The sequence below is a fragment of the Python bivittatus genome, unplaced genomic scaffold (genome assembly GCF_059951505.1).
Source record: "Python bivittatus isolate LINGU-HERP-01145 unplaced genomic scaffold, Pbiv_v1 ctg000050_np1212, whole genome shotgun sequence".
NCBI lineage: Eukaryota > Metazoa > Chordata > Lepidosauria > Squamata > Pythonidae > Python > Python bivittatus.
The window spans coordinates 11,608,051-11,895,359 of record NW_028277033.1 but is presented as its reverse complement, the minus strand read 5'-3'; the positions used below and the strand labels follow the sequence as shown (position 1 = coordinate 11,895,359).

General features: G+C 47.7%; 3 protein-coding genes and 1 long non-coding RNA gene across 17 annotated transcripts; 2 read left to right on the top strand and 2 right to left on the bottom strand.

Annotated features, from left to right (window-relative positions):
- Positions 1 to 56,006: 56,006 nt before the first annotated feature.
- ZNF365 (zinc finger protein 365) lies at positions 56,007 to 66,872 on the bottom strand. 9 transcript variants are annotated; one of them, XR_015793781.1, is made up of 8 exons: positions 66,514 to 66,869; positions 65,923 to 66,051; positions 63,665 to 64,387; positions 61,072 to 61,393; positions 59,534 to 59,571; positions 59,134 to 59,403; positions 57,569 to 57,689; positions 56,007 to 57,077 (listed from the first exon to the last, which is right to left on the bottom strand). XR_015793781.1 is itself a non-coding variant. In XM_088130056.1 (7 exons), exons 3-6 carry the CDS (start codon positions 64,372 to 64,374, stop codon positions 59,154 to 59,156), a joined length of 1,320 nt encoding a protein of 439 aa, XP_087986182.1. In that variant the 5' UTR covers positions 64,375 to 64,387; positions 65,923 to 66,051; positions 66,514 to 66,870; the 3' UTR covers positions 56,007 to 57,077; positions 59,134 to 59,153. The 9 variants fall into 9 exon arrangements, 7 of the variants coding, with proteins under 7 accessions (XP_087986182.1, XP_087986177.1, XP_087986187.1 ...); XR_015793763.1 differs by having other exon boundaries at positions 57,569 to 59,403; XM_088130056.1 differs by lacking the exon at positions 57,569 to 57,689 and having other exon boundaries at positions 66,514 to 66,870.
- On the top strand, positions 66,442 to 72,155 carry LOC148216927 (uncharacterized). The gene is made up of 3 exons (XR_015793798.1): positions 66,442 to 66,578; positions 66,890 to 68,917; positions 69,893 to 72,155. It is a non-coding gene; the product is annotated as an uncharacterized LOC148216927 (long non-coding RNA).
- A 1,636-nt stretch (positions 72,156 to 73,791) lies between these two features.
- On the top strand, positions 73,792 to 99,655 carry RTKN2 (rhotekin 2). Of its 2 annotated transcripts, none has more exons than XM_088130040.1 (11): positions 73,792 to 74,063; positions 77,235 to 77,293; positions 79,290 to 79,343; positions 80,021 to 80,138; positions 80,641 to 80,844; positions 83,556 to 83,650; positions 85,947 to 86,053; positions 87,966 to 88,094; positions 90,469 to 90,634; positions 91,308 to 91,415; positions 93,709 to 99,655. In XM_088130040.1, the coding sequence occupies exons 1-11, from the start codon at positions 73,852 to 73,854 to the stop codon at positions 93,909 to 93,911; spliced, it is 1,455 nt and encodes a 484-aa protein (XP_087986166.1). In that variant the 5' UTR covers positions 73,792 to 73,851; the 3' UTR covers positions 93,912 to 99,655. The 2 variants fall into 2 exon arrangements, with proteins under 2 accessions (XP_087986166.1, XP_087986162.1); XM_088130036.1 differs by having other exon boundaries at positions 73,802 to 74,063; positions 87,963 to 88,094; positions 93,709 to 99,654.
- A 9,462-nt stretch (positions 99,656 to 109,117) lies between these two features.
- ARID5B (AT-rich interaction domain 5B) lies at positions 109,118 to 273,895 on the bottom strand. 5 transcript variants are annotated; one of them, XM_088130006.1, is made up of 10 exons: positions 273,367 to 273,895; positions 272,728 to 272,982; positions 245,021 to 245,246; positions 194,983 to 195,213; positions 154,543 to 154,658; positions 145,786 to 145,990; positions 141,527 to 141,579; positions 131,552 to 131,649; positions 115,302 to 115,497; positions 109,118 to 112,967 (listed from the first exon to the last, which is right to left on the bottom strand). In XM_088130006.1, exons 1-10 carry the CDS (start codon positions 273,385 to 273,387, stop codon positions 110,874 to 110,876), a joined length of 3,495 nt encoding a protein of 1,164 aa, XP_087986132.1. In that variant the 5' UTR covers positions 273,388 to 273,895; the 3' UTR covers positions 109,118 to 110,873. The 5 variants fall into 5 exon arrangements, with proteins under 5 accessions (XP_087986132.1, XP_087986152.1, XP_087986144.1 ...); XM_088130026.1 differs by lacking the exons at positions 272,728 to 272,982; positions 273,367 to 273,895 and adding an exon at positions 272,399 to 272,415; XM_088130018.1 differs by lacking the exons at positions 272,728 to 272,982; positions 273,367 to 273,895 and adding an exon at positions 272,088 to 272,324.
- Between the last annotated feature and the right edge of the window lie 13,414 nt (positions 273,896 to 287,309).

Below are 287,309 nucleotides of genomic sequence, written 5' to 3'. Positions count from 1 at the left end.
CTTCTCCCTGCTGTGTCTGTTGCTCCAGGTTTGCTTCAGATCCTCTGCTCGGGACGCCTGGGCTGGCCCCGTGTGGAGTAACCGGTGGAGGGGGGTCACTTCCAGCTCACACCTCAGTTGCAGTCTGGTCCAACCTCAGAGGAGGAACTGCATTCAGATGGCAACGGCAAGACTGGCAATCCACCCGGATCTCATTTGGACAGAGGCAAAACAAGTGCATCTTCCCCAGCTGAAGCAGAGTACCAAACCTCTTGTCTGCAGTCCAGCAGATTGTCGATAGAAACATATGCACTCCTAACCATGTGCTCTAATCGGGGGACTGAAAGCAAATCCTCTAGATCATTTAGAGGGTGGATAGCCTACAGCAGTCTGCCCCAAACTGGCGCCCCTGAGAATTCTGGGAGGGGTGGTTGCAACCCATCAGACCATCCGCTGGGGGTCCTGCTGGCCTAATGCTAGAATCCACATACCTTTTCCCCATGTTCCTTGCATTGCCTTTTAAGAAAACGTTTCTACCTTTCCAGACTGCCCCCCTCCCCTGCAGTTCACCTTCCCTACGTTTGCCAAATAGAGATTACCAAGGGGACGCGGGGGGCGGGGGCGGGGGGACCAGGTTGCCCTAATGGCTGCTCTGGAGGAAGACCCACTTTGCTCCTTGCCCTCAACATCTCCGGTGTCTGTCCAAGCAATCGCTTTTAGGCAGCTAGGTGTCTGGAGGGTGCTGGCTGCTCAGACGTGTTTTTAAACAGGCCATAATAGTTTCTACAGCTGTTAACAGTTCCTAGAAGAATGATAGCATTATTTTTTTGCATTTAAAATGTGCATGACTTACATTGCACAGAAGTCAGAGCGGGAGAATGTCAGAACATTTTCTTTGTTTCTGAAACATGGCCAGGAAAGTCTTCAGTAACTAGATAAATTCTTTGCAGTCCACGTGCTCCGCATTGTGCTGTTCTAATTGCTGAGAGTCACTATGAAAGTTGCCTTTGTATGTGTGAATGTACAATCTGTACTGTTTTGCTTATTTATTTATTCTGCATTCTTTATTGTAATGTGTATTCTTTTTCCCCATTCTAGACCAGAAATTGTTATTGAGCTCCTCACAAAGCTGAAATAATGCTGTGTGTTTAAAAAAATGTGAACAATTTGAAAAAGTTATGAAAATTTATAAGTTGGCTGTAGACTGAGGAAATTTCTGCATATTTTAATATAAATGGTAATGCAAATATTTGTTCTTTCCATTCAGAGGTACTTTGTTCTCCAAAAGTACAGAGATTTAATTATGCTTGTGCTAAAGCAAGAATAACTTCTTTCTTTTCTGCTTAAGGCACCGAAGTGACTACCCTTCAAAAAGGCATCGTTCTGAGATGGCTGTACGAAGAGGAACCGTGCCGTGCCGGCTGAGGGCAGTTCCCCAAGGAGCGTTAAGGTCACCGGGCACAGTCACCTTGGGGAAGCATTGCAAGGACCACTCCTGCTCCCTGGCCTGACAGGCCTGGCCTCGTCACAGGGAGGCCCCCTATACCCTGGAGGCAAGGGGGCCCCGCGCTGGGGGTGCCCACAAGGTGCCCCACCTGGCCCCTGCCTCCCCCGGAGCAAACCGTGGCGCCCTTCACTCCTCTCTGGCACAGGCAGGAGGAGTGACCGCACGGAAGGCACGGGGGGTGGGGGGCGGCAGAAACCCGAGGGGCAGAGCTCCGAGGCCCAAGAGAGTTCCCTTCCGACCCAAAGTCATCGGGACAGAGGCCGAGGCCGAAGCCCCTGGCGAAAAGCCAGAGAAGGGGAAGGAGCGAGGGGGACTCCACATCGCCATTTCAGCATCTTAACCCTTGAGCTGACGGAAGGCCAGGAAAGAGGAAGGTCCCATCCCCGCTTTTTATGGGAAAAGGTTTCCTCTGCATGGAACACCCGGGACGAAGAGAATTATTTTATTTTATTTTATTATTTTATTTATACAACGCTTCCTGTTGAAGAACTCTCAAGGCAGCTTACAGTAGGTTGATGACCGCTGCTTTTTGCTCCTCCCTTTCTCTTTTGGGGGCAGTATTGTTGCAGAACTACCCTCCTTTCGCCATGAATTGTGGCCGCGTAATTATTGTCCCAGCCGAAGGGCAGATCTGTGGGCATTTGCCTCACCCAGATGAAGGAATTCATCGTCTCTCCCTGCTCGGTCAATGATCTGGTGAATTGGAACTGGGGTGTTTTTTACGTGTGCAAACTTTAACGTGTTTGTAGCTTTGTTTCTCTAGGTGTCAGGTTCAGCCCAAAGAACTCCACGAGACAGTGCAAATACAGTTCTCTGCATTTATTAGCTTCCACCTCAAGACAGAAATCTCAGCAGACTGAACCCAAGTTCCCAAGCCAGCCAGCCACAACACCGTGAATTCCTCAGGGAGGTGCCAGCCTCATCTTCTTGAACTTCCCACGCTCCTGCTGGGGCCTAAGGACACGCTTCTCTCCCTGGGCATGGCCTTCATAAGCCCATTCCATCACAGTAGGAGATGCCTCCCGTCACAGAATGCAACACCAGCGGATGTGCTTTGTTGCATTCTAATCTAATAAAATGGGGGGGAGGGAGGGGGGAGTTCCTGTTTCCCTGCATGTGGTGGGAGAATCCAGGACCCTGGATCAGGACCCAGGTCTGCAGAGAGGAGAGGCCTCTTTGGTTCCGGGAAGGCAACAGAGAGAATTGGGGAATCTTTGCTCCAGCTGCAAGAAATGCAGATGATCTACCAGCACTTGCCAACCTCTGCGCATGGAGCGAGACCATCGCGCATGAAGAGCATCATCACGAAGGGTACGTGGTAATACTGTGGTGGCTCATCTTCCTCTCTGGCTAGCCAACCTGGGTGGTTCTCCAAAGGATAACCAGGGAGATGCCTGGTTACTAGTTGACTGGGAGATCCCCAGGGAATCGTAGGCTGGATGGGGAGTTAAAAAAAATCACCCCGAAGGCCACAAAGGCAAACCATTTCCACACCAGGAGGTGAGCCTGATGCCAAGGAGACAATGTACTTATTTACTTTACTACATGCTGTTTTGTATATAAAGGCAAAATTAAATACAGTGGTACCTCGGGTCACGAACGCTTTTGTTCACAACCAATTCGGGTCACGAACAGCTCCGTTCACAAAATTTTGCTTCCGTTCGCAAACGCCGGATCCGCGGCCATTTTCCCTCCCGTGACACGTGGTCATGGCTTCCTGTAGGGAGGGGGACTCTCCCTCCAAGCAATAACCGCCTCCCCACCTGCCTTCCTGTCCTCCACGCCAGAAGTCGCATCAAGCAAGGTTAGCGTTCTCTCTCTTTGTACTGTACTTTGTGTCATATTTTTGTGGTTTTAAAAAAAAATACATATGGTTCAGAACAGATTAACCATAATTACATTGAACCTTATGGGGAAATTTGATTCGGGACGCGACCAATTTGGGTCACGACCAGAGTTGCGGAACGAATTAAGTTCGTGAACCGAGGTACCACTGTATATAATAAATAAACTCTGAAAACAGTAAAACATAAAACCTATATCAAAGCAATCTTTAGTAAATTAAATAGTAAAAAAAATAAAATAAAGGAACAGTGACATTTGCTAATAAAGTTTAGTGCAAAACAGATGATGATGATGATGATGATGATGGTATCCCATTTGTGTGCCCAAAGCCCAGCCTGCTTTTCTGCTTTCTTCTCTGCAATCCAGCTGCCACATGCAAAGGTTGGCCTGATTCCTTTCACCCCCTGCTGTTAAAAGTGCTTCCATCTGAACTGGACCTTCCAACCTTAAAGGTATCTTTAAAACTTAATTAAAATGGTTTTAAGGTGAGTTGGAATACCGTTCCTAACTTGGAGTAACCAGGAAAATTCCCTTTCTTGTGTGCCAGACAATCAGATTTCTGCGAGGAAAGGCACTGGACGATTTGGGTTCGGCGCTGAGCTGACTTAATGGGGAATGTTTAAAACACTCGTGGTGGAAAATTCAGGGCAACTGAATGTGGCAATGAGTTGGTACATGAATGTGGAACTATCAGTGGTTGCAGCCTGAAGAGAGAAGGCGAGAAATGGCTATCGCAGATGGCGCTTTGGAGATGGTTCGTCTCTCCTGCCACCGTCTCTCCCCTTCTCCACCCCCCTCAAAGCACGCAGCAGCTTTGCAAGTTCAAATGAGGGTCCTTGTGTGTTGAGTAACAAGAGAGACGCATCCATCTGCAGAGCTGGTGTGTGTCAGCAAAGCACATCAAATGCCTTTTTTCAACGTTTTTTAGCAAAGCAGTTGACAACAAGTTGATTCAGAAAGTATAAAAACAGACTGCCATTATTCAAAACAAATTTCAGTTACTCAAGAAAGGTGTAATGGAATGAGGAAGAGAAGTTGGCAGCCAAAACGTGAAAAGGCTGAGCCAGTGTTTCTCAAAAACTAGTATTGGCTCACTTTTGTGAGAATTTTCAGACTCTGCCCAAAGGGTGGGAGACTTTCCACCTCTACTTGGAAAGTAATCAACAAAACAGCAACCCCTTCCCCCAATGGTTAGAAATATTGGATTTCAAAAATCAGAGAATTTCACCATCCCCTTTTTTGCGCATCCATGTACTAATACTGGCTATCTGGCACAGCACTCTTGGGAAGTCTAAAAATGCTGTGCAACCAAGATTTCCCCATGTCAGGTTCTGCACACCGAATAGAAAACTTGGTGCCAAGGTGTACAGCATTCACATGGCTCCCGCCACCTCACACACATTCTGCAGGGGACCACCAGCTCTGGAAGTCTGGCTGACGACTGAGCCTTTGAAAAAATAGTAGTAAATTTACTTCTGTTCACTTTCAGCCTCTGAATCATAGCTTCAAACACTTGAAGCTCATAAATGCAATGTGGCCACCTTTCCAAAAACATGTTACAATGCAGGAAATAAATGTAGCCTACATATCTAGAAAAAGGCATGGAGCAAAATCACAGGACTTTCTGCTTTTGAGAGAGAAGAAATCTTTAGAAGCAGTTTTGGTATCACATCGAGGGTTAGGAATCAATATTTATCTAAGTTTAGCATTTCACTTTCCAGGGAGGGAAGATGACTGCTTCTTCCACATAATACTACCCGTAATTTGTGAGACTGGAGATACCGCTTTGCCTTCTCCCCACCCCCAGAGGGGCTGATGGCCACAGCCTAACTGTGAGAGAAGCAAGATTGCTCCTGGTTTGTTGTGTGTTATGTTTCATTCATATATATATGAATGACCGTCTCACCCCCATTATATCAACCCGTCCGACCCGGTCAAGCAGAGAGGGTATGCTGCGGACCCTGTCAATGAAAGAAGGTCAACTAGTGGGGCCCAGAAGGAGAGCCTTCTCTGCCGTGGCCCCCGCCCTATGGAATACCCTCCCCCCAGAGGTGGGGCTGGCCCCACCTCCCTTGTCCTTCCGGAAAGCAGTCAAGACCTGGCTCTGCCAAATGGCATGGGGCAAGGAAAGGGGCAACCAACCCTGGTGGTGGCTGGCACCTTGAAGATGCTCCCGTATGTTAATACCTTTTCAATCACCAGCACCTTGGAAGATATTATTATTTATGTATATGTTTGGTTTTATTGTATTTTTATACTATGTTTATTGTATTTTAACTAATATTTATTTGTTGTTTTTATTGTAAACCACCCAGAGTCACTTCCTTGTGAGATGGGCGGTGTCTACATTTGAAATATAAATAAATACATAAATAAATATGTAAAATCCCCTCTCACCCCTCTGAGTGGTCTGTGTCTTCCTCGATCTCAGGTCCTCCACCAGAGGCCTGGGAGTGAGGGTTCTGCGCAGGATCTGAGCTGTTCCTAGCCCTGCGCTCTTCTGGACAGAGAGCTCTGAGGTTGCGCCTGGGATCTGTTGGAGCCCCTCTCCCAGCTTGGGAGTCATGGCCCCGCGTGCTCCTACCGCCATGGGGGCCACTTTGGCCTTGACTTTCCACGTCCTCCCTAGTACCTCCTTCAGGCCCTGGTACTTCTCCAGCTCCTCCTCCTCCTCCTTCCTGATGTCACTGGAAGAACAAATTAAATTTAAATTCTTTTTGAAAATTGTAAGTTTTAAAAAGAAGATTAAAAACTAACAAAAACTAATATAAAGTAAAGAAAGGGAAGAAAGGAAAAGGGAAAGTATATATATATAAATAAAAATGTGTGTTATGTTTCCAACCAACGAGCCCCAAAGCAACAAGTCCCCGTTCTGCGCCCCCAGGTTTTGAGTCCTGCAGGATAATTGGTCCTGCCCTGGGTAGGAGGGCGGGCACTGACTGCATGGCAGCAAGACCCAGGCCCTAGGCAGAGCCAGCGCAGCGTGAGAGACCATTGGGACTCCCAGGGCGCAGAGCCCTAAATTGCTCCAGCGCAGCCTTTGGGCTTACTGTGTCTGCAGAACAGGGACTCCGATGCGTACCTCCCACCCCCCACTTCGGGATCGGCACAGGCTGGTTCGGCCTCTCGCAAGGGCAGAAGGGCATCTGAGCCGCGATGCGCAGGGATGCAGGAGTCTTCTGCCCTTCGCGGCTGGGCTACCCCCTTTCAGCCTCCCGCCTCGGCTCTTTTTCTGACTCTTATTAGCCGTCGGCGGGGCGCCGGTTTCTGTCTCATGGATGGAGAAATCCAGAGCCCCCTGAAATGGAAAGGGAGCAGCTCTGCATTTAGTAACCACCAAAAGGGGAACTTAGCAGCAGGAAGTGATTACTGAACTCCGGCTAAATGTATTTTGGACCGCTGAGTGAGAGTTCTTCGAAAACCACCCCGTTCCCCCCCTCGCCCCCAGCTGGGCTGGGCTGGGCAAGCTTGCCTTCCTCTCGGGCTCCCGGGCCAGCTGTGAGTCTGGGGCGGGGCGAGGAGAAGCCGCTGAAGAGGAAGCAGGTCGCGCCATCAAGCCACCTAAAAGCAGCCCTTGGCTTGACTAAGTGCTGCAGAAACCAGACCGTGATTTTGGTGGCTGCGGGAGGTGGGCTGAAAGTAAGAAAAGGTCTGGCCTCCTGAAGGTTGACGTTACCAAATGTTAAAAAAACAGCCAAATTTCATCCAATCCTTGTCTAACGGGTTGCTAACACACTCTAAAGCAGCCTAACTCTCAGCATTAGAACTGATCACCAGGTGAGCCACCAGAGTTTGAGCTGGCTACGAATATTCAAAATAATATCATCATCATCATCATCATCATCATCATCTTCATCACTGAAGCTAGTACACCACGAAGGCTTACTGAATACCAAAGAGACCAGACTGGCCTATAAGAAAGACCAAATGAAGAATAAAAAGCGACATGGCAAGGCAAAGTATTACATGGCCAGTACACAAAAGAACTAGCAGGCAAAGCAGATAACAAGAAGACCTGGCAATGGCCAAGAGCAGGAAAGTTGAAGAAAGAGACAGAGGGGCTAATTCTGGCTGCACAAGACCCAGCCTTAAGAAGAAATGCACATAAAGCCAGAACTGAGGAGACAGCAAATGCCGCCTCTGCAAAGAAGCCGAAGAAACAGTGGACCCCCTAGTCAGCTGCTGCAAGAAGATCGCACAGACTGACTACAAACAATGGCATGTCAAAGTAGCAACAAAGGTGCATTGGATTATCTGCAAGAAATACCACTTGCCTGCAAGCAAGAACTGGTGGGACCACAAAACTGGTGGAAGGTGGGGAAGCCAAAGTGCTCTGGGACTCTGCAATTCACACAGACAAGCGCCTGCCACACAACAACCCAGACTTAACAAGTGTTGATAAAAAAGACAAAAAAGTCGGGATAGTGGACACTGCAATACTTGGAGACAGCAGAACAGAAGAGAAAGAACCAGAGAAAATCACAAAATACAAAGACCTGCAAATAGAAATAGAGCAACTGTGGCAAAAGAAAGCAAAGATAGTCCCAATAGTAATAGGCGCCTTGGGTGCAATCCCAAAACATCTGGAGGACCCCTTGAAGGCCATTGGCATTGACAAAATCACCATCAGCCCATTGCAAAAGGCAGCTTTACTCGGATCAGCTTATATCTTGTGACGACGCCTTTAACACCATCCAACAAGAACATCTGCCTATCCCAGGTCCTTGGGAAGGACTCTATGGGTAGATAAAAATGCCAGATCCAGTCTAATCATCTGGCTGACTGCGCGAGCAACCATAATAATAATAATAATAGTTTAATTCCAGATATAAAATTAGCGCAGCCTTAAGGTACACACCTAGACCTATCTGAAGCACCCTGTGTGCTAATTTGACATTTAAAATTAAACCAACATTTTTATCTTCATGATGGGATGTTGGCAGCTACTTGCAACTCCTCATTCCCGAGGTGCCGTATGTTCGTCCTAGTTAAGCGTTGCTCTGCTCTGCAACAGTACATTTTGGCATGGGACTGAAAATTGGCTGCATTGCACAAGATTTCTGTGACCTTTCATATGTGTTAAAGGATATATTAAGAAACTCCAGCCACAGTTCATACCTCATTTCCGCTGTGGAACTAGCACGGCTGCTTCAGTCAGAAGCAATACAAAAAGTGTCCTCGCTCGGCAGAAGCTGCCGAGAAGTGGGCGGTGGAAAGTACCTGCATAGTAATGAGTGGTTTTTCTCTCAGTTTGGGCTCAGGAGGGGGTGTCCCCTCGGTCAGATCTAGTGGGGGCTCTGGTTGGGTAGTCCTCCATGATCAGTGGAGGAAGTCAAGGGGCCTGTTTATTCTCCATCATGGGTCTTCTAGACGAGCTGCCAGGTTGGAAATTCCACTTCTTCGGAAGGCAGTAAGTTGGGGTCAGGCAGGGTTGGACAAGGAGACAACCCTCCTCCTCCCGCTCGGCCGGGTCTTTGTGAAGAGAGACCTTCTGCCCAGCAAGAAAGATCCCATTTCTTCAGCAGACCTCTGCTTTCTTATCCAAGGGCTGCCTGGTTGCACAGTATTTTAAAATTAACTTGAGGAAGTATCCATTTTATAACCTTAAAATACTATAACTTACTTTTTTTTTTTTTAGTTGTTTAGCTTTATTTATCTTTATGTATCTCCTACCTCAGCAGGGAATTTTCTGGGAGCCTCCAAGCCAATATGTGAATACTGAAATTTAAGAAAATTTACAATAGTCCAAAAAACCAAGCACACCACTCATTTGTAAATTAATCATCACTTACACCTGAAAAATGAAAAACAACATTAGCTAGTATTTGCCAGTGTGACCCCAGTAAAAATAAGAGTCACTTGATCTTTCAAACACAATACACAATTAGTTAAGTGTAGGTTCTCTCAGAGTGGGAATATAATCCCAGTTTGTAAATTGCATATACGGGTAGTCCTCATTTAGCAACTGCCTCATTTAGTGACTGTTTGCAGTTACCAAGGTGATGAAAAAGTAACTTTATGACCAATCCTCACACTGACAACCTTCACAGGTCTGTAAAGCAAAGGAAAGCTGAAGTAAGATCGTAAGCACAGTCAAAGCTCTGCTTAGTGACTACTCCACTTAAAGACCAAGTGGCCGGTCCCAATTGTGGTTGCTAAACAAGAACTACTTGCACATGAAAAAATAACTGCAAATAGGCATATATTATAAACTTTTTTTTTGAGGGGGGTGCCTTCAAGTCAGTGTTGACTCCTGGCGACTGCCTGGACAAGTGCCTGAAGGTTTCTTGGCAGCATTTTCGGAAGGGGTTTGCCCCGGCCTTCTTCTTCTTCTTCTTAGGGCTGAGAGAGCGCAACCGGCCCAAAGTCACCCAGCTGGCTTCGTGCACAAGGCAGGACTAGAACTCACCATCTCCTGGTTTTTAGCCTGGTGGCTTAACCACCACACCAAACTGGTTCTCGTTATAAACTTTACTGAAATTAATTTCTGTTAGATAAAATTCGAGACAACCAAGGTGCAATTAAAAATGTGTTTTTCTCATCACCATATCTTCAGCAATGCCATTGCCTCATTTCCTTGTAACTCTTCTGCTACTGTGTTTGCCTTTCGTACCTTGCTGACTTCCTGAAGGGGTTCCCATAGAGGGCCCCCCTCCCATGAGGCCATCCTCTGGGGTCCTCCAAAGCAAGTCTCAGGCTGTGATGCTCCCGGAGTCCTTGAGATTGGCATGTTTTCCCTTGTATGGTGTGCATGGCAATCCATGCCCTGGTTCACAGCGCCGAGTGAACGTGCCCTGAGCTGCTACCTCTCCAGAGAAGTAGGATTGCACAGGGCCTTTCCTGAGCTGGAGGCTGTGGTGTCGTCTCCAATGAGAGGACGGCAGTAGTAACTCGGTGGGAGCAGGCAGCTGATCAGGCCAGATGCTGGTCTGCTGGCCTTGGTTGCAACTCTCCCCTTATCCTTGAATCGCCCCGGGTCAGGAGATTCCAGAAGCGTGGGTAGAGAATGGGACACGCGGGGCTTCCTCGTCGTCCCAGCTCTTCTCTCCTGCCTGGAGCAAATTGCTACCGCTGGTTCCACCAAAATGCCTGGAAGTTCCCCACGCCATACTAGTTTTTATCGCTGGCCGGCCAGGCCTCCGTTCACGAAGGGAGACTGACACGTCCCTCCTCCTCGTCGGGCCAGGAATGCCCCCAGGAAGAGCCATCAGCATGAAGGGATTGGGGCACTTTGGGAGCCACCGCAAAATAGAGTGTCGCGAGCCCGGTCGCCCTGGGAGCCACCAGAAACACCGTGTTGCACTTTGTGAATAGTTGTAATATACTTTCCCAGGAAAATGGAGGAAGCTCTTGCACAGGTGATCTTGATTATTTTCGCACCCCAGAATACTCTCTAGTGTGTTTTTGGATGAGAGTGGCTGCACTCACAGGCAGCACCTCATGGGCTGCCTTCATGCCGTCGTCTTTCGTGACGATCGGCAGAGCACCAAAGGCACCCTCCTGGCCCCTGGAGTGGATGGTTCTCGAGAGGGGCTGCAGGACTGACCGACTGGTGGGCGTCAGCTTGGGGAAGACTGCATTGCTCAGAGACTCAACTGTGTCTCTGAATCACCTGTGTTCAGTCTTGGGGGTAATTAGATCTTCTGGTGTGTCTTATTGTAAACTGCCCAGAGAGCTTCTGCTATTGGGGAGTTCAATTTTTTTAAAAAATGTTAATCAGTAATAAATAAATAGCAAAGGGATCTCCATCCTCCATGGCGGCTGATCTCTGCCCATCCCCCTCCTAGCTTCCAATCCCATCCAACCCAAGTAACCATTTATTTATTTGTTTGTTTGTTTCTTGGATTTCTATAGGTCATGCAAGTCATCCCACACGAGCAACTCTGGGTGGCTTACAAGGGTTAGAAACGCAGAAATCCACAAGACGTCCCCCCGGCGCCCAAGGACAGGCGGCCGCCATGCCGGCAGAAAAAGGCGCCTCGGCCACAGCACCCTCGAGCGGCAGGCAGGGCTGGGCCGCCCAAACCTCTCGCGACCCCCGGCTCTTGCCCGCAGAACGGCGCTGGCCGCCCCGAAGGAGCGGCTTCAGCAGTCCTGGAGCAGCTCCGGTCTGCGGACGTGACCGAGGCCGTCAGGAACGCCGCTCCCGAAGCCACGTCGCCAGGAGTGAGGAGACTCCCCGAGCCCAGTGTGTGGCCTGTTGAGAGGGGATGGGCGCGAGAGGAGATGGCGCGCCTGGAGGGGAGGCTACCTGCCTGCCCCCTTCCTACTTCCCACACGGGTGTGCGCATCTCTGGGCAGATGCACACAGAAAGCTACGAAGTAATTTTTTAAAATGTGGTTTCTTAACAAGCCACAGCCGCTCGTTTTACACATCAGACTAAGCCCACAACAAACTACTTTGTGCTATTTGTGAACAAGCCATGTTGTGGTGAGAACCCGAGTATCACTCTGGCACAGCAGAGACCGTCCCAGGGGTGAGGGCAGGGGCACATTCCACGTGGTTCTCCTCAGCTGCTTGTTAAAACCCAGGTGGACTGAGTAAGATCTAGGCTGGAGCTGTTTGGGGAGGGGGCTACTGCCTGGGCAGCCTTCCTTTGCCGGAGGCCCAGGGTCTGGGGAGTTTCACAGGTGAACGTGAGGCTCGCCAATGCCTAGCACTGGAAATGCAGGAGGAGGAGGTTAAAAAGACAGATAGCCTACTGTGCGGCAAAAGCTGTGCTATTTTGCCCATCCGTTTTAAGATCTACATAGAAACAAAGTTTTAAAATCAAAAGCAGATTACATGCCCAGGTGTATTTATTCCCCCATATCTGAAACAGCTTTATGAAAACCCTAACTTCCCACCTGACGGTCCCCTCTGGACTTCCTAAGACGACTCTGAGCGTCCGCTTCCTCTAACTCTTAGCTTGTCCCACCAGCACTGGTGTGAGGGAAACCTCTGAAGTCCTTTCCCCGGGGAAAAGTGTCCTTTCTCTGCACGTCCAGAGCCGGTGCCTCCGGTGGGTCCCTTCTTCCTCCTCCTCTCCCTTTTCTCCCTCTAAGTAGCACCTCCCTTTACTAGAGGGCCCCAAGAGCGGCCCTGGGCCGAACTTGGAGGAACCCTTGGGACAGGTGAGAAGAGCAGCTGGGAAAGATCTCCGGATCAGGAGCAGAGATAGCAGCGGCAGATGGGGGAAGGAATTAAGGGATTGATCCCTTTTGCGAAGGGATCAAGACTTGCCGCTCACTTCTACTTTGTGGTCAAGACCATTGCTTCTGGTGGGTGAGGGCCAGGCGCAGAAACCAGCATGGTTCCTCTTTGGACTAGGAGAATAACCGCACCAAAGGCAGCCCCTAATGTTACAGCAGCCTTTTCTGAATCACCCTGGCTAAGTGGGAGTGGGCTAAGATTCACCACAGCAGGAGGGGACATTTAAATCAGCGGTTTGGCTGCTTAACCAAACGAATTTCAAAATACAAGCCAGAGTGGCAGACTTTGCTTGGAGCTCCTGACGCTGCAGAGATATTTGGAAATAAGCCTTGCTCTTGCTCTGCTTGACAAGACCGGGTTGCAAGGCGTACATTGCTGCTTTTGACCAGGCTAGCTGAGAATTATGGGATTGGAACCCAATACCTCTGCCCACTGAGCTCTTTTAAGGACTGTCCAAGTAAAACGTGGATGTCTCCTTCTCCTCTGAAGGGCCCAAGATATTCTGAAATCTATCATCATCGTCGTCGTCGTCATCATCTATGCTGGATAGGCCCAGGCTGGCTTCGGTCAAGCATTATGCTAGCTGACTCTGCTTGATACTTTTACAAAAACTGGGACTTTAAAAATGGGTGGAATTGCTTTTTTGCTTACCTTCCAGAGAAGTAATAGATCACTGATCTTTATTTTTTCAGCCAACCCTGCTTCTGGACCTTGTTCAAAGAACCCTGACCCTATTTCTTCCTGAACTGGATGTAACCCGCTTGTTTGTTAGTGCCAGTGACCCTCTGAGCTTGACCCTGGCAGCAGCCGCAGAGCTTTGCTAGAGCCGTCCTCGGCCGTCCAGCTGCCACCCGCAGCCTCTGCGAGTCTCACCGCCTGCCCGTTCTGTTGGAAACGCTGCTTACGAGGAGCAGCGAGCGACGAGCGGCAGTGGTGGTGGGTGGCTTTGGAAACTGCCAAATGCCACAATTGAAGTGCCCTTTCGGCTGCTTGCTCAAAGCGTTAACCCATCAACCTCCAGTTTCCTGATTAGCCCACCTCTTCGTAAAAACAAAAGAAGGAAATTTCTTGGTATGGAAATTGAAGTGGGAGGAAGGACAAAACTATAAACTTGGATCTTTTCACGGTTAAGTCCGTGCCACGTTAAAGTTCTGGTTTTACCCTTTCAGGCCCATCGCTGGATTAGTGTGCAGACTCTCGGCAGCTGCCTGAAACTGAACGTTTTTCTTTTCCAAGCCTGATTTGCACTCAGTCCGTTTAGGAAGACTTCCTGAGAGGAGAGGGAGGAACCTACAAGAACTCCAGCAACTAAACTGTTTACCATCTAAAATCAGCGTATCTCCAAAGTACCTTCGTGTGAAACAGTGAAGTGGCGGATCTTTTTACCGACAACAAAGGAACGTGCAGGGGGCTGTTTGCACAGCTCTCTCCTGAATCTTTCCCAGCCTGGGAATAAGCCATCACAACATTGCTCCTCTCATCTCATCTCAGCCTCCCTCCAGACTGAGAGCCAGACCTGATTTTGAAGGGACCCCTGGGGGCCACAATCAAAAAGTAACGGGGGTTTAACCAGGCAAAAAATGACGTCCTTCAATTGGCCTACGTTTGCATGTAATTCCATTTAAAAATAGTTGATTTGAGTCAAGTATTTAAACATCCCTCCTTTTTGTCATGTGAGAAACTACATTTGGTCACCAACCTGGGGGGTCCCCAGGGGTTTTGGGGGCCGCGTGTGGCTTCAAAGTCTCGGGTTCTGCCTCTTTGGCCTCAGTCCTGCTTCAGGTGGAGGGCAGAGCAAGGAGAGGCTTTCTCAGGTGGAGATACGCCAGGTCCCAGGAAAATACAATGTCTGAGCCCAGGGTTGAGAAATGTTGGGAAAATTCTCTCAATTATGAATGGGAAAAGGTTATTTTTCTTCCACTGTCATTGTTTTATGGAAGGCTAAGAGTTATTTTTGTTCATTTTGATGTGTTTTTTAGTTTTCTGATGTTGGCATTTTCTGACAACATTTCAGTGCAAGGGTTAGGTTACTGAATATATACTTATGCCCCTAAAGTAAATCAGTGAATAAATAAAAATGGATTTTACACTTCGTTCAGTTAATCCACTAACACTTTATGTTGATTAAACCTAAACCTGTTAATCAGCCAAACTAGAGAATGTTTTTTTTTTTTTTAATTATGGGACAGTCCTGTCACAATCCTGATCAGAGAAACCTTTTCCCTTTGTTACTATTGTGCCAAATTTGTTTTTAAAATATTGCTACATTCTGGCCTGTCTCCAAAGATCCAAGTGGCTTAAACTAAGCTTTTTAACACTTAAGAGAAGCTATATCCTTTGCAAGGCTAAAACTGCGCCTTTCATGAAGTTTCAAATTTATGTAAAAGCTATCCTATTAATTAATGAAAAGCTAGAGTTAGCGCATAGGTACACTGTGCATAATGCTGTTACGAACATGAAGAAATAAAATCAGTTCCGAGTGGCTTGTTTATTACCACGCGTAGGGCCCGGCCTGGCCCGGCCCAGGCTCACAGGGACCGGCTAGTGGAGTCAACAGCCCTTCCTCGGCCCAGAGGGAATGGCAAGCTAAAATGGCGCTCCTGTTAAAGGGCCACCCTCCGCCGGCCCCAAGGCGCAGGGGGAGGCAACAGGATGGGCAGTCCTGGAAGCGGGGGCAGGAGGACGCGCGACGCCACGCCTCGGCTCAGGAGCACCGCCTATCTCCTGGTTTTAAATCCCGCAGGGGTGGAAGGCAGGACCGGCTGCAGGGCGGGCAGAGAAGCCCCAGAGGAGGCTGAGGCTGCCCCTGATCAAGCCGCCCTCTGCCCGGGGAGGGATGGCACAGATGGGCACCATGGGCAAGAGGGGGAGAACTGAGGGGCGGGAGAAGCATCGCTGCCGGCTGCAGCATTTCGCGGCCGCCTGGTCTGCAGTGTCCTGGGTATGTTCATGTTTGTCCTTTCCGTACCGAGGGCAAGAGCCGCCAACGGTGAGAGCGCGCAAATAAAATATAAAAGCCAATATCCACGGCTCACCAAACCATGAGTGAACACGGCAGTCAATAAAAGTAGAAGCAATGCCAGGGAAGCCTAACCCACATCACTGCTACTTTATGCCATATTTATAGTTTTAATCTTTTCCATTGTAAGTAGGAATGTAAGCCACTTACAGTTGATATCAAGTAGTCCACTACTTTGCGGTAGTCCAGACAGGAAACCAAAACCATGAGTACTAACACTCCCTTTATTGTAAGGTGGCGGCGACCGAATCCTGCAGGTCTGAAAGCGCTTCTCCCCGCCTTTCCTTTTACTCGCCAGAGAACGAGGGAGGGTCCTTTCTGAAGTGCTTCCCAGGCCCTCCCTCCCTCCCTCCCTCCCTCTGTGGGCTGAGGTCCCTTTTGCGCGGCGGCTGCCTCGGCTGTGGCTCTCCCTCCTGTCTCCCGAGGTCGTTCCCACAGACCGTTACATCAGGTCCCCAAGAGTGGTCTTCCCCAGCCCAGGATGACTCTGGCTCCCAGAACCGCTGGCCAGCCTGGACCTAGCAAGCCAGCGAGGAAGCCCGGGATAGTCCAAAATATCTGCAGGATGCCACACTGGTTTGAAAGCAGGAACGTGGCTCTCTAGATCTTGCTGGGTGGGTCTCGGGAAATCCAGGGAGTGTAACCTTCACTGACTGATGTTGAGAGCTGTAGCTCAGTTATATCGGGGGACAGTTGTCTAGGCTGCGGCTCTCCCTCCTATCTCCCGAGGTTATTCCCAAAGACCATTACAGTTGGTTTGTAGTAGCCTATAATCCTGAGTAGAATAAAACAACAACAACAACAACAACAATAATATAATTATTGACAAAATCACCATCAGTCCATTGCAAAAGGCAGCTTTACTTGGAACAGCTTATATCCTGCAACGACACTTTTAACACCATCAAACAGCAACATCTGCCTATCCCAGGTCCTTAGGAAGGACTCGATAAGCTGATAAAAATGCCAAATCCAGTCTAAACATCTGGCTGTGTGACCAACCATCACCATCACCACCACCATCATCATCATAGCAGAAAAGCCAATCCCTTTAACTAAGCGGAATCAAAAGGGTTTCCCTAGCTTGGGGGGGGGGTGTCAAAGGAGCAGGTGCAGCCACAAAGGAGCTCCTGGGGGATAGGAGTTCACATGAACCCCCCCAAGATACTGGTGGGACATAAAGAAGAGCCTTCACTGAAAGCTCTGAGGAGAAGTGGTTCTTGGGGCCTCCTGCCTTTCCCACCAACACTTCCAATGACGCCCAGGACTGAACTAGCCCCAGGGGGTCTCAGTGGTACTGAGCCGACTTACTTTCCCGGCGGCCACAAACTCGCATTCAGGGTTGCAGCCTTGCAGTTTGCTCCGCGGGCAGGGCAGCACCTAACTGGGCCCAAGCTTTCTTCATGTTTTGAGCTCAGCCAAGGTTGATTTGATAAGAGCGCTTGCGTAAGAAGCTCACTCTAACATTTCTATATATTTGGGTGTCTATGTCTACAAATATTCTTAATGTGAAATGTATGAATGTGAGAAAAGAAACATATGACATGTTTGTTGATTTGGAGAAAGCATGTGGTAAAATGAATAGGCTTGGCTTAAGGACTCCTTTGCATGAATATGGAGTTAAAAGTTGGTTGCTCAGTGCAACAGAGGAACACATCATAGAAGTAAAGGACAAAAAGCTTAGCAAATAGTTCTACTTTGAGGAGCATAGGAAGGAATAAGATATCCCTGGGTTGCTTATTATACATTTTTCTTGTTTTGAACCTTCTTGGCGACTGCCTGGACAAGTCCCTGCAGTTTTCTTGGCAAGATTTGGGAGGGGTTTGCCCTGACCTCCTCCTTCCTAGGTCTGAGGGAGAGGCCCAGGGTCACCCAGCTGGCTTCATCCCTAAGGCAGGACTGGAACTCCCGGTCTCTAGCCTGATGCCTTAACCACTACACCAGACTGGCTCTCTACCATACACAGAGAAAATCTAAAATAAATCCTTGTGGTGATGTTTTGAGGGGTGTTGGTCGGGGATGTGGATGTATGTTTAGTTTTTATGCAAACGATGCCCTGTGATTTGCAATGAGCATTAGATTTTTATTTGTTTGTTTGTTTATTTATTTATGTATATTTCAAATTTGGACACCGCCCATCTCACAAGGAAGTGATTATATAATGCAACAAGGAGTATGGATATGAAAATCAACGTATCAGAGTCCAAAGTAGCCATGTCTAATGGAAAATGGAACAAATGCTTTCAGTTGGTATAATCAGCTGGTGAAAAATTACAGCAAGTAAATGACTTCACCTACCTCGGTAGAATGTTTACTAAAGATGGGGAAAAGGATGGACATACAGTACGTAAGATGTACAAATGCAGGGGGAAAGATAGTGGGAAATATGCGGTCTATCACAAGGAATAAATATTTGTAGAAAGAACTAAAATGTCCCCATTCAACTGACTGGCACCATATAAACATTTTGTGATTAAGTAAGATAAGCAGAGTGTGTTTCTGCCAATGCTGTTCTATGGAAGTGAGAGGTGGGTATGGCAGGAGAAACAGCAACGGAATTTGGGGCCGTGGGAATGGGAGGAAGAGGCGTGCAAGAGTGTTGAGGATGAACTGGTGCCCAAGGAAAGTGGACGGAGCAGAGAAGCGAGTGACGGTTCAAAAGAAGCCCGGGGCTGTGGTCAGCCGAATGAGCGCAAGCGAACAGGGAAGGCAGAGCAGGGAGGGGAGGCAGCAGGAGGTGTGCGGGGAGGGAGCTGAAGGGGGGAAATTTAAGGGCAAGGGAACCCAGGCCGCCCATGGGAGTGGGGCGTCAAAAAGGTCAAGGAGGCAGCTATGACTGTGCAGTGGAAGCCTCCCCTTTAACGCACGCCTGACACACAAAGAAAAGGGGTGACTTCTTTGACCCCCGTGGGCCCCTCTGATTTAAGGCCATGTGTGAACTAGCGCATGGACTAGTGGAAGCAAGGAGAGCTGGCCAGGATCAAAAGGTATGGAGGGGTCCGGTGAGTGGGGTTGGTGGCGCCCAGAGGTGGCGGTTCGCTGATCCCCTGCCTTTAATTCCTTTTGCTTGGGCTCACCCCCGCTGCCTCTCTTGCAATGCTTCCCCCCCCCATGCTGTTCCCAAGCATCCCCTTACCACACACACCAGTGCTCTGCTGCAAGTGTGCGTTGGATGGACATCGGTGGTTCCCTGGCTGAAATTTGAAATCATGGGAGATGCTGGCCCCAGTCACTGTACAAAATGTGCCCTGGGCCTACCATGGTGCCATTTCTCCCCTACGGTGTTTTTTCCTTCCCGAAGGACTCTTGGCCCATCAACCGGCCAACCACGAGATGGCAGCCAAACGTCTGTGTCCCTCGATGGCCTTTGCAACCAAGCGGCTGCCCCGATTTGCACTGTCCAGATGTAACCACTGCTTTAAGCATCATTGGGTTTCGGTGTGTGGGAAATGCATTAGGCCGGGCGGTGCTTTTGGATAAAACCACCCAAGTTTCCAAAATAATTATCACTGCTTGAGCGGTTCCGCCACTGGGTGGCAGCAAAGAGTTCAGGTGTCGGCATTCCTTGCCTGCCATCTAGTGGCCACGCAGCCTGGGCAGCTGGGACCAGGCCCCCAACAAGGATTGCTAAGTAAGGATTGTTGGAAGAAGGGGGGTCACTGGGCCTGGGAAGGGGGGCTGATCAACCTAGCCTTCCAAATACAGTGAAGTGGCCATCAAAGCCTCTGGTGTCCCCCCTCCCCTGAGAGAGCCCTGGTAAATGTGGCAAAAGGCCCTCAGCCCCACTCCACCCCAGCATGTGCTGAATGCCCCCCGATCACTCACCCCACAGCCCAGTACAAGTCTAATTGGTATTCAAGAACACATCCCCTCCAGCAGCCAACACCCAGGCAAGCAGGGATTAACGTCAGACAAACCAAGTAGAAAACAATGCCCTAATCAAGGAACTACCAAGGAGAAAACCACGCGCCCACCAACGCTGGCAGGGCAAGCTGCTGCGTATAAATGGGGAGCAAACCCCACACTCACAAGGACTGATGATGTTCCCTAGTCGGGTAATGAAAAGTCTGCAAGCGAACAGCCAGCTCAGAGAGCACCAAGGACGCCACGTGGTACTCGGGAGCGGAAGCGGAGCCTGTCGGGCGCTCTGGGCTGCTCGGCCTCTCGGCGGTGGCAACAACCGGCCCACCTTCCTTCCCCTAAGAAAAACACCCACAGCCCCAGAGAACACTGCCACAAAATCTGGGCTCCGGCCTCCCTCGGCGTGGGGGAGAGCCCGGCGACCGGGAGGGAGGGAGGGAGGGAGGGAGCGGGATCAGTCGGGGGGAGCCCCTCCAGCCACCCCCTCCATGTCTGGACGGAGGGGCTTGCGCTTGGCAGGAGGGAAAGCCCCCTTCCGCTTGGAAGGCACGAAGCAGCCGCTGACGATGCGGCCGTGGGGACGTGTCCTCGGCCCCTTTGGCAGGGAGGCCTGCGCGTTGGCCACGCGGGCACAGCCAGGCGGTGCTTGGGCTCCTGACAGTGGCTGAGGGCCGCTCGCCGGCCCGTGTACGGCACCCATTCCGCCCTCCGCTCTTGCGGAAGACCCTCTCCCCACCAACCCCGGCGGGCATTTTGTTGGCCGGACATTTTCTTTCCCAGCAGCTTCTGTCATTCCCTGGGCCAGGCCTATTGGAGCGCCAAAGGACTCTGGGAATGAGAAGGCTTAAGTGCCACAATCACGCCGTGACTTTGAACTGACCCTTTGAGCTTTTTTGCTGTTGGCTGTTCAGAAGTGATTCCCTGCCATTTTTCCTGGGCAGGGCACTTAATTTTGAGTATTAGGCCAAGATCAATAGTCATAGTTTGAAACTGACATCTTTGAAGGAAAAATAGGTTGTGTGGCAGTAACACAGACGTGATACTGCTTGAGTTAAGAAATGGTGTGCTCTTTCATGATTGTTTTTCAATGACAGTATCCAGAGTGTTATTTCATCCCCTGAGTGAGAGTCTGACAGTCTCTCGCAACATCTTATCTATCAGAGTATTTTCATTCCTATTCTTTCATGCTTGGTCTCTCGACTGGAACTTTATTTACAAGGCCCGTGGAATTAGAACGGATGGCCGAAGCCGTCAGCCTTGGTCACTAAGAAAGAAGAGCCATCGCTTCAGGAGCTCCACTCTGCTTCTCCCCCTCCCCAAGTTGGAGCCTTCAGGGCTCCGTGGCCGGTTGGCGAAGGCAGAGGGGAGGCGATGCCACCCGCCGCCCGCCCTGCCCCTTGGGGGCCTTGGCCTGGCCTCTCTTCCTCAGAGCCACCCCGCCCGGAGGGTGGGGGTCCTGCTTGGCTGCCGTGGCTCACGCCTGTGGCAGGCTTCTCGTCCCTTGATCTTCTGCATAGCTGGCTACTCATTTGAACTGCCATTATGTACGGTGAAGATTTACATTTTCTAGGGGCTTTAAAATGCCCGTGTACATCCATGTGCAAACACAGATCACGGCTCTTACAGTTCAGCCAGCACTGTGTGAAGGGAGGAAGACTGAGGGGTCTTTTCCTCCCAAGGAGAAAAGGCAGCGTCAGTTCAGAATCAGTCTCCCGTCTGACCGTGCCACGCCGGCTGGGGAGCTGAAGAGTTGTGTTATCTCGCTCCGGCAGAATTGGTGCCCGTCTTCCCATTGGTGGGAGCTCCCATTGCCACGCTCAGCAGCCTTTTCCTGGGGCCTTCCCAGAAGTACTTTGAAAGGGCAAAAAATCCCCCTTTCCTCTAAGCCACCCACTATAACTAATGCGCAGCCTGGAAAAAGGGTTCCTGGAAAAAGTGCCTGTTCGCAAAAGTGCTGGCCTGCTAGGTGAGGGCCGTGTACGATGAACAGACTAGCAGCTACGGAAATAATCAGCACATACAGAACAGGCGTGCGTTCCTGTCCCCTTCCTCATAACAGAGCGAGAGAGCAGGGTAAGAGTTTTGTTGCCATAAATGGCCTCCCTGGAAGGGGTCTGTTTGAAAGCCGGGTACTGACTTTTGAGTGTGTCGGTTGCCCCCAGGGGGGTGGGGGAGGCTCACTGGGTTTTAATTCTGTAAGCCGCCCGAGTCATCGTGCGTGAATTGGCGGCTATAGAAATCTGTTTAATACGTACATATGTACGTATCTGCCGGACTGCCTCTGCTGCAACTTTAATCTTGCTCTCCACAAATATTACTAATCAGCATCATTCCTTGGATGGACTGTTTCCAGTCCAGACTGGCCTATGTTTTTACTGCCGCAGCTGCTGGGGGCCATTTGAACATGGGAGAAACGAGGGTCTGCAGGCAGGAAGCCTCCCTCCATTTTGGTTTGCACTCAGATGAGCAAACGCAGCATGTCTCGAGGACGTGGAAGGGGTGCCGGCCGTTCGTTTTTCCCTTGGGAGTGGGGACGGTCAGGGAATGTGTGGCGTTCCAGAGCTGATGGTGGTTTGGGGAGAATGTGACCCAAGGCCAGCTGGAGGGAGGACTGACTGTCTGATCGTGGCCTCTGAGCGTCGGCTGTTTCCACCTGCTCTGAGGGTCGGGAAGCAGAAACGGTCAGGTGCCCCAAGTCTCATTCTTGTTTAATGAGACAGCCCCAAATTCTAACATAATGAGGAAGGCCATTTTCCCCAATCCTCTTTTTTCAATTTCATACACCTTTATCACACACACCCCCCGCGCCATTACAATGTATTTTTCTAAATCATAATTTTTTAAAACCCACAGTAGGTTTTGTAATGTATCTTATTAAGGAAGACACAATAAGCAAACTGCCTGGACAACCCTGGAGGTGTGGGACAAGGCTCTTATTTTAAAGTTGCATGACATCTAAGCATCACGGAACAAAATACTTACCTCTGCCATTCTCATCACTCATCTGGATCAAAATATTGACCAGCCCCCAAATATACTGTTTTCCAGACAAAGGATGAACCGCAGAAATGAATCCAGCCATTCCTCACCGGAAAGCAATACCGTAGCGCTAATGACACAGATTTCCAATAGCTGATTTATATTATCTGGAAGCAAATAAAAATGTGCGGGTTTGTCACGGCATCATTTAAAGGCCATGTGCTCTGAGCCACCAGGCCCCATCCAGACCACATCAAGCACGGTCAACTTCCTATTTCTTTTAACCTAGGAAAAGCAGGCCTTCCTTTCCATCTCCAGAGGTCCGTTGGGCCTGCACCAGCTGGCAAGAAAAGGAGAGCCGGGAGTGCCCACAGGGGTGTGCGTGTGTGCGTGTGCATGTGTGCGCGTGCGCTGCTCGGCCTGGACCGCCGGTGTCTTTCTCAAGCACAACGCTGCTTTTAGAGGCGAGAGTTTCATCTCTTCCTTAATTAAAAAGAAGCGGCAGTTAACTCTTAAAGGCAAACCGGGAAACCAAAGAGGAAACAAGGAAGATAAAGAGATAATTATCTTGGAAAAGATAACAACGTGCAGTTCCCCTTGATTTTCATGGGCTGTGAGCCCAGTCAGCTACACAGGGAGTGGTCCCATGTCTTCCATAATCAGAAATAGTAAATTAATGTTCATAGTACAGAACAGTGTGATGAGCTATTTGTTTCATTCTGGCTTACACGTAATGAAGCACACCAAAAAAAAATTCTTTCCCCCTACCTCCAGTGAAACATGAAATATTCAGGAATTTGGAGAAAATAGAGGCATTCACCCCCAAAATACTTTCCTTATTACACACAGGAAATCAACAGTGCCTTTTGGGTGTGTTGATCATGTTGTCTGGGAATGATGGGGGTTGGAGTCTCCCACTCCTAGCAGGAACCAGGCTGGAAAAAGTTCCCTTAAGCAGAGCAAAATGTAATTTGGGAGTGGATCAACCACACGCTTCCTGAAGTTTCTGGCCAACTGACAGAGCCATTGGCCAGACCCAGAGACAGCTCCCTGTCCATCTAGCAGTCTTGGGAGTTGGCTTTCACACTTGGCTAACGTGTCCCAAGTGTGTGACCTTGAGCACAAAACCTTCTGAGAAAGAAGAAGAGTCAGCAGATGGGATAATCTGCAGACATTGGGGAATGTTGGCACATTCTTTCAAAGCACAGCTGCTGCTGCTGCTGCTGCTGCTGCTGCTGCTGCTGCTGATTTGCTAAGTTTAGATCCTGCTTTTCTCCAGAAGCTGAAGACCACCTCCATGAGGGGCTCCCTCCATTTCACCCCAGAAAGACAACCCTGTGGAGTAAGTGGGCTGAAAGCGTGAGTAGCCCAAAGTCACCCAGGAGGCTTCCGTGGCTCTGAGAGGACCAGAACCTAACCATGACGCCCTGCTACTCCAACAACCTGGTCTTCAAGAACTCAGGAGAAAAATCCAGGATAATTTGGTCGCTCTTATGTCATATTCTTAAAATGCAGCTGCTATAAGGTTAGCAGGAAAATTACAGCATTGCAAGGAGCCCATAATTAGGGATTTATATAACTAATATAAAGGACTTTGATTTCCTAATGTCTACGTTTTGAAAAAGCAACTTGACCAAGTGCTGACTGTAATGACAACCAGCACGGCAAATTGCAGTTCTGGCACAGAAGACGGGAGTCGCCATCATAGTTGCCCTGCTGATGGGCTTTGCGTAAGTCAGTCACCACGGCAATGAAACGCAGGGGTAGGAGACTGCCCTTCCCAGCGGGCGCCCTCCAGATGTGTCAAGTCTCCATTTCAGGCTGGCTGGGGACTCTGAGAGTGGAAGGATGCTTTGAGAGGGTTGGGAATGTTCTTCTGCACCCCCATAACGCGACGGTTCAGTGCTAAATCAGAACACAAGCTGTTAATGCCTTGGGAGTGGGTGTCGGGAGGTGACAACGTCTGGAAATACGGGACATGCCACATCCTGCCCTGGGCACGGGTTGGACTAGAAGACCACCATGATCCCCCCCTCCGAGGTCCTGTGACTCTGACCACCGATCACCAACTCCAGCAGTGACCCCCTTTGCCCCCCCCCCCCGGGTACACATTCAGGAGGCAAGGGAGGCCCTGAGCCGGCAGCCTGGATGGGGGTCCGTGAACTGAGGACGAAGGGAAGGGCTCCAGTCTGCAGGAGAACCGATCTGAGCTCAGAGGCATGGGCTGTCGGGACGAGGCGGGTCCCCCTCTGAGAGGCGGCGGCTGCGCTTCCCCGTTCAGGTTCGCCTGCCTGTCAGGAAGGCCTTCTGGGAAGGGGAGGATTTAGAAGACCAGCCTTTAATTTCTAGGGAGGGGCTTTTCCTGCTGGGCCCCGCTGACCCCTAGGGCTCCTGGAGGACTCGAATGGTTCTGCGAGGGATGAAGGGAAGACAGCCCCAAATCCTTGAGCGTGTTCAGCCGTCTGCCCTGCCCCAGCACAGCTCTTCCCCCTCACCGGCTGCGCGTCGCCAGCGTTTGCAGGCGCTCTGGGTGGGGGGCGCACAAGTCCACTCCCTGCCTGGCCCACTAAACATTGCTAGCCCTGCCAGAGCAGCTGCGGTGACTCCCTTCCTCCCCGTTCCCGTTCCACGTCACAGACAGCGTTTGTGGGTACGCGGGTGCGGGTCCCCAAGAGACAGCCAAGGTGGCATCCTGCACGCCCTTGCTTAGGAGTAAGCCCCATTGAGATAGGTAGGACTGCGTGCTCGGTTGGAGCGCGTGCGAGTCACAGATCCTTTGCGGCGGGGATTTATTCCTCCCAAATAAGCGTTGGCAAAGGCAGGCGGGAGGCAGATGGTGCTTAAGCGGCTTCAGCTGAGCATTCACAAGCGAAAGCCCCCATGCCATCGTCACCCATCCGCTATCTGTGCCCCCCACGATATACGTAGTTTTATTTTGTTTTTCGTTAGGCCTAATCAATGTTTGTGTAATGTGAACATTTTTCCAGATACCGACCACTGGCTACGAGCTGGTACAAGTGCAGACAGTACAGGAAAAGATGAAAACAGGCAAGCGAAACAAATTCCAGTGTTGCGTGTATGGCACAAGTTTTGAGAAATTAACATTAAATAGTACGTTCACCTGAGGCAGGCGGTGTGTGAGTAACAGGTGCTTCGGGTCAGTATTGACCCCTGATGACTGCCTGAAGCAGTCCCTGCAGTCTTCTTGGCAAGATTTCGGAGGGGTCGCAATTGCCTGCCCCCCTCCCCTGCACTCGGCCCAAGGTCATCCAGCTGGCTTCGGGCCCGAGTCAGGGTCTCCCAGGCTCTAGCCTGGCGCCTGAACTACTACACCAAATATGACAAACAGCGTTACCTCATTTAGAAGGTATGAATCTCTGGACAGCGCTTTTAAAAGAACATTCTGAAATACCTTGTGCCGTTTGCAACAACGTATTTTTATGAGGGAAACTTTTTTTACAAGCAGCAACAGAAAACGAGCATAGAAATGGGCTGTTTACGAAGGACAATCTCCGCTTACAAATAGCATCAGTTGCTCCAAATATTGAACTTCTGTCCCAGGCTAGGAAGAGCACTGACACCTCTGAACTCCGGTGCTGGGGAGGCTCCTGAGAATGCCGTGGACAGCCGAGAAAACGAACAGATGGGTCGTCAGACACGCCGCCCGGCGCCCTCACCCGGGCTCAGGTTATTCAGGTACTTCAGGCCCCTCATGCCCTGCGGAGGAGGCTCCGACGGCGGGAAAGGTGGGGGGCCAGAGAGGAAGGGGGCGACCGGCAGCCGGGGGGCCGGACTCGGCTGCCGCCGTGGCGGGCGCGTCGTCGGAAGACCCGAAAGACCCGGCTGGGGACAGATCGTCACGGAGAAAACCTATCTGTGCGGCCGCCAAACACCGGCAATGAACTGATGGCGCCTAATCAGAAAGCCAGGGAAAAGCAAACACGTCCCCGTCGCTGGACAATGATTTATTTGGTTAAAACGTTAACCTCCCCAATAATTGGGAAATTCAAGTGCTTTTCTTCTTTGTACGTTGGAGATTTTAATCTTGCCTTTACGATAAAGACTACAGTATGCTGTTCTTTCTATTGCCCGTTTTCTACGGCCAGTCCTTTGGCTCTTGGTCTGGCATTCTGCGTATTTTTTTTTTTTACCAACTAGTTCTGCAGCCTGAAAAAGTCCGAATCTCCGTTCTAGGGAACAGTAGGTTGTCACTGTTTTTTTTACTTATCTTCAATATTAGTTAAGTTCCTCAGTATTTAGATAGGTTCTGGTTCTGATTTTGTTCCTATAAAATTCTATTTTAATTGTTTCACTTTTCCTTTTAAAATTATGGATACCACATTAGGTTTGGTTTGATTTTGATTTGTGTTTTTGCAGGGCAGGAAAAATGGACGTAAAATGTTAATAGGTAAATCAACTAAAATACCAACAGAGCAATCAGTACTTTGTGATCATCACCCTATACTCAAACCTAGGAATTTGCACTCTGCACACGGGTGATGTTTTTTGGTGCGACTTAGAATGGCTTCACATGGATCGCTCCTGTGTTCCCACTCAAGAGATGCGGCAGATGTGGTCCCAGGGTCTTTTCCTCTTCTGGGAAAGGAACCCCATTGGGAGCTGCTCGGAGGATGCAGAGGGCTGTAAGGGAGGGGGGGAAGAGGGCACCATGAAACTCCATGGACGAGGCAGGGAATAAGGCCCTCGGAATGGGTTGGATGCCTTTCTAATATTTTCCGATAGTAACAATGACTTCATTTTTAAAAGTGGTGTTGGGGTATTAAAATAAATAAAAAGAACAGAGCACCACAAACGTCATTTGGCTTGTAGGAACATGTTTCTCAGGCATCTAGCCACCAGCCATAGGCTGAAGGCCCACGGTGTGGCTGTGCTGCTGAAGCTAAGCTGGCGCGGCCAGTGTCTGGGCCTGCGGTGCTCCAGGAAGCTCGGGCCGAAAAAACTTAAGCAGAAGGAATCCCGTCTGGTCTTTCCTGGTTGTGCTTTTTACAGCTCCGTCAGAAGAAACCGCTTAGATCCAGCTCAGAGAAACACGCACCTGCACGTCCTTCTCAAGTTAAGAACAGCGAGAACCGTCACAATGCTGGACTTCAGTTCTTTGGAATAACAGTTCCCATCACCCCAGATCACGGCCCACAGTGGTGAGGACTTACAGAAGCTGCAGTCTAAAGCAGCTGGAGGGCTGCAAGCTGAATCCTAGACAGCGATGGACTGTCCTGACAATCGTGTCATGTCTATCCCTTAAACTGTGTTTTTCTGGTAAGGACAGAACCACAGAACCAGACTTCCTGGGGCCCCGTCTGCCAATCTCTCCAGCAACTTTGGTGGCACATCAGAGGTGATTGGCTAGCAAGTGACAGCCAATATGTTGGACCACCCAGAGGGCCATGCTGCGTGTGCTTGTGGCCCAGCCACTGGTGGCAACAACCCCCCCCCAAACGTAGCCAGACTGGGGAGACATGCGAACAATTGAGCCATCGCACTTACCAACCTGGCAAAGTCCTATTTAATTCTATGGGGATTGTTTCTAAATAGACCCCATAGTCAAGCATTTCTCCAATGCGCTCTTGGGGTGGGGGCACATGCGTTGCCCCAGCAGTGCAAATGACCCAATGACCACAGCAGGCCTGCAGCTCAAAAGCAGCTGCAGGAGGTCCTCTGGCTAGGTTAAAATTACAGCTTCCCAAATTCCTGGCACGGCCAACCCAGAGTCAGCGTGCACACTCACAATCCCTCAAATGCTGTGCTGAAAGCTTGCCCTCAGATGCGCTTTTGGATCGCCTCCCAAATCTGATGGGTCGTCAGTTCCTCTTCCCCGTCTTGACGCTTTTCCTTGAGCTCCTGTTCCGAAGGCATTCCTTGGGGCCGAGCTCAGGTTTGACTCTTGCTTTCTTTTTGTCAGCCTCTCCTCCTCCTGCTCCTGCTCCTTTCTCTTTGCCCCGCACGCTCAGAGGAGCTCTTTTTGGCATGCAGATTTGGCAGTGCCAAGGCATCGGGACTTGTCACTGCAGTGAAGGCACTTGGACCTGGCGGGTGGGGCAGAGAGTGGGAAGCAGCTCCTGGGGGGGCTTTCAAGCTTTGTAGAAAATAATGATGTATGAGACAGGGGCTCTTTGGGAACCTGAAGAGGACATGACAGATAGAATAATACGGGGCCCAAACGCTGCCTCTGCAATTGAGACAGATGGTCTAATCTCGCCTCGTGGTGATTGTGAGCGGCCCAGGCTGAGATGAGCTTTCTGAGGAAGGACGTCCCCGATGGCAGGCAAAATCTGCTGGGCACCCTCCCCCCGGCAGCTTCCCCTGCGAGCAGCAAGACAGACGGGCCCAGGCGGAGACAGAAAGCCCTTCTCTTGGGTCGCCTCTCTCCCTGAGGGGCGCAGGCGGGGGGGCGGGGGGGAGGCAGGGAAGCTTTAAGTCGTTAGCAGCTCTTCTGGGACTTGGTTTCGTTCACTTCCGCGCGCTCATTCTCTGATGGGAAAAAGGTGTTTGTTCTGTATGGCAAGAGTGAAAGCTGGTCCCAGAGACAAGTTTTGCAATGGCTTAATTTTGGTTGCTGGTGAAAGTAACAGGCATCTTTTTCTAGTAGCACTCTGGAAGGAAGAATAATGGTATCCACCAGAACGTGGAAGGCAGGATGAATCAAAGGACTGCCCCCCAGAAACCAAAACCCCCTCCCCCCATATGTATTTTTGAAGGAAAAGAGGATCCCAAGGATGGTCTGGAGCTGTGGCTCCCAAATCCCCCCGAGAGAGGACACACGGGCCTAGCAAATTTCGTCACTTAGCTCCGCCTTCGGTTGGGTTTTATTATTTCTTCTTTCCAAGTATAGGTAATACTGTTCTGTTTTTAAAAAAACCTTTATTCCAGTTCTGCCGCTAACAGTACAGGCACAGCCCCTGACCAGCTGAGTTGGGAGCCTGAAAAGAAAGCACTAGGCAAAGAAAGGGAAACAGCAACATGTCACTGGAATATAGTCGATGTGCAAATGAACTAAGAATAAGGAATATCTCAGAATATCCCAGAATAATTTCTCTTCGGTGTTGTGAGTGCGCCAGCTGGTAAGCGCCCTTTCAATCTCAGTCCCCTGGATCCTGGCCTCCCCTGCGCCCATTCCAAGGAGCAGATTCCTCCGGCACTGGAGATCGTTTCGGGAGCCTCTGCTCAATCCTTGGCTTTCTCGGGTTGCCCCCCCCAGGAGTCTTCGGTCTTCTGGCCCACAAAGGGTGTTATTTTAAAGGTAAATATGAGCCCCCTTTCTTGCCGTGTCTGCTTAACCCATAGCCAGCCCTTTCTTCGTCAGGCTTGGGGCACAGGTGGACGGTTGCGTAGGGAAGCGCTGCACAGACATTTCACGACTGCTGCCCCGGCACCAAGGGGGACTCTGTTTTTCTGTGTCCCAGCTACGGTTCAGCGATGTGTTTCAGACATTTTTGTAACTAGCTGCAGCCATACCCGGAGAACAGTTTATCAAAAGAATCAGCAAATCCAAAGGGGGAAAGGCTAAAAGTGGCAAGGTACGGAAGTGCGACGGCAGCACCGCCCTCATCCTGAACCGCCCGGTGGCTATAAAGAAGGGCTGAGTATTGAGGCCGAGGGCGAAGGCGATGGATGCTCCTTGCTCATTAGCCAGCTCTTAGAAGACGTGTGACGGCCACCTTCCACGGCTTCTGTCTCTGCTTCTCTTCCTCATTCGTAGTCAGAGGTCTGATCCAGTCACCCTCGCATGTGTGAACGGGTGACTGCAGGTGACAAACCACAGCAGGATCTGAGCGTTCTGAAGGACAGAAATGGCTCATCCAGTCCTCACGTCAGGGGGTCAACGATGCCCCGGCCAGCAAGGCGTGTGGCCGATGCAGTTTTTGCCTGGGTAGTGCTGGGTCCTTCCTCCTGTTAGGGTGCCCGGCTTCTGGAGGAAGAAGGGCTGTGGCACTGCCGGTCTGCTCTGGGACCACGGTGTTCAGGAGCTGGTCCTCAGCCAAAAGACGCCAGGTTTTGTCCTGATAATATAATTAGAAATGTTCAATACAGCAGCAACTGAAAATTCATTGAGGAAAAGAAGAACATCCCCCACCTAAATGACCAAGACAGAGAATGAAGTGGAAAGAGTGAGCTTACATTTTATCCTGGAGCCTTGGCCGCAGTCAGCCCTTCGAGGTAGTCCAGACAGGAAACCAAAACCCTGAGTATTAGCTCTATCTTGATTGTAAGGTGGCAGCGACCGAATCTTGCAGGTCTGAAAGCACTTCTCCCCTCCTTTCCTTTTACTCGCCAGAGAACGAGGGAGGGTCCTTTCTGAAGTGCTTCCCAGGCCCTCCCTCCCTCCCTCCCTCCCTCTGTGGGCTGAGGTCCCTTTTGCGCCGCGGCTGTCTTGGCTGCGGCTCTCCCTCCTTTCTCCCGAGGTCATTCCCCTAGTCCATTACACCTGGGCAGGAGACACCTGCCATTTCTCAGTTTTCCAAATTCTCCTGCTTGGAAGCATTCAGGGCTGCTCTGCGAGGGGACTGATCTTTCCAATGTAGAGGTTCTCGTGATGATCCAGATGTGAATGCCATCCTTTCAATATGATGCATGCTTGATTGTACGTACTCTTCCATATTTAGACCTAAGTTGTTTCCAGTAAATACTGCTTAGCATGCAATTTAAAGGCAAGGTAATTTTTTTTTAGAAGGCAAAAAGCTCTGCTTAAATGTCTGTACTGCTTGAGAAATTGAAATTGGTCTGTATGAAAAATTTTGATTAAAATTATCATATGTAGTGACATATCTTCAACGTTTTTCTTCAGTTTTGTTAACTGCAACTTTAAAACTGAGTGTAATTCAAAGGAAACAAAAACCATTAACCTTAGCTCTCTATCCACAAAAGAGAAATTATTTGTTTTCAGATTTGCTATTTTTCAACTTCAGACCAAACAAACTGTGAAAAAGATTTCAGATTCTAGATAGGAAACTAAGAACAATGCAGTCAGAACTTAAAGCACACTGTACATTATTTTGAAAAAAGAGAGCTAAATCTATTTCAAAACACGTGGCCATTGTTTAAGGAAAAGAGCCTTTCTTTTGCATCCTTGTTGAATCTGCCCCCCTTTTTCCTTCAGTGACTTGCCGGAAGGCAAAGTCGGACCATCTTTCAGGCCAAAAGACTTTCACCCAGAGAGGAGCCAGGCAAGAGACGTGGCTAGCAAGGGACACCCACCGCTGGCAATGCTGGGGAGACACGGCAGGCCTCTTCTCGGCTTGGGGGCACCTTGAAAGCACTGAGAAAAGGCTCATCACCAGAAGGCTTCTGGTGACCGAGAAGAGGCACGGTGGCGGAAGGTGAAAGAAGGCTGAATGTGACACTGACTCTTCTACTTCCTTGCAGAAATCTCTCCCCAGAGACTGATGGATGTTAAGATGTGCAGTCTTGTATGAAGCATGAGGGAACGGGAAGCTGGGCCGTGGGGAGAGCTGTTCCCCTGCAGAATGAAATGGTCTGTCTGATGGGGAGTTTCCACGCTAACCAGGGAGCCCTGGAGAAGAAAGCACCAATATTTTGCTTCACAACTCAGGCATTCTTTCAGGCCACAGAAGCAGCAGCGCCTTTTGTGCCAGCTGGGAAAAATCTAGAGAGCCAGCCCAGCGTCATGGTGAAGGCTCCAGGCAAGAAACCGGGAGACCCTGAGTCCTTCTGCCGCCTTGGGCACGAGGCCAGCCGGGGGACCGTGGGCCGGTCCCTCTCCCTCAGCCCTAGAAAGGAGGAGGCCAGGGCAAACCCCTTCCGAAATATGGCCGAGAAAACCGCAGGGAATGGCCCAGGCAGTCGCCAGGAGTCAACACTGACTCGAAGGCGCCAATAAACGAAACGAAACGAAAACTCTGGGGCAACCTCCAGCATCTGGCCAGACCGTTTCCCTTCCAGTGCGGTTGTTTGCCTTTTCCAAGGCGGCCTAAGCCAACCTGCGGACAAGCGAGGAAATGGGATCGCTCTGCCAGCCCGCCCATCGGCTTGCCCGCTGGAGCCGGACGCTTCTCCGCCTTTCGAGGGCCTTCAATTCGCCGAGTGAGGGAACAGCGCCCTCTCCTGGAAAGCGGAACGGACGACGCCCGGGGAGCCTCGGCTGGCCGCTGAGGAGGCTCTTCTCCCTGTTCCGTGCCCCGGGGGCGCGGAGGGGGCTTCTGGGCAACGGCCGCTGCCTCGATAGGGAACCAGGACTATGGGACAGCGTCAAGACAAAAGGGCTCCCCGATTTTCTGGGGGATTGGAAGGGGGAAGTTACGGAACCCCCTTTTTCTGTTTAATCCCCATCGCAAGATTCCCCCCACCCCCGCTTCCGCTCCTCAGTGAAAAGCTTCCCAGAATAGCTTGCACAAGACCCGTCAGACACACGACGCTTCCTGTCTGAGGGCTTCGGCTAAAACCCTGGCACCCAAGGAGGGAAGGCGAAAGGGCGCCTGCCTGCCTGCCTGCCTGCCAAAGCCCCGCTCGGGCACCCGGCGAAGCTCCCTCCCGCTCCTTCCTTGCCTCCGTGCGTCCGGGGGAAGGCCGGGGGGCAGCTCCTCTCACGCTCCTCGGGACCACCCTGTGGCTCTCAGAGGGGATCTGCTTCCTCTGATCCAGCAGTGCCCAGAGAGAGGGCGGAAAAATTCTCCCCACTCCGTTGACGGGACTCAGGTGCTCACAGCGGAAAGCGTGAGTTGTGGGCGTGGGATCCGGGATGGAGCAGGCCGGAAGGCCTCCTGGCCCGCGCTTGGCTCCCACGGGGCCAGCCGGGGCTCCTCGGAAACTCGCAGGCAAGGCGCGCCCGGCCCACCCGCTGGCCCGGAGAGCCAAAAGCCTCCGATGCCCGGGCAGAGTGCACCCCCGCTCTGGTTTCAGTGCTGCGCCCTAGTGGCCTGAGCGGGGCATTGTACAACGCTGCTCTCCAGCTGCAGCTCGACCCTGCTGTGTGATGCAGTTGTGGGCTTAGCTGGATGCACAACTGGATCTGCATCAGATGTCCTGGGAGCTTAAGGGGACAACTCCAGGTAAAACTCTTCTTTCGTGCACGAACCTCCCTTGCTGCGTGGGGGCAACTCTTCTGCCGTGGTGGGCACCGGCCTTCCTAATCCAGCACCCAGCGGGGGCTGATAAGCAAGCCAGACTCCCGCTACTCTGCCTGGAAAAGCAGGCCCGCCTCCTCCAGTCCTTCCACCTTCTGGCGCTGGCACTCCTCGACCCTCTTGGCCAGACGGTCAGGCCGGCACAGAGACGGATGGCGGGCCTGCCCTGCAGCTCCTGAAGGCCAGTTCTCTCCACTGAAGCAAAGGGAGAAAGAGGGAGATGCCCCCTCCTGGCATGTTAGGCAGGATGGGTGGAAAGCCTGCATCTGTTGGGGATCTGAGGGTAAATTGGGTTTATGCAAGATAATGAAGCAGAAAGCCATCGTTCTGATTACCAGTTTGTTTCGCCCTCTGTTAGATAAATTAGGGAGATGATGGTTCATAAATATTACTGAGATAATTATGAGTGAAAAATATGTATCCTTGTACTATGCTATTATCAAGGAGAAGAGATCCATTTGTTAAAAATGAAATTTGATTTTAAAAATGCATAATATGCAGTCCATGATCCCCTCCTGGAAACCAGCCTGCAAGCAGACATGGCAAGACCGATGCTAGCGGTGACGGTCCACTTCTAAGACCTCGGCGAGGGCAACCTGGCAACCGTGAACTCGCACTGCTCCAGGGTTTCGTTCGCGAGGGAATCGGTTAGGGCAAGTTCAGTCCGAAGGTCTCCTTACAGATAGCCCAGGAATGCAGACAAGACTCCCACTTTCTGGTGAAGAAGTGGTCATGAGGGCAAAGGGTGGAGTTTATGGACGTGCCTCTGGGTCTCGGGTTGAGCCGTTGCCCTGTCCCTACATCTGTCCCGCCCGCCCCTCAGAAGACACACTGGGACATTTAAAACCCTCAGAAGAAGCTGATATGAGGCCGAAAAACAAAAACCCAGAGCCAAATTCTGTAGCAGCGCTGGTCAGACAGAAATAAACCGTTCTTTGTTGCTCATCCCAAGAGGCAACCAGGGAGGCCTCCTGGAAAGATTCTGCGGTGCCACTTATCCTACAGATCTCTCTCTCTCTCTCTCTCTCTCTCTCTCTCTCACACACACACACACACACACACACACACACATATATATATATATATATATATATATATATATATATATTAAAGAAGAAGATTAAAAACTAGTACAAACTAATGTAAAGTAGGGAAGAGAAAGAAAAAGATAGAAATCAAAGAAAAAACAAAAGGTGCAAGGGAAAGGAAAGGAAAGGAAAGGAAAGGAAAGGAAAGGAAAGGAAAGGAAAGGAAAGGAAAGGAAAGGAAAGGAGTTGAAGAAAAATAGAAAAGAAATAAATAAAATAAAGAAGTGGCTTCCACTATTCCTCACAGCAGTTATGAATATGTTTTAACCTCTCTCTCTAAAGTTACATCGTATTACTCTTCTTTCTATAATCTATCCTATCTAATCATCAAAAGCATAGATTATACATTCATTTTTTTCATCTTTACACAAAGAGTCCAAAAGAGGTTTCCAGTCATCAATTTATCCTACAGATCACTTGTACCGGAACGACACACGGGCTCGTGCAAAACGGTTAATTAATCCACTAACGGCCAACTCTCCTTGCTTTCCTAAGGATGTGCCCAGGGGAGAGGTTTCTTTCCAGTCCTGAGAGGCAGATCTTTCTGGGTGTTTTCGCTTGTTGCTCTAACAGCTGGCTCAGTCACAGAACCCTTCAGGCCCCTGACAAAGCCTTTCCACCCCCTGTTTTTTTAATTCCACTTTTCCTCTCTACGTTTTTACAACTGGTTTGACTGCGGCTTCTGCATCTGCCCAGAGTCTCCGTGTTTCAAAGCTGCAGAACTCAAACTTTGCACTTAGGAGCAGTTCAGGGTCTGGCTGCACCGTGGGGTGGAAGGGTGTATACACCAAAATGCATTTTATTTATTTTTAAATCTCTTGACGTGGAGATAAATTAGAATGGATTCATGAAATAAGATATGTGAAACTGATCCCTACCCAAATTGGAAAAATCTGGCTGTTCTTTGAGATAATTCCAAGTGAGCTTCTTGGAAAAAAGGCAGGCTACCCATTTAATTAGGAAGACAACATTAATGATGTACGTGAGGTGTAAATGGGCATCTCTGCTCAGTGGCCCAATATCGACTGCCTCGTCATCCTCCGTCTGCTGCCTCTGCCTCCCTCCCTCCCTTAAGAGGGTTAAGTTCCTGCAAGGGCTGGGAACGGAGGCGGTTTAGTCTTCTGCTGGCCCAAGGAGGGCTGGAGAGAATGTCTGCTCGCAGGAGAGCTCCTTCTGGCTTCAGTGCCCCATCTGGCGCAGCTTCAGTACAGTAATACTCAAATGAGTACTTGTGGGGTGTGTCGGGACTCATTCTACGGACATCAGGATATTGTTACCTAACAACATCCGCCTTGCCATGCAACAGCCCTCCGTATGTCTCAAACTCACCCAGAAGCCCGCTCCCCCGCCTCAGCCCCACCTCTGCTGGATGTTTTCCCCCAGATTCTGCAGAGGTGGGGCTGGAGGGGGGGAGAGGAGCCCTCTGGTGATGGAAGAAGAGGCTTGAAAAGGCAGGGCAGGGCGATTAAGTCTTTAAGGCGAGAGGACGGTGAGTGGCGCCTTCCAGATTCTGAAGTTGGAGGCCTGTTTGAGTTGCCTGCCCAGATCAGAGTCTGGCACAGTTGAGGTTGAAGTGCTTGAGGATGGGGAAACAGAGTCATACAATGTGAGCCCTGAGGTTGCAGAAGTGGGGCTCTGAGGATGAGCAAAGAGCCTCTCAGGAGGAAACTTAAATCGGGGAAAGGAATCCAGCCTTTCCCAGCTGGGTAGGTGAGCCCCGACCCCGCAGCTTGCCAGCGCTGAATGTGAGAGACCAGCTGCAAACCGTTGCCCACGTGTGCCTGGCACCAGGAGGCCTGCAGGCAGCCACGGCCAGGTCAGCCCACACAGCAGGAAGCACACAGTCCCTCCCCTACTGATGACAAGCCCGTTTTGCCCAGAGCTTCACCTTGACAATCTCAGGATCCGTTGTTGTTTCCCACTTACAGAAGGGCGATGGCTGAGTTTAGAAGGAGCTCAGAGCAGGGCTGGGTTGGTTCTGAACGAGTACCACGCCATTCTGGGTCTTCTGCAACTCAGGGCAGTTTGCCCCAATGAAAATATACAAACCATGACGAAGGAACTCTAGTCAAAGGCAGCTCTTCGTTTCCTGAACGAGTAAAAGCTTGGCAGGAGAGAGACGTTTTTCCTCACCCGCCCCCAGGGGAGAGAAGGGGCATCTCCAGGAGTCCTGCTGCTGGAGGGGGCAACCAGGTAGTTCATTACGGGAGGGGCGGTCAGGGCCTCAGGCTGCCCAGAGCAACCCCAGCCCTTAAAGGCTGCCCCCGAGGCCCTTGGTGGCCGGGGCACAACCCGCAGTCCGGGCATCGGACAATCCCCCGACTCCCCAAGGCGCTTTCCCAGGGAAGCCCCATACACAGTGCCCTGCTTGGCCCTTGCAACAGCCAGAGCTATAAGAAGGGCAGTCAATGGAAAGTTAAGGGACAAATAACAGTGACATCACTACCAGTAATGAGGAATTCTTACCCTGTTCTGTTAAGCTGTCCCGGGCAAGATCCCCTGACCCAGACTTCTCGATGCCAGCGTTAGAAGAGGTAGAGCTTTGGATGGGAGGTCCAGGCCAGGGACCCTCGGGCGCCCCCTTGCTCCCTGCCTCTGAGGGCCAGCGGAGCCCAGGAGTTGCTCCGGCTCACTCCCCCCCCCCGAAGGAGTCCCGGCCGGGGGCAGAAGCCCTGTGCCTTGAGGGGAGGGGTCACTCGGCCCGGGGGAACCCCTGCCAACGTGGACTGGCGCTAGCCGAGCAGCGAGGCTGGGCCCCGTGCCGGGGGAGCATTGGTCTGGCAGGCACAGCCTGTCTGTCTCTGGGGAGTGTGGCTTTCAGTGCAAGGGAGGGACGCTCTGGGGAAGCAGCAGCGCAGCTGTCTGGCCCAGATTTGGTCTGCCAGAACATCCAAGGGAGGAGGCTGCTGAAAGTGATCCTCGTCTAGCCACCAAGGGGCTTTCCTGGTGCCCTGCCTGTTTTTCCACGGACCGACCGACCAACCGTGGGACGTTGCTCTGCCTTCAGGCTTCCTGGCGCGAGGCCTCCTTCTTCGAGGGGCAGCTGGGGGGGGACGCCAGAGGGCTGGGCTGGGGGCTGAAGTCCCACGGGGAGAGGAGGTCCAGGAGAAACCCCCACTGCCCGGCCCCAAGCACAGGGAAGCTTTCCTGCTGGAGGAGGGGGGCGGGGGGTCGTCCTGCAGGGCCCCCTGGCCAGAGGAACGGGAGTTGCAAACCACCCCATTTCAAGGCACTACAACAATTCCCGGTGTTTATTTAGTAGGTCCAGCCTTGCTCCTTCTCCAACAAGCCCACCATGGAGCACATCCCCCCCAACTCATGTGCTTCTTGTCGCAGCAAGGTGGTCAAGCTGAAAGATGAGAGCAGCCAGAAGAATTGGGACTAAGGAACCGAACCTGCAGGACTACACGTAGCTTAATTTTTTTCCCCTCTAAATAGTGGGACGTGCCTGAAATAAGTTAGCTAAAATGCACAACTGATACTGAGTCGAGTAACAGCAGCTGGGAAGTCCAGGGCGTGGAACATCAGACTAAAATTCAAGGGCCCAGACCTGCTTTCAGATTTCCTTGGGTCACTGTGAGGTTGGCTTGTTAAGGGAAGCCCATTTCTCTGGAAAGTGCCAAAGTTCTCCCAAGCTGGTTCCTGAGGAAAAGAAAACCGTGACATACAGAACCACAATTTGAAAGTAAAATCTAAACTAGAATTAAAAAAAGGGACGGAATAAAACTAAGCATGGCATGAGGACAACTATTGTGAAAAATGCTGAAACTTTCATTTAGACTGGGAGAGAAAATAAAAGGAGTTCACCTGAGAGTGCAAAGATTGGAGTTTGGGGGGGGGCAGGTGAGTCTTTTTAGAGCCAGCGCTCTGGGACTGGGGTGGGGCGGGCAGACAAGGCTCTTTTTCTAGGAATCCACCACGAAAGCCCACTTGGCAAAAGTAGCCAGTGGATCTGAGATGCCCCGCAGCTGCGTGGAGGAGGAAGTGATGGTTTACTCACCCAATCACCCGTCACCATTTGCAGATGGACTGGGTGGAGAGGGAGGAACTGATACGGATTTTGTATAAACATAGCAATGCCATATGCAAGTAAATAGATAGTACCTTTGGAGTTAGGCATAAAAAAAAGCATTCCAAAGGCATTTTAATTACTAAAGAGGTACTTGAGAAGTAGATTCACTGGGGCTTTTTCTGTATCTCTCTTTCTTTACCTGTTGACACATCTAATCAACAGAACACTGGCACATGTATCAGTCTGCATATCTCTGCCCCTGAGAGGACCAGATCGGGGCTGGAAACTCTGGATGACCACTAGAGGTAGTGGTAAGATACCACCCTCCCCTCCCCGTGCTACCCTCCAGTGGTTGTCCAGAGCTCTGCGGACTGGATCTACACCTCTCTGAGGAAGCGGGGATCTGAGCGGCCCTCCCCAAAGACACCACGGCGCCCCCAAGCGCGACGGGGTCGCCTACGATGTCAGCTTTGTTCACGGGCTCAGTGCAAGTGCAGCTGCGCTCATCTGTGATTGGCCAACCCACGGGGCTTTCTTTGCCCAGCCTAGCAGTGGGAACGCTGACCGGAAACGACTCTATGGCAGGCAGTCCAGATTAACTGTTCAATAAGAAGGACAAATTGCTTGAGAGAAACCCCGATAATGAAGTTAGCAGAGTAGAAGTTGGCTGAAACCAGGTTAATAAAATAAATGCAGACAAAACTGGAATAACAGCGGTTATTTTCCAAATCATGTGAACAAGGCCTAGAGAACAGAGAAACTGGTAGCTCCTGTCAGAAGCCTCACAATCAATTAACCATTTTGTAATTAGCTTGCTTCGTTTCTGCCATTATAAGAAATGGGGGGGGGAGCTAGAAGGATAACCGTTAAGCGCAGATGGACCGCTGTCCGTCTCTCGGGAATGCCCACAGCCGTACCACCGTGAGACCGGGGGGGGGGGGGACCCAGGGAAAGGCGCAAGAAGGACGGTGGGATGGAAGGGGGGTTGAAGGGGAAAGAGGTTAAGTAAAGATTGGCGCGCACAGGCTTTTTACTTTCAGCAGTACTTCGGAGACTGTACACTACTTCTCAGTAAATGAATCTTTCTTTGAACTTACCTGAGTTTCAGGAGGAGTCACATTTGTTGGGGGCTGAGCACTGCAGTTCATCACAGCTCCCATAATTAAGACTTGAGGCTTTCTGTTCAAAGGACTGACTTAAACTTATATCACAATAAATGGTAATTTGCCAAAACAAAAAGACAAAATCAGGATATAAGTAATAGCTGTTATGGGTAATTAGAACAGCAGTTTCTGGAAATAGGATCCTTAACCTATCAAAGGTATTTTAAATTCTAATGGATTTCAAGGCAACAAACTCTCAGAATCAGGAGCATTCAAGAATCATTTAAAAACATATATTTGCAAAGAGAGTTAAGCACATCCAGGAAAGGTAGGCCAGTAACATTAGCAATGAGAAACCAAAGAGAGCTCTCACAATTCAAAACTGAAAACATAAAAGTTGGGGGTGGGGGGAGTTGCTGTATTTTGCCTCCAAAGCTTCAGAAACCGACTCTTCTCCACCACTCCGAGCAGAGGAACCCAGTCCTGCCAGCAGCCAGGTAGCTGATGTCATCTTGGATGCTTAGAAAAATGCTGTGGGGAAACTGAGGATTTAAGACTGCACTACAATACACTTTTCTCTGAAACTCTGTCATTTGTGTGTGCATGTGTATACCCACACGCCCACACACTATACAGCATAGAATGTGTGCAGCAACATATTACTTTGGGCTGTAGTGGTACCTCTACTTACGAACTTAATCCATTCCGTGACTCTGATCGCAAGTCGAGTTGGTCGCAAGTCGAAGTAAATTTTCCCATAAGGTTCAATGTAATTACCGTTAATCTGTTTTGGCATCCGCAGACCACGCGTCAGGGGCGGAAAAAAGGCCGCTGACCACGCAGCAGGGCGGAAAAATGGCCACGGACCACGTGTCAGGGGCAGAAAAATGGCCGCGGACCACGTGGAAGCGGCGGAAAATGGCCGTGGACCACGTGGAAGAGGCGGAAAAACGGCCGCGGACCACGTGGAAGAGGCGGAAAATGGCCACGGACCACATGGCAGGGCGGAAAAACGGCCGCGGACCACGTGGCACGGGCAGAAAAACGGCCGCGGACCACGTGGCATGGGCGGAAAATGGCTGCGGACCACGTGGAACAGGCGGAAAGTGGCCGTGGATCCGGTTCATAAGTCGAGTGAGTTCGTAAGTAGAGGTAAATTTTTGGGGCCGGAGCTGGTCATATCTCGAAAAGTTCGTAAGTAGGGGCGTTCGTAAGTAGAGGTACCACTGTAAAGCCTACCCCACTAAACGTATTGCTCTATTTCATGAAGGGGTGAACAGGTGGGCCTCTTAGCCAGCTAGAACCGTGTGGCCTCCTTTCTCCGTCTAGAGCTGCATACAGACCACCTGACATCAAATGAATTCCTGGCTCAGTGCAGACCACAATTTGCTGATACATCAATCCAGATGTTTCATGGTTTGCCGTTTCCATCTAACCTTTTGCCAGCATGAATTGGTTATAAAAGGGATCTCTGCAGGGGAAAAATATCCAGAAATAATTTCTCCCACTTTGTCACTAGTGTCCAAACTTCCTGTTCAGTCCAGGGGAAAATCTTGTTTTCTTCATTAGCTTTCACGCTGGATGTTGGAGGGGGGCAAGTGGTGTGATGGCTGGAGGAGACCGCTGGGGAGATATGCAAAAGAGCTTCCACACCACGGTATCAGTTATCCAGTTGCACATGGATGTGTGAATCATTTCTGAGGCCTTCACCGAGCCCTGCACAAGCAACCTGTGCAAGACAGGGCCATCTCCGGTCTCCGAAATTGTGAAACAGTGCCTGTTGCACTTTCCATTTCAGTGGGCTTCAGGCTGGTTGCAAGTCTTCCTCTTAATAACGTGTGCCTGCGTGCATGCACACACACACCCACAGTCTCCCCTCGCTTTCCAAAAGGAACTCATTCCCATCAGCTCTGCACACACCCACTGACTTGTGCAATAACACTCAACTGTCTGATACCAAGAGAGCAACAAGCAGCTGCCTTGCCTGCTGAATTGGTCTCTTTCCCGGCAGGGCTGTTTTGGCTGTTCCTGCACCTTTATATAGAAAGAAACATGAGAAATCCCTACTTGCAGATATGCCACTAAAGATGCGCGGTCTGGTTTTGTTCATAGCTGTGCAACGCAGATAATACAGAACCCTAGCTAATTATACCTCTGCTGTTACATGAGTCCAGGTTTGCATTTCTTAGTGGTGTTTGGGTATTTATGAATTATATAGATATATAGATTCTCAACAAGCAGCGAAGCAGGGTTTGAAATTCACAGATCCTAGCAGACTTCCCATGCATGGAAATAGATCTTGTGGTGCTTCATGAAGCCTGTGTCTGGCTTGGCACAGGAGAGGGAGGGAGAGGCAGACACCAGATCAGGGGCACTGCCCCCGTGCAGAGGGCCAGGAGGACGGCAGTCCAAGATCCCCTCCTGGAAACCAGCCTGCAAGCAGACATGGCAAGACCGATGCTAGCGGTGACGGTCCACTTCTAAGACCTCGGCGAGGGCAACCTGGCAACCGTGAACTCGCACTGCTCCAGGGTTTCGTTCGCGAGGGAATCGGTTAGGGCAAGTTCAGTCCGAAGGTCTCCTTACAGATAGCCCAGGAATGCAGACAAGACTCCCACTTTCTGGTGAAGAAGTGGTCATGAGGACAAAGGGTGGAGTTTATGGACGTGCCTCTGGGTCTCGGGTTGAGCCGTTGCCCTGTCCCTACATCTGTCCCGCCCGCCCCTCAGAAGACACACTGGGACATTTAAAACCCTCAGAAGAAGCTGATATGAGGCCGAAAAACAAAAACCCAGAGCCAAATTCTGTAGCAGCGCTGGTCAGACAGAAATAAACCGTTCTTTGTTGCTCATCCCAAGAGGCAACCAGGGAGGCCTCCTGGAAAGATTCTGCGGTGCCACTTATCCTACAGATCTCTCTCTCTCTCTCTCTCTCTCTCTCTCTCTCTCTCTCTCTCTCTCTCTCTCTTATATATATATATATATATATTAAAGAAGAAGATTAAAAACTAGTACAAGCTAATGTAAAGTAGGGAAGAGAAAGAAAAAGATAGAAATCAAAGAAAAAACAAAAGGTGCAAGGGAAAGGAAAGGAAAGGAAAGGAAAGGAAAGGAAAGGAAAGGAAAGGAAAGGAAAGGAAAGGAAAGGAAAGGAAAGGAAAGGAAAGGAAAGGAAAGGAAAGGAAAGGAAAGGAGTTGAAGAAAAATAGAAAAGAAATAAATAAAATAAAGAAGTGGCTTCCACTATTCCTCACAGCAGTTATGAATATGTTTTAACCTCTCTCTCTAAAGTTACATCGTATTACTCTTCTTTCTATAATCTATCCTATCTAATCATCAAAAGCATAGATTATACATTCATTTTTTTCATCTTTACACAAAGAGTCCAAAAGAGGTTTCCAGTCATCAATTTATCCTACAGATCACTTGTACCGGAATGACACACGGGCTCGTGCAAAACGGTTAATTAATCCACTAACGGCCAACGCTCCTTGCTTTCCTAAGGATGTGCCCAGGGGAGAGGTTTCTTTCCAGTCCTGAGAGGCAGATCTTTCTGGGTGTTTTCGCTTGTCATGGGGTGGAAGGCCGTATACACCTTTGGGCCCCGAGGCCCCCACAAGGCCTGCCCGCTGCTCAGGACAGCCGGGGCACAGGCAAACTCCCCCAGGGCTCAGCCCGGCCCACCAGGGTCCTGGGCAGCCAGAGGAAGAAGCCGGCCAGGCTGACCCCTCCCGCCTCGTGGGGGCCACCGAGGGCCTGGCTTCTTTCCCCCGGCCCCCGCCCGGTTCTCTGACCCAAGCCCTTTCGTTCACTGACTTCTTACTTTGACTCCCGACTGAAAGGGGCCGTGCCCGTCTACATAGGACAGCGATGAAAAGAAAAAGACAAAGTAAGACCAGTTTTTGAACGACAGCCTATAAAACTTGCATTCTGCGTGGCATCGTGAATCACCCACTCTCCTCTCCAAGCAGCCATTATCTTTGGCATTTCATTAATTCCTTTCAACTGCTGTCACTGTGGTTCTTCGCTTCCCCATCTGCTCTGTCACACCCGTCTACCACCATGGCTGAGCCTCCCTAGTTTCATCGCGCGCACCAGCCACGCTCCAGTTATGATCACATAATTATAATATTTCTTTTATTCTTGTTTTATGCTTGTATTTAAATTACGTGTATCCCATCGATCCATCAAAGGGTTACCGAGATCACTAATCAGAAACAGAAACATAAAATCGTCCCACCCTTACCCCTACGAAGAGTGCTATTTAAGTCTGCACAAGCTTTGTGCCTGTGGCCATGCCGGGGCCGCCAAGCGGGGACTAAAATGTTGTCGAGTCGCACGAGCGTGAGCTGAGTCACATTCTCTGTGGGTGTCCTGGGCGAAGTTTAAGGTTCCCTTTTGGCATGTGTCTCCATGGGAAAGCTGAAGGTCGACTGGTGTGTTTTTCATCTGCCTTCCGCATCTGGACTCACAGGGCGCCCCCCCCCGATCAGACTGAGGAGGGCCAGATGCCCCCCTCCTCCCCCGCCCTCCAGCTCCTCTGCAACAAAGAGGCCGCCGTGACACGGGAGCAGGGTGGCCAGCCATGCCCAGTGCCCTCCTGGCCTTTCTGGGCCCCCTGCCTGGGGCAGCAGGGCAACTCCTGCTTGGCTGGCGGGCAGGCACCCCCAGCATTTGCTTCCTGATGCTCCCAGCCACGGCCAGGGTTTGCCTATCTTGGAGAGCTCCAGACAAGGCTGTGGGCAACCCAGCTGCCACGAATCCCATCGGGAAGGAAAACTGAGCCCAGGGAAATGCCTCTCCTCCGGGGGATTTGGGGACATGCTCACAAGGAGGAAGAGTGGATGTCTTTATCATTTGCACAGGGTCATCCCTCTGGAGACCATGAAGAAATCAGTAGGCAGGGGTGGAATAACAACAGCAACGTTGAGAAAAATAAACCCCACTTGAAATGTCTGAGGGTCTTCCTGCTCTCAGCAGCCCACTTGCTCAGAAGTCAGCCCTGGTTGATTCGAGGGTTCCTGAGCAAAGTAAGTGAGGAGAACCTGGGAGTCAGTGAGAAGGGACAAAAGGGACTAGTCCTCATGAATGGACCCAGTGAACGGTTCCTAACCACACAATAACGATCACGGTCTCCCAGAAGTGGCTCTGGGCAAATGTGAACCGGAAGATGCCAGCTTAAATTGCCCCAACCTCCTTTGCCCCGCTGAGCACCGTGGATAGCTCCCTCCTCCCTCAGAGCAGAGGTGGCCTCCCTCTTCCTCCGGCCTTCGGCTTGTGCGTCCGCAGTCCTCCTGGGGCACGACTGCCTCCCCTCCCCGGCCAGCTGCAAAGGCACAGCTGAGGGAGGACCTGCCCCTCGAGGCTGCTTCAGCCCTGCCCCTGCCTTCTCGACCTGTGGAAGGAGGGCGAGGCGCCCCTGCCCTTTGGCACCCAGAAGCCCCCTTCAGGCAAAGCACATGGCCGAAATGTCCCCTGCACTCTCTAAACACGCTAACTGGGATGATGAAGACTTTTGCAACCCCTTGGAGCCAGAAATACTCTGCCCTTTGTCCCTCCAGGGAACATCGATGCGCTCCAGGCAGCGATCGAGACCCTAACCCTCCGCACTGCTAATTGAGGTGTGGGAGAGAAGAGACCCGTTGGGTTTGTAAGAGCGTGCCCTGGGCGACGCCTTCTCAGCACCTGGCCTGGGAAGCAGCCATTCCTCGTGGGCGTCTGCAACAAGATGTCTTCCTGCATTTGGCTCTGGTGCTAATGGGAGGAACCGTCACCCACATAACTCTTAATAAATACTTGTAGCTCTTCATTACAGAGGATCTGATTAGACATTTGTTATTTATGCAATTTGCGTTAATGGTGCAGCAACAAGATTTATATCCCATGTTTTGATCTCAATTGATTGCTAACTTTTTCTTTAACAATCCATTGCATTTAGTTATCACACATTAACTATGTTATTAAAACCAAATTAAATGCTATTCTGCCTTTTAATTGAATTAAAATAAATGTTGGTGACATTTAATTAAATGCAAATAACACTTTCCATTATAACGTTGCTTCAGTGACTTCTGTTGTTGAGTGAGGGTCCTCTGGACCCTTTGTGGGCTGTGAAAGCTGGGAGAAATTGACTCTGGCCCCCATCATTGTCACACATTAGGAGTTGTTTTTAGGGTGTGTGGTACACACACTGTATGCCTTCGGCTAGCCTCTTCAACACCCAAGGGGTGAACGGAGGGGGCCCACAGCTTGCTCCCCGATCCCACTACTCCAGTGAGTTGCAAAGCTCTTCTCTCGTAAACTTTAGCGCATGGAGGTCAGTGGGTGAAGGGCTCTTTCAATCATTTCCATCGGACAGAGAGGTTGGTGCAGAGTGCAGGTCAGCTGCTCCTGCACCTGAGGAGGGCTGCCAGATAACAAATTGCAGCTTTAGAAGTAGTGCGTGGTTTATGGAATGAGCAGCTGTAGGTGTACATGAACTGGGCCAGTCTAGCACAGAGGCATCGCATGAACTAGCAGGCAGCCCATTACAGTTCTCACTTGCTGCTTTTCGGAAACCAACTATGGCATTTGTCCCTTGGCAGACCAGGGAGGGATCCCACAGAGCCTGTAGTGAAGGAAGCCGGCAGGCGCGCAGCGTGAGGAAGGTGAGCTGGCTTTCCACATGGCGGGTGGCTCCAAACCATACGGACATTTCCTCATTCAAGGGGAAGGAAACTAACTCTGCTTGGTTGGACATATCTGACATACCCATCCAGCTTCTTCACCATCACGTGAACCTCTGGTTGAGGGAGCACCAGAACTGGCCAAGACTCCCTGAAGAACTTCCCAGAGTTTGGGGGCTGTGCTTGACATCAGAAGAGGTCGCTATGCACAGCAAAGGTGAGGGGAAGCCCCCGGGGCTACAACTGGTGCCATCTCCAAATCTCATGAGAGCTCTATGGGGTTTGGAGCATTTTTATTTTTTTGAAAGTCTTATTTTTGAAATATACTTTCAGTCTCTGCGACATCATTCAGATTTGCACAGTGATGCCTCCCCTGAAAAAGACCCGAGGCCACAAGCCCTTTTTATTGTTGCTTTTATTTTAGGGTTGGGGTGTTATACCCCCATAACTGAATTCTTAGCTTAGGCCAGAGGTGGGAAGATGCTCTGCTTGCTGGCTGAAGGGAGACGCACAAGAATGCTTCTAATTGTGGCTTTACAGCAGTATTAAGCCATAAGAGTCACCCTCTGTGGGAGATTGGCAGCATATAAATGTAACAAATAAGTAAACAAACAAACAAACAAACAAATAAATAATCAGCCCCTTGTCTGAGAGGAGGTGCCTACATGTAAGAGAAGTCAGCAGCTTCTTTGCTTAGCGGGAAGCCTTTGTGACACGCACACTCTTGGATTTCAGGGCAGTCCCACACCCAGTGGACATGGCATGCTTCAGGCCTCGGCCCTGCAGAAGGTGGGAGACAATGAGAAAGAACCCTCAGAAATGTCAGGGATTCTGACATTCTCTACAAGAAAAATTCAAAGTTTCTTCCTGGAGATGATAGGAGTAGAGTTTTTGTTGAGCAGAGTACAGCAATGCTCCCAGAAAAACTTTGCCCAGGGAAAAATACACATCAGCATGAGAGGTTTGCAAACTGCAATGTCCATATCTTGTTCTCCAAAGAAACTCAGCCAGAAAATATATACTATCTGGTTGTTTATTGATAAAAATACAAAACTTCATAAAATACAAGTTGTATACAAAATATAGGAAAAAACACGTCTTCTCATAAATTCAGCATCCAAGACTTATCTACAAACATAAAGTCTCTAGCCAAAAACTCTCAGAGAAGAGGTACACTACTTGGTTATTAGTTACAACTACATAACCCATAAAACTACATAACTACATGGTGGCTAACGCTAAAACAACTGCGAGGCTGGGCATACAATGCTCCAGTTATATTGCCACTCCAAACCCCCCCACTGGGTAACTAGCATACACACGCCAATAGGTGGCAGTAAATAGCAGTAGACGTGCACAACACACAATCACAAGTTGTTTTTTTTCATGATCCATGTAGCCATAATATTGTTGTACAGATAACGGGATGAATTTCTTCCCATGAGAAACTCCTGACAGTTTTTTGTACTGAATGAAAATCTGGAGGATAAAGGCTGCTGGTTTTGAGACTGTAGATATAGCTCATTCTAGTTGTTGCTTTACAAATTCTCCTGTGGCTCTCTGAATTCTCAAAGGTTATAGATTTTTCTTTCTTTAGTTCTTTCTTAATCATCGTGCTCTTCTTTTTGCCTGAGGAGTTCCACTCTTTTTGAAGTCCTGTCAGATTGATTATACTATGTGACAAAGATGCAAACACTCAAGTTGAACGTTTAAGGGCTCAATTAAATTGGCACAAATTTTAACGCAGGGGCTGAAAAACAGGCGAGGCTTCTGTTGGTGTATCTCAGTTCCATCCTTCTGCAGTGAACTCTGTTGTGGCCCCAACAGCAGAAGCATTTCCAGCTTGAGACAGAGCAGGACAAGCTGCAGACAGGAACAAAGCAGGAAGGCCAGACGCTTGATAACCAGGGTCAATCATTGGCTTCCAGCCATTTAGTCTTAAATGGATTATCGCAGAGAGAGTGGTGGTAAATTACGGCAATTTAATCAAATGTCTTGAAAAGAGATCCAGCAATATGAGGCGAAAGTTTTGCAAAATACCCTACATGCCTTATCTTCTTGGATCATTTTACTGTTTCATCAGTAGATTTAGCTGGAAGCGAATGCTCCAGTCCGCTGGGAGAAACTCTGCTTTGGGGCCGCTCAATGAGTTTGTCACCTTGGAACTCCAAAGGCTTGATAGCTTGATCTCCTGTGTTTTATAAATGCTTTGGTGTCATTGTGTCATGTGTGAAACTGAACACGATTATGCCTAGATTTGCAATACTGATTGCATTGCTTTCTTTGGGCTTTTCGTTTTTCTGACTGAACTTAGATAATATCCTGTATTATCTCTTTTGATTTAGTTGTAGAAATGAGTGAAATAAATCATTTCTAGCAGCAATGCTTAATATGCCGTAGAGTGCTCTTTTTCCAAATTTACGACCAATGATGGATTAATGCTATTAGGTACCATTAACAGCAGCAGAAAAGCGACCCAGAGCCGTAGGAAAGGCTGCTGCATGGAGAGAATCGCCGATGGCAGAAGGGAAGGGCGGCCGCAGCAAAGGGGCCAAGAGAAGCTCCTTCGAGGCCACCAAAGTTCAGTCAGCAGGTTAACTGCAGTTGTGCTTGACCAGGCTAGAGATTTAATCCTAGCTCTTCCCCCCCCAGACAATCACTTGAACACTTGGCTTCCAGGTGTTCCTGTTTTTTTCCAAGCCATCTCTTTGTAAGTGGTTACTGGTTGGGTTTTCAAAGGTCCCACTATGTGGTCTGAGTCCTAGTTATATTTCTGCAGCAAATGGGGCAAAACCAGAACCTTTTGGGCCTACTGGGAAAGGGGGAAGTGCGTCCAGAAGCCCCTTCTGGATGGCCACCAGCTTCTCCCTCATCTGCCTTGGTACGGGGGCGGGGTGGGGGGACTCTCAGGAGGTGGGATGTGGCGGGAGGTCCTGCCAACAGGAGTGGAGCATGACAAGATCCCTGGTGCCCCCGCCCCAAATACGTTCTCCTAGTGGAGCCAGGCCAGGCTAGCTTTACAGCTTAACTAGCTTTTAGTGCTAGCTTTACAGCTTAGCATTACGTGTGAACTCAGCCACTGTGGCTTTTTTAGCACAACAGGAATAAAATTAATTGGGCAAGGGAGATGTTGTTAGATTAGAAAGGCAGGTGCAAGCCAGGTGTGTTTCAGAGAGCCACTGCTGTTTATCCATTGCTTTCAATGCAGGTTTCTTTCAGTGAGCACCCACACATCCATTTACCTTAGCAAAGTGTGTGTGTGTGGGGGGGGGGGGGACTGGGAGAATCAGTGCCATTTCTCCTGTCAGTCTTAGGCGCAGAATAAGCCCCACTGACCAAATGATTTGGGAGAAGGTGGTCAGTGGTCAGTCTCACAACAAGAGGTCTTTAAAGGAGAGAAGAGCAAAGTAAATCTACCCTATAAAAGCTACAGTTCTGCAGGAGGGAAGGAAAGAAGACGTTGACATTCAGATGAACTGTCTTTGGAGTGGTGGGGGTGCTTCTAGGTAGACATCCAGAAGGCTTTCAACATTGCGTTTTTACATTATTCTGGTAACCAAGAGCAAGTTACAGAACACATCGTGCCTTCTTCTATAGCCCGGATACGCTTGGCCAGAGGTTTCTAAGTATGTGATCTAACCCAGCTGGCATTTACAAGAGTCTCCTGATATGGCTATTTTAATCCCTGAATCTCAAGTGAACTATGTTGATGAGAGCTTTCTGGTGATGCGGATACACGGACCCGGCTGCTGTTGTCAAGGGGAGCAGAGCCTGAAGTAGCCACCTGAGAAACAATGAGTTGCCGTCCTTTGCTACTAAAGCTTCTCCAGCCAGACGAGAAGCGCTCTCCACTCGCTGCCAGATACTTGGGTCGCGGTCTCGTTGGGGCTGCAGTCTTGGATGCCAGTGTGGCGTGATTCTCTTCAATGGGCGGCTAAGACAAAGGAACCTGGGAAGGGCACTTGGGTGGCCTTTTAGTCACTGGAGGAAATAGGTGGTTGACTTTTCTTGTAATTCAGCGATTCAGAGGTATCTTTTCCCGTATCCAACTTGTTCTGCAGCAATTGATGTTTCCCTTGTAACTTAACCAAACTGACATGAGCTTGCTAAAAGGCTCATATAGGATGGATTTCGTAAGTCCTTTTCATTGGCCTGTTAGCCTCGCAGAGACTGTTAAGGAGTTCACTCAGAAGACGTGGCTGGAGATCAGCTATTTTTCCCGCACTCTGCAAGTTTTTCAGCAAGGTTTTGGACAAGGTTCAGGGCCCAAAGTCTTGGGGGGACTGGACAAAGGGTTGGGAGGACTTGCTGAAATGCATAACTAGCCTGCAGACAGGTGTATGTCAACCTCGCAAACTTTGATTGAATCCATACGTTTGCAACAGGATTGCTATTTATGCTCATTCACAATTAGGTTTGCTTTGAAGGCCCTTGTACCACTTAAAATCGAAGTAAACACACTAAACAGCCCAGTTATGACTTATCAGTGTTTCCAAGGAACTAACCCTGCATTTCAGAAATAAAATACATTTTGAAGAGTTATTCACCAGTCAACTGAAGGTTTGTGAAGTGGGCCATTTGCACAGTAGGAGGCAGTCTGCTTACATCTGGGGTTCTGGATAGTTGGGGTGTGCCTACTCAGGTCGTAACACAAGTCTTCTTGTGTAGCCAGAGGTTGTGAGAATAAATGCGGGGGAGGAGCTCCCATATGGACAGACATACAGACAGCAAGGAATCAATTTGTCCTAGGCAGAGTCAGGAGAGACCTGGATATGCCCACGGGCTTTCTACTTCCTGAGAGGGAAGACCTAGGTGGGGACTCCCATCTGCTGTAGGTGGAGGCTCCTCAGGGTGGTTGTAAGCAGCCTCCTTCAAGGCAGCTTGCCCTCCCTTTGAACAGCTGGCTTCTTCCTGAAGCCCAAATCCAGCCTCCAGACAGAGGCTTTCCTTCCATCTTAGGATGAAGCCCCCTTGCTCTGAGCAGTCAGGTGAAGGCAGGCAGGCCAATACACTGGCCATCCCACTGTCTGACAGAGCACTTGCAGAAGCAGTGCCAGGGACTCCAAGGAAAGTCAAAGTCTTGGAGGACTTTGAGGTTCATGCTAAGGCTTTCGTGGTTTTCACGCCTGTCCATTTCAGGACCTGTCCATGGGGAGAACTTGATTGGGTCATTATTCGAGAGAGCAGGAGCCCATCTCAGTTAAAGTATCTCTTTCCCATCAAAAAGGCCACTATTGGTGAGGCCTGGACAGCTGCAACATATTCCCCTTTGAGTTAGGAAAAGAGCCTTAGGTCTTAACCTTGACTGTGTCCACAAAGAACCATCCAAAGGACTCTTTTGGCCTGTTTTCCTTGGCTCCATCATGAATGACTTGGGTGGTTCTTGATGGACAACAGCACTTGGAAATACAGTTGGACTTAATGTTGCTTTGACCTAGGTGTCTAGTAACCTCGATCTGAATCCATTTATGAAACTAGCAAATTGAGAAAGTGGATAAGATGTTTACACCAAAACTATTTGGAAGTGTGGTGGATCCCTCACCCACTTGGCTTATAATTCTGCCTTCCAGTGATCTCTCAGATCATCATTATTTCATTTTGAAGGTCATCTTAAGGAGGCTCTTGCCTAGGAAACCATTTTTGAAGCTGGATGCTCTTAACAATTATTGGCCAGTGTCCAGTAATCCATATTTGGCCAAGATGGTTGAGAAGGCAGCAGTGCTCCAGTTCCAGGAGCTGCCAGAAGAAACAGATTACCCTGATCCTTTTCAGATGAGGTTCAGCCCTGGAGATACAAGTGATCAGCACAACCTAAACTTAGATACAATGCTTACAAGTATTTGAAAACATTCATACCTATACAAATTAGTGAAATCTTTACATCTTTCTCCTGCTGGAAAATTGCTGTAATTTCCAGCTGAGTTTATACCCAATCAATCCTGTATCCAGATCAGAGCAAGCACACACCCCACTAAGTTCAACTAGCAAAAAAATATAGCTTGATGTTTATTTATTTATTAAACATAAAAAAGGATTAGCTGATAAAACGAGGCAAAAAGCAGGCAAAAGCAAGGAGGGAAAGACATGAACTGGTAAGAGATAAAAGGGCAGAGGTCTGACCTGACCTGATTTTAAACATCTACACTATTTATCCATCTACAACAGAAGGCACAGAACTTTCCATAGCCACCGGAAACAATACTGTAGGTAATTAGCATGGGCTGCCCTAAAGGGAATGACTTTGATTATTTCAACTTTTGTGCACATAACAGCAACAGAATAGAGATGGAAAGTAGGACACCAGGTGGCCCATCTTCTATTCCGCACCATGAAAGAAACAGTTTGGAGGACAGGAAATCTGTTAGTTGGAAAAGGTGCTCCGGATACTTCTGAGTTTTGGTGGACAGGGTATCCACATCTCCCATCCTCTGAAAAATAAAACAATACCTGATTGGGAACAAACTGAATGAAGAGTTAAGTGGAAAGTTAGCTAGCGAAATGGAGCAAATTTCAACAAAATGCTTTTGAAGTTACCGGGAAAACTTCAGAACACGAAAGATAAACTCAAAACTGGAACCGTTCATTATGCTTCATCCTCCCCTAGTGGGCAAAAGAGAACCTTAAAGGAATCCTCTCCTGCCTCCAGTCTACCTTACAAGTCTCTGAATTTCCAGGAAAGTAACATTTAGAACCATTCATCAGTGCCCTGGATCTGCTGAGAGGTAGATCAGGAGGTGCGAGTGTTGTTCATAAAGTCTTGTGGGTGTCAGATCCTCTGGGTGCTGGTATGGCTTTTGCACCTGATTGTCGGCTGGTTTTCAGAAAAATGTACTTCCTATTCTGTAACAGCGATCTGGAATCAGAATCCACCTATTACCTAGGGTGTGTGTGTGTGTGTGTACGCATTTGCAGTATAATCCACCCTGCTCTACTAATACCTTTACACTGCTCTGGGCAGCTTAATTACAATTAAGTCACAATCTAATGTGACTATTCAGGAGTCGCCTCTAAATGTCTGATGATGCAGAAACAATTGAAGAAATGGGCACCCTCATAGCAAGATCCTTCCAGATTGTTTTCTACAGTTTTGTTAATGTTTCACTTGTTCTACTCTTCCCTTTCTCCTCTTTTGTACAGGCTGCCTTTCAAGATGCGTCTTAAGGCACCAGATATTTCATTGTTCAGAAGTTCATCTGGGGGACCTTGAGAAGGAAGCAGAATCTATAGTCCCTGTGGCTGATTTCCTTGCTGTGCACGGGCAGATGTGCTTGAGACACACTCTTAGTTCACACACAGGAACCCAGTAGTTGGAAGTCAGACTTTGCTTTCCTTGAGGTAGTGTCACTGGGCTGTAGAGGCTGCAGGAAGGTGGTCACGCTACAAAAGGGGCAGGGGGCACCTACAGGGAACAGCTGCCCTGGGTTTCCAGTTCAAGTTCTCACTGTTGGGTTCTGCTCAATGCTCCCTGTTCCTGGAGCCCATCAGGTATGTTGATGCTCTCCTGCCCAACCAGGACATCCCAGGGTGGGGGAAGCTGCAGAAACATTAGGTTACGTCAAGAACTCTTGTTCTAGAAAGGTGCCCCTCCTGATATTAAGTATCTGTACCAGGAATTACCAGCCTCACTGATGGAGCAGGGAGTGACCCTGCACACAGGTCTTTCTCTGAAATCCACTTCCTGGGAAAACTTCAAGGAACTCCCCAGAAGCGGCTGGACAAGAAGAGCATGCTGGTCTTTAGGCAGGAAGAGAATTACAGGATTTTGAGACAAACCAGCATCAGTGCCTCCTCTCTGTGTAGACAGCCCTAAAGCTTACTCCAAACTTGAGAGAGAGGTTCAGAAAGAATAGGCAAGGGGCAGAACAAGCAGCTTTCAGCCAGTGGTGATGCAAGATGATTTGGTGGAGTGATGGCTTTGGTGTGCCCACAGTTCCTCTGGAGCCCTTTCCCATGGCTACTCAACTGTCCGGACCCAGGTTCTGACATGTTGGGGGCCCAACTGGCAGTGGGAGAGATTCATTCCCCCTCCCCCTGCAGGTCAGCTGAGCAGCCCACCCACCCCAGATAATAGCAAAGGAAAGCTGTGCCTGACTGAGTCCTTGGGCAGTCAGGCCCGACATTTAATGAAGCAGGAGGCCTGCAAATGCCAGTGTGTCTGGCACAAAGGCCATCATGCATTGCCCTTGGAACAGGAGGGCTTCAAGGAGTGAAATCTCCATCAGACAGGACAGACTCAAGCGGACCGACTTTCTGGGGAGGGTCTCTGAGAAGCAGAGTTAGCACTGGGGCAGCACAGCTCCCTGAGGCTGCTACCCAAGGGGTCTAGCCAGATGCACCCCAGCCCTTCTGGGTCAGGAGTGGGGAACCATGTTCTTCAACCACAACTTGTAGCAGTGCCAGCCACCAGGGGCTTCTGCGATCCTGGAAGTTCAGTCCAAGGACCTCCCCACATATCCCACAGCCTCATTTGCTCGCATCAGGTCCAGATCAGCAAACACAGAATCCCCCACCCCAGCCCCGGCTGAATGCAGAGAGAGGCCTGACTGGGCAGAGGAAGGGCCAGCCGGGTCCTGTCCTCAGGCTGGGGCTCTACGGGGGGATCTGGAAGCAATAGAAGCCCAAGGTCTCTGCCCTCAGGGTTGGTGAAGACCGGGGAGGTCTTTCAGAACAAGGATGCAGTTTACCCACACAGCGACTGGGAAATATAATTTTCATTGGACCTTTTTCATAGCAGTCTCAAATGCATTTTTTCCTTTTCTGGCATTATAGTGCACTCCAACTGCTTTGGAACCCAGTGATTTGGCTTTTGAGGGTAGCAAGGAGAACGGCCTTTTCCACGAGAAACAGCAACTGAAAGTGAGGCGGGAATGAATCAGGGCCTTTTTCGGGACTCCTGTTGGCCCAGCTAGAACCCTTCGGGAAGAGGAAGCTACTCCAGCTTGGCTCAGGAAAGGACCGAGGAAAGAACGAGGTGTTACAAACACCCACCACTTGCTGCTAAAAAGGGTGCCCCTCCTCTTCACGAGCCCCATGGGAGCCAGTCCCTAACCAAACGCCCTGCAGCTGTGCTGGGGCTGCCATTCCCCACCCCCACCGGGATCCTGGAGGAAGGGTGCAGGGCTAGTCTGGCGGGACCCTCAGCTCCCTGACCCATTTCCTACCTCTGCCAGCTGCTGAGGTCACAGTACAGAAGGATGTGGGGACATCAGCACGTTGGACCCCAGACCACAGGTGGACACAGGGAGCATCATGCAGGACTGCTGTTTTTGCCACACGCTGGCATGGCAAGGAATCGCTCCGGATCTCTTCCTTAAACGTGGGGTGTAAATTCCCACAGGCTGGGGATAAAAGACAGGCAGAGAGGTTCCCCAGCCATCTTGCACTCAACACAGACGTCAGACGGGTGGCTTGGTATTGGGGCTACCAAATCTGGGGCTGCAACCTGCTGGCCAACCAGTGGATGAAGGCAACTGGATACAGAAACTCTAACCCGATATCCCCATCTAGTGGCTATCTAGATTTCTGCAGCCTGGAGGAGTGAACCAGGCTACTGTTGGGACAGTGGTCTATTTGAAACAGTCTTCAAAGCTAGAATATCAATTGACACAGCATCGTGGAAGTTGGACATATGCCAAAAAAGTTCCTTGACACTATAAAATGAAGCAACATTTTAACAGAATGATCAAGCACTACAATTACATATGCTCTTACTTGTTTTTCACCTCTGTTAAATATATTGCAAACCCTGTTTTTATTGCCACAATCATACTGTTTTTCCTAAATAAATTTAACTCTTGTAAGAAAAACAATCCACAAGGCTTAATATGCTTACCGTAAAACCACCTCACATAAAGACATTTTACATCTTTTATCAGAAGCATTTAAAAATGAATGGTAGGGATTCAGGGCTCTGCTACTTTTTTCGTACTCTGGAGAAAGTAAAGTATCTGTAAACTTTGCATGAAGACTAACGTTATTAAAGCACAGCCGCCAAGAGCAGTGGAGAAGGCGGGAAGGGACCTCAGTGGCTCAGCCTGTGAAATCCCAGCCGGGCTTTTCCCTTGTCTCTTCGGCAGAGCCAGAGGCTCTGGGAGACACAGAGGCAGCAGGAAGGGGGGGCCACGTCTGTCTCTTGGTCTCGTCTTCCCACCGAAAGGGGAGGTAACTCTTTTCTACTGGCTTTGTCGCTCTGGTGGCCAAAACGCTTTTCCAGGGACGGGCACCTGCCGGCCCAAAGCCTGCAGCCAACCTCCTGCTTCCGCCCCTGCCCTCAGCTCACCCCACTCTGGGCGAGCCAAGTCTGCGATGCATGAGTCGGCAGCCCCTCTCCCTCCGCCCCAGGGAAGAGGGCAGGGCAAGCTGCAAAGCCAGATGCTTCTGCCTCCCCATCGCATTTGCAGGAGGCCCTCCAAGCAAGGTATTAAAATAGCCCCCCCCCCAATAAACCAGCAATCACACGTTTTTAAACGGCTGAAGTCTTGCAAGAGTTTGGCAATCGTTCACGAGATCCTCCCCATGCAAGAACAGCCAGCTCTCTCGCGTGGGAAGCCTGAAACCCTATGAAACGACAGTAGGATCTTCCAAAACTTTGGTGGCCTGGTGCAATATTTCAGGGACTCTCCATACGTATGTGTACTTCCCTTGCCCATATCCTTGGTGCAGCAAGTCAAATGGTCCACAGTCCCAGGATCCACCCCTTGAGGAGGGAACAGCTGCAGAACTGCCAGCCTGCACAGGAAGCAGGGAAAGTGGGAAAGGGAACAAGGGATAACCGTCTTTGGCCAAGTTCTTTGGGGTGAGGATGTGACGGTCGGGAGCATCCCTCTCTCCCCCCCATCACTCTAGTAACAATTTCTGAATCTGTATTCAGGGGACACCTTTATTAGGGCCAACTTAAGATCCCCAAATAATATATAAGCATTCATGTTTCCCAAAACTTGCTATCAAGCATTATGGTGGGTAGGGTCAATAGTTCCAGTTGTTCAGTGATTAAAAATAAAATAAATAATAAGGATGACGAGGCTATTGGTGGATGCTGCGATCCCAAGTGCAGAAAAATGTCCTACATCTGCCTCTGACGGGAAGCATCTCAAGAACACGCAACACGCCAAGGTGTGAAGTCCTGGGTCTCACCCACCCTAATCATGGACAAGGAATCAGCTGTTTAGGCTGACGGACCCAGGTGCCCTCCCTCTTCCCAAGGACCACAGTAGGCGCACCATCCTGATGAAACTGGTCCAGCATGATGGTGGTCATGGGGCGAACCTCTTCAGATCTGGAAGTCTTCTCGTGGTCGCCTTGAAGTGACTGCAATGACGTTTATCTCTGTTCTCGAGCTTCCTTAAGGGAGTAAAACAGCTTACATGCAATGTCAGAGTTCAGACTGAACGTGTCACAGTGTGAACTCACATGGCTTCAAGTCACTCTCTTGGGCAATCTGGCAACGAAGGACTAAGACCCTAATAAAACGGTATACGTGGTACCATTAGTAAAGAGTGAGTTTTACACTAAGCTCAGATATGGATTTGGAGGGTCAGATCAGCGCGGCGAAGGGCCTAGAAGTGCAGATCGGAGCTACGTGAAGCTGTACAACTGGGAAATCTCATGAGTACAGAAATCCAGGAGGAGCGCTGCAGACGCCCGGTCCCCTGGAGCAGAGAGACACAGGTTTGCACCTGTCATTATCCGTCGTGCCCCCAGATGACTGCCTGCTCTTCTGAGAAGACCAGGGCTCCAAAGGAAAGAGGCCCCTCACAGCAGTGCCACCTGCATCCCATACTGCTGCCTCCAACGGCAGAGGCCGAGGGTCACCCAGCCTCCCTCCCTGCCTCAGCCGTTGCAGAAGGGCAGCCCCAAGAACCCCACAGCTTTCCTGGCAGGGATCTGTTAGCAGGGCCATCCTCCAACAGGGCCCAGGCACCGGGTCTGACTGAGGGGGCCACCAGTCAATGTAGCCGACCGAGGCCGGCAGGCAGATCCTCCCATCTCTTGCCCCATCTGGTAGGGAAAGGCAGAGCTGGGTAGGAGAAGGAGAGGGCCAGCTGGGGTTCCTCACTCAGCTACCTCCAAGCTGCTGCCCTGATGGGACCTGTGCAGTTGGGCTGAACCTGGCCTTTGGGACCAGCTGCCCCAACAAGGGAAGTAACAGAGCAGGGAAGGGCGGGGGGGGGCATTCTGGACCCCAAACAACAAGTTAATCTTCAGGGTGCCAGGTAGAATGGATTCCTCTACAGGAAAAGGATTTACGTCAAAGTTGCTTGCCAAATTATCTCTTTGTGTTATGCTGGTAACAACATGAACAGTTCAGTAATAAATTGAAATGCTGGCTTCGCTGAAATAAGCTGTTGAAAATAAACCAAACACCACCTCGCATTCAAAGCCACGTGGAAATGAGGCAGTTAAATTAGCCTTCTATATTTACACGTCATGTCTATTAAATTCAATTAATATATATCTTAAATATGTCAAGTCCTTGCCCAAATGAACAGGGAAATAGATAATCATTAAGTTTTGCTACGTGCAGCTTCTGGGAAGTCAGTCCCCTAAATTCAAGGAGATCTTCCCACCTAAACAGGTAGATGACTGTACCCTGGGATTCCCACGTCCCTCTCATGCCAAAAGTTCTCAGCCGAACTCAGGGGATCTCTGCTCAGCAAACCCCCAGAGAATCCTTCTGGGGGCTCCAGCCAAGAGCTTCTGATTTTGATCAAAAGCGAATTAAGTTTAGAATACAGATCTATTGATCTATCTAACCACACGCATCCACACACACGCGCACGCATACCACAGATATATATGGGTGTCTTAGTAGAGCGGTTTGCTCTTTTTGCCGATCTTTGATTTCACGTTAACCTTTCGGACAATGTTGTTGCCCGCGTCTGCTTTCTTCTGGGGTCTCCAAATGTCCCTGGAACCGTCCACAGGTTCATAAAACCATTTAACTGGGTGAGCACTGATTCTGTCCTCCTTGGCTTTCTTCAGGAACACCCGCCCTTTCTGAAGCGAATGCGGTTTGGGGTCAGGTGTGCTACAAAAACTGTGTTGGTATCCCCAGCTGTAAATGTGAAGGGAGAGGGGAGAATCAGTCAGATCTGGCAAAGGAAGCCTGGGAAACAGAAAACATGCAGTTTTAGCGGCACAACATCAGACACGTTCATAGTAAGGAGAGGGAATGTCATACATACAGGCATCTGGGTTTCTTAATGGATGACAGATCTGTAAACTAAAAAAGGAAGAAATTATTAAGACTGACCTGAACCAATACTAATCAATCATTGTTTACTGATTATTGTGATAGCGCTCTTTTACATATAGATGCAAATTCTGCTGAGATCAATGGGGTTTATTTCCAGAAGACAGAGCATAGTAAGAATTAACCAACTGCAGGCTAGTTTTTATTGAAATTTACCTAAATGGACAACCAGAGCAAACAAGGTTTCCCTAACTCTCTTCTGGAGGATTATCTGATCTGTCCGGGTTTCATGCTGATGAGCTTCAGGTGTTTTATGTCTCCTAAAGCTACTCTCGGTCCTTGGAGGACCCTGGGATTCAGGGGCCCTGGAAAACAGATACAGGCCTGCTCCTAACCTTATGGAGACTGAGCAAGTCAGGATAAGGTATTTTATTCTTCGACATTTGCCATTTTGCATTATTTATTATAGCAATACTATTTATGAGCAGCATCAAGAACTGAGGATCCCGAAGTCCGAAGCTGCTGACTGCTGGGAGCTACTTTTAGTCACTTTGAGGTTTTCTGAGATTTCAGTAAACTTTGCTTAAAAATTTTCAAACGTGTTTTCACAGGCAGAGGGACTAGAAACTTGATTTTGTTTCAAAGAAAGCTAAGATTTCCAAGGTCAGTTCTGCCTCCAAATAGACACACACAGAAATCCGAAAGCTTCAGTGATGCAACAGAACATATTCTTGACCAACAGAAAGTCACAGAGTGCTACAATCCACAGCCCGGTCCTTTGCCTGCCCTAGTCACCGATTCTATTTCCCTGGCAGGCAGCTCCAGGAAGATATTTCTGTCTTTATTTCAAATATCAGCTCTCGGGGCTTTTACCACCAACCCGCTTTTCATTTGTGATTTTTACATTGCCTGAACAAATTAGCCATGCCTGGTTCATTTATGGCAGCATCACTGCAGAAAGCAAACCACCATCCTGTTTGGTGTTTATGGTGGCTTAGTGCTGCGTTTGCTTTAAAAGGCTTCGGCTGCTTTGGAGGAGGTGCGAGTTGTTTTTTCCTAGAAACCTGAAGGAAACTACGATAAGGACAATCACGTTCTGCAGGTGCACACACTTGCTGCCTCCAACTCAGCAGACTGCCTGTATCTGAAGCATTTCCTCCCTCAGCGGAAAACCTTTTCCCCCAGAAATCCAGATGGGAATTTCCATTTTTTAAAAAACAGGCCAGGCCATATCATGCAGGCCAAACGTCCCTCTGATGACCAACTGTGATGGGTTCGATGCAGCAGCCAGAGGCCACCACTCACGCCGGGCCAAGAGATTCATAGAAAGTCCCAATATGGGGATCGCCTCCCTTCCTTCGTTTTAGGGAACGAAGCTGCCACACAAGTGATAAGGTCACAAAGGAATGCATCTCCAGGGCCAGTTCTGAGGGCCAACCTTTGGGACAGAGAGGCATCTCTCCTTCGTAGCAGAGACAGCCTTCCCCTTCAGAGCGTCCTTCCCCTGAACTGACCCTCCTGTCCACTCACCAGATGTTCGCTGATGTCCCCGGACCCCTGCTGATTCTGGTACTTTTCCAGCTGCTTCTCGGCCTGATCCACTCGCTGCAGCAGGTTCTCAATGAAGCGCTCCAGCCTGGCTTTCCCCCGAACCTCCTTCTCAGCCGCCTCCTCCAGGAAGTGATTAAACGTAACAACTTCTCTGCGAGGGCCACAAAACAGCTCCGTTGGGATTGTGGCTGCAAAGAGCAGCGGCAGAAGGAGCAGACGCCCAGTTTCCGTCCAGAGATCTGCCCTCTTGCGCTCCTGATGCACACAGAGCCAGCCCGATGCTGCGCTTTCCAGGACCAGACTGGGGAAGCAAAGACTTCTGGAAACAGACGTTCGGGGGACAAAACCTAAGGCCTGCTTCCCCCCCCATTCAGAGCCTTGCTCCCTGGAGAGAAAAAGCGGGCCACGAGCGGGAGAGGCGGCTCCTGGCACTTGAGGAGAGCACCCCTCACGCAGAGTCTGCACGCAACCCCTGGATTTCTCCCCTGGAAGGCTGCAGCACACCTTGGAGCGGAGCCTTGGACTGAGAGGCACTTCCAGACACCGCAGGGGTTCCTTGCCCACGGTCACGTGGCACTCTTACGCCAGAAGAGCAGAGGAGGCAACGCGGCAGTGGACCTAGTGCCACGCAGAAAGCCCCAGGGAGGCCTCCTTTGCCGGCACAGGCCCAAGGAGCTGCACTGCAGGCGTCCGCTCAAAGACCGAGGCCAGCTTGGGCTCCCAAGGAGCCCTGGGGAAAGGGTGGGCCGACAGTGCAGGGCACCTTTTGATTTCACGCAACGCCCTGGCAAATCCGGGCAGAGGCCTTGTGGGAAACTGAAAGGCTGGCTGGCTGGCTGGCTGGCTGGCAGAGGAAAAGCTCTGGGGCCAAGGGCCTCTCACACACTTTCCCTGTAATGGAGAGACCCCTTGGGCGAAGCATCTTCCAGGCTGACCTGGCCCCGAGAAAGATGTCTCCACCCTAGCTCCTTTCAGATATCTTTGGGCTCTGTGAGGAAAATATACCTTTGACTGAAAGAAGCAAGTTTTCAGAGGCCTCAGATGAACGGGATCGCCTTAATAACACTGAAGCATAAAGGAATGTGAAGCTGGTGCGAACTGGGCTGGTTGTAAACTCCTTATCATAAACATCCCCATAGCAACTTAGGCATCTGCCCTGAGTGAGGACGCCTTCTTCCTGGCATTTGGCACCTTGAACTAATTTGTTTCTTCTTCTCTGTGATACCATTGTTTTCCTTGTAGATAGCAGATAACAGAGGGGCAGAAAGCAACCTGAGAAGTATTCCTTATTTAGGTGGCATGCCTGCATCATCGTATGAATATGTGTGCGTGTGCGTTCTTCTTCCCTTCCCCTTCTTGGAGAACTGTATAAATATCAGAGCATCCATTTTGCCTACAGGGGAGTGCCTCCCACTAACCTTTGGTGGGGTCCCCCTCCAGTGCGCACTGCCTAATAAACACTGCAGTGAAGCCTTGGTTATTTTGCACTTGTGTCCTGCGTTTTGATTCCACAGCTCCAATGGGAATCCCGACCGCGTTTCAAGATCCACACTTCCAGGGGCTAGAAACAGAGGGACCACTCCCCCCACCCCAGAGGGAAGGAGGGAGGGCCTTAAAGAAGCGGACCTGCCTGAAGAAGTGCCCTTGGCAGGCTGTCCTAGAGGAGAGCGGGCGCTTGAAAGCATAGTCAAGATCTGTGCTCCGACCCGCCAGAGAGGATAGGAAAGGGAAGGGCAGAATGAGCCGCCTGGGCCCACCGTGGCCTTCCCATCTCCCCTTGGCGACAGGCCTGACTTGCAATTGCTCTGGGGCTCGGGGCTCTGCCTAGCCAGACACGGGTGATTCAGACACCCAGCACACCCGTCAGTTTAAGCCAGACTTTGCCCTTGTTTTCCCTCTCCTCCTTTCACTGGGGGGGCTCTGCCAACCATGCAGCGTGTTGGACTGACTGCAGACGCTTTGAGGCGATGGAGCCCATCCCCGCAAAGACCCACTCACACCAGGCGGGGGAGGAAGCGCCTCACACCAGCCCTCGCCCTCACCCTTATTGCTGCCACCAGGGAAAGTCCTTCACAAGCCCTACCTCCTCGCTTCCCTCCCACCCCCCAATTTCTCTCTTATGAGTTTTAAAACCAGACCAAACGTGGCTTCATCTCACTCAGGCACCTGCCTGCAAGGCATCCTAGTTGTACACAAGCTGCTATGAGAAAAGGGGAACCCCAAGGAATCTGTGGCAAGGGACAGGCCCAAGCCCCGGGGTGAGACTTGGCGCAAAGCAGGTAACTAAGCAGATGAAAACACCGATCCTGCGCAATGGCTTGCTTGAGAAAAGGCTGCCGTTTCTCCAGCCGTTGCCCAACGATTCCGAGAACGGCGACAGGTCTAACAGAGGGTGTGAGCTGCAGCCTTCCGCTGCCCTGAGCGGCCCCTTGGGTCAGGGGGAAGCTTCCACGCCGATGGCAAGGCTGGAGAAGCCTCCCCACACCCGCTCCCATCGCCCCGCCCCAGCAGGGCCACAGGCATGGCGGGGGGCACCGCCCTCTCGGACCTGGGTTCGCCGTGTTCGACTTACTCCTCCTTCCGATGCAGTTCCTCCTCCGACTCGGTGAGCCGCTGCTGGAGCACCGCGATCATCTCCACCGCCACGTCCACCTGGCGGTTCAGGGCCCTCTCGCGCCGCTGCACCTCCTGCTTCTTTTGGGAGAGCTGCGCGTAGGCCGCCCGGACCTCCAAGAGCTCAGCGGTCTTTTGGGACAGCTGGCGGGAAAGGGTCTCCATCCTCCGCTCGATGGTCTTGTCCACGGCTTCCACCATGCGGTTGAACTTTTCCCGCACGTGAGCCTCGAAGGAGGTGCCGGAGTCCATGGCCTTCCCAGCGGGGTCCCGGGCAGACTCGCCCGAGGCGTGGCTGGATCCGAGGTCGGCCGGCCATTCCGCCTCCCCCGCCAGGGGCCTCCTGGGCCGCGGATCTTCCGGCTCGCAGAAGTTCAGATAGGAGAGCCTCGGCTTCAGGATGCTGCCGCCATCCCCGAACGTCCCCTGGGGCTGGGGCTGGGGAGAGGAGCCCCGACCCACCTTGAGGGGAGAAAAGAGGCCGCCTGTGGACCGAAGGCTTCTGTCTTCGAAAGTGTGGCTGTACTCCAGGTGAGCCCTCAGGGAGGAGAGGCTCCTGAACCGGGCGTGGTCCCCACACCGGGGGCAGCGAAATGGCATGCGGGCACCGGCATTTTCCAGCGATTCCTGCCACGTGGATTTGCTTTCCTCAAAAGCGTTCTGTTGCATTACTTTCCAAATCCTAGGAGTCAGGAAGTAAGAACAGGGTTTAGGTTTGTTCTTCTTGGCCACCTCGAGAGGAAACTTTCTGAAAGAGTTGGACTACAGATCCCATCACTGGGTAGTGCACAGTTTTGCTGGCTGTGGACACTGGGCAAGATAGTCCAGCACTTCCGGAGAGCACCGGATTGGAGGCAGCTCCTCTTCCCACCAAAGACGTGTGAAGTTCGCCCAACTAGAAAACTCCGTCTGAGGCTAGTTCAAGTCACTGATGTGGATCAGGGCAAAGAGCTCGCAGTCCGGCCTCTCCGCCGGCGCGCTTGGGCCTGACAGGTCGGCTCTCCCGAGAACTGGACGCGCGGACTGAGGTGGGGGTGGGGCAGGGGGCGGGGCTCTCTGCCGTGGCGCAGATCGCTCAGGATTCAGCAGAGGCTGCTCCTGCGGGGCGGGCGGGGCGGGCGGGGCGGCGCATGTTTTAAAACGATGGTCTCAGCACCGGCGCCCCCGTGGGTTGGGGGTGATGGGTGGGGACAGGGGTTTGGGGCTTCTTCGGGAGGAAAAGGGGTTTCTAAAGCGTGCTCATCCTTTGCAGGGGCTCGCACAGCTCAGACGGCGATAAACCTTTTTGGAAACAGCCGAAGCCCGACGGGCAGGAATTGCTGAAACAAACAAACGCGCGTTGTCTGGAGGCAGCATCTCCCCCTTCGCTGGAAGCAGCAGCAGGAATCTCCTCCCGGGGCGCCCGAAGGTCCTGCTCGCTGTCTCAGGATCTTCCTGCGCACCGAAGCTTTTCGCAATCAGGAAGGCGTGGGTGGTTTTTAACAGAGGCTAAGGAATGCCCATTTTATTCTTGAGGCTAAGAAGCCTCTCAAGGCCTGAGTTTCCCGAAGAAACAGAGTATAAACGGGGGGAGGGGGAGAGGCGGGGGGCGGGGGCGAGATTGCTGGAAAAATCCGGCCCGGCCCGGCCTGGCTCGTGGCGGCCGGCCCCGCTGCCCTTGCTTCGCCGAGAGCGGCGCCGTCGGCCTCCGCCACAGAGCCCCACTGCCGAGAGGCTTGGCAGGTCCGGGGCAAGGCCCGCCTTTGGAGAGGGGCTGCCCGGAATCCACGGCCTTGGGAGACCGCCTGCCGCTTGCTTCCCGGGCAGGCATCAGGGGCCCCGAGAGCCCGCGAGTCAGAGGGCTCGAGGCGGCCCGGCAGGGCGGGGGCAGGGGGCGGGATTCCGCCCGCCCCACCGGACCGAAGCCGGATTTCAGGCAAGGATCCCGGGCGCTCGCCTTCCGCCAGGCCCCCGGATGACGTCAGGCTGGGACCGCCGCGAGCCAGCGGGGTATCGCCGTGGGAAGCGGCTCCTCCGCCCCGCCGACCCTCGGCCAGGCAGGCGCGAGAGCGGGCCGGGCGCTCCCCTTCCAGACCCGGCTCTCCGCGGGAAGGCGTGGGGGAGCTTGCCCGCTGCCTTCAGCGCCAGCGGCGCCTTCGCCTTCGCCTCCGCCAGGCCAGTCCCGGTCCCTCCGGCCGCCGGCGGGCGGGCAGGCAGGCCTGCTGTCCCCGCACTCACCTCTGGCGCGCTGGCGGCGGCTGCGGCGGCGGCGGTTGCTGCTGCAGTCCCGCCGCGGCTGTCCTCCTCCCTCCGAGCGCCAGCGCGCTCCTGCGCTCCAGCTGCGGCTGCTGCGCCGCTCATCCGAGGCTGCGGGGAGAACCGTTTTCAGCAGAGTCGTAAATCACGGCGGAGCGACGCGCTCCCCGTCCGCCGCCCGCGCCGCCCGCGGTGCTGCGGCGGCAGAGCGCGCGGCGCGGGGCTCGAGCGTTCCGAGGCGCCGGGGTGGGACTCCGTTTGCCCCCAGGGCCACCGGGCTGTGGAGGGGGCGCGCGCTGCTCTCCGCGCCCCGCGGGGCCCAGAGCAGGCTCGCGAGGCGCCCCGAGCAGCGCGCCGGAGAACAGCTTGCTGGAAGGAAGCCGAGGCTGGCGGAAGGCCCGCCAGGGTTCGGGGTGCCCCGCGGGCTGGCTTGCGACCTTGATCGCTTCCGGGGACGAGCCCCGGGGCACCTTTCCCTGGCCTCTCTGGCTCGGCCCCTCGCAGACCGTTGCGCGCTTAAAGGGGGATCCTGCGGTAGGCACGACGAGTGAGCGACTCCCGACTGGCCCTTACCGAGTGGCTCGGGCCCTTTGCTTCCGGCCTCGCACCGAGGCAGGCATGCGGGAACCGCGCGCCAGGTTGGCTGGGGACGGAGAGTCGGGCAGGGAGCTCGTAACAGTGAAGAGGGCAGAGCCGTCCCGCAGAGGCGCTTCCTAACTGGCAGCTGATTGGCTGCAGAGCATCCACGGGGATGGCTTCGGCTGTTGGCCCGGGCTGCCCGTTCTTCCGACGGGCCCGGGCTCAGTCCAGCGCGGGGAGGCTTTTGCGGTCGGGCCGGTCTGCGCACAGTTTCTGCGTCCCGTTGATGGCCGCAGTTAGTGTGTAGCCAAGCCCGTCTCTTGCACCTCCGGCAAAGAGCATTATTCTGAGCTTTCTCTGTCAATCTTAGGAAACACACTAAGAATCTGGATTATGTCTAATAAGCATGCAACGAAGTTGGGGAGATCCATTAAACAAGACAGAAAAATTTAAGAAATCTACACAAATTGAGGGCTTATGAGCACAACAACATGCAAAGAAAGCAAATATCTGAAGGTTTAAGGAAGAAGGCACAAAGGGCCAAGTGGACGATAACATAGGAACATTTGTCCGCTGACCAGGCATCCTGGAAAGTGCCTGGCCTTGGGCAGCCAAAAGAACCAGTCACTGGCGCCACCCGGGCAGTGCCAGGCGCAACCTGGCTTCGTGGAGAGGAGATCAGCCGGGTTCGACCGGGTGCTGCACTTGCTGCCAACCGCCAGAGGAAGCTGCCCGGGTAGCCTTGGTTCCCTTCTGAGCTGCCGGAGAGAGGACTCCCCAGACCTGGCAACCGCAGCAGCGGTGGTGTCTTTATGACAGGTCAGCGGCCAGGGCAACACAAAGGCACAATATAACGCACGCGACAGAAAGGCCCGGGATCGGCTGCGAAAAACCCAAAATTCTACAGGCTACAATTACAACTCAGCAACAGCAAAATTTATTTTGGATCTTTATCTGCCACAAGAAGCTGTACGCAGGTTCTTCAGCCCATCCAGGAAATGGGCTAAAAAGAGGTGTTAGTAGTCTCATGTGAACCTCTTGGTAGAAGTTACAATGAAGCAAAACACGGAGAGCCTGGGATCCAGGGTTCTTATCTCGCCAGACAAGCGTAGGGCATTTCCTGGAATTTACCCTCCAGCGCTGCTGACAGCAAGACGTGAATGGCAATAATGTGAGTCCTACAGAATTTATTGTTTGTAAGGTGGGCAAAATATAATGCTGGTTTAAAGTAAAATTTGCTACCTCCTGGTTGTGTAGGTTCTGCGTGAAAGTTGCGAGAGTTTACACTGGTGGGTCAGTTTGTGCTTCTGTATCAGGAATCCTTCCTCTGTCCCAGAGACATCAGCATCTCCACTGAAAATCCCAATTTTGTAACGTAACTTTGCTTCCAGGAAGAACAACATTTATCTGTCCAAACAAGCTGTGTGGGACCTTGAGGCTGAGAGTGGGCTTTTTGGTGTATTAGACACACATGCCTTGATTTCAGGAGTAGGAGCCCCAGGTCCTGACCTAGGGTAACTTGGAGAATCTTCCTTGGTTCTTAGCTGCCTTGGACCCTCCCTGGCTTATCGCAGCTGAAGCCGGGTTCATCTGGCCTCCACGAAGGAGCTTGGCCACCGTCTTGGCTCAAAAGCTCCCGTGCAGCCAGCGTGTGCTGGGACCTTAGGGAAGCAGGAAGGAGAACTGCTGCCGAGCACCCCGTGGAGCACCAAGCCCAGACAGGCAAAGCAGAGGTCTTGCTCTGTTTTATCTTCCCTGCAAAACGCCTGACCTTTTCTTTCTCACACTTGATCGGCCGTGAATGCTGCTTACCATAAGGGACAGGGCTACTGGGGTCTGTGATGATATAAAAGCTGCATCTGCATAAAACAGTATTGATCTAGGTCAACTTGGGGTGGAAGTCTTTCTTATGGCACTGAGGAAACATTAAACTGCAAAGGGGCAAAATACGTCCTTGTTTAACCCCCCTACCAGCTGGCTCTGCTTTTGAGAGCCCGGTTCCTTTAAGAAGGGAGGGAAGAAAGGCTGCTTGAAGTTACTTCTGTTGCCAAGGCAACCGGGAGGTGGCACACTGCTAACCCAGCCCAGCAGCAGAACGTCAGCCCAGGGGCGTCACGGCAGGCGCAGAACCCTCCCTCTGCTTCAGGAAGAACCGGCACCCCCCAAAAGGGTTTCTTGCTGGGCCTCGCCATACTTTGCCCAAAGCGTGATGCGCAGGAAAGAGCCACCCACAAAGCACTCTTGTGTCGTCCGGTGTCCACAAATTCTGCTCCCACCCGTGCACCACTGCAGTTTGGCAGAGGGAATGGAGAGGAATGGGTCTTCTCTTTGACTCGTGTTCCTCAGCACAGGAAACGTGGGCTGCAAAGCTCCAGAGGACCACTATGTGGCAGCAAAGGTGAGTCAGAAATACATCTGGAGTGGAGGAAGCAGATTTTAACGGAGGAGGAGGAGGCACATCTCAACAGTCCATCAGCCATTTTCCAGAGACGGGCAGAATCCCAAGCCCAGCTTTTGTTGCAGGTTCACACATTGCACTAAGCCAAGCTTTGCTTAAACCATGGTTTGTTCAGCAAGCTGTAGTGCCCAGTTCCAAGCCATGCTCCATGTTATGGTGAAGTGCAGTGTGTGACCCAGTCTCCCCTCAACTGCCACCGAGTTGTCTTTCTGATGGCGGAGGCACCGAGGGGTCTCCTCCAAGGACCTCCTGACTGTTGGGAGGCACCGCTGCCATTTCCCCGCAGAAGGTGCACCTGGCTGCCCTCCCGTGGCACCATAAGAAGCTGGCTTGCTTAGCCTTGGCGTGCTGCTGTGTGGCATCCCCCAGCCCCCTTGGGCTTATCCAGGGGGTCACGCCCGCGCAGATGCTGGAGCCCGCCGAGCCCTCTGGGCTTCCTGGCGCCTTTTCTTAGGACACCCAAAGAAGCTGAGCGTCTGAGACTTCTCTGGGAGTGCTAGAGGCTGGGGAGGAGCAAAGAACGTTATTCCCTGCTTGACGGCTGCAGGTGTAAAGAGAATTGCCTTCCCGGGCACCACATGTATGTAGAGTGGGAATTGGTTGCTTGCACACGGAGGCCACTGCTGCATTTGCAGCTCCCTGGTCATATGAAAAACTTGCTCAGCAGCAAAGAGAGGAGTTCCTGTGGGTGCTGCTGGCTCTGTTAAGTCATTCTGCAGTTCCAACAGGATGGCCGGCATGAGATTTGTAGTCCGTTTGGTGGGAAGAGCTATTCACAGATAAATAAATGCAGGATTGCCCCCTAATCACGCAATTCATCTTCGCTCAACAGCCAGCAGTGCTGAATTCACCCCCAAATCACTGAATATCAACTGAAACCTATATCAAAGGTTTTCTCTCTCCCCTTCCCACAAGGAAATCAGCCCTTCCTTTTTGTCTGGCATCCGCTTTGCTTCCCCTGGATCAGATTCGTATTTAGAGTTTCCTGTGAAATCCACCAACACAAGGAACAAATTCCTTTCCCGAAGCGGCTACAAGAGCTGGAGGTGCACAGCTGCTCGGAAAGACAGCAATGCCATGATACGTGATTAAAGACCTCGTGTATCTTTTATGCAAAACGTCAGGCCAAGAGACGTTTTCAGACACTGCGGGGTAAGCCGCATTTAGATAGCCCAGTAACTGGAGGGAAATATGGAAGGAAACTGGCGTCCCACTCCAGCGGCAATTATCTCCCCTCTGCCCGGGAGGAGAGCCCAAATGTTTCTGTGCACTGTCCAGTCCGCAGACAGCCAAATTCCTTTTCACAACATAGACCCGCTTTGGCACTTAGCTTTCTTCCTTGGGCAGCGGAACAGGAGGAAGAAATGCCAGTGCCCAAAAGGCAGGCAGTTAGCCGTAGCTGGCTTCTCATCAGACAGTTAAAAAGTTGGTGTGTCCCCCGTTTTGGCACCCTCAATTTCTCCTCTCATTTCTTCACAACAAGAAGTGGACTGCCTTTCATTTGGACATCCTTCAGAAGGAAGAAGGGGAAGAAAACTGTATCAAAATATGCTTTGCTTCTGGAGCCTCCTCCGTCACGAACGACTGCAGTGAGACTCACACACTTGGATTTAATCCCAAACCCATGGCTGGATTTAGTCCAAACGAAACACGAAGTTTTAGCTCAGTGTGTGAATCTAGCTCCGAAGGGCACCAGCAGGTCAGTATGAGCCTACGCGTGGATTCACACATTATTCTAAGCCCCAGTTTTAACCACGGTCGTTACCTAAGTCTTAAGGTCGCACATAATGCCCAGCTAGCGGTAGGCAACCTGTTGCCCTTCTGGAGCACGGAGGCTGGAGGCCCAGAGGATAAATCTTTGAAAGCCTAACGTTGTGACCGGTCGTACTTTGCACAACAGCCATTTTTTAATGGTGACACCCCCCCCCCATTACCCTCCTTGGTGAGCATGGCCACCCTCACCTCTGACCAAGGCAATTTATTTCCAAGGCGATATGACTTCCAGGGGGAGCAGAGCCTGGTTTCCTTCAGGACACTATTCCTATTCTCCTCTATTTGTGTGGAGCAAAGGCAGTGGGGGTGGGGGGACAGCACCGCTTTTCTCCCCACAACCCCATCCACGGCCCTCTGTTCGGTTCAGCCCCTGGCTTGGTCCTGCCTCTACGAGCCAAACCACGCTTTGCATATTTATTCCAAGCAAATCTGGGATGTGTGGGAGAGGGAACTTGATGGCCTCCCCTGAAGAAATGATTAGCTGGAAAGTTGATCCTAAGATTTGATAGACTCAGACACTCCAATTCAAGTTCAACAACTCAGAGGTCTTTGTCCCCACTGAGGCAGGGGGTGGAGGGTCATCAGGAACCTTACTGGCCTCAGCTGGCTTTAAGCGACTGGAAATTTGGGGAGAAAGGCACATGGAATTCCAGCCACTCTGAACACAGCCCTCTTAGGAGAATACCCCCGATGAAGATCTGCGTTGGGCTCAGACTAGAAGACTCAACGGTCTCCATTTTTCTAATCCAGGAGCCACTGCCCAGCTTAGACTGGCTCACCAGTTATGGCCCTTCCTGGACAGTGGTGTCTCCTGCCCTCCACACCTCCTGGGACATGCTCTACGTGGCTGGGGGTGGGGGGCTGCTTTGCAAACAACTTGGCACTGAATGCAGCAGGGAGGCTGCCCCACCTGTAGCCTAAGCCCTATTCTGGGGCTGCGCACTGCTTGCCCGCAGCTTTCAGAGCCTGCTCCAAGGGTGCCTGCCACAGGTTCCTGGAGGGACCTGCTCCTCCAAGTGGATTTTGGTGCGAGCAGCAAGGGAGGACATCCTTAGGCCCTCAGCCCCAGAAGGAAATGGGGGGACATGGAGTTGAAGGCAGACCTTCTCTCTGGTGGCCCCAGCCTCTCAGGCCATCTCCTCCCTGGAGATGGGCCAGGTCCTTCGCTACCGGCCTTCCACAAGGCAGTCAAAACCATCTCCTTTGGGTGGGTTTGAATTTTAACGTGCTGCTGGTTTTATCTGGGATTTTACCTTGTTGACCTGGGCCTGGCAGCAAGGGTACTTCTGTGTCCCAACTTGCATGGAGTTTTGTATTTTTTATTGCATTTTATGGTTGTGAGCCACCCAGAAGGGGGCTATATAAGGATGAATGTGCGAAATAAATAGTCCAAGATGTCTTCTAAAACCAACCTAGGATGTTCTTTTGTGGTTAATATTTGTGTTACAATCCAGAATCCTAACAGAAATGCCATTCTTGGCATTTGCCCCTGAAGTTGTTCCCCTGAAGAGGCACCAGGCCAGAATCCAGGTGCCTTCACTTCCCTTCACTTCCCTTCCCTTCCCTTCCCTTCCCTTCACTTCACTTCACGGTAGCCAGGAAAGGTACAGGCTTAGTGTTCTATTGCAGTGTGTTATGATTAATGTTAAGATTATTATCTGAGATGCCATGACACATATTTAAAATAAGAAAAAAATTGTAACTTATAAAATACACATTAACAATGGGATCAAAAAGGTATTGGAATTTATCTTCTTTTTGCTTTTGTAGCTGCAAAGGGTAATCAACTCCTTATCCAGAGACAGATGCTTTAATAATATTTCAGATTGCCTGTCTAAGACCTCAGTGAAGTTTATTTGTTTATAATAGTTCAACCTTGCACTTCGGGAGTCTACTGCAAACGAACTGTGAATAAGATTCCAGATGGGCATAAATATCAAAGCAGTTACTTTTATTAATTGGAAAACGACAGGTTGAGTAATTTCTAGAGGAATCGCCCTGCTGATTCGTTGGGGCATAAACAACCAAGAATCACATGCCACCCTAATGACTAACACATTTATTAGGGCATGAATTCTCCTGGCCTGGCACCCGCTGCATCAAATCTCTGAGATGTTACACTGTGTTATAAATTTATACTTAAGGGAGGGGAAACGCAGAAGATGCAGACAGCGATAAATCACCTCCACAAAACACCGCTGAATGACGGTAAGGTTCGTGAATGTCCCGAAAGGACCACCCGCCGAAGTTCTCCGTGGTCTTTGACGGGCACTGCGAATCTAATTCACGGACGCAGCAAAACTTTGGCTCAGGGTCTCGCACAAATTCACAGGGGGAGACCCCTTTGAGTTCAGTGGGGCAATTTGCGAAGAACCGGTGAGATTCCTGCTTGGCCGGCTGGGGGAACAGCCGGTCCTGCGTGTCCCCCGGGCACCTGTGCCGCCCCATCCCATCCCATCCCATCCCAGGGCCCCCCTCCCCTGGCAGCTCCCCGGCCAACGGATCCTGGGGAAGAGGGGACCCCCAGACTGCCGGAGGGGTCAAGAGCGAGCCCGGCGCCTCCGCCCCGCCCGGCCAGGGGTCCTCCGCGGCTCCCGGACTCGGCGGCGCGGACCGCGGGGCAGCGAGCGCGCCCCCGCCCGGCAGCCGCGGGTCGAGGCCACCCGGGCCGCAGTCGCTCCGCCTCGCAGGAGGGGGGCGGGTCCCAGCAGCCGCCCCCGCCCCCCGCCCAGCAGGGCCGGCTCTCGCGGCCGCCCGGCACGGAAAGCCCCGCCGCCCGGCCCCCGCGGGCCCGGGGGTCGGCTGTGGCTCGCGGCTGGCCCCCAGCGGCGGGAAGGAGCCGAGCTTGCGGTCAGCCCCCTCGCCCCTTCCCTCCGTCCGGGAACAGGAGCGGCCCCGCTCGGGAAGAAACGCGCGTCGTGCCCCGACGCCGCGGCGGTCCAGACGCGCGACGTGAGCCGGAGGGGGGCCCCAGGGCCGGAGGGGCGAGCGGGCCGGGAAGGGAGGCCACCGGGCGATCGCGGAGCCGGGGCGGAAGCTCCGCCCGCCGCCGGGGCAGGGGGCGGGGCGAGCGGGAAAGGCGGGAAAGGCGGGCGGCGGCCATGGCGGCGCGGCGGGCGCGGGAGCGGGTCGCGGCGGAGGCGCGGGTGCGGGAGGGGCTCCGCAGGCTGCTGGCCGCGAGCACCCGGAGGGACCAGGCCCTGCGCGCCGCCAAGGCGCTGGCCGCCTGCGACGCTCGCCTGCGGGCGCTCCGCGAGGACCTGCGGCGGCGGAGCGAGGAGGACGAGGAGGAGCCGGACGCGGCGGCGGGGCGGTGAGAGGCGCGCGCGGCCCGGCCCGTCGCCCGGCGGCCGCGGGAGGCGGGCGGGGGGCGCGCCTGGGCCGCCCGGAGCCCCGAATCGCGAGCGCGACCCTCCCCCCCGCCTCCCCCCCCGGTGGCTCCTAGAAACGAACGGGAGCCCGGCGAGGGAGGAGGGAGTGCCGGGCACGCTGCGCCCGGCCTGGCAGGGTCGGAAGGGGCCGAGCGGGGCGGCGGCTGAACGGCCCCCGGAAACGGTGGGCGGCGGCCGCGGTCAAGCGGGCGGGGCGGGGCGGGGCGGGGCGAATGCCGCAGGGTAAGGTGAAGGAGGCGAAGGGGTTCAAGGCGTGGGGGGACCTGAGGTGAAGCAGGACGCAGCAGGGCCACGGGACGGCGCGCGCCGGGCTGCCCGCACCGCCCTTGCGCCGCCTCCGTCGGGCGGCCGGGACCGCCGGCTCCGCAGCCGCGTCTGCGCCCGTGCCGCGAAGGAAGCGGGCCCCGGCCCGGGCCTGGGCCTCGCCGGGGGCCTTCTGCGCCCGGTGCTCCGCGTTCCCGCGGCCCTCGGAGGGGCCGCCCGTCTGTCTTGACGGCGTTCCGCGCTTGGCGCTGACGTCCAGGCCTCTCCGTTTAGGCGTCGCCTCGGCCTGGCGCCCGGCTAAAAGCAGTAGACGCGTCCACGGGGTGGCCGAAGTGTGCCCTTCGGCTCTCCGGGGCACCTTTTTGGCAGCCTGTCGGGTTCCGGGCGCAGAATCCTCTCCCAGGACCCACGGGCTTCGGTTGTTGCACGCGCGGGTGCCTGTCCGGCTCCGGTGGGTTCCGTTCCTCCCGGCCCCCCGAACAACCCCGACAGCGTGTTTGACTTGGTCCGGGGGGGGGCTTCGGCAGGCCCCGCGGCCCTGCCCGTGAGTTCGCGTGGGTGCCACGCTTGCCTTGCGGATGGGCGCCGAGCCGGGTGGGCGGCTGCAGCTGAGCGCCTCACGCCGCGCTTTGGAGCTGGCGACCAAATGGCTCGCCGGCAGGGGCCACGCCGGCGCTGCAGCCAGAAAGGGCCAGCGCGGTGGGGACCCTCCGCTCTGAACGGCTCCGGCGCGGTTTTGAATCGAAGCCGGCCAGCGCGGGAGCAGGGCCCTTGCGATGGGAAGTGGCCAGCGGCTGACACGCAGACCTGCTCTCCGCCTGAGGTGCTGGGCCGCGGTGGCAGGCTCAGGTTCCAGTGGGGAGCCCATGAACGGGGCAGCTCTCCGTTCTCGCCTCCTTCCTGTTCTTCGCTTTATCGGCCCTTTCCCTTTCCCTCTCCCCAAGGAGAAGGTGAGCCCCGGGCAGTTGGGCGAGGGGCACGTGCGAAGGCAGCTTTCTAGACTGCTGGAGAAACGTGGGCTCTGTTCGCCCAGAGCTGCCCGTTGAAGCGGGTCCCTCGTGGCCGGCTGGGAGAATGTGGTCTGAAAGAAGCACAGGGCTCTGCTGGCCACAAGGACTGGACTGTCCACCCTCAACTCCAAGGGATCTGGGGGATGAGCTTGGTATCACAGGGGTCTGGTGGCCAAGTTTACGTTTTTGCTAAGAGGTCACTTGGGCACTCAGTACTTAGAACCTGGCTTGTTCCCATTTTCCTATGTTTTATATGTGATTGGTTGGCGCCATCCCCTGGCCAATGTTGGTACTGTCACGGCCTGGAGAGCAGGAAACGGACCTTCTCGGGAGCGTCTGATAGCACTAAGCCTTCCTGATTTTCAGTGGCGATTCTGCAGTGTCACAGCTTCAGCAAACTGCAACGCAAAGAATGTGTTTCAGCTGTGACAGAGCTACAGTTAACTTTGTTTTAAATGCTTTGAAAGCCCTCTTTCAAAGTCATAACAGTTGTGAAAAGAAAAAGAAACCGTACATTGTTCTAAATGGGTTTCCCGAGGCAGGCGGATGCCCGTAACCGCTTGCATGGATTTGCTTGTGCGTTGGCCTCCCTGGTCTCCCTGCACAAGAGCTGAGCGCCAAGCCTTGAGGGTCCTCTCCCCCCAGCGGTGTGGAGTTCTGCAGCTGAAGCTGACGGGGAAGCGGAAGAGCGTGCAGGACTAAGGGGCAAATGCCGTCCAATACCTTCCCAGTTGGGGGTTGACATTTGTGGAGGAAGGAAAACGGGGATGAGTGCAGATGTTCTGGGTTTCTGGGGTATGGCGTGGAAGGGATGGGCGCTGTCTTTAAGAGAGCAGGATCCTCGGAGCATTTAGAGCGTCACTTAGAGTAACAAAGCGTGACTCTCATTTGGCAATATTCTGTTAGCATTAAGGATGCTAGGCAGCTCATAAAACTATGTAGTCAGGTTTTGGGGGTTTTTTGAGTTGTCCCTTAATTGTTGGAGATATTTACCTCTAGACATGTTCTCCTAATGCTGCAGAGTTGTGCCTTAAGCAGTTCAATGCATTTCTCATATGATCTGTGTGAAAATGTGACACAGAAAGGAAATAGATTCTTCCTGGTATCTTTTATCTTCTCCAGTGTGTTCCTTCTGCACACTTGGAGATGGTGAATGATGAAAGTTTCTCATCTGGAAATAAGATTCCCACGGTTCTCAATACGTTCTTTGGGCTGAGTGACAGCAGTACAGCTCTTCTTGCTGAGCAGAGTATAGCAATGTTTTTAGAAAAACTTTGTTTAGGGAAAAAAAATATATATTAGTATGAGAGGTTTGTAAATTGTAATGTTTATATTTTGTTTTTTAAAGAAACTCAGCCAAAAAAATGTTTGTAGGTTCCAATGGTACTGGTCTTTCTATTATCTGTTCTATTATCGGTGACCAAATTACTTCAATCACATAACTGTCAGAAATAAGAAAGATATATATACTTATTCACCTGAAGTATGATCTTTCAGCTGCAACTGGTGTTCAAAGGTCTTTGAGAAGGCAAATGACACGACCCACAATTTGCTTTTTCCTTAGCAAGACTTGTATAAAAGTTCCACATGCATTTCATGTTTGAGGATATATAGGTACCAATCTATTCTAATAAATGCAAAAATGTATGAGGCTTTAAATCCCTAAAAGGTTTCATTCTAAATTATTAGGCTTTTTTGTCCCTTGAGCATTTTAGTAGTACCGTTTATTTGACTTCAGACAAGCTTACCTTGGAAGAGAAGAGAAAAGAATTAAGTTTTTTTTCCTTTCTAATTAGAATTTTTGGTTTCTTTTGTTAGATGCTCAGATTTTGCAGCTAAAGATCGTGTAGCCTGTAGAGGGAAGGTTGGCATTTCAGGTATGTTTATTTTCTGCCGTCTACAAAGAAATTGTGCTGATCTGGCTCCTATCTTGCAGCGCAGCATCTTTCTGCTTAAATGCACACTCCATCTTTCTGTCCTTGGGTCTAACTAGGCTTCAGTAAGTTGGATCGCTTGGAGAGAAAATTCTTTCACCACCTTAATTTTAAAGGCTCTCTTGCAGTCCAAGGCAAAAGAGCCGTAGAGAGCAGAGACTAGTGACCAGGTGGGGAGGAGGCAGGCCTTCAGTGGACCTGTTGGGATAGATCCTGGCATCACCAGTGTTGTCATCAAAGTGCCGCAGATTTTATTTTATTTTATTTTATTTTATTTATATGCTGCCCATCTCCCCCAGAGCGTGACTCCAGGTGGCCCACAGTTAAAATCAAACCTCAGAAACAGTTAAAAATATAAATATTCACATTAATTTAGTTAAAAAATCAAACTATATTAAAAAAAAAAACTATATACATAAAAAGACTAAAACATTTAAGATGACGGGGGGGGCAGAATGAAATACCCCACGAGCCAATTCCAGTGATTATAGATTATCCATACCGTAACATTTGTGTTGGGAGAAGAGGGGACACACCAACAGTGGGACAGGAAATATTTTAGGCCATTTCTGCAGTAGCCCTTGGATGGGAGGGGGGTGACATCGTGTGGATGGTTACTCAGACATCTTTGCGCGCTGCTAAGGATGAGCCCAGAGTCTCAACATGTGCAGCTGCAGCTTCAGCTTCTCATTCCCTCCCCCCTCATTTTATCCTCTTTATTGTTCCTTTATTTCACCTGTAAGCTTTGGGGGCAGAAATCTCATGTGGCCCTCTCAGTGGGCTCAACTTTTAGTTCTGAGAGATTCCCAGATCATGCCTGTTTGGTTATAATTTTCCCTGAATCGTGCCTCCCGGCAGGCTTTTGTTACTTCATGTGACTTCAAGCAAGACGAGACCCGTTGTCCAACTAAACCCTAAAATGGTTCAGAGCTGAGGCTCCTGAGAGTAGATCGGCAGGGGGATTTGTTGCTGAAGGACACGGTTTTGCGAACGCACTCTGTCGAGTGAATTTGGCCAAGGCCTCGCCTCTTTTGCCTCCTGCTGCCGTTCCCGTTGCGCTGTAGCTACGGCCCCCTTGCTTGAGCCTCCTTCCAGAGCCAAGGACTTTGAGTTTTCAATGTCAATGAGCAAGTAGTTTTAGTAAGCATAATACTGAATGTAATGCCTCAGTGTGTATGCCAAGTTCTGGGTTGCATCTCTTCATCTGAAAGCCAAGTTTATCCTGGTTTTTCCCCCAGTGCACAACGGCCGCCCCGTAATAGCCACTTGCTGAGCCCTACAAGTTACTGTTGGTGGGGCCACAACAAATATTCTTCACAAAATGCAGTCATACAGAATTTTCGTGAGGTGCTGGAATAATCAAGGAACCATCACAATCAGTTTTGCCTGCCCTGTCTTTCTTCTTTCTTGCCAGGCCAGACGTGTGGCCCCAGGTGAACTGGCATGGGGGTTTGATATATCCTGGGCTAGATGGTGGGCCAAGCTGGCCCAAGAAGTCTGCTTCAGGTCTGGAAATATCTCGCATTTTCTAAGACCCTTGAACAGAGTCCAGGTGTGGGTGTAAATCAGCAGCTGCTGTTGAGCTGCGCTCCTTGGCCTGTAAGTTGTGAAGTCCCCGAGCCAAACAGAAAGATGGTCTGGACGGTCCAACAAGTTCAACATAGGCTGAACACGCTTCTCCTAGGATTCTGAAGAGACTTTCACTTCTCTTCAGAATTCAGACTTTCACTTCTGATTGTAAAACCCTTCACGGAAGATATCTTTCCATTTGACCTTGTAAAAGGCTACCAATAAAAACTCTGTAATTAACACTGAGTGTTGAGATACAGTGTGCCTGCCTTATTCTAGCAAAGGAAGAAAATAGAAACTTCTGAATTTTTGGATTGTGTTAGGCATACAGTGTGGTGTCCCCAAGCTTATTTTTCTCTCTTTGTTTTAGATTTACGAATTCCATTGATGTGGAAAAACTCTGATCATTTCAACAACAAAAACAGTACGTATTTAGTGGAAGCTCTTCATGGTGATGGTGATTCAGTCCAGAGCATTATCTAGAATGAATTCTCAAGGGGAATGTCTGTACGTGTCACGCTGCTGGGAGACATGCTGTTTTCGCTGCCTTCCCCTTCCCCAGACTGATTTCACTTTTAGTTTCTGTAAGTTTGGAGATGCTCAATACAGCAAAATATTCTAATCCCTCATTCCTCATTCATGATTTTGCAGAGGCTGTCGGTAGGGTTTCTCTCTCTCTCTCTCTTCTCTCTTCTCTCTTCTCTCTCTCTCTTTCTCTCAATGTAATCTTTTTGGGACAAAATTAATTTTAAGAGTTTTGAACTTCCAGACATGATGTATGCTCTGAATATAAACCCTGATGAATTTCTGAGCTATTGGGGGGATTTTTAAAGTTCATTTGTAAAATAAGAGATTTGCTAAGTTATTTGAACACGAAGGACATAAATCCGGTTACTTATTTCATTGTTTACTGTTTGTATTATATTAAGCTATATTTTATTACTGTGTTGCATTCGCTGTATGCGACACCGAGAGACCCTAAGGATTGAAGCAGTCAGTAAATCCTACAAACAAACAAACAAATAAATAAATGCCTGCTGAACTGTGTGTGATGCAACAAGTTATTTTGAAGTGTTCTGTTTTTTGTTTTCTGTTTTGCAGGAACCAAGCGTTACTCAGTTTTTTGCTTACTCAAAATAGGAGCCCAGGTGTATGATTCAGACTTGCTTATTGTGGATAATGCAGTAACAGACATATGCTTAGAAAATGCAACGATATTGTGAGTATTCCTGACCCAAATTGCACTGTTTTAAAATCTTAGAAAACGCAGCTTCATCTGGGGCAGTCTCCACCCGATGAATAACTCTGGAAGCAGCAGGTTCACAAAGGCTAAACTGTAAATGTTGCTGGGGAATACGGGAGACTGGCCCACTCCTGGTGGCTGAGGAATCCACGGGTGGGCGCCTGGCCAGGGTCAGATGCAGAGGTCGTGCTGCACCAGTGCGCGTGGCAAGGGCTTTGGGGGTAGAGCGGGCCTGTCAGTCACGGGCAGGCGCTCCGGCAAATGTAGGGGCTGTTGTGATGGCCTTGTTTGTGTCTGCTGATTTCTGTGTTCCTGCGCTGTTAGTATCTTACGTGTAGATTTTATTGTGTCACTTTTAAATTGTGCTGGAAGCATTCTGCTGAAGAGCAGCCAATGTATTAAACAAAAACCAGAAATATTAGCTTTATTTGATTTTTAAAATGATCAGTCCTTCTGAAACATGCCCCATACTTTCTAGTGAGGAAGCCGGGCCAGATTTCCAGCTGAAGGTGGAGGTCTACAGTTGTTCCTGTGAGGACGACGTCTTGACCCTCACAAACACCCCCAGGAAGCTGGTCAAGAAGTTGAAAACCTCAGTGGGAAAAAGCACTGGGAAAAAATTCAGTTCTGCCTTAGACAGAAGCAACCTCGAGACTCCCCTGCTCACAGAAACAGTCCTACCGTGAGTGAATTAGGATCTGGGGAGCTGTGTCAGATGGGGGGTTTCTCAGAGTGCTTTCCATGTCTGGACCAGTTAAGTTCTAGAAATCTACCTTCTTGCTCTCCTGAAAGTGGGCGAAGCGATTCGGATAACCTGGCGTTCTGCGCCCGCACGTGTCCCTGTGTGCGGGCTGCCCCCCAGGCAGACCAGTGGGGGAGTCACAGGGCTTGGAGTGTGTGTGCACGCGTGCATGTGCGGGGATCGGTTAGTGCAGTGGCTTTTCCCAGGAAAGCGTTTGTTTGTTTGCTTGTCCAATTTCTGTAGCCGGCCTTCTCATATACGTGACTCTGGCTGGCTCCCCAAATGCGCTGAGAGATGGCGGGGGCCAGTCTCCAGCTGTGGGAAGAGGCCGCAAAGTTGCTGCCTTCCCTGATGCGCCTGGTCTGTGCTCTCAGTGGGTGCTCACAGGCTCATGGGCTGGAAGGCCACGTTTTGGCACCGTGGAGGGGTTACGGTGGGTTCCCGCAGCTTGCTTGGAAGTTTTGTGATATCCCATTTAGCATTTGCCTTGCTGGCACATTGCCTCCTGTCCTCTGAAACGTGGGAAGGGTTATTTGCCTGGAGGAGGTGTGAGGCCTCGGAAGGGCCATCCTAAAGGCCCAAGGCCACCCTTTCGCTGGGACGGTCCCTGACGCCCAGCAGCCTGTGCCAGCCCCTCCAGGGAAAGCAGCTGGGCCAGGCCTTGGAGGTGGGAGGTCGGCCGGGCACCGCAGCAGGCAGGGTGCGTGTGGCAGGGGGCCTACGAGAGAAATTGGCCTGCCCTGCGGGTGGCAGAGCTTCCCCACAGGGTGTGCTGCAGCGGGGGGAAACGTGGAGAGGGGATCGAAGGAGTCAGCAGGTGGGTCTTCCAAGGGCAACCCCAAAGGGACGTATCGGCAGTCAGAGCCAGGAAGAGAATAAATCTTAATGCATTAATGAGGCAAAATATGCAGAAATTGCTGCGGCATGGAAGCGCCTCTTCCAGTTTCAACAGAATAAGGCTTTCCTGTTCGTCCAAAGATGCTTCCATTTAAGGCAGTAATCTAATTCAAACATATAGCAAAATGCTGCTAGCAGTGCTACTTAGCCTGTTAAATTTGAAAACTGATAAAGATTTGAAGTACTAAGAAATTGGCAGATGGGAACAGTTTTAGGAAACGATATATTGAAGTTAGCCAAAAAAGAGGGTTTTAGAAGGAAAATGTTACCGTGAAGCCTATTTCAATAATGAAGTAGTTTGTTTTCTTTGGCAACACTTGCACTATAAATAGTAAAGATCTCTAACTTCAACATTCAGCACAAAAAGACTTTCATCTTTTTATAAAAAGAAACGCTGCTATTTAAAAGGTAACAAAAAACTTCAGTTATAGATGGCTTGGATGTGTTTGTCTAGCAATTGAGAATCCGGGGCTGGAATCGCTTGAGAACCAACCCTGGTTCCAGTGATTTCCCTTCAAGAGGCTGATGGGAATCGTACCACAACGATCTTTATGCTGAAGAGCGAGGAAAACAAATTGTTGCCCTGCAGTCAGTTTGACAAGGGCAAGGGCTCAGGACAGAAGGTCCCCGAACTCTGTTCTCTTTGGTCTCAGGGTTTGGTGTGTGTGTGTAGATACATTGATATTGTGCTTCTAGGGCTGTACCGCGGCTGTGAGAAGCCACATGAAGAGCTGAGTAAAAGCAAATAAACCTTAATGTTAATTAGGCTCCCAAAGATAAATAACCACAGGACAAAGAAAGGAGTAAGGGCCATCGCTCTAAAAATAATGATGCTATGGAGACCCCAGCTGAAAGGGCGTCTGCCAGCTCCTTTTCCTCCGGCTGCTGCCACCTGGGCATTGGTGTTTTTTATAAAGAAAATGGCATTCAGGTTTTCTCAGGTGCTTACCGCTCCCAGATGCTAAAAGGAAACGTCCTTTGAAGTTAAATGTATTCAAGCAAGCAGCTTGTGTTGATCTGGGCTTATCGTGAACTCCAATAACTCTCCATGGTGACAAAAGTAAAAAATAGGTTGATGTAGGGCGCTTTGAATTTATGGACTGTAAAAGCCATTTTTCATGTTTATGTTACACGGTTCCAGGGCGTGTGGACAGAAGGCTCAGTTCCTGGTCACAGAAAAACAGAATAAAAAAAACCCCTCTGTGTTCTCGCAAGGGAAAGACAAAGGAGGCAGAACATGCCAGCCATAAATTGCTCGCTTCTCACCTTTGGAGCCATGCTCCTAAACTCATTAGATTGCCTTTGACGGCTAAGCCAACAGCACCCCTCCCTCCCCCTTACGCATATCCAGGCAACAGGAAGCCAGGAGGAGACCCTCGATAGAATCTCGGCTTGTACCGTGCCAATTCCCAATAAAAACTGCTCCCAGTGCAGGTGGAGATGGCTGTGCTTTCAGCGAGACCAAGTGCGCAGTGCCATCCTATCAGGGAGGAAGCCATTGGGGGGGACAGGTGGCAGAAGCCGACCCCCCCAGGACGGGGGTGCGCTTGCACAAGTCTTGGGCGCAGCTGATGTGCCCTCAAGCTCTGGACCCTCCAGGCGCAGCCTTCTGGCCATCCCCTCCCTCCCTCCCTCGCTTCCTTCTCCACCAAGTCTTCCACCACTTTTTGAGAGACCCAGATAGCAAAGAGCAGAAGCCGAGAGTATGCCATTGAGCCCACTCGAGGCCAACGTGTTTCCTCTCTCTTAACCAGTGGCGTGAAATGCAGCTTGCTGGCGTCCGTGTCCCTGCGCTTGGAGGATGCCAGGGATGGCTTCAGCGCCCACAGCCTTACCCTTGTGGGAAAGGGTAAGTTACGCTGCATACGCTTAATGATGAATGGGGGGAGTCATCTAAATTGGCTTAGGGAAGCTTTGCTTTTCGTGCTGCGTCTCCTGCCAACGCTTTCAGGTGCGATCGCGTTCCTGTCTGAGTTCAGGAGACTCTTCTCCCTGAAGCCCGAACGTCTTTTTGGAGGGAGAGAAGAAGCAGAAGGGTTCAGAAAACCCTTCTCTGAAGCCCTTGCCCTTTCTCGCTTTATTCTGTGTTTTCTTTAAGCATCAGTAGGAGGAAAATGTCTCCTCTCCGCTGGCGGGAGAGAAAGGTTGGCCCTGCTGAACTTCAGGCGGGGCAGAGCAGGGCTCTCCGGATGCCCTCCGTTCGGAGGCTGCGTGTAGTTCATGCTTCTTTTTATTTGCCTTGCTTTGGGGCGGAGATGTGGATGTGAGAGGCAGTAGTAAGTACATAATTTGGGTCTCTGTGTGAAAATACTTGTTTTGAGGAAGAAATTCTGAAGATGCCACAATAAATTTGGCTCAGGAGAGTTCACCTTCCAGAAGGCCTTGAAAAAATGGGCTTTTCCTGCAGGAATTGGGGCCGGAATGTTAGTTGAGCTTGGTAGGCATGTTTTGGGAGGTGTGGTGGGTTAGTTTTGCTTGGAGCCTTGATTGCGTTGTGTTGTGCTTTGTCCGGTTTAGTATACAGTAATACCTCGGTTCACGAACGCTTCGGTTCATGAACAATTCGGTTCACGAACAGCACCGTTCGCAAAATTTTGCTTCCGTTCACGAGCTCTGCATCTGGTGACGAACACGACCCGCGGCCATCTTCCCTGCCGTGACACGTGGTCGTGGCTTCCTGTAGGGAGGGGGACTCTCCCTCCAAGCAATAACCGCCTCCCCACCCGCCTTCCTGTCCTCCACGCCAGAAGTCGCCTCGAGCAAGGTTAGCGTTCTCTCTCTTCAGACTGTACTTTGTGTCATATTTTTGTGGTTTTTTAAAAAAATACATATGGTTCAGAACAGATTAACCTTATTTACATTGAACCTTATGGGAAAATTTGATTCGGTTCGCGACCAATTCGGTTCGCGACCAGAGTCGTGGAACGAATTAAGTTCGTGAACCGAGGTACCACTGTATTTTGCTCCAGTTTATATTTTTATGAACTTTTTTATGAACAGAGTTGAGACAGGCAGCCTTATAGATGCTTAAAATAATAAATAACTGCATGGTCCAAAGCCCACAGACCACTTGCTACAACCAAGGCTGGGGGCCACCTTTGGATCCTTCTCACCCCCCAAGAATAACACCGCTTTGCAGTGACAGCTGAGAAATAAGTCTACCCAAGGGCTGGAGCAGGATGCTGCTGGAAAGTGCCTGGACCCTGAAGTTCTCTTGCATCGCTTACTGTCCTCCCTGTCTGCCTTTTACCCTTTCCTGTTGCTTCTGATCCAGCCCCTCGTGGGGGTTCCCCAATCTTGCCTCCATCTTCTTCCCCCAGAACATGAGTTCAGACTATGAGATTTCCTTCAAGAAGAGAAGCTGCTAGTTCTCTGACAGAAAAAACATTGTTTGGAATGGCAGGGAAATCATCATATGATTCTGGACAAGCTCGTGTTTTCCTGGAGATGCCCTTTCACCCTCCCTCCCTCCCTCCCTCCTTTCCTCTTTGGGGCTGCCAAGAAGTCTCTGTGTCTGAATGTGGCTCTTGGCCAAAACAGATTGCTCACTGTGAGCTACGATAATGTCAAAATTGGAGAACTGGGGTTTCAAACAGAGGATGGACTAGATGTGCGTTGTGATGGCACTTGACCCAGGAAGGTTTGCAGGGATTAAGTGGAAAATGAACCATGCGGTCTGAAGCTTTTGGCACTCCCAGATACGTGTTTCTTGCATAAGGATGGCGGCCGACGCATCTGCTGTCCCTTAGTTCCCTGTGGTCAACCCATCCTTCGTGAAGTAGAGGCAGTTGACCGCTGCAAGATATTTGGGTGTGTGTTACCTGATATGAGAGCTTCTGCTTCCCAAGGCCAGGACTTGCCAGGAGCGTGAATGCGAGAGGGCCAGTGTACCCCGCTCTGGCCTGGGGGATCCCCCTGAATCTGATTAGCCAGTGAAGGAGCAGATTGTGGGACCCAGTCTCATTCTCTGTAGCCTTTTTCCAGGCTAAAAATTTTGCATTGGAATGAATTCATAAATCAGGACTTGACTGTTCGTGAGAACACCATCTTTTGCTCCATGCCTGGTAATAAATTATTGTTCAGCATGAATTTGGTCAAGGAGTATGTAATCTAACGGACTGGTTTGGGTTGGATTTTCTTTTTAGAGGAATCTCCTTTTTGGCTTCCGCTGTATGGCAGTGTGTGTTGCCGCTTAGTCGCTCAGCCGTACTGCATGACCCGGGATGCGATGGCCGGATTTCTTAACCAACAGGTAAAAACACTCAGTGAGTCTCCACCGGCACTATCTTTTGTTCGGGTGGCGTCTTTTTCAAGAATTGGGAAACCATTGCCGTCGCTGCCCTTATAAATCAGGCCTTTGGCAAAGGAGCAGGAGCAGTCGGGGGAGCTGAAGGAGGTTCTGCCTGTATCCCGCGTGACCCCCAACCTGGCTGGCCCGCTGAGGAGCACAAAAGAGGCAGGCGGGTTTCTCTCACGCCTCCCAAACCCATGGGAGTTCGGAACTCTTCCCCTTCCTGAGACCAGCATCAAGCCACGCTCCAGGCCTGGGGCCTGATGGGTTGCCGGTTGACGTCAGAGAGGAAAGCCATGTTTAGTCCGGGGGGGCGGCCCAAAATCAGGAGGAGCACCTTTTTCGACTACAAAGACTACTTGAGAGGCTCTCTTTGGCCAGATGTTGTGGCTGTGGGGGAAGCTGGTCCACCCCCGACCTCCACCCCCCAGGGCAGCCTGTGGGTCAGTGGGGAGATCACTGGGGGTTGAAAGAGGAAGCCAAGTCGTGGTTGGTAGAAATGCATTTGGAGCCTTCCTGTTTAAGGTGCCACTGAAACAACGCTGGAGATCTAGCGTGTCTCTTTTGGGAGGCCACATTCTAAGTAAAGAAAACTACCTGGCAAGAAAATAGGAAATTGGAGATTTTGGAATTTGGAAAGTTTTGAAATTAGAAATAGGAAAATGAGGGTTGTGATTAATGGTAAGATCACAGCAAATAAAACATCTTCAGCCCAGAAGTGTTTTAGTGCTATCAGGTATTTGAGGCTGAGTGTTTAAAAAACAAAGCATCTGGTCTCTTGCTAAATCTTTGCTATCCAAAGAATACTGGAATAAATGTATGGAATAAATGTTTATTACATCCAGGTAAATCCATATTAATTAATTGGGACCTACTCCGAAGTGCATCTTTAGAATAGCGCACTGTGGTATTAAGGGATGACAGAGTCATAGAAAACAGGGTCTCTTATTTTAGAAGAAAAATTATTCAAAGAGCTCTTAAACTGCAATTAGCTCTTAAATTTCAGCGATCAATTCTTAAATTGCTACCCCCAGCAGAAACTCAGGCAGCATAAATACCTTCTTAAACTTCATTGCCGTCTTCAGCTGAGCCTCAAGGCTTCCTGCAGAACAGCCCCTCTCCTCCCAGGGCGCCGATCACCCGGGCTATCCACGGACACCGCAGCCAGGGTGCTGTGACGGAGACGGAAAGGCAGCAGGCCTGGCCCCCTCACCAGGGAGGGAGGGTCCTCCTGCTCGACTCGCCAGGAGGGCCTGCTCTCGGCCTGAGCGTGGGAGGCGTCCCGGAGAGGCAGGCAAGGCCCACTGGGGGTCTTTAAAGGCCAGCTCCAGTTAGTAAGCCTTGTATGGGCCTCGTGGCTTCTCCTTGCCTCAAGGGGAGGATTTCCTTCTTTTCTGCTTCCTTTTGTAATGCCCGAACTTTACTGCTGCTGGTTTTGTCTTAAGGGGTCATTTCAGGAAATACGCTGCATGCCGTCACTATCATTTCGGGTTCTGTGGCTTTGCCACTGAGTCCTTTTAGTGAAAGGTTTTATCTCGATTATGGGGTCATCTGTGAATACGTGGGTGCTGGGGGTCCGGATGCCACGTGAATGTGGGCGAAGAGACTGGACGAACAGGGCCGGCCAAGTGAAGATGAGCCCCTCTCATCGGTAGCGAGACAGCATTTCTGCTGGGGCTTTGGGGGGATGCTCTAGGCCGCCACAGGTTGCCCCCTCTAATACTTGCTTTAGCCGTCAATGAAATATTGCCATCAGTGTCCTGAAGGCCATTGGACTGGCTGAGAATTTCTCTCTCCGGGAGGGGCTTCTTCTTTGCCTGAGAGTAAAATAATCTTTGGTGGCGATCTCTGACGGGGGCGTTTCTTACAGCAGTCAGCGGGGATCCCGGGGGCCTGGAGGCGGCGGTACTGCGTGCTGAGAGGTGCCAGACTGCTCTGCTATTCTGCCCCTGAAGAAAGGGAGGCCGATGCGGAGCCCGCTTTGTCCGTTTCCATCAACCGGGTAATATAAACATCGCTTAATCAGCTTAACATCAAGTTTTTGTGTTCTTGTTACAGTTCGTTCATCTTACCTTGACTAAATGTTTGTGTGTGTGAAGGGCGGCATTCCCTGTGTGGGAAATGTGGGCTTAAGAGCAGGGGGCGGCAAAAACAGCACCCCTTTTCGACCTGGACTGGAACTGAGTGGGATCTGCGCCCAGGGGGTTTTCCCTGATGGAGGCAGTCGGTTGAAACTTACTTTCCCAACTTGGGGAATTTAGTAGGACAGCGCCGTGTACCCACTGGGGACTAACCTCCTCTTTATTGCTTATTCAAGAGGTTGGAAGCAGAAAATGGCACCGCTGTGTCTGATGTTTTGCTGTCGAATTGGGGGAAATCCTGGGAGCGCAAAGAAAGTGGTAGGAAACCTCTCCCTGAAGTGTCGGAGCAGAATAAATGAGAGAAGACGGGAAGGGTTACTGCCAAGAAAGACGGCCATCAAGCCACAACTTAAATACACATATTCGAGACATGGCCAGTTATTTTGGGTTTGTTTGTTTTTTTAGCATGGCTCGATATGGCTTGGGGAGGCTATTGCGCCTTTCCTCCTCCTCTGCCACCCTAATCCTGGCTCCTCTGTGGCACGGTTTCTCGGTAAGCAGGACTCCAGTTTAGAGAAGCAGGAAATGGCGCCTCGGAGCCAGCCCGAATCAAAGGGCGAGGGCAGCTGAGAGGCCAGTTGGGAACCCCTCTTTGTCCCTGGTGCTGGGGGGGCCCTCTTCTTAGGTCCTGAGATCTAGAAGATTTCAGTGGCAAATCTCCTGATTCTGCCTTACCCAGAGCCAGTGGAAAGATGCTGTGAGACTCTTCCCCGCCGCCCTGCAATCAGCCGTTAGGTTCAGACGAGGAAAGCGCCACCCGGTCAGGGCTGTCGCGGAGGACGTTGCTGCCCTAGGCCGAAGGGGCTTCCGCGAGAAAGGACAGGCTGCGGCCGCTGCCCCTCCTGCGGCCTCCGTGGCGGAAATTGCAGCAGTCGGCTTCAGTTCCCCCGCAGCAGGCCCTTTGGGCAACTGGGCTCCCTGTTTCTGCTACCACTAACATCTTTTTGCGACAGCAGAGCAGGGTGGACCAGAGTGGGCATTGCCCCCCGTTCCCTCAGGTGAGAGCAGGGCCACGTGCCGGGTCCTGCTTCCTGCAGCAGGGAGAGCCCCTTTCCTGGTTCTGCCCTGTCTTGCTCTGCTTTACGAGCTCCATGACCAAGCGCCGTCCTCCCCTCCCCTCCCCTCCCCTCCCCCATCCATTTCAGTCCACCCTCCCCGTGTCTGGGGACTGACCGAATAGTGCCGGGGCTGCCCAGACCCGGGACAGGAAGCCCTGACCGTCAGAGCCGCTCTTGGGCTTCAGACTTGAGAGGCGTGTCCGGCCCCCTGCCCAACCCCTGTCCTGGCAGCAGAGGGACCGGCGGTGGGCCCCCTGCCCCCTCCCTGGGCCACAGAGAGGGGTTGCCTTCTCTCTTCTGGCAGAAGGTGGCAGCGAGGGGAGCCCCGTCCCACCAGCAGGAAGCGGCAGCCTCTGTCCCCCGCTCCCCCATGCTGGTTTTTGCAAAAGCCTTGGTTCGGTGGGAGAGCCGGCTCTGAAGCCCACCGGCCACGTGGGAGAGAGGCTTCCGCCAGGCGGCCGGACGGGCACACCTTCAGCTCCCTTAAATCTGTATTCTGCTGCCGAAGTATCTTTTAAGTAGGATACTTAATATGCAGTTCCTTGGATACTTTCCATCTGCTGCGTAATGTATTGCAGCTTCAGAAGGATTGGCCTATCACTGCTGAAGTTAGCATCTTCCGCCCCTTGAATAGTCAAATGAAGAATAAACTGGTTTTCATCAGAGAACAGCTTTTGTTTCATAAAAGCATTTGTGGCACGAGACATGTAGCAAATGCTAAATGAACTGTTGTCACTTGGAGTTCTAACCTGTTGAATATGAAACTCCTTGACTTAATTTTGTGCTAGTATCTATGGTTACCTGCATTAATAGGACACAGCATTTATGGATGCATTACTCAATCTTCTATTTTTAGAATGAAACGTTTAAATGAGCAAATTCATCAGATAAGCTACGAACAGCTGCCTGCCTTTCAAACAACTCTTCCAGTAAAGTCTCTTTCAAAATCTGCACTCTTAAGAATATTCTGCAGGTTTTGATAGACTGACAGTCCCTGGGGTATCTATTTTTCCCACCAGGACAATGTATGTAACAGTGAAGTTGCATGTTAATGAGCTGACAGGCAGGACGAGAGGGGGAAGCGCGGGCGTGTGTTTCGGCTGAAACCAGGTTGAGGGAGCCTGGAAATGTGCATGGCAACATGATGGTTTTGCTCTGTTTTTTATGCAACATTTAGGGAACCCGAATTCGTCCTGTGGATACAGAGGCTGGGAAAAAGACCAATAATTTCTCAGTCATCAACTCTGAGGCTGGCGAGGCCACGGCTCAGGTTTTTGCAGCGGAAAGCCGGGAAGACCTTTGCAGGTGGATGGAAGCTTTCTGGCAGCACTTTTTTGATTTTAGTAAGTGGATCGTCGTCTTTTTCCTGCGCTGCGAGGGCGAAGGAAAGCCCCAGCCCGGCAGGTGGCCTTGCGCAGTCTTTGCCCGAGGCCTCCTCCCGCTTCGGCGGTCAGAGCAGAATCTCTCGAAGCTGGCATAATCTGACCTTCCGTGGCTGTCCACGCCAGTCTCTTCGCAGCCTCAGAAAGTGGCTCTTGAAACCCATCCAAGCTGGCTTTTTCCTTTCTGTCAAAGTCTAGCAATAATCAATTGGTTGACTGACGTATGGAAAAATCTCAAAACCAGTCAAACTACTCATTCACAAGAAGTTGGTTGCAATAATAGTAATACAATAAATGACTACGTCAGACTGAAATAACTGAGTGTAAAGTTGTGAAGGCGTCAGATTGTAAAGATGGGGTTGGGACATGCACTACAATTACCCATATCCTGTTTTGGAAATAGGAGATACCGGTTAGCTTGGCTGTGGTCAATTCAGAGACGTTATGCTTACCCAAGAGATGATCACGGTACTGAGGTTGGGTTTACCTGTCAATCTGGAGCAATTATAAAAATAGCGATACCGGTTTTTATGGGGGAAAGTGCTATTTTTGAACCTGGTTGCGTTGGCCGCGTATAATTCTAATATTTAAAAGTGGAGAATATGAACTCTGCCTGCTTGCTGATTCCTTTCAGGTCAGTGGAAACACTGTTGTGAAGAATTCATGACGATGGAGATTAGGTCCCCGCGGAAACCCCCGTTGTTCTTGGCTGGAGAAGCCGCTTCAGTTTACCAAGAGCTGAGTAAGTGAGGGAGGGCGCAGGGCCCCGTCCCCCGAAGCCTCCCCGCCCAGCTAATCTCTGCGTTGCTGCAAGGCCAGCGGGCATTGGGGGGCACTGAACAGTTGGGCGTCCATTAGTTAGAGAGATCTTTGGGCTGAGCGATCCTCTGTTCTGGACAAGCCAGTTGCTTACGGTTTTTCTGGAGGTCTGGTTTTTCTCCGATTGTCGCCTGTGGCCAGGAGGCAATCCGGAGCTGACAGACCGTAATATGTCAGGGTTGGGCGGGGTTTGGGGAATATCTAGTCCAGCTCCATAGTGAATTATTTTCAGGAGAAACCAAGAACCAAAATGCCCATATTGTCAAATGCTTCTGTGAATGTCCCCCTTCAAACCAAGGTGGGCTAGAACTACATTTGCAGATATTTCTTTTGTACTAGTAGGAATTCAGATGACTTGCCCATCCCAGTTATGGCATAAGATCGTTGCCCAGCATCTTGGTTCAGACGTTATTTCCTCAGCAGCTTTTTACAGCCCCCCCATCTTCCCTCAGCAGGAAGGGCCACTGCCTCGCGGATGGGCCAGGGGCCAAGGGTGACCAGCCAGGGGCGCCCTGGGGGCAGCAGGGCGTAGGGAGCATGGGTGGCGGGAGAGCGGGAGGCGGCGAGGATGGTGGATGATGGTGAACCTGTTTACTGGGGCTGCCCAGGGCTTCAGATTTGAGGGCAAAAAGGGGCTTTGGGCATCAGCCGGCTGCGACACCCTGAGACCATGGGTCTTTTCCCAGGATTGCGCTGCAGCTGCTGAGGGAAGCCATGTGATCCTGGGAAGAGAGGCAGCTGCTTTCAGGGGCTGCAGACCCTGCAAGCCCCTTTTGGCACAGCCCCGGTCTTCAGCATCCGTGTGGATTGCCTGGAACTAGGATGGCAGGGAGACCGCGCTGCTGGGCTGAGACAGGGCCAAGGGATGTCCATGGGGGACAGGCGGGACAGGCACGTGCTGGAAGCCAGGAATCACCCTGGCAAACTCTCTGGCCACTTGGCAGGGCTTGGGCTGTGGGGGGACCCGTAGCCTGTCCAGGGGCACAGGAAGTACCTTTTAACCTCTTTATTTATTGCCACAGCTTCTATGCCCCAGAGACTCTCTCTGGCAGCTTAAGAAGGTTAAACACAAAAGTCAGTTCATACCCTCATCTTCCCTTGGCCCAGCGTGCCAGCATTGTGGGGTTACGTGATCTTACCCATCCCCCATGCTGCAGAGAGATTTTCTGTCCTCTTGGCTGCTTCCAGAGTAAGATTTATAGGCTGACTTGAAAGAAAGCCTCCTGGGCCCCGGGGACTTACTGCAATGCACAGGACTCCTGGGAAGGAAGGCCTGTTTTTTAAAATAAGCATTAAGTCCCCCATGGCAGTAAACTTTTTGTTCCTTTGTTTACCCACATGGGAAACTACTGGCTACCTCAAACCAGCTATAGGCAAGTCTAGATTGTCTCTTTGAAACAAGCCCAGATTGTACCAGCTATTCTGAGGTGCGCACCAACGAAGAGCTGAAATCCGAGGTCCCTGGTTAAAGAGCAGCCAAGGGTGGGACTGAGGTCTTATCAAGAAATACAACATGTCTGCCACTTGTATAATATATAACCTGCCCCTTCAGGGGAAGAAGGAACAATCTGGCCAGTCGTGGGCAGTGTTCTTGGGGACGGGATTTTCCAGCTGACTAGCAGGACGCAATTGTCGGCTCCAAAGTCCGGTCACGGTTTGTGGATGCCTGCCACTGAGTAGAAGGAGAGGGTCTCTCATTGCCAGTATTTTGCTGAATCAAGCAGACTAATATCTGAGCTGTATTGCGAGTAGGTCGACTGCTGAAGGCCTTGTTGTGGAGGGCCACGTGGTCTCCAGGGAGGGGGTTGGGGAAAAGAGGCAGCTGCCATAAGGGGCTGAGGAGAGGCACTTGGAGGCTGAGTGAAAGGAAAGGAAGTTCACGAGGGGCAACATCCTTTGTGTCCATTCCCTCTCCCCAGTGTAGCACTAAGAATCTGTTCCAAAATTGAGCATGAGCAGCCAGGCTTCAGCCGGCTGTGGATTGCACTGGATAAAGCTTTCCATTTTCTAAAAGTTGCCACTTGGCGGACAGTAAATTATCTGTATTCAAAATATTAGGAGGTGCCTTTTTCTTGCTCAAGTAAAGTCATTTCTGTGGCCCCTGGGCCATTCCTTGGTCGTTCCTGGGGGGTGAAGGTCTCACCCGTGGGGTCAGCGTTGCAGCTCAGCTCAGTCCAGGGTGGTGACACTTTTGTGTTGTCTTTAAAATGTGCCAGGCATCGATTCGCCAGTGAAGCCCGACTCCTTAGTTGCCAGAGCTCGGCGCCAAATGGAGGAAGGCCGGGGGGCCCGGCTGGCCGGCCCGGATGAAGTGGACGCCCTTGGCAGCTCTCCTCAGGGGCTGAACGGGAGCAGCCCCCAAGCAAGGCAGGACCCCGCGGGGACAAGCCAAGTAAGGGAGCCCCCTTCCAGGCCCTGATCCGCCTCTCTGCAGCGCTGCACCCCTGAGGAAAGCCTCTGACACCACTGCCTCTTGCATGCCGGAACGGCTCCTCGGGGCTCGCACACAACCTCCCGCCGTTCCCCGCTCGTGGAGACTCCCTTAGCTCCAAAGCCTTTTTGGTACCTGCGTGGAAAGGGTGGACCCCCACCCCCACTTGCAAGCCCAGGCGTATCCAGCCGATGTTCAGTATATTCTCAGAGAGACGGTGCTTTCTTTATCCCCTCAAACAGCCTGGCTCAGTAGGTTGAAGGAAGAGTCAGCCTCTCCACAACATTTGTGGTTTCTCACATTTTGTTTTTTTTAGCAAAAATGCAAGTCAGCGGCATCCTTTAGCACAGGAGACATTCGAAGGGCTCCAGGGCTCTCAGCTCCCAAACTTCAGTATAACCTTCTTCCACAAAGGCGTATTTAACACTTGCCTTTCTCCCAGCTGGCCCCTTGCCTTCAGCCTGTAAAAGTCTGCTGGGCCAGTCAACAGACAAGGGTGCTGAAAGGTTCTCGATTTCCTTTTTTTTTAAGCCTCCCTCTGCGTCACCTGGAAGAGGAGGTGGCTGTGCCTGGGGTCTGGTCAGCTGCCACTCTTCCCCGGCGCCAGAAGACGTGGAGGTGGGGCTCTGGGCCCCACCCGCTTGGAAGTGGGCGCTGCTTCCTTGGCCCTGACCCCCCTTTTGCCTGGGCAGCTGGGCACTGGAGGTCCTGGAAAGCCACTGACGCTTCTCCCCACCTCTCCCTTGCTGCCGCCGCCACCATTCCTGCCTGCTGTGGCAGGATGGGCCCCCTGGTGCGTCTTAGACCAGGCGGCTTGTGCGCAGGATGGTTCCTGATCCACCACCAGCTGGGGGGGGCAGGTAGCCCGTGAGAAGGAGGTGGTCCTGCCCTCCAAAAGTCTCCTGCAGATGTGGTCAGGAGCCCCAGATTTTGCAGTTGAGCTCACCTGGAAAATGGAACATCTGCACGGCTTCGTCTTCTGATCCGTTATCTAAAAAATCCTCTGGTTTATTGGGCAGCGTGAATCTCTGAGAGTCGCTATTTTGGAATCTCCTTAAATAGAATATATTTGTAGCTGTTTTGCTATGAATAGGATGGGATGGAAGAGCTGCTCAAAGCCATCTGAAAGGATCAGAAGCCCCCTCCCCGATTTTTAATGTTTTCCCCTGTATTCGTAAAAGCCACCATCTAAATTAAGTTCTTAAAAGCTAAAAGGTGTTGTATATTTATCTAAAATCCCAATGTTCTTCTGAATAATTTCCACAGCCAGTAGTAAAAAATTGGATGGGTTTATATTAGCAAGAAATAGATTCTGTCTTGCAAACAAAATAGAAACAGAATTTATGTTCAATTGACATCAGAACTTTATTTGGGTGACTGAAACTGGTACTACATCAAGGTACTTCTCTCAAATATCTCCTTTTTAAAATATCTATTTTCCACTAAGTGTTTGGCTTTAACAAAGAAATAGCTCTTGGTTGGTTGGTTGGAGACCGCAGATCTGTGGGATGATGGAAAACAAATACTTTAGGTGTTAGTACGATATTTGATGGCTTTTCATCAAGTAGTGTTTTCTGTATGTATTAATTTTTGTAGTGTATGTGATGCATTATATACTCTGGAGGTTCATGTTTACCTGTTTTTAAGTTGTGTTTTTTTGAAAAAGCAGAATAAAGGAAATGTAGCAAAGTAATAAAGGTAATGTGGTCTGAGATCAATGCTGTCTTGTTCCATAATGAGGATGGCAGAATCCTTTTTGCTGGCAGCGGGCAGTGCCAATTACGCAACCTTTTCCATTTTCAAGACTCCAGAATAGTAGGTAGGTCATAAGGATCCTGGCATGACTCCACCCCTCGAAAGACAGATTAGCCACCTGCCATTAGCCATTTCAGATTCCTCCACCTTTATTTGATTAGTAACTCAATAATCCAGGGCAGTCCAGGGACGGTGCCTGTAGAGGAAGCCCCCTTTCAGCCCAAATAGTTGCTAGCTTTTGCAACTGAGGTGGAATTTGCAGAGCAGCTCTCAGGTAAGGGATTGATCCTGCAAACCTAGTCTGACGAGCTCTTAACCCAATAAATGGGTTTAGTAGAAGCATTCTCTTCCTCCACCAAGTGGGCTTTTCCCATGGGATGGGAAAGGGAGAAATCTTTGTTGCTGCTATTTACGGAATATCAAAAGGCAGCTGAAATTGGGGGAGGGGGGATGCCCATTTAAAAAAAATGTTTAGTTTCCATGGATTACAAGAAAGATTTCTGCGATAATTTATCTTTCAGGTTCAGCCCAAAGAACTCCACGAGACAGTGCACATACAGTTCAGCTGCATTTATTAGCTTCAACCTCAAGACAGAAATCTCTCCAGACTGAACCTAAATGCCCAAGCCAGCCAGCCACAACACCGTGAATTCCTTAGGGTGGTGACAGTCTCATCTTAAACTTCCCACGCTCCTGTTGAGGGCTAAGGAAACGCTTATCTCCCTGAGCATGGCCTTCATAACACCATTCCATCACGTTATCTGCCCAATTAAACATCAATGTGGGTTAATTAGGGAAAAGAACAATTTGGCTTGGAACTGGCTTGCGGAAAGCCCCCAAACAAACCCCAGCTCTCTTCCATCTAGGATTAGAGATTTCACCCGCAGAAGCCCTGCATGGTTCTGGGTCCCAGGCACAACCCAACTCCGTGCACCCAAAACGGTTGAGGCTGTAAGACTCGGTTCCCAAGCAGCGCACAAGGACTTCTGATTTCTCAGAGGGTCCGCTCGGTCCTCTTCCCCTTCACGGGACTCCCAATAGTGAAGCTGGTGTAGTCGGTAGGAGGCTGGGGGAACAAACCTGGAATCCCGCTCGCCCTTCCCTTGAGGGAAATCTTTAAAGGAATGCAATTTATTTAGGTAGTTACTAAATCTGCATTTAAGAAATCTACGTTTATTTAGCAGTAGGTCTGCTGACACAGCGTTCAAGGGAGCTAAATGCTATCTGCGAGCTGCGCAGTCCAACCTAAAGTGGAGGGCCTGTTGGGGTAGAGGGCGAAGCGGAGGATGTGGGGCTCGGAAACGCCACCCCTGAGAAGGGCTGGGCGTGGAAACGGGCAGCCCGTTGACGTGAGCCGGCCTCTGCCTGGAGCGCGAGTTCTCGGCCTTCCTGTGCCAATGGCTGAGGATGATGGAACTGCAGTTCAGGGCATCTGCAGGGCAGCTGGCTGGGAAACACTGTACTTGAGGTACCTTTTCAACCTTACATGATGTGGCTGGAATTAGTAGTTGTGTGACAGTCTAAAGCTTCAGCCTGTTCACATAGATAAATCAATTTTATGGCTAAAACTTCGTTTGTAACTTTGTATCTGAAATGTTGATTAATAACACAGTATATGTTCACTTTGCTACTAAAATGTTTTCAGTATTGTTTGTCATTCTAAGATAAAGCAACCGGGGAAAAGGGATATTTATACTGTACGGTGCAACACAAATGTGGAATGTGAGAAGTTCTGGGATTAAATAGGAAGCATTTTTTGTTAGTTTATTAGGCTGCTTTGGTTTTCACAAAAGAGGCGAACAAGAGATCAGAAATAAAGCTGTCAGTTTCTCTTTGCTTTAGGGCAGAGTCTTTCCAGACAACATGGAGAATATGGTTTAGGCGTTCTTACGCTTTTTTAAAGGTATAGTTTTAGCATTCCCAGTTAGGCTTCCTTGACACCGATGAAATAAAAGAAACTACGTTTGTCTTAGTTAATTTCTTGAACGGTACGATCTGTTGAATAGATTCCCTGGGCTAAAAGTGAAGAACCAGTGGTCACCTTCCTCTGAGAACAAGGCAGAAAATTAAAATAAAGCTAACTACTGGTGATTGTTGATCACAGCCCCAACAGACTGATTATAGCCATTATCATGCTAAAAAAGGAAATATTCAGAAAAATGATAAGAGGTATTACACCATCGGACATTCATTTCCCTTTAGCGTACTTCAGTGAGTGCAATAATCTCTAGTTGCTTTGTTGTTTCTAAAGTACTAATAGAAGAGCTACTGTAGATAAACAGGGTGCAGACCCCACACTCACAAGGACTGATGAGGGTACCTAGTCAGGTAATGAAATGTCTGCACGCAAACAACCAGCTCAGAGAGTGCCAAGGATGCCACAGTATGTGAAGAGCGCAGAACAAATTACATAAACATTTCATATAAATAATGTGGTTAAAAAAAAAAAAGTATCTGCTTCCTCTGGGAGCTTCGGGAGGCGAGCTGCACGTGTCTGTGTCCACGTGGTGGAAGTGAAGGGTGATGATGGTGCCTGCCCTGAAAAAGATGGAATATTCCTAAGGGGGGCTACTGAACGTTCTGAGGGTGGGTGAGTGGGTGGGTGGGCAGGTAGGCCCACCCTCCGAATGACGCCCTGCTGAGTCCTGGTGCACGTGATCTGCGGCAACCCAAGCACAGGGGGGTCAATGTGCCATAAAGACCGAGACTGAGCAGGATGGAAATGCGCATTAAAAGAGCAGAGGTAACATTTCACCACTGACTAACTCAGATGTTCTGTTGTTGTCTAACGACCATCAACAAACTGCTCTAAGAAGGAGATACTTCAGTCTTGGGGAAACTTGAGTGGTTTAGGAGTTTATGAAGAATGCTGCAGTCTGGTGGATTTTTTGAAAAAAGCAGTAAAGATGAATGGTTTAATGAAAATCACTTCCCAACAAAGTAGTAGCTGTTTGCTGCAGGGGATTCTGAAGCAAGATAGGATATTACCTTACCTTAATATAGCTACGACCAAGTGATTATATTGACATCTGCCATATGTACAGTATAAATGCACATAAAAATCTTTCCACAAAACATCTAAAATGCATTGGTCTTACTCCATGAAAAGTTATCTTTAAGCAGTTTTGTTTCCCAAGGCAGCTATCCTCATGCTTTCCTTCTCAGAAGAACGGCTTGCTGATCGCACCGTGTCAGCTTTTGGAGGCTGATCTTTCGCTTTGACCTGCTATCTCAAATTTAGAGTGCCTCGATTTCCGTGCCCCTCTTGGCCGTCTTACCTTCTTGGCACAGAAAGGGTTGTGAAAAAGAGTAGTCTTTTAGCTTTAGCTTTTTTATTTTTTAATGCTTGGTTTTTATAACTTTTAATTGTATTTATGTTTTTAGTGTGTTGTAAGCCGCCCAGAGTCCCCCATTGTGGGGAGATGGGCGGGGACAAGTTAAATAAATAAATAAATAAATAAATAAAAAATAAAGTCTGCTCGCCTGCAGCCGGAGCAGCCACGGGGCTTCAGGGCCACAGAGCTGCTGCTGCTGTATCTTTCTCTTGGGCGAAGAAGGACCTCGGGGGCCCGTGCCTATCAGGGCTCCCCATAGAAGTGGGGCTGTGGCTAACCGTCTCTCAAGGGTCTGCCCAACATCCTCGCCTGCTGGCGTTAAGCACCCCACGAGCCACCATCTGGGCTTGAGGGGGGCGCACTAGGCCATGCTGTCAACTGCTCTGCCCGGGGGTTTCTGAGCAGGCTCCCCTGCGCAGAAGGGAGCAGCGGGATGGTGCTGGCCCAGTCGCAGGCGGGCTGGGTGGCTGCTTTGGCAGGTGGCATTTTCTGCCTTCCTGCCTCTGTTAGAATCGGCCAAGCGTTTCTGGTCCCCCGGATCCAAATATTTGAACTGCGGTTTTAGATTTAGATTTAGATTTTTGTTCGTTTGTTTGTCAAATTTATGTAGCTGCCCATCTCACAGACAGTGAGATGAGAATAAATAAATGCATTTTAATCTCAGTGAATTCCAACAGCTGAAGCTCATGCAAGAAGCCCGGTGCTGAAGCTGAATTCCGTGTCATGAAAACGGCAGCGCCCGGTAACTCAGCAGAGAGTTGGAAGTCCGCATGCCCGCCCACCTGCCCCACCATCTCCCTGCGCCAGCGGTCTTTTCGCCGGTGCAAGGAGGAGGGCGCCAGGCCCGATGCGTCAGAGCTGCAGCATCTCAGTCGGTGGCGCGGGCTGGCCTGTTGTCCTGCATGCAGATGGAACAAGCCCCGCTCCAGACTCTAGAAAAGCGAGGAGGCCGGTGTCGTGCTCTTCGAGCCTTGGGTGCCATGAAATCAACATCACACGAAATCCTGGCTCTCTTCGCAGAAATGTAAGGTGAATTTTCCCACATAGGTAATTGGGACACAAAGGTTAAGGGTGAAGGCAGGAACCCAAATCTGCTGGATAAAAATGAGGTGCCAACTATACCATTTGAAATAAAATAAAAGATAAGGCAGGCAGTTAATCTGTTCTAGGTCTGGACCAGCTGCTACACTGTGTAAAGGACAACTTAGTGTATGACTGTTTGAGTCTGTCACTATGTTTATGTGCCCCAAAGGATTAGCTTTTCTGCTTTTCCTTGATGGGAATAACAGCTGAGTTGGGGGGGGGCACCCGCATTTAATTATAATGAAACAGTTGTTGATTATAGATCCAGAATTGGTCTTAAAGTTACTCTAGGAGAGTGGGTGTATTTGTTAATAGCTCATGTTTTGTGCTACATAATCATTTCAAACAAATACGGTCAGGTTTCTACCTCATAAGCTACTGGTTATGTTAAAAACAAACAAACATTAACTATGACCAAGTTTAAGTTCAGTGATTTCTGCATGCAAATCCTACACAAACAAACATGGTTTAGACATCCAACTTCTCTGAGAGCTGGTTTGACTGCTCTTTGATTTAGTCTGGGAAGTATTTCACCCATTAAACTGGCATCATCTTCTAAACTTTTAGGGTTGAGTGGCTAACTATCTCCAAATGTTTCAAATCCTCTTTTTGCCACAATCCTTCCAAATCACCCCCCCACACACACACACACACACGAGTTTCCCCAAGTTCACCCCACAGCCAGCGTTGGCATCAGGAACCCTTGGTTCCCACCTTCCCCAACCTGCTGCCCTCCACAAGGTTTGGGCCTGCAGTTCCAGAATTCGCACCCAATGGGTTCAATCCCACCTTGATGAGCTTTTGGAGAACCCTGGACGGGCACAGGAAGGTTGCACACTTTCTTCCAGCTTTCTGAAGCTTTCCTTTTACTGGGTCATCTTACCTGACTAAGGATGCGTGGTGGAGCCTGCCAGCCCCCCCCCCCGTCCCATGACACCTCCTGGCCATGCCAGTGCATCACACCAAAAAAGAGCCCCAGAAGAAGGCTCTGTTCCTAATGGGGGGGGGGGGCTGTCAGGAATAGACCCCGTCAGTTTGACGTTGGGTTGTGTCAGGCCCGGCCCAAGAACGACGACGAAACAGTTCAGTTCCTTCACCTGCTTACACCGTACAGACAGCATCTTGCCAGACTAAGTCTGTACTACAACAAGTGGATCTACCCTGGGAGATCTAGGGGGTGGCTCTCCTGAACCCCCTCCTCTTCTCACGCCCCCCCCTGCAGACTGTGTTGCCTCTTGCCTCCTCCCCCCTCCTGGACTGCGCCCCCTCCTTCCCAATGGCCTTGGTCCCCCACAGGCCGTGACAGGAAACTTCCCTTGGGGCCTGGATGGGGCTGCCCCAGACGGTCAGCCCTGCTTCTGGAGGGACAGTTCGCTTCCAGCCTGGGCGCAGGCCGTGCTGGGCAATGGAGGGGGGATTTGGAGGAAGCAGGGCTGGGGGTGGGGTGGGGACTATGACTTACGGAAACCCTGGGCAGCTGGACTGCTGCAAAGTGACAATCACCCCGGCAGACTTTGTAGCTCCTTTTGTGTTTTGGAGAAGCCTCTTCTGCACTGGAAGGGTCCTGTTGCCCGAGAGTCAGAGGCCAGTTAGCATGTAAATGTTTTCGCTGCGCTCATGACTCTGCTCCCACTAGTAACGTCGTCTCTGTATTTGTTTGCAGGAAGCGGGGCAACCCAAAGCCATGTCTTGCTGCATTTTAACCTGCCAGAAACCCACCCTTGGGCAGCTTGTCTGAGTGGGAAGAGTGAACTGCCCTGGCCGAGTGCAACCCCGAGGGTGCCTGGGGTCCTCGCTCTACACCTTCACCAGCACACCCTGCCTTCACCCACTCAAATATTTTTTATACATGTCACCCACCCTTCCTTTGTCAACGTAACTTGGCAGATGTGGTGCTGTCTTTCCTGCAGAGACTTAAGGTGGTGAACTTGGAGATCTCCCCTCCTCTGAGACTTGTAACAACTCTGCCAGGGGGCTGAGTGACTGTCCCTAAGCCCCCCCCTCCGGGAGTCTGTACAGCTGAGGCCTTTCCCATCCTGGTCCAGCACCTTAACCAGTGTGCATTTTTCCCTGTTCCCACAAAATCCTCAAGCTTCCGCAGTTGTGACTTTAAATAGCATCTTCTTATCCAAAGGTATTTGAAAAGTAAAATAAAGCAAGTGGGAAACCATGTTCCTCTTTCACGGACAAATAAAATGGGTCTCCGTCTCAAGCTGTTTTTGTAATGATTCTTCCACTGAGAATCAGAGGAGCTTCCTTCATTCTTTCAATGAGGGGCTGGGAAATGTGCTCCCAATCTGTGCATGGATCGGTCGTGCCAGATTCAGTTCTCTGAGGCGTTAAAGGGTTTGAGAAGAGCTGCAGGCTTCACCAAGGAAGAAATGCTTCATTTTTCAAAGATAGCTTGATCTGTGTGGGTTTTTTTGTTTTTGTTTTTGTTTTATTTTGTTGCTCAAGGTAAAAAATGCACACAATGCCATCTTGTGGTAGCCGAATGCTTGCACCTTTATTTTAGAAAGAAGAAAACACACCAGAAGCATTCTGTACAACCAACGTCTTCAGAAAAGCCAGGATCCTGCACAGAGTGCAGGGCAGAGAAACCCACTGATTTTAATGCCCATCAGAGTTTAGGCTGCAAATCTCTGCAGGGTCACTAATCAGATGGCCACAAAAAATTACTTGCTGCCTTCTGGGCTGGGCTGGACGTCCATGCCGTTTATCCTCTTGTAAACCAACAGTGTCGTCGCTCGGTCCGCTTTCAGCCCTGGACTGTGTTAGTGCTCAGGACATTGGTCCAGAACCTCGGACAAGCCGGGCCTCGCTGACGCATTTCTTTTGCCTGGGCCAAGCAACCCGAAGGCGGCCCAGGCGCGCTCTGGGCCGGCCATGGAATTTTCTTTCAGGGTGGTCAGGAGCGGGTGGGTTGCTCCTGCGGAGGCAGGTAGGTTTCTGGGCCCAGGGCAGAAAGACCCGGCCCTGCCCCACACCAGGGGGAGAAGAAGGAGGCAGCTCAGCTTCCGGAGATGGTCGCCTCCCTTGGCGTGATTTTAGGACGACCCAGTTGCTCGCTCTCCCCGGGCCCTCGTGGGCCACTTGTGCCCAGCAGCTGCTCAGAGGAACAGGAGCTACTTGCAAGGAGGGCTGTAAAGTCTGACCTTCATGCACCTCCTCAGACCAGTCAGATGTCGTGTTGAGTGGCAGCCTCTGTGCAAGACACGCTCGTGAGAGACAAGGGCACTGGCAGATTGACTGCTTTTTACCATAAAACTTGACTGGTCTTGATTCTATTATATTTAAAAGTGGGTGCTTTTGCGAGAGCATGTTTTGACAGCATGAGCTGCTGCAGGAGGGATGGGCTACCTGCAAGTAAACGGAAACCTATGAAGACTCAAAGTGCTCAAAGTAATGGAGAAATCCTTTGTATGGCCCTTGATGGACTATTACTGATGCTCTGATGGAACCATTTATTTTCTTACATTTCAATCCTGCTGTTTCTCCAGGAACTCAAGGCAGCATCCCCTCTAATTTCCCCCAACTGCCACCCTGGTGTGGGGGTGAGTGGCCAGCCCGAAGTCACCCAGGAAGCTCCTGTGGCTGAGGGGGAACTTGCACCTGGGTCTCCCAGGTGCCTGACCAACACCTTAACCTGCCATGTGTCTCCCACAGGAAGGATTCAGGCAACAGGAAGTTGGCTTGCAAGGCAGTCCCTTGATTAGAGATCCTGGTTGGCACAGACCAGCATGATCCTGGTTCAGTTAAAACTGGGTTTTGGTTGTCCTCCTCACCTATGGCCAAAATGTGTCCAGTTGACCAATATTATCCCTCTTGTTAGCATGCAAAGTTGCCCCTGGTATGGAATGACATAGGCTGATGATCTCGTCTATGAGGGACAGCAGAGAACAATATCTCACCCCCCCCACCCATCATGGTGTTGGCCAACCTCACCTTTCATGTAATACTTCGTATGATAGAAAAGATGGAGCTGGGTGGTCAGCCTTAGTTGTACCTGTGCATCAGAAGATGATGATGATGATGATGACAGCGACGATGCAGCAATTTTTCCTCCATTTTTGCCACCACCACAATCCTGCATGGCAGGTGAGGCTAAGAGACAGTGAGTGGCCCAAAGTCACCCAGTGAGTGGGGATTAGAAGTTGCCTCTCCCCAGTCCTAGTCCGGCCCTTCACTACATCACAGTGGCCTTTCTGGTTCCATCTGGGCTTGCAACTGCTTCCTTTTCTTGAAAACTGCAGTGAAGACAGTGACTTTCTTTTATCAGCTGGGGGTGCACTAATCATAATTTCTGCTTCGGCAGCTTTATGTGACGGTCACGTGAGGTCCTTCTCTTGTTTATGAAAGTCTTCCCAGTTACTGTGGAATCTGCTTTGTCCAGTTTTCCATTTCACTGCCATGATGCAATGTTGTGTTACTTCAGAGCCCGCTCAGGGCTCCAGAAGGCCACAAAGTTCTGCTGCAGATCCAGAGCGTTGCTGGCCTCACAGAAGCCCCCCAGTGCCGTTGACGTGGCGCTCTTTCTAAATCAACTTATGAGGCTCCTTCGTTCTTCAGCTGCCATCGAAAGATACCACGAATGGTATGTAACTTCTCCACATCTCTTTCACAGACTCGTTCTGCAAACTGCAGGGAGATGATCCTCCTGTGTGCGGAAACCCAAGCGCCATGTCCCTCCACCTCCCAGCCACTGGCTGTCTACTCCATTCCTGGCCTCTGCCTTCGACACCGAGCTAGGAATTCTCCACTGTTTACTGGAGCTGCTGAACAATATTTTCGGGGCTTATGCGGGCAAACGTTCAGTAGCCATGCTAACCAGACCAAGATGATTTGTGAAAAATAGTAAACATGTATAATTGTGCAAAATATTCCATAAGTTTACCTAATTTATTTAATTACAAAATTCCTTTTTTCTGGTCTCAGCAGACTCCTACTATCTAAGCCAAACTAATCTCAATCCACTTCCATTCTTCAGTCTGCAAAGACGTAACTCCCTATTTGGAGATGTTTTTGGTGCCTGAATGGCACTTAGATTATTTTCATTTGTTACCAATTGTGCAAGTGTCTGTGGTTGTGCATGCTCACACCTGTGGATGTATGTGGGTATGGTGCTTCCAGATAAACTGCCTTTAAGATATTAATGAAAGGATTGTTGAAGCCGCCTGTAATTCTCCCTGAAAGAACTAAAGAAATAAAATTGTTTATACATATATTAAACACAAAAGAGACAGATAGTAACATTTTTTATTAAATATTACAGTGGATCAAAAAGTACAAAATATCTTCTGCTCGCTAGGTGATTGGGAAACTATTGGCACATAATACAGTATCAAAAGCATTAATACATACAATTTGGAAAACATACAAAAATTGAGTGTTTATACTTGGCTCAGCTTTTATTTCTTTCTGGTAGTGTTAAATTTATTTAATGTGAAAGGTTACTCAGTAACCCTTTTATTTTTTTAAAAATGTGGAACTCTGTGATGCTATTGGGCTATTTTTTTCTATATACAAATAATCACCTTACAGGGTGTATAGCCTACAGTAACATGAATGACAAGAATGTATACACTATGTACAAACAAAAGAGTGCTTGAAACAAGGTATAAACAGCTAGTAGATTATGCTGCCTTTGTTGGGTCATATTTATAACATTGGGGAGGAGGAGATACACATGAAATATCAAGCACGTTTACAGCAAACATCAGTTAAGTGCTCAGGATGCGGACCTCAGACTGGAGGTGTATTTTCCCATTACAAGGGATACAAATCATGAAATGGGACAGATTTATCACCCTCATTGCAATGTACTCTGACCAGATTTACTAAAGATGGATTGTGTGTGCTCTTAAAATTATTTGGGACAGATGTCTCAGAGCACGTAGGTGCAGAGTTTGCATTAAAGATGCAGCTGCTTCAATGGGTTGACATCCAGAAGCAGCCATATTTTTCAAGCTCATGTGGAAACTTGAGAAAAAAGCCACTCTCTTGAAAAGGCGCTGTGCTCCTGCATGTCCTGAAGCAGCCCTTTCTTCCAACTCTTTTGGGAGCTGAGCATCCCCACACACCCCTTTCAAGGCAAACCTCTTCCAGCCTTCCATCGACTGGACAGCCCTCGAGCTGGGGAGCCAAGGGGACGTCCCTAGATGCTGTAATTGCTCTCTCCCCTGTGGAGGAGCAAGCGCGGATGGGCCACGGGATAACCTCGTAACCGCCCCCAGCCAAGGAAGGGATTGTGACCCGCATGGCCAGATCCTCCTCTGAGGGGCCGGGGATACTGCTACCCCACTGAGGGGCTTCCATAGGATGTCAGAATGGAACCCAGAAGCGCGCGAGCTGCTCTGGGATCCCGTGGCCCACCTGGAGGCAAACCTTGCTCCGGAGCGGAAGGGGAGTAACCCCGGAGGCAGGAGCAACCGTGTTACTCTCCCAAGCGGCGCCCAATGTCTTCAGTCTGTGCGACAGTTCAGGAAGCCAGGAAACGGGCTGGTCTTATTTTGGGCTTTATTAAAATGGCAAACCGCTCTCTCTTCTAATTACTACAATAAGAATCCAAGTGCAAAAGGCCTCACCCGGTATAGCGTTGCTAGTTTTTAACAGGATGTTATATGAGAAGCATTTTTCTTTGTCTTTGATCTTAGCAGCTTTCAGAATCTTTATTAAATCCTGAGCAGAGTGCACTGGAACTGCAACACACCTCGCGTGCAGCTCCCAGCAAAGAGGTTTCTTCCTTACCGTCACCAATTATATTTTGCTCGTTCCTTTACTAGTCTAGCAATAACAATGGCTTGATTGCACAAAGAAAAACTTGTGCAATTTTATTCAGCAATAAGGCCTCTTGAACTCAAACAAAGCCCCATCTAAGACCCTAAAAGTGGTTCTCTGCCAGTGGAAAATGTAATACTTAAGAGAAATCGGGGATTAAAACAAAGAAGAGCATTTAGAGAGGGAAGGCATGCTTTCTGCTCTCCAGAAGGAGCCCATCATGCTAACACTACTTTCCATTTGCCCTCAAAATGGCTAACATATCATGAGCTTTCCAAAAATAAGTTTATATTTCTTTTGGACCCAAGAAGGTGGAAATAACTCTTCACCAGGATGTTTTAAAATAGTCTGAATCATTTCCAAAATGATACAGGGAAACAGGGGTTGTGATGTGCAAAGCCAGCCCATTCACCGTATGGTTACCCAGTCCAACTTTTAGAAAGGAGCCCCCACCCTTAGCGTGGGGTCAGGAGCACCGCGGCAGGCAAGCCCCTTTGCCAGCAGACGCCCCCCTCCCCCCCCGTCAGTCGTGGGGAAGAGCAGCTGCCCCACCCCGCCCCGCCCCGAAGGACGGTGCAGGCAAGGGGAAACGGCTGGGAGCGGTGTCCCACCACGAGCAAAACACCGCCGCCTTCACGGGCAGCAGGCCCTTCAAAAAGCCAAAGGAGCTCCCTTCCAAAACAAGGGGCCGTCCTTGTGTGCCAGGAATGCTCCTTCGGGCAGGAGCTCTCCGCCATCTTCTCTGCAAATTATCCTGATTCAGGAACGGGCCGCAGCAAATCTGGTTCTAGCCCTCTTCCCCAGCCTGGCCAGCTCCTGCCTCCCCTCCTTCAGGACCATTCCTAAGGTCAGTGCAGCTTCAGCAACCCTGCCCTCCACGGCATCAGCTCGACGGGGACGGTCTTCTCTTTCGCTTTGGAGCCAGCAGGAAAACCAACCCCCTTCCCCGCCCCGGGCCCAGTTACGGGCTATGTTCTACAAGCCTGTTTATGTGTCGTCTGTTAATATAATTTTACCCCAAGAACATAAAAGCATTTAATTGAAGATAACAGTAGCTATCTATTACTGTGTTTCCTCCCACCAATATATATTAAATAGCTTACATTATGTATCGCGACAGGCTTCGTATCACAGTAAATTTTAATATAGGATGTCGGGCATGCAGGCAAGTTGCATTTTAAGTAGCTTCCACTAGGTTCCAGTAGTCTGGATGATTTACTGCATTTGAACCAGGGTAGATTCAGATCTTCACCAATTTCCTTCAACTGCAGCCTTTCTGCACAGATGTCCATCCTTCGAGGCCCAGAGCAAAGGCAAAGCCACAGCTTTATGGGCTGGTGATGCTCCCGCCAGGAGAAAAGTGCTCAGCAGCCCCTTTGACGGACCGAGCTTGCCCTCTCCCGCCCAGAGGCTCAGACGGACCGCTGTGTAACTCGGCTCTGGGGGTCCCGTGCCAGCTGCTTGGGTGCTGCCGTGGCCAACGGAACCGCCCGTCTCCAGAAGACGCGACCCTGACCTGGAACGCCTGCTCCGGCTTGAGGTGCACGAGACTCGAATCGCTTCCCGCCACACTGCAGTTCCAGAGCGGGCAAGCTGGGAACGTCCCTTTGGCCTGGCCGCAGCTGGTTCCCACGTCTCAGCGGGAAACCTCCCTTGCGCTTGCCCCGGCCAGCTAAGGGCCCAGAACGGCTGGAGCGGAGGCTGGACACGGTTCCGGGAAGGACGGTCTGCTGCCGCCAGAGCGCTCGCCCCGGTTGGCCCCGGTCGTTCCTGCGCGCACGAGGACTGGCGCAAAACCCAACCGGTCTGCAAAGGCCTCTTTGATCCCGACCTGAACCCCCACGGAGAGCTCCAGAGGCTTCAGGAAACCTCGGCGATGGTGGCTCTCGCTCCTTCAGCGAAAGAGGAAGAATCGGTTCATTGCAAATTTCAGTACGAACCTGGATCTCCTGGGCTAGGAGTGGATCAGAATGCAGCTATTTTTTGGTTTTCACACTTTGCTAGTTTTTTTTTTTAATGCAGTTCATGACTCAAAAATCATGTTCTTTTAAGATAAAATTCATGAAGATTTATGTATTTTGAGAGAAAGTATGTTAGAAATGCATTTTTCTGAGAAAATATATTGGAAAATAGATGTTTAAATACATTTTTGTGTGGGTGCAGTTTATTCCTTTTATTTTATCACAGCTGAATGCTGAAATATGATGGAAGAGACTCATGAACAACACATAGGAAACTGAGACACGCTGGATGCAGATTGAGCCATTCATGCTTCGCTCCCCCCCACACACACATTTAACAAGATGGGCCACCTGACATCGCTCTCTCTCTCTGCCCTTCAAGGGTTCACAGGCAAGCTGAGAGCTCCACAGGAGGAGGATGTGCACTCTTGCGGTACAGACAGGATAAAGAGGGCGTGCGTGTGCCAACGTGCCCAGGGCGAAGCACAGGTGGGTAATAAAACGAGGGGCTCTGCCAAAGCCTCACACAGTTGGGCAGAGTCTGGAAACCATCAAGGTCATCAAGGAGAGGACCCCTGGCCTCAGCCCGGCTCAGACTGAGATGCTCTCTGGGCCTGGAAATTTTGCTCTGTGGAACAAGGGCCCGAAGTCAGGCATTCTGCTTCAGAGTTTTGTGAATTAAGCTGCCTTTATCACTGCTAGAAGGCGAAGGTTTAAAGTACTTTGGGGAGTTGGGCCCTTTTGCAGGAATCAACCAATCAAGAACTCAAGCACTTAGCGGCCAGACTGACACAGATCCTGAGTCCCTGGCGGCTGCGCTCTGAAGAAGCCCAGAGCCAGCCAGCCTCTCTTTCAAGGACATCAATGCTCACCGATCCCCTTGGGAGCAAGGATCCAGACCATCGTTACCTAAAACATTCTATGGCAGAGATTCTTGAGAGAGTCTCACAACCCACATCAAAAGTCATCTATACGCCAATGTTACCGAGTAACTTGTTGACGGTGCAGTCCTACGCAGGCTTCCTTTGGAAACGCAGGACCCTTTCACAGCCTAGACAGGAAGATTAAGCGCAATCCTCAGTAAGCACCCAGGCCTTGCGACGGGAGAGCCACAGCTCAGCTGCAAGGCAGGAGTTGTGCAAAGGCCAGGCGAGGGGCCAAGGCGGGACCCAGCGACCTCTGGCAGAGGGGAATCTGAACCTTGGCCATTGCCCGATCTCAGTCTGCTTCTGTCCGAAGAAAGTGGGTGTCCTGTAAACAGGGACCTTGCCCCCTCACCTGAAAGCTGCTTTCAGAATGTAAGCAGAGGAGGAAAGACAGAGAGACAAATGCAAAGTTTAAAAAGCCCTTCATATCCAGAGCCAGAGCCTCCTTTCTTTTACTAAGAAAAGAAAAGGAAAAGAAAAAAAATGTGGCAAATAAAAAGGAGCTGTTTAATTTTTTTCTTTAAAAAAACAGCACATGATACGTGGAAAATAAGAACTTACATAAATTATACATATGAACTCGACACGGGTCATTTTTGTTTCTGAAGCAGATATGTACAGTCTATTTTGTGTTTACTTTTTCTGTTCTGATAGTGTTAAGATGAAAGTTGACACAGTTTTTCTATACATTGCATTGATTTGAACTCTGAAATGGTACCCAAAGAAGCAACATCCACAGACGAGCTGCATTTCCTACCTTCTTGTTTTATCTGAAACACTTCAAGGCCGCCGCACTGGGGGGGGGGGAACAGAGGGGGCTTCTCCTCCGAGGCGGGGTCAAAGCCCACCTGGACTTTGGCTGCCAGGAAACCCCCAACCCTCCGCAGCCCTCTGCGCAGGCAGCAGGAGCACTGGCGAGTTGGCTTGGAGGAAGCCAAGGGTCCGACCTCAGGCCCGGCTAAGCCGGAGTCGCATCTCAGTCAGACCCGAAGTGCTTGGCAAGGAGAAACGAAACGGCGTATTGGCTATCACAAATATTGATATACTTGTTTCGCAAGACATGATCGCGGGCTACAGGAATGTCGTTTGCGGGATGCTGTTTTCTAGGAGCATTTACAATTTTGTGCTCGGGTGTACAGAAGAGAGCTGGGAGGGTGGGAAAGCGGGCTGTGGGTTGAGAGCCGCCAAAGGATAAACGTTGTTGTGCAAAAGGTCTCCGTAAGAGTTCCCGACAGGGGCGGCTGCCGCCAGGTGCCGGTACAGCTGCTGAGAGCTCCCGGGGGAGGTGAGGAACTGTCTGTGCACCATGAACGAGTGGAGTGCGAAGGGCTGCACCAAGGGTGAGAGGGCGGACTGGTTTTTCAAGTACTGCAGCGGGTGGGAGTACCCGGCTGTGGGCATGCGGCTGCCACCCAGGCCGCCGCACAGGGTCCCTGGGTACAAGCCTGTGAAGATGGGGCCTGAGAGGGGGAACTTGTGGCCCTCCAGTGCCCCGCCTGGGGGTGGGCCATGCGCTGGCTTGCTGCCCTCCGCCTCCTGCTCTTTCGGAGGAGCTTCCTTTGGTGAGCACAAGGGCGAGACCGCTCGGATCTTCTTCTCCGAAATAACTTTGTCCAGATCCTCCAGGCCACGCTTCAGAGGGCGAGCTGCCCCGAGGCCCGAAGCCACGGATTTGTGACTTGGGACCGGGTGTACCATCCCGTCTACCTTCCTCGGGGTTGGTGGCTTGCCGGCCCTCAGGAGGGACTCACCCTGTTTCTTTGGGACAGAGACCGCCATTGGGGAGACACGACAAGCCTTAGGATTGCAATCGACGCTCAGAGTCTGGCCGGCCAAGGGGTGGAAGCGGGAAGTGCTTTTGGTCTCCTCCTGCCCCCCGGATGAGCTGCGCAAGAGGGCAGATCCCAGGACTTTTGCTGTCTGTTTGTGGACACCTTTCGGAAGACTCAGATCTGTGGGCTGATCATCTGAGGAGGCTTCCCGGGGGCCCTTGTTCTCCGGCTGATGCAAAGGGGGGTGATAGCTTAGGAGTCGCTTGTCCTGGGGCTTGTGCTGAGGGAACCCAGAGGCATTTTCCACGTACATGTCCCGAGGAAGGTACTTGGAGCATGGCTGGTTCCCGAGGTGGTGCTCGGCACGCCTGTAAAGGCCGTGGAGGGGAGGGGAGGAGTAGAAGTCTGCCAAGAAGCCAGGCGCGTGGGAGTGGCGTAGGGCCCTTTTCTCATTCATTCGCTCTTTCATCTCCTGGATTTCGGACTTCAGTGCGTAGGATTCTGCCAGGGCGCTCAAGTGCTGCTTGGAGAAATCACAGCATTCAGAACCCGCTGTCTTGAGCAGGGATTCATGTCGACGGGCCTCATGAGCGGGCTTCCTGTCCTCCACCGTCTTGGGTTTAAAACTCTGCACGTGTTGGATGACTGATGGCCTGCTGAGTGCTGCGCTGTCCACTGAATGCCCGGGAGACAGCAGTCCTGGCCTGCTGGACAAGAGGTCATCCTTGCTGTTGAACTTCTTCTTGCTGATCAGTGGTGGCGGGGAGCCGTAAGGGTAACTGCAGGAGAGGGCTGCCCCGCTCACCTGTGAGAGGAGCTTCTTCTTTGCCAGGGGTGACATGATACCCGGGTTGCCTTTGGAGTAGAGCAACGGGGTGGAGCCAAACCCAGGATCCCCGTTGAAAGGGCTCGAGAGCTCCCTCTCTTTGAACATGTCAAAGTTCTGCACCACCAGGACTTTGGGGCTCTGCTTCAGGGCACTGTGGATGTCCTCACTGCCCAACTGGTCCACTTTCACCGTGCAGTTGGCAATGTAGTCCGCCATTTCTGGAAGTTTATCATCTTCCATCTCATTCTGACTTGGGAGGGGTAGCTGGAGGGCAGGGAAGCTATTAAAGGGAATTGCTTGGGCTTCATCCTCTAGGCTGTCTGCAAAGCAAGACCCTCCGCTTTGTTCCTGCTTGGGCTCCTCTAGGTCTTCCAAGGGGCTTCTGATCATGGCGCTCAGGAGGGTGTTCGCTTCAGGGGGCACCAGCGCACTGGACAGAGGTGCCTCGGACAGCGGCTCCTCATTGTCCAAGAAGGCCATCCCAGGGGCAGCGGGAGGGGAAAGCTGAGCCCCTTCGACCGACAGCTCCATCGCTTCTGCTATAGTCAGGTCCGATAAGCTCTTCTGCGACGGACATTCCTGACTCTTCTCTTTGGCCGATGAAACCTAATAAAAGATTTTGATAGAAACCGTGAGAAAGCGCCATAGAACTAAAGGCAAGCACGCTTTCTGCAGAGCCCTCGCCCTTCACGTTGAAACCTGCATGTTTTTCTAGTGGCTGCCCCAAGAGTTTTCCACCTGGGGGAAAGGGTAGGGCACAGCCCCTCTCTTCCACTCCACAATAAGCTGCATGCAAAACCCTGCCGCCAGTCTGCGTCTCAGAGGTTCCCGTGCTGCGGGCGGACCCAGCAACATTTGCGGAAGGCCCACCCATTAATTAAGGCAACGGTGGCTGCTGGGTCCACCGTGCAGCCAACCCGCCAACTGGGGTTCTTTCATCTCTACTTCAGATTTAAGGTTTCGGCGCTACCCACACCAGCCCTTGCTAAAATGAACAATGTCTCTTAGCGTATCTGGCACCAAGGGCAGAGTTGGAGGAAAACAAGGCAAAGCCCAGGCTGCTTTCATTCAGAGACTGGGAAAGAGTTGCCCCTCCTGTCCTCTTCCGAGGAGAGCATCCTGGGCCTTAGCTGGTGGAGCAGCACCGCTTTATGCGCTCTCCTGCTTCGGTTTTCTCTGCCAATCCACTTACACAGAGAATGAACCTGAGGCCACTCGTGGGCTTCACCTGAGAATCAGCTGCCTGAAAATCCTTAAAAAATGGCTCCCCTTCCTCACCAGCCTTTACATAGGAGGCCCTGACAACCTCGCTGTTGTCTGAGCTGAGTCGTTGTCACTTTCCTCTCTTTCTCGGGCCTAAAGAGACAGGCTCAGGAAAGATATTTGCTCAGTGCTGCGTTCAAGAGATGGATGGAAGGCAGGAAATGAAGCTCCGTCTTCCCTCGGATTTATGCCTTTGCAGCTGCTTTTAAATTTCCCTGCGCGCTCGGCTTTCCTATTTCCTATTAGTTAAAGTGTCCGTTACTCATTTCAACCTCTTCCCTATTTTTTTCCCTGCAAAGAAAGACCGGCCAAAAGATCCCCCTTGCTGCCGAAAGGCTGCCATTAGCTCTTTCTTTGGTAGAAGTTCTGTCAGTGGCCTGGAGAGCCTGCGCGGTGGCAGGAAAACGCCAGGCAGGCGATCGGCATGGGCCGAGAAGAGCGCCCGGCCCCGCTCTTCCTCCCGCTTTCCTTGTCAGGGAACTCTTGGCCTGGCATTCCTACTGCCGTGGCTTAGGGCAGGGAACTTGTAAAACAGACGGAATAATATTTAATCTGGTACTCAGTTACAGCCCTAATGGCGGAACAGAGTCCAGCTGATGCTGAACTTCACTCTAACTTATGAGTAACCAATTCAAACCACTGTTTGCGGGGCAACCAAAGAGCCATTCCTCCTGCTTTCAGGCTGAGAATAGAGGTGCTTTGCTCTTGGACACCCCTTTCGTGGGGGCCTTCCTTGGGAGGTGGAAAGTTAAAGCTTTGGGCAGAACCATCACCAATCCCCTGCAATGTGAAGGCAAGAAGGCGCCTGAGGACCCAGTTCGACTGGCATCCCGGCGGGCAGGGCTGGCACCCCTTCAGCTCTTTTATTGATTTTATTGTAATTTCTTTGTTTGATTGTTGTGCGCTGCCCAGAGTCATTGAGAGTCAGGCAGCATACAAGTTTAATGAATTATTGCTGTTGCTGGGCAATGCAGAAAGACCAGGAAGTCATGCTATATGCCTGTTGGACTGAATGCCTCATCTTAGTTTTTTGCACAGGAGCAGAACTGCTGTTTTAATTAAATGTTTTTCAGCTTTCCTTCAAGATGTTGCTGGACTACAATGCCTATAACTCCAGATTTCGCTCTGACAGATGTTGTAGTCTAACATCATCTGGGGAGCAAGCAGTCAGGAAAACCTGGAGTTTATGGAGTGATTAAAAAACAGGATCCAAATACATTAGGCATCTCATTCACTGAAATGCCAATTATTAATACATTGATTAATCAGAACTCTATTCCTCTGGAAAACCAGCATCAAAAAAGTAACTCTTCCGCTCTACATGAATCTAAGGCCGATTATTCCCTACATATTGTCAGGAGCGTGCCTGCCAAATTGCCCAGTGCTACGGATGATCCTTCCTTCCCCCAAGGAATTGAGGACAGGTCCTCCACATTAGGCCTTTCCAAGGGGGCTTCTGTAGGCCTTGAGGCTCCGGCGAGTCTTTTCGGAGAGCCGCTTCCTGGCCCCATCGGAGAAGAACGTGGGTCTGGCAGCAAGACAGAGTTTCAGTATTTTAGGGAGCTCTTGTTCCGAAGAGGATCACTGGGCGGGATGTGATCAAAGTGCGGCAGTACAGATACAACGATGCGTGGTTTGGGGAAAGAGAAAACCCAGAACGGGAGAGGCAGAACTGACCTCTGCTGGATCCCGGGGCTTTTGTGCCTCCTCTCGCTCTTTCCTGCTCTTTACGTTTTCATTTCTGATGCGTTTTGTTCCAGTCAGCTTTATCTTGCTTTCCACCTCCTGAGTGACATCTTGTTTTCGAGGCTTTACAGGAGGCAGCGGCTTATCTTCCTCCCCTTTAATGTATCTTTCATAGGGCAGGATTAATCTAAAGAACAAATAATCAATCAGTTCTGGAAATTCTCACCAACTGGAAAAAGCATTTACTGGCCATGAAAAGATTGCGGTTAAACCCCAGTCCACACTCTGGTGCGGGTGTGAAGAAACCCTGTGCCCGGAGGGCTGCTCGGGTGCTGCCAGTCTCTCCACCGGGCAGCCAAGAAGGGCTTCCAGCTTAGAGATCCAGGCTGGGTCGGCTGCAAGCCTCCAAACTGGCCCAGGGGGCCCTTCCATTAGCAACGGCCCTGCGCGTGGCATGAGGGCCACCAAGGCAAGCCACCTGGTGGACCCCTTCTTTGTCCTACTGAAAAGGGAGCACTGCATTTGTTTTTGCACGGAATGGCTGCTTAGCTAAATGAGCCTCTCCTCTCTTGTTACATGCTGGATTTGTGAGTCATCAAAGAGACTTTTAAACTCTTGTTTTTAAAGAACTCTTTGATGCCTTCCTATGTTACATCTTTAGGTAAACATTAAGCAATTCTAAAGGGAACCCTTAGCAAATGTGATGGTTTTAAAACTTGGAAACTACATTCATCCCAACCGGTGTCCATTCTGTTGCTTCCAATCAGCTGCACACTTGCTAGGAGAAAATCTCAGCAGGTTAATAGGGTGTTATATCTGGGGAGAGATTTTAGACCCCTTTTGAGCTGGATCAAAGCAGCACTTAACAAGCACGCTACCTGTTTTCCTGAACTTCTGATTCTTTAAGGGAGCTGAATCAAGCTTTCAATTATAATGCCATTTTGGGCCACTAAATGAAGTTGGTCTGTGCAACCATGAGACTTCCCCCAACCTGGACCCTCATCCCCCCTTGTAAAAATTGGGGTGCTGAATTTTCCATCAGCAGAGAAAACATCTGTGTCCTGGAAAAGTGAGGAAGTGCTGAGGGGACGGGGTGGGGCAGGTGAGGGGACCCCTCTCTACTTGAGGGGAGATGGCTGGGAGTGCCAAAGTATTTCTTTTTTTCAAACTCTGCCTCCTGAATTGTGCAATGCTTTTTTAAAAAACAAATTAAAAAACCCTCAATGCTCCTCCATTCAGTAATTTTTCCCTCCCCAATGTGGCTCTCGATCTAAAAGGGAAGACTTCCCTGCTATTAATGAAAGGGTTACTGATGAAAGTTTTTATAACACATTCAACATGATTAATGAATGACTCATGGCGGGAATAAAATAAGAACTTTTATATGGCAAGCATGTTTTTCAGGCATTTGTGAAGAAAACATACTTGGCTTTGAAAACAACACTAATCTGTCCAAATATCAGACTGCTTCAATTATAGTTTAACGTAAAAATTCAAAGTAGAAAATGCTTTTGTTCAAATGCAGATTTTGTTTTTTGGGTTATTCCAGAATCAGCTCCAGACCGTGTGGTTTAGATTTAGAAGTTCCAACAGAGCGGCCTGGGATTAGCTTCTTCATGATGATAGTGTTTCACATTTTAATAAAGTACAACATAACTTATGTTAAATATAAACCTAATTTATGCTGCATGAGAAACAGAGTCATCAGCAGAGCAAGCTCTGACAGGCGAGGAGGAGGAGGAGGAGGAGGAGGAGGAGGAGGAGGAGGCGGCTCTCCGGCTCAGCCTCTGGCCACCCTCCAAAGGGAGACCGAGCCCAGAGGGACAGATGCAAACTGAGTCGAAACACGTTACAGCTGCTAAAGCCGGGAAACGCTCCCTCCATGCAGGCTTAGCAAAGTAACAGAGAGGTTGCCAAACACTTCCCCTGTAACATTACAGTCAATGCTTGTGGAGTAAAGCTCGCTCGCTCGCAGCACCGGCTCTTCAAGGCCGGGCACGCATCTTCCCCAGCCGGCTCGAATAAGCAGAGAAGTGCGGTTCAGTCTCACACAGAGCAATATTTCTCTCTTTTCTGCCATATGTTAAATATTTAACGAATCAGATTTAGCCAGAACACGTTTGTGCGGCAGGAGTTGTCAGCGCTGCAAAAAAGACTGTTTGGCTCTGGTTGCTACGGGAACGGGCAGCCTCTCCGAAGTCGACATATTCCGCCGGTGAGTGTTTCGGCGGCAGCTCAGGGTGACACCGCGCCGGGGGTCTTCCGCGAACGGGCCCCCCGCCTGGAGCTCGCCGGAGAAGCCTCGCCCGCCCGGCCGCCCGCCTGCCTTATGGGTCGCGAGCTAACGATGCGCCGGAGCCCTCTCCGGAGCTCCGCAGCCGGCGGGCGGCCGAGGCGCCTTCGCGTCGCCGGTCCCAGGCGTTTCTGGGACCCGGGAGAGGCGCGGCGGCGGCGGCGGCGAGGGGCAACCGGGCGCCGCGCACGCAGCGGCCTCGCCGGGAGTGGCTGCCCCGCGGCGCGGAGACCTTGGGGGGAGCGCCGCGGGAAGGAAGCCCGCGCGGACGGAGCCGCTCCGGCGGAAAGGCCGCAGAGCCCCTGGACGGCGGTGGGCAGACGAAGAGGTTTCCGCGGCCTGTTTTCCTCCCGTTTAATCTCTCCCCCTCTTCGACTGTCCTGCTGTGGCGCAGCGCAGGTGCCCACAGGACGCGATCCTATCGCTCCGTTCTTGGACGCTGTCACGATGCGAGCAGAGTCCAGCTGGTGGGAGATTCAACCCCCGGCTGCTCTCTCGGCAAAACGTAACACAAGCGCGCAGCCAGCGGGTCTCTGGGGTCAGGATCGCCCGCCCAGACGGGGAGGATCCCGGCCTCCGCTTCACGAGCGCAGCAGGCGCGGCACTGGCAGCCTGACTACCTCCCGCGGAAGAGCCGCCGCTCAGCCGAAGGCTGCCTCAGCCTCTGTGCGGAACAAAAGGGGCGTTTCACGAGCATGGGCAGAAGTGAGCCGGGGGCCGGAGTCCACCCCAAGCACCCACCCCGCCAACCCCACCCGTTGCACGCGCAGGGTTTCCACCCGGGAGGGCCGGCGGTGAAGGCCGGCGGAGGCTGAAGCTGCTTTTCGACTCAGGGCTCCGGGGCCCGCCTGGCTCAGCGCCACCGCCTCTTCCAACGCTTTGCAGGATAATCCCCGAACGTGCCGTGCCGTGCCGTGCCTGGCAGAAGCTCCCCCCCCCCGCCCCGCCAGATTCCCACCCTATTTTGGCAAGCAGAAATAACGGAGATGGGCCCTAACTGCAGAACAACGGATCAGAGCAAGACTTTCATTTTCATTGGGGGGGGGCATTTGGGGTGACTGTTAAATGACAAGCTTATCCTTTGGTTTCCTGCCGTATTCTTGGTGGGAAACTGAGCTTCCGTGGCTCAGCGGTTTGGCACTAACGTTTGGCGGTTTTCTGGCTGCGCAAAAGAGGAGCCTTTCGGCTGCCTCCGAGCACAGCTCAGCCCTAGCAGAGACTCACCAGCACTGAGAATGTTAGAAAGGCCCCATTTACTCCCAGAGTAATATTTACTCCCAGGTTCCGTCTGGGTGTGCACTTTTGCCAACAACAGTATTATAAAGCACAGTTCCTATGTTTAGGTTAATAAAATGTATTATTTAAGGGATAATTGCCATAACTGGAATGTGTAAACAGTCACACATTAAAAAACAATTTTTCTATAGGTAGCAGATTTCGGAACAGCACGGGGCAATTTTTTTGCCGGCAATAATACAAGAATAACATTTTCCAGTCCAGAGCAGAAACAGTAGGGAAGCCTTTGCTATCAACTGAGTTCCTGATTAAATTCATTGACTATGAAAAGCAAGATTATCCTTTGCAAAAAAAAAATAATCAAGGCAACTTCAAAAAATCCATACAAGCTGACTGAACAAATCGGAACTGCATTAATCCTCACTTAATGCAGCAATATATGACATTTAATTGCAACTATTCCCCCCTCCCCTTTGAGGAAAAAGAAAAGAAAAAACATCTGTGTAACTGAATGCGTGTTTAAATAATGCGGCCTCCCCTCCCGAGTTTTTCGCTTTCGGTATCCTCTGATGTAATGAAAAATTCAGCGTACTCCTCTGCGGCGGAAGTCAGAGGTCATCAAATCTATTACAGTAATGTAAGTCATCTGGCTCTCCGCCAGGCTTTTAGCAAGGCAAGGGAGGAGAACACGATGGAGCGGATCAGCCTTATCTCTTACAGTGAGTGAGATAAGACAGACCAGCAGAGGAAACTAGAGAAATCGCAGGAGCGCTTTATTGGGGAGGGGGACGGACGGGGTGGGTGCTGCCTCTGCGCCATCTTGGCTCCGCCGAGCGGATCATTCTATATTTCCAGTTCTAGGATCCCCCGGGGCCTCGCCTCGCCTCCACCAAAGGCAGAAACTTCCCATTAAAAACATGGATTTCGCAGCATGTAAAATGTGTCTTCATCACTGGGATTTCAAAAACAACGCGGAGATAAAAACGCATTGACACGCTCATGTCCTTCACCGGCCAACATTCTTTCTCCACCCCGTGGAAAAAGGGAACTCGTGCTTTGAAGTGATAAATGCAAAGGGCTGCTATCCTGATTAATGTGCGCGCCACACGACGGCTCTGAAGTCAAACCGTTTCACAGGAAACCGAGGCGTGCAGCTATTTACAGAAACCGCCATCATCATCACCACCATCGTTAGCCACCCGGAGTCCTGGGGAGTTGGGCAGCATACAAGTTTAAGTGACAATAACAAAAACAGCCCAAAAGGAAAGTTCCTTTTTCAACTCTTCTCTTTTGACTGACGCTTATGAAAAGGACCTGCCTCCTCACTGCTCCACCCCAGCCTCTTTGGTGATGCACAAAAGTGGAAACCACGCAAGGAGAGCAGGGTCCTGCACTACCCAGTTCACACCAAAGACATTTTAATAGCAGAATAAAAAGTGTGACCCAATGAAGGCCTTTGAGCCAGTGGTTAAACTTCAGACTCATCCTGGCCTCCGAGGGTTGCAAAAGGCGAATATTCTTATAGGTTTCGGCCTAGCAGGACTGGGTGAGCATTAGATTTGCTTCTGTATCGTGAATCGGGGCAGGAGCGTCATCAGCGCCAGATCAGGAAGCATCTGCTCTACCCTCAAGGGGCCAGCATTGGTCACTCAGTGGACCAAAGTCTGAAATCTAAACCTCAGCCACCTGCTAAGACCTATGCCATGATAACCCATCTCTGTGGGCCTCTTGTATTATGGAAAATATAAATAAATTAAATCCTAGAATTCAATGTAACAAATGGAAACATGATAAAGCAGAATTTCAACTGCCTATGGAAGTAATTATGTCTAAGATACAGAGGTAGCCATATGGAGATAAATAATAAATCATTAATTCTCCGCATGGAAATGATCCAAACCCTTAGAAACAGGATTAAGAAACAAAGAAATGTAGGTGCTCATTACTAGCCCTCTGCTTCTTCTGAAGCGCTCCGAAAGGGCACCTCTTGCAGACAAGCAACAGCAACAGATCGCTCCCCCGGAACAAAACTTGTTTTCATCTTATAAAACAGAATCAATTGGAAGATACCGGTGTTTGATCATTTTCAGTCAGCTGTACATCTTCCCTAATCTAGTGCTCTTAGAGATATTGATTTCAGCAGGTGGTAGCAACTGGTTGATCTTGTCTGTGCTGGAAGCTAAGCAGGTTCAGGGCTGCTCAGTGCCTGGATGGGAGATCGCCACCACTTCCCAGGGCTATAGGCTAGTGGGGAAGTAAAACACACACACACCCCAGAAAGAGGCAGTGGCAAATGACTAAATTACATGGGTGTGTCCATGAAGACCCCAGAAATCAAGCTCAGTTTCAAGGAGGCTTCATCTTCATTGATCCTGGAGTCCAAACAGGTTGGGGGTCAACTGTGACAGAGCTGGGGCCTGGATCAGGCTGACCCAAAGGCTCACTGAATAAGGACTAGGGTCCAGTCCCCCTTTCTCAGCCTGACTTATCACGTTCTTCTTGGGGAGATAAAATTGGGTGTGTCCCCAGGAGAGCCATGAGTTTAGAGAAATGACGGGACAGAAACTCAGTAAACAGAACTGAAGCAAAGATGGGATAACTGCTGGCTTAAGCTGATACTTTTTTCCTGAGTTTTTTTCCAGCATTTCTCATCTTACTAGATAATTTTCAATCTGCTTGGAGGAATCTTTAAACGAGAAAATTAAAATCACACAGATGTACAGTGATTTCTTGGTTTAAAGGGATTTTTTTTTCTACTGCTGGGTGTACACTGAATACATAAATAAATCAATACAATACAATACATTAAGTTGGGCCTTAAACAACAATTAGGTTGTGAGTGTGATGGCTCTTTACTTTAGGGTGCAGGATTCAGAAGGAGTTTCCTCCATGCCTAGTATCTTGCTGAAGAAAACTGTGAACAAAAGGAGAACTTTCACATTGCCAAATCTGATGGATCTAACTTCGGCTTTGTGGGACAGGAGCTGGCCTAGTTTCCGTTGCTTGAAGTGAGAGGAGGAGAAGGGAAGGACACTTTCTCTTCCACCCATTTTCCTTAAAAGGATGGGCAGGCTGCATGAACATGAAGCATTTTTCTTCTTTTCAGTCAGATCAGCACTGCTGTTTTTAAGAAAATCACTGCATTTTGCATGATTACTATTGCAGTGTGCTCACAGTGGACTAAACTAAAATAGCTCTATTAACTTTATTTTGAAATGTCTGTTTTATGTTTAAGGTTTATAACACATTGAAAACATGCATTTTGCTTTTATAGTTGGCCTATGGCTAATCCAGTATCCAGCCAGCCAGCCAATAAATGATAAATAAAGAACTCTCTTTTGTGTATTCAATTAACCTGAAGCCCATCATCTCTCAAGGCTGCCATGTTGGAGAAGGCTGCCTTAGTGTGTAAAAGCTACTTGGTCACGTGCAATTCTAACTGGGACTTTTATTATACAGTTGTTTTCTCCAGGCCTTCCCCCCCCCTTTTTTTTGGCCGGGGGGGGTAGAAAAAGGAAAACCTTTGTATTAGTTCCAGCCCAACCTGACAACACACCACCTTTAAGGACTCTGACAAAGTCTCCACAGCCCTGCAAAACCTCCAGGAAGAGGCAATCCGCTGCTTTCTCTAGCCCTCATCCTGCTCCTTCCAGCTTATGCCCCCATCTGCCACAATGCCCAGAGTCGTGGAATGGGGGCACCAGCAGAGACCTGAATCTCTGCAGGCCAGGTTCAGCAGGACGTGCGAGCTGCTCCCAGATGTCTCTAGCACTGCCATATCCAATTAATTTTTAAGCCCTGTGGATTTTATCATGATGTGCTCATTTTCCCGCTGACATCAGTGGATCTTTTATGTTATTCTTCAGTTCCTCTATCCCACATAGAGTGGTACCTCGGTTCACGAACTTAATTCGTTCCACGACTCTGGTCGCGAACCGAATCAAATTTTCCCATAAGGTTCAATGTAAATACGGTTAATCCGTTCTGACTCCTACGAATGTGGTCGCCAACCAATTTTGGTCGCCAACCGAATCAAATTTTCCCATAAGGTTCAATGTAAATAAGGTGAATCCGTTCTGAACCATATGTATTTTTTTTTTAAACCACAAAAATATGACACAAAGTACAGTGAAGAGAGAGAACGCTAACCTTGCTCGAGGCGACTTCTGGCGTGGAGGACAGGAAGGCGGGTGGGGAGGCGGTTATTGTTTGGAGGGAGAGTCCCCCTCGCCTACAGGAAGCCACGACCACGTGTCACAGCAGGGAAGATGGCCGCAGGTCGTGTTCGTCACCAGATGCGGAGCTCGCGAACAGAAGCAAAATTTTGCGAATGGTGCTGTTCGTGACCCGAATTGTTCGTGAACAGAAGCGTTCGTGAACCGAGGTATTACTGTATTTCTGCCATGGGGCTGAGTAGAGATACTCTGCTCTGACTCAGCCACATACATGTGGCTGGTAAACATCTGGGTAGAACTTGCTCAAGATACTTTCAGCTTAACACGCTCACAGCTGTTGGCCAGTGTGGATCAGAAGTTCACAGACTACCAGACTTACAAGTGACGGGCTCTAGGGAAGCAAGAGAAACAGACCTGGTGGCTACCATCCCTATCAAAAGAGAGAGGGGTCTGCTTCCCCTCTACCCCCAGGTAGAGGAAGGGCTTCAAAGCTAAACTCTGGTTGCCATGTGCCCACTCCTGGCAGCAAAGTGAAGTATCTCTTAGAAGAAGATCAATTTGGTTCACATGCCAACAAAAACCAGAGCATCTTTGATTGATTTAAATATGCAGTTAATATGGGCATGTTTCAATAGCCTCTTATTCACAAAACATTGTTCAAATTGAGCACGTCCATTTCTGGAAAGGCAGTCAGAGCTCCCTTTTATTCCTAGCAGAAAACTCTCCCTGTTCTTGTGAGCAATTTTACTATCACTCTCGTGGGAAAAGAGTCATCTAAAGCAGGAAGGCCTGTACGTAGAAGGTAGTTGCTGGATTCAGTCAACCAAATCTAGAACAGCCAGTTGATGTTAAAATGAAGTTGGATTAAAAACTTCGGATCCGTAGTGCTGCAAACCCCAGATGCTGAACCTGGAACCAGCCTCGCTGAGATTTATTGAGGGACCTTGTTTCTGGATAGGCTTCCATAGCAATGGTCTGTAAAGCAGGTTGCACACCGGATGAAAATCCCCCACAAAATCACTTGGTTTCCAAACTTGAGCCTAAGAGGGTGGCTGGAGCCAGCTCCACTTCGTGGTGACTGAAGACACTCAGAGAACATTGGCTAAATCCTGCCCGTGTTCCCTTTTGGGGCAGAATTTCCGTGGAAGCGCTCAGGGTCACCCTGTTCTCCTGCTGCTACTATTTGATCATGCCTTCTCCCAAACTGGTTTTTTACCTTCCTGGATTAGCCAAGGTGGGTGATACCCTCTCCCATCAAGGATGTCACATCTCTATCCAAATGGATATTGATTTAAACAGATTGGAAGATTCTTGGAATAATGATGTAAAAATCGGCTTTAAAGGGCAAATAACTGCATTCTTCTGTCACTAGATACTTTAATTTTAATGGGGTTTTTTTGTACTTAGAGGTGAGGGGAGAGAAACATAGTTGCAGACTGTTCAATAGTCCTTTTGTTAAAGCATCCATTCCTCACATAATTGAAAAAATGTCTGTTCATTCACATGCTTGAGAGTACAGTTATTTAATCTTAATGATAAAGCCCTGAGGATAGAAATGGAAGTAGAAAGCCTCTTGTTATCTATCGGAGTGGGACAAAACGCCAAGGCAAACAATTGATCCTCCAGTGCTTGCTTGCTGGGGAACCTCAGAAATGCCCAGGTCTGGCCGGAGATGGGGCCCTTCTCCCAGCTGGTGCCAAGGCCCAATCCAGTCGGACTGGAGGCGCAGGCTGATCAATACACGTGCTTGTGCTTGATAAGCTTTTATTAGTTTGCTCTTAGTTACCTAAACGCATCACTGCAAGAAGGCTGGGGCGGCTTTCGCTCAGTATAATAGCACAGGCCTTTTGTGCTGAAAGATGCAGTGATACTCCGATAGCACGAGAGTGTTTGAATTCTGCCCACGGTTGGTGCTGCGATGTCAGAAAACCACTTCCAACTTCCCCCGTTCTTAAAGCGTTTCTCTTCTTTCAAAAAAGAAGACCTGCCGGCTGGACACCGGCATAAACAAATAAATATGCACCCTGCTTTTGACAAATTAAAAAGGCCAAGAGAGAATAGGCAGACCAGCAGGACTGTGGGCTGAACGGGATTCACAGGTACGTGCGTCTCCAACAGACAGGAGAAGGAGAGGAGGCTCCATCTGCAAAGGACCTACTCCTCCAGCATTTGTATTATTCCTTTCTTCATTCCCAATTTTATACAAGATTGCCAAACAATATAAAGTGTTTTATGTCTGGGAACTGGCAAGGAAAATAAATGTAGGCTGCATTCAAATACTAAATTCCTCAGGAGGAAGCCCTATCAAATCTGGGTGATTTACTTAGAGCAACAGGTTGCTACTTTTTACAAGAGAACTTTCCCTTGAGCCATGCTGGATGTCTGGTGGCCTTAGGGCTCCTCCGCATCTTTCTCCTTGCAAGAAGGTGGACGGGGGTTGCCATGCCTTTTCCTGGGGTGTTTTTTGACGTCCCAGTCCGGGGTTATCTCTAAAACTTTAAACAAATCAACTTTTGGATCAGGATGTTGGCCTCTCTGGCATCTTCCATGACTTCACAGTGTAACACCATGACTTTGTAGCTATTACAGGACCTCCGTTTCCCTTTCGGCCTAACTTGGTGGGGTGGATAAAAATGGTTGCTGTTTTTCCTCAGGGTCAGTTGGACTCCTATTTCACCCACTGCAGATTCTTAGTGGCACCTGGGTGGGTTTTCTGGGAGTTTACTCGGTGCCCAAACCCTGCACATCTGGAGCAGCTGAGGATGTTGGGCGCTGGAAGAAGTTCGATGGGGATCGACCCGAAGGCCACGAAGAAGCCTCCAACCTGTGTTCCACGCTCTCCCGTCACACTGTGAAGGGTAATAAGCCTCTGGCCTTCAGTACGAAAGGACCAGCTGTTTGGGCATGCAGGGAGTGGCTAGTTCTCACTCCTGTCTGCAGACCCTGGTCCAAATGCTTTGGATGTTTTAAATATCAACACCGTTAACCAGCACCGGCACTGATTCCAGCAAGCAGGCAAAGAAAATAATCTTCCCAGAGCGAGTAACATTTCCAGGCACCCCAGATCCACAAAGCGCTAGTAGAGAGGAGTTGCAGAGTGGTGGGGCAATATTATGCAGTAGGATTACATGGCCTGACAATAAATTCATTATAATGCAAAGAAAGGCCTTATTTAGTTAACAAAATCTTCAGATAAGAGAAGGAATTTACAAGCCACTAAGATATATGCAAACAAACTGAGGTTGGACTTGCCCCCTGCAGTCCTAAGCCATCACACGATTGGGTTATTTTTCCTTTAGTTTGTTCTGTGAACCCAGCCCAATACGGCTTATTCAACAATCATGGTGGGTGAGATTGTGGCTTAGCATGAGGGCTGCACCTCTCCACGCAGAGTTTCATGCACAGCCCAAGCCTTAAAACCACAGTGTGGAGAAATCTACCCCAAAACCCTGGACCTTCTCCTACATCCTTCCAGGAATACAAAGGCTGAAAGGCAGCCTGTGTGGAATCAGCTTGGCTTGGCCAACAAAACCAAACCCTCGTGGGCTTTGTCGATGCCAGTTGACTGGGGGCACCTGAGGGGGTACCGTAGAAGGGAAACAAAGGCTCCCCAACATTCTCTTCTCTTGGGCTTTAGAGTTATATTGTGAATGTGACCCGAAATTTCTCTCGGTATTCCAATAGGCATCAAACAATTGATGCCTGCAGTCAACGGCACTTGATTTTAAACATCAGATTTAATTTCAATATTTCAGATTTGACAGATGGCATTTGACAGTTTTCATAAGTCAGCATGCAGTGGTGTTTAAGATTTGACAAGATTGATAACTGGCATGCAACAGTATTTAATATTTTTGTTTCACTGTTATGAACTGCTGTTTGACAGAATTGAGAGCTGGCATGTGACAGCATTTAGCATCTGCTGCTATTACTATTATTGTTGTTGCTGTTGTTGTTGATTTCATTTATGAAGTCTGCCAAGTAATAGTGAGAGATGCCAATAAACTTTAAGCCCTTAAACCAAATACAGAGTGAGATTTCATGGACAAATGTGCATATTACAAATGGGAAAGGCAGAATGAGCCGTGCCAAATATCTAACAAGTTCAGCTCCGCTTCCTTCTTTCTCTTACAACTCCTAGATCTCACTTGCATCCTAGAGGGCGGGGGCAAGAGAGGGTGGGCGGCTGCCCCATCCAGTCCCAGCCCGCCGGGCCAGGCGCCCTTCGGTGCATCTCCTCAAGAGCAAATCCTTCGGGGTTCAACTGCGTGTGTGCATGCGCGCGCGCGCACCCCTCGTTGCAGACAGGGGCAAGCAAAGGTGGAGCTGGATTACGCGGATTCGCGCCCTACGTTTCCGCGCATGCCTTTCTCCACAGGGATCCATCCATCCTTGGATCTCCAACGTGTTGGGTCAACGCAGGCTGGTGGTTTCCTTCTTTTGACAGGGTTACTCCGTTTACGCGAGTCCAGGTAGAAGTCCCGACTTCGCGCCCGAGGAGGTGAGGCCGCCTCTCTGACGGAGGCGCCGAGCCTGCTCTCAGAGGGCTCCCGTCGCCCGCGGAAGCCGCGTCCCGCTCAAGGGCCGCTCCGCCGCCGCCTTCAGACGACTCCCGGCGTTTAGGCTCCGGGCAAAAGCTTCCCCTCCTGCGGCAGAGCTAGGCGGGGCGGCCCCCGCGGCGCGGCGCGGCGGCTCCCTTATTTAGCTGCCTGCCTCCAGGACGCTCGTCGGAGCCGCCTCCTTTGCGCCGGACTCAAAGGACGGGAAAGGAGCCCGCGCTTGTCTTGATCCTGTAACGTCAGACGCGCGAGACTGAGACGGTGTTGGACGAATGGCGCGCGGACGCCCGGCTCACCGCGTGCACGTGTGAACCGAGATAGCGGGCTGCCTCCGAGGGCCGCCTCCTTTGCCTGAGCCCGGGGCCGGGGGAGGCCCCAGGGCTGCTTCTCCTTCTCAGGAGCCCGGGGGCGGCGGCCTGCCGCGCACGCCGGAAGGACGAGGACCCTGGACCGAAGGCAGTTTCCCCTCCCGGAAGGGCAGACTCTGCGCCCCGCCGACCTCTTCTCAGAAATGGCGAGACAGCCTCCATCTGAGGGAAATTTACCCGGTGGGGGTGGGGGTGGGGGTCTTCCTGTAACTCCTTTTCCCCATTGCTCTTTGTCCACCGATGTCAGCGGCGCAGGAACAAAACCAAACCCAAGCGATGATAGATTTGGCCCCGCCCACTGCCAGCACAGACCAGGCCGGGGCACTGCCTGGGGGGCCTTTCTTGGGGCACCGAGGGGGTCTTCCTGGGGTCCCCCCGAGTCTCTCTGGTTATGGCAGGCCTTGCCTTCACCCGAGGCAAGAGGTGGCGATCGTCCCAGGGCTGGGAAAATGAAGAAATCCACTTTGAAGATCTGCTGGGTGTATCTGTTTTATCCAACACCCTCCACACCTGCGTTTTCATCCTTATCCATACATTTTAACTATCTACTTCCCAGTCAATTAAGGGAAAAAGAAACCTCCCAAGATAGAAGATTTGTACAAGGGCTTAAGGCTTTAAAACACAGCTTTTCTTCTTCTTAATTACAGTTTGTTTAAAAATGTTGAGCTCCCAGATAGATGACAATGTTTTCTTTATAATCTGGTGGCTGTTATTTTTTCTTTAACTCTCTGGAGAAAAAAAAATCACTGTTTATTCAGAGAAATGAAAGTCAGCCATCATGAATTTTGCACACGGAGAGGTTAAAGAAAAGGCTCTGGAAGGAACCCCATCTGATTTAATATCGTTATTCAGATAACACATTGCAAAGAATAACACGGGCCTCACTAGCCCCAAAGCGCGATGCTGCTCCGCCATCCTGAGCCCCATCAAGCGATCCAGGGTGGCGAAACGGCACACGAGGAGGCATATGTGCTGGGGGGGGGAGAAACCCCCCCCCCCCGACGCCTCAGCCCCACAACGCAGGCACGCGCTTGGGTTATGTTACGTGATCCCAGCGGAGAATTAAAGCCGCGCAATCAAAATAGCACCTTGTGCGCTCTGTGTGTGTGGAATTGGGACCATAACAACAGCTCCTCTGTGGGAAAACGCCAACGCTTTTTATATGGGTAATCATCTGTAACTTGAGCAATTAAGTACAGTACTAATGGACCATGGGCAAGAGCTGGTACAAACGCTAAAACCTGACAGAGATGGATAGGTTTGGAAGCCAAGCCTTCTGATGAAGTGTTTGCGCTGACTTAAGCCAACCAGAGGCACGGCTGTGGCTAGATCACGCATTCGTGGACAGTCTATGATTCCACAAAAACACCCATTGAATCGCCTCCAAGCAACCTGCACTTGCATTCCTGCGCTCATTAGGAAGGCAGGAGAAAGCCTCTGACGTACATCCAAAATAACACTTAGGAAACTCGCAGCCGCACTGCCTGGTTTTGAAAACGAAAATGTTTACTGGCAGTTAGCCACAGACAATTAAAACAGGAATATGCCAATAACGCGTTCAAATAATCTTCTGCCTTTTTGGAGGGTGGAGCACAGCCTGCTTCCACAATGGAAGCAGTGTGTGTGTGCGCGCGTGCATGCACAATTTGAGGGTTAAAGATTGAAGGGGGGGAGCAAGAGGAGGCTGGCTTGGAGAGAACAGGAACTGGAGGTCAAGCTCCACGCCGGCCATGATTCTTCCTTGTAATTTCGGACAGGAAGCCGATGTCCTTCAGCCTCAGGACTGAACCCCCCTGCAAGTCGGGGGGCTGTTCCCTTCTAATTCAGATAATTAAGAAGACTTCCGGTTGAGCCTGACTTCTCACAAATACATGGCGGCACTTTTGTGAGGACAGCAGAGGTTTGCCACCACCTTCCCCGAGAGCTTTTCTGACTCCCACTCCCCAGGCTAGCACGCGCCCTTCCTGGTGGTCTCCCATCCACTTACTAAAGCCAATCCTGCCTGTTGGGGATCAGTGCAGGGGATCCAAACAATGGCCAGCAAGTCACTCAGATGCTCATAACGTTCTACGCATTATCCCAAAACTGGTGGTCGCCTCAGAGCTCAGTGTGGGGCGAGCCGGAGGGCCAGCATCCAATCTCCCCTCAGCGGTGGAAGCCCTGGGGGCTCTGGGCAGTCGCTCCCTCTCGAGCAGCCTACCTGGCACGGATGTTGCGGAAGGGAAATTTCCATGCGCATGCAGCAGGATTTAAAATGAACAAAATAAATACATCCTCCTTGCTTCCTGAAATTCCTCGTACTTTAAAATTAGCTCTGCAACCTATTAGGGAGCTGGCTGGGTGGATCACTGCACCCACGGCAGTTCTTCCTTAGCCACGTGCTGTCCTGGGGGGCCAGCAGACCCTGCTGCACCTGTGGGCGATCTGGGGAACGGCACCCCCACCCCAGTTACTTCCACATCTGTTCTGGTGGGACGCGCACGGAGGCGGGAGGGCCCCTTTACTCATCGCGAGAGGTCAGTCAGGAGAAAACTCGTGAAGGGACTCTAATTTCATCCACAGGTGACAACGCAAGGCTGGCCTAGGATGGCGAAGGCCTGAAACCCGAAGAAACCCGAAGGGCGCCGACAGCCCTTTCCTAGCGATGTCAGTGCTGGACGAAACCACCATCTACTTATTTCCCAGGCAAACCAGATTTCTAGCCAGACCAGACCGCCATCCCGGATGAAGACCGACACCTCGCTCGGGCCTGCCGGCCGACGGACTGAGGCTGGGCAAAGGCCCTCCCCCCTGGCCGAAAGTCCCCGGCCATGTGCCGTGCGGCCAGGCCAGCGCACGCTCTCCTGGCCCCTCCAGCGACCGGCTAGTGATCTGGAGCATGAGATCACCCTGTTCCTTTCGGAGCTTGAAAGTGCGCATGTTTTATTGATGGCCGTATTTTCTCAAAATTCTTTTGAGAAAGCAGCACAACCGTATCATGTTATCTGATATATGCTGGATACCCAAGCTTTGGAAAGTATTATTAACACAGGGTATAAAATCAATGCTTATAAAACTGCAAGTCTTTTGCATTTCAGAAAGATAAATTGTTGTTAGCCGCAGAGGGAAGAAAGAGAACATTAAAAGAATAGGGAACCGTCCCATCAATCTGAACGAGTATGTATGTATGTATGTATATATCTCATACAAGTTGAACAAAACCAGCTACTGGTTGCTTCATACACACACACACACACACACACATAAACACACACAATTATTTTGAAAAGACAATACAGAGCCAATCAGATCTTTAACATTTCTTCCATTGGCACCCTGTTGATTGTCTTGCTTATTTGTTAGAGCTTCAGGTTAAGAAAAGCTGTTTAGAAATGAAAGTCCAAAACTGAAAGAAATCAGACACCCAACAGTTTGTTTTCTGACTTAAGGAACAGACACAGGTTGAAATCAAAGCCTATTACAGGATTAAATTGGTGATGAGGTATTTACAGTGATTTTATAAAGAACCCTTCTAGGCTCCCCCTACCCAATTCTTTACAAAAGGCTTTGAAGGCTCTCCAGTTCAATTGTTCTTCTTTATTACACAAACATTTCATATTTGTTATCTTACCTTTCATAATGTCTGCGTGTACATGTAGCTGCACTGGTGCTCCCAGGGTTTCCACCTAATTCATCATAAATATGTTTCCATTGTCGACGGGCTGTTATCTGCAAAAGTGGCAATGGAAAATTTAATCTTGCATCTTCACAGATTGTGTGTGTGTGTGTGTGTGTGTGTGCAGCGTTTTGAGTTCACAGCAATAAATGCGTTTGTGAGACATTTAGAAGAGCATGAAGCACAAGCCATAAACCCAGTGCAGAACAAGCTGAACATGGATTCCTACAGCAAACAACATTTTGCACATTTATTTCACCTACATCTGTTTTTTTCTGGAATTGCATTTTATTTCTGTCTTGTTAGTAAGCAATCTGACTATTTTGTGTATGCACTTTCTTGAAAAAAGAATTTTAGTCACTGAGAGCATTAACTGTTAAAATGCATTCAGAGAAATCCCTTGGTAAATTATGAATATGAATCCCAAACTCAGCGCAAATAATGATTACAAAATTATTTTATTGAGTTAGTGACAAGGAGCTGACTACAAACCCTCAATCCATCACATTCTCCAGTAAATCCATATAGAAATATAATCTGTGTAACTCTATACATTACAAGCTGTTTATTTTCACTCATCTGGGTCAGTAAAATATATAGATCAAATGGTAATGAAATCTAAACACTAAGATTAATATCTGAACGATGTCCTACAGTTGGCTAAATAAAATAAAACAAACATCTGATAACATGTTAAATTGCAAGCTATGACTTTTATGTGTACGATCTTTGTGCAGGAAATAGGATTAATGGAGAAACAGATGGAAGATGTGGCAAAGTAACTGAATGTGTCTTCATTATTTTATACAGTCCAAACTATTTTAAAATAGGACAGGAGGGGAAAAAAGCTTGATATAAGGCATGCGTAACAAAAGAGGGAGAGTGGGAAATGGCAGAGAAGCGACTTCAGAAATGATGGGTGAATTCAGTTCTGTTTTCAGTGGGACTTTTTCCTCTGGGGAGCAAAGATTTTGTATGGTTAACCCAATGATCAGAACAGAACCAAGGGAAATCAGTATCAAAACTTGCCAAGTTGGGTGTGTGTGTGTGTGCTGTAATTTTAATCTAAAAAGGAGATGAATGGTACAATTAATTAGTACTGATTAGGAGAAATGGTGCATTTCCTGCCCTGCATAAAGGTAAAATGCTTTCTTTGCAAAAAGCAAGGATCAGAAGTAAAATAAATGTTACTTGGTGATGTTACAATTTCAGACAAACAATCCTATCTTTGTTTTCTTCTCATTAGACATAATCGCTACCTCTTTCTGGCTGGAGATTAAATTTTTATTCAACAGTATCCTGAAATATTTGAGCGTTGATAGAACTGGGCAAAAAATATTCACCTATAACTTTTCTTCCTGGCCTTGTCTCTGAAATCGCCCTTGTAGCTACTGTGGTCACGCAGACATACCCTGATTCAGTCAGTGACCCTCCTCCTAAACACTGCAGAGCGGTTGTGTGCACAGAACAGATGTTCCTTGCTCATTCCACCCTCCCAAACCTTAAACCCCGGAGCACAGCTGCAAGTTCAATGCTTTGCCTCTCATGCGGGAAAACCTTAACGAGAGATCTGAGCATGTGCAGACATACAATCCATGTTTGTCTGTGCTTCACACCATGCACGCAGAAAGAAATCTGCAATCGGGTGGAGACGAAGCCCCGCTAAAAATGTATGTGGGATGTTTGTCCAGAACTGGCCCAGGACACAACCCCCGTGCTTTACAGCTGGTCTTCCATGCCCATTGAACTGTGATCGCAGCAGTGGTTGAAGGAAAACAAGGGAGAGTAGGATTTGTGCTTCCAGAGGTCGGAGAGGTTGCAGGAGCCCCATGAAGGCTTTGGACACCAGCACAAAAGTTCCTGCCTCTCGGGCGGGGGCTCTTTGAAAAGGGGGACTACAGCAGCTAAGAACAGTTGAGGTTCTTTTTCAGGGCCTGGCACAGGCTTCAGGGAAGTGGGATTCCCCATTCATTCTGTGGATGAGCAGCTCTGTTTTCTCCCCAATACATGCAGGGAGCTGTTTCCTCAAAGGATGGGACTGTGGACGCGGTCCAGCATCTGATCCCTGCAAGGAAGGATGGGAGCGGAGAATGTCCCCTTCTTGACTTCGGCTGGTCTTCTCCTGGTCTGGTTAGGTTGGACTCCGCTGATTTCTTCTGCTATGCTCCTAGGCTGGTCCACCACAGGAGAGCATCTAAGCAGGCAGGCTTGTGTCTCCTTCACTCATGTATCACCACAACCAGCTCCCAGAAGAGGGCAGAAGGAGAACCTTCTTGGAATGGCTTGACTGCTGGAAATGTTACGTTTCCCAAGGAAGACTCTCAAAGACCTGCAGGGTAGAAATCATGGTCTGCAACCAGTGGGCGTGGAGTAGGAGCATCATGTAGAAGAGCTTTGAAATAGGGCCTGCAAAAGCTATGCCAGAATGTGTTTTCCAGCCCGGAGAACTAACATGTCAGGAAAGCTTGTAATAACTCATAGGTAGTTTTGAAGATCAAGGTAAAAACATCCTGCTCAATTGTGATTGCTGTATGTTTTGGATTAAAACTGAATGCCTCCTTCCCCTCTTAAATGCCCATTTTAGCAGAATAGATGCCACTCTCATCTCTGCTAATGCTGATTTCTGAGGTGGAAATGTTTAATGGAGCCCTTTTTAAAAATCCAAATTCAATGTGGTTTTGGCAGTCATAGCTACTCTGGAATCAATAGGAAGCATTACGTTTGGTAGGCTCACCAACATAAGACTCACTGTGTCACACCTGTTTTGTGAAATGATATAGCCAAGGAAGTAATTGTCAGCTGTACCTTCAATATTTCATTTCTCCCTAACCTCTCTGTTTACTGTCGTTTCTCCCTTCTTGCCCTATTTCAGGATAATATTCTATATGTCTGATGAAAGGAGCTGTTCTCTATACAAGCTGATGTCATAAGAACTTAAGAAATATGTTAAGGTGCCTTTATCTGCTTTTATTAAAGATGCATGTTATATGCACAGATGCTGTCCATATGGTCGTCAGCAGAGTCTCATGGAAACAGACTCTGCAGCAGACAGAGAAACTCCTGATGTTGCATTAGACCCCTGAAGCCCCATCCATTTCTCTCCATCTCTCTCTCCCCCTTGCTCTGCAGCTCTGATCAATCACGCATTCTGACACAGCAAGGAAACTCTAATCACAAGATATTCTCTAGACATTAAGGTTCATTTTCATTCTTTTGTAAATGCCCTTACTCCCCATTCTGGACAGTTCCATTCAGGCTGATCAAGGCAACCACATTAGAAATAGAAAAAACCCTAAATCCAAGTTATTAACAGGAGCTTCCATGTTCAGAAACGGTTCAGTGCTGGATCCCATTTTTCAGAGAAGAACCAGGGAAGTTAGCTATTTTATGCCTCGTTAAAGAGATTCCAGAGACCAGCATCTGGTTGCTTTGGAAAATGAATCTTGGACAAGAGGATCTGGCAAGACAATTCTTAGAAATGGACTGCCCTTCAGAGCTCTGGATGAACTGCAGTAGAGCTTTGCATCTTGAAGGACAAGCATCTCTGGAGTGTAGCAGCAGCCACCATTAAAAGTGCTCATAGTGCTTTGGTCCTTGAAACAAAGTCCCCTACCACAATCTGTGCAAAAAATTGTTAAATGGTGTCAGCATACACATCCTTTCATTTTAAAGGATGACTGAGGTCCAGAGACCTTGCTAGAGCTTCACATAAAGAAAAGGATAATTCTAGCATGTCAGTGTTATTTCTGAGAGACTGGTGTTATGCTAACTCAGAGGATCTTTTTTTCAACATCCCAGTCCTTTGTCTCAAGACAAAAAAACAAGGGTAATCTATCTTCTGGCTGAGAATACATCCAGTAATTCATTCAAGAGTGAGTTTCTGTGTTCAAATCATGTGTCAACTAATGCTGGAAGGGCCACAGGAAATCCTTGACTGACTCACTATTTGCTCCGTGTGGCTACCAGGACCAGAGCGTGCCTCAAGGCTGCAAACATCCCCCTGGACAGCTGTCTGAGGGGTACCAGGGAATGGTAAGTTATCTTGTTCCGGTTTGCCTGGAGCTGACGGTTGTAACTGATTAATTCCGAGTAACTTTAATCCACCCGATTGCATGGGCAGCCTGTATGTGCATGTCTGGTCTGGCTTCGGAGCTTCACAAGAGTTTTCCGGTTTCACTGAAGACCCAAGTAATAGGAAAGCCACAAAAGACTTTCGTCCTCGAGCCAAACTAGGCAGCGCCAGAGACGTTTTACACAAAATACAGATAAACACCATGCTTCATGCAGCCCCAGCTGGGATCATGTGCTCCTGTGGGATCTGAGTTACAGAAGGCACGCCCAAATAACAAGCTTGCTCTGAAAAACAGAGGCTTCCCCCCTTTCAAGCCAGAAGCCTCTTCTGCCTTGCTGAAAACTTGATCCAAGCGTGGGGCTCTTGTACAGCCTACATCTTGCAGAGACGGTGCTGGGGCATCACGAGTGTTGCCCGGTGGTCCTGCTCAGATGAGGAAAACTTTCTCAAGCATACATGAGTCCCAAAGTCCTGAAAGCTTAAATGAGAACAGGTAACTCTCTTCCACTGGGAAATCTGCGCGTGCAACTTCACTCCGTCGGAAGAGAAGATATTGCCGAGGTTGTAAAGCGGTGGGAAAATTCCAGGGAAGTGGCCCCGTAGGAGAGAACAATTACCTTTCCCAAGCAGGACAATATTGATGTATCAAATACTATTAGGGAAGAGGATTCATAAAAAGACTTAGCTATTTTAAAAGAAAAAATGGCTACATTTCTTTGAAAACATTTGATTTTGACGACTCTGTCATTTCCTCATTATTTATTTCATGCTGCTGCCTTTTTGCATTCATTACAGCATTACTTGAATAAAAGATCCTGAACCATGTACCGTGAGATCTTTTACTCAGAGAGCAGTCACAGCCGAAAAGCATCTTCTTAACAGAAGGCCGGCCTTTCAGCCTCTCCCTTCCGTTTACAGAAGGGAGCCCATTCACTTCATGGAAAGTTGACTCCAAAGCACGAGTGTGCATAGGATTTTGGCCCAATTCCATCTCAGTGATTTCAACTAATTCTTACATGAATGTATGAAGATCCTCTGTCATGTAAACTGGCAGAGCGATAGAGGAAGAATTGGCACAGGGCTCCTGGTTAGAGTGGGGGGAAAAGATCTGCTTTAAAGTGATTCTGAATGTCAAAAGCAATTTTAGGAATGTGATAAAACTGGAATTGGATAGTTCTTCCAACACAGAAATGTCCTTTGTAAAGCTGAACACATGGGCTTCCCCTTCAAGCTAGAGACGAGATGTCTGTCCCATTGCAACCTGACTTCTAAGGGACAAGTGGAAACTTTGCAGTCATTTGGGGTATGGAGATCACACTCACAGCCTGGGGAGCTCTACTGAGTGACTTATTTCCTCTTTAACTGTATTTTCCTGGCCACTAAAGGAATATCTTCTCTTGGGATGAAACAGGAAGGAAAGAAACTTCTTTTTATTGAATTAGGTCCCTCTTAGTAGTCTGATTTCTGCCTTGCCCATCCAGACAAATAAAATGAAAGAGAAAGAAGTGGGAAAGAGGAGAAGGAGAGATAGGCTTGGTCTTACTTAGGCACGCAGCAATAAGCCATGACTTGCGGGCAATACAACCCTCAAGCAGAGCATTTCAGAGAGGTATCTCACAGGCTGCAACCTATTTGGAATGGATTCCCTCAGGGGGGAAAAATCATTTCTGGGGTGCCTGTTCTTGAATGTTTACCTCCAAATCATGGACTTCATGAGAAAAGTTGGATTCCAAGATACTAAAGTCAGTCACTAGATAATTAAGTCTGCGTGTTGAACCCTAGCAGTTTGCATTTTTGTCTTTAAAGTACCTTTCCCTAAAATGACCATTACTACCTAATGTATCCCATATTTTAGACAACTGTGTCCATCCAGCCTCAGAATGGGGGCACCTGGATTCTCGCTGAGATCCCTTGCAAATGAAACTCTCCCATTAGATAGTTCTTTACATATATACAATTGAATTAACTGAAAATAAATATACAATTAATTCCCAGCCCTGAAATGTCCTGTTTTAAATATGCATCAGCTCATAGCATTTTGGAACACCTCATAAATTTGTCTTCAGCTGGTGGGAATATAGTGTATAACATAATATCTGACAATTTCCATTGTGAGAATGTAAACAATGTACTTGCTTTAATTAAAAAGGTGCAGATACTACTTCATAGTTATTTCTATTTGCAAAATGGACTGTCACAACTGTCTCTAAAATGCACATAATTCAGAGAGACTGTCTTCCCTATTTTTCTCTCTAAGTGTTACTGTTTTGTTGCTGTTCAGTCGCTTCCAGCTCTTCATGATCTGACAGTTTCACCAGGATTTGAATTCTTGGAATTGGCCATGTAGTCTTTGTCAGCCTCTTTTTCACTGCTTTCCATTCCTCCAAGTATCAGGGTCTGTTTCAAGGACTCTCACCTTTGCATTATGTACCCAAGATATCTCAGCTTTAGCTTCATTCTTAGGACTTTCAGTGAGCAGCCCAGTGTAACTTCATCTGGCCACCCAAGGTTCTGTCAACAATCTTCTCCAGCACCAACATTCAAAGGCATTGATCTTTTTTTGTTGTTGTTTAGTCTTTCTGATGGCCCAGTTTTCAGAGCTGTATGTTACAACTGAGAAGACCATGGACTTGACCTTTGTTGTCCATGTAATATCTCAGCACTTTTAACATTTTGTCTAGATTTCTTTTCTTTCTTCCAGGTAGCAGATGTCTCTTTATTTCATGGCTATAGTTGCCAAACTTTATCCTAGGAGGATGAAGAAGTCTGTTACTATTCTGCCTATTTGCATTGGATCGGCATTTCCTGTTAACATAACCTTTTGAATTTTGATTTTTTTTTTTTTATGTTGAGCAGCAGACTGGATTTTGCACTCTCTTCTTTCACCTTCCACAAAAGATTCCCTGTCTTTCTCACTTTCAGCCTTCATAGTTGTATCAGCAGTTTTAACTTGAATTTCTACTTCTTCTAACCCAACGTTTTTCATGATATTTTCTGCATTTAAGTGTTGTTATAAAAACTTGGAACCTTTCTTTCCCAACTTTGAACTATTCAGTTGCCAATATACCTTTCTCACTATTGTTCCTAGTCATCATAGATTTTTAAGGAGAAGACCCAGTTTGCTGTGGTGCAGACAGCCAAAGGCCTTTGCATAATCAACAAAGCAAAAGGAAACATCCTTTAGGAGCTCCCGTGCCTTTTCCATAACCCATCAGGTGCTACCGATGCGATTTCAGTTGCTGCTGCCTCTTCTGAAATCAGCTGCTGTTTCTGGCAGTGTGATGTCCAAGCACTGCTGAAGTCTGAACGACAACATCTTGAGGGTGAACCTGCCAGCATGTGAGGTTCCTGCAACTGCTCTGTATTTCGAGCATTCTTCAGCACTCCCCTTTTATGGTCATCAACTGATCAATATAAATTGATCTTTTCCAGTCCCTTGGCCACTGCTGTCTCTTCCACACCGGCTTGTCAACCTCAAGGAGGAGATTTCAACCAGTTCCGCTGTGATTCCATCAACTCCTGGAGTCTTGCCCTCAGTGATACTTTCTAGGACCCCCTGAGCTTCACTTTCTAGTACCTCTAGCTCAGTTTTTTTCTAGGACCTCTGAGCCCTTGGGGAAGTTTCTAACCATAAATGGGATGCATTTCCAAATAAAGCTCTTCATGACTGGATGTATTAACTCTGTGAGAACATCCCTCTATGAAATACAGCTGGTGCTGACTTAGCTCCCTGATATCATCCGGTTCCTTGCTGACGGTAAAGCACTGGTCCAAAATGCTCCTGAAGCCAAATCCAAGGAAAAGCAGATTTCCACTCAGCCAAATGGTTTCATTTTCCAGTCAAAAGCTTTTCTTTTCTTTTCATCCAATAAATAAAGCATATACTATTATAGTATTTAAAAAATGCTTATCAAAATCAGACCAACCCTAAAACCAAGTCTGAAATATAAAAGTCTATCCAAAGTTCTTCCTAAGAGTTAAGTGGATGGAGCACTGAAGGCTCGGTAAGGGATGGGATTCCTTAAAATTACAACAATTGAAAAGCTGGTAAACTGAAATGATACCAAAGACCAAGACTTTTCCTCTGATTCTACTTGCTTGATTTGGGATTTCTGCAAAATTTTTAATCTCTGTTGTAAAATAGCTGGTTTTCACCACTTTCACTGGTTGAGGGGGAAAAAGTTGCTCCCTGCACTCAAATGACCACAGGCTTGATGCAGCTTCAAATGTTGTCCCAGTTTGTGCTGAACAGAGCCAGGAATCCAAGCTAAGATTCCAATCCCAGCATACAATACCCCCGCCACGCCCCGTTTAGAGTCCTTCCTAATCTCTTTCCAGTTTCCACCCTGGCACCTTGTTTGGAGGTCCCCGACTCTCTCTGTGGCACAGAATCCCCTGGAGAGGGGCTGACGGGAATCTCTTCGATGGGATAATTCAAAAGGGCGCCAATTGTTTAGCCGGCCCATTGAATTCCACGGCTAATTCAGACACGCGCACGCACACACACACACGCACCCCCAGTGAAAGTCAAGCTTCTTGCCGCATGCCTTGGAACAGTGTGTTAATTAAGGTATTTTCGTTTCGTTTTTTAAGTATGGCAATAACCATATGAAACTTGCAATTTAACACAGTTTTCCTTCAAAGCATGACCCACTAAATTTATGGACATTACTCCTGAATAAATAAGAGCAGAGTTAGCCACACAAGTAGACTAAAATAAAAGCAACAAACATCAATTAAAGGGTGAGCTTAAAAAAAAAAAAAAAAGCTTGCGTGCGTTCATTATTTTCTGTAATAACGAAAGCATCTCAACAGCCATTAGCAACACAGTTATTAAAATGAAACAATACACTTTTTCTTACAGACAAATTGTTTGCTTAAATTCATTTCAGGTTTTATCTGTTACTTCATTATAACCTAAATGCAGCCAAGCTGCATATTTTCTGGACAAAGGCAAAACTGTCGTTTGCCATACATCTAGCTACGTCTGGTGCGTCTCTTTTGAATCCAGTTGCACAAGGAAATGCAGAAAGTCCTCTGGGCATCAAAGGGCAGGGAGACCATTTCCAGCTATGAACTTCTTATGTCAACTGGCCTTGTTCCAGGCGCCATCTCTATCCACCATATTAGGCAGCTCTTTCTTCTCATTTCAAGATCTTAATCACAGTTTGTTGCTCCAATATTTTATTGGTTTGGGACACATGCTGTAAAATCCACCACCATCAATTTTCCCCACGAGCTAAAAACAACGGCTCTGTGTCAGATACTGTTAGTTAATAAAAAGCATCGGTGCGCTGTGTTCCCTCCCCACTGTTCTGAACTCCAGATAGCTTCCTGTTTACATGGCCTGACCCTTTTCTGCGAAAGACTGTTACCATTCAAACAAGAAAAGACACTGCACCACGCCACGCCATAATGGACACTGCTGATTACTTTTTAAAGTATTTAATATATTCCCCATACTTGACAAGAACAGATGTCGGGGACTATGCCAAGTCACGTGTTCTTTTATGCAATCTTGGCTAGTTGTACAAGAATAGCCCTTTCTCGACATAGGAAAAAATGACAGACCCAAACAATTTCCTTGACAAGGAAGAGTTACGTATGTTTTCCACTCAGAATTGGGTTTTTTTGTTTTTCTTTTTTTTTTACAGCAAGTTTACAGTTTTGCCAAGCTTGGAATTAATTCAGACTGTTTCCAAAACAGAGCCCCATAAACTCAAAGTGTTTTCTGCAGCACTGGATCATTTTTTGTTTTATTTTTTAGTTGTATTTAACACACACACACACACACACGGCAAAAACATGAGAAAATTAGAGTGCACATTTTTTTCCTCTGAAGTCACTTCAACACTTACTGTTTCATATCCTCCCAGTTTTTGAGCAGCTTGAAACATAGTCCAAAGGTTAACTGTTAGAGGGACAATAAGCATTGAGATAAGCGTTGCATTAACCATCTTTCCAAGAAATGCAAATGAAACAATCTTTCTTTGACAATGAAGCAAGAAAAACAATAATCACATCCACACACACAAGTTTAGACAAAAACAGAGAAACAGTCTGCAAAACATATTTACATAATTCAAAGTGTAAACTCTGCCTGTGCACAGATGTCGTTCTTTTAAAAAAATCACAAGGGGAGCATTCCACTTAGAAATTACAGTTACAGGTATTAACTGTAATTCAGTTAAATTAACTGTAATTTCTCTAACCTGTTAGAGTTACAGGTATTAGAAAACAATTACTTCTTCTAGGATAAGAAATAATTGGTACTTCTATTAAAGCTTTGCTGTATATATTCCTATATCAAATGCATTCATTAATGAAGAAAGGAGTAGTTTCTTAAAGTGGCCTAACGAAGGGAGCAGTAAACTGGAGCACACATACCGAGCAGCCCCTGAGGGCTCTGAGTCAAGAGCCTCGGCCAGGACCCAGAAACCCTCTTCCACCCAGCAGTTCGGGGTCTACATGTGCCCCTACTACAGCTGCACCGGAGACGGGTAGGGGGCAAGATGGCCCCAGAGAGGGCCTTCTGTGGAGGAGTGGCTCTTCCAGGGGGCCTGACAGCATGCTGTAACCAAGGTTTCTCCCCCCTAACCCTCCAGACCCACTCAGTGCCAGTTCTCATCCTGGGAAAGCCCCTGGACAATCCAGTTTGGAAGGCTGCTCTAAGCTCAAGCTAGAGGGGCTGTGGGGGGGGGGCAGGGCTGCTCTCAGTTGGTGCACATTGGTTCAACTGAGCCCTGAGGGTACATGGGCAAAACGCTTCCTATAGACAACTGTGCCCGGAGCGTATCTGAGAGTGCAAAGGCTTTTCCTGCCTTTCTTCCCAACAGCTGATGCGTTCATCATCAATGGATGGCTGGGGTTATGGGGACATGAAGCCGAGCATATTTTCTTGGCTCCGGCACTTGGCCTAGGAGCATTGTTATGAGATCTGTTGGGCAAATACTGTGTGTTGAAGGGAGCCCTGGGAAAGGATGTTCACCCCAATCCCTTGCCAGCCTGGTGAGCCTGGCCATCCCCTCCTCCATCTAACACTTGTTGAAGAGCAGGAAGTCTCGTAGTGGTTGGACAAACAACTCTTCCTTCAAGGAACATGTGAACGGTTACCGATCTTCTCTTACAGGAACACTTGATAAGCTTTCAAGAATGTCAGGGTTCTCTCAGGCAAAATGACTGAGCCGGTCCCTCCGATTGTCCAACATTTTAAAAAGGCCCAAAGCGTGCCTTGCTCGGCTGGTTGGGTTCAGACGATGCCTCAAAAGCCTGAGCAGGAATTTGGGGGGGGGGGCGGAAGCAAAAATAAAAAACAGCCGGGACAATCTTTGCTGCACTTTCTTCAAATATGGCGTTTTGCTTCAAATTTGGAATATTTCTTAAGAACATGAACAATTTTTAATGGCCCCCTTTAGATATTGAAGTCATGAAGGTAAGTTTTAAAAGCTGAGGAAATATATGCGAAGGCCCCAAAGCTGCAGAAGTTCTGTGAAGAGGTTCCACCAAAAGTAACAGGGGAGGGAGACCTCACGGCCAGCTTGCTACCTTCCAAGAATGTCGGAAAGGGTGTTCTTATTTCTTCTTATTTATCGTATTTATACAGCCTCCCATCTTACATGAAGTGGCTCTTATATCTCCACTAGGAATGCTTTCCCCTTTTCTCCTGCCTTAAGCTCAACCGAGATGGGCACCAACTGGTTCCTTCTACTGCAGATACTAAATTTAAGGAATCAGACTGAGCCTCATCAGACGGCATGAACTTGGGGTTACACTAAATAAGTGCCCTTTGGCATCTAAATACCGATTGCTATTATCATGTTAGAATTCATCACGAGCTACAATTTGGGTCACTGTGGAAGTGGCAAAACTGATAATCTCTTAAACATCTAAGAAAACATGCAAATTCAGTCTTTCTGCATGGTCTAGATTCACTTTCCATTCGCAAGTTATCAGAGACAGAAAGAAAGATCCTTTGATGTGATTACTGTATATTCTTCCTGTAGAAGCTATTTTAAAATATCATGCATGTTTGATATCTTTTTCTTTAAGTTACAAATAGAAGAAAAAGGTTCCTGTCTTCAAAACTCCTGGTCCTGTAAGCTTTAAAGAATGTGATAAACACAGGTTGCTTGTTTCTGTCAACTCAATTATATACTAATCCACGAGAGAGCTTCTTCTCCTGGCTGCGAATGAATATTACGTAAAAAACGGGTGTCCTCCAGTCAGCAGATCGCATTACTGACCTTGGTAGCCCACCAACAAAGGAGTTATGTGGTCTGAACAGGTTCTTCTGACTCAACACATTATTTTCACACGTCCAGGTTGGAAAACTGCGGTCAGTAACAATCCTGGCCGTCAGATGGATAATTTGGCTCCCCTTCAGCAGTTTTTCCTCCTCTGGAACCCTCCCTGGAATACCCCCAGCCAAGTCTCTGGGACTACACTTCCCATCAGCCTCAGCCAGAACAGCGATGCCAGTATGTGGAACTGAAGAGAGATGAGGCCAATATATGCTGGGAAGGCCTTTATCTCGCTGGGAGGTCATGAGGGACGCTGCACTTCGGCGTCTCCAGGAACACCAAAGCCTTTGCTTAACCCAGCTGATCTCCTCAGAGGCTCCTTCTGGGGCGATTTTGCCCTAGCGCTGGGCAACTGAGATCCAAGAGATCGCTTCATAGCAAACTGCAGCTTTCTAAACTATATTCCTGTTTTCTAAAATTTATTAAGGATAGATTTGGGGGGGAAACACTGCAATTTTTTCCCCCTCTCTCTCTCTGACACACACACAGACACACATCTTAAAACTTTCTGAATAAAAAGCATTGCTAAATCTTGCATTTTCCCTGAGCTATCAGAAGCTTTGCTCAGGCCTTGATTTAACAGGAATCAAATGCATAATGCAACAAAGCTGTTCATAGTACATTAATTCTGCTTCTATTTCAAGCAGCTAGTTTTTCAAGCAAACATTGTAATCATTTTAGAGTTATGTAAGCTTTTAATGGCTGCTGGAGGTCTGTTGCAATCAGTGTCAATTGCTATTAGGTATGTAAATTGTTATGTAAAACATACCGGTTTGACATTCTGCATCAAAATAACACGTGACTTTAATCTCAGGAGAGAGGTTTGGATACATAGTATTTCCAAATACATCTCCCTCCCTTTACAATAATTTATAAAACTTACAGATGATTCAGAACACATCCTTTAGACTTCATGACATTATTCCATCCATTGCACAGAATGCTTATGCAGCATTTAATTAGTTATTTGTCCTCTATTAGTGATTGCTTTTTAAACAGTGGTAAGTCCTCATTTGAAACAATTCTTTGCATGGTGTTCTCTTATACTCAGTTACACTAAATATGATTTTTAAGCCTGGTATTTCCTTCACCAGTTTCCTGGTCTTGTTTAAACACCTTCTTTAGATGTGTACATCCTCTCCCCCAAAGTAAAACTGGGTAGGATGCAAGTAAATGTTATTTTTAACTCAAGCAGCTATCATGAGTACCAGCTGATTTAACATAACTCCTTCTTCTGCACTGTTTTTCCAAGAGGGAAGTTACAGAAGCATTTTACACCTTGGTATGTACTTTAAAAATATAACAATGCAGTCCTATCCAGGCCAATTTGTGGAATAAGTCCTGCTAGGAACAAGAGACTTCTTCCCAAGAAAGTGAGACAGGATTGCAGACTAAATTCCTCGTAGCAGTTCAACTGGAGGACCTTATGGAGTAGGGGATGAAGAAAGAATCAATCTACAGATCAACCCAGGACCAATACTGTACTTGTGCCCATCTAGTGTCATCTAGACTTTAAAGGCCCACGGATCGCCCACAGAAGATTGGGGATTTACTTTTAGCATGGCATTCCCCAAACCTGGACAGGTTGCTCGAAGCGGTTGGGAAAAACCAAAACTCCTCCAGAATATAAAGGCCTTTGGTATGCCTAAATGCCTCTCGGGATGCTGAACATGACTTGGATAATAAGCGTACAGTGCAAATTTAAAATTAACTTTGGGGTCACATCATCTTAAACGCTGCCCATTCTTACCAAGTCACATTCAAAGCCTAAACTGTTTTAAAATATCACACAAAAATGCAATGAAAATTCTACTTACTCTGCTTAAAACCGAGGTAGGGTATTCGTTCAATGGGCGTTTTTCTTTCTTTCATGTATTTATAAAGTGCCACAAGGAAGGCCTGTTCATCTGCTCTGCATTCCTCACCAACAGAAATCCTGGATTTGTCCTCATTTGAGCCCTTTTTACAGTTGCTGTTATTATTTTTGGTTTTGGACAAAGGTGATCTAGCCTCACATTTTACCTGGAAGGAAAGAAGAGATGGCAGATTAAATCTTGCAGACTGTCTGATCCAGTTTTCATTCCCTTCTGACCTATCATGGCTTCTATTTCTCAGAAGGTCGAATTGTGTTGCTGTTCCTTCACATTAAAGCTTTTCTCAGAGCTTAAGTTGCTCTGTGCTTTCATGTGGTCACATCTACAAAGGGTGATGCACAAAGACAGGCCGCGCCCAGTCTGTTTGGCGGCCATGTGGGAACCAAACTACTCTTTTACCCCATTTTAATATGACCAAGCAACTGATTTCTGGATGAACTTCTGTGCTTAGCAGCTGCCTTCATTTTCAGGAATGACCTCTACCCACCAACAGACGCACACTTGCATCCAACGGCTCTTTGCCCTTTCGGTCAGCTGAGAGAGCGGTTTCCAGTCCCATCCTTTGGGGAGACAGAAGAAAGCTGGCGATGAGTCCAGCTCTTTCTTGCCACAACCAGGTGAAGAATTTCGAAGGGCAAGTGAAGGCAGGACAACTGGAGAGGGGGTTCTGCAGGAGATGCTTTCTGTTGGTCCTGGCCTTGGGAGATATTTAGCACTTCTCAGGCAGAAAACGTTCTGGACTCACCAGCCAGAAGTGGCTACAGGGAACTGACAGACCCCGCTGCTCCCATCATACGCCCTGATTCCATTGCCTACCTCTACTTAGCTTTAAGGCCTTTGATCCTTAAAACTGTCTGATAGGACCTTCTCTGTTGTGGTGGCTGCCCCCTGGAACCTGAGGCCCTGGAGGTTCAAGAGGCCCTGCTCCTGCCCTCCTTTAAAGGGGCCATGATGACCTGCCTCTTTCCCCAAGGGCTGGGCTAGGCTAGGAGCATGCACCTCTGTGGGAGTTTTATTAATGGGCCAGCATATTAGTCCCTGGCAGGAACTTCATGGGGACATGCAAGGGCACCACTCAGCAGCCTGAGGTCTGTCAATGGCCTGCCTTGATGCCCATCACTCTCCTTGGACATTTCTTTTAATGGGAAGCCCACTGTGGCAAGAGAGAGCAACAGACCCCGAAATAATGGACTCCCAGGAAGACCCACCCATATTCTTGGAATGTAAAAATGAAGGTGATGGCGGCCAGTGAGCCAACCAGCCCTGAGAAACACAAAACTCAAGGGGACGATCGAGAATGTCATCTCCCCCCTCCATCCTGCGGACATGGGGTTTGAAAAGGTAACCTCTCCTAATAAATGGGGGTGTTCGATATTTGGCCAGATCCTTCATAGCGACCAGGTTGGGAACAGGCCCACCAAATGGTTCCTCAATGGACCAAAAGGATTATTTTACCAGGCCTAAGGATCTCCTCCACTTTCTGAGAACAGCAATGCAGGAAAGTAAACATTTTTTCCAGTGTGATTGCAATACAAGATCCCTGAGCTTATTTACATTTGCAAAGTATTTATGGAAACATGGGACATTTTTAAAAACTAGACTGGTGTCAGACAAGATCCTCAACTATAGAAACCCATAGTTGTGAACATCCCAAGAATATTTGTAAGATGATAAACATGTGAACTGATTTGGGTGCCCAGAATGTAAAACAGAAGAAAGAAAGAAAGAAAGAAAGAAAGAAAGAAAGAAAGAAAGAAAGAAAGAAAGAAAGAAAGAAAGAAAGAAAGAAAGAAAGAAAGAAAGAAAGAAAGAAAATGACAGGATCCTATGAATTCTTTTATACTTGAAACTTCCACTAAATCAAACTAGTGAATGTCAAGCCTTTATTATGTAGCACTAATACTACAATCTTAAATAAATGATGACCATTTTAGGTGATTATTGGCATTAAAATGCCCTTGTCAGAAAAGACATGATCTGGATACAGTATTAAAAATAAAACATACTCCTATATAAAAGAGACCTTAGATGACTGGATAACTTAGCAGGAACATTTTCTTCATATGTTCATGATGAAAGTAGTGTTTCTATAAATAAAATAGCTGGTATGAATGTCTTGCGGTGAGGTATGAAATACTTTTGTTAAAATTTGGTGAGGGATCATCTGTTTTATTGTGGGCTCAAAGTATAGTTTAAAACTTGCTATTGAAAAATGGATGTGTTTACATGTCTTGTAACGGGAAACTTCTAGCATTCATGGTGAAGGGAAACAATAACATGCATGTACAACAAAAGGTATTTAAAATGTAGGGAATATCTTGAGGCTTATATTATTTCAGGTGAGACTCTAGTTCCAAATTTCACTGAGTCTGAAACTATCTGATGGTCTCCATCTGTATCACTTGAATGTAAAATAATGTCATCTCTGTGCTGAGAGAAAGAAAATTAGAGCCAAAATGAATTAACAGTTCCTATTAATCAAAGGCTAATTTATCAAAAGTAAAAAAAAGTAGAAAAATCTATGATGGGGCATCCCTTAAAAGTAGAGTAGGGTCAGGGGCCAAACTATGCCTGAAACGAGCATGTTCAGAGAGATTTACAATATGGAGGAAAAGAAAAAGGAAGAGGAAACTCTCCACTCCCTTTAATGCACATATGTACACACACTCACACATACACACACCCCTTTGAAACCCGACAAGTGAGATCTGTGAACCTGGGAAGATTCCAGACCATCAATTCTGAGAAGAATGTAATTTAATATTGGAAGTTACTGAGGGTGAAATGAAGATCACAGCTGTCTTTCCTTTCAACAAAAAATGGAGCTTTGCTCTCGAGAACAACCACTCAACACAACTAAGCTGAGGACTGGAACCCAAGGCCTTTTGATTTGCCATCCCAGCCCCTGACCCATTCTGGAGGAAATGGGGTTGGGGGTGGTGACACAGCTCAAAGTGCAGAAGCCACATTGATCATGGGTGAAGGAGACTGTTGGCTTCCCCTTTGAAAGTGGTCCTGTGAGCCTTCCCATTATGGCCTGGCCTGATGTTAGCAGGAAACGGAGAAAACATTGTGGCTGCTTGAAAGACCTGCTGGATGGCCCAGAAAAGATCAAGTCCTCCTTCTGCAAGGAGGGTTGGAGGAGTTTTGTGGCAGCGAGGGGCAGGCTTGCAACTTGGGAGAGGGGCAGGGCAAAGACGTGGATGCATCCAGGAGAAAGAAAAAGAACGGGATTTCTTTTAAATCTCCCTAAGGAAACAAGGGAAAGAGAGGGCTTCCCTGTGATCTCCAGCTGGGCACCTGGTCTGCTGGATTACACGCCAATATTTTATTTCATTCCTCCTCCTGCCCACGGCAGGGTGCTGGGCCTGGAGGGGATCAGGAGGAGCTGTTCAAGTGAAAAGTTACCTTAAGTGCTTTTTATTCAAAGTTTGTGTTCCATCCTGTTTCTTTGGAGCTGTTTGAAAGGAAACTGCTTGTTTTTTCAGGCTAGGATTTATATTCTCCACGCCCCTCTTCAAACTCCCGTCCCACCACCCTTTTCTTTACCGGGCTGTTCTCATCTAAAGTGCCTTTGGCCAGGTCCTGCCTTGTTTTCCAGACTGTTCAGTGCAACCACCACTATTCAGGGACCCTTTAAAAATGGGGTAGGGGTGGGGACAGTGACATGAAAGCCAATTAATGTCAAGAGAACTTGCTCTATATGACAAATGGGGTGATAACTGAAACAAAAGACATGAAAAGAACATGGTCTCTCTGTGTGTGTGGGTGTTGATAGCAGTTACATCAAGGTGTCGTAGGAAGGCAAACAGCCGAGGTCTCCGAGGGGACAATCATGCAAATGGAGTTTAAGTAAATTCCATTTAAATCAGTTGGATTTATTTCTAGGTAAACATGCAGAGAATCAGACTACAGTCTTTGGCTCCAATGATCACTTAGCAAACACACCAATGGCCTGAAATATTTCCAGGCTCCCGTTTGCAGAGATCACAGCCCTGAGAAACAAACCAGAATTGCCCCTGGAACCAATGAATGAGTCTGGCTTGGGGAACTGGGGCGAGAAGGGGCAGGAGAGGGATTTGGGGAAACCCTTTGCGGTGGGAAACGGGCTTCTCGTAACATTCTTATTTTGGACCAATGAAACGTTTTTGTAATTTGAGTTTGACGTTACAGTTTACTCCGTTTAAGCATTCAGATTCTTTGTCCTAATTAACTTCTAGGCCAATAATCTATTTTTACAAGCAGCTGAAGAAGGAGATGAAATGGACAATAATTATTTATTGGACCTTTAGAAATACCAAAGTGAAGGTCTTGTTTTCATAAAGCAGTGAAAGATTGCTTTAAAAATGTGAAATGTGAAATTTTAAAAAATTTAAAATACAATTGATACAACAGAAAAAATTGTCTTGTGCATCTTGGACACCTTAGATTCAATGATTAATGAAATTTAATTCTAACTGCCTTGTTGTTGGAGATATAATTCAGGAATTGGAACAGTAACTCATATCATTTGTGTTTGTCCTACTGAGCTGAAATTGGTACAAATGCCAACATTACTTTTTCAAGGAAGCTGCATATGGTTATATCTCCAGGGTTTTGAATTCAGCAAGGCAGAGTGGACTCTTCATGCAAAGGGAGGAGGTGTCATTCCCAAAAATTGCACCTTGGAAGGACAAACATATATCTAACTTTTCAGCATTAGACTCATGATATATGCTATTAATTAACATCTGAATTAGATTTTTTTTTTGACAAATGGAAAGGAAGAGGAGTTTCAAACTCTCTGATGAAGTTCTGGGAAGTTGGCTGATGTGGGTCTTCCGGGCTGTGTGGCCGTGGTCTTGAAGTTTTGTTTCCTTATGTTTCGCACCTGTGACTGGCATCTTCAGAGTGCAGGAGCACAGACAGGAGCAGTTCTCTCTGTGCCCAGGGTGAGGTGACCCTTTTGTGGGTATTTATAGAGATCTGGGGGGGGAGGGGGGATTGGGTGTGTGTGTGGGGGTTGAGTTGTGGGAAGTTGTTTTCCTTATGAAATAAATGTACCCTCCCTTCCCTCTTTTTAGAATTTTAAATCATCTTATTGTCATCATAGTCATTTATACTGCTTGTGCGTATTGTATCACAGCACCACCTGCAACTGAGGGTAGGTCTCAAAGACCAAGAGTTTGTTTGGTTATTTATTTACTGGGCTTACATGCTGCTTTAATCATTGCCAACTCTAAGCGGCTTATGTAGCTGGTATCCACAACTCAGATTAAAAAAACAACACAATAATGACCAACGTAACAAACAGCAACTGCAAGAGAATAGCCTCATCATGTACCCACCACTAAGGCCTACTGAAGCAGCCAGGTTTTGCTGGTCTTCCTAAACCCTGGGAGGGTTGGAGCCAGTTCCAGAGAGGAGGGTAGCAACTGGCAAGGCCACATTCTAGGCCGCTATTGATGTCTTTCTCTGAGAGAAGCAATGCGGAGAGGGCCCCCCGATCTTACTGAACAGGCCGATATAACTGGGAGCAGGTGGCCATATAGAATTTTGAAGGCAACAACCAACACCCAGAAGCCAAGTGGCAATCAGCACAGCTCTCAAAGCAGAGGTGTTACAAAGGAAACTGAGGTGTGCCCATAACTATTTAAGCTATCACATTCTGGACCTGCTGTGGCTTCCACGTGATGTTCAAGGGCAATAGTCCAAGTGAGAGATGACCAAGGCAAGAGTGACTGTGAGTAAAGTCTTCTGGTCCAGGAAGGGTCATAAATGGCACACCATACCAGGCCCTCTTAACCACAGCTGCCACCTTGGGACAGCATCGGGTTGAGGTGTAAAGCTGAGTATCATCCCTATACTAATGATATCTGATCCATGTTGATGGATGACCTCCCCAGTAGTTTCATGTAGATATTAAATCAGAATGGAGGAGCACTGAGGCTAGAACTCAATTCCCCCTCTGCTGACCAGAACTGACCCTTTGGGAAGGAGAACAACTGCAAAAACAGTGCCTCCAGTCCCAACCCTTGAAGACGGTCCAAAGGGATACCACAGTGAGGGCTGTTGAAGGCCACGGACAGACCAAGCAACACAGGGGGCTTGCCCTCCCCCATCCTCATCTCACCAAAGGTACCCACAAGTGGGCTCAGTGTGGTCTTGGCGCTGTACCCAAGCCAGACTGAAAAGGGCTCAAACAAGCTGTTTCTTCCAGGGTTCTGTAGAGTTGCAGACCCAATTTATAACAAAGTTACTGATCGAGAACTGAATAGTTTCATAATTCATTCAAAGCTGTTGCAAACAGAAGTCTTCATATCTTGGCCAGGTTAATGGGCTGTGCAAATCATTTATTCATTTTGTTTGAACTGTGCCATTATCTTATCGATCGGGTTAGGGATGTGGCTGAAGTACATTTTCATGTTTTGCCCTAAGACCTCCAAAATAAACCTCCAAGCAAAAGTTATTAATTGGCTTCTGAGAAAATGTCTGCAGCCACCTGTGACAGAGCAAGAGAGCAACTCCTCATCCAGTGATGGCTTTTCCCCAACAAGCTGTCCTCCAATTGTTCATCTTCAGTCCTGCATACGACCTTTGCAGACGAGCTCAGCAGATGAGAAAGGATGTGCAAAAGCAGACACAATACCAACCTCTTACCACATTAAACAATTACAATTCTGCAACTGTTTTTAATGATTCGCTGACATGCTATTAACATGCAAAGGACATACAACCCTATATGGCGCTTCACTGTTTACAGCCAGTGCATGATTAGTGAAGTGGGGAAGGCAGACCACTTAAATCTGCTTAAAGCATGTCACAGAGGAAGAGCATCTACTGACCAGCCTGTTGACTTTCGTACACTCACAAAACTGGAGGAGGTCCTGTACCTTTTTACTGAGTTCAGAAACTCCTCAGACCTCAGAAATCACGTTTTCCACCAATATCTCTGAACCATCATGATACCAGTCAATCTTATTTACAGACCAATAGCTCTTAGGTACATAACAGGAAACACAACTGAACTGTGAATTCAAAATTAGTAAGTCTTGTGTAATTTAACATTAGAGAGAAAATTATTGTTAGCATCCATGAAATATGAAACAGACAAAAATAATAATTTAGTCACAGTAAATGTGACACAGGATGTAACACTACCATTTGACTTTCTGGAGCCTTGATTCAGCTAAAAAAAATTAAATATGAATTCTTCTCCCAAGGACCCCCAACTGTGGGTACAACGCTCCGTTCATCATTTGGCTCAAACCTCTCATTGTGCAGATACCCACACCCCCAGGTGAAACAATTAAAAGGCATTTAAAAATAGCTGTATCCATTTTATTAAAAAGCCTTCTACAAAGGGATAAACACAAAAATGAGACATTATCCTACAGTCAAAGTATTGCCTAATACACTGATGTTTGCTCGGTGAGCTTCTCCCACCCCGGCATACCACCAACCAGTTTTATCTAAAATTAACAAGGTTTTGTCCGGCAAAGCTCTCATCCCTTCTACTACATGGACTCCATGATGGAGAACCACTTGGGGAAGCCTGTGAAGGAGACTCAGATGGTCCCTGAGATAAGAAGGGTGCTTTCTTGGAACTTCAAGAAGCACTACTTCCTGCTGCAGATAACTAACAATTTCTCATTTCTCAATGGCTGAGAGTTGAAAGAGTGCAAACCAGGGATGAAAAAGCCTCTTATCTTTGTAAGGCCGTTGCTCCACAGTAAAACAAACTCAACAATCAACTAATTAATTGTATTAAAGATTCCTGCATATAATAACTTTAAATTATCAAGCATATTGAAGTACGTAGGAAGAATCTTCAGGGGTGTTGCTATTTCTTGGAGCTCCAGCTCTGAGCTTCTGGAAATGGCCAAGGTCCAAGCGAATTAAAAAGGGATAAGTTTACCCTACCAACCAAAACCTAATGGTTGTGCGTAACCAATGGTTGTCAGATAGGGAGTGGATCTGTCACAGAAGCTTTCTGTGTGTAAAACACCCAAGCTAATGGGCTGGTGGTGCTGCGTCCTGCAGTGGGAGCAGGGGAGACTTTCCACAGGTTTCATAGAATTAGGATGTGTATTTTGTTGAGATGATCTCAGTGTTTCATTTTTAGTCTCCATGACTGGCCTTGCAACTAGCCCATGGAGTGAACCAGATCCATACTTGGTTCACAATTAATTCCTCCCCTCCTCTCCCCTCCCCTCCCCCCTCCCCCCACCACAGTCTCCTTCAACTCCTGCCCATCCCATGGGCAGGTCTGTGTGTTCCCTTGGTAATGGTGTGGGAGGAGTCTGCCCACCCTCTTCCTCTGGCACATTTCTCCCCTTCCCAGTCTAGCCTTCCACAGTGGGATTTCCCGGAGACCTTCCCCCATCTACTCACCAGGAGGACCTGCTTAGCTCTGAGCTCAGACAAGCCACTCCAGATGCTGCTGTGGGCTGGAACAGCACCTCAGAAAGGAGGCTGAAAGTCACAAAAAGGAGGGGGGACCTGCCAGACCACTTCTGCTCCCCGCAACCTACATTACAGGCCGAGCAGCACGTTGCATTTGAGCCTATGAGGGTGCCCTTCGGGGAGCTGGATCTCAAGCGCCGAACAGCCCCAGCCTCTTCCCCACGGCACCTGTTCTTCCCCTGAAATGCTGCGCTGAAAACGAACAGCAAAACTCATCTGGAAAGGAAATTCGGGGAAGGTGCCCAAGCGCCTTACCTTGGCAACAGCCTTGCCTTCACAATTATTCTGGGAATCTTTAATGCCACTGAGCGAATCTCTTCTCTGTGGGTTGCACGGCCTTTTCTTCCGTGGTCGGCCTTTAAGATTGGGAGCTGAAAATAAACAAGCGACAGTTCAGCCCAATTTCTTACAAGAGAGCAATACAGCTAATTCCCTCCAGGAGCTGAGAGAAGCGGTGGATGCGGAGGACAGATCTTCCCTGCAATAATTCCTCCAAAGTTGGGCTGTTTGTAGGTCACGTGTTTCTGTGGCCACCCCCCCGCCCCCCGCCGCCCGTGACTTGGAGCGCCTTCACAGCATCACAGCATCAAACAAAGTCTGCCTGCATTGCTGTTATTTTGGCACAATGAGGGTTGGATGAAGTTGTTAGGGGGAAATGACCTATATTACATTTGCTCCTGGCTCATCTCCTGCTGTTTACATTTGAAAGAGCTAAAGGAAAACAAAGTGTCTTTTTGCAAAACTAGGAGAAAGCAGCAGATAGCTGAACATTATGTGAACACACACGGACATGAACTTCAGTGACACGTAACTGTCTTCTCTGGCCATTTCCTTGGAGTCTAAGGCGTTGGAGGAAGGAGGTTACGTCCGTTGGCAGCGAAACAGGTACAGGACCAGGAACAGAGTCACTGCTGAACCACTCAAGCGAAACCGTCCTTTAATGGAAGACCTTTATTTACAGTGCCCAGAAACTCCAGATTTACAGAAAATCAAGCCATTCTGAGTTGCGTTTTGAAAACTCACATATATAGGTCGCTCCCTTTTTTGCAAAAGCAAGCATTTCTGTGATGATGAGAAAAAACCGAGGGGGGAAGAAAGTTGTTTTGTTTGGTATGGAAAATGACCTCTATAAATTCAGCTATCCAATTCCAACAACTTTAAACATGAGAAATCGCCATTAATTGGCGATTATAGTTGAGGCAGCTGGCTGCAGGGCTCTCTCGTTCTTCTAGAGTAACCATTGTTTCTGTTACTTCTAGGGACGATTATAGTCATGTCAGAAATCTAAACACCACAGACCTCCTGAGTGACTTCTAATTGTTTCTAATCTTACATTTGTCACACCAGAGGTTTTAGGATGTTCTACATTTTAATTAGCTGTCTGCTCCAATTTGATCCTGATGCTCTGAAACCAGAGTTTCCTGGGGGTGCACCCCAGTTTCTTCCCCACCTGTCTCCTCCCCACGCCCCAAATGGCCCCTGCTTCAGAACTCCGAGCGGGCTGGGCCGGCAGACCAGAGAGGCAGAGAGCAAGTGAGCAAGGATGGAAGAAAAGAAATAATTACCCATCCCAGACGGCAAACCTCTGCCTGATTTATCTTTCGACTCCTGAACGCTACAGCGTGCGGGCGGGTGGGCGGGCGGGCGGGCGGCTGCGGCGCCCCACCTCTCTGGAACCCCTGAGGGGCCTGCCGGTCTCCTTCGGAGCCTGTGCCCGCGGCTTCCTGCTCCCCTGCCGGCCGCTCTCTTCCTCGCAGAAACCCCAATGAGGGGCTCAGGCAGCAGAGAGTGGGATGCTTGTGCCAGGCTGGAGCTCTCCGGCTGCTGACGCGCTGGCAAGGAGCCTGTTCCCTGCTTTGCAAATGTAGCTCATGATTGTGTTGCAATTGTTCTGCTGCTCTGACCTCCTCCTCGCCTGAGACCGGTTGGAAGGCACATGGAGTTTCCCCAAGCCAGAACCAAGGAGGGAAGAAGGAAGAAGAAGAGGACAAGGAAGAATTGGTACTATTTCCTTCCAAGGAAAGGGCATCAAACTCCAAGTCCAAGTCTGGATTTATTGCAACCCAAGGTGAGCACTTAAACGTCAGGCTGGCCCTGGAGAAAAGGGGGCAAATTCAGGTTGAGCAAAATCATCTGAAGATGCTCAAGTGGCGTGACTGGATTCCCTTCTGGCTTAGGAGGACGTCTCATTTTGAGGAAGCTAGAATGAAGCATGGCTGGTTCCCAGCAAGGAGTCTTGGAAAAAGAAACTGAAATGGAGCAAAGCATGTCTGGTCCAGAGAGAAAGCACACACCAGCCCCATCTCACTCCTCATCTTTAAATTTCAGCAAACTAACACAAAACTAAAGTTTTAAGTGGCAGGAAAAGGCAACTTCCATAAATAGTATTTCTACATGCAGAAAATTACTGTGTACCATGGCAGTAATGCACAATTTCTCCTTTCTTCAGTCATGGAGGAATTTGGATTTCTCTAGAAAGTTCATACTTCAGGTATGACATAATGCAATTTTAAATTGTACCCATATCAGATGTATAATTAAAAGTGTCTCAATGAATCAGCAAGGACTGTGGAATTTCACTGACTAGCAAAAGACAGTCTGACATTAAAGCAGCATTTCCATTCCCTAAACGGCTGCACATGTTTACTTATTGCTCCTAAGTGACTAACACTTCCCTCATCTAGAAAAGTAAATCATTGATAAGAAAATATTTATAGTTTCATCTATTTATAGTATTCATAGTGAAACTCTTATGCAAAAATATTTAACAGTGGCCCACTTCTCGCCAAAGGTATTTTCCATTAGAAGCATTCAGAAGGTCAGCATGAAGTATACTTTGTATTTTCTTAAATTCTTTTTCCAAACATGTCAGGTGAACATCTGTGCTAACAAACAGTGATATTGTTTTGTTTTAAGCACTTATATCAGATCAGCCACGTATCTCCAGAAAATACCAAAGAAAAGCAAACTGAAATAAGCTTTTAAGAAGTAATAGTATCTGATCAAAGAACAGAGAAGCTTGCCAGAGATGGTACCCAAGGAGACCATCTGCCAACATGAAGGACTACCCTTATCTTTTCTGCATTGACTGGGAGAAAGGATGCCCTGGGTGAGGGGTTGGATTACGAGGGTCCCTTCCAAGCCTGGAATTCCTGTGTTTCAGTGGCCTGTCAAGGTTTCCATTCTTTATTTTGCAATCATCATCACTGTCATCATCATCATCATCACGCCAAATCAATCCATTGCAGGAAGAAAGCATCTTCACTGAAGGTTATAGATCTGTCATGGTTAATGGTTTAGCAGACAGATAGTTTTGTTTTGTTTTTTACTTCTAGAGCTGAGCAGGGAAGAACTGTCCAAAGTCATCCAGTTGGCTTCTCTCCTAACAGAGGACTAGAACTTGGTTCTCCTAGTCCAATACCTTCCCCTTCACTATCCAGGCTCTCATGCATGTATCAATATCAACATCAATAAATAAAAGGACAACAAGCTCCTTCTTTTCTCTTTGGTTCCTGCAAAGTTCTTGCAAGGGTGCAGAGATAATACTAGGATGGCCTTCACTCTGATGGGGCCTCCATATAGGTGGAACTTCCACTCCCATTGCCACCAGCTGCTGGGAGGACACTGAGCTTGGAACCCACTAGAGAATGGGAGCTGCCCTGTCAAAGGTCTAGCTCTGCGACAACAAGTCTTACCTGCAACCTGATCCCGCAATGAATCTGAACTTTTCAGAGCAGTGAGATATTTCTGCCTGTGTGTGAATCCATGGCCAAAGGAGGGTGAGAAAAGGAGAGAAACTGGCCAAGTGTAGGGGAAGAGGAATAGGGAAGAATTAGGCTGACTTGTTTTAAACAGCAGAATCAACAATTGTTGACTACTAGGTGAGTGAAAATTGTATGCTGTCACATTTCAAGTTAGACAAGACTGTCCATAATTTTTGAAGCTATTTTGATTTTCATTCTAGAATAGAGAATTTTTAAGCAGACACATTTGTTTATTAACTTATTAATAGTCGCATGGTTCTTTCAGTGAACAGGAATTTCATTTGGAAAACCTGGGGAGTCTTCTAGAGGCAAAACTGCGTGGGAACCAATTGTACAACATTGTCCTCCACTCATGCACTGCTGGATTTCAACTATAACTCTTCAGGGTATACAGAGCATTCTCATGGTTAATTCTGAAGAAGCCAGTATCCCCAACTTAACATCCCACAGTTGGGCTCGTATGCCATTCACAGCAGGTTGGGAAAGATGGGAATAATCTTAAGAGAGCTTTGCACAGATACGTGTGCGTGTGTGTATTAATACCACTCCTACAGACCACAGATTTGGGTAGGCAGCTGAAGCTGAAAGAAAGCGGGTTGTTCAAGGCCACCTGGCACTTCTGTAGCTTGGGCAAGATTTGGATCAGAAGCATCTTAATTCACAACTGTGTACCTCAGCCACCTTGTATTTGCTGCCAGAACACCCAAATCAAGATACGGAAAAGGATATCAACATTTCCTTCATTGGAGCACAACCACAAGATGCCACATAAAGTTCTCTGCCTGCTGAGGTTAAGGTCAACCACAGCCACGTAAGTGAAACCATAATTGCTATTCAGGGCTTCTGCTATAATGTGAAATATTCCTGATGCCTATCTATTGGATACTTGTCATAATACAAGCCTTTTTTAATAAAATAAAACACATATTTTGGCTGCTATTAAAACAGAGTACTAGCATAGCTGAAGTTCAGCCTAGCTACCTGGGCATTTTGTCAAAAACCGGTCTGACAGTAAAGGACTTTTCATGAGCAGGGAACGTGTTACCACTCTTGACGTACCTGGAGCACCGTCACAGCCCAAACCCGACACTCTTTTGCCTCTTCCGGCTGCTGTGCATGCGGTGCAAGTCAAAAGCAACCTGTGCGACTGGGGCACGTTGCATCTGATCAATTTAGCCAATGTATTAAGCCATTTTCAAAGATTTTCTCATTTTATTCTGATCCATATCGTTATTTCTTGATTTGAGCATTCAGTTCTGGCCTGTAGGTATACGGTGGTTCAGAAGATTTTACAAAGACGTTACTTCACCCAGGCCTTTGGCGAGGGAGCGTGAGACACTTCACTTTATCACACTTCCCATCATTTATCTTTATTTGTTATGTTTCCTTTACTGCAATTTGTTTGATTGTTGTGAGCCGCCCAGAGCCACTGAGTAGTATACATGTTTGTTATGGTTGGTCGCACAGTCAGCCAGATGTTTAGACTGGATTTGGCATTTTTATCCAGCTATGGAGTCCTTCCCAAGGGCCTGGGATAGGCAGATGTTGTTGTCTGATAGTGTTCAAGGTGTCGTCGCAGGATGGAAACTGTTCCAAGTAAAGCTGCCTTTTGCAATGGGCTGATGGCGATTTTGTCAATGCCGATGGCCTTCAAGGGGTGCTCCAGATGTTTTGGGATTGCACCCAAGGCGCCTATTACTATTGGGACTATCTTTGCTTTCTTTTGCCACAGTTGCTCTATTTCTATTTGCAGGTCTTTGTATTTTGTGATTTTTCTCCAGTTCTTTCTATTCTCTTCTGCTGTCTCCATGTACTGCAATGTCCACTATCCAGGCTTTTTTGTCACTCTTATCAACAGTTGTTAAACTGGGGTGTTGTGTGGCAGGGGCCTGTCTGTGTGAATTCTAAAGTCCCAGTCATGCGGCAGGGAGTCGAATGCCTTCTTCTAATCAACCCAAGCTGCATTCAAGTTGGTCTTCTTTTTCTTACAGTTTTCCAAAATCATCTTGTCAATTAGGAGCTGATCTTTTGTCCCTCTGCGTTTCGGCAGTTTATTATTATTATTGTTATTTTTGTTGTTGTTGGTCGCACAGTCAGCCAGAAGTTTAGACTGGATTTGGCATTTTTATCCACATATCAAGTCCTTCCCAAGGACCTGGGATAGGCAGATGTTGTTTGATGATGTTAAAGGTATCATCGTATTATTATTATTATTATTATTATTATTATTATTATTATTATTATATATTATTATTACAATTTCTGTCTGATGAACAAGCAAAATGACTTAACTAACTGCCCAGAGTAATTGGGAGTCAGGCAGCATATAAATAATAATAATAATAATAATAATTATTATTATTATTATTATTACTACTACTACTACCAGATAAATCCTTCATCCAACTGACAAAGCATGGATGCTCTTTAAGTTGGGTTAAAGAAATTGGAAACCCAATTCCAATTTTAAAAAATGGAGCTGGAATTCCTGAAGAAGGAAACTTTAAAAAATGAAATTGGAGGAAATATTCAGGAGATTGGAGAGGATATTTTTTTCAGTTAGAAAAGGAGAGGCTGAAGAACAGAAGGCCCACTGCTGGTCCAACATTCTCAGAATGCCTATGAAAACGTGCAAATTTCCAGAATACCAAATTTCCAAACAACCAGAATGCAGGAAGAGTAAGGAGCCAGGCCAACCCTAGACAACGTTGTCAAGATTTGCCTCAGATATGAGAGGGGAAGATCAGTATTTGCAGTTTTGGAGACCATATTTAGAGGGTTCCCTATTGCCAGTAGCCTATAAAATGTCTCATCCACTGACATCCAAGCACCACTGAAGAACACGGTGAAGTCCCGGTTATGACTGGCCCCAGAAATTGCCAGAAGGAGCTGCAGGATTTTGCACCAGAAGGCGCCTGGGTCATCTTTGCCCACAAGTAGGAGGGGCACATATTACCTGGTGTGAACGTGTTGGAGCCAACCTTGTGGAGGAAGTTCTGGAGCTGCTGCCCCAGCTACCTCCTCCCTCAGCTCAGAGTGACATCATGAAGTTCAGCGCCACTGCTCAGGAAGACGTTGCCTGGGGACTATTTACCTAGCCACATTAACGCCCCCCCTCCCCCACCAAGAAGCAAATACCTCATTTGAGAACAAAGCCATGAGATATTTGCTTCTCCTCACGGGGGAAATAAGTTGGCTGTTTTTTTCTAGAAAAGGTGGAGAATGGCCACTTTGGGGTATGTATGGCCACAAAGTGCAGGTTTTTAACTTCAGGCTTATCTCTCTTCCTCTTCCCTTGCTTTTAAAGAACAGCGGTCTGTGGGTATCATTTTATAATGTCATGGTTAAAAGGAGAAAGTATATCAGTTAATAGACTAAATGTATAAGGTCTAACCTCTTGAGTTCTGTGTCTGTTGCTTTGAGGGTTTTTTTTTTTTAAAGGAGGCCCCACCCATATTACAATTCTCCAGATCCTTTTGGCAAGTCAGGACCAATGGATACTAATAGGCACCTTTTTCCTCTGTTTTCATTTTGTAAGACCAAGACCTACATGTGGTTCCAGGAAAACTAGTTTTTCTCTTCTTTCTCAAATGAGACTGAAGCAAGCATAGCAAGAAGGACATATCTGTCTTTGCTGAAGTTGCACCATTTCTAAGACAGCCCCTAAACCTACACATACTAGTACACAAGTGAGCCAATGTATTCTCTAGATAAATGTATCCTGATGATGTAATACAAGCTGTTTTAGAGGCCTATCTTTGCTAATACAAGCTCGCTCATTCATTCATTCATTCATTCATTCATTCATTCATTCATTCATTCATTCATTCATTTCTATGATTATAGACCAAAATAAATGCTGAATAATCAAAATAGGATTCCAATGTCACATGTAAAGCCAGTGATTTTTCAGCTGTAGGAAAATATACATTGAATGTGTCTGTTTCTGAATTTTTTAGAAGCATCCACCACTCGCTATCCTTTTGCACACTCACACACAGAAATGGCCATGGAAGCAGCCTGGTCCTACCCTGCTTTCTACTCTACTGTGCATCAACGCTCTCTTGGGAAAAGTCAGACCATCATACCTAATTCCATCTAGCAGCTGTTTGAGGTGATGTGAAACTGAGGTTATGAATAGCCTCATTCACATCAATATGCCTGTGAATAAAGTTAAGCAGATGGTTAGGCTCTTTGACTAGTCAGAGACCAAGTTCTATGAAGATTTCCAAGGAGGCTCCCTGTGGAAATAATGGGAAGAGTGTCTGGGGGAAAGGAGCTGGACCCCCCGGAATTGTCACTGGAATATATGATAAGAACATCTCTCTTGCAAAGTAAAATTGGTCTTGGTCCACCACACCCAGAATCCCCAGGTAGCACCTGGCACGACACATCCAGTTGGTCACGAGCTCTGAATGTGTTACACATGTGAAAGGGTGTAAAAATTCCCCAGATGGCAAGACAATCTCACTCTCTCTGCCATTAGAAAAGATCCTGTTGAAAGGCGCCCACCGCACCGAAATGCAGACGTGGGCCAAAGGGGCACCAGTGCAGTCCACGAGCCATGAGATCACCAGCCAAGAAGTCGCTCCTCTTTAAATGGTAGAAGGGTCGTCACTGGGGGCTGCACGGGAGCTTCCCGGACAAAGAGCAGTCCAGCTGTGCAGGCCTGTCCTGTAAGCTGCCTGGCCCAGAGGCCCTTGGGGGGACAACGTGCCCCCCCGGAGGAGGAGGCTTAGATCAAGGGCCACACGCTCACACCAAGCAGCATCCTTAATTAAGGACCTGCACAGAGGAAACGAAAAATTCTGCATGCACGAAAGCCAGAAAGAAGCACAAAAGGCTTCCTCTGTTCAGGATGCGAGCCTGCATCACAACGCCATCTTGCCGAGTCAGCAATGCCAGCATGAAAAGATCTCTAGGCAATAAAAGGCTCCTTGCACACCAGCAATATTTCAGAAAGGGCGAGAGTTATGCAATATTCCTTGGGGGGAAGAGAGGGTCAATATTGATTCGTAGGAAGCCAGGGAGATTAAGCCAACGTGCCATTACAGGGCTTAGTTATTTCCCCATTATTTCTTCCCCTGATCTATAACGATTGCACTGTTTGTGCATGTTGGCAGAGCAGCCGCCGCACCACATGCTCTTTCATATTTCAGCATCGCAGTGTTATTGCCTCATGACCGATTGTCAGTTGATCATTATCTAACCCAGAAGGAAGCCAAGAAAAAAATCACAACCCCTCCTTTTATGGGCAAAAGGAGCCTTTCTCTCCCACCTCTCGCGATTTCCTTCCCAGGCCCTTGAGTTGGGCGATCATTCTCTGTCAGCAAAGAGCGGCATCTCATATGTATATTAAAAATGTACAGCAGGCAAAGAAAATCAATCTTTACCATGTTTGAAACACTTCAGAGATGTTATTAAACCAACCAGATTTGTTCTTTGAACCAAACCTCTCAGGTGCCCTCTAGCGTCGCACTGAGGCTACGCCAAGGAAGGAAAATCTACACAGCAAATGGGAACTTTCAGTCATTCTTAGAAACTGGCGGAAAGAGACGCCCTCAGAATTAAAACCGTACAGAAGGGTAGCCCACTTCCTTATCCATGTGTTCTCCCAATAAAGCTTTCCTCAGCCCGTTTATTCTGAAATTTGGGGAGGCGGGGAAGTAGTTGCACGTCTGAATGTTCCGCTGTAAGACCAAAGGCCTCCTTGTACACAGCCAGCCACGGTCTCGGATGAACCTGTTTCCTTGGCCATCTGAACCTGACGGGGAGGAGCAGCTCTGCCGCGCCATGCTGCGGCTGCCTTCTCGGAAACAAACTCTGCTGAGGAGTGGGCTGTTGCGCTCGCCTGCCTCTCATATTTTCATGGAGGTGTCAGAGTGAGAAAAATTAATTCAAAAATAAGTACCTGTTCCTGTGGAAGAAAAAGAAAAAAAGAGAGAAAAAGAACCCCAACAAAAAACAGAGGTCCTCATAACCACAGCTCAGTTCACAGGGGAAGGAAGCATCAACAGGAGGGCCTCTGATAATTCTCACACGCACCGATCAAGATGGCTTTGGTGTAGGAAGAAACTGTGTTAGTTGGGCAATCCAAGGTACAAAATATGATAGAACAATTTGTGAGCTGAGTCAAAGGTTGGTAGTGACCAAGACTAAGCCACCCATGGGCTCCACAGATCAAGCGCCACGATCAGAATGGTTCTGCTGATCACCAGGATCAACCTCACCCTTCCAAGCCTGGTCTGCGATCCCCTCTACGGAAGTGGGAAATCCGCCACAAAGAGCTTTACCTTCTGGAAAACTGGTTGGAGCTTTTCACAAGATATTGGATCCAAAGGAAGAGAGAGAAAGAACAAACGGTGAACCTGGAGGCATCTTTGCTCCCCAGAACCCCAAAGAGGAACTGATTAATATCTATGATTTTAAGGACACAGCTTATGTGAGAAAAGATACCCCAAGAACACAGTGTAACATCCCTTGTGTCACCTCAGCCCTGGGCTTCTCGTTTATTTTTATTTTATTTTATTATTTTAAATGCATGAAGGGTGGCTATTATTACATTTACAGAACACAGTTCAAACTTTTCAAGAGAAATTGCTGCATTTTAATTCCTGCAAAAAAATCCATTTTTAACCCAAAACAACTCTGCATGCCCACATACACAGGATTATGTGATTCAAGGGAGAATTGGGATCTGTAAAATTCCCTAATATGGACAAGAAATATAATTTTTGTTTCTGAAAAAGCAGCTAATTTGTTTCTGCAGCTGGATAGCATGCACAGAGACCAAACTGACCCCTGGCAGCGCATATTTTTTCTACCTTCCCCCGCTTTCCATGCGCATTTTTAAAAGTATTTCAACAGCCTTAGAACATACATTTATTTTAATTACCAAATTAATTCTTCAAAACAGCTTTATTAAAAGGTGACTAGAAGACTTTATCTGAGCATAGACCCATCCCTGAAATGCAAATAACCCGGCGTTAAACAAACCGGCAAGGGCACGTCTGAAGGAGGGGGAAAGCACCAGAAAATTTCCATTCCTTCCTCAGTACAGGTGCCCATCCTTTGTTTTGGCCTGACTGTTTTGACGGCCGTTCTTCACTGCCCTTTGCCCCCGAAAATGGCCTGTTGACACCGCGCAGAGGAGGAGGACGATGACGTTGTTTCCCCTCTTCTATTTCCAAGCCCAGCTTTCATAGTGCCAGCCACAAGCCGCGTCTTCCCACGGCATCCTCGGCACCCCTGAAATACGACTTGCTTAAAATGAAACTAGAAGTTGTTTAGAAACATTACACGTGATACGATTGCCTGCCGTTGTGTAATTTGTTTTCTTTGCCAGGTTTCCCTTTCTTCTTTAAACCAATTGCCATGGCTAATTATTCTATCTATATTTACACCTGCATTATTTCAATATCTATATATTTCCTTCTTAATGAAGAGAACATAAAGGTTACCTCTGTCATTTACAGAAGGAAGAAATGTTTGTAGGTTTGGAATGGGGGAGACTAATTGGAAAATAGGGTTCTCTTATTTTAGATGTTCCTTAAATGCTGTAACGCAGGGGTCCCCAACCCCCGGGCCGCGGACCGGTCCTGGTCCGGGTCCGTGGCCTGTTAGGAACCGGGCCGCGCGGCAGGAGGGGAGTGGCAGGCGAGTGGGCGAAGCTTCATCAGAATCCGACATTACTTTACTCCGCGCGTGGCCCGCCCATTATTTTATTTACCACTACCGTCCGCAGCTGTTTCCCGCACTGCGCACTTGTCTCAGTCACAGTTTTGGCAAGCCCACAAGCTGACCCTAGCCAAAATGAGTAAAAAACAAACGTTGCTGGAGAGCTTCTTTGAAAAGGGGGAAAGACCCAGTGATGAGGCAGCAGAAGACTCTAAGACTGCCAGCAAAAAGAAAGCTGCATTTAAAAGAAAATACCAAGAGTCCTACTTAAATTACGGGTTCATTGCCACAGGTGATTCACATTCTCCAAGCCCACTTTGTACAATATGTGGCGCCCGGCTATCCAATGAAGCCACGAAACCTTCAAAACTACTTCGCCACATGGAGACCAAGCACCCTGCATTGAAAGACAAGCCTTCGGTGTTTTTCAAAAGAAAAAAACATGAACACGAAGAACAGAAGCAATGATTGAAGGCCGCCACTTCGTCAAGCGTGTCTGCACTGAGAGCATCATTCTTAGTGGCTAACCGCATTGCTAAAGCTAAGAAGCCCTTCACTATTGGTGAAGAGTTGATCCTGCCTGCTGCTAAGGACGTCTGTCATGAACTTTTAGGAGAGGCTGCAGTTCAAAAGGTGGCACTTGTTCCTCTTTCGGCTACCACCGTAATGAGACGAATTGATGAAATAGCAGAGGATATTGAGGCAGAATTGTTAGAGAGGATTAATGAATCACCGTGGTATGCAATCCAGGTTGATGAGTCTACCAATGTTGACAACAAGGGAACAACGCTCGTTTTTGTGCGATATATTTTTCAGGAGAATGTGCATGAGGATATGTTACGTGCACTTTTGTTGCCAACCAACACTACAGCTGCAGAACTATTCAAGTCTTTGAATGATTACATATCAGGAAAACTGAGTTGATCATTTTGTGTCGGTATATGCACGGACGGAGCAGCTGCCATGACTGGATGGCTTTCTGGTTTCACTACTTGGGTCAAAGAGGTCACTTCTGAGTGTGAGTCTACGCACTGTGTCATCCATAGAGAAATGCTGGCTAGCCAAAAAATGTCACCTGAACTTAATAACGTTTTGCAGGATGTGATTAAAATTATCAACCACGTTAAAGTACATGCCCTTAACTCACATCTGTTCATGCAGCTCTGTGAGGAGATGGATGCAGAGCACACACGTCTCCTCTTATACACAGACGTGAGATGGCTTTTTAAAGGTAGATCACTGGCCAGAGTTTTTGAGTTATGAGAACCGCTCCAGAGATTTTTTTTAGAAAAACAGTCTCCATTGGCAGCACATTTCAGTGACACAGAATGAGTCGCAAAACTTGCTTACGTGTGTGACTTATTCAACCTGCTCAACGAACTCAGTCTGTTGCTTCAGGGGAGAACGACAACCGTGTTCAAGTCAGCAGATAAAGTGGCTGCACTCAAAGCCGAACTGGAATTATGGGGGTGACAAGTGAACATTGGGATTTTTGACATGTTTCAAACATTAGCAGAGATTTTGAAAGAGACTGAGCCAGGGCCTTCTTTCTCCCAGCTGGTGCATGATCACCTATCTCAGCCTTCAAAAGAGTTTGAGCATTCCTTCCCAACCACAAAAGACCCCCAAACTGGAAAGGAATGGATCCGAGACCCATTTGTGAATAAGCCAGGTGAATCGACTTTGTCTGTGCTAGAAGAGGATCAGCTGCTTGAGATCGCAAATGATGGTGGCCTTAAAAGTATGTTTTAGACCACTTCAAATCTCCATAAGTTCTGGATTAAAGTCAAGGCAGAAAATTCTGAGATTGCCACAAAAGCACTGAAAAGCCTGCTTCCGTTTCCAACATCCTATCTTTGTGAAGCAGGGTTTTCTGCAGTGACAGCAACCAAAATGAGATTACGGAGTAGGCTGGACATAAGCAACACACTTCGGGTGTCACTATCCCCCATCACCCCCACATGGGACCATCTAGTTGCAGGAAAACAAGCTCAGGGCTCTCACTGATTCTGCATTATGGCGAGTTGTATAATTATTTCATTATATATTACAAGGTAATAATAATAGAAATAAAATGCATAATAAATGTACTGTGCTTGAATCATCCTGAAACCATTGCGCCCCCCCCCCCGGTCCGTGGAAAAATTGTCTTCCACGAAACTGGTCCCTGGTGCCAAAAAGGTTGGGGACCGCTGCCATAACGTATGCACGTGATCATTTAAAATACGACGTTGGGAGAATGAATGGTGGAGATGTGGATTGTTTCCATGAGTGCAACCTGCTATTGATACAGAACTGGGTCAGATTGAAGGGATGGCAGCTCAGGGCCAGCTCAGCCGTTGGGCAGAGTGAAGTGGCTTCCTTGGCTAATTGACTTGAGGTGAGATAGAAGGGCAAGAGGGCAACACCAGTGCAACGCTGGAGTGCCCCGTCCTGGGGGTACTTCATCCTAACCCTATAGATGTAAGAGACATTCTGCCCACACCCCTGGACATTTCTAAAGATACCTGTTAAGCCTGGAAATCTCCCTATAGCTCATTCCTGACCTGTCCTACTTCTAACTTACGGGAAATGTTCCTCTCCTTGGTTCCAAATTTGTTTTGAGAATGCGACAGAGCATTTCCCGTGGCTTGTCTGTTGGTGTGTTTGCTGCCGGGTCCTTAGTCACCTTGAGCAGATTGTAAACCTTTGGCGAGCAATGTGAGCATACATGGGAAAAGGCAGGCACACCATCTCACTTCCTATATCGCCCCGGAAGTCCCGCGGGGATTCCCGGACTTCCTGAGTAACTGGGCAAGGTCCGAGCTGCAGTTGTCGTGGTCAGCATTTAGGCCGAGAAGCCATCTGAACTCTAAGCAAACATCTCTAGAACATGCTTGCTTATTAAATCATTTCCATTCCCAGCCTATAAAGTAGGAACTTAAAAATTCAGGGAAAGAGGTACCTTCCCCCCCACCCGCAATCAGTGCAGTGCTTTTATAAAAGGGATTGACCTGCAACCTTCATATAACATTTTAGAACTTTTATAAATAATGCTTTTATCCTAATTGCAAAATAATACTCTGCTATGACCACAGACATGGAGTGCTTTTGTAGGTAATTATTCAAAACGTCAGCTTTTTTTTTTAAGAGTGAAAATTAGCTGCCCACACATCTCTCCCCCCCCCCCCCGCCTCGCAAGCAGGAGCGCTCAGGGCTCAGGACCAGACTCCATCGTTCCGATCTCTTCGGGGCCTCCGCCAGATGCCCCGTGTGTACAAAACCCGAGTTAAACACGTTCCCGGGTGGTAGCTGTGCTGCAACTCCACGGACAACGGCCACAACAATTAAACCGACAGAGCAGGAGGCGACCCACTCTCTGCTCCGTCCTAAGACTCAGCTCAGCGCCATGTGCTGGAAAACCTTCTGCTGCGACTCATTTTCTGTTTAAGTTGGCTGCAATCCCAGCTTGTCCTCTGCTTTGCCACACTAATTTTATAATAATAAACTGTTTCACAATCCTTACGCGGTCATGCAAATAAAGGGGTTGCAGAAGACATTTTCATTGGATTATCTTCCTAGCAAAGGCACTGTATTGAAATTAAAAATGTAACTTAATAAATCTGTGAAAAAATAAAATCCTAGGACATGTGAGAATATCTTTTCTTAAAGAGAACATTTTTCTTAAAATAGCCCATTCATGATCATTAATCATGCTGCCGGAGCCTCGCCTTCTCACCCTCACCGAGTCCTGCCGCTGATTCATTACAGACGGCTCCAAAATCCATTTTTAAAACAGCCTTTTCCCCCTCATATCTGGGGTTCTGGAAGGTTCTGGAAACCTTTCCAAGGAAGGCCATCTCACTTCCTGGCAGATTACCCTCCAGAAGCTGGTAAAAGGCCCATGCTTTTAGAAAGGCTTCTTGTAGGCAGCTAATTTTTTTAAAAAATGGTTTGTTGCTGTTCCACTGAGGCTTCCTGCAGCTATTTCTGGATTGTAATCTTTAGCACCGAAATTGGATTGAAAGCGGGCTGCATGTTTGCAATAGTTAAATAATTGATTTTGTTGTAAACCACCGTGAACTCACAAAAGAAAGAAGAGGATTACATTTCAGAAACACGATTTTGATTCTAGTCAATTGCACTGTCCAACCAGAAGGCAGGATAATCCCACACAGACGAGACAAAACCAATGGCAGCAGGACAGATTTATAATAAATTGCTTTTCAAATTTCTCAAACATTTAAAGTGTTAGTGATATTTAGGGGGAAATACTCATTATTTCAATTGCACTTGATCAAAATACAGATTATGCCTCTCTGCTGTGAAGTCCCTCCGCCCTTAAGAAACACCGGCTCCCGGTGAGCACGCTCAGGCTGCGAGCAGGCATCGCCCCGAGGACAGGCGGGCAGTTACAGGGCACAATACACACGTCTGGCTTCAAGGTCACCCTTGGCACGTTAAGGGCAGAAAACCTGAATGGAAGCCCACCCTTGCTCCCGCCTCACTCCACTAGGGCGGAATGACAGAAAGAAGGCCAGGCTGCGGTACGCCAGCCTTCCTTTGGGACCGGACGGGGCTCCTCCTCCCAGCATCTGGCTCCAGGAAACCGACTGAGCTGAAGCCCAGAGCCCAAAGCTGTCCAGTGCTCTCTCCAGCCAAGTCTGCCAAAGAAGCCAGGGTGACATATGCCAGGGCGTAAGTCGAAAGAACTCTGAGAGTTGAAGTCACACCTCCTAAAGTTGCTGAGGTTGGGAAACACTGGCCCACACAAGGTGTAGGTAGGCGGATCCACTGCCTCTTCTGGTCCTGGGACTAAAATAAGAACTAGGGCAGCCCACAGGAGAAAACCTCGGCTCTTCCTCTTGGTATCTTTCCCCATAGAGACATCCTTGAACACAGACTTTCCCCCATGTCAGAATCGGGGTTCTAGCCCAATGAGTGTCCAAATGAAACACTAATTACATTATGCAGCACATCCTGGAATGGTTTTAAATCAGAAAATGATTTTAATATGGGAAAGGTAATTGCTTTTCATATTCCACTTGTTAAAAGTATAATGTTAGACATGTTTGATGGGCTTTTGCAGTTTCTGTTTTTGCTTAGCTCGGTTCAACGTGAATGGTTGATCGGTTTCTCACTGTATGGCAGTGAGGCTGATGTTGAGGATGTAAAGCAAGCAAAAATAATAATAGGAAGTTAAGAAACATGCAAAATTCTATGCAAAATGGTTACGCCAGGCCTCCCTGTTGTCTCTGGAATTACCCTGGAGGCCTCTTTTAAGACAGGAAGGAGCATCATTAACTCTGGGATACAATGGATGGGTCTGGTCATGAAGTGGTACCAACAAAGCAGTAGGAGCCTGTGGAATAGCTTGCTCCATGCCTCCTCCCCTTATGCTGTGGCAAGTTTTAAAATGGGGCCTCAACAACAGCTGCTCCTTGTAGGGTTTGTTAGTAAGGCACCAAAGCTGGATTGGACCACCTGTGCCAGCTGGAACTGGCAGTCTGAATGATGCTGATGGGTTTGGGCCAAAGTGGAATGTAGAGAAGAGAGGCTTATCTTGCTCCTGCATAGACACGTGTATATTATGTGTGAATGGATGGGCAGATGGCCAGGGAGGCAGGTGGAGAGACAGGTAGGGAAGGACATGTCTGGATCACCACGAAAGGATTCCTTTAAGCTACCCTGCCTGCCTGCCTGCCTCTTTCCAGGAAGCTGGTGATAACAATGTAAACGATGAGTATTAGTGTAGTGATTTTTGAGTTCAAAGACAGCAAAGGAATAGAACTATAATATATTTTAAATCAATGTTTAAGCCTGAACTCTTTTGCTAGCTCAGTCTTGGCTAGTAACAATCAGCGGAAGGACTTAGCAACTGCCCAGTTAAAACTGGTCCTCGTTATAATGTGCATATTCCAAGGGGCGATGACACTTCCCCCTTCTTCTCTGAGAGAGGTAGCAATCTATTGTAAGTGATGGCAGGTGCTGTGTCACATGACTTCCCATTAAAACCTGAAGAGCATGAATTCTCTGGGGGGGAGGGGAGGGGAGGGGGGCTGGGCCCTAAAAGGCCGACCTGGTTCTCCTGGAAAGCGAGGATGGTCTCGGGCCAAGGGTGCCTGGGGTCCTGGGGGTCCTTGCCTTCCTCCTGCCGAAACCATCCGACGATGCTTCCCTCGACTCACCTGCCGATGCAGCTGACATCTGTGGCTCCGTCATCTCAGCTGCTTTGGCTCTGCAGCAGGCAACTTGATGGTTGCTAGGCAACTATTGTTGAATACATGCATAAGACATTAATTGTCTAAGCACTTTTTGAAAAAAAGAAGAGGGAGAGAGCGAGAAATTCTTCAAAGCGGAGGCTACTGTCATATCTAAAATTGGGCATGTTCTTTATCGCCACCTCTCCGAGTTGGTGTGCAGTGTGTTTGTGTCAAGGGGTGAAATGAGTCACAAATTACTCAGACATCCATCCTCAAATTGTCAGTAGCCTCATCTCTTGCAATGACTCATTCAAAGAATTTTATGTCTTCTTAATCTTCTGCTCTTCATTATCCTGCTTGTCATTTTATACACTCTTGCTTGACATGCATTTGCCCTATTTTTGTTTGGCATCTGTGGGGCTACAGAAGCTATATTTGTGACTTACTATTTCAACGCGTTTAGAATGCCTGTCTCCCCGTAACGGACCCAGCAAGAATTCTCCTTTATTTCCCTTCAAAGGGGCGCCGCAGCCTCACAGCTGATACCGAACATTCTCTGCACCGGGACCACCGAGTGCCAATTCCCCCCTTTTGCCTTTCCTGCTCTTTCCCAGGATCCCGGTCCCACGAACAAATTGCAGAGACAGTAAACAGGGGCTTCCATAAGTTGACTCAGACTTCATCAGCTAAACAACTGCAGGATCTAAAGCAAGGGAACCATTTTAGTGACTAAACTCCCATGGTTGTGACTAATGCTCATACAAGAAACGAGTTAATGGAAGCACAGCCTCTACCTCACTCTTGGGAAGACCGGGCTCCTCTTCCAAGGTTGGCAGGATCAGTGGGATGCAGCCAAATGAGCAGGAGTATGCTACTGATGCAGGAGTCTGTTATGCCAAGCAATGGGCTTGAATAACACCAGCAAGTGTCTTTCTAGAACCACCACTAAATCTGTCTGAAGCAAATGTTGAGGAGCCTGTCCCCAGGAGCTGCTGGTAGTAGGGGTGGTGGTGGTGGTGGTCAGAGGCCATGACAGTTTGGAGAGAAGAAGGTGGAAGACATTGGCGTGTTTGTTTGGTTCTCCTGAAGGTACTTCAGCAACCTGGAATGTCCTCCTCCCTGGCCACAGGCCTCAGTCTTTGAATGAAAGCCATTCAATGGGCAGGAGGTGCTCAAACCAGAGACGGAAGCCAGATCTCTAGCAAGGCCAATACAGAATCAAAGAGAGCTGGAACACCTGATCCCAGAGCTTTTGTTCTTCAGAAGAGGTAGGTCTCTAAGGGCTGGGGCGGGAGCTGTTGCTCAGCCAACCAGCACGAGGCAAACCTCTTTGCTCTTCGTATTTGTATCAGAAACTATCCAAGTCACGGGCTGATGGCACCAAGAGATCAGGGCAGCCCCAGGCTGAACGCTGAGGATCTTGCCTACAGCCCAGCGGATTCCTTGCTCCAGCGTAAGCATAGGATCTCCATACAGTTTGAGTCACAAACCAGTAGGTTCTTAAGTCGTCCACCATGCTGACTGTCCTGACTATGCTCCTTGGCTATTTCTGCTTCTCACTGTCTGGTTTCTACGTTAAAAACTGACTGTTCAAAAGACTTCTGCCACCTTCTTTTTTTACTTGCTGGTTGCTATCGTATTTTAATTAATGCACTCATTAAGACTATTATACAAAAATTCCAGGTAAATCAAGAGTGAGCTGGGGAGGCAATCTGAAAGGCCTACTTAAAAGTCCCATGGTGCATATCTCCTTGATTTTTTAGCTTTTATTAGTCAATGCTCTTCAGCCAATTCATTTAAAATGCTATAATCAAGTAATATTTTCCAGTTTAACTCAGCCCAAATAACAAAATAAGCATATTTCTCAATCTCTGTAATGAGGCTCTTCTGCTGAATATTCTGGTAAGGTTAACAGCTTACTGTGACTTCCCCCAGAACTGCACAGCTCCTTTATGGCCTGGCCCCAGCTCCTGATCGCCCAGAAGGGAAGGGCACCACAGCCCAGGGCCCTTTGGACCACCAGCACTCTCGGGGATCTCATAGACACAGCCGAGTAAACCAAACCTTTGTGTGATGTGCCTGCGTTTGATTACCAGCAAATGAAGGTGTGAACCGATCCCCCTGAACAGCGCTGACTTGGGCAATATTCCATCTGTGGTCATAGGTGCCTGCTGCCAATCAGGATTATGTCCAAATGATGACACAACTCAATAGAATCATGACACAAATGTTGCTGTAACATACTTGTGTATTATTTTTAATAGTAATTTTATTAAAGATTATAATTACAACAGTAAAAACTAATACAAACTAAAAAAAGATAGACAAACAAAAAGTAGAAGGTACAGAAGAGAAAGAAAAAGGAAAAAGAGAAATAAAGATAAGAATATAATAAAGAAAAAGAAAAATGTATAAAGAGGTGACTTCCCACCTTATCACAAGTATAAACAATTTTAGTAATTTATCACCTCCTCTGAAAATACAAGGAATGATCTCTTCTTCCCATATCCCATCTCTTATCTATAAACAAATCCATAAAGCATTCTCATTTCAGTCCTGGTGTCAGCAAAAGCCCATTAAGGGTTACCAGAAATAATAACATATCTATTTTAACCTTGATCAAATAAACCAACTTTATATTCCTTCCTTTTACTTCTAACAATCTTAATCTTTAATTCATTCAAATAATGTCATAGAACTTGATTTCTTTTCATTTTTTCTTTGTCCCTTCTCACAAAATTCTTCAAAACTTTAACAAGCCTCTTTTGTAAATCCAATATAGGAAAATTATGCAGGTCACCCTCTTGGTTAATCGTTTGAATATCCCTTTTAATTATTAAGACATCAGCTGATTTCTTTTGTATGTCCAGTGTAACATCTTTTTCCATGCCATTCTTGTAGCCTGTCATTTGTAAGTCCGCTTTCAATTCAGTCTCAGTCTTGTCAGGTAGAACTTGCTCCTCTTCCTTCACATCTTTTGGACACAGTTTCTCCATAGAGGCAGATGTCTCTGTTGACAGCATTAACTTCTGAGTCCATTCTTCATAAATATCCTTCAATATGTCCAATGTTCTGTAACTGTATGTTGAGTTTATGCATTCTCCTTTAATTGTAATCTTTAGTTCCCTCTAGTGTCCAATTTTTAAAATCTTTTCTTATTATGTTTTTTTTAATTAAAAAAAAACTATTTTCCTACGCAGATGTCAGGCCTAGCCCAAGGAACTCCTGGAGACCCTGTAGGTTCAATCAGCAAGGTTTATTAGCTAGCGCTTATTTACAGAATCTTTTCAGACTGACCAGTAGTTCCCAGGCACAACTCTCTACTATCTTCTGGAATGTTTAGGGATGCGCCAGCTTTCTCCGCTTATCCACCATTTTCACCCCCCTTCCTCCATTCCAGTCCATCACAGCAAAGGATTCTTTATAATTAAGTCCAAAATCTTATTTCAAATTGATCTGGATCCTTAGTCCATTTGTAACTTTCTAAAATCAAAATTTTAATAACCCTTTTGCTGTTTATGAAAAAAAAAATGTTTTTAAGTTCTTGTAGTTAAAACTTTCTTTTGCTAAGTGCTGTCAAACTTGTTGATCCAAAAGTTTCTAATAGCTGAAAAGCAGTTAACAAGCAATTTTCAAAGTGATTAGAAAAGGAACTATACAAACTTAGTGTCCTTTCAAAGGAGCCTTGCAGTTTGAGCAGGATGGCTATTCCCTCGTCTCCCAGAGCTCTAAACCTGCCAGAGACCACTATCTTGTGGTCTCCTCATGAGGATCAGCTGTCTGGAGCACTTGTGGGTAATCTCAGGTCTTCTCCTTGTCTGGAGAGGAATTACAAAGAGCCAGTCTACTCACTGGCTCTTCATTCTGCCGTGGTCATTGGCTCCGCTTTTTGCAGAGCCGTCTTCAGTCCTCCAGAAGCCCTTGTGTCTTGATACTTGACACAAATAAGTAAGTTGCAGGTTTTGTGCCATGATACATGTTTGGTCCCTTCTCACTCCTTCACAGGTGGCCATGGCTGTAGTTCATTTTCTAAAACCCAGGCTGAAACTTCTCAATCAACCTTTATGGGTTCAGGAAGAAAGGAAGGCAGGCAGGCAGGCAGGCAGGCAGGCAGGCCGGCCGGCCGGCCACAATTGCAAGTATTCATTCAATACTAACACCAACCTCCATGGGACGGGTTCATCTATCACATTAAACCAAAAAAAAGTTTATTTAGTTGGGTCGCCCATGTGGTATGAGCCTAGCCAGCATGACTACAAAGCTCTTGTCAACAGTCTTGTCAATAGCTAAATGCAAACCAGGAATAGGAAGCAGATCATATGATCCATCTTCTAGAGCAAAGAGGAGACAAATCGCACAAACAGAACCAATGTTGAGTCATTGACACATGAAAGTGTCTAGCTGGGTAGCTGAGAGACAGGAACCATGAGGTCAGGATCACTGAATATGTTTGGGGGAGGGGGAAGTACCTAAGAATATTTTGCTATTTTCTTATAACTTTATGTTGCTCCCATAAACTTTTTTGCTGAAGTATGGCAGTGCTTTCTAATTCTAATTCTTTTATATATTAAAATGTTCAATGAAATTTATTTATCATTTATTTATAAATCAAATTTATACGCTGCCCATCTCACTACATGGGTGATTCTAGACAGCTCACAAATAAAAACCATAAAAACAGTAAAAAACTTACGGAAACTAAGTTAAAATATGGAGAGAGCATCCTCAAGTTACCAGCCACTCCCAGTGCTGCAAGCCCCCACTGGATCCCCTAGCTAGTTGGCAGAACCAGGTCTTAACACTCTTGCAGAAGGCCAGAAGAGTGGGGGTCAATCTCACCTTGGGGGGGCAAGATATTCCACAGGATGATGGCGATGGCAGAAAAGGCTCTCCTCCTAGACCCCACCAGTCAAAATTCTTTAGCCAACAGGGTCCACAACATGCCCTTCCTGCTGGACTGGGCAGGATAGGCCGATATAACTGGGACAAGACGGTTCCTCGGGTAACCTGGGCCCATGCTCTGAAGGGTTTTAAAGGTCATAGTCAACACCTTGAATTGGACCCGGAAGCCAACTGGCACCCAGTACAGCTCATGCAGCAAAGCTGTTACATGCACAGCCCTAGAGGTGCCCATAACTGCCCGCCACATTCTGCACCAGCTGCAGCTTCTGGATACTTTTCAAGGGTAGCCCCATGTAGAGTATGTTGCAATAGTCCATATGGGAGATAACCAGCATGAGGGACTGAGAGAAGTGACCATCTTGCAAATTGATTTTTGATGCCTCTTATGCAAATGAGATCACAGAGTCTTTTTTCCTATTAGGTTTCATGTCAAAGGCTGACAATAAGCTTCCATATTGTTTGGCACCTTTGGAAATGCGCTGAGCTCCAGAGCGAGCGTCTCATGCCTCCTCCGCTCTTATGCAGAGCGCCCACAACTTTCCCAAACACAACTGCTAGGTCTCCCAAGGAGGAGAGCAGATTCTCCTCTTCCTGAGGCTACAGAGCCCTGGGATTCTCCTCGAAGAGGCCTTCGCAGGGCTCCACAGCTCAGCTTTTGGCCAACAGTCTGAACAGGCTTCTGGGCATGCAAGCCGTGCCTTCACCAAATGAATGCCTGGGGGGAGGCTGAGTGAAGCAGCCACCCAACTCAGGGGGAGAGGGGTTGCTGAGGCTTCATCAGAGCAAAGCCCCTTCCCCTGAGAGGGGAACCTTTGGGTGGCAAGGGCTACTATTCACTTTCTTGGCCCGGGGAGTCTGCTATAATCCAAAGTAAGGTTTTCTGAGAAGTTTCCTTGACCAGGTGTTCTTTTTAGCAGTGTCAAGGTTGTTGGGTACAGTTTTTGTATGTACCTTCACAGTGGTAGGAAACCGTACTGATCAATTTCAGCAGTTGAGGGTCCAAGAAGGCCCCTGCAACATCTGCTGAGCTTCATTGACTCAGCATCCCTCAGACAACATGGCTCTTTCTTCTGGAGGGCCTAGAAAGAGAGAGCTGTTTAGGTGGTACTAAACGCTGACTACTTTGCCATCCCATGGAAATAAGATTCTTTCCCCCATTATGGACATATTCCAGCAAAAGCAAACATTTATACTGAATTGTACAGCAGTATGCAAGTTGTTTCAAATAATTATATGGACTGAACTGTATCAAAAAACAGTCAAACACTGGGCAGACATATATCAATTGGAGAGGGAACCATCCAGATTCAGACTATGTCTTCATTTCTCCATTATGGATTTCTGAAGAGCCTACAGATCTGGCACTGTACTGCCTGATACAAAGAAATCAAAATACAGGTAGTCCTTGACTTGTGACCACAATTGGGACCAGAACTTCCATCACTAAGCAATGCGGTCATGAAGTGAGTTGCACCCGATTGACAACCGTTTTTGCCACGAACACATGACTCGAATCACATGGTCACTAAGTGAATCCAGCTTCCCCCATTGACTTTGCTTGTTGGAAGCCCCCTGGGAAGGTCACAAACGGCAGTCACATGACCCTGGGATGCTGTAACCATTGTAAATACATGCCAGTTGCCAAGCACCTGAATTTTGATCACATGACCATGGGGACCCTGTGGCGGTTGTAAGTATGAGGACCAGTCGCAAGTCACTTTTTCCAGTGCCATTGTAACTTTAAATGGTCGTTGAAGGAATGGTCGTAAGTCAAGGACTACCTATATACATAAGCAAAGTGGGGGGGGCGGATATATTATCTAAGTGGTTTGCTCAAAATCTGATCAGTCCACATACCATCCACTGCTTTTCTACCAGCATTATTTTGCCCCACTTAAAATTTCTCCATCCATTTTCCCAACTTTAGTAACCATTCTACCAAGGCACACAAAGTCACCTACTTGCTCTATTTTTTTGCCTGATATACATACTCACATTTACATCAGTAAATGAAACCACAAGCATTCCCTTTTTGTGTATCTAAACAACCCAGGGATATCACACAGCCTTGTCTTACTCCCACTTCAATGCCCAGACCATTCACTAAGTATCCTCTGCTTCACTCTTATCATATTCAACTCTTACTGCATTCAGCAATTTAACTCCGTACTTGTGCAAGAGATTCCATAATTCAGACCTATCCATTTTATTATATGCTTTCTCCAAATCAACAAACATACAATAATTTTTCTCATGCTACTAATTTCCCAATAACCTGCTGAAGAACAAAAATATGTCCAGCGTACTCTCTTTTCATTTAAAACTGTCCAGCATTTCCCAAATTTTCCTCATTGTCACTCTTCCCACCTTTGTAATTAGATTATACAATCTAATATAATATAACTAGGCATACTTAACAAAGTAACCCCTCTGTGGGTTTTGCATTCACATTCATTATGTTTCCCTTTATGTATAAGAACAATAATAGTGTTTCTTCAGTTACTCCATCTACACCTGCAGCCTCATTGTTTTTAACGTTCTCAGAGCATTTACGATGTCCTTTTCATTGTTTCATTCTTGGACACTAGCCTTTATAGCATTTGTTTCCATTCAATGTTTCAATATATCGCTATCATTCTCATACAAATGTCTAAAATACTCCTTTCAGAGTTCATCTCATTTGTTTCATCCCAAATAATTTCATCATCTTTCCTTTTAATTCCATCCACTGTGCTGGAGACTCCTTATTTAGCTTTCTTTATCCACTTCCAAAATTAATTTTTATTTCCCTCAAAATCACTCTGTATTTTCTCTGCCTCTTTTAATCTTAAACGTTCCTTGTTCTCTTTAACTACACCCCTTGCAAATATTTTTTCTCTTGGACGTTTTCCCTCATCCACAGCCTCTTTCTCCTCATCATTCCACCAGGTATCTTTTGCTACACTTTCCTTACATCCACTTTCCATTCATCTGCTGAAAATTAATCCATCTTCTAATATTTTTCATACAGGACTTGCATTTTCTCTTCCTGCAATCATATACTTTCATATTTGTTTCTTTCACCCTTTTTCCTTTTCTCCAGTGCCCATTTTTTCCTCAGTTCCCTTTCTGACACCAAAAAAAAAAAAGAAAAAAAAAGTATCTTACATTCAAAGGCTTTCATCACCTTTTTCTCCTTCGCTAATTCTAGCAATTTTTTTTCATAATAAACATGAAGTCAATCATGCTTTTAGATTTATATTTATTCCTTTGTCATGTTCATACATGAACAGACTTGTGCTTAAACTACATACAGTATTTGAAGCAAATAGGTCTTTTTCTAATTAGAAAGTAATCAGTATCATTCTCATTCATTTTTGGGTCTCCAAATGGCTCAACCTCTGCTAGGTGATATGAATGAATGGGTGAGAACATGTCAGCCCTCCCAGGAAAACCACACAGGAAACACAACCAGATGAGCTAATTCTACTTTACTGTAAGGCTACATTAACAGAATCTTGCAAGTCTGGAAGCACAAATCTCCCACCCTCTCTATTTACCGCCTGAGTAGTTAGGGTGGGTCCTTCCTAAGTTTCTTCCTTTGGCCGTTACTCTGTTGCAGACTCCTTTCTCTTTCATCTGACCATTCCCTAGGTGGCATCTCTTCCTCCCGTCTTCCAAGGTCACCCTCACATTCCATCACAGAACAAGATGAGAGAGTTCTCATCTTGCTCACATCCATCTATTGATATCACCTAGCGGAATAATTTGTCTCCTGGATCAATTCATTCAGAATGCTGCACAATTTTCCCCAAAACTCATATCTGGTTCTTCCACACCATTCATGTAATTCTCACTGACCTATGGATTCCTACTTCTATATGGACCCACAACAACTTAGATAATACCAATTCAGGATTTCTGACATACATTTTAGCCTTTTCTTTCTAAATAAATCTACCCTTTCTCTTCTCTGCATGTCTTCATCAATTCTATTCCACAAAATAAGACTGCATTCATTCAGATCTTTTACATCTTTCCTCTTTTTCCCAGTTTCACAGACATGTAACATACCCCTTTTTCTTTTTTTTTATTTCATTTGTTACTCTAAGCCCTCTACCATACACTCTTCTTACACACCAAGGTACAATCTTCCAAATGGATGAGGTCTTCACCAGAGGGGCCCACAGATGGTGAACTCTGCCACCCTTCACCGCTTTGGCCAATCCTGTCATGCTTTCTTTTACAGATGGGAATAGTAGCCTAGGTTACCAGACTTAGCCACAGCCCGGGCGCATGTTTGCCAACTGTAGGACTATTCCTGGTCAGTTTTGGCATACTTTGGCCAGAGTACCACAAACATAGCCAAGCCCCAGTTCCACCTCAAGCATGCTCATGCTACTGTATACTAAATACTAATCTGCTTGCATCTCATAAACCAGGGTATGCATGCAATGTTCTGAGACACATCCTCTTTTCTAGCACATATGTTTAAGAGGCCTAATGGAAAAAAGGAAACATGGCCATTCAGGGAATATTACTGCAACATAAAAAGGAAAATTAAAACTGTTTGTTATCAATTTTCCTCTCTTCTGTTTCCTGTATTGGTCATCTCCCAATTGTCCCAATTTCTGCTGAGTGTGTCAGTTCCTTAAACAAACAGCCATCAAATGTATGGAGTATAATTGTGGAAATGAAACTGTGGAGCTATTAAAATGGTAATACACGAGCGCTTCCGATGGAAGTCAATTCTTTTTAGATGACTAGTTGTGTATGGTACTAAATTCACGCACTGGAGGTAAAATAACTTAACTCTTCCATTTTGATGCAAATATTATCAGAGGGCTGCCACAGACATCAAATGAGTTTCTTCAGAAATATTCACAGTGCGCACCATCCTTTCCCGGGCCTTCCAGCTGTGTTGGCTGTACAAGGCGATGGGAGCTATAGTTCAACACATCTGGAGGGCATCCACTGGGGAAAATTGCTGTGGAGTGTTTACAGAGAACCCCAAAGGTCACAGTTTTTGACTCCCAAATCTACTTGGACTGGTGAGCAAAGGACTTAATAAACTTATACACCGTCACAATCTTTTCCAATTTGATGCTCTGTCATTATAAGGCCTGCTTGAGGACATTTGCAAAACATTACAAACTACAGCCCACAAGCCTGTTCCCTCCTTCTAAACAGCCATTAAAGAGAAAGTCTGAAATGTACACATTTCAAAGACGGCTTTGCAAGCATGAAGCCTTCTTCCAGATGTTTTACATTTTGAATTTCCCAATAAATGAATAACATACTAAGAAAGCAAACAAGAACTGACATTATTTAGTCTAAAGTTCTAAAATGGCGTAACATCTGTAGTGAAAAGCTATTTTGAATAACTGTATTTAAGTATCTACAGGGTTCAATTAGATTTGAACCTAGTTTGCTTTACAACCACCTCCAAGACGTAAAAGATAGATAAAAGATATTAAGGAAGTTGGAAGTGTTTTAACGTGTTTCTTTTGTTCCATTGATTTGCAGGTTTTTGAAACAAGACCACATTTTGCTGAATCTTTTTAGCAATGACACCTTTCTTTCCATCTGCCTTCAGCTTTATAGCTGGGGGGGTGGGGGGGGAGGGAGAACCAAGCTGTCTGCCTCCAATCTAAGGAAGCAATGACTACTATCTCTCCCCACTTTTAACTGTTCAGGTCCTCCAATGTTCTATATCAGCAAAAGGAATCAAAGATGTTAAAATAAAGCTCCTCTAATTGTCTAGTATTTTTTCCCAAGTCATTGAAAACAAACATTCAGAGCTGCAGTCAGGAGCAGAACAGCACAATGGTTAGTGGTACACAATTTCCCTCCCTCCTGCTGCCTGTAAAAAAAATTCCCTTCCCTTCCAGTGCAGGAGAAGTGGGGGACAATAAAGGTCTTAACATACTGCATATTCCAAGACGGCAAGAAGGCACCTTGGGTGGAAATGTTGACCCACAGAGCTTCTGTACCACTTGGGGAAGACTCCATTGGAGACTGCCCTGCAAAACATCCCTGCTTGGGGGGGCTGTCCAGAGAGCTCCGCTGGAACGTCTAACGTTGCCCCAGAATCAGCCCCAGAGCAAGGCTGGAGCACCTGAAATGCTGCCAGAATGAAGGCTTTCTCCAAACAGAACTTTGGCCCCTTCGACAACCAATAAGAACCCTTATTAAAAATCCTTCTATAAAACCTCACCCACCTTTATCTGCTTTACAAATACCTAATATTTGCTCATTAACCCAGAAAAAGTTTTGCTACATTCTATAATCTTTTCACTTGCAATGGCTTGTGAAATGCCTTTAATTAAAAACCTGGAAGAATTCTAAATGTGGTTTGCAGACTCATTTCCAAGGCATTCGGGCATAGTGTCTCCTTTTGAAAAATCCTACAAGATCCATGCAAATGTATTCCATAATAATCACATTTGTCTTGTTGCATTTGATCTAAGTAACGTCTGTGTGTGTGTGTGTGTGTGTGTGTGTGTGTGTACAGACAGACACTCTTTCTCTCTGTTAAAGTTAGGAATCTTAATGTATTGCTGAAATTTTCTACTATCAACATTTGTCCTAGGAAGAGATCAGCTTTCTTCCCTCCTTCAGCCCAGATCAAAATGTCCATTCACAGCAATCCCACCTAAGCCTGCTAGTTCCAAGAAAATAACATTTACCTTGAAAGCGACAAATCAAAGCTTTGCTCCTTTATGTTGCTCTGACAAAGAGAAGGTTAAAAAAAAGACACATGCAAATTAATTTGGCTAAGAGTAATTAACTAATTGTGTGTTGAGAAAAATTAAACAATGTTCACAGTGAGTCACTTGCTGTGTTTTTGTTCTTTGTTCCATTTTCTGGCACACCCTGCGCGCTTCCTTTCTTGTTCACAAGCAATACTGTATGCCTTGGAAAATATGCTGAGCGTTGGGACCTAAGGGGACAGGCACATCAAGGTGTAGCGCCCTGTTCTGCATTTAAGCCTCATGGCCTTTGCTAGCCGAGGAGCCCTGGGAGGGTCAGGGTCAGGGCTCCTGCGGAGGAGCGGAGCTGCCCACCTCCTCACCCAGTTCAGAGAAAGACAAGGAAGAAACCCGGTTTCTGCTCCTGTTTCCACGGACCAAGGACCGGTCACTGCTCCATCGCTTTTGCCTTGCTGGCAGAGAAACCAAGTTCACGAATGCCTTTGCGCTGGGACCTGAAACGGGGCAGCCATTCATAGGAGCCGTCAACCCACTCTTCAAGCATCCGGATGTCCTACACCTGACAACAGCTTTCTTGGGTAGCCTACGAAGGTTTGTCTTACTGCAAGTTCAGTGCAGGGGTTTCCTTTCCAAATGGTGGAACGACGTCCGGACAAACGTTTGCATCCCCTGTTTGATGGAAGGAGCGTCGGCAAGGCTTTCTTTTTAAATCCTCAGAGGATTATCCACTGGAGCCAGAGAGGAAAGGAACGGCCTTACGTCTGAGCTCTCTGGAGCAGTCAATACTCGTAATTATCACCATCATTATCTCAATATTGCAAGGGGAAGAGTGGAGTGGCTTATGGCCAAGCAGGAAGTCCGCGACCAAGGGTAATTTGGAGCCAGGGACTTCCTGTGTCCCAACTCAGGACCGCGCACAATGAGCCGGACTCAGCTCCAGAGCCCTGGGAAACAACCCTGCAGACCTGCTCCCGTTAACCTTTAGGACTGTGGCCTTTCTTTCATTGCCCCGGCTGAATTAGCCAAAGATTCCCTACAGTGACCTCAGGTACGCTCACAACGGCCTCTTTGCAAAAGAGCATTAGCCAGAATTGTGCTGGATTTCAGTGGGAGAAACTTCAAGTGCTGACACGTAACCGCAGGTCACGTGGAACATAATCATACTCTTAAACCAGCCCTGACATAATATCTCCCAAAGCAAAATTACCGCAAATGACTGCTTTAGCTAAGAACTAGCCAGGAGCAAAACAGAGCCATGTAAAAGTACATTTAGCCATAAATACCTCTACAATGTTTTACGCTACTTTATCTCAAAAAAGAAAAAGAAAAGAAAGGAGTTGTGCAATAATTAACGGGGGGGGGACCCCAACCCCATGCCCTATTCTTTATTCCTGCAGGGGGCCTGTGAATTGTTATTTCATCGCCCCCCAGCTGTCACGTTGCAAATTATGCACCAAGAAGCATTAAAGAGAATAAACACATTTAAATGAAAGCTGATGTAATTCATGATAAACAGTCACTGGAAAATATTACATTGTTGTCTCTCTCACTTCTGTTTAAAGTGGGTTTATTCTGAAGAATGAGTTCATATTCTGACACAGATCGCTTATTCTTTTGTTCATTGTGTTACTTTTAGGAATGTTGGCACTTACGTACTAGATTTTTTTTTTTTAAAGGTTCTCTTCTGTTCATAATAATTACTGATCTCCCAGACCTCAGGGAATGTAACAATGTAAATTTGATAGTGTGATTGATTAAAACTCTTCTGAACACACAATGCAAAACAGCTTCCAGCGGAAAACACAAAAGGCATCCAGGGTGGTCCAAGGAGAGGACAGAACTTGGGGATAATAATGCGTGAACCAAGATGTTGTCTAAAGAGAACATAAATTACTTAATGGCTTAAATGGCTTAAAATAACCTCTCTCTCTCTCTCTCTCTCTCTCTCTCTCTCTCTCTCTGGGATTTGGTTCACTAGAGCCCCAATTACTGAAAATGCAACAGAGGAAGATCCTAAATATAGATGTGTTAATTCACATTTTTCAACTATAGAGAGCTCTGGTTGACATGGATTCACAGACTCAAAGATCCGTGGGGCGGGAATAGACCTTGGAGATAATCCCCGTGCTTAGTCCATTTCTGACAGGTGACCCCCCAGCCTCTGTCGAGTTCACGTGGCAACGTGTCCCACTGGCTGGCTGCCTGTATGATCAGGAAATCCTCCAGAGCCAACTTGCTTGTATTTTTCCAAGATGACCACCAAGCCAAGCAGTAGAGTACAACCCAGAAAACTGATTCGTTAGGTTTATTGTCAGGAAAGGACGGAGCTAATATACAGAATCTTGGAAACTGCCAAGCCCAGACTCCAGCACTCAATGAACTATCAATGGATTCATTCGGGCAGGGTCTCTGAGAGCTGCGGGGATCCCTTTTTCCCAGAAGGCAAGACCGAAGGGCTAACCCTCCTTTTCTTGGTTCAGACTAGCATTGACCCATCCATCTGCTTGATGTTAATAATGTTTGGTGATACTCCAGTTTCTCTCCCAGCCACAGACTCAGCCCCGAGATCTCTCCTGCCAGTGAAGAAGAACACCCATTTTAACCTCCTTGCCTGGGACCCCGGGGGCAGCAGCGTCTTGCCTGAGCAGGCTCTGCCTCCCAGCTCGGTCATTGCAAGTGGTCAGCTGAGAGTCCATGGGGCAGCTGTCTCGATAGTATCCCTTGCCTCATGAAGCTCTTTCTCCCCTGGAGGTACGTGCAGGTCCACCCTCCTGACTTTCACAAGAAGGTTAAACAACTTCATTCTACCATGTCATTGGAGGCACTAGGGTGGTTTTTCAAAGAAACATAGTGTATTAATTGTGGTTTGTTTTAATTGTATTGTTTGACATGGTAACTGTACAGTACGTAACGTGAGGCTGTGTTCGGGTTTTTCCCCCTCTCAGCTATCCCTGGACCACTCAGCTGGAAACTTGGAAAGCACAGCAAGGATTTTGCATGTGAGATAACAGGTGGGTTCCTGCGGTTGTGGGACAAGGAAACAGCCTTGAAGAGCTGGGGTTCCACATTTTTTCTGTATGTTATATTTAGATGGCATGGGGGGGAAAGCTGCAATCTATCCATCTATCTAGATCTAGATCTAGATATAAACTCTAACAATAAAAGGACTTTATTATGAGGGACAGACTTAAGGCTTGTCAGTTCTGATCAATGTTCATTCCATGCAGTGGTTCAAGAAAGCAGGTTTTACAGTAATGGAGTATTAACATTGTTAAGATGAACATTTAATATTTGCAACATCCTGTTTGTGGCAAACTCTTATATGTGCAGCATTACCTTTCAGAATGGATTCTAGCCATTTCTAACCATCTCCCTCCTCAACCCTTACACTCCTTAACTATGATCGCTTACAAGCAAATGTAAATGCCCTGCATTGGGTTGATGGCCCCTTTGTGCATGAGCTCCCTTCTCCCAGTCCCGTATACCTGGGAGTGGCTCATAGGTTCTACATTGCTCCAGCTGCAGTTGCTCTTGCAGTGGGTGCGTGCCCCCTGGGTAGCCCCAGGGCAAAAATATGGCAAAAAGGAAGACTTCTGGCCACATCCAGGTCCTGGCCAGCATCCTTTTGTTGTCCCCCCCGCCCCCCTCCAGTTAGAGTGTTTGAGGGTTTGAAGGATGAAGCTTCAAGGCCTGCAGATGGCTTGATCCACATTTGAAGCAGACCCCTTGACATGAGACAAGAAGCCCAGCATGGCCTTCAGGCTGAAGGAATCCCTCTAACACAAGATTGCTTTCAGTTTCCTCCGCTCAACAATAGCCTGTCAGAGGAAATCCTTCCTGTTACCTTGATGAAAGTGCAACACCAGCAAAAGAGTTTGAGCATCCTGGAAAACACTGATGTGCCAAAATGTCAGACCTGTAGCACCATTGGTCGGTGGAGCTTGGAGCACAGGGTGTCTGTCATGCCGTAATGCCAACCCACCACTCAGGGTGCCCGCAGCCAGAGAGCAGCCGCAGCAGCCGCAGCCGCAGCAGTCTTCCTGCAGGGGTCCTGCCCAGGCACAAAGGGCCACAGGGCCATCGCCGTGCGATGCGGGGGGCTCCGGTCTTGCAACTCCTGGCCTCTTGGCCTAGCTTGCCTCAAACAGGCTGTCCTCCGCAGAAACCTCAGTTATGTGTGAACTAGTAATACATCAAAATCAAAGTAATATATAGCCGAGAGGAATATTGCACATAATTCTCAAAGCTGCTTAGTCAGAAGAAAACACCAACATATAAAGACAAAAACAAGTCATTACAAGTTTTTATTTGCACTAGAAATCAGTCTAAGTGGTGTCAGTTTAGGACAACAATGTGAATATGGATTAAATTAGAGCAGCCTTGCAGGAGGGAAGCAAACTTTGACCCTATTATTATCTGTGACTATTATGTTTAATGAATGCAACTATTTTATACCTACAATGAAGGACAAAATGTGCTAATATTTATTCTGAGTTTATGAAAAGCGGGAAGCAATTAAAGCTAAAAGATTTAGAATGAAGAAATCATTTAACACAAGAAATTCTGCTAGCCATATAAGCTCTTCTCTGTTCAAACTGTTTTTTCAAATATTATTCTGGACCATGCTAGGACTGAATGTTGTGTTGCTGTTGGTGTTGTTTTAAATAGGTATTATTTTACAGCTGAAAATCAGTCATTACAAGCAACATCTGGAAATCATTAATAGCTTATTCCACCATTCTTATTTAAAAAAATAAGAAAAGCTTGACCAAGAATTCAAAACAGTTCCAGATTTCTCATTTTCAAACATTTCAGATTTATGCTAAATGATGGGAAAGCACTTTTATTTTACACATGCATATATACATAAATAGAAAGAACATAATGGTTACTAGAGGCTTGGAATCCATCCACGTACAAAATCACATTTTAAAGACCAGAAATAAACATTAAAATGCATTGGCTTTAGTATATTTTGAACACTAGCCACTTCTTCAGGGGTTCTGGGGCCTGTACCGATGTTTTGGGGAGCTGCATTGCAGTCCTAGGGCCCAGGGTGTGTGTTTCTGCCTTACAACTTAAACCTGCAGACCTCTTGTCTGGTGAAGGTTTGGGTAAAAAGTGAGATAGGCTGAAAGATTATCCGCGGTTTAATGAGTGACTCTAGATTTCCCGGCTACTATTTCTTGCTACTAAGTACTATTCAATACCTCGTGAAAACTGTTGCGTGCTGGATGATTTGTTTATGAAATAAATGAAGCAAGCTCCAAATATTGGCACCCCCGTGAAACTCTGATAACACCGAGAGGCAGCCATATGTGAACATTCATAAAATCCAAAAGGGGACGACTCTTCTCCACAGGCCAATGTTGGGCAAGGGAGCTTAGAGGAGCCTGACTTTCTGCCTGCCTGCTAGCCCACTCCTGCTTTGCTTCTGGTCCCAAGTCTTCTTCCTTACAGCTTAAGTCACAGAGCCTCAACTGGAAATTCACAACTCTTCCATCTTTTGTTCCCTTTATAGGGCAGTAAACCACATGTATTTTCAAAAGGCGTTGAAGAGCGTTCACCATGGGCTGAATTGCTTGTACCATTTCTCTACTTTTACCCAGGAAAAGCCACCTCCTCAGGGATATTGGGCCACTGTGATAGATGTCGGTGCTTGAATGGAAATGGGTGCGTGGGCGGGGTCTAGTAGTGCAAATGAAGTGGGCATCAGCCCCTTTGACCTTTGGTTGGGCCTCTTCTATAGAAAGGGGAAAAGTTGCTCCTAATGGATCTGGCCAGGTGGAGAAGTGCTGGTTCTTACTAAGCACTGTGGAACGCTGGTGGATATGCAATTTTACAAAGCACCTTTCCTCAAGGAGAAAATCATCTCTTTTCCCTCATTTCATTCACCTTTCCAGCAGCAAGTCATCCAGGAAGAGCACGGATATTCTTGCAGGACTGTGAGAAAGAACTAGGCGGACGCATCCCTATCTGGGTCTCTGCAAAGAGGTGACTTTGGTTTATCCCAGCTACTCCACTTCATAAAGTAGGCTCTGCCTTTGCAATGGGTTGGCAAGAAAACACCTTTCAGTGTGAATATTCCGCACCGCTTGAAAGGCTCATCAGCTCCGTCCTCTTTACAGTCTGGCCATCCTGAGGGCACCAGGCTCACCTCGGCCGTGTCAAGCGGCTCTGCAGGATCACGTCCAGCTACTACTGGGATAGGAGGCCACCAGAAACATCAGGTGGGTAAAAATCCGAGGAGGCAGCAATAAGCCCATTTGGTACTTTCCCCAAGATAACCGCAGGGATGTAGGGGATCCAGCTCAGGAATCCGGCTCAGTTCAACAGAGGCTCTACGTTACGTGCCAGCTGTAGGTTCGCTTGCAAGGAAATGACTCGTAACTGGCGTAAGCAAATAATCTGCATAATGAGCAAGCCAGGCCCCAGAGGTCTATCGCAGTGGCACAGTCAGTCCTGTGCACACATGCTGGAAAAGATGCCGTTGTGAATTCTGTGGGAGCAGCTAGCCGTCCCTGGAAATACAGCAGAAGCCTCTAGCTGGGGAAAATTATGATGGCATCTATCTTCCCCAAGGCACAACTGCAGGAGAGGGCTGGAGGGGCTTGCACGGAACGATGGTGACAAGGTCCTGCATTGCACACCGCAGGCCATCCGACTGGCCCATCCACAGGGGGATAACATATTATTCACAGGACTGCCAGTGTGAAGACAAGGTGCTTTCGTGGTGAGCGAGTAGGCTTGAAGCAGCACCAACAGCAGACCAGTTCCTCCCAGTTGGCACTGAACGTATCTGCATGTACAGTATGTTTATCTCTTGGACTGAGATAAGAGTGAGCAGCAGAACACAAAGAGAGAAGTTGCTTTTTCACTCATTGCAATATCAGTATTGGCCGCGTAAGATTAATGATTACATTATAAGATTAATGATAATAATGCTGTGGAAAATTCAGGCTCATGGCTTAAAGGTGTTACTTTTTAAAGAAATCATATTCAAACAGAATTCCCTGCCCACATTTAAGAAGTTCCTACTCTTTCCCAGTTTAGAATAGAGAAGGTCAGAAAAGAATACTGTTCTTGTTAAAATGTCTAATTAAAAAGGGAAAAGGAAAAAAACCCAACAACAACCGAAAACTTCATGGAAAAATCATTTGTTTTGATTGAAACTTTCTAACAAATACATCACCTTGATATGCCCTACAAAGGTTTTTGTTCTTGGTCAAAATAGTTTGCTTGCCACATTTATACTGAGTGATATCGACTATTCCAAGCCTGCAGAGGATAACCCTAAAGTGGTGCCATAAATACTGTTAATCATCAAATATAGTCTAGGATTTGGAGGCTCAAACTGACATTTTGCCTGGTCGTATTTTAGTGCTAGAATGCTTTGCATCACAGAGTAGATGCTTTATGTGTGACCCAGAAATAATATAACAATATAACATAACATAACATAACATAACATAACATAACATAACATAACATAACATAACATAACATAACATAACATAACATAAAGATTTTTCTTAATATTTCATTTTTTTTAAACTGGATCCTGACTGATCTCACATTCCCTTTCTGACAAATCTGTAAATTGCCCCAATCTCTTTGTGAGCATCTTTTCTTGAAACGCCTTTGCCTCTCTAAAAAAGAATATTGAATATTGCACAAGGATACATCTAGTTGCCCAAAGTCATTGAGAGCTGGGTGGCATACAAGTTTGATAAATTATTGTTTTTATTATTACTCTGAAGAAGAGCAACTTTGAAGCTCTTTTAAAAAATGTGACAGAAATTTCACTTGCGCCCTGTCAATTGCTCTCTTCCTTGCAGATCAGACTGAAAAGCAACAGGATCTTAAAGCCCGTGACGTATCCAGTATACCACCATTCTTAAGTTCAGATTTCGCTGTTGTGATTTTGTACATGTGGCCATCGTCTATCAGGTATTAATGTAAACTGACACAATATAGCCTAGTAACCTATAGATGGAATCATAGAGGACGAGGCAACCTGCCCTCTACAACTCATTTACTTCTCAGCCCTTGCAGTTTAATACATCACAGGTATATTTTAGGTCAGTTGCAGCTTCTGCCCAGACAGTGGTCTTGAGGTTCAGAGCAAATCCTTGAAGGGACCGTAACCATATACCAGGGCTGTGCTGATTTCACAAATGATTTGGAAATCATGAGTGCAGCCCCCGCCCCCCGCCCCCTCTCCATTCCAGGCTCCCAGATGAACCTGGAAGAAAGTCTCATCAGCTTTAAGAGTCACGCTGAAGTTTACAAATTGTCTCCTTAAAGCCACTGCAACTTTTTTCCAAACTCACCAGAAGCCTGAAAAAGGTCAGGCTGCTTTAATGGCCAGCTGGCCTTGCTGTGTCCGTCCTCGCCCCTGATCTGAAGCTCTTCCTCTGAATTTTTTTTCAAAGCACGCACAGATCTACCCTCTCTAATCCTGAGGTTGGATATCCGGCATTTTTATTTCCTCGACAGAGACGGCAGAGCCCTACACAACACAGAAAGAAGCCACGGCTGAAATAGTTCTCTGAACACAGATCTGCACCTGCAGAACCCAAGCTGAAAGCTCACCCACACACTAAACACACTGAGACCCACCGAACCACCGTTGTATCATTTTTGCATGAAGCAATTAACTCAGTGATAGTTGGTGACCATCACTGCAAGACAGAAAGGGTTGCCTGCTCTTGGAATCATTATTAATGCTGATTATCAGATGTAGAAGCTATGCCTGTGATCCTATCGAAACCGAATAACGTATGATAATTAACCCTAGTTGGCTGCCTCTATAGCTTGAGATATTACTATTCACAAGAGCCCCGAGTAAGTGAACTTACTCAGAGTCGATTTTGCACAATCAGCCAATAAGCAGGTCAGCCAACTACCACTAACTGTACATTTTATACCAGCTCTGTCAGTGCAAATCCCCCCCACCCCCAAACCACAGCCAACATTTGTGGGTGGTTCAAGGAAGGTCCGTAAAGAGGATATCTGCGGCATGTGAATCATACCCTCCCTCTTCCAAATTACAAATGACATGAGGAGAAACACCTTCAGAACAGATTGGCTGTGATGCGTGTCCTTCTGGAGGATTCCAAGTATGGCTTGGGCAATCAGTTGGGGGAGATGCTCTGGTTCAGAAAGTCAGCATTTAGCAGGGGAGCCAATGGAATCTAGGTACAGTATAGGCATTCTCTGCTGCTGGCCATCCTTCTCTGACACAGTTTGTGCCTGATACTAGAGCTCCCTCATTCATAGGTTTTGCTCTGGATTCCTGATTAGGAAGAGCCAGGACATTCTGCAAGAGTCCAGGAACCTGTTGCAAGAGCTCCAAGGTTGTGGAACAACCTTCTGCAGGATTCCTGTCCCTCAAATAACAGAACAGGGGCATTCTGAGTTTCTTGTTTAAAGCAGAAGGACACAACCTCCATCCCAACCGAAACCTGTCCAAAAGTCGTAACCAAACTGGACTTTTTAATGTGATATATGGGAAAGTTATTAAATACATAATGAGCAAACATCTAAATGTCATTTTAATTGAATTAAATTTACCTTTAAATTAAATCACAGGTTTTGTGCTGGCCTTACAACTTTTTGGATTGCAGGCTCTGGCACCATCAAAGCCAAGATAAACAGGGAGCAAGCCACACACTCACTCACACTGATGATGTTACCTAGTTGGGTCATGAAACGTCTGCAAGAAAACCACCAAGCTCAGAGAGCACCAAGGACTCCACAGTTCAACCCTGAGCTACAGAGATTCTCTCCTACTAAAGCCAGGATAGGCTTCCTTGTGTGAAGGTATCTGGGCTGTATGGCTTCCATGACTGACTGAACAGTTTTCCTTCTGAATCTAAACTGATCATGGTATTTCTGAACTTGTTCATCTTTCTCATCGTCTTCCAAAACATTTTTTTAATCATCATCCATCCTGAGCCATGGAAAGGCCATATTTCTTTTAAAATAAGTAGCAGGACAGTGGGTAACAGAATAAGAAATATATTTTCTCCTTGTCTTCATCCACATGCAAAAAATATTTCCATATTACAAAGATTTATGACTGTCATCTAATTTGTAAATTATTCATCTATTCCGTGATATGGTGAATAAATACTGATTTACATAGCACAGGTAAGGGAACTCAGAAAAACAGACTGTCCCAATAACTAAAACTGTGCAGGGTACAGAGACAGGACTCTGAAAGACATGGCACAGAAGCCTCTCCAGCGCTTTTGTCAACCTCAAAAAAGCCTTTTCACAATTCACAACGCCAAGCCTTTAAGGGATGGGTTGTACAAAATGTTTATGAAGGTTCTCAGTCATCCAGGTGGAATTGTCTGGCGGTTGAGTCATGGCAACTGGACTTCTTTTCTTTTTGGTTAGAGATGTTTCACTGCTTGTCCAAGCAGCTTCTTCAGTCCTGAAGACTTCTGAAGAAGCTGCTTGGACAAGTAGCAAAACGTCTCTAACCAAAAAGAAAAGAAGTCCAGTTGCCATGACTCAACCTCCTGGGTTGTACAAAGCACTCGAAAGAGGGGCTTCGCAAAGCATGGTAACACCCATGAAGGACTTCTCTTGGAAAGGTGAAAGCAGATGCACCCTTAGCCAGGCTCACCCAGGTGCTCCAAAGGCCATTCCTGTGGTTTGGGCATGGTGTATAGTGCGTGCCCGCAGACATCACATTTCTGAACACATCCGTAGACAGTTGGGGACACAGACTCACAAACATGCTTGGCAAACGTCTCTTTGTGCAGCCCAGCTGGACTGTACAATGAACCTTCTGGCCAGATTCGCCAGGGACTGCAATCTCTAGAGCCCGAGGAAGCTAACCTGCACCCACGGGAACAATGTGGCTCCTGCCAGAACTGAGCTCCACAACCAAGCCATCCACTCTGAAATCTCCAGCAACACATCCAACACGAGCAAGCGCGTCTCCTTCAGAGTAAGCAGTTTAAAGCTTACGGCCACGGCACATTATCCAAGGGCTCTAAAACCAAGGACTGGCGTTCTGGTGATAAGCCAGAGCTAGCTTGAGCTAGAAGACATCGGGGCGTTTTCCTCCATGCAACTGAAGGACAAAGGAGGGGGAAGCCCACAAAGAATAAGCAAGCCTGGAAGAACGACGCCCAGCACATTCATGTTTAAGAACAAAATACACCACAATGCCTCCAAATTCCTGGTCAATGTACACTGCATGGTTCAACAAGCATGCTACATTACTGAGATGCATTTTGCTGGAAAGGCACGTGTTAAAATATAAAGACTATCAGTTTTGGGCACTGCCTCCTTGGCCTCTCAGTAAAGACGATGTATTGCCCTCCCCCAACTGAAAGATGTGGGCTATTTCTCAACACTCAGCCATTGTGACTAAACTGCACTCAGAAAAATGGGAGCAATTTCAGAAAAACAAAACAGTTTTAACTTGAAGAGAGAAGGAAAGGTAAAGCGACTTACCAAATTCATCACATACGCTCTCATTTTCAATGAGAGTAGGGTGATCAAACGTGTCTCGACAGTAGAGGATTTGGGACCTCTGACTGATGGCTGCGATCCCCCCGAGGGCTAAGACGAACTGGTCTGCTTGCACAGAGGATGGCTTGCCCTGAATCCGTTTCAGCATGGAGCGATACCGGCAGTACTGGGGGTAGCTGAGGATCAGCACGGTTATGTCTTCATCCTCCTCACCTGAGAAAGGAACAGTGACCACAGCTTTACTGATCGTCCCGGACACCTTGTTATCCCGGGCAGAGAAAGCAGGCTCTGGGGAACCCCAGGACAGCTGCTGAAGCAGGGTGCCCAGGCACGCGTCCCAGGAGTGGCAGGGGAGGGAGAACGCTAGCACAGTGCTGTGCATCTTTTTCATTTTTTAGAGCAGGTCTTCTTCTTTTCCCCCACCGCATTCTTTTGTCATATCTTTAACCTCCCTCCCTATACGGCAAAGGAAGCACACCTTTCCTTCTCCGGTAGAAGTCTGCAGACCTGCATTTGCACCTGGCTGCCTAATTTTCCAGAAGACCTCTAGCCAGCCAACTTGCAAGAAGCAAAAGTGATGGATACAATCCAGTTTCTTTCTCTTCAGGAAGGCCCAGAAGAGAAGCCTCAGCGCCCCCAGGGGCCGCAGAGCAGAGAGACCATGGGAGGGGAAAGAGTCCCCACAGGCAGGAAAGCAGGGCATGGGGCAGAGGATCTCTAGCCTGGCATCCCCTCAGCTTTGCAAGGCCACGTAATCCCCTCTCAGAAGAGGAGCAGATGGGAGAATTGGGGCAAAAGGCAACACCACCACCTCATTGTCAACCTTCCCCAAGAGCCTTACTCCAGTATTCATGTGGAAGATGAATTTGCACAGATGCCGTGTTGGAGACATGCACACAATATATATGTATTGATCTTCTTTGGGAGAGATGGTTGAGTTCCTAATTATGGATGAAAGTAGTCTTAAAAGAGAGGGGTCACATTTCTCACCCATCAGAACCAAGGCTGCCGCATTTGGGGCTTGCGTGCGTAATGATGGGCCTTCCCTGTAAAACTGAATGCTCTGCGCAAAACCAAGATAACACAATTGTTTGCCTTTAAAAGAATGTGTCTTTCTAGTCCGTGGGACACTGGGTTGAAACAAAAATCTGAAAGTGGGACTTTTACCAACATTTCTGATTCCCATTCAGTGTGGAAATACTAAAACTTAGAGTTCAGGATTTGCTTCAGTAGTTTAATTAGCAAGTTCTCTGTTGCTGCTGCTGCTGCTGCTGTTAATGCTGTTGTTGTTGTTGATATTATTTAAATCTAGATCATGCCTCTCTGCTCATAGGTGACTTAAGGCTGCTAAAAGCTATCCTGACCATGCAGATTAAAACTGGGAAGCATGCAGCTGATTACTTAAATGACATATAGATACAGGTAGTCCTCACTTAACAACGGTAATTGGGGCTGGAATTTCTGTCGCTAAGCAATGTGGTCATAAAGCACAATGTTGCGTGACTGTGCCACTTAGCAATGGAAATTCTGAGACTTCCAGTTGCCATCGTTAAGCAAATCATCATGGGTTGTTAAGCAAGGACGTCCCATGGTCACCATTTGCAACCTCCTGCTGGCCTCCCCATTGACTTTGCTTGTAGGAAGCCAGCAAAGAAGGTCACAAATGGTGATCGTGTGGCCGCAGGATATTGTGACAGATGTAAGTACAACGACTGGTCGTAAGTACCATTCATAAGTCCAAACGGTCGCTGAACAAATGGTCATTTAGCGAGGACCACTTGTAGTGTGTTTTGGAAGGATTTCAAGTGCCTAATTTGAAATCATCATTGTGGAATTGTGAAGTTTACCACCTTCATCTTTATGTTTATTTATTAGCTAAAATGATGATGACAAAATCTGACCTTTAGCCTGTATACAAGAATTTTTACAGTTTCTTGCTGCAGTTCCATAATTGATTGTGTTAATGAATGCTTGCATACAATCACTTTTTGATGCCAAAGTGCAGCTTTTCTCATCTTTGTGATGTTAACTGATGGCCTTTGAATGTTCCACTTCTGGATTTAGGTGGCTTGTTTCCAAAATCACACGCTAGCTCTGAGAAGACTATGGCCAAGATTCCGTAAGCCAGAAGCTGCTCTCCACAAAACATCTAACGGCTCACGTCGTCACGCAAATTCCCAGAGAGGGCTTTTGTAGAGCTGCCCTTCATGTTCCCAGAAGCCCGAGGCCAGGAGGAGCCCCCTCCAGCCTGCCACAGGGGCTGCTCCAGGGCTGAGGACAGCAGTGGCCACTGAAGGGGCAGAGAAGTCAGTATACCTCTTGGCCTGTTCCCCAACAGGTGTGACTCACCTGGCGCCTTGCCCCGACTTCATCCGTTATGGCAGCTGCCTCCAGCGCATCACCCTCCCAAAGCGATGGCGATGAAGGGAAGCCTGAGCTGGCAGCGCGTTCAGTGCCGCTTGGGTCGGCTGCCGCCTCCAGGGACAACTTCATGCTGCCTGCTCAGTTTCCCATTCAAGGCCACAAGGCGACTCAGTACTGGTGCTACCCATATTTTAGCCAGTGTGTATGGACGCGTACAGACACACGCACCCCTCGTTTCTGAAGGCAACACCAGTTCTCCCGAAGATACAGTGGTTCTGCCCCATCACCTGCTCTACTTGAGGCGCGTTTCTTTTGCACTAGCTCAATGCACAGGTACCTCTTCATGCCCCCCACCCTTGCCACCAACATCAGACTTCGGCCGTTCCCAGGGGAAGGAATGCTGCTCTGTTTGGATTCAGGAAACATCCCTGCTGGCTGCAGGGTCCTTCAGACAACCCGCGACGGAAGCCAAGAGGGGAAAGACCGGTTCTCCCCAAGACAGAAGTCTGGACTGCAAGGCACAGTCCCACAACCAGATGCTTGCACAAAGGGGAACAGCACCCTTGCGCCCACAACTGAACGTCATCAAGAAGTCCAGATGAGAACATGTCATCGTAATATTTGGTTTTCCATTGGAAGGAAGCTATTTCTTTAATGGTGGAACCCTTAACCGTAGAAGCCTTACTCGATGCCTGAAAGTATAAATCTCCAGAACGATCAGGTCACGGACAGATGGCAATGGAGAAGATCTATCTATGCGCTCGCTAGGTGTTGAAAACAACCTGATGGCACATAATCAATCTGTCAATCAGTCAATCAGTCAGTCAATCAGTCAATCAATCAACAATCAGGTTACTCCCTTAATAAGAACTGAGCCAAACTTTTTCAGTTTTAAACATAGAAAATGAAGAATCACTTTAAGCTAATTCATTTCACCATTTTTGGAATTTCAGTTCAACAGTTACGTTCCACGGCCCACTAAAGCCATTTTAATTGGTTGGTTGTTTTCCCTGGACTGCTGCAAACTGCTATCTTTACTGATACAAATAAATAACGCATAAGCAACCTCTTAATAATGGGGTCCTTGCATATGGATATGAAATGATAGTATTATACTTCAACAATAAAGTTAATTTGATTATTAATCTGAACTCGCCATAGGGGCAAACCACCAAAGGAAGCTCATTTTGAATTTCTATAAAATTCTTGCACTGAACTCAGATCTTTCATGTATGACTCAGCTCTAGCCAGCCTGAAAAAGAAATCCTGCATTTTGAAGACAGAGATCACAATTGCTGTGAGAATGATGAATTAAGATTTCTAAAAACCCAACACTTTATTCTGCTTACTGCTCTTCAAATTTAAAAAAAAATTAAAATAACCATTGTAGGTTATTGAAATAAAAGTTGAGATTGTCACTTCCCTCTATCAAAAATGTCCTGGGGCTGTGTGGTTCTTGGGGTTGTGTGAAACACAGCATGAGTAGCTGGGATCGGTTTTTCTGTACAATCTGAGGCAGGAGGAGCTGTGATGGTGCAGAAACCAGCAGAATGGGCTGCGTTACCGCTGGTAAGAATGCCGTTTTTAGACTTGTTCTCCCTGACTCTTAACTTCCCACAGAAGAAGCAGAAGAGATCAGAACAACACCTTGTTCCACAGGTACCAGTCAGACGTTTTAGCCAAAAGCAGATGGGAAAACCCAAAATTGCTCTAACAAAGAGAATATGGTGATCACAGTCTGAATACTGCACTTAAGCCATAGACCGCCGCCATAGCCACATGCTGCCCCTTCTGTCCGACGACGTATCTCCGAAGCTCCTAATTGAGTCAAAGGATGTCACTGTGGTTTCCAAGGCAGAGATGCAGATGTACATTTTTCTGTACAGCATCTTCGCCCGAGCATTCAGATGGCATAATTCAGGTTTACATGAGGGGAGGTCCTCTGGTGGAAGAGCCCCGTCCTTTGCTCTTGTCCTGCTCTGGAGAAGAATATGAGGGTACGTGGAGAGCTGAACAGGACAGGGGACTCGCCCCTCCCACCCTGTGCATTGCTGAGTCCTGCCCTGACCCCCAGAACAAGCTGGTACGTTCAAACACTGAACTAGGCCATCATATGGCCTGCTTGGCATATGCACACTGCCTATCATTTTGTAAGATGTCGAAGAACGGTGGTGTTCAAAGCCAACCATGGCTTTAGCGTGTGTGTACAATGCAACTATGGATGTAGTGTGAATCCAGGTGTCCCCAGCTGAAGGCAGTCAGCATCTCCATTCCTACTTGCTGTAGCTCAAGAGCAAACTGACCACCCGTCTTTGAGTCTATCCTCGCTCTCAGTCAAATAAATCGTCTCAGATGTTAGCTTGGGAAGAGTTTCTGGTCCAGCCCTATTTTCTCAGAAATGTGAAGCAAAGGCCATTTGGTCAAAGGAAGCTCTTGAAACCTTTTTGGCTTCCATGTCTGTCCTCCCCATCAGTTGCAGGTTCCTAAAGACAACATTTGCAGGGCAGGTCTGTTGCACCTTTAATCATAATGTTGTAACCAAGTCTTTGCACAAATCCTGCTGTCTTCAATCATAGGTTAAGACTACATTTTTCTGATATACCAGGATGTGGTCAAGCTGCATGTGTGTTTATGTGCGTCTGTGTTTTGGTATTGTTTGAGGATTGTTGCTTTGTTTTTGCCAAGGTCTCTCTCTCTCTCTTGTAACCATTTTATAAACCATGCATTTCCAGTAAAGTACATTACTAAAATGACTGTAGCACTACACACTACCTTGTGGCACACACATGATATTTTAAAGCCAACTCATCACTGTGGCTGTATTTGTTACCCTGATCTTCTACTCTCTTTACATTTACTAGATTTTAACCCGAAGCTGCGAAAGCAATAACCCAAAGAACAGGCAATCTGAGTTCAGTAAAAGCTCTGCATGGCGTTCACTCCCCCCCCCGTACACCTTTTGCAAAAGTCCAACAGAACATTCCAAGAAGGACAAAGAGGAAAAAAGCATTACCGTTTGCTTAAGCAAAGACAAACAAACGATTCCTGGAACAAATATATTATTTTCACCACACCAGTGCGAGAAAAGAAATCAAAGGTCTCCCTATCCACCTCCCCCACCCCCATTCCCAAACGGGGAGGAGAAAAGCCTTTGATTTCTTTCAGCAGAACTTAGTAAATGTTACTATGGTTATATGTTAAAATTATAGCACTGTGTCAAAATCAAACATTTGGAGATAATCAGCTTTGGGCACAAGCACAATTCTCACTTTCTCATTTTCTCTGCTGAAAGAGAGGTGCCCAGTCAGTTGTCAGCTACCTCTCCTTGGGGTGTAATCACTGGATTAGCTCCCTGCTCACTCGGTTGGGCAGCGGGGCTTAGCAAGCAGCCCTGACATCCCACCAGGAGCTGCCTTCTCAGAACCCCCAAGGGCAGGGGGTTATTCTTCGGATAACGCTGCTCCCCCTTTGAGCCAATCCACACAACTCTGACCGCCTGCTCTGGTGACTCCTGCTGAAATCTGGTGCGGGAAGGTGGGCCATCCCATCATCCAATCCATTTGGGGAATGATTGAAATGGCGCAATAAGCCTTTATCTGGGTTCACACCATGACCCCTTCTTCAAACAGCCATTTATTAAGTGCCCAAACCAGGGACAATCCTCTCGCGATGGACTATCGGCCGGACATGGCCCTGGAACCATACAGGATACCAGGACGGGGCAGACCCAGAGCTTCTCCACGCTTGACAAGCCCTGGAACTGGAGCTGGCGCGTAACCGAACTGGACCCGATGGTGAGGCCGTGTGGAAGAGCAGAAGCGGCAAGCTGTTTGCCTTTTCTGTCTAGTCCAAACAATCTATGAGGGAAAACTGAAAAGAGGGTACGCGTGGCTTCCTCTGGGTTGCCTGGCAATCTGGATACATGGACAACCACTTTTCTCGATTTCATTACAGATTCGCTATGAGAAGACAATTGTCTACCCTGGTCCCCTCTGGAAGCAGAAACTAAATTTTCAGGTCAAAGTCCAATCCTTACGATTAAGGCGCACACTGGCTTTTTCAAAGCAGCACAGAGCAATCCCCCCCCCACTTACACACACACACACACACATACACACACACGGAGAACATGGCCCACCCTTTCAAGATCAAAAACTCTTTCAATCAAATAGAGAAACACATAAAAGTGCCTTGTTCTGCTTGTGTTCAGAAACACCACACTCAAATGATTATTGCTAACCACCAAAATACACTTTTAACATCAGCAAGCTTTTTCCCTTTTTAAAAACACACACAAAAAACAATCTTCGCACCAGGATTTTATAGAGCTTGATGGAAAAATATGCATGTTCCTTCCTGTACCTAATTACCCCAGCTGCAGAAATCTGCCAAGAATTCTGCCCTTTCGTTCTTTTAATCGTATTAGTACAAATGCATTCCAATGCCAGTAGAAACACTTTCTTGTTTAACTGATTCCAAATCTGTATTAGAAGAACTATTTTTGAAACATCACCTTTCCTTTTCTGAGAAGAAATCATAGAGGCACATTCTTGCTTTCTGATCATGTTCATGGGTTTCTCTCTCTGTGTTTATTGTTTTCACTTATATTATTTCCTTCTCTTTCTGGAGGGACCGCACACACGAAAGTGTGGAAGGGTGAAGGGCTGGTGGCAGCCCACTGACTTTGCGTGTAGAAGTTCTCAAACTTTTCTAGGTGGGTCTGCAAGAAACTCTTGTGTGAAATATTGGAAAGCAGTTAATGCAAACAAGATGGAGCTGGAGAACTCATTAGAGCAGCTTCCTCTGCTTCTGTTCTTCCAAGTCTTCTGGGAGTCTCTTCTTTCCGCTAGTGGGACATCACCTGTCAACTTCACCGCTTTACAGAGAAGTTATTTACCTAACACTTCATGAATGGCTTAACATTAATTAGTGCAGCACTCTTCTAGATCTAAAGAGTGTATAGTCTAAGACTGATTTAAAGCACCTCAGTTCTAGAGGAGGTTTGCATGATCTTTTGATGTTTTACTGTGTATTTCTCTAAGCTTTGTGTTGGCCTGATATCATACTAGCAACCAAACTAGAACAGCTTCCAATACTTGGCACTCCTCCAGCCTTCAGAGATACTGATAATTACACTGATGTTTCCATGTCATTGTTATTCTGCTGCAAGACACAATTCCAGCTTCTAATTAGGCACTTCCCATATTCTGTCCATTCATTTTTTGAAAATGACTTTTAAAAAAAAACACAGAGGAATGTAAGCTCGTGAAGAACCTAGTAGAACAATGTAATGCAGATAAGAAAACTTACATCTGTTTCTATCACTACCAACATTATCGTGTGAAGCAAGAATGTGGGGGGGGGGAGTATGAATATAATTTCTCAGAAGGTAATTTTCCTTTCAGCCTAAGTACTCTTATTCATCGCTCAGTTACTCAATGATTTCCTGTTCTAATTACACGACATTATACAGAAAGACATTTGTAGAAAGAAAATGTGTCTAAATCTAAGTGTCTGAATTGGTTACCAGTGCTTAACATTCCAAAATTGTGCGTCAACTTTATCAGTCCTCTGATTCCAGCTTTGCATGATTATTCTACTTGAACTCTCCCCCAAGGCAGTTAAATTAGCACAAATTTATACATTAAGGAGGGAAATACACATTTGCAGCCAAACATACAGCTAAATACCTGGATAAGAAGAGAGCTGTATCTTCCCCTTTTGCTCCTACTTTTGTTGGTGGTTAAACTGGAAACAAGTCAAGACAAATGGAAAATATTAAAAAGAAAAACACTTTTTTTTTTTTTTTTTTAGGAAAGGCACAAGGAAAAGATGGAGGGAGGGAAGGAGAGAAAGTGAAAGATGAAAAACAGAAGGAAAATGGAAAGAGACTGCATAAAATGCAAAGGAATGACTGCTTCCATTATTTTGTAAAAGCAAAACAAACACAGCATTATCAGTTTTGTGTTGTTATTGCACTGCTGTGGTTATTTTGAGAAATCATAGGCTCTTAAATTAGCCCTGAAGCCACACCCTTGAAGATTTGATACAGCAATCAACAGAAGTGGGCTGTGAATGGCCAAGAACATACTGTAGATGTACACATGGCAGAGAATCATTGGTTAAAAGATACTTTAACATAATGGTAATGATCTCTCAGTGTATTAATTTAAATGGATTATAAGAAAACAGAATCACAATTCACTGTAATGTGCAAACAGAGATATTTTAAGAAAGATGTGCATACTGTACTAGGGACCACAGGATCTAAACTGGCATCTTCTGGAGACAAGGCTGACCCTTAACCTGGTGAAACATTCTGCTGCCTGTGTACACTCAACAAGTGTGCTTTCAGCAGTGAAAAGGAAAGTGCAACACTGCTGGCCAGTAAAAAGCTTCTGGATTAGTCAGGTCTGGAGTTTGGCCACCTGCCTTTCTCTGGGTAATCACCTTACAATTCTTCAGCTTCTCCAAGACACTCAGATCAGAGCACCTTCCAAGATCCCGAGCAGAAGAAAGAACACATTTTCAGGTCTGGACATGGGCTTGGTTGGTTACCTAGGGGCGTAGGAGCCACCACGGAGAAGAGGCATCAGTTGGTCTCTTTGCAAACTGTTCTGTGTCAAGAGCCCCGCACAAAGTGAGTCCATGAAAACCTAATGAAAATGTTCAAAGACGTTTCTGTTGATGGCAGAAAACAGGATCAAACTCCCTTAAATGACAGACTTTCCTCCGGAAATTCCTTCTTTAACACTTTGTCCTTGGACAATCATCCAGCTGTCTCAATCTGATGCACAATCATGCACATGGGGATCTGTTTTCCTTTCCTTTCAATACCAACATGTCTCATCCCTCACGAGACTCAACTTTCCTTCATTTACCCTTCCCTTATCTCACCAGCCTCCTGTATGCGCCCCACAGCTTCCACTCAGAGCTGCCTGTAGACTTTGGTTGATGGTGCCTGTTTCACAAGCCATCACTTGCTACAGTAGCAGAGCTGTGATTAAACCAGCCTGTATGACTTTTATTCTCACTCGCGGGTACAGGAAAGTATGCCAAAATAAATCTACATTTGTTTCTGCCTCGGTTCCCTCCAAGTTCTGTTTTGGATCTCATTTACCTTAATTAGCATTATTTGAACTATTGCCATAATCCTACAGAAGTTTAACTACGATTGCCCTCTGATGTCCACCAGCCCACCAAGAACACAGGACATTCCTGATTTTTTGCCCATGGCCAAGCCATCGAGGATATTACCTTTGAATGGCAAGCCTAAATGAAGCCTTCCCTCAGGAAGAGCAGCCCTGGAACAATCTACACAAATTAGTATTCCTATCCATGTTGTATCCTGGGGTCAAACATAAAAATCAGGACGACGGAGTATCCACCCGTTGCACGCAAGCAAATGTGCAGACTTCGGCAGGCCGAAGAATCTGGCATTGTGAGCAGCTCAGTGTTTGCTCTGCGCAGGTGGGCTCTAGTTTCGCAGCTGGAGAGACGGGGTTCAAGACACGCCTAGAGAAACACCCGAAGGCAGGCGCGGGGACCACTGAACTCCTAGCAACTGGAAAGGCCGGATAAGAAGTGGCGTCTTGGAGCACCCAGGATCAGTGGGAGCGCACAACCCGTGCACCAAAGGAAATGTGCAAGTAAAATGAATGCGTTTAAATATATACTAATAGATCAAAACCCTGAATTGGCACAAATCATAAATTCATAGTGTACAATTAAGGCGGTCGGGTGCACAAAATCTGGCTATTAATGAAAACAGTTCTAGCAACTAATATTGTTTACAAACACTCCCCTTATGTAAAAATCTTGAGGATGTAGATTTAATGAGTCACCCTACATTCACTCTGTATAAAAAAGTTACAAAAAGGGCCAATCTTTGTGTCCAATTTTTTGGGTGGTGTTGTTTAATTAGCCATCTATTTCTCAGTGCCTTTCACCAAACAATTTTGCTTGACATTTAGGGCAAATTAACAGGTGGAAGGAGGATGCAGAAGTAAACCCAGCCCCCAGCCCCCCGGCCGCTGCATTTTCCTCACCAAATGTGCAGAAGGACAGGCCTTGCTGCTTTCCAGCTTCCTCTCCACAATCCTCTTGTCGAGCGGTGATCAGGCCAGGGCGCTCACCAACCGGCGAAGAGCTCCCTTGCTGTCCCCAAGCCGGGCAGGGAGCCTTGCACAGTGATGGCTCCCATCCTTCCTTTCCCTTCCACCGCCACTCGCTCTTGCAATGTCTCAGTAGCTAATTAACTGCAACACTTTTTAAATATTAATGGCTGAGTTACCACATTAAGAAAATGAAAGTCAAATAATTAACTAATCCCAACAGGCGAACCTCCAATTTTTTGTTCTGTCGAGGTTTTAACAAATTTTTAGGAATTATCCATACAACAGGGAGACTGCTTCACTGACAGATCTTTAAAGGAAAAAGGTCTCCCATGTTTCACTTAGCCTGTGTTTCATGGAGCACCTTGACCGTTCGAAAGCCTGGGTAATCAAAGAGAAATATCCCTTGTGGAAAACCAGCACCTGCTGATCAGAGAGATGCTTATTTTTTATATGCTGTCAGTTGTACCAATTTCACATGGAAGTTCAAGCTAGCTGACATGAAATAAACCTGGGGAGCAGCACGGCATATCTGGCAGTGAGACCTCCTCTGCTCCTGGTCCAGATGCTTGGGCCAGAGGAATAATCTCTGCTGAGGAGGTACTTGGAGAGGTCATCCGCTCTTCCTTCCAGGCAGAGCAGGGTGAGGGACCATTGCTGGGCCCGTTTTGCCACCAGGTGGTTCAAAGTCAGACGCTGCATTGAACCGATCAGATCCTAGTTTTACACTCTGATCCACCACTTTTGATGTCCTAATAACCTCAAAATCTGGCTTGCTGAAAAGGTGAGCTGCCAAAAATGTATAAACTCCATCCTTGATTCAGTCCTAGCTATGACCCCTTCAGAAGTTCTCAGAATCCCGGCTCGCTACCCAAGGAATGTGTTTCCCCAGGATCCCCAACCTCCTGGGACACAGAGACGCCAGTTTGGCTGTGTATCTTCTTCCAGGGCTGGAGAACCTTGTTTAGTGCAAAACATCCCTGAGCACATCTGTATGCTGGGGTAGACGGCTGAAGTCCAAAAGCTGTTGAAGTAATTTTAATGTCAGAAATTAAGGGAATGCTAAACCAAAGAGAAATACAAATCCCAAGAGAAATCTTCAATCCCATATAGTACAGTGGTACCTCGGGTTACGAACGCCTCTGCTTACGAACTTTTCGGGTTACGACCAGCTCTGGCCGCAAAAATTTACCTCAGTTTGCGAATTCCACCTCGGGGTACGAACCGGATCCGCGGCCATTTTCCGCCGTGACACGTGGTCTGCGGCCATTTTCCGCCCGTGACACGTGGTCCGCAGCCATTTTTCTGCCCGTGCTACGTGGTCCGTGGCCATTTTCCGCCTGTGGCACGTGGTCCGCGGCCGTTTTTCCGCCCGTGCCACGTGGTCCGCGGCCGTTTTTCTGCCCTGCCGCGCGGTCCACGGCCGTTTTTCCGCCCTGCCGCACGGTCTGCAGCCATTTTTCTGCCCATGCCACGTGGTCCGCGGCCGTTTTTCCACCCTGCCGCGCGCTCTGCGGCCATTTTTCCGCCCATGCCACGCGGTCCGCAGCCATTTTTCCGCCCTTGACGCGTGGTCCGCGGACACCGGAATGGATTAACGGTAATTACATTGAACCTTATGGGAAAATTTGCTTCGGGTTGCGAACAAATCGGGTTGCGACCAGAGTCATGGAACGGATTAAATTCATAACCCGAGGTACCACTGTACAGTGACGCAGAACCCTTACAAAGTTCCCAGACGGAGAAGATGATTTTGCAGCTTCTGGTCAAAATGTAACGTTTGCATTTCATATTGACAAAGCCAGAAACTGAGTCCTTCTATCAAGAATTGGGCTCGCCCAATGAAATCCTACATAATACTTATCTTACAAGATCTGTTCAAATGGCAAATTCATTCCTTCTGCAGAAAATGAAACTTAGCATAAAATGTAAAAATTAGCATCACCAGCTTCTGCTGACCATAGCACATTGTGTCATGTCTCCTGAGCAGCCGTATTAGGAAAGAGCCACTGATGGCCAAGAGTCACAGAAGGCCTCCTCCAGATCCATTTTTGCTCCCCACAGGAGTCCCCCCCAGGAGCAAGTAGACACATTTTGGTGGCAAATGTGGATTTTCCAACAATGTGATTTCTGACCTTTTGTGTGTGTGTGTGAAAAGTATTATTTTGCATTCACACACACGCATACACCAAACAGGCCCATCTTCTTTGGTGGTAAGACTATATCTCTGTCATGCCCCATATGGGATAAAATGGAGGAGGAGGAGGAGGAGGGGGAGGGGGAGGGGGAGGAATCAGTATCCATTCCACCTCAATTAAAATGAATAAATCACTATACATGCAGGAAAGTAAGGAATCTGGGACTTCAAGCCCATTGCTGGGATCAAGCCCTATGTAACATGGGGGTGGGGTGGGGGTGGGGGTATGGCTTCCAATAACCAACCCAGGAAGGTACTAACAATAAATGGATCATAGTGAAAATACATCTTCAAGCACTCAATGGTTCCTTTAGTTCAATGCAGAAGATAAGGAGGTGTTAACTTTCCAGAACCTTGTTTAAACTGAACCTCCACAATATTTTGCATTAATTCATGTTGCACGCATACTGTGGGATTATATTTTCAAATATATCCATGCATCCATAGAAGTAGGGAGAAAATAATTTTGGATTCCCCAAAAGTGAAGAGCCATATTCTTTACATTAAAAATACAGAAAAAGGAATCTATTTCTTAAATATAGCATCAAATCTAACCCTTTCTTCATCAAAAGCTTAAGACCGATTTAGAGACCACAGAGAGAAGTAAGCAAAAGACCAACTCTGTTGAACTATGATTTAATGACAAACTATTCTGTTCCTTATGGAATACTAGTTTGTTTTAAAAGGAGAAGTAGAAATAAAACATAACATATATTTCTATCAGTTTACAAGTGTTTTTAGAGCAATTTTATATAGGTTCATATATAAGTTTTAGCACAATTTAATATAGGTTCCTATAGAAAATAATAAGAAAAAAGAGGCCTATGACACTTCCTTAAAAGAGGAAACATTAAAAAAAAATGATTGTGAAGGGGAATCAGTTCAACAATGCCTGAACAGATAGTACGTGTTTAAAACTGCAGCTGGTTTTAGTACCTGATCTGGGTGCAGCTTTATTTTCTGAATGTTTTAATTATTTTTGTAAGCTGCCCAAGAAAGCAGTATGTTAAGCATCTCAAATAACAGTAAACAAAGTGGTAAATACACATGTACATGGGGTCAGGGCCAGATTAAATTTCCAGTGTGAAGAATGTATATGTATATGTATATGTATGTGTATGTATGTATGTATGTATGTATGTATGTATATGTACAGTGGTGTGAAAAAGAAAGTCCACCCTCTTTGAGTTCTATGGCTTTACGTATCAGGACATAATAAAAATCATCTGGTTCTTAGCAGTTCTCAAAAGTAGGTAAATACAGCCTCAGATGAACAACAACACATGACATGTTACACCATGTCATCATTTATTTTACAAAAAGAAAGCCAAAATGGAGAAGCCATGTGTGAAAAACTAAGTACACCTTATGATTCAGTAGCTTGCAGAACCACCTTTAGCAGCAAGAACTTGAAGTCATCATTTTCTGTATAACTTTATCACTCTCTCACATCGTTGTGGAGGAATTTTGGCCCACTCTTCTTTACAACGTTGCTTCAGTTCATGGAGGTTTGCGGGCATTTGTTTATGCACAGCTCTCTTGAGGTCCCGCCACAGCATTTAAATCGGGTTGAGGTCTGGACTTTGACTGGGCCACTGCAACACCCTGATTCTTTTCTTTTTCAGCCATTCTGTTGTAGGTTTGCTGGTGTGCTTGGGATCATTGTCCTTTTGCATGACCCAATGGCCTCACATTTGACTCTAGAATACTTTGGTATACAGAGGAGTTAATGGTCGACTCAATGACTGCAAGGTGCCCAGGTCCTGTGGCTGCAAAACAAGCCCAAGTCATCACCCCTCCACCACCGTGCTTGATGGTTGGGGTGAGATGTTTGCGCTGATATGCTGTGTTTGGTTTGGTTGGTCCAAACGTGGCACTGTGCATTATGGCCAAACATCTCCACTTTGGTGTCATCTGTCCAAAGGACAGTGTTCCAGAAGTCTTGTGATTTGTTTAGAATCAACTTTGCAAACCTAAGCCATGCTGCCATGTTCTTTTTAAAGAGAAGAGGCTTTCTCCTGGCAACCCTTCCAAACAAACCATACTTGTTCAGTCTTTTTCTAATTGTACTGTCATGAACTTTAACATTTAACATGCTAACTGAGGCCTGTAGAGTCTGAGATGTAACTCTTGGATTTTTTGCAATTTCTCTGAGCATTGCACGGTCTGACCTTGGGGTGAATTCACTGGGACATCCACTCCTGGGAAGACTGGCAACCGTCTTGAATGTTTTCCATTTGTGAATCATCTTCCTCACTGTAGAATGAGGGACTTTAAATTGTTTGGAAATGGCCTTACAACCCTTCCCAGATTGATGGGCAGCAACAATTGCTTCTCTAAGATCATTGCTGATGTCTCTACTCTTTGGCATTGTGTTAACACACACCTCAATGCTCAAGACCAGCAAACTCCTAAAACTTCGGCTTTTATAGAGGTAGCCAGACTTGCTGATGACCAATTGATCAAGGGCATTTGATTAGCAGCACCCAGCTGCTACTTAGCCTCTTCTTACCTATGGAAGCAGTAAGGGTGTACTTACGTTTTCACACATGGCTTCTCCATTTTGGCTTTCTTTTTGTAAAATAAATGACGACATGGTGTAACATGTCATGTGTTGTCATTCATCTGAGGCTGTATTTACCTACTTTTGAGAACTGCTAAGGACCAGATGATTTTTATTATGTCCTGATACATAAAACCATAGAACTCAGAGAGGGTGGACTTTCTTTTTCACACGACTGTATATGGATATGTCGGTATGGAATGCCCTTTTATCTTTCTTCTGTCCTAGCAGGTGTCAGTGGAGACAGGAAATCCTTACTCCTTCAGTTCGGGGGGGCAGGATTTGCCTTGGGACGTTCCCACCCACCCAGGGATCACTGCCCAACCATGGGCCCTGCAGCAGTGAGGACAGCGAGGCTTGTTGCAATCAAGAAGGGCGCCCCGTGATGGAGCGTCTTGGTCGAGCAGCCAATGCTGGCCTGTTAGGGCATCTCCGAGGCATCTTGCCTGGCTGGGCGTTCGAGGACCAGCAGCATAGGCCTGTGCAACAGCTTCGAAGGCCCCAGTGTGCACAAGAGCAGCCAGTGGGAGTGTTCTCCACACGCACAGCCTCTGAAGAAACAGCAAGGACACGGCTGCTTCCAGCTTGCAGAATGCAAGCACTGCTCCTACTAACCTGCCTGAAGGCTAAAATCCTACATATACAGGATTGCTGGCTTGTTTTTGACAGCTCATGAATTCCACTTTAATGAGAAAATTGCATTAATCCTCACCAGGACTACAACACGATTTCAGGCCCCAATGACAGATCTCCAAATGTTCTCCCGTTGCCCTGCTGCCTTTTCAGGGGCCGGGGTCAGATGAAGTAACAAACAGAGAAACCAGAGCCCCGAACATCATAACACCTGCTACAGCCACATCTTTGCCTGGAATATGGCATGAAAATATTTTCCATCTCCCTTCTCCTCCAAAAGCAAGAATGGAAGCTTTATCTTGGTTTTCATGCAGTAGTCTTTTCACTGTCACCTGAAAAATCCAGCAGAACTTGGTCCCTGCTTTTAAGAATAAACCGCGGGTTCCTTCTTCCTGGCACCTTGTGAGGGTTGAGGGTTGAGGTGTTTCGGACCTGCTCTTGACATTTATACCTTTTCCGCAACTCTTAATGAAATGACAGCCTTGTTAATTCTTGCATTGTATAACTTACATAGCTTACACGTTAAGGAACGGTGTGTGCGTGTGCGTGCGTGCGTGCATGTGCAAGCCTGAAATATATACTGTTTAAAGTTAATAGTGTACTAGCCTTATTTTAATGCACATAAAAAACAAGTCCCCGGAACTCCTTTGACCATTAAGCCTACATGCCCCCCAATGAAAAATCTTTCCATTCTATTAAGCAAACCTCGATTTTTAGAAAGCTGTAAAAAAATTATTTGGGAGCCTGCCTGTTTCAGCAGCCCTCCATAGTGATAGTTAGGGAGAGCACTGTCAATATGAATCAAAATTAGATCTCTCTCATGTGGGCATTTGACAGCTGGATAAGAGAGTCTGGTCACAGGCTGCCCAGGCGTTTCTTCTCTCATTAATATTTCCTTGTGTGCCCAACGTAATGCAAAAGACAAGTGTAGAACAACACGCCAAGAGAGGCATGAAAAGAAGGCCTTGAATGGGGTCCTTAACAGAGAAAAGCGTTAGGCTTAATTTTCAACAGCATTCAATAACAATTTATTTGCAGCCATTTTCTGAGCTAAACTCCCACAATGGAACAGGTAAGATGCAGCACGAGGCAATTTGTCAGCTGCCAGATAGGAACAAAAGAACCAATTTTTAATAAGCTCCAGCATTACCTTATTTGTTTTGCAACATTTTAATAACTGTTTTGGACGCCTATGAAAGAACAATTAGGGGAGAGGAGGAGGGGAGACGCAAGTCAGGAAGAAAATCTCTGCTGAAAACACTCTTTACCGATAAACTTCTTCCAATCACTTACCAATTGAATTCTTCTCTTAAAGGAATAATTAAAGGTTGGCATGTCTTGTTCCCACATATCAGCTGGACGTCTGTCTCGGTTCTCCTAACGCAAATGACCCCACAATCCTACCGTGGGTGACACAGCGAGTCCAAGGCGTGGGTCTTGGCCCCCAAGGCTGGCCAGCTATTTTAATTGGCCCTTTTTCTCTTCCTGGCTGGCAGCTGTTTGGCTTGGACTCTCAAAAGTGGCATGTGTGCCAACAGGGCTCTCGGAATACGCCCCTTCCTTTCCAGTCTCAGGCCTAGGCTGGACTGGACTGGACTAAAAACTCCCCTCTTCCTCTTGGTGGACTGTCTGAAAGTCTACGTTCTGCTTAAATAAAAGCTACCCAGTCTGGACTCGGTCATCAAGGAACGTGCAATCATTTTTTGGTTCAAGAGTTGCACTCAGCCTTTGATTTATGTGCCAGAAACCATTCTCCCAAAAATGGGCAGAGCAGGACGAAAACAAAATTTGATGAAGTGTCAATGTGAATTATTGATTTAATTACAAATGATTAATACTAAAATATGCACCCCTTTCTCCCTTCTGTCATAAGGAATATAAATGGATGATATCTGGAGGCATTCTGGGGACCCCTTGGGGACAGATGCAGCCCTGAGCCCCCCGAGGGCCCCTGAAGCCTTCCCATCAAATCGCCAAACACCCATGAGCCCCACAGTGGCCACAGAGAGACTGAGATGGCAACAGGTCAACCCAACAGACCAAGACGGATGTCGATGGGCTAAACTCACCTTCCACCCCAATGTTGTTTTTCAATCCCATGCTGGAAGGCTGGAAAGGCTGCTCAGAACAGACCAACAAAGTTAGAAATTGCTTCTAACTTTGCATTTATTCCTGTTAATTTCAGTGCAATTTAATGTCATGTTGGAGAATGATATATTTTTAAATGTGTTTCCCCTTTTGTTTCCTGTGGAATAAAAAGCAGTAGCAATACTGCCAAAGCAGGAGAGTCCTGTCCATCACTGGCCTTTTTCTCTTGAACTGAGGACCCTGGACCCACCCCAGACCCATCTAGAACGCCAAAACTCCGAGCGCACCAACCGCAGGAGTGTTGGGAGTCCACCTCCAGAACTCCCAGCTGCCAAGTGCCCAACACTTGTGGAAGGCCCAGGTGAGAGAAGGCCGGTGCAGAGCCAGTGAGTCGGACAGAAAGACACGAGATGGCCTTGTGCGAAAATCCCCTGCTGGTTTAGGAATGAGCAAGGAGCCCGGGGAGAAGGCACTCTTTCCTGACCAGACGCCCCCATTACGTGGAGGCAGTATCTTCTGAGATGGAATTCCACAAACACCGGGACGGGACGGAGACATGTGGAAAGCGTAAAACCTGTGTTCCTGGGGTCTGTAGGAATGAGAACGGCCCTGCAACAGAAGAGCAGGAGCAGCTCCGTGGCCAGTCAGAAAGCCCAGGTCAGAAGGCTCTGTCCGAAAGGAAGATGACTGCCAGAGAAGAACCATCATTCCTGCTTGGGGTTGGGCTTATTTTGATGGGTACTGATTACTCCTTCAAGGGAAGCCTTTTAATTTCCTAGCCTTTTCTTGTCTTGGAACACTTTTACCCATGAATTTTAATGTATTTATGAAATAAGAGATAATTTCCCTACTGTGATACTATAATCTGGAGTGCTAGTAAGATTCAGAGTCTGAAACGTGGTTTCCAGGGCAAAGACTGACTACATACAGTTCAGACCACGCTGGTGTATTTCCACCAATGTGGAGTAGGAACAGCATTAATGATTCCCAGGATAAAGAGAAAATACCATCATTGCTGTTTAAGACACTCCCCCCCCCCCATCCCTCTTTGCATAGTTGTTAGAGAATAAAGCAGCCGATTTTGATGCTAGATTTTGGATGTCCCAAATGCACAGCAGGTAGGTGATTATTAAATTTATTGTGCTTGTATTTTTACTGGTAGAAAAGGGAGAGATCTTCTATCTTGGGTGCTGAAGTAATGTGACTGGCCCAAGGTAATTTGCCTCTGGAAGATGGGCGCCTTTTCCTGCTGTCTCTCATTATTGCCCTGATCTCACACCCTCTGAAAGAAGGAGCAAATCTTATTAAATGTTTTCTGTGCCTCCTGTAAAGCCAACAGCATTTGCCCAACTGACACGAGCTTCTCTCTATTTCTCAGACTGTATAGAAAAGGGGCAGGAAAAACTACACAGCATTTCTGGATAGGGCCACAAGATCAGAAATCTCAAGAGCAGTGACCATCAAACCTCAAGGAAGCACCCACGCACCACCACAGCTGTGCGAAAGGCTCTGTCCCATGACAGGATTGCTGAACCCAGGGCAGGTACAATGGGGAGGTTTAATTTTGAGCTCCTCCGACCTGACGGGCTTAAAGGCTGCTCAGACCTGCACAGCTTCTGGCGCCAGGTGGCTATGGTGCTGTCCAGTGGGTTGACTCATCTCTCTGGTGCAAGATGGCCAGCTTTTGGCTGTCTGCTACTCACTTAAGAAAGGCCTGATCCTAACCTTCTGAAGAAGCAACCAAAAGCCCTTGAAGGGCCAGTGGCAGTGAGAAATCCCCAAACTTTAAGGGACCAGGTACTTCAAAGCTTCAGAAGCTCTTCCACCAAGAAGCGAATCGCCTCTCAGCAAAGCAGGGCAGGGCAGAAGATGAAAGGGAGGGCTGAGGGATCCACCGATCCCAGGAGGAAACTCTTCACCAATTTCCATGAGCGCAGCCTATGCTTCCCACAGACAAATGTCCAAATCATTGGAATCTCCACATAAAAGATTTTATGACGACGATCAACATCACATAAAAAGAGGGCTCATAATAAACCACCTGATTGTGAGGTGAGTTCCCATTCTTTTAGCTACGCAATTTACGTACTGCATTACGCTGCAAAAGTTAACCAGCTATTCCTATCAAGAGAGTTCTGCTTTGATTGTGGTTGTCATCCATAGATAATCTGTCTCCAACTCCTCCTCCTCTCTTCTTCCCTCTCCCCATCCCAACAAGAACAGCTCTGTGCGTGTGTGGCTCTCTGTCCCTCTCTCTCTCTCTCTCACACACACACACGCACACACTCCTTTCTCTGGACTGTACTCCATGCATCTGTTGAATGGACTGTGATGCATTAAAGCTTTTGGGTAAGAAAGGGTTAGTCCTCAACATGCCGCCAGACTCTTGGTCAGTTTTAGAAAGAGCCAACTGCCCTTGCAATAACACACTCCGAAGGGCCTTGGAGAGCCCACAGACTCCAGGAGTTGCCTACTCCTCTGGTCAAGGGGCAGAAAACTTCTTGGGGGGGGGAGATGGCCGTGGTTGGGTGAAGGTGGCATTCTGCTCCCCAGACAGACTTCACAGGATACCAAACTCAACCCTGGGCAGCTTCATTGTGGATCAGAAGGAAAGTGTGTCGTGCTTTGAGTCAGTAACATGGTGCAGTTCAATGCATCTGTTTTGAATTCCTAGCCTTTTATTTATACACAGAACAAGTCAATTTAATAACTGCAGAATGTTGTTTCAGGCAAAGTAATGGACACACAATAAAACCATTCTTTTCCCCAAAGGTCGCACTGGGAGAAGCATACATTGTTCAGACGCCTGCTTCTCCTAGGCTATTAGGCTATTATTCCCGCAGAAAATAAAACTGAAAGAAAAAAAATGTATAATAAGCATATATTTTCATCGGAGCCCCTGGGCTAATTTAAAGTAGAAGCACAAGGCAATCAATCATAGGCTAAAATTACTTCGTTTTCCAAACTGTTTACACTTTCAAAGTTGCAAGCCCACTTTCTGCTATTTCAACTCACGATTTACAGCAACAGATTCAGACTGCCCCTTGGCTTCCTCCCAGCCTCCAGTCACGAGGGAGCTAATGATATGAACAGATCAGTGTTTTATAATGGAGAAAAGCGCATGTAAATTTCCAGCAGGTCTGCAAGTAATCAGGGCAGTCTGACTATAAATGAGAATGCCTGAAATTTATTTTAGGAGAAAAATCTTAAAGCTGCACTTTTAATCTGGGCGAGCCAGAGGGGAAGAAAGAAAGGAAAAAAGAGAGTTTTTTTAAAAGCCCTGGAAGACAGAAGACTGCTCAGAATTTATCCTAAATAAACTCTTTTCCAAACAACATGCTAAGGAAGATCACAATAGCCAACTGGCGTCAGAGTTTCTATTTTTAGCAGTCACTCCTCATCATGGTTATGTGAAACATTTAACTGGTTGGCTCATGAAATTGAAACACACACACACACACACACACACACACAGACTCCCAGACACAAAGAAATGTTTCATAGCACGTTATCGAAAGAAGCCATTCTTTCCACACAAGGCCAGTGCTCATGTACGCAGAGCAACCCGCGTTCCTATTTCTTTTCTAGAAATACACCAGAAATGTTTAAATAAACAGATAACAATCAAAACAAATGCTCGTGATATAGACAGCACAGCAAACAATCTAGGGGTCGTTACCGCTTTATTCTGCGAGGAGGGGAGCTGATGTATGCAGAGCCGCTAATGATTTAGCCTACAGTGTGTTGAGGCTGAAAGCCTCTTTATTAGGTGACACACCAGAACAGCAATTTCAAAAATTATAATGCTTAATAAATTGGAACTGTCAGGGTATGCACTGGAATAAAATCTTAGTTCCTTCTCAGTGGTACTCTACTGAGGTCAGTAAATCAATGCAAAAATACTTTATGTTCTAAAATTCTACCTTAATTAGTAATCATGATACAATCTCAAGAACAGATCCAGTCAAACTGTTAAACTGTTTGAACATGGTAATGGTTGTGTACAAATATTTGGGGAATCTGAGTTTTTGGTGAGAATAATTACTCCACTAATGATCCAACCCCAAGAGTTCCACTTATTTTCGTATGAAAGATTTAAATTTAAATATCTCATGATATGTAATGGATGTTTTGACAGGATCCTCCTGATTCATTATATTCTTATCAAACTTATCCCTTTGTATTTGGTTATCCATTCAAGTCTGTATCTTATTTTGAGCAAAAGCGAACCAATTTGGGGGTTGAATATGGTGGCAGAAGGGATCTGCATTAATTCAACTTTGAATACACAGTTTTTGCTTATTCAAAATTAATGAACAAAGCCAGAAAGAATACATTGATCATGTTCTGTTTTCGTGTTCCTTGGCTTTGAAGTTTGTAGATCAGTATCTAAAATGCTGCTGTCATGAAGTGGGAAACAACAATAAAACAATTAAAATAAGCTAGCTGAACAAAGTACCCCACCTCACTGTCCAGAAACTAAATCATTTTATTGGCAAAGACGCTCAACTTTACTACAGCTCAGAACCTGTTTCTCCTTTCTTGGTAAAGCATCTAATACTTGGAGAAACAACTTGAAGGCCAGTAATTAAAATCCTGCTGCTCAAGAAAAAGATATACAACCAAGCCGTGCAGGTTTCAAGCATGGATTTCTCTTTTATCTCCAAGTGCTTCAAGGGAACAAATTTTGGGATCTGCTCAGAGGTGGTTTGAAAGAACTTTTCCACCATGAAAACAATGTCATATCATAGATCAAAAATTCTGGGGAAAACACAACCCTACAATGCTTCCAGCATCTTAGCCTACTTCCTACTACCTAGCGTCTGAACGTCGTCAGCCATGTTCTCCTCTGTCTGGTTCTTGGAAAAGTTCTGCAATTAAAAAAAAAATCTCAGAAGGATTTTGGGCTGGAGCATTGTTTTGTAAGCTGAAGAAGGCACATGCACAACATGTATACATCTTTGAGAATGCCTGGACAATAGAGTAGGGGATCATGGAGACCCACTGTGGCTGCCCCGCTGCAAATGTCACTTTAAGCCCCATGGATAGAGAAAATCATCTTCACAATCCACAATTTCATTTTATCCAAAATATGCAACTTCTGTTTACCTCAATATGTGACATTTTCAGATTTTTGTTTAGGCAGGGATGCTGTATCTCTTTCATGTAAGGGATACTGAAGAACGTGAAACAGGAAAAGTGACTGAGTTCTGTTGCATCTGGAGATGTCCTACAGACAGGAAGCCAATCCAAAAATGCAATGCAAATGATTATTCTGCCCAACCGCTGCACGTATGCGCCAATTAATCCAGAGTGCTGCTGGTTGCCTGTGCCTTCCCGTCATCCCTCCCATCTACTTTTCCCAGTTCCAGTTCCTGTTCTCCCCCAGGGACTGGTGTGCCCTGCACCCTTCCCACTGTCCAAATCACAAGTCTCACCCTGTTCCTCTTGTGCCGTGAGGCTCTGTCCTGGGAAGAAGGACGGCATCAAGTTGGTGAGTCTTTGGTCCCGAGGGGTTCTGCGTGGGGCTATCCTTCTCTGGCATTTAATTTTGTGGGCTTTATGATTCTGTAGTTTATTGCACTGCTATAAGCCACCCAAAGTTCTCTAGGATTGGAGCGAATTCTAAACAAGAAATCGATGTAGCATGCTGCTTAGTACTCCAAGGGAACTTCTATTTCATTCAGCTGGACCTGTCCCCCGATAAAGCGGTATGCCACATTGTACAGCAAAATGCCAACCGTGGGTTCCAGAGCTCATTCAAACAGCTCTGCTGCCAAGAGCAGTTTTTAAGAGGACAGAAGAGGAAAACTATCAAACGCATGGGGAGAAATAAGAAGTAAATTTAATTACTTAATCACTCAATCAAGATATAACTGCAACTGCACTCGTTTTTACTTCAGCCCATCTACATTTTGGAGCACAGGCCCTGGGGTGGTGCTAGGACTAGGATGGCTCCTGGCCCGAAACCGTGGGTGGAACGTGACGGCAAGGAAGCCTCCAAGGAACAAACACCCTGGATTCACCAGCTTTGCTTCAGACCAGACGCCCACCAAATTCTGTGGCTCTCGTTTCCAAAAGAGTGGCCTTAGGATCAGAGCCTTCAAGAGTTGACAAAGCCACCCTAAACGTTAACAGTGACCTTGCCCCAATGCAGGGCAACAGACGGAGAGGGAGAGAGAGTGGGGGGACCAGACCGTCCAGTGGGTGAGAAAAGGGGGGGCGCCCTTTTAGGTGAACAGAAGAGACTGTGGTCAGGAGCACGACGGAGCCCTCCTGAGCCTTAAGCTACTGCCCAGGGGAACTGTGCCCTCTTTCTCATGGCTGCAAAGTCCCTCAGAATCACCAGCCTCTTTGGCTGAATGGCAGCATCCCCACGTCTTCACCTCCCTCTGTCGGCACGAGGGTTGTGGATGGGGGGAACAGGACATGATAAAATAAATAAGATTTAAAAAAACAGTACATGTTCCATTTTTGCTAGGAATACACTGCTTTAGCTCTGTTACTTGACTTCCACTTTTACGATATCACATTCTCTAGCTAATACACAGAAAGATATATATGTAATAAACAATGAATTGTATATATAAGTAGAATCAATTTGTTTCAATTTAAAGAAATGGAATTGGGGCAGCCTAAATGTTTGTTTTTTGGGTCACCTCCAAGTTCTTAAGTTTTCCTGAAAACTCTCTCTCTCTCTCTCTCTCTCTCTCATGCAGACACACACACACACACAGAAACACACACACACACACACTCATATAAACCAGTTCTGTAAACAAGACTAGAACATAAAATTGCTTGATGTAATTTAGGGTTGAGCAAAAAAAAATGGCTGCTATTAAAAGGCAGAAACATTCATTTTCTGTAACTCTTCTGAGTCAGACACAGCGAAGAGCAATATCTGAAAAGCATTCTTGATCCCAATACTTCACTCTGGTTGAGAAACACTGCGGAACATAAAGCACAAAATGTCGTAACACAATAAAGAAAACTAAAAGGGAGGGGAGGCAAAAAAAAAATGTTCTTCTCTCTTCCCCTGCTTTTGCCCGTTTAAGTAACCAAAATACTTCTCTAGAATATCATAGCCAACAGGAACTGTGCCAAATTCAGTTAACAGATAAATCACTGTTCTTGATTACAGAGGATTTGGTTCATATGCATGAGTCTGACAACAAAAGTTGCAATGAGGAAAGACAATATTGTACCCACCACTGTCAATCTATATTCACACTGAACTATAAAGGAAAAGGGTATTCTTTTGATGATCAATGTTCAGTTGGCAAAAAATCCCCCTTTTTCCATAATAATCTCTTTGTCAGAGGTCAAGATTTACAAAACTTGGAAACAATCTGCCCCTACAAACTATTCTATAGATCAGATGAGTAAACCGGAGTTGAAATCATTAAGATCACTGTAAACAAGAGTGAATCACTGCTTTTGTTTCTGTATCATTTTTGAACTAGGAGATCTAAGGGCTTATGTTCTTTCCTACTCCAACCTGCAGAATAGCATTGCTTCCATAAACCTATCCCCGTCTCCTTGCCAGCAGTTTCCATTTAATTAAACTGACAGTAAAACAGGCCCTGCCTAATGTAATCCAGACCAGTTTTCCTACAATGTAAATTCTTAGGCATGAAATTACATCTGAAGCAGACACAATAATCTCTCTATATCTCAGACATAAATTTAATCTACACTAAAATAACATTTCCTTTGTCTAGATTGGGCTAGTTTAGAATTCAGCTTTTTTTTTCTTTCCTGAAATAAAGTTTGGGGAGCTAGGAAATTTAAAATTGCCTTACTGGGCCTTTTCCTCCTTCATGGGAGAGGCAATAATAGGAATAAATGGAACAGAATTCTATGTCCATGGACACCCCACGCTTCCAGGCAGTTGTCTGAAACACCTTCGTTTTCCTCCAGAGACCGTGTCCTCTCCTGGACATTGCACTAGGCCATCTACCTCTCCAACGCTACTTAAGGGGAAATCACCTTCCTACAAACAGCCTGAATCACGTAGATTATTCAGCCCACTAAAGGAGCCAATTCTGTGGCATGGATCACAAAAACAGCTCGCTCACTAAATATTATTTATAATGCTAAAAATTAGTTTCCGTACTTTTCTTATTGCTCTCCAATTATACTTCCTTTAAATAAGATTAACGGATCTTGGAAGGGGAGCAGATCTTCCCAGCTTCCAGTGGGCTCCCTGCTTCCGACTTTAGAAGTCATGTCACAGGGCAGCTGTGGCAAAGATGCTTAAAAAAGGAAAATCGCGAGCAATCCTTCTCCCTGAGTGGAATCAACACTGTGGGTAGAAGCCAGGGTGGTGGGGGATTTAACCCCTTACTCCCACAGATTCCCCCATCTAAAATGCCCTCTCCTCCTGCCCATCACACGGCAGTGACAGGGATTTCTGACTGAGATGGGACAGAAGGATAAAGTCTACTTCCTCCATGACCTGCTCTCCATTTGGATCATCCAAGACCATAGAAGCTGCTTGTTAAAGGACCAAACCCAGCTCGGACCCATGAGAATGTCTAGATTATGTCCTTGGCAGACAAGATGAGTCACTAACTCTGTCTGAGCATCCCCTCACCCCCAAGGAAAGGTGATGTGTCCTGTGTCTGCTCCTTGTTTTTCCCCAGGAACGTCTTGCATTACAGAAGATGCACCGTCAAATAATGTTGCAACAGACATTTATGCATCATTTGAAAAGAGGACTTCAGCTTGGATAAAATTTGCATTAAGCTGATGTATATTAAATGGAGACATTATTGCTGCAATCTAAACAGCAGTATATCTCACGCTAGTGAGACTGTCCAAGTGTGTGCTTGCTGGATGAAAACATCAAAGTTTTCATCCTCTCTTATGGCTCTTCATTTAAGCAGACTAGAGTGGACAACCCTGCACACTGAGGATGCTTTCAAAGAGAGGCTTATCCAACGGAGAGCTGTTCTCTGCAAAGGAGGACACATGGTCATCCAATAGGATAACACATGCAGATTTTTCTTGCAGGCAAAGAAGCTGCTCAAGAGCAGAAAAACCTGCAGTTCAACGACAGACATTTTAAGAAGAACATATAAGGTCTCAATCTGCTATCTTTGGTGGCAGCCATGTTTCTGCTATAGGATCCAGTCCAGCACAGAACTGGAGACAAGTGATTTCCCCCAACCCCAGGTACCACATGATGGCTTTCTTGGTTCTTCCTCACCCACAGATTTGCAATGGATCTGCTGGACCCTGCCTAAAATGCATTTGATGTATTGAATATGTTAAGTCTCTGCATCTTGCTATCAGGCTTCTCTTAGATAATACCAGAGGTCTTGCAGATTCAAGGATGGAGCTCTCTGTTAAGTATCTTCATTGCAAGAATTACGGAAGGCTTCAAGAAGAATTCAAGCAACTGCCAACGTGAAACACAAGCCCTGTTTATAGTAGAAGCAAGGTTCAGTTGTTGATCCTTCTCCTGCCTGTGTGGTGCAACAGGCTGACACTTCACATTCTGGAGCAGGAGGAGCGGAAGCCATCTGTGCCTCAACCTTGATAGAATTAGTTCTCACACTTGACAAGTAAAGGACAATGACCTGTTGGGTCCTACAACAACTTTGGTCTGGTTGCTTCATTGAGTTGATTATCCCACAACAATCTATCTGAGCCCTCGAATGCTGGCTGAAGCAGAAACGTTAAGAGCCATCCCTTCCCCCTCACCTTGGTAGGGTGTCTGGCCGGAAGGCCGTAGGAGTCCCCAGTCCAAGTAGTGCTACTCTCAGATAGAGAAATGTTGGTCTGACCCAGCATAAAGCTGTGCCAGGCAATGGAGGACACCACTGGAGTTGCATCATTCTCAAGTCAATAAGTAAATTGGTTAACGACCATAACTTATTCAACGTCAGGAAATGCTCCCTTTAGAGAACCCCTAACGTATACCCCAAAGACGATGCCCTAGAAGTTGGCAGACAGATCTGCTCTATGAAGTTCTTCCAAAGGCTTCCTACAAAAGCACTATAGGAATTTGGCTCTTTGTAGCATGGGCCCAACAGTGGATATTATTTATGAAAATACAGGTATATGAATAGCCAACTCCTCCAAGTTAAGTGTCTTATCAGACTAAGTGATAGAAAGGACAAAAAATGCTCTCTGAACAATTTCTTGCCCAGTCAGATACTTGGCACAAGACCCTGTATGTGCCCAACCCCAAAACTCCAGCTGCCTAGATTACTTTTAAATATTTGGCATTATTACTCTCTCTCCTGCCAGATCAGGTATGTAGACATGCCTGCTCAGAACATGACATGCTGTGAGACACAGGAAAGTTATACAGCCATAACTGTTCCTTCTATCAGCCATTTTTCTAAGGCAAATTAATTGTACTCTTTTCCTAGAAAGAAGGCAGGATGGATTTGTTTGCAAAGATGGGTTCTCCTTGCCTCCGTCTGAAAAAGGCAGAGTTGAAATGAGCAAGGGTTACTCAGGTAACACGAAGCAGGAAGTCTTGGCCAAGAAAGCCAAACTGTGTTATGACCCACGTGCTGCTCTCCTAGCCATTTGGTGGGGGCAAGAGTTGGGCTTCTAGAAAAACCAGCAGCAAGAATGACTGTCAAAAAGCACAGATTAGCCCAGGGATGGCTGGGAACACGTGAAGCCACTGGAAGCGAGGAAGAACATCCAGGCATTGACGGCTTCTTCCCTTTTCATGCTTCAGCCCTTGCTTTGGTTGCTTGGCCTGACTCAGTTCGCGCTGGAGATCTGCAGTTTGAAGAGGGCAGGATGTGATTCAAAGACAAGCTACTTTTACTCCGGCTCTTTCCAGATTTGATATGACTAGGAGATTTTTGCCTCCTCTATATTGAAGTATCCTCACCCCAGCAGTGGCTTCTTCTTCTTCACCTCTTCTATAGGAGGGCTATTTCAGGGTGTCTAAAGTAGCTCTTTGCTACCACCTGGTGACTGCCTGGAATTTTACAACCCTGCCGGTCTCTGCCTCGGTTCACCGAGGGCCCACAGTCATTGGGCCTTCCAATCTCGGTGACTGAATAAACGAGGGGATCTGATCAGAGCCGAAGCACACACTCAAGTTTTCCACATTCATTCCGATACTTCATTGTTATGTTAAGTGGAACAGTAATAAAGAAAATGGTAAAAGAAAAATGAGAAATGGAAACTATAAACCTAGGAATGCCTACAGAATCAAAGGAGACCTGTAAGGATTAAGAATATGCTCTCTCGGTTCTTCTGCCCCAAAAGACACCTGCAGAGATCTATTAGGAGACAATGTGCTAATACAGCAGCCCTAAGGGTTCTTCAAAATCCTTGAAGCCAAAGCAGTTTTAGACACTTTAAAACACTATTGATCCAAAGAAAGATTTTCCACTGTTAAATAGTAATAATAATATGGCAGCTAACGTAAAAAAATTGATTTTTTTGTGTTGCAGTGGTTTATAAATTTGCAAAATATGGACAGTAAACCTAGGGAATGATTAATTACCAAAGACTGTAGATTATCATTGGTATTACTGTAATTAAAGCTTATCAAATTCATAGGATGCATAGGATTCATTTGTAAAATTAATTGGCAATAATATTTTTTCTTTAAAAATGTCTTTTCCTCAGGAATTTGTAACTGAAATAAAAATAATCACATACTTCAAGAAATAGGCTTAACTTAAATTGGGTATCTGAGGCAAAATGAATCCTTTAAAAATGAGAATGGAGAATTTATACCAAATGTGGTATTAATTTATGTATTTCTAAAATGTATTCTAAAAAATCTAATGGATTATATCAGAAGTTAATTTAATTTTTTTTTCCTTTAGGAAGCTTCAGTTGTGGAAGGAGAAGCTGCTGCTCCACGCGGTCACCAGTTCCACCAACTGGCAGCTCCTACTGTCCAGAAGTTCTTCCCCATGTCTCATCTGTTCCTCCATCCTGTACACGTTTCTTCTATTTCCATCTCATCTGTATCTACATCCTTGAATTTTCGTCCCATGAGTCAGTCTTACCCTAGACTAGAGCAAGTGAGAATAAGTCCCAACCCTCTGCAACGTGCTGCCTTCAGATATTTGAAGACGGCTATTGTGTCCCCTCTCAACCTTCTCTTCTGCAAGGTAAACATACCCGGGTGTTTGAACTGTTCCTTGTAGGTTTCCAGTCCTTTCACCATCTTGGTAGCCCTTCTCTGGACTTGATCCAGTTTATCAATGTCTTTTTTAAACTGGGGTGTACAAAACTGAACATAATACTCCAAGTGAGGCCTAACCAGGCCAGACAGAGTGGGATTGTTACTTTCCATAACATGGACTCTACACTCCTCTTGATGCTCCTCAAGATGTCATTGGCCTTCTTTGCAGCTGCATTACACTGCTGGCATATGCTGGCTTGCGACTCACTAGGACACTCAAGGCCTTCTCACATCTGCTGCCCTTGAGCCAGATTTCCTCCATCCTGTACACGTTTTTTTCATTTTTCTTACCTAAATGCGTGACTTCACATTTCTCCCTATTAAATGACGTTCTGTTTGTATCTGCCCACTAGCCTGTCAAATTCTTTTTGGATTTTCTCCCTCTCCTCCTAGCTCTGTATTGCCTGCATCCCCTCAACTCCCTCATCCATATCATTTATGAAAACGTCGAAGAGCACCAGGCCTAGGACCCCGCTTGAGCTATCTCTCCAGGTAAATTTGGCACCATTTATAACCACCCTTTGGGCACAATCCTGGAGCCAACTGTGAACCCACCTAATGGTTGAACTGTCCAACCCATATCTGACCATTTTGTTAAAAAGGATGCAAAGAGAGACTTTGTCAAAAGCCTTGCTGAACTCAAGATATACTATAACTACGGCATTTCCCTAACTACGGCTAGTAACTTAACAAACTCTCCTGGGCCATCCTGGCTTTGTCATATATTTTTTCTACAGGAAAGCATTAGGCTCACTTGTCTTGGAAAGTATAGAATTCCCCCTTCCACTCACATGAGGAAGGGCACCCAAACATTGGTTTGATCCTAATTGTCTATTTATTTATGTATTTATTCATTTATTGGACTAGAAATAAGGGCTGTACATCTCAGCTACCTAGATTTCACTCAAATATAGAGTAAAACTCCACGATGGTAAGACTAACACAACGGTGGAGCAGCCGATCTATGGCAATTGTAGCTTCTCCATCTCCGGAGAATTTTAAGAAGAGGTGGGGCAGCCCTTGTCAAGGATGGCTTGACTGGTTTTACTGCAGAGGGGTGGCCTAGGTGGCCTTTTGTTCCTCCTCCAGCTGCCCCGAGCAGAGAATGGGACAGTCATGAAGTAACAATTGGGCAAACTCTTGATTTAGAGTTTCTAAGCAAGTTGAGCATGCCAAAGAGATGACCTGAAAGCTATGCCACTTTTAGAAGAAGACACCTTTTTAAAAAATAAAAAAGAAAGAGGTACTTTGTTCTTTTGGACTGAAACAGCTAATCATTAGCCACCACCCGTTTCTAGTGTTTATCTGTTTAATGCATTATGTGAAGGCTTCCTTGATGCAGCCCTGCTGCTATTGCCTCCAAAGGGATAGCAAAGAGGATCCTCCTCCAGCCATTGGCGAAAGCAAAGCACCTGATGGTTTGCATTTATGCTCTTCTGGAGGACCTGGAATTGCAGCACAGACTTTACTGCAAGACTTTCCTTCTCATCTGAAACAAGGTATTCGTGGCAATGAAATATCTACCCAGAAAGTCATCAATGGAATAAATAAAAGGCAAGTTCAAAACCTCCCAGCTTCACAAGTTTTCTTTTTTTAATTTAAAAACCTCCACCCTCCTTGCCATTCTGAAGAACTACCCAGTTTTCCTCCTGCCTTGTTCTCCGAATATGTAAACAAGGTGTATGGCTGCAGGGCAATGTTCTGCTCTGAAAGTATTTGAGCATTTGAGCGAAGCTATTTAAAGAATGGAGGATTCAGTTCCCTAGGCCAGATGCTAGTATAAATATGAAACTATGCTCACACTGCAGAATAAAGTATTTATAGTTCCTGTGTTTGAACAAACAAATTACTAGAGTCCTTCTAATAACGCCAGACAATTGGTGTCCTTCAGGGCACGAGACCAAGATTTCTCCCCACTCCAAATCCCCCTTTTTAAAGTTGAATTAATTCCACACATGGAAAGTTATTTGTCTGGGGCAGATTAATGTTCCAGATTTAAGAGGGCCTTTGGCAACTTTCCACATACCCCACATATGTCAATCTGCCCCAGAGCTGCTGGCTTATCATTTTAATGTTCTTTCAGTGCCATCTGGGACATCCAAGGCATTGGGCGGGGGGGAGTTAAATGGCGGTTCAGGCTCCTAGAGGTATCAACGCTAGTAGATCCTACCCCAGAATAACTGAAATGTGCTGGGCACACTGCACAGGTCTCCTTCCATACAACCCTTCCGCTGTGACACAGGGCAAGTCTTCATGGGACGGAAAAAGCAGTTCTTGATATGCCAGTGGATCTGCTGTTGAAAGGAAGGGGTTAAAACCACAGCTTCCCCTAGCCAAGCCCAAGTCCTTCAGTTTATCCATAGCAGCTCTTTGGGCGTCAGCAGAGAAGAGTTAGACAAGAACAGCCACGATCCAGTCTCTAACCCCATCACAGTGTCAGCAGCCCTCCGTCACTGTACAGTCCTCATCCAAGGTGACTCTGCAATCTTCTTGCACACAAGAGGTGCTCCAATTCCAGAAGCATTTTGTGTTTCTTTTGCTCCAGAGCCTGAACATCGTGCCCCAGGCAGATTGAGGCCACTGTAGAGATGCTGAGCATCCTTGCATGTGAGACATGGTCCTATATGGCTTATCCATTTGGTCTGGGGAATCACCATTCTGCTATTTCATTCTAGAGCTTGGCCACTTGAGGTGAAGCTCACCATCACTTCCTGTTCCATTCCATCTCTGAAGTCCTTCTTCCCTAACCCTGCACTAATTTCATGAGTATCATGCACACCTCAGTTCTTGTTCAGCACTTCAGTTTATCAGTAATCTCTCTTCTCCTATGTGCATCAATCTGTTCTTGACAAAAGAGTTCTGCAAAATCATCCTAGTACAGTACTTGGAAAAGCCTATCAGATACCGCGTGCATCTGGTATTGTGAGCTGTCATTCACGAAAGCTGATGCCTTTGAATAAAATCTGTGTTACAAGACTCCCCTGATTTTTGGCTACCACAGACTAATACAGCTCTCCTCCTACAGTGCTTTTCTGTAGTGATTCAAAACATGTTTTTATTCCAAACATGTTAATTTGTACTTGAAGGACAATAATGACTGGAAAATTCAGTTTTTTCCTGTTCTCTTTTTCCATAATAAAGTGTGAAAAGGTAGCGCAGCATTGAATTAAATGCTGAAGAAAATCAGCAGATGCAGTGCCAAAGCCACCTCTCCATTGCTTTCACCAGCATCGTTCAAAGGAGGAGAGGAGGACAGGGGACCATCAGAAGGGCACAATGGATTTTGGAAAATTATACTCCATACTGCATAAGATCCTTTGGACAGTTATCCAAGATGGCATTGCTTGGCCATCCTGGGAACCCTTACCACCTTTCTGGTTAATAACATTAATGAGATGATAATTCACCAAGAACTATCGCAAGTCCTTAAAGACCTGGTTTTGTCATTGAGCTTAGGGTCCTGATGGTCTGGGTAAGGCCATTTCTTGATTGTGTTAACTATTAGGATTATTAGGGTCGTTGTGGGTTGTTTTTCTTGACTGCTTGTTATGTTATTTATAATTTTGTTATATTGTTTTTATTCTGTTATTATTAACTGCCCAGAGTCATGTACTCGAGATGGGTGGCCATGTAAATTTAATAAATAAATAAATATGCATCATCCCTCCAAGCTCATAGACTAGAACAAACTGACAACTGTATTTCCAGATACAGGTAAATATTAAGACTTTTCCACCTAATTTTACTTACTCTAAACCAACTTCCAGCATCTATATACATGGCAAATCAGTGGTTTTTGTCCCCACATCTTCACATTTGAAAAGTTCCCAGAGAGTGTGGCTTTGTGTATTGTGGCACTGCTGAGAAATTGGCCATTTGTTCCAATGTAGGCTGTGTTCCTGAAGTTCCTTCATCAGAGATTTCATGCTACTGTCCTGTTAATGATTCATTTATCCTTAGCAATATTTATATGCTGGAGTATGATGCTTCCAGCCAACAACACAATCCTCTGTTTGAATCACCTTCCTCTTTCCCCTCCTTATGAAGCTGAGGACAGTCCCACTGAAGGTGGCCATCAGAACAAGGAAGCTTACCCAGCAGATGCAGACATGTTCCTCAAGCCACATCAAGTGCTCTGGCTGACAACTGCCCACAAACCAGAAATCACCAAACAATGAAATGTCAAGAGGAGAAACTGATATTCATCAAACTTAGGGAACAAAATTCTTTCCCATGTTGGCTTCCGTTTCACTCCAAAAAATCTTGCTTCTAAGGACATGTGAATAAGATTGCAGCCTAAATGGTATTGCTAATAGCTAAGATAAGAGGTTAGAAAATTCCATTCTTGGGTGTAACGATTTATCAGTGTCAGCAATCACACAAGACTGTTTAGTACTGGAAATCTCCATAAGGAAAGGTTTACACAACCACATAAACAACGCTCACTGATAATGAATATATATATATATATATATATATATATATATATATATATATGTGTGTGTGTGTGTGTGTGTGTGTGTGTGTGTGTGTGTGTAGGAATACAATCCCTATTGCTCTGCTGTCTAGGACATAATATTCCGCTGAGGATTCTTGCATAGCAGTCTACAAAAGGGATTAATCGAGCACACTGCCACTAGGACTAGGGACCAACTTACACGACAGCAGAGTCCAGAAAAGGAAGAAGCTTTATTTTATTTTTTGAAACTCCTTTGAATGTCTGCAGGAAACTTTGCTCACCATCAGTCAGGAGACACTCCAAGAACATTAAGAAACATCTCTGTATCACAACCATTTGTGAGCAAGTACCCCACTTAACATTTTTGGAAAGGCTGAGGGTTGCGAAGTAGGTGGGACCATGTCACACTGTGTGTGTGTGTGTGTGAGAGAGAGAGAGAGAGAGAGAGAGTGTGTGTGTGTGTGTGTGTGTGTGCGTGAGTGAGTGAGAGGGACTGGATGTTTTGGAAGAGCTTTGTCTTTTAACTGTGATGGGCTTCTCCCTGCAGGTTTCTCTCTCCTTCCCCACTCAGAATGGTGGGAAACAGTGTGATCAGTTCTCAGCATCATGGTCAGAGGGTCTCTGAGGAGCACAAAAAGGGGGTTGGGGTCTGCTTATGGACCTGCCCACCCTTCTTTACATCCATCCATTGCCTTGAAGGAAGGTGATCTTGGGTGGGTGGGAAGCAGGGGGGTCTCTGGCATCCACCTCATTTTATTTAGATATCAGACCAAATCTCCTTGTTCATTTACAGAAGGGTTTTAATCTTCTCTTCCTTTGCTTCATTTCTTGAAAGCATAAATTGCCATAGCAATTTGGGGGGGGGGGTAATAAATACATTTTACTTCACTTGCTTCCTTGGTATCATAACTATTAACTTTTATTTTTACCCACCAAAACTTACATGTAACGAAAATGAAACACGACCATTGACAGAAAGAAATCAAGGCTGTCCTAGTGCCAAATCTGTACAACTTTAGACAAGTTGTACCCAAAGCAAGAGGGACAAATAATTTGAGGCACAAGGCAAACATTGACAGATGGATTAGACAGCGGCATTTTGAAGTCCATTTGCTATGAATTACGTGTAAACAATTGCATGTCACATCCCCTGTTCCCAGTAGGGAGCTCTCCCTTGGTCCCTGGGCTTTGGTTTCCAAACAGCAGTGCCCACCTCCCCTAGCAGGAAGAGCAGATCCCTTGGCTTCCCGGGGCTGTTGCCCTGCTCTGCCCCCCGACTTGGCTCTAACAACCCCTGGGCTTCCTATGGCCTCCTGGGCCCTTTGTGGAGACTCACCCCCTACCACCACCACCAAGAGCAACATACAGCCATCTCTTCTATCCACAATGCCAGTATTGGAATAAAAACTAACTGGGGACAAAAAAATAATTCCTTCCTATACTCCAGATTATGGATGCCTCTAGATCTGGATAACTTACAGTTTTATTTAGTGCTCATTTCTGAATCTTGTTAAGTAGTTTAAAGCCTCACTGATGTCCATACAGTTATATGTATGCTTAATTCCCACCCATTCAAACCAATGGGACTGAGCTAATGCCTGGGAGTGGGTGCAACAGTCATTCCAGAAAGGAAAGGAAGGAAGCCCCCCTTGGCTTGACAAGGGGGGATATTCTGAAGCACCCTAACTTCATCCACTCTCCTCCCTTTGACTACACAACCTTGTTAGCCAAGTTCCCCTTTCAATAAATCAGCACAAGGCGATCTAGGAGAGAAGGGCGTCTGAGCAACTCCCTCCGTTCATTCAGTTTTAGTTTTGGAACTCCAGAGAAAAGGGACAATTCCTGCATCGCTGGGTAAGAGGAGATGCTTGTGAAGACCACAGAAGGAGACGCAGGGCAGAAAGCCCTATGTAGAAGGTTGCGCAAGAGGAAAGGAAATAAACTCCCGGTTGAATTGGCATTTTGGAATTACTAGGGAAATATAAAAGGGCGAAAGCATTAATTTAAGAAAACTTAGACCCTATTTATGCACAATTTCAAAATTGGAGAGCTAAATATGGAATTTAAGAAAGTTTTTAGAGCACAGAATAAACAGAAATGTACATGAATGTTGCTCATGGCTAAGACAGAGGCTTCCTGCAACTGGACCGTGATCCTGCTGATGCATTCATGGCTCTCTCACTCCCATGGCCTGCAATGGAGTGCAAGACATTTGTCCCAGTTAGAAGTGCTTTTTCAAGACAGGACTCCAGAGAATGAACAAGGCTGCTGTGGGGGGTTCCTCATTGGGCCGCCAACCTGCTCTGATTCAGCACGGTTCATCTGCCGGAACATTCGGGCCAGCAGGTCCTGCTTCTGGAGCACCAGGGAGGTGGAGGGCTTAAACTCTCTGCAGGCAACCACATTTGTGACTCATATGCCATGCTAGACACTAATGTGCTTGATTCCCACTGGTTTACCATGGTTGTTGGAACCAAGGCATTTTGCTACATCAGCCACAGTCTACAGCTTAGCATGCTGTGCGTACCCAGTCAATAGTGCTTTAGTAAATAAACCATGATCCACATCTGAGCTCACCTCAGAATTAAATGTTACACTCTGTGATGATGATGATGATGATGATGATGATGATGATGATGATGATATTATTATTATTATATCACAGTACCAACTTTGGACATAACTGTACAACTCTCCAATTTCTGAAACAGGAATTTCAGAGTAGGATACAGAATGTCCCCTTCAGAAAGACAAACTGCACCTCCCAAGTGGGATGGCAGAGCATCATGGAACCCCAAGAGTTATAATGGAGGACAAGGTATGTATTGCAAATACTGACAGTCTATTCATTACAAGAATTGCATGAGTGGGTGGCTGAAGAAATTGAGGAAGACAGGTAGGCAGGCAGGCAGGCGGGTTAGCTGGCTGGCCAGCCTCTAAAATCAAAGTCAATCTTAACATTACAAGAGAGAAAAAAAATAGCTGAAAATGTCTCAAATGTTGTTAAAGAATACTAATGAAGTTTTAAGTGATATACAGGTAGTCCTTGACTACAACCATTTGATTAATGACTGTTTGAAGTTACGATGGAACTGAAAAAAGTGACTTACGACCAGTCCTTGCACTTATGACCATCACAGCATCCCTGCGGTCACATGATCAAAATCTGGGTGCTTGGCAACCAGCATGTATTTACAACGGTTGCAGTGTCCTGGGGTCACCTGATCGCCATTTACGATCCTCCAGGGGGCTTCCAACAAGCAAAGTCAATGGAGGAAGCTGGATTTGCTTAATGACCATGGTGATCACTTAACCACCATTGCAAAAGACTGTAAAATCAGGCGCAACTCACTTAATGACTGCATCGCTTAGCGATGGAAGTTCTGGTCCCAATTGTGGTCGTAAGTTGAGGACTACCTGTATTTTAAATCACATTTTTGACAATTAGTTCTTGGGCCTATGATAATGAAGAGCCTAATTTCAAAAATAAAATGTCACTTTGTTGTAACTATTAAGGCTGAAAGTATACTGTGACCAATAACAGCATTACAAAACTATTTCATACAACTAGTTCTTCAGGAATATTTAAACTTCATTTCCTATCTAGAATTAATGTCTTTGTTCTGCTGGAATATTTTAACAGAATTAGTGTCCTTCTATGGATTCCAACAGAGTTGAAAGAGAAAGCCAAAGTTAAATGCTCTTAAATTCAATTGATTCAGTTGAAGGAAGTTCATGAAATATTTTGCTCAACCACTGAAATCAATGCGTCTTAACTTTGTCTTCCTTATTGTCCAAGAAAATATATCCACAGAGCCAAAATTAGATTGTTCTAGCCAAAAATAGAAGCTTCCTTTCTCTTCTCCACAGACACCTGCTGAACCCTTGTCCCTTCGCTCTAGAGCAGATCTTGGAGACAGATGATAGAGGCAGAGAAATTACTTCATTGCACATGTAAAATGCAAATGCATCTAAATCTGCATTTTAAACTGACAGATGAATTTAAATTTACTAATCAAAATTAAGATATGCATTTTTCTGAAATTTTCAATGTAGCTAGGAGAATATGGATACAAAAATGCATACAGTCACAAAAATAATGTACAGAAATACATTATACCAGAGAAAGGTGTTTCTCCAAACTATACTTAGCAAAAGGCACAGAAAAATACAGTATGTGCTCTAAAATATATACATTTTGTGAACTTAACAAAACTTGAAGGAATTCCAAAGGTGAAAAACGAGAGGTAACCAAACCAATAATGATCTGTGACACACTGCAAGAGAAAAGGAAATTCTTTTTGGCAGGGGTGTCCATTTCAAGGGACGCAATCCAGAATTATGAGGAAAAGTCCTCTATCGTACGCCATCCTGCATGAATCAGCAGTTGCTAGAATGGATAGCAGAATCCCAGCTGAGCTAGAAGTTGAAATAACTTTGTTCAGGTTTCTGTTTATATTTCTCGAATCAGCAGAGGGGTTTAGTGTGTGTGCGTGCGTGCAGACGTGCATATGTACATGCAGACATGCATGCTTTTCAGTTAAATCTCTCAGGAAGATATTAAGGAAAATGTAAAGCTCATCGGATGGTTTTGAACAATAAATACAAAGTTACTGTTGTACATACATCAAGTGATGACTCTTTTCTTATAGCATTAGGAAAAAACAAACTGTTTAATTATGTACACCTTTTATTTGCTTTGATTGAAACAATCATAACTGGTGTTTGTTTCGCTCTTTTGCAGCCCTCTCTGTCACATCATGGCAACAACTAGTGCTTATACCACGGTGGCAGAGGCCCAACCTAAAACCCAGAGCCCTCCGGTTTCTGCAGAGGGTGCCGCCTGCGCGGCTGCGTCATATTCACTCTGCCTCGTCCTCCCATCCTGGAGCCTCTGGCTGCCTACGAGATTCTGCAGAAGGGGAAAGGCCAGTCTCGCCACCCTGGGCCAACAGGGCCGGGTCTGCCTCTGGTGGACCCTGCTGCCATGGGCTGGCCCTTTGGCCTCTTCCTCACAGTGCTGCTGTTGTTGTTTAATCCAGGGTCCAACTAGAATCAGAGAGGTTTTAAATCATGATTTATGATATTAATGAAATGATATTGATACACGGCCTGTTCATGTTCTGTAACCTGAAAGTAGGATAGCCTGGAAAGAAGTCAACATAGACATTGCTTCCAGGAGAGAGAATCCTGAAGGACCATTTTATTGCACAACCATCCTGTCTCATTTCTGGAATTCGACCAGGGGTCCAAATGACACTGTCCTACTTTTGTGCTGTTATTTTATTCCGGAAAGGAAGGAAATAAAGGAGGCAAAGAGAGAACAGCTGTTAGCCACGGCTTCCGGTTGCTCGAGCCAGGAGCCTTCCCTCTGGAACCATCAAGCCAACCAGCGCCACCTGACAAATTAAAGGTGGTAGCCGGTGGTCTCCCCACACAGCTGCTGGAGCATCTGACGACAGGGGCCAAGCGAGCAGGATAAAGAGGTCTCTTCTGCCCATCCAGGGCAGGACTTTCAGCAGGCTGGAATATACTGGAACTGCCAAAAGGGTTAAAGCTAGTGAACTGTGGCAACCCTGGAGAAAGGTGCCCCACAGCTACACCTGAATCGTCCAAGTTTTCGTTACGCAACTGAACAAAGGGGTTCAAAGAGCAGTGGTCATGCAGAGCTGACAGGGAACCCCCTTGGTGGCTGTAGCTACAGCTGAGGCAGGAACAGAAACTCAATGCCAAGACAAAAGGGCAGGAAATAAAATAAAAATAGGTAGGAAAAGCCTACAGAGCAAGCCATGAGCTCCTTTCGGGGTCCCCTGTGTGGGAGGGAGGGTCTTCAAATGGAGCAGTCGGCAATGGCAAAACCTGAAGGGAGGGCCAGGAATATTTTTCCCTGCAGCCCCAGCCAGATCTGGCCCATTTTTGAAGCTGATTTCTCTCTTGTGGGTTTCTCTCTCCACACCAAAACCAGTCCTGTGGTGATTTGTTTTTCCAAGAGTTATCCTGCTGATGGACAGGTGGATGGACAGACAGGATCTAGAATCCATTTCTTCCCAACATTTCATTGAGTGGAAAGCATATAAAGTAAAAAGTAAAAAACATGACTCAACAGCAGATACTCAGTGAAATGCAGTGCGATGATCTTACGCCTGATTTTGCAAAGGCTATGAACAAAAGAGAAAACCGACAATTCACAAAACTCCCAAGAAGTTCCACAACTGCCGATATTGCAACTCAACACAATTTTTCAGTTATTGCCATTTTTCTTCCTGGTCACGATAGGATAAAGAAGATTTCGCCCTATTCCGATGTGACAATTCCCAGAATGTGCAGGAATGCTCTGACAATTCCCTGGAGATGTCATTCTGAGACACCTGCACAAGGGATCCCCTGGTCCCAAGCACCTGTATGTGTGTGTGTGCGTGCATGTGCGCACGCGTGTGTCATGTCAACTCTTCTCCCTGCTGCACAGTTGAGCTGAATGACCCAGTTATAGCAACACCTGAACGGGCTTGCACTCTCTCAGCTATTTAGTGCCAGAATGAGATGGAAAAGAAATATATCTGCCAAAGTGCAACAGGAAAGAGTCATAAAACAGAGCTACAAAAACCTAGATAAGATTCCATGCATAAAACAAAAATGTATTTGTTTATTTTATTACCAATGGTTTTATGCCACTTCAGCCAAAGAAATGAATCTATGCAGCTTACAAAAGGGGTGAAAGCAATTATTATTACTATTATAATTAGTGTTCTCTTTTACATGGCACTTTCCAAAACAGCAGATGAAAGTTTTCCCAAGACTGAGGTGGACTTTAATAAGAACAACAGAAAAAATCAGGCTTTGAGGTTGGTGCTAAATGGGAGGAGGGGAAAAAGGGATTTTAAAATGGATGAGTTACCAATGACTCATTTGGAGAAAGCACTGGGCTCCATGGGAGACATACAGCTGAGCAGAAAATCAGTGTACTGAATTAAACCACAAGATTTAGACTGACAAAGGAATGTGATAAAGGAGAAATGAAAGAATCAGTCTTAAGCCCCAGAGACAACAAGAAGAAAAATAAATGTCAATATTTCTGGCACCAAGTCAGACACAAGTATGCTCACAGACCTGCTGGTCCCGAGCTGTTGGGAAAGGGGGGTGCTGAGAGCTGGATCCCCAAGCCTGGGCCTGCCCAAGTAACATGATTATTTGAAAAGTCCACAAGTTTTAAGATGTGAAGGGAAACTTACTTGCATTTTCTTGAACATGAGCACAACTCTTCACACAATCCGGGACTCTATTAGAGTCCCAGATTGTACCAAACCTGTACTCAAACTCAGACAAAGGTAAATAGGCTGGCTCTTGGCTGAAGAAGAGAAGAGAACAAATCATTCAAAGAGAAGAAAGTATGGATCTTCTCTCTATCTGCAAACCCTCGTGTGTCTTCACTTGAGGACTTTTGAAACTGGTGCGTTGGCCCTTCATTGCCATATATACCATAACACCACCTGCACATAACATACTCGGCTGAAAACAATGAGTGGATTAATGAATATCCTATCCCATGGCCACCAAAATGTGATAAATAAAACAAACATGTAGAAGTATCATTTACCTAGAATGTTAAAAATGCAGTTAAAGAAGCCATCGTCGATCTACAAAATTAAGGGCAGCCAGTTCATTAAACTATGGAAATCAACTATTAGATCAATTTAACAGCTCCACTTCTAACCAATTAAGCAATTAAACAAGTGCAACATCTCAGTGCACACTTTAAAAAAAATGTTAAAACTATCAAATCTATTCTACCTTGAGATTTTTACTCATGGCTATGGAAGACCAACAGTTAACAGATTTGTTAGACTGCCAGCAATACATTCCTTAGCTAAGGGCATTCCTTTTGTCTCAGTTTAGCTTAGATTGCCCAGGAGTTCAATAAATACAATAAAGCCTCCAATTCACATACAAGACACACTGGCCACTTATTTCTAGAAAATCAGCTTAAACTTGTTACTCAAAAAGGAGGGAAATAACACCACCAGCACATCCAATTTTTTCCAGATGAGTTTACCAAAGACAGTATGCTCCAAGAATTCATATTTCATACTCCAATTAAAGAAACTGTGAAACAATCTATGCCTCAAAGTAATCATTTATGCTTGCAGGTTGAAAGACATCGCACGTGTATTGTGATTTTTTATAGTCATACACATTCCAGACATTCAACTTCTAAAAATAAAGTCTTTTGTTCTTATCACTCTGAATGAAAGTCAGGATAAAAAGTAACTAACTTCTAATGCCTTGTTGTGCGCAGTTCAAGGCATAACCCTCCCCACCTGCCCCCCCCCCCAGACTTTCTAAAGGAGTGAAAGCCACCTCTGTCATTCTCACAGGCTGATCCAGCAGGAGAGGCAAACCATCATTCAGCATGGGAATTTGAGTAACCTCTTCCCCCATTTCACTGATTTCCCTACGACATCAAATCCAGCAAGCACAAATTATGGAAGCTCCAGAGAAGGGAGGGAAGGGAGCAAAAGTGGTTAGTGTGACAGGACACTAACCAAGATGTGCCCTTCCAAGGTTGTTGGGTGGCGAATGCCATCTACCCGCACCCATTGACAGGACTGGCTGGCATGGACTAGAATTCTACCCCATCCGAGGGGTCACAAGATGTCTACTCTTACACTAAATCAATTTCCTCAGTTCCTTTCCACTCTGCAAACCACAGAAGGGCTGGCCAGTCAGCTCTGGCTATGATGGTTGCTCGCCCATCTTTATGAAAACAGTGCAGGAAAACTTCAGGAAAAAGAAGTTGCGTTTTCCACAGAAAACTCCAGGCGTTCAGATTTAAAAACAAGTAGCAGAAGACTCAGACGCCACCTTAGCCACTGAACTAACATAAATCTGAACCCAGAGACACAGTGGCTGGAGTTGTATAGCATTATAACCCAAGAGAAACAAGCAAGATTTTGGATTGTAGGTAGTTTACAAACCATTGTTTACATCTTAACACGTTGCATAAGCCCAGTCAGTTCTGAAGCAAGACTGAGCGTGATGTGTAAAGTCAGCCACAATTTCCAGTTGATTCATGCAATAAAGCCGGATGCAATCCACAGTAAGAGATGAAGAAGAGGGGCAGGTACCCCAATAAACCGAGTCCCCTCAACTAAATTTGAGTCCTTCCTTCCTTCTGCTCATTTTCCTTCAGTCCCAGCTATCTTTTTCATCTTTTCCCAGTGGTGCATTTGGAGATGAAGCCATTTATAACTGCCTGTCCTCAGACAGTTTGTGGCTGCCTAATTGACAATAAACTCACTGCAAAAACTGAGAACGCTGTTTTAATAACCTTATCCTAAGACACTTTCTATTGTATGCCTCAAAGGGTTTCAATAAAAAAATCAACCTATAGAGACATATTTTCTTGCTTAAACACCAAGCCAACGCATGTAACCACAGTGCAACTATAATGACATCTTTATGGGGCAATAAAGCCTAAAAACAGCTTTCATACTTCATTTAAAGGAACTCTGTGAGAAGCAGCGTTATATAAAATAATTTGATTTCTTTCCTTGCAGACTATGTAGACCAATGAATGAATACATGAATGAATATATAAATTCTCCCACATTTAACAGACTTGTTTATACTGCATAGTTGCCCAAAGTCTGTAAAATAAATAGCCCCTCATTCAGCTATTCTGATTTATCAAATATGTGTATGCAGGTCAACTTACTCTAAAAATATCATAATTCTGGAGGAGGAGGAGGTGGCAGAGGAGGATCAAGGAATATAAAATAACTACAGGCCCTACAAATGAATGATTTAATCAGACCAATTCTTCTGGAAAAACAAGTTTGCGTGCTTAATGTGAATAACACATTCCACAACCAGTTCTATTAGTATCTATAAGCTAACGCTGAACTTCTGTTATTTTGATAAATACCTAAAAGAAACAGCTTTCACAATATAAATCAAGTGATGCCTGCAACCCACTCCTCTCTTGCTGACTAGGAGCAGCTTGGATGTGGACGGGACTTCTCTCCAGTAGAGGAATGGAGAGCCACGGCCCCGCTGCTCTTCTTCTGCCGGCCTGCTTTGAAGACTCCGAAGAGCAAGAGGCTTCCAGACACTTCGGCTTGCAACCCCCATCAGTCCGGGCCAGTGGGCAAATCATCAAGGATAAAGGAAGTTATAGCCCAAAACATCCACTGGGACTCAAGTTGGGGAATATTTAATTGGAAACCTGAGAACCCTGTGGTCTGCTACCCAAGCCAGCTCTCTGCAAATGTGCTACCAGAAAGCTTGAAGCACACTCCAACTGTACAGTCGCCATCTCCATCCTGGATGACTTCCCCACAGAGAGGACAAGACTAAGGACCTTTGCCTACTCCCTGACACTTGGGAATGGATATGCAATCTTTGCTTAGAATGCCAAGACCAAAGATGGAATTCGTTCCGGAGATGGACTGTACCTGATACTCTATTCTGAGCCATATTTCCTATTGTGCAACCATTATTAGTGGAATTCTGTGATGTTCCTGAAGAAGCATACCCCAAGAGATCTTTCTTAAATACAACTGCTGCTCCAGAGATCTGATCATCTGCATCCAAGTCATGTATGAGAATAGATCATAGTGGTCACCTCCCGTTGAAACCTCTGTAAGAATCTGGAAATTGGCTCACTTCCTGGCAAAATATTAGGATCCCCAGGAACTCGACCAATTTTACCACGTCAGCTTGTCATTTGCATCAAACCATCTCAACAGAGCAGTTACCTTCAGCTGTCTTTGGAACATCTTATAAAAAGAATATTCTGTCTACAAAGATGTCCAGGGCCATTACTAAGTGCTGCTGATGCACAGAATTATTTTTCTTGTTCAAAACAAACTAATGATCCTCAAGAATAAGCATTTCCTTAACTTTGTTTCCTTTATCTTCTTTCTAACCTGAAAGCAACATCTTTTTCCCGTCCTTCAATACTACAAAGATCCCTTCTGGTTTTACCTGATCCCAAGTTTGAGACCTAGCTAGATGGATGACAAACTTTATTACAGTCTTAGACAAGAATTTAAATACAACAACAATTCCATGCAGTCAACAAATACATTATTTATATCCAAGCAACTGAAAATTTAGATAGATGATAGACAGACAGATGTTAGTTGTTCATACCTGTGAATCTGGATCTGTATACCAGATACAGCTACTGTATAGATTTGTCCAACTTATAACTAACATCAGGAAATGCACTGTCATTTCAAATGCTTTTAAGCACGTGTTAGGAGTAAATTGTAGTCTACAAAAGCTTTATGGGCTGTAAGATGTTCACTGAAGTCTTCACAGGGTGTCCCTTGAACACAGTCCAGAAACTGCAGCTGGCCCAGGGCGAGGGGCCCCTCTTGGAGCAGAAAGAGGTACTCTGCCTCCCAGCTGCTCTCTGAGCCCCACTGCAGGCCGGGTCTCTTGGGGATGCAAAGCCTAATGCAGGGCTAGGCCCAAGCTCCCTCCAGCACCATCTCCTCCATACAGGCTGCCCTACGTTCTTAGGTCCATCAAACAACAGTAAATTCTGATTTTTTGCAGGATGAGATCTTTATTGCTGCTGGAATTCCTTACTCAGTTCCAGAAGGGGGTCATTATGTAGGCTTGGGAGGTTTTAGGGGAGTTCAAGCTGCTGCCTGCAGAATATTTAACACGCATCTAGTGAGCCGCCCAAAGCCATTCTGACATGGACAACGTACACTCGGTAAATAAAGCAATAAATAAAATAGCATTTTCTACAACCAAGAGAGATCTTTCTGAGACATGTTTAAATGATCTCAGATGTACAGGGACCTGATACAGCCAGCTCCTCCACCTCAAGGTACATTGCCTGGAACAGAGCCAGAGGTGAACCCATATTTACGCATCTGCCTCCTTTCTCTTTCCAGTGCCAGCCAGCCCGATTCCCTGACCCCCAACTCCATTCCATACATTGTCTTCCTTGGACAGGATGGCTTCCAAAGGAGTTGCACAGCCAGACCATCAACAGATAGAGACATCCAGCACTCTCTTGTTTTCCCTGGTGGTTTGTTGCCTGCAGCATTTATTGCCTGGACTCCAGCTCAGCTGATCTATTTAGATGGTTTCACTCTGTCGAAAACTCTGGAGAGGACAGTTTCATTAAGGGGATTCTGGGCAAAGATTTTCCCTGCCATTTTGGCTGCAGGGTTAGGATTATTTACACACATACTATTGCTGGCTCACACAGTACACTATACCCTAATCCTGGGTTAACAAAACAAAGTTGTTTCTTAGGCTAACACACAAAAATGACACACTGACCCATAAACTTCCCAATCCCAAACAAGCAAGAATTATGCTTGCATCACATGATACAATAAGACTTGCAAGGAGTAATTCACAGTCATCCTGGGCTTAGAAATAACTGCAAGCTACACACATCTGGCCCATTGACCTGCTTGCATGAGACAAGCCAAGTTGGACTGTGCTTGTACGCTGGCACTGCATCAACTTGGATTCCTTCTCAAAGCGTTGTGCAAAGACTACTGGTTTGTTTTACCAAGGAAAACTTGAGGATTACAAGAGTCTTTGGCAAGTAACGGGAAAAATCTGAACAAATAATCTCCGCTAACATACTCTAATATTTCATCTACAATCAAATCAGAAACTTTTTAAATACTCTAGTTACCAGTACCAAACTATCATTAGGACTTTTAAAAAACTCTAATATCTAGACCACACTTGTAAACCAAAGAAAATGATTTTTTAAAAAAGGATAAAAAGAGATAAAAAAAGTAAGAAGTATCTTTTTCCAATAATCCCACACTCTTTGTGGCCCAGGGGCCCTATGTTCCAAGTGAAATAAAAACCCAGCTCTGCCAGGAGGAGACACATTCCAGAAGCAAAAGTCTACCACTGTCAACTTCAGAATGAGAGACAAAGTCCACGAGGAATAGGGTCCCGAGACCCATCAGCCATGAAACTGAGATGAAAAATCATGTCCATAAAAGGAGGTCAACCTCTGGTTACCTGAAGCTTTGAATGAAGAAACTGTGATAAGTCACAGCCACCCAACCTTGAGTCAGGACTTTCAAGGGGCTCCTACGTGGGGCTTGGAAACTTGCAGAGTTCTCTACATTCTCTACTCAGTGCTGCATTTCGCATTCCAGAACAAAGCACAACATTACATTTCCTGAAAGGAAGACAAGTCTGTGGCTCTATTGGAAAAACTTTGTCCCAATTGATACAACCCGTTGGGATACATGATTTTTTTTTTTTTACATGGCTCTGCCAGACAACGTGATTTCCTTAATGAGGAATCAAACCTTTTGGGTTATGTATTGATAATGGAAACAAAATATAGACAATCCTGTTAGTCTTGGCTTTGTGTTCTTCTTCCACAGGATATCCCCTTGTGTCTTTAACTTCAGACAGCACTGGCCTTATTGACAGGCAAGGGAGTCACACAAGGGTCAGTTCGTTTTAAGGACCCCTCCTTTGGATTCTGACACTTTCCAAGATGGCTTCAGATTTCATTATGTCACTCGAATTCTTGGACAAAATATATAAAGAGAAGATTTTGTAAAGGGGCTTCTGAAGATTTACTGTATTATTATGGCTTATTATTATTATTATTATTATTATGGATAAACTTGCTAGATTCTGTTTACGTATATGAGTATATGTGTGCTGTTTATTGGAAGCGTACAAAAAAGAAAATAGTCTTTTAAAAGGCCCTGTTCTTCTGACAAGCCCAACAGCTTCTAGAAGAACAACTAAAACATGGAAAGCATTAACAGAGCAGCTGGGGAGTGATCCCAGTAATGTTCTAACTAACATGAAGGTGGGTAATGTTTAACATCCAGGCTCTCCCAGAGAGTTTTGATCTGAGTCAGACTGAACTCTCACCAGGTTGGATGGTGGCAGGACTGGTGGGGCGCAGATGCCAGAGAACGACTGAGCCATCCACACGTCTTCCATCATATGCCCAGAAAGGGAATCCTTCATGGGTTCAGCCAATGAGCACTGAATTGACCAGGGAGCAACCTCATTAAGCTTCAGACTAGGCATCTGAAACCTAGTCATTCCGAACTAATTCAGCATTCTGATTTGATTGCTCCTTAAGCATTTGCTTATCCCTTTATTTATTTGCAAGGACTTCTATACCACCCAGCTGTAAGCCACTCCTGGCAGTTTACAAAGACAGAACCAAAGTATCTAATCCATCAGAAAGCAACACTGAAATGAGAAGGGCGGCCCAATGAAAATCTCACTCAAGCATCCTCAAAAAGAACTCTCTTGACCACCCTACAGAAGACCCATAATCAGGAGGGCACCAGAGATCCCTCCAGTAGCCGTGGCAGAGAAGGACTGCCTTGGCCCATCTCCCTTTGACCTGTAGCAAGGGCAGGACCTGGAGCACCCCCATGTTGCAGGCCAGGTGGATTCCACCTGGAGGAGGCAGGCCCCACGGGCCCCAGAGCCAAGGGCTCCCTAGCTCAGAACCAGCTCCTGAATTGAAAGCCTATGGGTAACCAGTGCAGCAACTAGAAAGTGGGTTAATGCTCACAGAGCAGCTCTGGCAACCACAGTCTGGTTTCCACCCCTAAACACTGTCCTGCCTCTCTGGGGCCAATTGCAACCCCTCCCCCCCGGTCGGCTGTATTGCAAACACCACTAGATCAGCGTCTCCTTCTCTAGCCACCTCCACGGGGGAAAAGGCGATTCCCAGGGAACTACCTGCATCTGGTGGAAACCAGTGGCCACTCAGCCTTCTGTCTAAACCATGTGCAAGGCATCTGTTTCACCAGCAGAAAGTTAGCAGAGGAATTAATTTAATCCTGCCTGACCCCCCAGACATACACCTTCCTTTCCTACACTTTAGCCTTGGAACTACTGAAACACCCAGGATGAGTTCAGCTGGGACAGGCACACATCCCATAATGGAGGTAAAGGATACATCCTGACACTAGAGTTGTGCAGTCAGACCTGGATCGTGAAGAAGGAAGGGGCTTTGGAATGACAAGCTTCGTGTTAACATGGCAACCCCGTGGAATTAAGGGAAAGTTCAAGGTGTGATTTGAGAGGGTCTATCAGCTCCCAGATGTGCCGGGGATCACAACTCCCCAAATGCTCAGCCAGCATAGCCTCTCCCTCTAAATTCTGGCTGTTTGCATCAATTCTGCTGCATCGACTCTGCTCAGATACCATTCACACATTATCTTTGCCCTCCGGTGTACTTTCAATATGTTTTTCATCTACTGTATCCCAACAGACACTTGAAAGTTCCTTCATTTTTACAATCAGCTTAGAAGTCCTTGCCAAATTCCCAGAATCTTTGCCACACATCCCTCCACCCTTCAGTCAAGAAAAGCACCAGAAAATTGGTCCCATCAAGTATTCCAGAACCCATCTCAGACAAGAACAGAAGGACACTCACCCAAGTCAGCCTTTTCTTTCAAAATATCTTTAAAGTTGAGGCCGCTGTTGTGTGTGGATTGCCGGAACCTGCTTAGGGCTTCCCTCTGCCCATTCTTCCTCAGTTCTGTGGGTCTGAAGGCTTCATCCTGGACGCCACGTTTCCACTTGGAGAGATCTGCCCGGGCCCATTGGGCCAAGTCCTCAAGCTTCACTGTTACTTTTTCTGAAGCAGCAATGACTTCATCCTGGAAGAGCCAAAGGAAAAAAGATCATGTTGGCCCCCCCGTTTATGATCAAACTTTTCATTGCAGGACACCTTCTGCCAGCACTTCACTAGGCCTCGGGAGCTTCATATTATCAGCATCACTCCAGAACGCTGCACTATCACAGAATTGCAAGTTTTTCTAAATAAACGACGTGGAGATCTCCAGGTCTCCCACCCCTGCCGGCCTGGCTATCCAGGCTTCTGTGCCAGCCTGGAAGAAAGAGGCCGCTGGCTCCAGAAGCTCCACAGCTTTTACAAGTGAAGTCCTTCCAGTCGCTATGGGGAAGAGCCAGCAGGAACACGGGCCCAGCGGGCCTCCTCGTTTGCAGCTCTCTTCTGGTGCCCGTCATGCGGGCCAGCCCAGACCGCGTGCAGCATTACCCCGCCCTTCCATGGTTTGTCCCGTATGCATCACATCCATACTGACCACTGCATCTTCCCGCGCCTTCACCTCAGATTTCCTTTCAGCCTACTTTCATTAAAAACAATTTCAGTTGTGTTGGTTTTAAAATTCTGAAATGTTGAGAAACGCTCTGAGCAGATGATTTATCTATCTATTTACTTATTTATATGGCCGCCCATCTCACTTGCATGTGACTCTGGGTGGCATACGTAGTTAAAACATGACTAACAATTACAACCTACCGTTATTAAAACCATTTAAAAACCAGTTAAATCTACAGTTAAAAACACCAGAACAAAAAGACAAGAGGAGTACAGTCTAAACTTATACACAGTGCAACCATGTAATGGGCTCCACACTTCCTTGGGATCCCCAAGCCCGATGGCACATCCACATTTTGAGGACCAGCAGTGTTGGGGCCAATCTCACCTGGGGGAGGGGGGGAATGAGGTTCCAGAGGACGGGTGCCATGGCAGAAATGGCTCTCTTTGTGGATCCCGCCGAACAAAGCTCCTTGGCCAACAGGACCTGCAACATCCCCTTTCTGCCGGACCTGATGGGACGGGTCGATGTAACTGGGGAGAGACGGTCCCTGCCTATTTCCATCCAGTTCATCTTCCTGACTGTCTGTAATGCAGACGCAGCATCGGATGAGAGCCCTGCTCCTTTTGGACATGCGTGCAAATTGTGCTCCCAGCTCAGGAAGGATCCCCACAAGCAAGCAGAGAGAAGCCCCAGGGCATTTCTGGGATCACCCAGACCAAGAGGACGAGTGTGAAATGGGGAATGTGAAAGAAACAAGGCAAAAGGCAATTAATTATACTTCATTTTAAATTCTGGAATTGGGAGAAGTGTAGCAGAGGCCTCTCTCTTTTTATCTTACGAGACCTTCCTTCCTACACCTTCCTGATACCACATAGTTTTTTATGCATTTCTTGTACCTACTATATAAAAACTTTAAAACAGTGTTTCTCAAGCTTGACAACTTTAAGATGGCTGGGGAATTCTGGGAGTTGAAGTCCGCACATCTTAAAGTTGCCAAGATTGAGAAACACGGCTCTAGCCCAACAGGACAATGCAAACACGGCACAGGAAATCTAGAAATGATGACAGAGGGAACTTCTAGATGAGATTTAGAGATTGAGCCATTAACAGCAGCCAGGGACAATCCAAGGCAGTGATTCATGGTGCTTATTGGCGTCTAGGCTCTTAGCAAAAGGCTTGAGAAGCGTAAACAAGAAGAATTTTAAACAACCCATGCTCATAATCGGGTAAAGGTCTGTTTCAGTGGAGCTCCATCTGAGAGACTTCATTTCTTCTTTGATGGGGAAAGTTCTAGGAATGCTGAGATGCCCTGGAATAACAATGGAAAAGAAGGGAGGGAAATTCAAGGGCAGAGGAACAAGGAGGAGGAAGATCTGGAAGCAGGCTTATCCTTTCCTGAAAACCAAGAGGGCCAATTTATGAGTAAAACAGGAGGAAAAGGAAAGAGTCCTGTCTTCTTAAAGCTCCAGGAGCTCTTGGCAGCCCACAGGCAACTCATCATCCTCTAAAAGGTCATCCTCCAAGATACCGAAGAACAAACTCTCCCATGCAATGAGGAGAGGTTTTACCATTGACTACAGATATCTCTTCCTCCGCAGAGCTCACGTGTGGGTGACAGAGGTATGCCCCATCCCAAAGATGTGATCCCTCATTTCTCTACAAAAAGGTGTGTCCCAACCTTCTTGCCATGGCAAGGTAAGCAGGTAGGAAGCTCCAGCGAGACCACTGGAAGAGTCAGGAGGGAGGGAGGGAACACTGGAATGAAATAGCCAAGGTTTTATGGGTTGCAGCACAGAAGGGGTGCACTGATGTGTGGCACTCACGGCAGGGGCAGCAAGTGAACAGACTGAGGGCCTCCCCAGGAAGAATGGGTGGGTCTTCCCTGGGAGGCTCATGGCAGCAGGTCCAGAGAAGTGATTCTTTGCTCTGCCCAACCACCACCATCCATGAAGCTCACTTCCCAGAAGACAAGTCAGGACACCTTTCGGATCCTAAGCAGCAACCATTTCTGGGTCACCAGCCAGGACAAGGGGCAGGCTGCCCTCACTCTGGGCCAGCTCTCCCACACGATGGCACCAGCACCAGGGGACCCAAAACCCTATGGAAAGCAAGCCATTCTTTCTAAATGGGTTACCTGGATACAGGAATTGGCACCGAGCTGACCGCAGCCGACACTGAAATACACTAAGCAGGCCCAGAGCTGGTTAGTTCTTTGGATGGGAGACCACCAGAAAATCCCAGGATTTTTAGTAGGCTAGACGAAGAAGTCTATAACTCATCCCCAAAGAGGGCAAGCAGTATTGCAGTCAAGGAAGCCACCTGGGCAAGTCCATCTAGTCACAAGCAGTTGAACTTGACCCTTCCAAGTATGCACAGAAGTCAACATATGAAGATTTCACATGAGCACATGCCCACTTGGGGGGCAACGTATAAAGGGACATCCTTGATTAAGCTAGTCCTTCTTGATTAGGAGGTCTGTTAACATCACGTCGCACATGTTGTGATTTTTTAATGTTATTTAAATCAACTTTTTATACATTATCCAAGAATATCAGTAGAAATTAGAATCCATTTCTAAAAAATTAGAAGCCAAGAGATGTATGTGTGTGTGTGTGTGTGTGTGTGTGTATCATCCTCTGTATTGCCAAAGACTGAGAAGGGGGCCCTTTTTGAAAATGCAATTAATCTGCAGATGCAAAAATGCATAGCATGATGAGCAATGGTCCCAACTTGTTCTTAGTTGCACAAATGAGCTAATTATAAATGGGGTTCCTGGAACTCTGAGTCACTAGAAAATTCCTGTTTATGGTACAGTTTCCCTGCCTTATACACAAATATTGAAATAAAGTTTTGTTCTAAAAGTTACATGAAACTTTTGACATCATCACCCAAGAAATATTACAAAAATACTGCAAGTCTCCTACAAAAAAGAAAAATTGGCAATCCTCTGATTTCTTGTATATGTTTCCAGGCAATTAGTTTTAATCCCTCCTTTTTCCCTAGTTTCCTTAAATTGTTACTTTAGAGAATTGACCTTTATAGCACCACTGTTTAACCAAGTCAGTTGACCAAGCCTTATTTTACTACATCTCCAGGAACAGACGGGGGGTCAGCAACACAGTGCCAACAGGCAAAGAGGGCACCGACAATGAAATGAATATTACTTTTACAAAACTGTCACAAGAGGCAACATTTCATGAGATTTCAGGCAAGAATGCCAAATATTTCAGAATTTAGCAATCTCAGAAGATTTCAGGTAATTTTAAATACCCCCACCCAGTGCCTTCCAGGTGTATTGGACATCAACTCCCATATTCTCAACCGACATGCCCATGCTGCTGGAAATTATGGGTACTGAAGACCGAGATGTGGCTTCATACAACATGCAAGCGGTTACACCTTAATTCTCTATGAACATTTTGGCTGGGAATTATGGGACCTGGTGTCTAACAGATCCCAGCAGGAAAGCCGTGTAATGTCCCAACACTCCATAAATCTGGCCTGGCAGTTCTGAAGAGCCTTACACAAGCATAATCTGCCTGGACAGATTATCTTAGAATCTGAAACCCGAAGCTTTCCTCCCAGAGCTCAGCCAGACCAAGGTGCCTGCAAGCCCTGCAAGTTTTTCAGGAGGATTTGAGCTCCAGATCAGGCGAAGTCTCGTTAAAGTGCTGCTCTCCAAGGGAGCAAACAATTATGACCTCCATTACCAGTGTGCTCACATCCTTTCCAAGAACTGCGGTGACTAACTTTTCAAGCAAGCAAAGCAAACAATCTAATAACCGAAAGACGAGTACAATCATTACTCCATCAGCAATGAATAATTCTGTTACTGAGAATACGACGTTTATGCTCAGATGCCAAGCCATGCAAGGGACCTGCAGAGACACTATAAATTCTGTATTGCCATGAAATTAACAATTCCATCTCACCAAGCAAATTAAGCTCAACTCAGGACCCACATACTGCCAGATCTATTCTGCAACAAAAACCTGATTTGGATGAAAACAGATCTCGTCCTATTCCTCCTTTACTCTGCTGTCTCTCTCCCAAAGTGAAACCTCCTTGGGAGAGTGGAATCTCTTGATGGAAGACAACAGTGAACTTTGCTTTGTGTTTTGTGACTTGATTTGGCCCCAAAGAGACTTGGCTTCGGTATGGATTTGGGGATTCTTCGGATGGCCAAAACAGCTGTCTTGACTCTTCCATGTGACTGCTTTTAGTGTAGATTTTAATTCCATTTATAAATTGAGTGTTTAGTTTATATGACACCTGGAGGAACATGCTATGATAACTATAGTTAAACAATAACTATAAAATGCCACAGGTTACAGCACGCCTGTTCCACAGCAATAATCACCATAATCAAATCTTGTTATAATTATCATTATTTCCATCAATATACAGGACCAGAACAAAGGTTCTCTGCAGCAAAATGCCACGTGACAATATTAGCAATATTAATACATACAATTCAGCTAAAGCACTTTTGATGAGAGAACTGAAACGTATGGTTAGCCCTTTCCGATGTTTGCATTTTGCCCTCTGCAGGGCTGGGAAATGCTTAACCGTGCCTGAATCCAGCCCCAATTGCGTTAAACGTGCAGCAGCTATTGGCGTCTCTCGGTGCCACAGAAAGGCACGCCGAGGCCCGAATGGGCAGAACCCCTCCATTTCAGATCCAGGTAACCGAAGCAGGGGGCAGGCGAGGTGTGCCGCTCCTGGGCTCCGCTTTCTTCCTCCTCCTGGATAGCTCAGGAAAATCACAGGGTGTCCAAAGCCCCCGTTTCAAGCAGCAGCAGCAGCCGTCGCCTTTCGGTTCTCGCCAGCAAAGCCGAGACCCAGGCAAGCATGCCGTGCGGAGGTGGCCATCGGAGGGCAGGTTCACCGAGACCCGGGAAACGGTGGTTCTTGTCAGGATGCCGGAATTTGCCTTCCTGTTCCTTAAATCCACGGCTCTGCGTCCTGGGTTTTGACCTCCTTCTCAAAGAGCCTCAGCTCCTTCACTCTCCCTTCATTTCTAGCCCCTTTGTAATTCTGGTTGCTGCCATGTTCATTAAACAGCTGCTATACAGAGCCTTTTCTCTTCTTTTTATCTTGAACATACCTGCAGAAGCATCCTTTGCCAACTTTTCACATTCTGAGCCTTCATTTTCTGAAACCTCCTCTGCAGCTCCAGGCTGTCTGTCTGTCCTCTTCCATGGTGCATACTGCCTTTCTTCGGTCTCCTACATGAATGCTTTTCATGTCTTCCCTAAGCCATGATGTATTGTTGCACAACCATATTAACGTGCTCTGTCTTGAGTTTGTCCTGCCATAGAACCCTCCCTCTCATTGTTCTGACTTTAAAAATCTCTTTTTGAAGTCCAAGATATGCATTCAACTATGCTTGGCTTTAGTTTCCTTTAAAAACAAGGAAATCCAGCACTGCGTGATTACTTTCCTCCAATGTCCCAGCTACTTCCCCTTCCTCAGTGAAGTCTTCTCCACTGAAAGGAATCCAGTCAAGGAGACGGCTCCTTGGCGTCTTCCTCCACCCTCTCCTGGACAAAGGAGTCAACCAGGACCATCGTGACGGAGTTTTTCTTCTGGCAGGTATTACTACAATGAATGTTCCCCCTCACTATCGCTTTGACAGATCTGCAACTTGCTTTTCGCAAGCATCTCTTCGGCTGGGCAGGCAATTATAGACACGAACAACAGCATTGCTTTTATTTGTCCCTCCACGTTTTCTAACTTTGCTGCATTACCAAATTTTATTCAAACATTTCTGAGAAGTGGATATTTTTGACATACAGGCAACTTCTTCCCCATTTCTGTTACTTCATTTTCTTTTGAACAAATTACATACCTTCAATTCCAATTATAATTCTCTACTCCTAATTTCTGTCCACACAAGAAGAGGATTTACGTTCTTCGGGCTGAAGAACATAAACACATAAGTAATGAATAAGGTAGTCCTCCGGGCTGGAAGAGGACACGCTTTTGTGCAGTTCATCTGTGGACGTGGAAGTGGCTCTGTAGGCCCAGTCTGGAAGCGCAGAGTCTAGCACAAGGGGGCAAACACTCGTTTTGATTAATATGCTACAGTTCTAGGCATTCTTTTTTTGCACACAAAATTGAAAAATATTTTTTGAAAGCAATGCTGGGATGATAAATATTGGGGTGCAAGGGTATCACTGCCTTTGTCAGCCTGATGCCCCCTAGATATGCTAATACTTCCACTTGCGTAATCCTGAATCAAGATGTGGCACAACAGCATAAAATAGGTAAAGCTGCACCAGGAGAAGGAAACCTTTTGGTGGGCAAAGTCTGCATGTAATTTTGGGGGGTGCGAGGGTCAAAATGAGCAGGATGAAGATACACAAGGATGGTGCAGAGCAAGCAGGGATTCTGATTTGGGGGTGAAATTGGGGGTTTGTCTCTTTTTGAAAAGGGTATGGTGGATCCCACCTGAAAACAGCAGGAAACTGAGTAGCTGATTTGGATGAGAAAATAATAGCCATAATTGTTTATGGGCGTCAGACCTGCTCATCCATGACAAAATCACACCCCCTCAGTCTTGTCTATACATGTGAAAAATTACGAGTATTGAGGCTTCATAAGTTTTAATCAATTCTTAGAATTGGGAAATGAATTAAATTCTAGGAAAATATTACCATAATACAAGAGCAAGATAATTTAGGACTGGCAACAGCTAAAACATTCCAGGTTACTAACGTTATACAGACACTTTGTAGATACATCATTATTTTGTCTAATTGTCTATTTGGACTGAAGATCATGGTGCTAATTATCATCAATTATGAAAAATACACTTTCCCGCTGATGGTGTAACTTCTCATGTTTTCCCCTCATTCTAAGAATACTCTTGAAAAGACCCAGTTCTGAGGAGGTCCACAGCCATCCCTGGAAAGACCAGAGGCAATGGCCTGATTGCCAACTGAAACAGAGAGGGACATTTGGGGGACACAGTCCCTTGGCACTCCCTTAGATGATCTCTGTAGGCTGTCCAGTCTGGTCTAAGCCCTGCGTGAAGATGAGGAACTCCAAGACAGGAAAGCAGGGGGTTTCAAACACCCTCCCCCATTAAGCAGCTGAACACCAGACAGAGATCATCTAATCTATCTTCTACCTGTGGGGAGAGGCACTGTAGTTCTACTGAACTCCAATAATGTATATTTTCCTAAATTTGTATCTATAAATTCACTTACCATATGGGCTTGCTAATGCATATCTGCTTCCCTCTTCCCCATTTTGGCAATATAATGTCCACCCTATATGGAAATCAACCATAAGAAAATGAGATGAGACTAGCAAAGCAGCACAGCTGCTATCCATACAACCCCTTGCAGGGCAAGATTTGGAGAATCCAGAAGCACATTCTCAAGTGCAGTGTTTGTTTTGCAAGAATACAAGATTCCACTCTGCCTAAGACATATTTCTACTTACATTCCTGCTATTTGTATCCACAGGGCCCATTTCACACCACACGCTTCCCTTCCTTCAAGGAGCTGGAAGGAGCAACCTTAGTCTGATTCCATTTTATCCTCACACAATGGCTCCTGCTTGGGTGAGTCAGATGGTCTATACTAATCCCTCTCTTACACACAACACAGTGACAACCTCCATTCCTGCCACCACAGTATTGGTGGACCATCCTTAAAAGGAAAAAGGCCATTGATTTACTTAGAAAACTTATTTGGCCACTCATAACCCTGGTGGCTAACAATCATCCATAAAAAAATACATTAAAAGAATCTCTCAAAACACCAGCACAAAAATAAAGTTAAAAAGCAACCATAATACTTTAACTGAGGCATCAAAGCAAACTTTCCACCTAAATTAGAATCAGTTAAAACAGCCCTATCCTTCCCAGATGCTCATGAGTCTGTTCTGCCTCAAGGATTTTTATTTAGGTCCTGCAGACTTACAGGCTGATCAGCTGGGACTCTCAAAGGACAGGAAATCCCCACATTCAACTGAATATGGAGTGGAATGTCAAGGCCATGTGTCTCCGTTTGAATGTTGGGAATTAAAATTCAACTAAATCCCAATCATTCCAACAATTTCCATCCAGTCTCCAACCTTTGGGAAGAAGGTGGTGGAAGGTTGGTTGGGCTGGAGGAAACAGATCATCTAGACCTTCAGTCAGATTTCAGGCCAGGGTTCAGTACAGAGGCAGCATTAGCTGTGCTTGTCAATGACCTGTGGCAGATCTGGGATGAGGATGGTGTGCCCATCCTGGTCCTCCTTGATCTCTCACCGGCTTTCAATACCATTGACCACAGTATCCTTTTGGACCAGCTTTGGAGGTTGGGAGAGGAAGGCAGCATTTTGTGGTGGTTCTCCTCCTTTCTCTGTGGCTAGTTTCAATCAGTGTTGACAGGATGGAGAGATCATGTGCACAGCTCTTCACTTGTGAGGTGCTGTACTATCTCCCTTCTTGTTTAACATCTACATGAAACTGCTAGGAGAGTTCATCCATTGGCCTGGGGCCACGTATCATCAATATGCTGATATATGCACGTATCTCTCTTCACCCTGGGCCAAGTGATGCTGTCAAAGTCCTGACCCACAGTGTCTGGGAGCTATGTGGGTCTGTATGGGGAGACTCAGGCTAAGTCCTGGTAAGACTGAGTTACTCTGTTTGATCTCCCCAGTTCTGGAAATATTCTATCTTTAGTCTTTGACGATGTTGCAACCCCTCCCCCCATGCAAGACCTGTGCACAATATGGGGGTCCTCTTGGACTCACAGCTTCTGCTTGAAAAGCAACTGGCAACTGTGGCCAAGAGGACCTATGCATGGGTTCATATGGTATACCAATTCCACCTGTTCCTGGACCAGGAAGCCCTTCAGACAGTCATTCACACCTTGGTCACCTTTAATAGGTACCCTAACTTTTGAAGACCTCCCAGAAGCAACTGCTGGCCAAATTGTGGCAGCACAAGCAGCGATGGGCATGTTGCAGGATACTCATGCGTCCCCACTGCTTCACGAGCTGCACTGGTTACCGACTGGCTTCTGGACACAATTCCAGGTTCTGGTTATCACCTATAAAGCCTTCATGGCGCAGGGCCTGGCTCCCTGAGGGACCACCTGTCTCCAAATGTTTCTGCCCATCCAGTGCAGTAAGGCCGAGTGGGCACATTTTGGGTCCCACCAATAAAACAATGTCATTTTTCAGAACGCAGGAAGTGAGCCTTCTCAGGGGGGTCCACACCGTCTGGAATGACCCCCCCCCCAGAAGTCCATGTTGTTCCCACCACAACAACTTTCCAAAAACTATTTAAAATCTGGTTGATCTCCCTTGGGATAGGATGGCTGAGAACCCCCTATGGTTTTGGTGATACTGAGTTCCCCTTTCAGTTGGCTGAGTTCTTTGATATTTTTGGTTTTTTCCTATTTCTTTTTTATTGTAAGCCGTCCAGAGTCATTGAGGAGTTGGGTGGCCTGAAATCGAATTAATAAATTTTAAAAAACAAATAAACATGCCACACGGGTCGTTAAAACAAACATAAAGAGACAGCTCAGGGTAATTTAGTTTCAGCTCCAGTAACTCGGTGCAGAGGAGGAAAGGGCTCCCCTGTGAAAGAAAAAAGAAAAAAGAAAAGCAGGCAATCCCTTAAACAAAAACTATCCAAGGAAAACATGCTTAGCTGCTTGCTGGACAGCGACTGATCTTGTTATTAAAAGTTGAGGGAGATTACACTTTGCCGCAAGTGAGGAGCAAGGAAGCAATCCCTTGCATTAGCGAATGCCTGGACCCAACAGACGTTAAGCCGGACCTTCTGTGGCACGCTCTCCTAGGGCAAGGAGGGACACCAGAGGGACCTTTTGCAGATCTTCTCCTTAAAAGCATCCCACCCTCTCGGTGGTTTGCTGCCCAGCTCATCTCGGGCTTGGAGTCAGAGCTTGTGGGGAAGAAGCCCTCGCTGCTCATCAGAAAGGGCTCAGGATATTGCTACCCTGAGGATGTCCCAAGGTAAGAGTCTGCCTTGGGTTGTGTTACACACAGGCGGCCTCATGGAGATGGACTGCTTCTTCAGAGGCTCAGCTGGGGAGGGGGGATAGAGGCACCTTTGATCTCACACACCTAACCTGGAGATGTCCTGCCATGAAAACAGGCATCCCCAGGAAACTGTATTTGGCCGGGGACCTGACACCAAAAGCACAGACACCCTCCCTGCTCTTGAATCAGAGGGGGGGAACTGGGGCCTTCCTGAGGTTGTTGGACTGCCACCCCCATTTCCCTGGGTACTCAAGTGCTGGGGCCGATGGCCACTGGTGTGCAGTAACACCTGAAGGGCCACACTTGGAGAGCCAAACCCATGGTTGCGTTGCCTTGCCCTTCAACGACCACAGCAACTCCCTTCCCCACTGCACCACGCGGCTCTCTCGTAACACTCTTCTAACATGTATCCTGGCTTGCTCACCTATGCTCCAAGCATGCCTTTGAAGCTCATTTTAAATGTCTTTGGCATGTATTACTATTTGACAAGGAGGGGAAGACCCACCATGAGAAACAATTCAGAACTTAGTTAAAAAATCTGGAAGAAAGCCTTTCTGGGGGGCTTGGATCCCCTTCAATTCATGATGCAGAACACTTGCTTGAAGGAGTGACTCAGGTCTCATTGGGGTAATGATGTGTTTTACAGTCTAGCACAAAATTATCCTGATGGAAAGGTCAGAAAAATTCATTCAAGCCAGAAAGATTTCAGAAGTAATTTTAGAACTAGTTTTAGTACTCTCAGATCACCTGCAGAATTTTGGAAAGATGAATTCACCAACAATGTCTCATACAAGTTGGCCAAGAAAGTACTTTTTTCTGCACGTGTGAGTCTATGTGTATGTCTGTGACATAGTCAGCAAGTTAGTTTTCATACAGAAAGAAACTGAAAGGATAAACTGCAAGTCTGGACTTGCATTGGGAGACTACACAGACAGCTACTCTCCAAGTAACCAATCCCCTTCTTCAGCTGCCATGTTCATCAAAAGCACTGCTGGCTCTGGGCAGGTTGTTCCACTTCAAATGTTAAGTGAGAATTCAGATTTCATGCCAGACCACAGTTCAGCAGTCTAAGACAACGTTTCTGCTAGTTTTGGGCTTGTGCAGTTCCTCTGGTCTTCCACCCTGGTTCCAAGCTTGCATACCTGTTTCTACTTCAGCACAGCTTGTTGTGTGATCTGTACTTGAGGAGCAACTTCTTAAGCATGGATAATAAACCGTGGCTTGCTTTGAACAAGCCAAGTCCAAGCAATAAGTTGCAAAACTGATTTGTTTAAGCAAGCCTTAGTGACCATTATCCACAGTCTGGGGTTTGGAAGGTGTGATTAATGGGAGCCAAAGTTTTCAAACATGCCAGAGTCAGGTCAAAGACAAGACTGCTGTGGTTCATTTTTTCCACCCTGAATTATTTTAAACATTCACACGCTACTTTAAACAAACTATTGAAACATGCACAAACATGCTCCCTAAGGGCTACTTAGAATGATTGTTAATGATTATTAAGTGAAACTGCAGATACTGTAGCTTGTTCCTCTCATTTCCCTCCTCATCCTTCTCAAAGCCCATCTTTTCCATCAGATGTTTTGATGTCTTCCTAGGCATTCCCAAGAACACACTGGGCACAGATCTGCCCTCTTTCTGCCCTACTTCCTACTACCAGCCTCTGTTCTCTTCCCAGCCATGGCTTTTAGATTACATAGCCCTTGAGATCAGACACATCTCTATTTTTCTTTTACATATAGAACCCATAAATCTGAAATGCTGTGCACTATTTCTTTTCAGCAAAGTGTCAGTGCTTGAAACAATCCAGTGAAGCTGAAGACTACAGAAATGAGATCTACTTAAAAATGTAACTACTCCTGAAATGATAGGGAAAGAGGAATGGCATTCAGGTGGTCTAAGGTCTAAATCTTATTTATCCAGGTGTTCATTCCCATTGTCATTATGGATCAATCTGACGTGTCCTGCAAGCATCAAGAGATTAACCTAGATCGATAGATCTATCTAAAGACACAAACAACAGAATCGGCAGACTGATTTCAGAGAAGACCTTCAAATTCTTGATCTCAAAACTTCAGCATGGGTCTCTTAGAAGCTGTTGGGTTCGGCACTCGCTAAGCTGCATGCCCCACCTGATTTAGTTAGTTAGTTTAGATTCCTTTAATTAAAAAAGAATTAAGCGGATAGCTGACATTTTGCAAAGCGGGAGTAGGCCTCCAACACCAGTTCCACTGCCAGAACAACTCTGGGCTCCACACAGACCCCAGAGGCACTCCGAGGAAACAAAAATGGGGGCAGCTGCGGCTCAGGCCTTTGTTAGGAGCACGTTCACCTGTTCCTCCTCAAAACTCAAAGGTGTTTAAATTGCAAGGGGGGTGGGGAGACCGGAAAGCTGGCGAGGAGCAATCTTTATCATCAGGTGTAAGTGGGTGGCTGTGATTAACCATGCCAGAATGGCTGCCGTTCTGAGAGAGTCCCTGGCCTGTGGACTAGTGGGCAATGGTCAACTGTCAGGTCAGTCCCATCTATGGCCAGAGGGAAGGGCCTTTCTGGAGAGAGTCATGACAAACGAACGCAAATTAAAGCAGAGCTTCCTTTGTAGGAATCCCAAATACTCTGGAAAAAGAGAAGAGCAGAAATGGTCCTAGGAAATGGTTCACTGCTAAGACCTGCACGTTCTTAACTTACACTCAGGTAATGAACAGCCGCGCATGGTCTCCTCCACTTTTAAATAAGATGTGCAGAAATTGATTATCACCAAGGAGTACAGAGGAGCTGGCATTCCTAATGTGCATGCCCACAGAATCAACATTTTATCAATCGCACCAGTAAGACTCGGCTTTCAAAGATAGCCACCACTTGCTATCGAGGTTTGCCCATGCTCCATCCCGCAGTATACTGGATCAGGACTTCACCTCTACGACTTCAGATTCTTCCCTGTTTCTGCCTTGGGTCCTCTACATCTTGCCTGCTTCCACCCCTAGAGTTAACGCTATCAGAACAGCAGTATGTTTGGAAGGAAAGCTGGCAAGCCTGTCTCTGAACCACAGCTCCTTTCAAGCAAACAAACAAAGCAGATGTAAAGAATGAGAAAAACACAAACAGGAACTTGATATATGGTTACAGATGATTTACCCAGTTCTTTAGGAGATTAAAGGAGTCCACTGATGTCACCTGTAATTATTTCTCCATGCATACATAAACCACCCAGGCTGCACCCTTTACTGTATATGTTTAAAATAGCAACAACAGTAAACTCAGATTAAATATTTAGTTATTTGCACAGTTTCAGCTTTTGGTGCCACTCAACCAGTCACATCAAATGAATTGTAAGTCAACGGCTTGGAGGTTGATTCCCCAATGGCCATGGCCTCTATTTTTTGAAAGCAAAGAAAATCTAGACTGCCCATGTGGCCACTAAATGGGATGAGACACGGCCAAGAAAAGGAGGCCCGGAAGGCAGCACGGATTTAAATGGTTTATTACGTCTTAAAAGAAGGGGAATTAAATGGGAAGGCAGCAGCTTCCCTTGACCCAGCTCACTGGAACTGTTTAGGCCTTAGCTGGGAGCAAAATGGGGAAGGCGGGGGAGAATGCGGCCTACTGCCATTATCTGCGCCATGTTCTTCCGGTTACAGCTTGAATGAATCGGCGAAGGCAGAGGTAAAGGCTTACCAAAAAAGAGATGGCAAACTGGGCATCGGTCGGGATAATGCCCCCTTTCCAACACCACCAGTCTTGCGCCAGCACCAGGAATGACGGAGGCGCCCATTTCGCTCTGCACCAAAGAATGACACTGGTCGGCTCAGAGAGGAGACCCCGGGGTCGGCAATCCCCTGTGTGAGGGGCAGAAGGGATGGCAGCCCTAAGGACCAGGAGGAAGAGCCTCCACCGAGGCCCCAGTCAGGTAAGGGGCATCTGCGTCTGGGGCAGAACTGGGACCTAACCAAGCATCGCAGGCAAGGCCCTCCCCAGTTCTCATCAGGCTAAGGAGAGGGGGGACTCTGTCCCTATAGCCTCACAATCAAAGTAGCGCTAGGCCTCCTGGCCTGGTCTACCTTGGGGGGCTGGCACTCTGCCACTAAAGGACACCCCTCTCTCCTCAGCTGAGCCTTTGCCATCTGGCACAATTAACGGGGAGTGGGCTTTACCACCAAAGAGAAGCAGAGGAGCCTATTTCAAAGAACGAGGCCCTTTCATTAGCACAAAGCAAAGTCACGTGCGAGCCGCCAGAGTCGTGCTTCAAGACGGGTGGCCGTAAAATCATTTAAATAAACAAACAAAAAATAAAAACATCAACCAACCGTTGTTACAGATTGATCCCATGCATGCTAGTTTTGAAGTCTGGGCTCAAGGGGCTTACTTGCAAGTAAGCAGGGCTGTAGGAGTCTACATTTCCTGGGAGTGGGGGGGGGGACCCGCCCCCCCGATGGATTTCGCCCACTCCATAATCTAGTCCAGAAAACAGCAGGCAGAGGGGATGGCCTCTCGCTGTGGTTTGGGCCCAGGAAGAGGCCGACAGGACGCGCAGGTGTCCGAGAACCCTGACCCGGCATGTTTGTCTGGCCGGGGAGGAGCGTCCCTGAACTACGCCCCTCCCCAGCTCCTCCGGCCATCCTCAGAGGCCTCCCCCGGGTCTCCTAGTGCCCCACTGAGCACAGGACAGGGGCTCTCCCGGCGGGGGGCCCTGCTGCAGGCAATGTTAGGCCCCAGCAAGACTGGGTCCCCTTTCCCAGGCATTTTACTGGATACACAGACTTGGGTTGTGAGTCTCCTCTTGTGCTATTTATTGCATATAATGTTCTATTCTTATCTGTTAAACCCTTTCAACCATTTTGTGACTTGTACAGAGTACCTTGTTATAGAGCAGATTAAAATATGATCAATAAAATTTCTCCATGCTGTATCAGCTCTTGAAATTCACACACATCCAGATATACAAGGGAGAAGTAGATTTTTTAGAGGATTTCTTTGTAAAGATGGAAAAAGAAAAAAAAAACTTTTGTTGTTCCTAAAGTCATGAGCAAATGAAACTGTAGTGGGAACAAATGTTCACCAAGACTGACTAGACCTCAAACAGTAGGGTCTGTTTTAAAATAAAATCATCCAAAATGTAAATTCTAGATTCTTATTTGTCTGAAAGAAATAAAAGCAACCCTGACTTATATTTGATGCTGCTAAGCAGCAGGTCCTCGGTGTAGTAAGACAGGTAACATTACGTCGGTCTTCAAGTGGGGAAACCCACTTTAATCACAGAATGAGATTATGCAAAGGAATGTCACAGTCCATGAATACAGAGTGAATTTTCAAAAAAAACTTTTCTCCCTTGTCTCATTTTTGTCACTAATTTCCTACAAAATTCATCTTTAGCAGACCAAGGTGTACAACCAGGAGTAGACATTTCCAATTACACACCTCTCATAAGGCCCTGCAGCGTATCTTTTTCATACGCTGAACTTTGTTTTCATTTACTACACAAAGGCCGAACGTATTTTTTTAAAAACAAACAAGAACTATGAAAAAGCTGCCTGCCCTAAAACGTATAGCTGCCCGTCCACCTTCTTCCCCCCAAACTCCCTGTGAGGTGGGCGAGCACGTGGGATTTAAACAATGCAGGGCTCACTACCAAAGGAGATTTCAACTCCCTCAGTTTCAGGGGAAACAGTTCCTTGATTGCCTCTACCCACCTCCTCCTTGGCACAGCCAGACGATTCCTTCAGAGGGGCTGGTGATAGCCCTGAATGCTTCCCCTTTTCTAGGGAGGAGCTTTGGGAGAAGACTTTCCCCGCCACCAGGGAAGAACTATTCCCATTCTTGGATCTACTAAAACGGCTGGAAAGCAAATCTTGAGCCGCTTACCATCCCTAGGTGCGCTTCTTGGTCACCTCCGAGGACGTCCAGGAGGTGAGTCTCAGGCAGAGATAAGCTCAACTGGGCAACGTTGTGTTTTCAAATCTTAACGTTTCTGAACTCAGCCTCCATTTCCATTTTGGAGAGCACATTTTGACTGAACATTTGGAATGTTCCTCAAAGGCCCATCACTCATCCCAGATGAGTGGCAGCTTTTCCAGCAGGAGCAGACTCTCTCGAATTCAACCAACAGAAGTTTGGCATTAAACACACACACACACACACACACACACTAACGCTATGATTACTGAACCTGAACACATGCAAATTGGAAGCTTAATTAACTGACAATTGTTTCTGAGATATAAAGAATTGCCATTTGTAGTTTTGCACAGAAATGGCGCATATGGCGTCCTGGAAGACAGGCAGCAGGTTTCCCCATCTGTGGAATATGACTGTGCAACTTACGAGATTTCACATAATTGCCATCAGCATTTGTGCAGCACCTTCCACTGTTCAATACACTTCGCATCTATTACAGTAAGCCTGGTTTCAATCTACTGCTGGAATATTAAGCGTGGTTTAACAGGGCTGGATCCAGATGTTCAGCATGACCCGATGAACAGGCACAGACTGTTTAGCCCCAGCACACCAGGATTTCTGTCCCGTGCCTCATCCCTGATTGTCCTGGAAGAGCCTTGCACACTCCTAAAAGCCACATCGCGATTTTCAATCCTCTCTTACAGAGATGTGACTCTGAAATCAAATGACCTACCCAAATCAGACTATGCTCCAATCTCACGCACCCTTTCTTGGGAGTAAATCCAGTGCTCTTGGAGTTACCTCAAACCAACGCAAACCCGCTTTGCGAGGGGAGAGGGGAACTAAGCCTGTGGGCAAGGGGAACATTGCACGAGGGTTGATACGCTGGTCTGTTACAGCGCAACCCTTCTCTTGCTTGTTGGGAAGTTAACTGCCACCCAACACTCGGCCCTTGGTGGCACTTCCCTCTCCCACATTTGCCCCAGGCCTGTTCCAGAGCCTTCTCCCATCCCTGCGGGCAGGTCTGGGGAGTCAGGGAGGATCCATCATAGATGTCCTTCAGTCAGCACATTGAGGTCCAGCCCAGCATCTCCCTAGGAAACGCTTCTAGGGTGAGTAGTAGTTTGGTGGTCTCAAACAGCAGGGCTGCCCTTCAAACGGCTACTACGGAATCTGTCCGGATTATGAGATCAGGCCTCAGAATGTTTCAACCTGCAGCTTCAGCCGGGCACATGTCGGCAACCAAGCCGGACCACAAGGTGCCGTTGTGGTGTTTTCCCATCAGTTGGACTGTGGGAATCCTTGACGTTCAGGCCCGCTGACACCCAGCCAACTGCTCTTTCTGCCTTCTCTCATCACCCTGAGAAGAGCGTTTTTGTGCAGATTACAGACATATTTTTCTTACCAAGAAGTATTGCCCTCTGCATTCGCCCAATGAAATTATGCAAGCGGGTTTCTTTTTTGGCTTTTGTTTGCATTGTGTCCCATTGTGCTGAGAAAAACAATATGTGCTTTAATTAGCAAATATCTGTAAATAATTTACTCATTCCTCGGTACCACAGAACAATGGGGGCAGTTTTCACATAATTCGATTGGGCATGTGCGCTTGGGTCTTTGCCATAATCTTCTATTGTCAGATATCACAATCAATCAGGACATTATTCACCATCAACTTTAAAATGTGCAGAAAGAACCCAAGATTTAAACTATATCACACTAACAGCCCCCAGGCAGAAGAAGGAAATGGACTGGTTTTATTCAAAAGGCACAGTAGTATCCAAATAACTTTGAAAAAGACACCAAAATACCCTGAACTAATTAGATTCACTAATTTAGATTTCCTCAGAGAATAAAACTATCCCCAATAATTATTCAGTGGAAGTGTTCGTGAATTAAACTAACAAGTCCAACAGCAACTAACATTTTTGTACAGCATCACATGAACATAATCTCAATAATATTTATAGTAACCCCGTACTATTTACTGTATCCCAACTTTCACACATAGAAGGCTCACTGTCAAGAGAGAGAAGAAAGAAATGTTTCCCAAGATAATGGTGGGAGCTGAAGTCTGGAAGGAAATCGGAACCCAGGATTTTCAAATTCACAGCCAGACTGCTACTGACATTCCAGCCATGATGGTGAGGAACCAGACTGGTTTATTGGACAGTCAAACCTCTGCACGGATAAAATACCAAATGAAATGCCTTGCTTTTTACAGCAATAGCCTTTATGGGCGTGTAAGAAGGTCAAAGCAGAAATCGATCCACTTCCAACTTCTACCCACTGCTTTTCTGAGGTACGAGACCTTTTGAAAAGGGACTGGCGTCCATCCTTCTATCACAACAATCTTATGGCCATTTACAGTTTTTCTCCTTCCCAGGGCTGGCCTGTCATTTGGAAATCCTGCTTCTCTCTGGAGATATGAGGGACTCCAGAGACAGCAAAGAGTCCACATGGAGGAGCTTCATCAAGTACAGCTGACCTCCATTTTTCACACCAGCTGCCCCTAGGAAGTGCTATGATCTCTAGGTGAGGTTCCCTTTTTCTATAACTCCTTCACCCAGGACTCAGACATGTCAGGAAATTAATCAGGCCACATACAACAAGGCTTGGTTTCGGCCAGAATTCTTACTGACATATAGATCCATTTGAATCAAGGCCCAATCAAATCAATTCAAACTCACTCAACGGGACTGGGTTGGTTTCTTGGTTTGGTTTTACTGTGGCTTTTTAGAAATATATGGAAAACCTCCCTGTTAATCATGATCTGAGCTATCAACACCATGGATCTACTACATCTGGGTTAGAGCCACTGATGCTGCACCCTGGCCTCTCCTGAGCAGGCCGCTGCCCTCCAGAACTTGGGACCAGAGATCCTTGAAGGCCCCCAAAGGGCCTTCATACAAAACCCTGGATGTGGGCTCCTGCTGAGCTGCGCTGCTTTCCCGCATCCGTATGTAACACTGGGTTGCCTACTCATGTGCGTACACATGCACACGCACTACCATTAGCACCCTTTATATCTAATTCTGCGAATCCAACATAACGGCCAATAGATTAAGGCCACCAAAGGCCAATCTCTTTTGGAACGTCTTACAATGTAGTCATGAACTAGGACAGGGGTTTTCAACCTTTTTCAGGCTAGGTTAATTTTTTTAAATTCCCAGAACCCCTGATCAAGAGGCAAAGATGGAAAATTGGCTTTGTTTGAATGCCCTTAAGCTTTCATGGATCCCCATCAAGTTCTCACAGAACCCTGAATTAGAGACCAGAAACGCCACATGTCTGGACCAGTTGGACCCACACCAGCTTCTGTAGGGTTCAAGCTGGATGGGAACTGCCCTAAAACTGCACTGGAGGTGAAGTAAAAATGGGTGAGTAGACATTTGGGGCACTGCTGTGTTGAATCAAAGGGCTCTGAAAGTTAGATTACTTGGAGAACCATCTCTAAGTACTGTTGGTGGCTCCCCTTTGAAGAGGGCCCTGAATAAGGACCCCAAGCAATCCAGTAAGACAATTATCTCTTCATCCTCAGCCTTTGGTACATACCCACTAGAAAACATGAACAATCTTTGGTGGGCAATTTAGCAAGCATGATTAAGAGCCCACCAGCACAAAAAAGAGAGCCAATTTATTTCACTTGTGCTTAGGAATATGCTACAACGTAACTAAGCAACTAAAAATAAAGTATACCCTAATTAATTTGCCCCTATGCTTATTTAAAACATTCAATTAGAACATTGAAAAAAAACATTTTCCATCTCGCTCAGTATCTTAATATGTTTGAGGTGGAGCGTGCAGGGCCTTTTATTCACCAGAGATGAGAATTTAATGCTCAGTGTCACTGACCTGCAGCTCCAGATCACAATGGCACATTAGGAGGCACTGTAGGGGATTCTCAGCTACCACAGTCTTGCTAAGAGGCAGGATAAGAACAACTGCCTTTCTCCTACAAAAGAATTTTGGCCATCAAAATCCACAGTACCCCAGCTACGGAAGTATGGAAACCATGCCACACCTTCTCAACTTTCGTTATGAAATTGTGGTTTTAAGAGAGTAAATGAAAGCCACGCTCAGAGGCTTATAGTGGGCAGCAGGTCAGACAGAGCTTCCTGCTGTTATTGCCCCAGAAACAACATAGCTTAGCAGGAAAGTCCGCCAGCTGTGTGCACCAGGATCTCAGGTTCACTCAGCAGCAGCTCCACAGGAGCTGCAGTCTATCCGGGTAGACAGTGCTGTTCCAGGAGTCCAATACGCTACGTGCCATCTCTGTGTTTCAAAGTAAAGCCACCTGGGAAGGGAAAAATCAACATCTTGCCACATTAGCTCTCAGCACCAAGAATAACTGGGAGCAACAGGAAGGTGGCCTTCTAAAAGTCCATAACCCCTTCTAAATTGCCTCAGAACCAGTTCACCACATGAGAGGGACACAACTGGAAGCCAGCAACGGGCAGAGGAAAAAATCATGTACAATTCTGTTTACTCAGGAATAAGCCCTATTGATTTATATCATGCCTTCCTCCTGGCATTCCAGATGGCCTCTGGCCAGTCACCCAGGGCTGGAGAGGATGCGGCCCCAGCTTAGTGAAAGCAGCGGGCCTTCTCTGGAGAACGCCACCCTGGAGCAGAAGGGAATGGAAGAGCCAGAGGTAGCCATCATCCCATATCAGCCCAAATCCTCATTTTCACCTCTGCTGGCAACCTTGATGACTGGGCAATGATCAGGACCAGCTTATGATAAACGCCAGCCCCTCTAAAACTGCAATTACAAGTCTGCCCGATTCCAACCCTCCATTCATTGGAGCAGGCGGTGGAGATTGCCCGATGCGCACGGAAGTTACCAGGGCCCACCCTGAGGTCCCGAGAAGGAAGCTTCTGGGCCACGCCGAAGCCAGCTGCCTAAGATTCTGCCCACTCAGGCCCCCACACAGCGAAACTGGCTGAAGTCATCCCCAAAACACAGCAGACCCAACACCACGACTCTAAAGCACTTATACGCCACCCGCTCTCCTTTGGTGTCCCTAGGCAGCCCGCAGACTTCGATACTGACTGAAATCCAAAGCGATCACCCGCAAAAGCCCAGCTAAGAAAACGCTCCAGAACGTCTGAACATCACTCATGTTTTATGGCCCTCCTAAACTGGGGGAGGGGGACGTGAAGGGGGGCTCAACTCCAAAGCACAATTAATAGCATGGCGATCTCAGAATTAATGGAATAACAACATTTAGTGAAAAACAGCATCTCTGCAACCAGAATCGGCGATACTGGGGAGGACTCAGGGATGGGAAAGAGGGTGTTTTCAGAGCCTCACTTTTCTGTTTAAATATGGCAAGCTATGAAAATCAATTCTTCACAGAGTGCATGAATCTGACTTCAGCTCGCAAAAGGTCCTTGCGCCAGAATAAAAGCACGGCAAAGCTGGGGGGATCTGCGGAAGCAGCCTCGGCTCCCGCCCTCCCGTTCAGGAGCCGTCCTCCAAGGTCCAGGCTGGGATTCTGGACCAGACGGCGGTGCAGGGCTGCCTGAGTAATTCTGTTGGGGAGGGGAGTTGGGCCAACTGCTCTAAGTGGGTATCCCACCACCTCCACTTCTGCTTGGAATCCATCGACCTGGGCAGGAGCTGCAAGGGACATGCAACCTGGAGGAACCACACCGAGCAACGCTCCCATCGGGGCAGGGCTGAAGCAACTTTGCGCCTGGAGACTTGGAACCATGTCATTATTATTTAAAACATTGGTCTACCGCTTCCCATTGCAATATCCCAAAGCCGTCTACAGTCATAGCACTACACTGCTGACTGTAAGTGACTAAATGCTCTGCAACTGTGCTACAGGCTAGCCTAAAGTAAGCTTTTAATAAAATCCTGGAAGGATGATCATCACTTTTGAGGAATGGAACAATATTTAAAAGTTGGTTTCTAAATGCAGAGAATGACTCAGATGAAAAGTTAAGGAGCTGAGCAGGTCAGGAATTTTTTTAAAGGCTTTAAACTAATTTGTCATGCCATTTTAATCTCTGCCGCTGAATTGTCAAGAAAACTACATGGATGTGTCCATGAAGGCACCAGGAATCCAGCATGATTCGCAGGAATCTTGTTGATTTTACAAGGCGAGGCTTCCGCAGGCACTATGTATATAAGATTGCGTTGCTAGGCTTCCACATGCCGTAGCAGGGAATAAGTTCTGTGCAGGGGATCGCCCCATGCGCCGCTTCATCCCACTCTGACAACTTGGTAGGTCTGTCTTGGCACCGGCTTATCTTAATTATATGCTAAATTACAAAAACACCACTGGAGCATTATCTGCGCCTCCGAGTGCTTGAAGAGCCTCAGTAGCTTCCTTTCCTGGAGCTGCCCATTGCTGTGGGTATAAATGCCCCCTCCCCAAGACTGCATGTGGAGGGAGGGCTGAGTCCACCCAGGACCCCCATGGCAGAGACAAAACTTGAGCTGGGGATTCCGGGTTCGTTGCTCAGTCTCTGCTGCACAACCCTGGCCTGGCTCCAGACCAGTCCTGAAAGATACGCAGGAAGTTTAGGACAACGGTCACCTGCTTAAAGATTTGCACAACCCGCTGGACAGCCACAGACAACAACTCCAAAGGACAAAACTTTGAGTAACAGGTCAAAATAGCATAACTTAAAGTGTGGCAGCTGCCACAAGCTAGACCATGAGAAAGTTCCGAGCTGTGTAGATGTCACAACTTGTGGCAGCACACAATTCACAAGATAAAAGAGCAGGAACGTCTTTCACCACATTGGGAGGCCAATCGGCTGCCTACCTCCTGGATCACGTGTCTCACACTTCTGTGTCCCTTTCCTTGTGGGCCACATCACCACCGTTTCACATGCAGGGAAGAGACTGGCTTGATCTATGGGCTGCGAGGCATACAGTAGTATTTTTATTAGCCACCTGTTGGCGGGAGGGCAGAGCTTCTACTCTTTAGGAGGGGCTCTCACAAACTCCCGGAGATGGTGCCAAGGGCCATACCATCCAGGACTCCCCCTTGATTATGCGGCTGACTTGCGGCCACGGCGCTGCCCACCTGGAATCCCAAACTGGCAAACAAAGGCCAGAGAGATGCCACATGGTCCCATCAGTGCAAGGTCCAGAAGACTGGGCTAATAATATCAGCAGTCTCAACCAACCATGGCTAGATCTTCCAGTTATAAATTAATATCATGCTTCTGCTATGAAATGTAACTTCTGCAGCTGCAAACTGCTGGCAGAACTGTCCACATAGTCACTCTCGCAACCTGCAGCTCCAGACCCCCCTTTTTTTATGGCTCTGACAGACCCCAAGAAATCCTGGATTCACTGTAGAACTAGAAGCCCCCCAAGGTGCAGAGTTTAAACATTTTCAAGACCATCTTTCCCCATTTCTTGCTTTTTTCTAAAAGGTATTGTTCCCAAGCTCTTTCTAGCGCCATGTGTCTCCATGGAGCTCCCAACATTTCTGTGGAGAAGCACCTCTCAGAGGCTTGTTTCCTACACGCAACAGTTATTTATGCCATTCTGCTCCCATCCTCAAAATGTGAGTTGGTTCCAGTGCAGCCTTTGCTGTAGCCTCTGAGGCTCAGCCGGGGACATACATGCCACAGGGAGGCAAACACCACCAGAACAAGCCACCGTCCACATTCTGTGGATGCCACGCCAGCCGCCAGGAATCCTCTGAAGGAGACAGCCAGAGGGGTCTTCCTCTGCAGAGCTCTGCATGTTTGCCTGGAAACAAATTCCATCAAGCAGCGAACTGGCACCAGAGTTGAAGCTCTACAAGTTTGGTCTCATGGTACGCATCGGCAATTATAAGTCGACCTAAGGAAAGGACGGTTTGGGCCACTTCGTGGACTGAGCTCCCACGCACCACTCCTGCAGAGTCCTTCCTATGGGAGGAAGGCGTGCTATTTCAGCCCCACATTGGCCACCTGTGACAACCATCATTCTAGAAATCAGAGGCTTGGGGTTGCCCTACCTAAAACATCTGCACCGCTTCTTTGGCCTGAAAGAAACCCCAGCCTAGACTTCTGAAGACCCAGCGAATGGATCAATATCCACTGGCCGCCTTTTTCAGACCCAGAGATGCCTACCAGCAGCAGAAGTTAATCTCGGACTCCCCGTGATAACGGCCTACCACACGCATGCACCGAGCATCAGTTTGCTCAGCCCAAGTGTCTCGCTTGACCTTTAACCTCCCAGAAAGGCTCTGACTTTGCAGATTTGCCATCAACATTAGGAAAAGGAGGGTGGGCAGGGACCTCAGCCGTACTTTATGCGCTGAGCAAAATGCATAATTAAATTTTGTTGTTGCTCTTGTCCTAGGCCCTGTCTGTTATTTTCCCCATAAATTATCTCAAGGGGAATTTCTATGCCCGCAGACTTAGAAAGGGTTGCAGGGGGCTTCTCCACTTAAAATGGCTCCAACTCTGAGCTTCAGAAATAGCTGTTAATGTCATTTACATGAAAGAATTATTACTGTGGTTAAGTTACTTGAAATAACTGCCTTGTCTGCTGAGAAAGAATGTTAAACCGCTTCTCTGAAGCGAGCAGCTGTGTCGCTTTTGCACTGCCCTTTTTCTGAATGGGCTTCATCCTCCCAAACAATATAAAACCAGTGACGATAAAGCCATTTTGGGATCTGCAAGCAAGAGGACCGAGGAAGCGGAGAGCAAGCACGCTTCTCCAAGGGTGGTTCGGGGCCTCCCTGGCCTCAGCTGGAAGCGAGGCTCTGCCTGGGCAGAGGGCAGCCAGGGAGCATAAGGACACCTGGAACGCTTTCTGCCTGCCTGACGGTGGGGCACAGACGTGGCAACACCTCCAGAACCAAAACAAACAAGGAAAAGATATTCAGACAGGCAAAGAATTTAGACGCATCAGTTAAAGTCCCTAACAAAAGACCCCAATATGATTGATCACACGGCTTATCGTGACAAGCAAGCATGCTGTTATGTCTCTCTGTGGGTCAGGAGTGCAGCTGAGAGTCTGTGTGCATGAGAACATCCCACTCCATAAGGTTGGATTAATGTTCAGCCATGTTCCTACCACATAACATGAGACGGTCATTAAGGCATATTTAAAATGATTTGTGGCCTACTTCCCATCCTTTCATTAAAAAAAAGGCTGGACTGGGTTATAAATATTCATTACAAGGAATTTCATCTATCTATCCGACTGTCTAAAATTTCACTCATCCCTTGCAGGGCTCCGTCCCCCCATCACTCAGAGGGAGAAGGCCTTCTTGGCACATGGCAGACACTCTGCTCCAGCTGTTCTGTCTAGGAAGGAATGCCCCCCATGTCCTCTGCACCCATTTGCAGATCAGCCCCCTGAAAGCAGCGGGGCTGTGCTGGAAGGTCTAGGCTGAGGCGATGGAATGAACCCAAGGGCCAGGGTTGCAAGACCAGGGCCCTGGCTCTGGAGCCTGTCCTCTTCCAAGAGGAGACCACAGGAGCAATACCAGAATCAGACACACACCTGAAACAGGAGCACAGGTTCCTACGTGCAGGTTTGCTTATGTATCATATGGGAAGCGACCCGGCCAGAGTCAACCACAGTCTTCCTGGTTCCGGAGCCTATTTCTCCACGGCCTCTCCAAGGAGAGCAAAGAGGGACCCCTTCTCTCCTCCCCCCTTCCGTATCACCCACCAGGTGGAAGGAACGACTTCCTAAAGCCACCGAGTCCCCCGGGAGGGGTGGGAGGGAGACCGGTGCCCAGGGCCGCCGGGGGGCTCCCGGGCTGGGAAAGCAGGGAGGCAGCGGAGGAGCGGCCCGGAGGGCCCCCCGCCCCCCCGCACTCCGACACCGCTGCTCAAGGGGAAGCGCCGCGGGGGCCACGGGAGAGAAGCACCGGCCCTCCGCTTGGCTTCCCCGAGACGGACAGACCGCGCGGTCTCTCCCTGCCGCCCCGCTTGTCAGCCCCCGGAGCTCCCAGAGCGACGCCGACGGAGAGGCTGCCGGGTGGGCGGCCGGGCGGCCGGAGCCGGACCGGGGCCTGGACCGGAGGGCGCCGCGCTGGCCTGCCAAGCTGCCCCGACCCGCCGCTTTCCGGTCAGGCTGCACAGCCCCGCCGCGGCCCCCGTCCCTGTCCGCCGCGCCGCCTGGCAAGGGAGCCCCCGCATTCGCCGGAGCTCGCGCGAGCACGGCGCCTCCGAAGCCTGGCCGCGCCCGGCGCCCCCCGCGCGGAGCCAGCCGCTCGGTCTGCGGGGAGCGGGCAGGTAAGGGCGCAACCTGCCGCCGAGCGAGAAGCCACCCGGGCTGGGGCAGGAGCCGGAGCAGGAGCATTCACACGGTGACCCGCCCCCGCCGCCCCCTGCGCCTTTTCTGGAGAACGTGCCCTGGGAGGCGGGGGAGCGAAGCCGCCCCCCACCCGGGGCGGGAAGGGGCGCCGGGCGTGTGGCGGGTGCAAGGCGCTGCTTCCGCTGCGCCGGTGCTGGTGCTGGCCCGGAGGGCGCGCGAGGTCCCCTTGCCGGTACCTGTCATCCCGCACTCGATCCTGCCCGGCCGCGCCGAGCGAAGGCGCTTTCGCTCGCGCTCCCCGGCCTGCATTTCGTAATTTCCGCCTTCGCTCCCGCCGCGGATCAGAAGGACCGAGAGCCAAAGGCCGCCGCCAAAGCCTCTCCACACGTTCAAATCGCCCCAGGTGAACACGGAAATCCACTGACGGCGGAGGGGGGCGGGCCCCCAATGCACTCCCCCCCGAGATGAAAGGAAGCGGCGCGCATGTGACGAGGAGACTGAAGCGGGGGCGGGGGCGGGAGGAAGGGTTGGTGCAAGTAAAGATCACCTTCAGGAAGGCAGACCCGAGACCGGGTTGCGCCGAGAGGCGCCGCCGCCGCCGCCGCCGCCGCCGCAGGGCTCCCACGCGCCGGGCTGACAGGCAGGCGGGCGGGCTGGCTGGCGCGGCCAACCTGCTGCAGCCTTCCCGGGGCCGAGGGGGCCCCTCCGGCCCAGCCGCAGGGACCCCCGTTCCACGCCCGTCCTTTCCTGGACACGGCCAGCGGGAGGGGATGCACGCCGTCCCGGGGGAAGCCCCACACCGGCCGCGGCGCCCGCCCGCCCGGCGCACCTCCACCTCCGCCTCCGCCCCCGCGGGAAGGACGCGGCGGTTCCCACCTCGCCGTGGTCGCTTCTTCGGCCCTGGGGAGTGTCCTCCGGGAGGAAATAAAGTTTGGAGCTGGATAAAAGTTGCCGGGAGGCGCGCTCCTCCCAGAGCAGCTGCAGCTCCGCTACGCAAACGGGGTCTTCGGGCCGGCACCGCACAAAGAAAAAATCGCCGAGGGAGAGGATCCGCGCCCGGCCGTCCAGGTGGAACTGAAAAGCCTTGTAGAAAATGTACGGCCCGTGCAGACCGCACGGCGAGCCGACCCACTGCAGGGGGAGGGGGAGGGGGAGGGGGAGAGAGGGAGAGAGAGAGAGATGCATCAGCCCCCGCAGAGCCATCCCCAAAACGCGCGCCCTCCCCCGCTCCCTCCTCCCCCCGTCCGCCGGATCGGATCGGGCCGGGCCGGGCCGGGCAGGGTCGTGTCTCGGGAGAGGCGCTGCGGGGCGGGCGCGGGCGCGGGCTGGCCGGCTGCCCTCCGTCCGGCGGGCAGGGACCCGATCGGGGCGCCCCATCCGCTCCCCGTCTCGGGGAGACCAGCGAGGGGGGTGGCAGTTCGCGGGGAAAGTTCCTGGAAAGTTCGGGGGCGCGGGGGGCGGGCGCGGGGGCCGGGCGCGGGGCGCCGCGGCGAGGGGCAGAGGAGGACCGAATACCTGGACTGAATCGGGCTCCATCTCGACGCTCTGAATTGATTGAACTCAACATTCTCCAAACTTGTTGGCTTGAATGGATCGCATCAGGTCCTGGCAGGGAAAAGCGCTCTCTCCCCGCCGGCGGCGGCCAGCCTCGATGGAAACGCCGAGCCTCCCGGCCCAGACCCGGGCCGCAGAGCCAGAGACCCCGCGCAGCGCCTCTCGCCGCGCCCCCGTTTCCGAGCGGGGGAGCAATCCCGGGCCCTCCCGGCCAGCTGCTGCCCGCCTGCCCCGGCGATGCGGCTCAAGGCGCGAGCCCACCGCCGCAGGGAGGGGAACGGATCGAGGCAGAATCGGGCTCGGGGGCGTCCTTTAAAATCTCACACCGCCCGAACCCCCGCAGAAGCAGGGCTGAGCTCCCTGGAAGCCCCCCAAGAGCCGACCCAAGCCACCGCTCCATTTTGCCGAGCAGAAAGGCGGTCTCGTGAAGTCTTCATCTGACAGGACCTGCTTGTATATCTCTAATATAAAGAACATTTCCTGCCGGGAGTCGGAGGCGCTGTTCTTCTTTCTAATTCTCTGTAGCAGATTTGCTTTTATTAGACATGTAGATTGGTTTGATAGTTAAATTACGTTTCCTTGGTGCCATATTCCGCCCCCCCCTCCGCGGAATTTGATCGCTTAGATTAGCTGCCTGGTGCTAGTATTTCAATATAAAGGCGGGAGGGGGAGAGGGTGGGTGATCGATTATATAAACATATAAATATTAATGCATTTGTTTGCTTTTGCGCACACACATGCACACACCCGCACACACCCCAGAAGCACAGAGGCGTGGTGAGCGGACACCCACGGAAGTGCAGCGATCACGGGATCTCGCCAGCTATAGGGAAGAGCGGATCGAACAATAAATCAATATCGGGGTGCTGCGCGGCGCGTGGGGGCTTCGCCAGCCGCGCGCCATGCCCCCCTTCTTTTCCTCTGGAAGTCTTGGGCACACACGTACACATAGTTACGTGTGTACAATGCGCATTTCCGGCAAGGGCACAACGCCGCCGCCGCCGCCGCTAATGTGTTTATATACCCAAGCGGTGCAGAAAGCGCGGGGGGGGGGGCGAGATGGAGCTATTTGAAGGCTCGCTAAATGCAACCCGAAATTCAAGCTGAGCGGGACGCGGAGGCCAAGGGGGCTGGAGCGCCAGGCGGCCAGCGGCTCGCTTGTAAACGGGGTCTGCTGCATTTGCGGGCCGTTCTCGAGCCTTGCGGACCCGCTGCGGGCAGCTATTAAGCAAAAACTTAAGAGCCGCGGTCCTCCGCCCCTCCCCCCTTCCCGCAGCCCCTCGAAGACGCCGCTCTCGCTGTTTCGCGGCGGGCTGGAAAATGGTGCAGTTGCATTAGTGGCCCCAGAGCTACCGTAGTCGATCTCTTCCTCCTCCTCCCCCCCCCCGTGGATCGTGGGGGGGGGGGAGAAATACATCACCACGATGTACTTCTACAGGGAAATAAAGGTCTGTACAGTAGATGACAGTTGTAATCCGAGCCATGATAAAATTACAGGATGTCGAAATGCCTGGCGAGCTATTTTTAACGCTTTCGCAACGTTTCACCTCGAAGTCGCAGCTTCCAGCTGAAACAGGATTACGGTAGAATAAAAACTAGGATCACGTGACTGCCGAAATCAATCTCGGAGGAGGGTGCTGGGGGGCTCTCCGCGGCGGGAGGGGGCTTCAGCCTCGTCCCTCCCGCGAGCCCCCCCCCCCCCCAGAGCGGGGCGCGGCGGAGAAAGAAAGCTGCGGCGGCTTCGCCAGAGCTTCCAGACCGCCGAAACCTCCTTCGCTAATTTCGCGGGCCGGCCCGTTCCGCCGCGGCAGGCCGGCGGGCAGGCAGGCCGGCGAGGCGAAGGGGGCGTTCACCCGGCCCTCCATCCTCCCCGCTCGCGCGACCTTCGGGTCCGGATCACCAGCCGGTTGCTTATCCGGTGCCGCGCAGATGGGGAGCCGAGTCCAAGGTTGCATTTCGGGCCCCCGGAGGGCCAAATTCCCGTTCTTCGAAAGGAGGTCCGAGTTTGGCCTCCTCGAGAGTAAAGGCCAGATTTAGGCTTGCCTACGTAGAAGGAACTCTGGAATTTACTTCTCAGTAGCCAAGTTCAGTGCCTTGATACTCGACAGTGATTTATTTACTCAAGAGTGGCCCTATTGATTTCACTAAGCCTACCCGGGAGTAAACCGGGGTGCAGTGAAAAAGTTCCCGAACGCCCCCCTCCCCTTTCTGACTGATCCGGAGCCGCCTCCGTCTATGGGCCGATTCCCAGGAGATCCACCGGTCTACAGTGGGTCCCTTTCCTCAGCTGGTCTTGGCATGACTCAGCCCCTCCCCCCGCAGCAATGGAGCAGGAGCCAGAGAGAAAACTTTCATTTAAAGGCTCTCCGCCCCGCGCCCCCAACACCCCCACGGGCGTGCTCTGGAAGGCAGAGGGGCGCTGCCGTTTTCCCGGCGAGACGGGGCCCGAGTGACTCCCTCTCTTCAAAGTCCGTTTGTTCGAGGGCTGCTGCGGGGGACGGGGGCGGACTCCTTCGTCCTCTTGTTTGCCCGGATGCCAGCAACTGCACGGATAAATTCGGAGCAGCTGCCCGGACCCCCAGCTCCGACTCCTCTTACTTCCAAAGTAAGAGAGCCCCCCCCCCGACCGCGTTTTCGGCCCACCCCCATTGGACGTCGCCATTGCGCGCACCTGTAAATTATCTCCCTTCAAATACCCGCGCAGAGAACGTTCCAATTAAGATAAGCAGATTGTACTGAGGACGGCCTCTTCTGAAGTCAGGTAGTTAATAGCCCGCTTGATTTCGGCTTGCGAGAGAGTAATAACGTTCATTCAAAGGCCCATCAATCACCCCGGCAGCTGGGAGGCTCCAGACACTGACGGAAAAGGTGGGGGGGAGGCGCCCCTCAGAGCAGGGCCTCTTTCCGCTAATGGAACTTAGGAGATGGGGGGCGTTTACTGCTGGAGCCTGCAGTCCTCGCCCCCCTTCCCAAAATGGCCCCGGGTTCAATCGGACGGACTTCGGAGCAGACAGAAAGGGGAGCTTCACACAACACGCGAGGAAGACTAAGAAGAGGTTGGGTATTCGGTGATTCCCGCGTGGGAAAGGCGGCAGAGCTTCTCTTCGCATCCCATTCAACCGGGGTATCTTCGTTCGTTTGATTAGGCTCAATGTGTTGTGTTTTCGCTGACCCGGCCGGATTTAACACTGCCCGCAGTCTGCGAAGGGGATCCCGGTCGTGCCAAGGGTGCCAGGAATGGATCCCAAGCAGGCGTCTCGTCCTCTCTTCCGAGGCAGGATGGCGGGGGGGGGGGGGGCGGTGTCCACGTGCAGGCTTCCCTCGGCCCTGGCGCTCGAGGGGGGCTTTGGGGCGGGCAGCCCTCTCGCAGGGCTGCGGAACAGGTAACGGGGGTCGCGCCTGCAAGAACCGCCGGACCGTCGCATTCAGCAGCGCAACCGAGGTCCAGCAGAAGAGTCCGGCTGGACAGAAGGGGGGATTCCTTGTTTCTCAAAGCGGAGCAAGACAAGGAGCAGCGGCGAGGGGCTGTCCGCCTGCACCCATCGCGGCTAGTGACCTTCCGGAGCAAGAAGTCGGCTTTGACACCCCCCGCCCCCGCGCATTCCTGGCAACTGCCATCGACGCGTCCAGTGATGAGGCTCGTTCGTCCTCCCTGGGGAGAAGCCCCTTTAGGCCGGACTCCAGCTAGGACTGCGACCCTGGCTGAGGAAAGCGCCTCCCGCTCCCCCCCCCCCCGGGCAGCCGCGTCACTCCGTCGCGCGGGGGTGCAGAGCGCCTGCGACCGGCCGGGCGCTCAGAAGAACCAACGGCCTCGAGGCGCAGAAGTCGTCCCCCGGAGCCCAGTCGGGAGCGCGGACCAGGCGCGTCTCTACCGAGGGTCGTCCCGCCTCTCTCTGCGCCCCTTCCTGCCTTCCTCGTCCCGTGCGCCACGGTCCCTCTCCGCGGGGCGAGGAGCTCCCGCAGCCTTCCGTGGCCCCGAGAGCCTGGAGGAAGCCTCGCGGTCGCCGGCTAGACCCGAGGAGCGTCCGCCGCTTTCTTTGCGCCTCCGTCCCGCCGCGCGCCCTCTCGCCCTCCCGCGCTGCCCGAGGACGCCCGGAGCTCGAGTGGAGCAAGGACCGGCGGGGTGCCCTCCTTTTTCCCCTCCAGAGGGCGGGCCGGGACCCGAGAACGTCTGAGTCGGGAAGGGAGCTTCGGCCCGCCGGCGGCGGCGGCGGCCCTCTCTCTCCGCGCCGGCCGATCAGACACGGGGGGGACCTGGCTGCTGCTTCTTTCTGTCCGGCCGGAGGATCCACGGACTGGGGCACCTTTTCAAGGAAACGTCCAGGTGGCCGCTGCTTCTGCCCCATCCTGCAAAGGCCGTGCCGGTGCGGGAGGATCCTGGCAACCCGGGGCTGAGAGGAAGGCGCCCCAGGGCTCCCGGGGCCGGCCGCTTCAAGCGAAGGAGACCCTGGCCGCCCGCTTACAGCGTGAGAGCCGGAACTGGATGTGGGTCAGTGGCCCCTGGGGCAGTGCTTGGGGCAGGCGTTTTCCAGGTGGCAGGAGGCTCCTGGGGCCCCAAGGGCATTTGTAAGGGTAGCTTGCGCAACTCCCTCTGTGCCACCTGCAGGACCGCTGCGCTCCCGGAGCAGACTTGCCTCCCCTGGGATCTCGATGGAGCGAATGGGGCGGGGGGGGAGCGAATGGGCGGACCTCGGTGTCTGGTCGCTGTGCACAGAAGCCAGCACGCTGTCAGCAGCCTCGTGTAGCGGCTGTAAAAGATTCCTCTGTCCCTCCGAGGCTCCTCCTTGCCAGAAGAAGCAGATCCGCTCGCCCGTCCGGAGACGGCAGCTACTCGCGCTGCCTGTTGCCTCCGGGCTAGCACAGCTCCGCCTCAGGGAGACCCCCCTGGGACTTTCAGCCAGTGCAGATGGGAATGCCTGGAGGCAGCCAGGGAGACTCCTGTGCTGCAGACAGGAGTGGCCAGGAGAAGAGGTCAGGAAATGCTGCTGGCCTTCTAGAAGGTTGCGTTCTGGAGACGTGGGAGGGCCTCAATGTACATTTGGGGAGGACTCCCCCCCTTTCTTCTTGCCATCTTTGTCGGGAATGTCCGTGACCTTCTGCCTCATCCCTGCGTGGCTGTGCTGTGAGCAAGGGCTCTTTGAATCCCCCCAACTAAGTCTCCCCCCCTCCTAACTTTGCAGGTGCATCAAATTGTGTTTTTCCATGTTCAGAGAAGATGCATCTCTGGATAGTTTTAGTCTGACTATTACACATGATCTGTTTTATATTTGGCCAGGATGGAAAACTTATGTTCCACCTAATATTGGTGAACTATAACTTCCATTATCCTCAATGTTGGCCAGAGCTGCTGAGAACATGGTTTCTGAAACATCTGGAGGACCACAGGCCTCTCACTCTCCCCCTCCCCCAGTTGTTTTGTTCAGCATTTGATATAAATGGGTTATTTGCAGCTTTGCTTTTGCAAAAAAACATTTTCCTGCAAACCAAGGAAATCCATGCACCAGAGAACTTTGAATCTCTCTGGCTACAAAGTAATCATAGACAAGCCATTAGTATTATATTTCTTTTTTTAAAAAAGTGAAGCCTTAAGTCTGGCTTTGGGTTGGATCCCAAATGGGAAGGGGGAAGTTGTAGTCACTTGTCCTATCAAAAGGACACCCTGCAGAAACTTTGGGGTCACCTCCCATGCACCCATTATGTTGGTGTGACATTTGTGATGCCTTCTGAGTAGTGGCCACCGCAAGAAGGGGGGAAGGTGACATCCTTGGCCAGCAAGGAGGTGCCTGCAAGGAGGTGCACTTTGCTTTTGAAAAACCTGCAACACACTTTAAGAGATGGGGAACATGCACTTCACTTTGCAAGAATCCAGCACAAGGACAAGCATCCATTGAAATTGGGAAGGATCAAAGATTTCTGGCCTTTTCCCCAATCAGATCAACTCTTGCCAGGAACATTCAAGGGAGTCACTTAAGATGCAAAACTACAGATGACCACCAGAGGGAACAAAGAGCATTCTATGTCTCTTTGCTGCCACCTAGCAGTCAGCTGGATTTTTGAGCCCCAAGATGTGCCTATGTGCTCGGGTTCCCTTTTTCCAACCTGACCCTCATCTGGATGTGAGGCTGGAAAAGTCACAATGCCCTTTTCCCCTCCCCCTGGCTCCTTATCCAGGGGGAGGGGAAAATCCCTCCTCATATCCCAAGCGTGGCTCCTTTGCTGCTGAGTCCACTTCTGGGCTGCACGAGAGTGTGACCGAGAGTGTGACCGAGAGTTGGGAGGACAGAAGGGATGCTGAAGAGCTAGTTCCAGACAGCCCTGAAGGGATCATCTCTGGCACAGCAGGACGTCCAAGTGCAGGGCCTTGCTCACCCTCCCACTCAGGGCCTGGGTGCTTTCAGCCTGGTGAACTACATGTTTCTGTAACTCACCCTGCAAATTAAGTCTCAGCAGGTGCCAGTCAAGATCATAAGAATGCAGGTGGGGACCTCTTGGAGAAGGCCAGTGGTGGCCGCCTCATTCAGTATCCTGGCTTATACCTGGGCCACCTAGAGGCATTAGGAAAGCTCCCCAACAGGGACCGGAGGCTCACATCTGTCCCTCAATGGCAAAGGGCCATTCGGACCAGTAGCCAGGATGTCCCAACCTCTAGAACCACCTGATCATCCTGACCCCCGATGGCAGAAAATGCCACAGTTTAAAAGGGCTTCTTTTTATTGGTCCTGAATGGCCTCGCCCTGATTTTGAACGAAGGACCCGAGAGAAATGCTTCCCTTCTCCTCCGTTCCCACGCTCGGTGTGATCCTGGGGGCCCCAGCTTGTCTCCCCAGGCATCTTCACTCCAGCAACAGCACTGATCCTGCAGCGCTTCCTCATAAGGAGCCGTTCTAGCCTCCTCATTGCGTGGCTTGCCCTGTTCCACAGCTTCTTCGTCTCCAAAACCTCCTTCTCCAGGTGTGTTGGGCAGAACCTCACGCACAGTACTCCAACGGCAGTCATCTCGGCGTCAATCTAAGGCCGTGGCTGGATCGGTGCTTCGGTTGGAATCCCAAGCTTGCAATTGCCCCTTCCTACAGCGGTGCTCCCCCCCGCCTCGCCCGGCCTGATGTGGCTGTAATTCCAAGACCTCTTTGTTGGTGATCTTCGCCCTCTCAGTGAATGTGGGGTTTTGTGCCAATGGGCACCACTTTGCCCTTGCTCATATGGATCAACCTTTGCCTTTCCAAGGCCCATTCATCCACTTTGGAGAGATCCTTTTGCAGCCCTCTTTTCTTTTCCCACCCTGAACGGTGTGGGATCATCAGCAGGCATGCCGCCTCACTCACTGCTCGTGCCTAGTGCCAGATCTTTCATAAAGCGCGCTCCCCGGGTCTCTCTAGGAAACCCACCTGGACTGGGAATTTCCCTTTGAGTCTTGTTTTTAAGCCACTGTTCACTCCTGAAAGCCCCGTCGCCTGCTGTGCCAAAGGCTCTTTGCAGCCCCAGGATTCTGTCCTTCTCCCCTGGATCATCCCTGCTGACCCGCCTGGTGGGGTCTGAAAGGTCAGTGAGACTAGATTTGCTCTTGCAGCCAAGAGCAGCCCTTCGTTTTTATGTGTGTCAGAAGTCGGACAAGTGCTGTGGCCCTAGATCAGGGCTTCGAAAGAAGGTCTTTGCACCTTGCTGTCACTCCTGCCCAGCTGGTTATGTATCTCCATCTCAAAATGCACAGACACATTATTGCACATAATGGGCAATTTGCAAGAATATATGATTTATGGTTCCTCTGGCAACATCATGTCCTCCCCTCTCTGCACTACCTGGGAAAACAACAACAACACAGGGATTTAAATTCCAATTTAATCATAAGTTGGCTTTTATCCTGCAGAGCCTAGTTGTGGTTCTGGGTATGAATACTTGTGGGGAGGGAGGGGGCAAACGAAATGTAGATAATGTTGCAACGTTTCTGAGCTTTCCTTTTCAACATTCCAGAGTTAAGCTCCTAATAAAATGCTATTTTCAGAAGAGAAAGAGAAAATGTGGCAGCTTAAAGCAATTGGGCTTTTTTGAAAACTCAGGAACTCCTGCTGCTCCCCAAGCAGTATTAATTTATTAAATCAAATAAGCTTCATGGATTAGGCTGAAAAACATCTATGGTTAAAAATATGTAGGATAGAGGAGACCAATGGAATGGAAGGCAGGGGTGGCTGGCACATGGCAGCTGGAATGAAATCGCCAGCGCAGGAGGGTTTGGGTACTCCAGAGGCAAATGTTCACACTGCCAGCTTCTAGCCCTGGCACGAGGAGCCACGGGCAAATTCCTCCCAGCCCTCTTGGCTTGATTTACCTGCAGAATGACACCCCTCCTCAGACGCAAGCGTTTGGGAAGACCGGTGCCCTTAAGACCGCCTCCTCTTCCATCAGTGGGGCACGCCAGAGTACTCTTTGGCAGGGGCCCCGTATGTTTCAAGATGTGGCCTTACAACCGTACCAGCAACGTCTCTTGGTGCAGCAGCGTGTCTTTGCCCCGTCCCGAGCCGCTGGGGACTCCTGCAGCAGCAGAACTCTGGTCCAGTTCCAAGGGCTGGTTCAAGCCCCAAGGGCGGACTGTTCTCCCCCAGCCTTTTCCTAGGACCGTTTGGGCTTTTCACTTTTCCCAGAGACGCTTTGCTGAACCCAACCGGCAGGCAGCCAGAGACATCAGCACGCGTCCTTTCGGATCGCAGCTGACGTGGCCAGAGGTGCTCTGAGGAGCGGTGCTTCTGTTCGAGGTCGTGGTGCGGGTGGGGGTGGTGGGAGGGAGGTGCAGGTTGGTGCTCAGAGAGCAGCTGGGCCTCCAGGATGCCACAATGAAGGAAGAGGGTGGTGGGAAATCAGCAGACAGGGGTTTCCCCACAGGCCACTTGGGGGTAGGCTGAGGATGCCAGCCCATCACCCCGTTTCTGAGAAAGCTCCGTGTGACCTGAACGGTGGAGTCTGGACACAAGTCCTAGCCGAGTTAGGGGTGGGCCCCGTTACACACTCATATCCCTCTGCCACAGCCCCGCTCTAGGACTTGCTCACACGCCCTTGACTTTAGTGGGGAAAGTGCAAGTTTCATGCTATCATTGGTCTGGGAAAAAACAAACCTGTACATTTTATTTAAAAGATTTCTACTCTGCAAGATCCATTCGGATAAAGACTGTTTTTATCCCCAGACAGCGTGTATGTTTCATTCTGTTTCTTCCACTGGATTAATCGGAGGTGCTGTAGGGAAGCTTGTCCTAGCTTCAGAGGAAGGGGCCGGGGTCCTCTGGGGCTTCCTTGGGCAACCCAGCCTGAGGAGAAGGGAAGAGCACCCCGCAGGGTTCCCAGGGGTGCCCGATCACGCTCCGGCACATCTTCCGAGCATGTTGAGGATGGCTGAGAAACCACAGATGCGACGGCCCTGTAGTCCTTTCCTTAAACATCGGTGCCGTTCGGCACACGTCAGCTGAGGGAGGGGATTACGTCTGGGATAGCGGCATTCGCTCAGCTATGAAGCTGTGGCGCTGCTGAAGGGCCGGGATGCCGGCTACATAAAGTTATGCTGGCTGATGTGTCTTAAAGCATGTGCCATTGAGAAAGACTCGTTGGAACGAAGGACCACGAGGGCCTTTCGCCTTCAGATGACGATTTCAAAGCCAGAACCCCACTGGTGCTCCGAGCAATAGGTTTTCTGTCTAGCTGACCTTATAAAAACGTGGGGAAAATATATTAACTTCCTTTGCTGAAAAATGACTCCTTTGATTTTATTATTATTTTTTTAAAAAACAATGATGGCGGACTAAAGAAATCCATTTTGCGGAAACAGCAACAGGAGGCAACACAGAGCTTTTATTCATAGCTCGCAGAAAGGAAGCACGCCTCTTAGCAGCATCCAAAGGTCATTTCATCCTCCAGATAATCGGCACTGTAGCCCATTTCCCATTTATTTCCCATCAAATAACTTACCTCAAATGGTTTTCCGTGATAAATACGCTGACTCAGGCGATAGGAAGCTGGAGTCCCCTGAGAGAGACCGAGGGAAAAAGCGAGGGGATGTTGGCTTCTGCCCCCCGCCCCCCGTGTCCTTAGGGCAGCAGAGGACCCAGGTCGCCTCAACTGCACGGCGGTGCCCAAGAATTCAAGCGCTTGGGTAAACTGGAAGAGTGCTTCATTTTCATAAAAGAGCTCATACTAAGAATAAAAAAGAGATGCGTGACATTAGGGGGGAAAATCCAGCGGGTGAAATGCCTAGCTGACTGGGGATGATCTTGGAAAGCTAAGCTGGGTTGGCCCCAATCGGAATTGGATGGGAGAGCAAAGGAAATCCCAAGGCTGTGGGCCAGAGGGGGACATTAAGAAACACCCCAGAAGACGGCAGAACTCTGGCTGCTTTGCTGCCAAGGAAATAACCCGGATAGGTCCATGAAAATACCCGCAGCTGAGCTGAACTTACTCTGCGTGTCTGTGTCACAGTCGGGCAGCGGGTTTGTCTGGCGCACCCTGGGATAGGTGAAAGCGCCTGCGAGGGCGTTTTCTTTAGTGCCATAGACCAGGAACATTCAGCCCGAGAGAAACTGCCCTCTGCTTTGACCTCATCTGTTTATTTTAGTAGGTATTAAAAAAAAAAAAAACAGAATCAAGAAGAAAAAATAAGAAAAAACCAAAAGAAAATCAGATATTTACAAGCAGCATAAGACATAAACATTTTGAAGTACCACTAGATTAATGCTGTGTACTAAAATGTCTCACATCAGTTTAAGACACAAAAAATTAAAATCAAGTCCATATTCAGTAATTAAAAACAGTGGCCAGTATAATATGAATCAACAAGATTCCTGCTTGATCAGAGGATTTGATCCTTATTTAATGAAACAAACAAAAATTAATATATTAAACCAAATTCTGAGTGCAGTGCAAGTCCATGTGTAGAACTGTAAACCATAAATGGTTTGCAAATTGAATTAAATTATGTATCAGACTTGTTTTTCAATATGAGTTGATTTTTTACATTGTGGCATACCCCCACATCTTAGATTGCCATTCTTCTATAGAGGAAATCTATGATTTCCAGCACAAGGCAGAGTATTTAATTGTTATGTTCATAATTGTCTTGCAACCTATATAAATTACACTATCCCCACTGATTAATTTTTAAAATATGTATCACCTTCATGAAAATAAAGTAAGAGGCGGTAAGTCTGGGCAAATTCTTTTTCTGTGTTTATCCTATGCTTTTAACACGCTGCTTATGAGAGACACATCTCTCCTAGGTTGTAGGTTTCTGCTGAGCCAAAGATATTTATTTATTCATCCCATTTATACGCCGCCCCCCTCGCTCACTGCGCAAGGGACTCTCGGCAGCTCACGCGTCAGAAGCACAACCACGGCTGGAAAACTGCGCCTGAGATTCCTGCTCCCGCAAGAGAAGCATTTCATATCTAATCCAGCCGTAATCCAAGTAGGGCAGCTGATCTGACAATACAACCTGAAATTTCGGACTGTCGATCTGCCTTGTTTTTTCCGGTCTTGGAAAAACTTAATCCCCTGTCTTTTACTTGACTATGTACATTTAGTTATTTGTTTCTGCCACTGTGTAATGCCTTCTCTTTAATTCTTACCGGAATCATCTGTGATGAAGGTTCAGTCTTGGTAAAATATTCAGTTTTACTGCTGCTATTCTTTCCAGCCAGGACAGTTTTAGCTTTCTCCATCTTAAAACATCTGCCATGTTGTTTTCCCTGAATAATAATTTTTAAATAAATCTTCCTTTTTTGTTATTAAATAAGTTCCCAGACACCTAATCTTTTAAACAGTAGTAATAAATCCTTTTACTTGCTGCATATATTATTAATTAATCTGATATTCTGATACTCAGCCATGCTGCTGCAAATGTCCCATTATCAGTTCTAGAGAATCCCTACAGCTAGAGAATAGCTGTAAGAACGGCAAGAAAGCCGCTTTGGTGTGGCGGGGAAGGTGCTGGTCTTGACACCAGGAGGCTGCGAGTTCTCATCCGGAAAGCCGGTCGGGTGACTTTGGGCCAGTCCCTCTCTCTCAGCCCAGCCCACCTCACAGGGGTGTTGTTGTGGGGAAGATAGGAGGAGGGAGGAGTATTAGGTATGTTCACCGCCCTGAGCTGACCAAAATAAATTTTAAAAGGTGGAATAAAAATATAATAATAATAATAATAATAATAATAATAATAATAATAATAACAACAACAGCAGCATCTTCCTATAATTTTAGTTTGCGTTCTGGATTTCCCAATTTCTGATATTTTATGTTCTTCTTGTATCCTGCTTACCAGTGGTTTTGATGCCAGTAGAAATAAGGACAGCCCTGTCTTGTCCCCTTTGCATAATACAATTTTGCCATAGAAGTCCACACAACATTATCTTGGCTTCTTGTTCTTATAAAATGCTCTGTATCCATGTAAGAAAAAAAATTCAAACCCTCCTCTTTCTCCTTCCTCCTCTCCTTCCTCCTCCTGCTGCTGCTGCTGCTGCTGCTGCACTTTCCAATTATAAAAGGCTTTCTCCACAGCAAGAAAGATCATGGCTCCTTTCTTGTTTTTCTCATTTTGCATTCAAAATTTAAAACATATCTAATATATCACAATATTCTGCATTCAAAATATACCTAGTATTATTTCTCAAGCATCTCTTTGGAACAAACCCAGTCTGATCAAGATGTATCAGTTCAGTTAAAAGGTCATTTAATCTCTTTGCAGGTATTGTTGTAAAAAGCTTGTGATCCACATTCAGTAGGAAGATAGCGACTCTGAACGAGATGGATCATTCCCCTGTTTGTAATTCATGGAAATAAAAGTGTCTTGCCACAAAGGAGGAAGTACTTTACACTGTTGTAGCTCATTAGTTACCTGAGCTAATAGTTCAATCAAAATTTCCTGGATGATCTTACAGAAAAGGCCACCCGGTCCCGTGGGTTTGTTCAATTTCATATTCTGCATTGCTTCTTTTGTTTCAACTTCTGTAATTGATTTATTTGGGTTTCCTTTTTTTGACCTGTAAATGTCATAATCTGTGTTGGATTGAAGTATTCTTTTCTGGATTTAACGTCTGTTTACTGTATAATTGAGAGTAATATGTAACAAATTGATTCATCTCTGTGGCAGAAACAGACCTCTTTCCATCCCAAATAGGGGTAATAACTTTTCTCTTGCTCTTTCCACAGTAGATAAGCTGACAGTTTCTCTGGTTTATTACCTTTTTCAGAATGTTTTTGTTAGAAAATTTATATTCTTGTACGATTCATTTACTATTGATGATGAATCGCTTTGATCTTTGGTCCTAAGTCCCAAGGCTGGCTCTGCCTGCGTCTTAATTCCAAAGGCTCCAGTTCATTCATCAGCAGGCCCTTCTGTTTTTCTGGGGCTTTTTTTCCATTTGATGCCAAAGAAATAAACAGTCCGCTCATGAATGTTACTCCACAGTCCCGTGTTGCAGATAAAGAAGCATCAGGAGTTAAACTGATTTGGAAGAAGCTCTTGGATTTATGTTGACACTTTGATTTAGTATCTTCTTGCCATAATAATAGGCCATTCAGTCTCTGTCTTCTCAGCCTAGAGGTTCTTCTGCCAGTCTTACAATTATTGGATTATTATGATCCGCATAAATAAAAGCAGCAACTTCCCCATCTCTACATTTGGTTAATAAAGAGTGGGAGATCCAACACATCTCTGTTCTGGAGTAAACGAGCAGAAGGATGGCAGATGCGTTCTTCCTCTAAAGGGTATTTGGGCCTCCATTCATCTAAAAGAGATAGTAGTGACAGAGAGTATGAAACAATTTGGGTGGAGATTACCAGAACTCCTTTTATATGAACCATATTTATCAAGTTGTGGGGAAAAAAACATTCATAACCCCAAAAGCCAAAACATGTCCCTCTGCAGTTTCAATAAG

Excerpts from the sequence above, each read along its gene's own strand:
- ZNF365 (XM_088130056.1), bottom strand. The coding sequence starts at position 64,374 with ATGCAACAGAACGCTTTTGAGGAAAGCAAATCCACGTGGCAGGAATCG. Across the intron at positions 61,394-63,664 it reads GAACTGCATCGGAAGGAGGA|TCTGGTCCTGGAAAGCGCAG; the intron begins GTAAGTCGAACA and ends TTGCTTCCCCAG. Across the intron at positions 59,572-61,071 it reads GGGACATCAGCGAACATCTG|TTTACAGATCTGTCATCCAT; the intron begins GTGAGTGGACAG and ends TTCCTTTTTTAG.
- RTKN2 (XM_088130036.1), top strand. The coding sequence starts at position 73,852 with ATGGCGGCGCGGCGGGCGCGGGAGCGGGTCGCGGCGGAGGCGCGGGTG. Across the intron at positions 83,651-85,946 it reads CCTTACCCTTGTGGGAAAGG|AGGAATCTCCTTTTTGGCTT; the intron begins GTAAGTTACGCT and ends TTTTCTTTTTAG. Across the intron at positions 90,635-91,307 it reads GCAGCACTTTTTTGATTTTA|GTCAGTGGAAACACTGTTGT; the intron begins GTAAGTGGATCG and ends GATTCCTTTCAG.
- ARID5B (XM_088130006.1), bottom strand. The coding sequence starts at position 273,387 with ATGGAGCCCGATTCAGTCCAG. Across the intron at positions 154,659-194,982 it reads GAGCGTATGTGATGAATTTG|CTCCCAATCTTAAAGGCCGA; the intron begins GTAAGTCGCTTT and ends GTTTATTTTCAG. Across the intron at positions 141,580-145,785 it reads CTACCTCGGTTTTAAGCAGA|TTAACCTTTGGACTATGTTT; the intron begins GTAAGTAGAATT and ends TCCCTCTAACAG.